Consider the following 219,145-nt stretch of genomic DNA (forward strand, 5'->3'; position numbering starts at 1 on the left):
CGGTGCTTTGGTATTTATTCTTCAAAATACTGCTCAGCGTCACCCTCTAACTCTTCCCCGACCTTCTGGATTTCTTGTGCGTGGCGCCCCCTTGTGGTCGCTTAGTTTAGGCGGTTTGGAGCCGGGTAGAAGGACCTGTACTAAGCCTTGGACATTGGACCTTGCTGCCTGACCTCTCCCTGCTGGCCGAAATGACCAAAGGCGGCGTGCCAGCTGAGGGTGTGCAACTACACCCTGCGGGCTCAGGGGGCGCGGGGGCTGTACCCGTGGGCAGCTGAGGGCATGTGTGGGTGACATCTGTTCCAGTTGAACAAAAGCACCACAAGCCAGTGAGCCCAGAGCTCTTCTCCATTAGCTTTGCCATCGCATCGGACTTGCAGCTTCGCCTTGGGCCACTTCCAGCCATGAAGCTCCTTTTGCTGACTCTGGCTGCACTGCTGCTGTTGTCCCACCTCACTCCAGGTAACCTGGACCTCTTCCGGGGAGGGGCAGGGTGCGGAGAGTGAGGCCTGGTCACAGAATCCCAAGGGCGGGGAGGATGGGCTGCCAGGCCTCAGGAGGTCACCTTTCGGGGCCACGTAGAGGAGGAGCCCTCACCTGCAGCAGGTGCCAGATCTTGGAAACTACCTACAACATCCAGAGCTTCTCGCTCAGCAACCCCACCCCTGCTCTCCCAGGGAGCATGCGCAGGTGGCCTAGCGTGTGAGAAAGAAGGGAAGAGGTGGGCAGGCAAAGCAGAAGAGGAGAGGGCAGCAGCAGGGGCTCTTTCACAAAATAGTCCCCAGAATGATCTAGCTTTTGTAAAGATCACAGCTATCTTAAGGGGGGAGAAAAGCTCGTATTCGCTGTTCCTGTCTCTGTGCCAGACCCTGCGTTGGGAGCTAGGACCACAGAGATAAATGGCATGGCCCTGTGGGGGATGATAAATAGCATTTGCAACCCCAAGTGCCATGAGCTGCAACAGAGGGGAGTCTGGGAGTTGGGGAGCACATGGGTGGGACCAGCCCAGCCTGAGGGCCAGAAGAGTCCTCCTGGAGGGATACCCAGAGTCCTGAGAAGAGCGTGGAAATCAGAAGGGGAAGGAAAAGAGGGGGAAGAAGGAAGAGAGCCCAGCTATGCAGAGGTCCAGAGGCGGGAGAGCATGCTGCCTTCAGGGAACTGGCACAAAATGGAGGCGTGGGTTAGGGGCGTGGCGAGGAGTAAAGCTGAGGGAGCTTTCAAGGCCCGGGCTTTGATGGGCCTTGAATGCCAGGGCAGGGAGCCGTGGGAAGGCTTAAGCAGACAAGGGCCGTGGTCAGACTTACCCATTCCACCAACGCCAGCATGAGCTATCCGGCCCCTCCTGCTCAACCGATGAAAGCTTCTGTCCACCCCAAGGCTTTCATCTAACCTTTCCACAGGCTTGGAATGTGTGAATTTCCTCAAACAAGCTGACCTCAGTTCTCTATGTGCCTGTGGCAACTGCCTGAAACCCCACTCACCTGGGGTAGAGAGGAAAGCCCCAGAACTGGGTTCGAAACTGCCCCACCATTTTCTAACTCTGTGGATCCGCAGCAAGTGGCTCAGATGCTCAGAGTTTCAGTTTCCTCCTTTCTCAAACTGCTACAACAATAGTACGTGTATCGTAACATCAGGTTGAGGGAACAACATCGAACACACTGAAATTTTGGTGTGCAAAAAAAAATGTAGCTTTTTTATTTTCTGTAACTTATCTGAATTTTCCCAGGAACTCCCATCCTGCTTGTGGGACAGTTAGGGGTAGGAGGCGGGGGAGGGAGCAGAGGGTCTGTGCGTGCCTAGCCTCAGCAGTTAAATACTCATCTTTCCTGGTTTAAAACGGTTTCCAAGTTAATTCAGTCTCTTTTGAATAAATATTCGGTCTTTTAGCATTTCTCCTTTCTTGTGTCCCCCTTCTGGTTCCCAGGATAGCATCTGGGTTTCGGAAAAAGTAACTTGATATGTCGTTAGTTAATTAATTGATTGGTTCATTCAGTAAACAGCAGGCCACCAGTGGGGGCGGGGTGGAAGGTCTTTGTCCCTAGCTTGCTGGTGGGTCCATGGTCAGCCCACCCGGCAGAGGTGAGGTGTGGGGTCTAGTGGAGCTCCCAGGCCTGAGGCTGCTGCTGCCCTGGCTACAGGAGGTGGATTTAAGCATCCCAGTTTCGCCTAGGAAGAGCATTTCCCTCCTACTTCCTGTTGGGTCAGGTGGTGGTGACAAAGACTGAATGGAAGTTTCTTTAGCGGGACCGTCAGCCTTTGCTGCCTGTAGCTTATGGTAAGATGATGTTTCTTGAATTCACCAGGCTCCTCACCTAATAATATATAAAGGAGCTCTTTGAAATTTGGAAATCCCTGATGTTTTTTGATAAATTTTGGTTCTTAAAATTATTGTCTTGCTATGAACTAAAACAGTTGATCTCATTTAAGCTGAGCAGAGACTTTGTCATTCTAACTGTTGTTTACCATTCCCCCAAAGCCCAGAATCTCTGCCCGATTCTGCATTTTGGCAACCAAAGTCTCTCATGATTAAAGGGGAATGAAATAGATTTCACTTTAATATTTTCAAAATATTAAGATTAGGTTAGTTGTGGAAATTCGGGACATTTATGTGTAAAGCCCCAGGACCCAGCAGACATTAGGTTTATGGGGCACGTCACCTACCTTCCCATTACGCCTCCTCCCAGCACCCAGAGTTCTTCCTTTGGAACTTTCATCGCATCTCCACTCAGTCAAATATCCGGGTAGCTATTTCTTTAATGGCTGTTTCTCCCCTCGCTGGACTGGAAGCTCCCTGAGGGCAGGTGTCTACCTCTAACTTGTTTATAGTTGTATCTCCAGTGAATAAGCTTCTTGGTCTATACATGTGAGTGTTTCCCTAGGACAGATATCTAGAAAGGAAATTGCTAGGTAAAGACTGTGCACAGTTCTTAAATGTGTGAGTTATTGCTAAGTGGCCCCAAAAGGCCAAGACACAGTGTGTGAGACCCTCTTTCCTCTCACTGTCACAACAGCTCATCTTGACACTCTGGAATTAAAAATTGAGATTTCATTGTTAAATGGTGAGGGTTTTCCTGTATTCTTTGTAAAGTAAAACACAGAATTACAGATCCTGAAAAGCACATACAACAAATGTGCAGCTGAATGAATTGTTATAAAGCGCACATTCTTGTAACCACCATCCAGATCCATAAACAGAACATTTGCAGTCACCCCAGAAGCCCCCCACCTACCCTGCATCACAACTGTCTCCCTCCCCCAAAGTAAGCACTGTGCTGACTTTTATTGCAATCAACTCTTTGCATTTCTTAATAGTTCCTTGCTAAGAATGCATCCCTGAAACCCTATTTTTGTCATGCCCACTTTTAAAATCTGATGTCTCGTAAGATTCTTTTAATTTTTTAATTTACCAGTTACATCTTCATCCCTTTCTTGTCTTTATAATTTACCTGATGGGTCGTTTGGCCCGTAGTTTCCCACAGTATAGATTTTGTTAATTGCATACTCAAGATGAAGTTCAGCATCTTCCTCTGACCTCTGTATTTCCTGCACATTGGTACCTGGATTCAGAGGTTTGATCGGGCTCAAGTTCTACCCTTTTTGGCAAAACTTTTGATGGTGATGTTCTTTTATCAGGAGGAACATAATATCTTGGTTGTCTCTCTTTTGGTGACAATTACAGTCATCGATGCTCCAAGCCTAGATGCGTTAATTCTTTGGGCATTGCAAAATTCTATGATGTGATTTTCAGTGGTTAGCTGGAATACTAATATAATAAAGACACTCCCCATCATCTGCTATTTGGTTACCCAGCAGTACACTTCACATAGGGAGGACAGAATAAATGCTTGATGATTTTTTCTTTGTGCATGAATCTGCAAGATAATGATTTATTTTCCTATCATCCCCTAAATGTGACAAAATAGTTTTAATATCATTATAAACTCACAGATTTAAATATATTTGATAAATTGTCATTCTTTGCTCTCTTTACTGTTAGTGAAACTCAAATTGTCCCATCCTTGGCTGGTGGGAGCCTCTTTAATGTCATTCCTGTGCCTTATTTTACATATTCCTGGTAGTCTTTGATAGTTTTGTGATAAAGCCCGTCTTACAAGCACCACGAGGGGCACACCTGATTTCTGACAAAGTTGGATAGTTAACTTGCCGCAGCAAAAAAAAATACACATCAAAGGAACCAAGGGGCATCTCACCCAGTGAAGGAGCCAATAGGGCTCCTATAGGATTGAGGGGCAGGGCGGAGTTTAGGCAGAATGTAAAGGAAGCAGTCTTTGACAGACCTCAAGGCAAGGCAGGGCCCGGGATGGTGTGTAAAGGGGTTCACATCAGGCTTAGGCTGACAAAGAGGTTCAGTGTCCCATTTTCATGAAAAGGACAAAATTAAGAGACATGCGGAATTTCCTTTCCCAAACCCCTTCTCTGACACTCTGCCGCTGGCTCTGGAAATGAGGCTGCTCTTCTGTATTGAGAAACTCCGTTCCTCAGGGCAGAATGTAATGTTCCAGTCTTGCCGATATGATTTCAAATACTAAGCTTCTGGCAGGCATAATTTGAGAAGAGGTTTTTCAGCACTTTGCCCTTTTGTTAAGTAACAAAAGCAGTTTCACTGGTTCGCAACTGGTCATCTCGTGTGACGAGATATTCTAGGCTCGTCTCGTACAGTTCCTGCACCAGATCTTGAAGCAACCATTTCTTCGAGAAGCTCTGATTTCTTTCCTAGGAAAATAGTATTTCAAAACTATAATCTAGATGCTAGAAATATTCAGTGCTACTAAATTGGTCCTTCTTTGTACATCTTTTTAATAGACAGAACTACGTGGGAAAATCTACACATTGAATATATGTAAGATACCTCATGAATTCATGTCAGTACTTGCTATTCAAAGTGCAGACTATAGGATTTGTACTTCAAATATTCCATATTGCATCTGTATTTTCTTTCTCCCACACCACTATATCAGATATACTCAGATACACTTTTTTTCTTCAGATACACTTTTATTTAAAGAAGATTTTCTTGTGTTACAGTTTGTGTAGTAGTTTTTCTGATATCTTGCTCTGGTTTTCTTTCTCAAGGCCTCTTCTTGTCTCTATGTTGAATCTCCTTTGCCTCTCTTAATATTTGTCACTTTCTATTGAAATTTTTTTTATGTCTTTTTTCTCAGTTTTATCGTTATCATTTACATGAGATAAAATGTATACATTTTAAGTGTACAATACAATTTTCAACAAATGTATACATTCACATGACCACCACCACAATGATGGTAATAGTACATTTCCATGACCCCAGAAAGATCTCTCATGCCCCTTTGCAGTCAGTCACCTCTCCTGTCCCCCAGCCACCAGCAACCACTAGTCTACATTTGTCACTTTAGTTTAGCCTTTTTTAGAATTTCATATAAATGGAATGATACAACATGAATGCTTTTGTGTCTGGCTTTTTCAACTGTAAACATAATGCTTGCGATTCATCCATGTTGTTCGTGTCCCAGTAGCTTGTTCCTTTGTATTGCTGGGTAGTATTCCATTGTGTGACTATACCACAATTGTTTATCAGTTCACTAGTTTTTAGATATTTGGGCAGTTTCCGGTTTTTAGCTATTATAAGTAGAGCTACTATGAATGGCGCAGTACAAGTCTTCGTTTCTCTAGTGTAAATACCTGAGGACGGGGTTGCTGGCTTGTACGATATGTCTGTGATAAACTTTATAAAAAACTGCAAACTGTTTTCTAAAGTGGTTTCCAGTTGTTCCACATCTTTGTCAACACATGGTATTATCTGTCTTTTCATTTCAGCCATTCCAGTGGGTGTGTAGTTTTAATTGTTGCTTTATTAATGGCTAAAATACTGAATGACCAGTTAAATTGAGCATATTTTGATGTGGTTATTTTCCTTGCATATGTCTTCTTTGGTGAAGTATCCACTTTTAATTGGGTTTTCTGTTGACTAGTGTGTTCCGCATGTTCTAGGTAAGCGTTCTTTATAAGATGTACACTTTATACAGAAGCCAAAATATAATGATGTACACCTGAAATTTACACAATGTTATAAACCAATGTGACCTCAATAAAAGAAAGAAAAGATGTACGCTTTATAACTATTTTCTTCAAGTCTATAAATTGCCTTTTGATTTACCTAGCGGTATCTTTTGATGGGTAAGAACTTTTAGTTTTGAAGAAGTCCAATGTATTCATTTTTCTCTTCTGTGGCCCATGCTTTTTGTATCCTACATAAAAAAAATTGTACTTGACACAAGGTCAGAAACTTTTTCTCCTACAGTTTCTTCTAGGAGTTTTATTGTTTTAGCTCTTACATTTAGGTCCATGATTCATTTTGAGGTAACCTTTGTGTATAGTGTGAGATAAGGGTTGAGATTCACTTATTTGCACATGGATATGCTAGCATCATTTGAGGAAAAGAATTTCCTGTTCCCCCTATGAATTACCTTGGCACCCTTGTCGAAAATCATTTGACCATAGAGGTTGGGACCAGTTTATGGACTCTCTCTGCCATTCCACTGATCTATATGTCTATCCTTATGCCAGTACCACATTGTCTTGGTTACTGTAGCTTTATAATAAGCCTTGAAATCAGGTAGTGTAAGTCCTCCAATTTCGTTCTTTTAAAAATTAGCTGTTTTAGGTCCTTTGCATTTTCATATAAATTTTAGAGTCAGCTTGTCAATTTCTACAAAATAGCCTGGTGGAAATTTTCTTGGGACTGCATTAATCAGCTTAAGGAGAATTGAGATCTTACCAATAGTAAGACTTTGAATCCATGAACATGGTATCTCTTTCCATTTATTTATATCTTCTCTTTTTCTCTGAAATGGTTTGTAGTTTGTATTTAAAATGTTTTGTATATTGTAGTGGACTGAATAATGACTCCCCAAAGATGTCCAAGTGCTAATCCTCAGAACCTTTGAATATGTTATGTTATGTGGTAAAAGGGATTTGGAGATGTTAGTTAAGGATCTTAAGATGGGGAGATTACCTGGGTGGACCCAATGTAATCGAAAGAGACCTAAAGGAGGGAAGCAGGAGATCAGATTGAGGAGTAGGAGAAGTGGTAGTGGATGTAAGAGATGAAAGTGATGTGAAGAAGAGGTCACAAGCCAAGGAATGCAGGCAGTCTGTAGAAGGTGAAAAGGGGAAGGAAATAGCTTCTCCCCTCAGAGCCTCCAGGTGGAACCAACCCTGCTGGCTCCTTTAGCCCAGTGAAACAGGATAAATTTGTGTTGTTTTAAGGCACTAAGTTGGTGGTAATTTTGTTACAGCAGTGATAGAATAAGAAACAAAAACACATATATTTTTGTTAAATTTATCACTGTTACATATTTTTATGCTGTTGTAAATGATATTTTTAAAATCTCAACTGTTTGTTGCTAGTATATTGACATACAATTAATTTTAAAGATTTTTTTATTTTTTTCCTTTTCTCCCCAAAGCCCCCGGGTTCATAGTTGTATATTCTTAGTTGTGGGTCCTTTTCATTGTGGCATGTGGGACACCACCTCAATGTGGCTCGATGAATGGTGCCATGTCCGCGCCCAGGATTCGAACTGATGAAACACTGGGCCGCCTGCAGCCATGGGGCCAGCCCCGACATACAATTAATTTTATACATCAATTTTGTATCCTGCAACCTTGCTAAACTCACTTGTTAGGTTTAATAGCTTTTTTTGTAGATTCCTTAGGATTTTATACATAGATGACCACGTTGTCTTTAAACAATACAGTTCTACTTCTGCCTTTTAAACCTGTATGTCACTCGTCAGTAAGTATGGTGGTATCTGCAGACTTTTCTTGGATGCCCTTAATCAGGTTGAGGAAGTGTCCTTCTATTCAGTGTCAGCTGAGAGGTTTTTTTTTTATCATTAACAAATGACAAATTCTGTTAAATGTTTTTTTCTGAATCTATTGAAATGAACATATGATTGGGGGGTCAGCTTTTAGTCTGTTGATGTGGTGAATTATATTGATTGATTTTTCAAATGTTGAACTGACCTTGCATTCCTGGAATGACTCACTCTTGTTGTGAAGTATTATCCTTTTTATACATTTCTGGACTCAGTTTACTGGGATTTTGTTAAGGATTTTTATATCTAGTTTATGAGGGATATTAGTCTTTAGTTTTATTTTCCTGGAATGTCTACAGTTTCTGTAACAAGGCAATGTGAGAAGACTTTAAACAGAATTGGCATTATTTCTTAATGTTAGGTAGAATTCGCCAGTGAAGCCATCTGAACCTAGAGTTTTCTGTGTGGGAAGGTACTTATCTACAAATTCAATTTCTTTCATAAATAAAGGGTTTTTTTATTTATCTACCTCTTTTTGTGTGTGTGTCTTTCTTCTTTTCTGTTTTTTTTTTTTTTGGTGGGGGGGGTGGGGGAGAAGATTCACCCTGAGCTAAAATCTGTGCCAATCATGCCTCTATTTTGTATGTGGGATGCCTCCACAGCATGGCTGATGAGTGGAGTAGGTCCACGCCTGGGACCCACACCTGCAAACCTGGGCCACGGAAACAGAGTGTGCAGAACTTGAACCACTCAACCACAGGGCCAAACTCATGATTTGTCTATTTCTTCTTGAGTGAGCTTCAGTAGTTTGTGTTTTTCAGGTAATTTGTCTATTTCATGTAAGTTGTCAAATTTATGGTCATAAAATTGTTCATATTATGGCTTATTATCATTGTAATATTTATAGACTCTATAGTGAGATCCTTTCTTCCATTCATAATAATAATTAATGACTTTTTTTTTTTCCTGAGCAGCCCTGGCTAGAAGTTTACCAATTTTTTTTATATTTTCAAGGAAGCAGGTTTTGATTTTATTTTGTCTATTATTTCGCTATTTCCTATTTCACTTACTTTTGCTCCAATCTCTATGATTTTCTTCCTTTCACTTATTTTAGGTTTTTTGCCCTTTTTTCTAGCTTATTAAGACATCAGCATAGATCATTGATTTAAGACCATTCTGTCTAAAATAAGCATAACTATAAATTTCCCTCTAATTGCTGCTTTATCTTGGTGCTACAAACATTTCTGTGTATTGTACTTTTAATTTTAGTCATGTCAAACTTTTCTGATTTCTTTTTCACCCATTAGTTATTTAGAAGTATACTGTTCAATTTCCAAATATTTAGGGATTTTCCAGATACATTTTGCTTGTTGATTTTCAGTTTAATTCTACTGTGGACAGAAAATACATCTTTGTAAGACTTCAATCCTCTTATTTTTATTGTGACGTTGCATTACCCAGAATATGATATATCTTGGTGAATATTCTGTGAGCACTTGAAAAAATGTAGATTTTTCTGTTGTTGGGTAGAGTGTTCTATAAATATCTATAAGTCAGGTTAGTTGATAATGTTGTTCAAATCTTCTATATCCTTATTGATTCTTCTATAACTTATTCTATCAATTATTGGCAGAAGAACTTTGAAATCTGAAACTATAATTGTGAATTTGTCTATCTCTCCTTTCAGTTCTATCAGCTTTTTTTAAATTACTGTTTTTTCAATTATTTTATTGAGGTCTTATTGGCTTAGAACATTGTGTAAATTTCCAGGTGTACGTTATTATGTTCCAGCTTCTGTATACACTGCTCCATCAGCCTTTTGTTTCATAGATTTTCAAACTCTGTTATTTGACTCATTCATATTTAAGATGTCTTTTTGATAAATTGAGGCTTTGTCACAATGAAATGACTTTTTGTACTTGGTAATTTACTTAGTTCTGAAATATACTTTTTAAAATATTAACAAAGCTATTCCAGCTTTCTTTTGATTTGTGATTTCATGGTATTTTTTTATCCTTTTACTTTTAACATAACTATGTCTTTATATGTAGAATGAATTTTTTTATAAACAGCATATAGTTACGTGTTGCTTTTTAATCCAGTCTGACAATCTCTGCCTTTAAATTGAGATGTTCAGATTGTTTACACTTAATATACTTATCAGTATGGTTGCATTGAACCTGCTATCTATTTGTTTTCTATCTGCCCATCCTTTCTTGGTTCATTTTAGTTTCTTTTCCTCCCATCTTTCAGATTAGTTGAGTTTTTTGTGATCCCACTTTGCCTCCACTCTTGCCTTATTAGCTGTACCTCTTTGTTTTTATCTTAATGGTTGCTCTAAGATTTACATCTTCACATTTGTATGGTTGTCAAATTGGTGTTTCTGTAGGAGAATGAGGGCTGGGGACCTCCTATTCCACCATCTTGCTGATGTCGCTCCTGAAGTTTTCTTAGTTTTTGAAGATCTCGAAAAGCATATTTCTCCATTTTTGGAGGACTTTTGCTGTGCAAAGAATTCTAGATTGTATTTTTTCCTTTCATTCGTTTAAAGATATCTCTACTGTCTTCTAGTGTGCAGTTTCGGACAAGACATCTTCTATTATTTTTTACCTTCTTTCCTACATACTTAACATGTCTTTTCTTCTAGTTGTTTTTAAGATGTTTTTTCTTTGACATGCTTTTCAAACATTTGATTATGGTATGCCTTTGCGTGGTTTTCTGTATGTTTTATTCTGCTTGGTATTCGCTGAGTTTCTTGATTCCATAGGTTTACAGTTTTCATCTAACTTAAAATTTTTCAACCATTATTTCTTTAAAAGTTTTCTATGTCCCTCCCCCCTCCTCTTCTTTTGGTACTCCAGTTGTATATATGTTATACTGCGTGTTATTGTCCTGTCGCTCACTGATGCTTTTCTTTTTTTTCAATATTTTTTCTCTCTGTTTCATTTTGAGTAGTTTCTGTTGCTGTGTCTTCAAGTTCATTATCTTTACTTCTGCAGTGTCTACTCTGTTGTTATTATCACTAAGCAGGTTTTTCATTTAATAGTTAATGTTTCATCTCAAATATTTCTGTGTGAACATTTTTTGCATCTTTATTTCTCTCCTCATCATTCTCACGTTTTCCTCTACCTTCTTAAGTATATGGAGTGTATTTATAGTAGCTATTCTATCATCCTTGTTTGCTAGTTCTCTCATCTGTGTCATTTCTGGGCCTGTTAATTTATTTTCTTCTGGTTATGAGTCATATTTTCCTGCTTTTTCTACATGCCTTGAAAATTATTTGAATGATATACATTGTGGATTTTACACTTTCAGTTGCTGGATCTTGTTGTGTTCCTTTAAAGAGTATTGGATTTTGTTCTGGCATGCAATAAGTTAGTTGAAAGCAGATTAATCTTTTCAAGACTTACATTTGAGCTTTTTAGTATGGGTACAGGACTTCCTTTAATCTATGGCTAATTCAGCCGCACTACTGATAATAGCCTTCTGAGTACCAAATGCTGCAGATTTTACAAGGTCTTTCCATTCAGGCAGGTAGGAACACAAACTATTCCCCACTCTGGGAATTGTTCTGCCTACTTCTTTTTGGTGGTTCTTTCCCAGGCCTTTGGTGGTTTCCTCTTACACATGCACAGATAAGTACCCCAAGACTAGAGGGAGGGGGGCCAGCCCAGTGCCGCAGTGGTTAAGTGCACACGTTCTGCTTCAGCAGTCCAGGGATCACCAGTTTGGATCCTGGGTGCGGACATGGCACCACTTGGCAAGCCATGCTGTGGTAGGCATCCCACATACAAAGTAGAGGAAGATGGGCACGAATGTTAGCTCAGGGCCAGTCTTCCTCAGCAAAAAGAGGAGGATTGGCAGCAGTTAGCTCAGGGCTAATCTCCCTCAAAACTAAATAAATAATAATAAAAAAAGACTAGAGGAGTAATCTCTGCAGATCTCCATAGTTCGCTTGCTCTGTGTGTGTGTGTGTGTGTGTGTGTGTGTGTGTGTGTAGCTCCCTCTTCTCTCACACTGTGACCCACAAGTCCTAGCTGACTTGGCCTCCTTGAACTTCAGTTTCCATGTCCTCCATTCAGTAAGACCACCAGGCTCTATTTCAATTCCTTTTCCTACACTACAGCCCAGAAACTGCTTGCAGGCAGTAAACTGGTGCAATCATAGGACTCACCTTGTTTGCTTCCCTTCTCTCAAGGATCATGGTCTTATGCTGCATGTTGTCCAATGTTTGAAAACCATTTTTTCATACACGTTTTGTCCAATTATCTTGTTGTTTAAAGCAGGAGGGTAAATATGGTCCCTGTCACTCCATCTCAGCCTGAAGAAGAAATCCCACTTCTTTTTAATTTTTGCATATTTTTTCTTTTTCTCCTAAAATATTATCTGTTAAGATTATTTGCTTTTGTAGCCCTTCCAGGTTAGACGTTTTTCTAAAAAGATTTTTCTTTTACTCCTCATTATTTCTCTAACCTCATTTCTGAATTTTTAATGCTAGTGGATTTTGTGTTATTTTATTTAGTATACACAACAACTCTATAAAATAGGTGCTATTTTTTTTTCAAAAGAGAAATTTGAAGGGAAGTAACTTTCTCAAGATCTCTCAGTTTACTTGTGGTAGAACCAAGTTTCAAACCCAGGCCTTCGGGGCTTCCATAGTCCATGCTCTTAATCATTATGCATTACTGATCCTCTGAGAGGAAATATCCATGAAAATCTACAATTGGGATTGGGTGACCAGAGAAGATATGAGTCTCTGCCACCCCTACAAAGCCTTCCTTTTCCATTCCCCGACACTTTTTCCCCTTTTTTGACCCTCTGTTAAAACTGTCGGAAGAAAATAGTTTAATGACTCAAATAGAGGTTAAAGGCTTTGTTCAGCTGATGCACACCAAAGTAGCTCTCTCAGCCAAAGCAGGATTGGAGTTTTCATATGTGTTATTTGGTTTGCTTTAGGAAGCAGATTTTGTCTTAATTGTTGCAAAACTTGCGGTTGGAATGGTTGGGGATTGTTTCCATTTGTCATGCTTCTTGCTCAGGATCGTCGGTGCAATCCCATCCTAATAATTGTCAGAACAGTTCTTCCAAGGGCAGTTTTTGAAAGCATCGTGGGTTGTCACTTAGTTAAGATTCATGAGCAGAGTAGGTAGCAAAAAATGGGGTAAAGGAAAAAAAATGATAAGAAAAAAGGGTCAAAGGCAAGGAAAACTAAGGATCCTCTATCATATCTGTGAAATCCTTTTATAGGCTCTTCTCTTGGCCAAAATGAACTCTTTTTATCACCAGTCAAATCTTTGGGAGAGAAACCAAAATCACAGAGGTGCGTAAGTTCTGGGAACCACATCAAGAAGGCCCTTGGTGGGTTGGGGATGCAGTTTGTTCTTGGGAATTTTGGTCTTTAATTGTAGCTTAGGTCATCTGTTTGGGCAGGACGATATTGCTGGTCTTGATTAGGCATGGTAGGGCACCCTTACTGAGTGGTATTCCTATCAGGAGAAAAAGAAAAAGGAGCACTAACCTTTGGAGAAAAGTGTGCACCCGGGACCACAATCCTGTTGGTAATATCCAAGAGAAGCCACCAGAAGCAAACCCCTAGGTTCCAGAGGTCAGACTATATTTTTCACTCAATAGATGTTTTGGTTGCCTATACAGATGCATTGATACACCAAAAAAATTTTAAAAATCAGAGAGGTCTTGGGAAATGTACCTGTGGCAGTCATCACTGACAATTACGCATGTGGCCCCCTCACGTGGCGGGATGATGTCTAATGCCAGTTGATGATGAACAGCAGCTTTCTGGAATTCCTCGAATTGTCAAATGATTATGACAATATTTTTAGTAACATTGTTAGTAAAATGAGTGCCTCTGTCCCTAGAAAGGTAAATAGCATTTCCCAAGTAGGAAAGACAAACTATAATCATTTTTCAGCCACAAGAAGAGCTGTTCCATCTTGTAGGAACAGCTGTAGGAAAAGTGTCTGGTCATTCCCAGAAAAGGCAGACGATAGTAAGTACATATGCAAATCCTTGAGATTTAGGGAGTTGTATAAAAGGTTCCTGAGATGGTGATTCCTTTTCATGTCTCATCTTTACTGTTTTCCTAGGGTTATGAAACTGTCAGATGGAACATAAACTGGAGCTGTCCCGATTATCCAATTAAAACGTCCCCACCAACGTTGTCTAAATAGTTTTTAAGTTTTCTTTACTGTGATAGGTCAAATTTTTCACCGAGCTCCGTTTCAGACAGTCCAGAAACACCAAGCAGCCTTCTTAGTGTCTCCGTAATCCATCTGATTGAAATAAACGTCCACATTTCTCTCAATATACTTTTTCAGAATCTGGTACTTATGATTGCAGTTTGCTCAAGGTTCCAGAAAAGTTTTTTCTTTCAATTTTTTTAAGTAAACTAATGGCTCTCATACAGATATAAAACTGAACACATGCCGGAGTCCCACCCCGGCTGAGTCCAGGTTCCTGAGGGATGGACGGTGTCGGCGCAATGAGGGGAAAATAAATAGGACATGAGACTTGGGTTGGTGTTAGCAAGTCCAACTTTACTGTGCACAAGTGTCGTTTTTATGTTTTTTCAGGATTGGTACAGAAATAGCTCTACAAATATTCTCAGAGAGATAAGGAAGTAAAAAAGGAGCACAAGAATATTTGTTAGCATTCTATTCTATAGAGCATAAGGTTAATGGTAGTCTTCTCCTCAATTAACTAGTGTTTGTTGTCTCTAAACTAAAAGAGATAGGTACCTAGACATCTGTCGTAATTCATGGTAAAGTTAAATCAAAGAGAGAAGGTCCAGGCCTCCGGACAGGACAGCGTTCCATCTGGTTACATCCTGGGGGAGCCATCCCTGCCTCCCTCAATCATTTAAGCCATTAGTGTAGATAGTTAATGGGAACAAAAGACGACTCCAGGGTATCTTATCCCCAGGGCTATTTGCATTCTCAGAGGGCAGTTAAACATCTTTACATTCCCGCGCCCTTTAGGGGGTGAAAGCATTCCTTTGTCTTTTAGATTGTAGAGCTAACAGTCCCTTAAGCACACTGCCCAGAGAAAATATCATTTTGTTAGTAAAGTAAAGGGCTGAAAAGCTAAGCTAAACTATATATCTTCAAGAATAAAAAACAGAAATAAGTATAGACATAACCTTGATAGAAAGCATGCATATAATTCAGAAAATATCAGGGGTGTCGGCCGGCCATTCTTCACCAAGGGGCATCCCTGCACCCCTCGGCCCTTCTACTCACAATTGTTTATTATTTATTGCTTTTAGGAGAAAACCTCTATAACATTTTAACAGAAAGCAGAAGGTCAAGAATAATATATAGATACTTCTTGATCATCCAATTAACCAGCAAACTTAGAAGGACGATGCATATATATATTTAGACAAAGAACTGGAGGGAGAAGGAAACATTAACCAGACAGAGGCCATAAACCTAATTCGACATCTTATCTGGGCAGGATTCCTTTCTGCTTGTCTCAAAAGGGACTGTGTGCTCCTCCATTAATTAACTGAAAAATATCTTGAAAGTTACCTGCAGGTGGTCACATTCTCTTACTATATCTAATTTTCCCAGGAGGTAGTGCCTCCCAAGCAGCCACCCAAAGGAGTGAAAACTAGAGGTTAAGAAAGGAAAATGAATGAAGGGCAATTAGAAGCAGCACAGGTATCAGAACTGTATGAGGGGCCAGCCGGTTATTCTTCACCAAGGGGCGACCCTGCACCCCTCGGTGTTAATCGGCTGGACCCTGTCAAACAGCCGATCAAATGATGTAGCCATGGCTCCCGGCAAACACGTGTTAAAGATTTTATTTAACTTATAATGAGAGCATGAAGAAGATTTTATAACTGGTTCAAAGGACAAATGTATATATGGAGCAAAAGAATGTTGAAATAAATTTACCAATAGACAGAAAATGGCTCTCTTTTTCCATGGGCCAGGGGAAGAGAGGAGTCAATTGAACCTCTAAGGAACAGAATATACTTGCATATAGAGAGAAATAATTATTTTTGCATTACTATCATTTATCAAGAGCTCATAGAGTTGTAAAGTAACTCCCACAGAATCAGAATCAGATAACTCTGAAGCTGGTGATCTGTCTAGTCCAGAGAGTATTGACACTGTCAGCTACTATTGACATTTTGCCACTCTGGATATTTTGGGCTGGATAATTCTTTGCTGTGCCTGTCCTGTGCATTGTAGGATATTTAGCAGAATCTTTGGCCTCTACGCACTAATTGCCAGTAGCACCGCTCATCAGTTTTGACAACAAAAAATGTCTCCAGACATTTCCTTGCCAAACATCCCTTAAGGGAGAAAATCGTCCCAGTTGAGGGCCACTGCTCCAGGCAATGCGTAATTTTCCAATGAAGCACAAATTTTCCCTGATTCCCCATATTGGTCAAAAAATAATCTCAAAGAAAGGTTATTCCTAATCACAAAATAAGCCTTGCCTAAACCTACAGCGGAAAGAAGGAAATAATAAAGATTTAATTACAAATTAGTGAAACAGAGAATAGTCATGGCACCAAACTGAAGAAAATAGTTTAACTGACACAAATAGAGGTTACAGGCTTTATTCAGCTGATGGACATCAGGAAGTGGCTGGAGACCCAAGTCAGAGCAGGCTTGAAGTTTTTATAGAACAAAGAGAAGAAAGGGGTCCTGATTTGGCTCAAATAGTAGATTTCCTCTCTAACTCCTTCAAAACTTGTGGTTGGAATAGTAGGAAACTGTTCCAGATTTTTGTGCCTCTTGGTTGAAGCCATTGGTGCCATCTCATGCCGGAAACTGTCAGAACAGTTCTTTTGAGAGCTGTTTTTGAAAGCCTTGTAATGTGTCAGTTAGTCAAGTTTGGGGGTAGAAAAGGTGACGATATGGACTGATCGTTGCCAAGGGCTGAGGGAAGGGAGAATGGGGAGTTATGGTTTAATGGGTACAGAGTGTCAGTTTTACAAGGTGAAAAGAGTTATGAGGATGGATGGTTGCAAAACAATGTGAATGCATTTAATACCACTGAACTGTACATTTAAAAATGGTTAAGATGGTAAATGTATGTTATGTGTATTTTTCCGTAATAAAAAAAAAACATAAGTACAACCACCATCTTGATGATAGGCCTTGGCAAAAATAAAACAAAACAAAAATAAAATTATGAAGAGAGTGATGGAACGTTAGCCCCTATATATATACATATATATATATATGTATGGATGAACCTTGGAAACATTATGCTAAGTGAAGAGGCCAGACACAAAAGCTCACATATTATGTGATTCCATTGGCATAAAATATCCAGAGTAGGCAAATCTGTAGAGAGGAGGAGAAATTGGTGGTTGCCCAGGGATGAGGGGAGAGGAAAATGAGAATGCTTAAGGGGTGCAGGGTTTCTTTTGGGGTGATTAAAAATTTCTGGAACTAGATAGTGAAGATGGCTGCACAACATTATGACTATACTTAATGCCCCTGAAATTTTTAAAATGCTTACACTGGTAAATTTTGTGTTATTTGTATTTTACCACAATTTTTAGAAAGGGAGGGGAAGAGAAAAAGAGAAGAGAAGCCAGGATCAAAGTCAAGGGAAATTGAGGACCCTCTATCACATCCATTTTAATCCTTTTACAGACCTTTCAAGTCTAGAACCTACTTCTTCTTAGAACTGACACTGTCTCCATGCTTCTTTCTTTTTTGTGTCAGGTGGCACCCGAAAATGCTGGAATCTTCATGGCAAATGCCGCCACAAATGCTCCAGGAAGGAAAGGATCTATGTTTACTGCACAAATAGTAAAATGTGCTGTGTGAAGCCCAAGTACCAGCCAAAAGATGACCCACGGTTCTTCGGGTTCCTTGGACCCTAAAGCCATGAAAATGCAGATGAAGCTACCCTGGGTCTCACCTAGGTGGATGCCTGAGCTCTATCAATAAACACCTTTGGCTGATCCCTGTGTTTGCCTGTTAGTCTCCCCCAGCAATTCTCAGGAGGTCCATGAAGTCAAAATTATTTTCATAATAACAATAAGACATTATTTCTCTTTTTCAATCTCACTTTCTCACAAGTATGCGGTAGAATTTTCTGGAATCTACACGATATATGGTGATATTGTTTTGACAGCCAATGAAAGGTATACTTACGTATCTTTATGTTTCTAGAATTTTTTAAGATGGAGGCTTAAGGTATAAGTGTGTTCATTTTCAGAGATTAACTCAGGTTGTTCTCAGTAACTCTACTGTGCTCTTACTAACTGTCTTTAGTTGTAGTATTAATCTCTGTAACCTCATTATCATCTAATAAATCATTACTTTGAAATTCCAGATTTTCCTCATACCTATATGGAAACACAACAAGAACTAAGGGCACGTTGTTGTCTTGGTCTGCAGAGGTATGTTAACAACCAGTACCAACTGGCTAACAGAGGAAAGAATATGCTCTCCCTGAATGAAAATAATACCTGTTCTAGTCTCTACAGTTCTTTTAAATACTATTTCTGGCACATAATTAAAAAAAAATTAGGGGCTGGCCCCGTGGCCGAGTGGTTAAGTTTGAGCACTCCACTTCAGTGGCCCAGGGTTTCACCGGTTCGGATCCTGGATGCAGACATGGCACCGCTCATCAGGCCATGTTGAGGCAGCATCCCACATGCCACAACTAGAAGGACCCACAACTAAAACTACACAACTATGTACTGGGGGGCTCTGGGGAGAAAAAGGACAAATAAAATCTTTAAAAAAAATTTTTTTAATTAAAAGACATGCACAGAAAAAGGAAAATTTGACTCATAATCAAGTATAAAAACAGTCAATAGAAGCAGACCTAAAGATGGCACAGTTGTTGGAATTAATAGACAACTTTAAAATAACTATTATAAATGTTAAAGAAATTAGAAGAAAAGATTGAAAGGATGAATAATTTAAACTAATACACAGAAAAATAGTGTATCAGTTTTCTATTGCTGCACTATAAACCACTCCAAAACTTAGTGGATTAAAATAAGAACTAGAGTTCTGTGTGCTAACTGAGTGGTTCTTCTGATATTCTCACCTGGGGTCACTCATATGACTACAGCTCTTTCCGCATAGCCTCTCCATTTCGAGGAAGTTAACCTTGGCTTCTTAAATGATGGTAGGTCTAAGAGGCTAAGCCCCAATATGCAGCATTTATCAAACTTGTTATTGTGTTTTCTCAAGCCCCATTGGCCAAAGCAAGTCACATGACCCAGGGTCAATATGGAAAAGGACTACACAAGGGCATGAATACTGAAGGCGTGATTCACTGGGGATCATCAATGTATCAGTCTACCACAAGTGGAACCTCTAAGAATAAATTGGCCATTCAAAATTGAAAAATACAAAATCTAAAATTAAAAACTTATTGGATGGGCTTAACAATAGACTGAGCATAGTAGAAGAAAGGATTAGCAAATTCAAAGATAGATCAGTAGGAAATACAATCAAAGCACAGAGAGAACGAAAAAGAATGCAGAACAAACATAACAGAGCATGAGAGACATATGGGACAATATCAAATGGTCTAAAACATATGTAATTGGAATCTCAGAAGGAGAAGAGAGAGGGAATGGAAAAAACAAAATATCTTTAAAAGATAATGGCTGATACCAGGGGGAAGGGGAAGGGGGGTGGGGGGTGGGCACAAAGGGTGAAGGGGCGCACCTATAAGATGACTGACAAATAATCATGTACAACTGTAATTTCGCAATGTTGTAAACTATCATAAGCTCAATTAAAAAATATTTAAAATTTTTTTTAAATAAAAAATAAATTAAAAAAAAGATAATGGCTGAAAATTTTCCAAAGTTGTTGAAAGACATAAATCCACAGACTCAAGAAGCTTAGTGAACGCCAAGCAGGATAGACACAAAGAAAATCAAATCTAAGCATAGCATAGTCAAACTGCTAACAACCAAAAGAAAAAGCACTTCCCAATATCTGCGAATATTTCAAACAAAACATGTTCAAGAATTTTATGGAGAAAATTAGAAACCCTTATTGAAAGACAACGTAGAAAGCCTAAATTAATAGAGAGACATATCATGTTCATAAATTAGAACACTCAATATCTTAAAGATGTCAATTCTACACTGTTTCCTAGATTAAGTGAAATTCCAATCAAAATCTAACAGAATTTTTTCCAGAACTTGTTCAAAATTGTGCACACATAAACAAATATTTTGTTAGGAAAGTAGACATAGATGACAAAACTATCAATAAAGTACAAATTTAAGATAATGGTTAACTTTAAGTGGAAGGGGTAAAGCTGATATTCTATTTTTTTATCTGGATGGTAGGTATAGACATGTTTGTTGTCTTACTGTTTTTTATACTGTTATATGTTTTTAAAATATTCCTTTCCTTTCTCAATATATAATAAAAATCAAGCTTTTTAAAAAAGAGGTAAAAGCTATGAACATTAAGTGCTTTAAGAATTGTAAGCCCAGAGGGGCTGGCCTGGTGCCACAGCAGTTAAGTGCACACATTCTGCTTCAGCGGCCTGGGATTTGCTGGTTCGGATTCTGGGTGCAGACATGGCACCACTTGGCAAGCCATGCTGTGGTAGGCATCCCACATATAAATTAGAGGAAGATGGGCACAGATGTGAGCTCAGGGCCGGTCTTCCTCAGCAAAAAGGGAAGGATTAGCAGCTGATGTTAGCTCAGGGCTAATCTTCCTCAAAAAAATAAATAAATAAATAGAATCAATATTTGACTAAAGACAGAGTACAGTCAGGAGAACAAAAAAAACATAATAGGTATCTCCAAAAAGGGATTCAATATAGGAGATTGGTCACACATTGGTTGGAACTCTTAAAAAAGCTGAAAGTGAAGGTGAGTTAATCCAGATATTAGTAAGTACAGAAAGTAGCTACAACTCCTGAGCCTGAGAGAACCTTCCATTTGCCCATCTAGTTCCTCCAGTTCCATTCTCTACCCTTCTTCACCCTGCTGTCTGACCCTGGAAGGACTGCATCAATAGCATCTCTTGCCTCTGGCCTCCAGTTGGGTTTAAGAAATGGAGTAATCTCAGCAGGATTTTCAGAGGAGGGAGGGAGTAACGTCAGGGTGTTTACGCCCCCAGCTCTCTCTCTGCAGCGTCGCCATCTGAATAAGTTGAGAACAATTCCCCAGGGACACAGTATTGCTTTTGGTCTTTTACTATAGTACGCAGGGAGAGTGTCAGTGGCCTCCACTTGTCCCTTCCCACCAAAATAGCCCTCACTGTGTTGGTCAGGGAGCCAATGTGAAGATTCTGCCAGCTACCCAATATGTCTACTCTAATTACGTATTCAGGAAGGGGGGAATCACCAACAGCTTAAGGGGGATTCAACTGTTCAACTGTGAGATATTCTTGGTCCAAAATGTGTGTATCATCTGACCTCCATACATCCTCCAACTTTGACACATGACATTTCTAGTCCCTAGTCATTACTGTCAACTCAGAAATAGGATTGCCTTTACCAAATACATAGTCATCCTGGCAAATGGCCACAGGCACCTTGGCCTGAAGGAATATTTTCAGTATATATTTGTGGCATTAGTACAGAGTCCTCCCTCAAAGGGACCTGGCCTCCACTTCAGTCAGGGCCCCCGGGGCTGTAAATTTAAGTGAGAAGCCATGATCCTCCACTGAGGCAACACAATAAAGAGTTTTTCCCATAAGGGCAGGAATTTATCCATTTTGTCCACTGCTGAATCCTCGGTAGGAATTATTGAATACATCATACATATTCAATAAATATCAGCTGAATTAATGGAAAACGGAAAAAATAGAGTGCTGACGCTAGTGATGTGAAGGGGGAAATCGTAAGCTTATTATTTTTTTTTTTGGAAATCATAAGTTTAATACAATTGGGATAACAATGGAAACCATTAGGTGTGCTAAAATCAGAGAATCTTTAGCCACAATCAGATGCTCACTGGACTGTGGGTCCAAATTAGGAAGAACTGGAGCAAAATTGATGAACATGTACACGATGCTGGAACTATACCACGAAAAATTGCATCTAAAATGTTGTGAAACTAAGGATTTTTTTACCATGTCTTAGAGTTATTGAATCATAATCCCCATAAAACACATTCATTTATTTATATCACAAACATTTCTTGACTACCTACTATTTGCCAGGCACCATGTTAGTCTCTAGTTATTCAATGATAAATAAAACAAACATGGGCTCTGCCATCATGGAGTCTACAACTTGTGGAGGAAAAAGGCATTAAACAAGAAATAAATTCATAACTACGTATGGTGACAAGGGCTATGAAGAGCATAGTGATTGAGAATAAGGACCGTCATGAGGGAGGCGGACCTCCGTGAGCCACCAGGGTAACCCTCTCTGAGGAGGTGGCACTTATCCTGGGATCTGGAAGATGAGAAATCGTGTTTGCAAAGAGTTGGGAGGGGGTTTGCAGAAGAATATTGCAGGTAGAACAGCATATGCATAGGCCTGTAGGGGCAGGTGGCTTGTCCCAGAAACTAAAAGAATGGTCATGTGGCTAAAGCTTCCTGTGCAAGAGAAGAGAGATAGTAGATGAGATCTGAGAGGCAGGCGGTGTAGCCGACCACGCAACGCTTTCATGTGTGGATTGAAAACCCAAGTTCAGGAACAATTTGCGTGTTAAAGGAGAGGACTGTCTGCCTCTCCTCCAATTGCTTCTATTTACTCGAAGCTTCTGCTTCCTCAAATTATGCTTTACCCTACTTTTACTAAGGCATCTTTTCAGCTTCAAGTCCAATGGTAAACTGCTTTATTCTATGTCTTTCCCAATTCAAATTCTTGTAACAGAGAATCTGACTGATCCAGTTCATCATTTTGTACCAACCCACCTCGTAGGTCGCTGGTCCTCCTATGGGGTTGGCTTCACTTGGGGAGGTGCTCACCAATCAACTGTGTCTGGGGCATGAGGGAGAAGGGCCTCCTTGTCTGCATATGGCTATCGCTTCAGCCAAGGCTGTGAGCAGGGCTAGAAGAGTATAAATGGATGGCACATGCACAGAGTCCCATGTATTCACATTTCCATGTATCTTTGCAATAAATTTCTAGGGAGGAGTATGTCTGCCCTTCTCCCCGTGAAACACTGAGGCCCTCTGCTTAGAAGGAAATGAACATCAATGCAATGTGGGCTTTTTGGTGGAATTCTGAGGTAGTGGACGGCCTCTATCTCCATCCCCTCATGAGGTCCCACTAATCTGTTGGTGAGAGCTTGACATTCACCAGGTCCTATGAGACCCAATGCTCCTTTTTATAATAAATATTTGCAATGCCCCTTTTCTGTTCTAAAATAAAATTCAGTAGCCGGCCCTGTGACCAAGTGGTTAAGTTTGCACACTCCGCTTCAGCAACCCAGGATTCACTGGTTCAGAGCCTGGGTGCAGACATGCACTGCTCATCAAGCCATGCAATGGTGGCATCCCACATAGAAGAACTAGAATGACCTACAACTAGGATATACAACTACATACTGGGGCTTTGCGGAGGGAGAAAAAAAAGAGGAAGATTGGCAACAGATGTTAGCTCAGGACCAATCTTCCTCACCAAAAAAAAAAAAACTTTAAAATTCATAAATATTGTAACTCACATAATTTCAAGAAAAATTAAATTAAGCCCTAAGTATAATACAAAGAAGGAGAAAAGAAACCATTTTATAACAATATGTATTTTGATGTGTAAGTCCCCTTAAAGACACGATGAAATAGTCAGATCTTGTACCTATACATAGCATGAGCATAATAGCTTCAAACGCAGGCTCAAATGGGTGTACTACACGTGCAATTCAAATCCGACCCAAAGTGTTCACTACCTGTGTCCTGACTTTCCAAAATGGTGAACAGCTTGGGTAAAGCTCTAACCAAAACAAGATATAATCATCCCTTGATCTACACAGTACTTTCATTCCAGGAAAATTCAATATCCAAGAAACGCTTGCAAAACAGCCTTAGGTTCCGGGCTTAGAGAGTTACAAATGGGTTTCATCTACGTAAATGTCTGGCAGGACATTGGAATTTTGTTTGGGAAACAAGTCAATACTTCATTTTCCAGGACAGTCACACACATTGCATTCCATCAGGCATCCCCCTTCCCCAACTCACTAAATTCCAGTAGGGACCTCATTAATTTTGACAATCAAAAATGCCCCCAGCTGGCCCAGTGGCACAGCGGTTAACATCGCACGTTCCACTTCGGCGGCCCAGGGTTCACCAGGTCAGATCCTGGATGTGGACATGGCACCACTTGTCAAGCCATGCTGTGGCAGGCATCCAACATATAAAGTGGAGGAAGATGGGCACAGATGTTAGCTCAGGGCTAGTCTTCCTCAAAAAAAAAATGCCCCCAGGGCCCCACCCAGTGGCGTAGTGGTTAAGTCCGGCGTGCTCCCCTTTGGTGGCCAAGGTTTGCAGATTCGGATCCCTGGCAGGGACATATACCACTGTCAGCCATGCTCTGGTGGCAACCCACATATAAAATAGAGGAAGATTGGCACAGATGTTAGCTCAGGGCCAATCTTCCTCAAGCAAAAAGAGGAAGATTGGCAACAGATGTTAGCTTGGGCTCAATCTTCCTCGCCAAAAAAAGAAAAGAAAATTCCCCAGTAATTTCCAAAAATAACCCCTAGAGGGCAGTATCACCCCTTTGAGAATCTTGATCTTGCCCTTAGAGTCCTCTCTCCTTGGATGGTCTATTCTTTGTGAGACAAAAGGACCTGCATCATAAGCACAGATAACTTACCCAAATTCAACTGCATGTGCTCAGAAAAAAAAAGAGACATATGGAGAAATGAGCTTTTTCAGGGTTTTTTCTCAACTATTTTCTGTCTTTTAAAATCAGTTTAGTGTTGCCTTTCTGAAACTTCATATAAATGGAATCATTTAGCATGTGTGCCTTTGTTTCTGGCTTCTTTTGCTTAACATGTTTTTGAGATTAATTCTTGTTGTGTATACCAGTAAATTGTTACTGTTGTTCATTGAGTAATATTGTTCCGTATGGATGTAACTCAATTTATCCGTCCATTTGGACGTTTGGGTTGTTTTCAGTTATGGGATAATATAAATAAAGCTGCTGTGAACATTGATAGAGAAGTCTTTGTACGTACACATTTCCATCTAATTTTATAAGTAACTCTGCAAATGTTTTTCCAAAGTGCTTGTCCACGTTACATTCGCATCAGCAATGTATCAGCGTTCCAGCTGCTCCACGTCCTCAGCAACACTCACCGGGGGCAGCCTTTCTTATTTTAATCATTCTGCTGGATGTGTAACGGTATCTCATTGTGGTTTTAATTTGCATCTCCCTGGTGATTAATGATACTGAGCATCTTTTCACAGGCTTATGGGCCATTTGTATACCTTCCTTTGTAAACTGTCTGCTTAAATATTCACCCACTCTATTAGTAGATTGTCTTTTTCTTATTGAATTGTGGGAGTTCTTTACACATTCTGGAAATGAGGCCTTTCTCAGGTATATGTATTGCAAATATGAGCAATAGCAGTCCAAGTAAGCCGGAGGAACCCCCCTTGATCCAGTGCCTGGGTGAGTGGGTGAGGGGATTGTCTCGATTCCCCGGCCGGGAAAGCACCTGGCAATGAAGGCATCACACTGTGTTGTGTGATTCCACTGTGGAGAGAGAATTGTTTTTCGTAAAAACGGCCCCTAAACATAACCAATTACTTTCTTTGGTGTAATCAGCAAACATGATGTGTTCCATTGACGGTGGGAAGCTTGCTGTGTATGGCAGGCTCCAGAAAGGCACCTTCCTAAGGCATTTTTGAGAGTGATTTAGGGGGCCAGCCCGGTGGCAGTAGTGGTTAAGTTCGCGCGCTTCGCGGCATCAGTGGCCCACAGTTCATGGGCGTGGACCTACACACTGCTGGTCAAGCCATCTGTGGCAGCATGCCACACCCAAAATAGAGGAAGATTGGCACAGGTATTAGCTCAGGGATAGTCTTCCTCAAGCAAAAAGAGGGAGATTGGCAACAGATGTTAGCTCATGGCCAATATTCCTCACAAAAAAAAGAGTAATTTGGGCCATATGCGATTGTTGCCTGGCTCTCAGATTTCAGTGTAGCCCTGGCACAAGAAGCAATTCCACTCAACACTCTGCCATTGAAAACCCAGGGTGGGAGGGTGTGGGGAGTCACCAAATCATACCCTGAACTCCTACAAGATCCCTCATGTAACCTTGTTCTCTTCTTTCCTTGTAAGCCCAAGGGGATCCACCAGATCAGCAGAATGAGAAATGCCCCTAATCCATACTCTAATAGAAGAATGCCTGATGCATGTGAAAACGCATATATATATATGAATATAATATATATTATATATACACCCACACTGGTTTGCAATCTCTTTAAAATATATATATAACTTTTTTAATATATATAACTTTTTTTATCTCCATCCTGACAAAATATGTACCAAAAGCTAACAGGGCTTTTGAAAGAATATTGAATATTTTGAAGCTCATCCATGTTTTATTTTTCCACAATGTGTTCTAATCGTATAACTCAAGTAATAAAAATTGGAAATTTTTAAAGAAATTTCAGGAAGCATTTTAGTGCTAAAAATCTTGTTTTGGAAGACTAGGAAATGTTCATGATCTTCAATAAGTAAAAAAAAAAGGACGCAAAAAAATATGTATGGTGTGATCCATTTCATTTGTAAGTCACGTTTTGCGTCCTGTTTTATTTGTGGGTATTTGTGTGGAGTGAAAACACTGAGGATTTTGCTTTCTTGTTTGTGCTTCTGTTTTCGAAGTTTTCACAGGTGATCATATTATTACTTCTACAAGTAGGAAAAAAAAATGTTATTTTAAAAGTACAAATAAGGGTGAGTCTGGAAGACAAAATGAGGTGCCAGAGGACAGGGGTGGAGTCCCAGCTTACTGGGCATGTGACCTGCGCAGCTCACTTAACTAAGCGCTTCTAGTTGCCTTACAGAAAAGGAGGGGATGATAACGTCATACGACTGGGAGAATGAAGCGAGCAGTCGGCACCTACTAAAGGCTGATTCTATTATCCTCATAAGCTCAGCCATTCAGTGACTCTTTGGCGAGGGTCTGTGCTCTGAATAGGATTTCTGAGCACCCATGCAGAGCAAAAACCCCTCCTCTGGCTTCCCCCACCCACCCGGCTCACCTTGCATACCTCCGGTGCCAGGGAGCTCCCTTCCTCACAAAGCTCCCCCTTCACACTAGCCTGTCCTACCCACGTGTGGCTATTGTTCTACTCTGGAAATAGCCTTGACTTGAGGTCCAAAGATTTAAGTCCAGTCTTGGCTCTGGGCCTTGGCAGCTGCACGGCCTTGGACAAGCCCCTTTCCTTTCCAGGCTCGGGAGCCTCATCTTGAGAACCTCCCTCCCTAGAATTGCCTTGTCTCCTGGGATTGTTAGGTGCATCCTTATGCCCCGGGAGGTTGGATATAGGCTTCGATGAGGGTCTGTTAGGACACTGGGCGGGAGACAGCCCTGCACCTGTGAGGTTTAAGCTTCAGAAAACCATCTCGTCTGTTTTGTCTTGGTTCAGCCCTCAGAAGGCCAGTGGCTGCCTCTGCCATGATGCACTGAGGGCCACACCGCCTCGCGTCTGTAGTGTTCCCGCCAAAAAAAGGCCTAAGCTGAATCCAGTCACGAGGAAACATCAGACAAACTCAAACTGAAGGACACTCCACCAAACAACTGGCCTGCACTCTCCAAAAACGTCAGTGTCATGAAGGACTGAGCAGTTCTGGATTAGAAGGGATCAAAGAAACATAACAAATGACTGTAATGCCTGATCCACGGATTTTCTTTTGCTAATCTGAAGATTAGACAATAGAATTTGTCAATGTTAAGTCCTGATTTTTATTGCTGCACTGTGGTGGTATAAGAAAATGCTTTTGTTTTTAGGAAAAATCCACTGAAGTATTTAGGTATAAAGGATCATCGTCTGAGATGTATATATAACTATAAATATATTACTAAATTTATATATAGTTATATATATGCACACACACAGACAGAGGAAATGATAAGGTTAAAGTAGTAAAATATTAATATTTGGAAAACCTGGGTGAAGGATCGATGGGAATTCTTTGTATCGGTCTTGCAGATGTTCTGTAAGACTGAAATTATGTGGAGAAGTCCAGTTGCGTGCTTCCTGCTCAGGAGAAGTGCTGGCAATTACAGCAGCTTTCATTGACTAAGCACTTATACAGTGCCGGGTCATCTCATTTGATCCCACAGCTACCCTCTTAAGAGCTGTCATTATGCCCTTTCTGCAGAGAAGGATCCTGACATCAGACAGCGGAGGTGACTTGCTCTCATCACGTGGCCGGTGGCCTGCACGTGGCAGAGCTGGGATATGAACTTGAGTCTGTCTGACTCCTCGCTCCTGAAATCACCACCATCTTCTGCAACAAGGTCACAAATTCCCTCCCACTACCCCTTAGACTATGCAAGGAAAACAGAGCTTCTTTACTCTTTGTAAATCAACTGAGGGGGGAGGGGTCGGAGTGCCGAACTAAATTTAGTTCAATCCAGTTCAAAACTTGGTCTAATTCAACAATTTAAATATTCTCTTGAGATTTCTTGAGTTCAGAGAGACTTGGTCTCTTTTGTATAATTGCTCAAGCTTTCAGATTCCTCCTCTCCTCTCCCTGCTCCTCCCAAATACGATGGCTGAGATAAGGGTGGGGAGACTCAATGGTCCAGTGCTTGCTGGCATCTGCTGGGAGCTGAGTGGCTTGGGCCTGTCACTGAGAACATCCACTGGCTTCCAGCTAAGGCTGGTTGCTGATGAACTGGTGTGGCCTCCTGCAGACTCACTGAAGCCCAGTGTCATGTCAGCTCTCTGTGGTTCTGTGGCCATCTCGAGGGTTTTTATCTTGTCCTCTTTCTAGACTCCAGACACCGAGCCCACCTTGCCCCCACCAAATTAGGTTCTAAAACAGGCCCACTGGCCATTAGTTCAATGTTTAGACCACCCAAAAACTAAGGGAGGCACAGAAGGAGGACTGAGACTCAGGTGGTATGCTGTGTTATGAAAATAATTCAGTGTTTCCCCCCAGTTAGTAAAGAGCTGCTGCCCAAGTCCCCTGGGTATCCCCTCCTCCACTCCAGCTGCCTCTGGCATATCCCAGGTCCCTCCCACACCAGAAACCAAAGGATTCCCACCTAGCACAGCAGGTAGCCTCCAAGACTGCTCCAGCCCCAGGCTCAGCATCCTTTCTGATGCTGAGTATTTTGAACTTCACCACTTCTTTCTTAGACTGGTCACGCAGAGTCCTTTCTCTTACTCCAAGGCTACCCTGACATTCTCTGAAAATTCTCAAAGGACAGTGGACAAGAGCCCCTCTGCCCTGGGCATTCCCCTCAACTTATCCAAAACACCTGCCCCTTTCGGGGCTTACCCCCAGGGAGAGGGTGGACCAACACTAAGGGTCTTCTCCAGCTCCCTTTATCCCGAGCTCAAGTCTACTATAGAGGCGAGAACAGCCAAATACTTTTTTCCCAGCCTCCCTTACATCAATAGCCACGTGACACTGTTCTGGTCCTTTGAGAAGTAAGCAGAAGTCTGCTGAGGGGGGTTCCAGGGAAAGCTTTTGCTTTCCAGGTAAAAGTGAGAAACTAGCCCATGCCAACCCTCCCCGCTGCTCCAAGAACATTGAAAGAGGGGGAACCTCTCCCTCCACCCCTCCCTCTAATAATGACATAAAGCCTAAAGTTTTGGTAGCTATATGCGACCCAAGAGGATCCCAGAGATGCTTGCCTGATGTGGTTGCTGCCTACCTCCCTGAGCTAACTGCTGCCAATCCTCCTCTTTTTGCTGAGGAAGCCTGGCCATGAGCTAACATCCATGCCCATCTTCCTCCACTTTATGTGTGGGACGCCTACCACAGCATGGTGTGCCAAGCGGTGCCATGTCCACCCGCAGGATCCGAACCCGTGAACCCTGGGCTGCTGAAGCAGAATGTGCGTACTTAACCGCTGTGCTACCGGGCCAGCCCCCAGATATCTTTTTATGTGAGAGAAATAAGCCTCTGCAAGTTGAGTTTCCTATTTTTTCAGCCAAGCACAATCCCAATACAGGGTAATTAGAATGCATGTCTGTCAAGCTACCTCGCGGACTCTGCTTGTGTTTTCCCCCTGCCTTGCTGTCCCCACAGTTCCTTGGGCCTGAAAGAAGCAGACTTTTCCTCTATCACCCCTCCCTACTTACACGAAAACTTCACTTTCATAAAATCCTTATGGTCCTTTCCACCTGGGCAGACTCTTGAAATGCTAAAATAGGAGACAAAGGAATGTAGAAAAATCCTGGCCCCGGGGGTGGCTGGGCAGTGAGCGAGCAGCAAGAGGAGACAGTCGGCAGCATGTGTTTTATTAGAGAGCAAGGGTGCCAGCCCCAGAACCGGCTACACAGATTCAGGCTTGGGGGCCGCCGGAGCCTTGAGTCCGTAGGGGAGACAGCACAGGGAGCCATCTGGGCACAGATGCATGTAGGTCTCTTGCCTCGTGCAGTAAGTCCGGCAGGCCCCTTGGCCCTTCCAGCACCGTTTGAATTCACTTCTCCCTATGCAGAGGAAGATCAGAGGTCACAGAGCAGCCCAGGGGTTGTGGGTTAGACCACTGTTCACAGTTTTGACCACAGATCAAGGGTTAGGCCACAAGTCACAGGTTAGACCATTGGTCACAGGTTAGCTCTCTGGGCTTTTGTTGGACCACAGGATACAGAGCAGCCCAGGGGTTCCAGTTGAGACCACTGGTCACAGATTTAACCACAGATCAAGGGTTAGGCCACAAGCCCCAGTTTAGACCACAGACCACAAGTTAGGCCACAGGGCCCAGGTTAGATCACAAGTCACCAGTGAGCTCTCTGGTCATCTGTTAGATGACAGGTCATAGAGCAGCCCAGAGGTCATAAGTTAGGCCATGGGACATGAGCTCTGACCACAGGGCAAAAGTTAGACTAGAGATAACAGGCTAGACCACTACTCATAGATGAGACAACCAATAACAATTTAGACCACAGATCTCAGTCCAGGTTAGCCCACAGGGGCAAGTTAGACCACTGGTTACAAGTTAGAGACTAATTTCTTGTCCAGGTTAACTCACATCCCAGATATACTCTAAGCACTTTTCATAACAACACTATCCGATTATAGTTGGTCTTATTACAATCCCTGTATACAGCCAAGGAAACTGAGGCACAGAAAGGCTAACAACTTTGCTCATGGTCACATAGCCATTAAGGAGCAGAGCCAGGATTCAAACCTAGGCAATCCAGCTCCAGGGTCCCCACTCGTAACCATTATACAAACTGCCTCACACACAGAGGGACCTGTTAATGTTAGGGTTTAGTGGAGGAATTTCCAACCATGGGCATGGAAAAGGCAAGGCTTTGGGGGAATAGGTCCTGCACCCCCTCCAAGCGTCTTTGATCATAGCATGCAGTGGGGCATCTCCTTTATTTATTCATTCAACAAACATGGGGCATTAGGGGTACCACAATGAACAAGATGGCATGGTCCATGCCCTCAAGGAGCTCCCGGCAGGGAAGGCAGTTAAAACCCAAGCAAATAAATACAATAAGTAGAGTGGTAAACACGCTGAAGGAAACGATCAGGGTGCTGTGATGGCCGTCAGGGCAGATGTGGCCAAGTGAGGGGCGAGGAGGATCGCTTAGACAGGCCTGTCTGTTACATTGATGTTTCTAGACAGGTGACCTGGCAACTCAGAAGAACGGGGGCTGACTGGGAGGTACAGGGGAAAGGCTCCTCTGCCTCTCCCTGGATTAAGATACCCCACAGAATCCTCACGATACCCCAGGCCAACCCATGGGTGTTATTCAGCCCTGCCAACCGGCCCATCCTTCCATCCTGCCAAGGCTGGGAATCTTAGAATGATACAGAGCTGGCCTCAAAATCTCTACGAGGCAAAGAATCCACACTCTGAAGACGGTGTGTAGTATAACGGTTAACGGTGTGGTGCGAACCCAGCTCAGACCGCCTGGGTCCGAATCCCAGCTCTGCTGTTTCCCAGCTGAATGACCTTGGCCTCCGATTCTTCATCTGGACCAGTCTCTTTCAGAGGGCTGTGTAGAGCATTTAATCACTAGAGCACATTGCCTGAACACGTAGTAAATACTCAATAAATGGAAAGGGAGATTATCAGAATGACAACTTAGAGAGTTGGAACAACCAGTGCTCATTCAGGTCAACCCTCTCATTTTACAAAGAAAGAAGGAAAAGGACTTATCCAGCTTCTCCTAACCAGTAAGTGGTGGATCTACCTAAACCCAAGGCCCTGACGCCCAGGTGAGGGCAGTTCCTATAATAACTCCTCTTAACACGTCATCACATTTCAACCTTCCAACAACCCCGAGATACAGAAATTGTTACGTTTTCTCCTACACCATCCGCTGTCCTCTCCTCATACCTTTGACTTCCTCTCCCTCCACTCGTCTCCCCATGCCCCCCACTCCAGCCACACTGGCCTCCTCATTGCTCCTCAAACACACCTGTCACCCTCCCGCCTCCTTTGTCCTTGCCGCTCCCTCTGCCTGCAACAATCTTCTTTGTATTCTGTCATCACATCTCTGCTCAAACCTTCCTTACAGAAAGTTAGAAGACATCTGAGACTACAGTCATGCGTTGCTTAACAACAGGGATATGTTCTGAGAAATGAATTGCTAGGTAATTTCGTTATTGTGCAAACATCATAGAGTGTACTTACACAAACAAAGACGGTATAGCCTAACATCCTAGGCTATATGACACACCTAAACTATATGGTACTGATCTTATGGGCCCATAGTCGTACATGAATCCATCATTAACCAAAACGTCCTTATGTGGCACATGACCATACTTCACAATAGTTCACTGGGGACAAGGGGCAGGTGAAAAAGAAAAAAGGATTGGTTCAAGTTGATAATTGTTGAGGTTGGGGGATGGATACATAAGGGTTTTTGTACTATTTTTTTATTCATGTTTGAAATTTTCTAAAATAAAAAGATTCCTTTTAAAAACTCACATCATTACATTATTCTCTGGTTTTGCATGAGTTTATATTTTTCCATAATAAAAAGTCTTTTTTTGTTTAGATTGGCACCTGAGCTAACTTCTTTGCCAATCTTCTTTTTTTTTTCCCCCTTCTTCTTCTCCCCAAAGCCCCCCAGTACATAGTTGTAAATTCTAGTTGTAGGTCCCTCTGGTTGTGCTGTGTGAGACGCCGCCTCAGCATAGCAGGATGAGCGGTGCCATGTCTGCACGCAGGATCCGAACAGTGAAACCCTGGGCCACCGAAGCAGAGCACACGAACTTAACAACTCAGCCACGGGCTGGCCCCTAAAAAGTTTTTTAAAAACTTGCTTTGTGCCTTATATTATTTTCTCTGCTTTCACGTAAATTTCAAACTTTCCAAAATAAAAACTTAAAAAAAAAAAGCTTATCAGAGGCCTTCCTTGACCATCCCCATCAGCTCGCCCATCATCCCCACAAGCATACGTCACACGAACCCCTAGTTCTGCTTTTATTCTTCTTAACACTTATCACCATCTGACACATTATATGTTTATTTGGTTATTTTTTGTCACCACTGACTAACACATCAGCTCTGCAAAGGCAAGAACCTTGTTTTCTGTCTCTCCTGGGTCTCCAGCAGTTGTAATAGTGCCTGGCACACAGGAAATATTTTTCCAGTGAATATTTGTGGAGTGAATCTCATCTTAAAGATTAGGAAACTGAGGGGCGGGCTGCTTTAGCAAGTCAGTCTAAGCTGCCCAGCAAGTCAGCGGTGGGGCCAGAACGTCAGCACTGGCCCAGGCCCCCTCTGTCCCCAGGCCCTGAGAGCCAGTCCTCCTTTCTACACACACACACTCACACACACAGGCGATGTTACCTGGCGGCACATGACCCAGGACCAGGAGAGCCACAATGAGCAGAAGCAGCTGTGTCATGGCCACAGGGCTCCTGGGGAGGCCACAGGGGAGAACACAAGAGGAGACGAGCCAAGCGACCTGAGCCTGCTGCCTGCGGCCCAGCCTTTATTGGGCTACAGATCCAGGCAGGAGTGTAGGCAGCAGGAGACCTAGGTGGGAGTCTGAGGCCTTGTGGGCCCAAGGCTACAGCTGGATCTCAGCCAACGACATGGGGAACTGGTCAGCCATACCCTCTGGAGGTTACTGAGCTCTGAAGCCGGGGACAGGATTTCCTGAAGCAATGCCTGGGTCAGAAACTGGACATCTTCCCCACCTGAGAGGGTAGGGAAAGCCTTGGCTTCAGAGAGACCTGGTTCAATGCCAGCATCTCCCCCTGATCGCTGTGATACCTTGAGCAAGTCACTCAGCCTCTCTGAGCCCCAGGCTGTCATCTAGGAAATGATGACAAGCCCCCCTTGCAAAGCTAAATACATGGAGGTTTCCCTTCCTGATGCCCAGGAGATGGGACCAGAAACCTGTTCAAACAGGCACATATTTAGGCCTATTCAGAAAATGAGAAGAGTAATAGTACCTACCTCATAGAGCGTAATGGCTGCCTAGCACATTTAAAGATTAAACGAAATAATACAGTGGTTCTCAAAGTGTAGGACACAGAGCAGCAAGCAGCTACAAACCCTGGGGCTTGTTAGAAATGCAAATTATCAAGCTCTACCCAAACCTACAAAATCAAAGCTCTAGGCGTGGGTCCCAGCCAGCTGCGGTTTAACAAATCCTCCAAGAGATGCTATTGCACCGCTAAAGTCTGAGGACCACTGAGAGAATTTGTGTACAGAGCTTAGAACAGCGTCTGCTACACAGTCATCTGAGCCGCATCTTGAAAGATGAGTAGAGGAAAGGGTGTTCCAGACAGAAGGAATAGAATGTGCCTGAAGGAGTGGGGCGTAACCAGAGCAAAGGATTTGTTGGGAGGAGAGATTGAAAATGACCCTGCAGAGGAAAGGAGCCAGAGCGCCATGGGCCTTGAAGGTCAAGTTCAGGCTTTTGTATTGCAGACAACTGTAAGTTTTGTAGCAAGGGTGTAACCTGTTCAGATTTCAGTTTTAAACAGAGAAACTGAATCCCGGAGAAGGGAGGTGATTTGACTAAGGCCATACAGCCACTGAGCTGCAGAGCTGGGACTTCTAAACTACGATGCCTCCCTCCCGGACAACGTACAACAGCGAACCACTCGCAGCCCATCTTGTAGGTGGGAAGGGGAAGCTTGGAGGGCCAAATCTCAGGAGGAAGCCAGGCATGAGGGGGTTCAGTGTCTGCCCAGAGCCCTGCGGGGGCTGAGCTAGTCCACCAGGCTGCTGTGGGAGTGCTCTGGGCCGGACACCTGGACCCCCTCACCCATGACAAGGAGCCCCACCCACAGGTACAGCCCGGTCTCTGCGGGCCCCATAAACATACTGGCCCCAGTCCCTCATGACTGAAAAGGAAGCACCCTCCTCAAAGAGACTGGATCCTGGCCCCACGGAAGGCCAAAACCACCAGTTCCCTACAGCCAACTTCTCTCCTATACCGAGATCATAGTGTCTCTTTCCTCCTCCTCTAGGCCTGGGAAGCTATTTAAAAAAAAGTCATGGGCCAAGATAGAAAGGGACAATGGGCTGAGAAGCAGAGACCTGAGTCTCAGGCCCAGGTAAGTTTTCTCTTCCTCTTAGTGTTGTGTCAGGATTAAACGAGCTGGTGAAAAGTGCACATACCATACCAGGCACAGCACAAGTGCTCAGTAAATATTCATCAGAGGGCATAGCCATTCTTCCAGGCACTGGCCAGCCCTAGCTGCGTAAGGGGTACTTAACCCAGAATTTGGTGAATGAATGAATGAATGATGCTAAAATAAGATATTCAGAACTCTTCAGTGCAGATTTCCTGGGCTCCCTCCTCCCCTCAAGCCACCTCCCAAAATTAATTTTCCATCCAGAGCAGAGTTTCTAAAGTGGGATCCATGAACTCCGCATCAGGGTCTCTTGGACACTTGTTTAAAACGCAGATTGCCGAACTCTTCTCCCAGGACTGCCGAATCTGCCTCTCCTGGAGGGTGGGAGCTGGAACCTGAATATTTAACAAGCTTTCCAAGCGGTTCTTGTGAGGGAGAAAGTCGGTGCGCCTCATGGCTGAAGTGGACAGATGCGGAGGCAGAGGGGAACCAGACCCAGGAATCGAGAATCCCCATCCTTCCTCTCTCTGGCCCTCCACCCCAACACCGCCACCGCCACTCCCACCCCAGGCGAAGCCCTTGAGGCAGCGGGTCAGCTGAGCTCTGCGAAAAGTCATTCAGTGGCCAAGGCCTTGGGGCGGGGACCCCTGGGCTGCCCTAATGGGGCGGGGCTGGACGGGGCGGGGTCGCGGCTCCTCCCCCGCCGGAGCGACGGGGCGGGACCGCCCGAGGGGCTGCGCGCCGCGGCGGTGGTACAGCCTGGAGCGGCCGGCGGCTGCGGCGGCCGGGGACCCTGGACCCCTCCCCACGGCGAGGTAAAGGCCGGCGCAGCCCGCCGCCAACTTAGTCAAGTTGGAGCGGAGTTCGCCAGGCGCCTGCGTGGGGGGGTTCTGCGGCGTAGGCAGGGGCGAGGGAGGCCTCGAACCCGCCTCCCGGGGGTGAGGGTCCTCCGACCTGGGGCCCCGAGGGTTGGGGAGTCTCGGACAGGGAACCCTCCCGGGACCGGGGGATTCGCACCCAGGACCCCGGGCTGGGTGAGCTCGGACTCAGACTCGGGGAATGACATATCCGCTCCCGGGCCCTCTGGGTCTTCTCCTCCCAGCCCCCACCCCCGCCAGGACCCTGTCCTGTCTCCAAACCTGGGGCCCGGCTGTCTCGAAGCCCCGCTCCCCAACAGCAGCTGGAGGCCGTCGCGCCAACCTCTCCTGAATTTTTCACGTAAAGGGCGGGCCAGACACGCCGTTCCCATGGCACCAGAGCGCTCCGGTTTCAGCCAGAGGGAACCCCCAGATCCCCCTCGCCCTTCGGAGTACCAGCCCACCCCCTCCTGCCTTTTCCTCAGCCCTCGTGAGATGGGGCAGTGGAAGTGAGCAAGTTGAGGGGCCCTCAACTCTCCTCTGTACCCCCCAACCCTGAATCATGGTGAAGAGTCCTGTGGGGAAGGGGAGGAGGGGGCAATTCAGGCGCCTTTCAGAGCATGGACGGCAATGTTCTGAATGGGAAGGGCAGGTCTGTGTACACAAGTGTGTGCGTGCTTGTGTGGACGTCCCGCCTCACTGCTGCCTCTCTGCCTGACTGTGTCATGGGGAGTGGGTCATCCTCAAGGCATAGGAAATGGCCTCTGGGTGTGCATGCATGTGTGCGTTCACAGCTCGCACACTCACTCCTCCCAGCCTGGCCCAGGTATACCCTCGGCCTGAAGCCAGAAAGCCCGCACCCCAAGGAGCCCAGACTCCTCCTCCTCCCATGTGAACTCAAGAGGGGGCTCTGGAGGAGGCCATCTCAGCAGCTGTCAGGACTCTACAGAAGAAGGGGGGCTCAAAGCACCCGGCTCACCGCCCATTCTCCCTTCTTGCTCACAGAAGGAAGGAAGGAGCCAAGTCCCCCTCCCAAGGATGACACTAAACACTCAGCAAGAAGCAAAGACCCCCCTGCATCGTCGAGCCAGCACTCCTCTGCCCCTGTCCCCCCGGGGCCACCAGCCTGGCCTCCTGTGCGCAGCGCCCTCCACGCAATCCCAGCATCCCCGGCTGGGCCAGTCAGCCTCCCTCAACCCTCCCACCCGGAAACCTTCACCTGCCCCCAACGGTTGGTCCTCTGAATCCAGCGACTCTGAAGGCTCCTGGGAGGCCCTCTACCGCGTGGTACTGCTTGGAGATCCTGGCGTAGGGAAGACCAGCCTGGCCAGCCTCTTTGCAGGGAAGCAAGAGCGGGACCTCCATGAACAGCTGGGAGGTAGGGACCCTGTGGGCTGAGCTGGGATGTGGCCAGAGGCATAAAAAGCACTGTCATCAGGGTCACAAGGCTGCCAAGAACAGTTGTACAACGCATGCACTGCTCGATGCTAAGAGGTGCTGTGGAGTGAACAGTGCCCTCCTAGAGTTGTGCAGCCTGCACAATGGTCGACGGGAGGGAAATTCTTTGAATAGCGAATGAGAATTCTGCCAATTTCTCATGGATGAGAGGTGTATGATTCATTTCCATGTGGTAAGGAAAGCAGTTCTGAGAGTAGAGAAATGGTGGACTTCCACCCAGCTCAGAAACTGCCAGCCCCAGCTCCCCCTGACTCTCAGGTCCTCCCAGTCCCATCCACGGCCACCAGGATCTGCAGCAAAAGTAAGATCCTGCCCAGAATAGACTCCCAGACTCCAAGAACTGGGCTCTGGGTTCCTTTACTCCCAAAAGAGGCAGTGAGCTGAGAGGGCCAGGGGCTCCAGCAATGATGGGGAACAGGGACAGGAGAGAGGAAGTGAAGATGGATTCCTGCAGGACTGGCTGAAAGGGCAAAAGATGAATGGGGAAGGGGGTTGGTTAAAAGCAGAGAGAAGGTGGGGACACTCTGGTCAGGCCCCAGCCTTGAGCCCTCTGAGAGTGAGAACCCATATGAGAGGCATCCATGTGTACCCCTGTATGTGTGACGGATGGGGAGACTGAGGCTCAGAGAGGGTAATGTGACCTGCCTGAAGCATACACTAAGCCAGGCACAGAGCAGGACTGGGAGAATCCCCAGCCCAGCTTCAACCCCATCAGCCCACATCCATTCAATCCACCACACCAACAATAGCTTTTTCAGCACCTACTATGTGCCAGGTACTGTACTGGTAGCTGGGGAGACATGGGCTCCTCGTGGAGCTTCTGTCTTGACCTATCAGGAGAGACAAGCATCAGACAAGTGTGGTAAGCACTTCAAGGAGAAGTGGAGGGGGCACTGTGACCAGAAGCGGGCGTTGGAGGTACCCACACCCTCCCCAGACCTCTCTGAGCTCCGGCTCTTTCCTCGGTTGCAGAAGATGTGTACGAGAGGACCCTCACAGTGGATGGAGAGGACACCACGCTGGTGGTCATGGACACCTGGGAGGCTGAGAAACTGGTATGACACAGCAAACAAGACTTGGGGGAGGGATGCTGAGCCTATTACCAGACTCCAAGGACACCACAGAGCAAGGACAGGGCAGGGGCCATCCTCAGCACTCCCCAAAACCCACAGCTCCTAAGCAGCCTTTCCAACCAAAAGCAGAGGGAGCTCATGACCCGGCCCTTTTCTGGGTCCACTGACCCCCTCCCTGCAGACATCCCAGGATGTGCTTCTCCCCCTCCAGCCTCCTCCTTATTAGCACCCTCGTCCCACTCCACCCACCCACCCACATGGTGCAGAGGAAGGAACACTGGTTTTAGCACCAAAATGCCTGAGGTGAAGCCCTCTTTCTTTTCTGACCAGTTGTGTAGCTTTGTGCAACTGACGTACTCCCTCTGACTTCCCCGCTCTGGGCTTCAGTTTTCTCAATTTATCAATGGGTTGATCGTTCCTGCCTCCCTTACCAGCTGGTTTTAAAAAGTTCTTATGCAATTTCACAGAAGTGAGCGCAGTCTGGAGCATGAAAAAATGCTGAGCATGGGTGAAGAATTGTAAAGAATGATAATTTTTGTTAATTATAACTTGATAGTAAAAAAGGAAGCTAAAGTGTGTCCTTGCCCAATCCCTTCCAGAGTAGGAAGAGAGCAGCAGGCAGGGACATGTCCCTAGTATGCTTTTCTTATCTTGTTTGAGTTTTCTTTTTTCTTGCTGTTCAGGTAATACATGGTTATTGTAGAACGTTGAAGAAATAGAGCTAAACAAAAAGAAGGATCTTAAAATCACCCAGGATCCCACCCGGCTAAAGAGTAGGCTCCTCCCATGAAATACAGGGAGGCCCTGCCCATCGGGTGGGGCTGAGGAGGCCAGTGTTGGGTGATTGACAGGAATGGCTGACAGCTCCAGTAATAGGCCCAAAAGCGAGGGATGAAGGAGCTCTGTGGTCAGTTCCTTTTAACAAGCATAGAAGGAAACCCAGGTCCAAGTGAGCATAATAATAATGATGACGATTCTCATAAAGGCAGCTGACATTTATGGAGCACCTTCTTGCTTAGTGTCAGCCCCTGTGCTAAGCACTGGACGTATATTATAACATTCAGTCAAGACAAAAACTATCCGGTGAGTGTTCTTCTGATTGCCATTCTGCTAATGCAGAAATCGAAGCTCAGAGAGGTTAAGTAATGTGTCCAAAGCTCTCAGATAGCAAATGAGATTCGAACCCAGCTCTGTAAGACCCCAGAGCCTGTCCTCTTATGCACTAGGACTGCCCCTCTCCATCCCCCCAGGAGCATGACCTTCTGAACCTCCAGCTGAGATTTCACTCCATCTCTCATCCATTCATTACGAAGCACCAGCTGGGTGTATCTCATGGGCCAGGACACTGAAGACCCAGCAGTGAATAAGGCAGACGTGACCCCTGGCCTCATGGAGCTCACACGCTGATGAGGAAGGGTTTACTTTTTGGACGCCATTGAGAATCCTGGGGGGGCAGAGTCCAGTGAATTAAGAAGAGGGATCAGACTAGGAGTCCCATTTGGGAGACGGTGTGGGGAAGAGTACTGGACTAGAAGGCAGGAATTGAAATTCTCTGCCCAGCTGGCTGTGTGGCCTTGAGAGTTTTCACTTCTCCTCTGGCCCTTGGTTCTCCTACAAGTAAAATGGAGAGACTGGTTCAGTTTCCCCAGTCGGTGACTGTGTAAGCAGGTCCCAAAGAGGGGCCACACAGTAGCAGTCTTAATGGAATAAGCATCCATCCTTTCCATCCTTGAGCAACATGGTATTCTTTGATGGCACAGAGGGAGAATCAGGCAGAATTGGGTGGACCTTTAGCTCGTCCAGTAGTGCCCTAGCTTGGCTGACCATCAGAGTCGCTGGAGAGAGTATCAAAATCAAAATCTCAGGCCTCACCCAAGACCTAATGAATAAGAACCTACAAAAATGGGGTCCTGGAATCTATATTGTTAATCATACTCCCAAGGGGTTCTTACCCACCAACCCATGCACCAACCAGCTTTCATAGCAGCTGGTTTCATAGCACCAGCTCGCACATAGCAAATCCTCCATAAATATTTGTGCAATGAATGAATGAATGGTCAAGACCCTCCCTCTCATTCTAGAGATGGGGAAACTGAGGCCCAGAGGGAGGAAGGAACCTATCCATAGTCAAGGTTGAGAACCCACATCTGTCTGATTCAGCCCACAGTTATTTGGCCTAGGGAAGTCTCAATATGGCTGTTGAGAACTTACTCCCTTTGACAATGAGGTTGACCATGGATCTGATGCTTTTCTATTCATCTATCTTATTTGGTTATCAGAAAACTTTTCTGGCTTCTTCTCCCCCTCACAAACAATGCTTCCACCACATTCTCTTCTCTCCTGCTCAGCCTGCTTATCCTCTCAAACCCCACTCACCAGTCCACTGTGAGGCCCACCCACATTCTGCCAGATTGAGTTCTTCTGGCCTAACCTCCCCCTGCCTACGGACCCCCCCATGGCTCTTCCAGCCCCTTGTATCTGCCGCTCTTAATGGTACTTAACACTGCAGTATAACTCTCCATTTCCATACCCTCCCTTCCGGACCATGAGCTTTTGGAGGACAGGAACTGTGTTTTGTTAAACACTTATAAATTTGTTCCCCAGGTGGTCCAGACTCAGAGTCTGACAAAAGATCATCATCCAAAACAGAATCTCAAACTTCCTCCAGTTCTTCCCTTTCCTTGTCAAACAACCCGAAAGGACTCCACTTCTTAAAATGCCCCTGGCCTCTCCCACCCGCTTCCCCTACACTCCAGTTGTTACCTCACCCCTCTCTTGAAGTCAGCTTCCTGTCCTCACTTCTCTCCCTTCCTTTTTTCTATTAATTCTAAACTGCAAAAGACCAACAGAACTGTCTAGCAAGACCGAACCCTCCTTAGAAACCAGACAAAAGAGCTGAGCAGGCAAAGCCAGAGCCCTCCTTAGCAGGAAGAGGAACCAAATAAATCTTTTGTGTCTGGTGCCCAGCCTACAGAAGGACCAATGAATGACAGAATGTAGTAAGGGAGTGTCATTAGCCCAATTTTTCAAGCAGAGTAACTGGGGCTCAGAGAGGATCAGTAGTTTCCCAAGCTGACACACGGAATTGTGGCAGAATTTGTCACCCAAACCCATCCTGAGTATAAACCTCAGCCCCATTCCATGCTTTAGACCATCCTAGCCCCCACCTTTCTCAGCCAGGGCCTAGGTACCCTCTGAGCATGGGCCTGGGGTCCCTCCCCTACAGGATGAAAGCTGGAGCCAGGAGTCATGCCTGCAGGTGGGCAGTGCCTATGTCATTGTGTACTCCATCGCAGACAGAGGCAGCTTCGAGAGTGCCTCTGAGCTCCGCATTCAGCTGCGGCGCACACATCAGGCGGACCACGTGCCCATCATCCTGGTGGGCAACAAGGCGGACCTGGCACGCTGCCGGGAAGTCTCCGTGGAAGGTGAGCCCTCCACTCCCCCTTCCTCCTCCCCTTTGTCTCAGTCCCACTGTCACTGCAACTGCTCCAGTGTTCTTCATCTCAGTGGCCATCCCCACCTCACTCTCATCCTGCATCTATTTGCCTATGCCTGAAAACTAGGAACCATTCCAAACCAGTCCCCAAATCCTGTCAGGTCCACCTCCCTTAACCCCGCATTCCCTTCCCTACGTGCCCACAGCCTCTGCCCCTTCCTGGCATCTCCACTCTAGCCTGGGCCAACCCCTGCACTTTTCTATCCCCACTCAATTGGTTCTCCTTGCTGGCTGCCAGAGTTTTCCAGAACCAGATCTGACCCTGCCATTTCTTTGCTGAAAAATTCCCCTATGGCTCTCCTATGCCCTTAGTCAGAGACACTTTATCCACTAGGCATGATAGGCCCAGGGCCTACAAGCTGTTCAAGGGCTTACATCTGAGACCTGGAAAACACAATTATTAGGCAACAAAATACAGTGGGAAAGTTATCAATTCAAATTTCACAAAGCTTTAATTGTCTACAAACAAAATTGTGTCAGCCAGCAACTGCAAACCAAAACGGTTAAAGTTATATATAAATTGTTTTTAATGTGAGATGGGGAATATTTTAATATGTTTGATATATCAGGTGGGACGCATAAAGATGGTCCTACTCACAGGGCAAAATCTAAAATATATGGAAACTGAGACCCAGAGTGGGGTTGCCAGTTCCACAGGATCACCAGCCACCGAGAACTAGAATCCAGGCCCCTGCCTCGCAGCCCAGGGGCATCCTGGAGGTGGAAGACCATATGCTATGCAAAATTCTGCAACATTATCCCCAGGAGACTTTGTTAAAACGTAGGGTCCCAGACCTCATCCCAACCTACCGAATCACAATCTCTGTGGGTGGGCTCAGGAATCTGCATTTTAACAAGCTCCCCCAGATAATTCCGATGAACAGATGAGACCCCTTACCTGGCATTCAAGGCCCTTCTCTACCCTCTCCCAGCCTCCCTGTCTTTCTAGCCTCCTTCTGCTACCAGAATCAGTCACAAGCCTACGAACTAACTCCTCCAAGCCAGGTCTGATGTATGTCTGAGTTCCCTGGCACCCGACAAAAGGCACGGGGAAAGGAAAAATTGCTTTGATCGAGGCTGAGCACGGTTCTTCCTACCTTTATCTCCTCCTCCACCCTATCTCGCCTGACCCCGCCCCCTTAGAGGGCCGCGCCTGCGCTGTGGTGTTCGACTGCAAGTTCATCGAGACGTCGGCCACGCTGCAGCACAACGTGGCCGAGCTCTTCGAGGGCGTGGTGCGCCAACTGCGCCTGCGCCGCCGGGACAGCTCGGCCCTGGAGCCCGCGGCGCCCCGACGACGGGCAAGCCTCGGCCAGCGCGCTCGCCGCTTCCTGGCCCGCCTGACGGCCCGCAGCGCCCGGCGCCGGGCACTCAAGGCCCGCTCCAAGTCCTGCCACAACCTGGCCGTGCTCTGAGGCCGCCCGCCCTCCCAGGTATGGCGGGGCACTGGGGTGCACTCTGGGCTCCACTGACGCCACCAACGCCACCGAGGAGCAGAGGCGCGGTGGCCTGGAGGCTGCATCGTGGTACTTGTTTGCCCGCTGCCCCGACGGTCGGAGCATCTCCCAGACCCGCAACTTGGGGGACCCCTCCGCCCTGGGGGAAGACATGGACTGTGGGGCCGAAGCCCAAGCTGGGCACAGAGTAGGGTTTTTTACGTAGTGCGCATCTTTTTGTAAAAGTCTTCCCTGTCCCTGGGCTCCGGCCACCTCTTAGAAACCCTCCACAATAAACCAGACCAGAAGGATGTCCTGTCTGATGCCCAGACCTCTTCTTTTGGGCTCTTCCAGGCTTCTCTGCCTCCCGCTCTCCCATCTACACTGGCTGCAGACTGGGTTAGCCAGGTGACCTGTGTGTCAGGGTCAGTCAATAAAAGCATTGGACCAATTGTGTGTGCGGGCTCTTCTCCCAACCACTGGGCAGGGCCCCTGCCCCCCCCATCTTTGAGGGAGACCCAGTGGAGCACAAACAACCACAGTTCAGTGTGATGACCTCTTTTCTCATTAACCCATTTTTTAGATTATAGATTCACAAAATATTATCTGGAAGGACTCTCAGCACTCATCCTGGCAATATAATAGCAGGTGTGTGTTGGGAGCTGACTGTCCTAACCAGTCGCAACTATTAATTAATCTTCACGACCCCTGTTTACTAATTGAGAAACTGAGGCACAGGAGGGGAAGCCTCACGCTGAAGATCATACAGCTGCTAGAAGTGAAGTTGCCAGGATTCCAACCCAGGCTCCCGAGACTAGTCTGTGCCCAGCTTATCCACAGTCCTTTTGGAGAATGTGACGAAAAGCTATAGAGTCCTGGGGAAATGGACTTTCAAACACAATTTTGCATACAATTTAAAGGGGGGGATGGGGGCGAGTGTGGACTCCATGAAACTCAATCCATTAATCCCCAGGATGGACTCCAATTTAGTCCAACATTCATTTTTTTGAATGTGGAACCTGAAGCCCAGAGAGGGGAAGTGAGCACCCCACAGTTGCCCAGCTGGTGAGGATGAGGACTAGACCCCAGGGCCCAGCCACCTCCTGCGTCGGTGCGGGAAGTATGAGGTAGTGAGGCATCCAGCCTGGCTGGGGTTGGGTCCGGGCCTTGGGGGTCAGGTCAGGAGTTTCCAGCTTAAGGGGAAGGGGTGTCACTACCCCGAGAGAAGAACAAGATGCAGACGGTTTGGACCATTGTGTCCCTGATGTCTGACACCCCTGCCCCCAACCAGCTGCCTGCCCCAATTTCTCAGCCCCCAACGTGGGCCATGTCCCGGCCACTAGGAATGCCCGTGCCAAGGAAGACCAAAGCACGGGCAGGCAAACCATATCCTCCAGCTGCGACACCCCCCCCCCCAGTCTTGCCAGCAGGGGACTGGTGGCACTTGTTTCCCCCTCCCAGCTCCAGCCTGGGGAAGGGAAGAGGAGGGGGTCTTCCCCCACCCCAAGCTGTCTCCAGCCTGCGGTTGTGGGGGAGGGGCTATGGTTGTGGAAAGTTGGCAGAGGCAGCCGGCAGCAGCCGGGAGAGTGGAAAAAATGATATCAAACCCGGAAAAATGCAGGCCGGATGGAGGGCCTGAGTCGGCCCTGGGAGGTGAGAGGGAGGGAGAGAAGGGGGCCCCACAGGCTGAGAAAGGAAGAGGGGCCAGGGAGAGAGTGCAGGAGCCGGTTTTGAGAAAACTGAAGACAGTTGCCACCATTCCCTTCTTTCTTCCTCCACAAGCATTTATTGAGGGCCTACTAAGTGCAGGGCACAGTACCAGGCTCTGGGGAGATGGTGGGGAACAGAAGGAGAAGGGCGCTGCTCCCTGGAGCTCACAGTCTGGTGGGGAGAGCAGACTCGAAAACAAGTAAGTGAATAAAATAATTACAAACTGACAATGAGCTAAAAATCAGAGTGGTCATGGTTCACAGATGAGGAAGTTGAGGGACAGAGAGAAAGAGGGCTTACCACGCCTTCTCAGAGTATGGAAGAAATTGTTGACACCAGGATGGGGGTCGGAGGGAGAAAGAAAGAAATAGTACAGACCAAGCTGGCAGGAAGAGTATGCAACCAGCATGGCAAGACAGGACTGTGGTGGAGGGCATAGGCCCTAAACCAGGGGGTCTGTGTTCAAACCCTGCTCCCCTCCATCTCCCTGTGCCTTAGTTTCTCCATCTATAAAATAGGATTCATGATGGTTCCCTCCCTCAGCGTTGATGTGAAGATTAAATGACTTAAATGTGCAAAGTACTTAAAACAAGTCCTACGTCTAGGAAGATTCAGTAAAGTTAGTTCCCACTAGCATATCTTAAGACTTTGGGGAAACGGGGGTTTGTTAAGGGTAAGGTACTCCGAGACTGTGAACACTTGCTTGGGAGTCTTGGCCCTGCCATGACACTGGAGGACTTTAGACAATCTCGTCCCTTCTGGGCCTCAGTTTCCCCATCTGTAACATGAGGGAATTGAACGTGAACTTGTATCATATATTCGTGTCTTCACATGTTTACTGTCTGCCTCCCCCACAGGAATGAAAGCTCACGAGGGCAGTGCCCTCGCTGCTGCTCTCTCCCCAGCACCTACACCAGTGCCTGGCTCATAAGAGGTGATCAGGAGATATTTGTTGAAGGGTTTAATTCAAGGATCTATAAAATGGCCCTTCCAATCCTGACCTGTCTAATTCTAGGAGTTTGTGAATAAGACATGGCTGGGAAAGCATGTGAGAAAACCACAATTCTCCTCCCAGGGACATGGCTTATTATAGTTTAGAAAGTTGTTTCTTGTCCATAAAAACAAACCAAAAAAAAAAAGCTAACTTCGTTTTAGCTCTTCCTGTGTGCTAGGCCCTGTGCTGCGTACTGGATACACATATTCTCATTTCCTCATCAGCACAACCATCTGCTTAATAGTTACCACTTGACAGATGAGCACGTTGAGGCTAAGAGAACCCAAGCAATTTGTCTAAGGCCACACAGCAAGAAAGGGTACTCAGGATTCACACCAAAATCAGCTGTCGAGAGGCAGCTGAGAACTGCTGTCTTCATAGTACAATTGGGGTAACTGAGGCCCAGAGGCAGGAAATGAATTGCCCAAGGTCATGTAATAATAACAGCAAACAGTTACATCACTCTTACTATGTGTCAGGTGCTATGCTAAGCACTTTTCCTATATTAAATCCTCAAAAGTGGTCATATTATCACCATGCCCCTTTTCAGATGGAGAAACCATAGCACAGAGAGGTTCAGTACTCTGCCAAGCTTGCACAGTTAGCAAATAGCAGAGCAAAGATTCGAACCAGGGAAATCTAGTCCCATGGTGTTAAAGGCTCGTCTCTATTGCACCATCTGTCAATACAGCAAGTCCCGAGCAGGCTGGTATAAAAAGGGAGGCGTCTTTGCCCGGCACCCTGCGGCCTAGGCTGGGGGCAGGGCAGAGAACAAAAGCACATTGAGAGTCTCCTTAGCCGCCAGCTGGGACTTTCCACCTTGAAGGGAGGGTACTGTTATGGAAAAAATGATAAAGCTCTGGAAAGATGAATGTCTCCCCAGGGGCCCCAAGTCTCCTCAGAGCCCCCGCCACCTCCCGCTGTTGGGGAGGGCCACAAACTGTGACGGTCTGATTCAGATGAGATGAAGGCCACCTGGATCCCAGCACACCCCAACCAGGCTGCTGGAATGATGAGGATCGCTTGATGGAAAGTTCCAATTTCTCAGCCAGGGTCACAGACCTTCCACCCAGCGACCCCCCAAGGAATCAGGTTCAGGCTGGAACTCCCTGTCCTTGGACGGTAGGACACACACGTCTCGCAGGGACAGCTCAGTCCTTCATTCGGCAGACTTTGACAAGGGTCTGTGCTCCGAAGAAAGGTGAGGGGGTAAAGAGGGTCACAGCCGGCTGCTCTGTAAAGATTCAGGATCTCTCAGCTCCGCCGTGACCACGTGACCTTAGGCAAATCAAAATATACAGAGTGAAGTGGTTAGGGCAGAATTCTCTGTGTGACAGTCTCTGTCTCAATATTTGAATATTCTCATTCAACAGCTTGAAAAAATATACAAATTCAGTTTCAATTTCAGCAGTGTTCCCTTCTGTTCAGTTCAGGGTTCAGTTAAAAATAAGACTAACGAGGGGCTGGGAGCCCGGGGGGTCAGCAGGGTGTGCAGTTTCCCGAGTTCCATCTGGTTCAAGTCCAAGTCTAGGATGGGTCCCCGTTCCAGTTACGGTGCTGCGTAGCAAACCACCACAAAGCTTAGTGGCATAAAAACAGTCATTTTATTATGCTCATAGATTTTGTGAGTCAGGAATTTGGGCAAGGCAAAGTGGATACAGCTTCTCTCTGGGGCCTCAGCTGGCAAACTCAAAGACCGGAGTGACTGGAGTCATCTCACCTGTCTGTCTGGTGTCCTCACTCCCATGTCTGGAGGTTGATAGTGGGCGTACCCCAAGATCTCACCTGCACGTGGCCCCTCCAGGTGGCCAGGTGTATGTGTTTCCTGTTGCTGCTGTAATGAATTGCCACAAAGTTAGTGCCTTAAAACAGCCCAAACTTGTGATCTTACAGTCTGTAGAATAGAAAGAAGTCCATCATGAGTCTCACTCGGCAAAAGTCAAGGTGTCAGCAGGGCTGCAGCCCTTTCTGGAGGCCCTAAAGGAGAATCTGTTTCCTTGCCTTTCCTAGCTTCTGGAAGCCAACCACTTTCCTTGGCTCATGATCCCTTCGTCCACCTTCAGAGCCAACAGCATCAGGCAAGGCCATCTCACACTGCCATTTCTCTGCTTCTCCCTCCTGTGCCTTCCTCTTCCCCCCTTGTGATTACACTGAGACCACCCGGATAAAACCTCCCTGTTTTAAAGTCATTGGGTTAGGACACTTAATTCCATCTTTGACCTTAATTCCCCTTTGCCATGTAACATAACACATTCACAGGTTTCAGGGATGAAAACATGGACATTTGGGGGAGCTTTTATTTTGTCTACCATAGCAGGAGAGAGTGGAGGATGTAGGAAGGCAGTGGCTGGGTCTTCACTCTCCGTGCACACACACATTCAGTCTTGTTCTAATAGTAAATAGAAAAGGCCCTAAATTAAAGGGGTTCCCTCCTAGTGGGATGTCAAGGGCACTGGGACACTGTCCCCAGAGTCTGACCTTGCCTCCCTTTCTCAAGTCCGTGCTCCTCTCCAGGAGCACCAGCTTCTTCCAACCTCCACTGGTCTAATCTCCATCCACTTTTCAGAAAACCCTACTCCCTACCCACAGATGTAGGTCTTGCTCCAGTATCCCCCTCCACCAGCAGACAGCTTCAGAAGTCTTGAGGTATTGGGGCTGGATTAAGACCCCAAGGGGCCCCAGCAGGGCAATCACCGTGCTCTTAGCTCTTCTAATCTTACAGAACAGTCCAGAGTGAGTGTGACCCCTCCAAATCCACTCCTCTTCCAGGTCTGCCCACCTCTGTGAATGAGAACCGATGCCTTTCCACGTGGCCAGTTGTCTAGGAAGCAATTGTTGAATCTTACACACACATGCACTAAAACCTAAACCAGGAGTCACTAACTCGAATGCTCACAGAGTCAGACAGGTAATATAAATCAGTGAGGTCGACTGGGTAAAGGTCATTAGGGAGCATCAAGGTCTGTGGCAAACTGGAAGCACCTGCCTGCCTAAAAGGAGCAGCAGAATTAAGCTGCCTATCACTGCTGTTAGGGTGGGAACTCAGTGTTGCCAGATACTTTGGTTTTTCTAAGAAAGCCAGCAAGCCAGATACTTAGGCAAAGTATCCCAATTCTTAAATAATTATTGCTAATTCCAATTTTTAGGATCCCTGGACAGGAGAAGCAAAACATGTCCCCCAGCCGAATTCTGACCTGAGGCTGATGGTTTGTAACCTCTAGTCTAAACCCGAACACTGATAGAGAAATGTCTTCTCAGCCGGCCCCCAGGCTGCAGGTCACCTCCCAGACCATGAATTGAGTACTTAATTGTAAAGAACAGCTTGTTCCTTTTGTTCAGTTCCTTCCTATCTCCTTTCCAAGAGTGCCTCTTCAGGCCTATTGGGATACCGAAGGTGCCCAATGCCAAGGGGTATATTTTTTAAATTGGACTTTGAATTACAAAAATAACACATTTTAATTATAAGAATAAGTCAAAACAACAGAAAATATATTGTAAACAATAAAGATGCTTTTGTCTGTTAAGCTGCCCTCAGCTTTTACCCTTTTATAAGGATAAAAATCCTTATAAGGGTATTTTCTAACAAGATGTCCAGAAGTAGGCAATTTTAAGGTTGATTCATCAGCCTTAAAATGCTACGACAGGGGGGCCAGCCCTGTGGCCGAGCGGTTAAGTTCACACACTCCGCTTCGGCAGCCCAGGGTTTACGCAGGTTCAGATCCTGGGCGTGGACATGGCAACGCTCATCAAGCCATGCTGAGGTGGCATCCCACATGCCACAACTAGAAGGACCCACAACTAAAAATATACAACTATGTGCCAGAGGCCTTTGGGGAAAAAAAGGAAAAATAAAATGCTAGGACACTAGATACGCATCTCCATAATTTTCTAGGCATTTCGCTCATGGTTGCAATGTGGCTGTGCCGACTCTGAGCATCACAGCCTCACGCCAGTATCCCAAGCAAGAATGGAAAGGGAAAAGTCAGAAAGGGGACTTCTTTTTATGAAGGAGGAAATTATTCTCTCAGCAGTTTCCCTTCGTATCTCACTGGCCAAACTGAGTCTCATGGCCACATCTAGCCACAAGGGAGGCTGAGAAAGCAACTGTCCAGCAAAAAGGAATGCGATTGCCAAACCTGGCTTGGGCCAGTCAAGATTCATCCTTTTGCTGCCATAACAAGATGGCTTCTGTGAGCAAAGGAGAAATGGGTGAGGATTATTGGATAGGCAACTTTAGTATTTGCCACAGAGCTCCTTCCGTTCTCCTCCAGTCCAGCTCCTCTCCCCGGAGGTACCCACCACTTAGCAGTTTGGGATGTATCCTTCTGAATTTTTCAGCCCACTTACGTATACATTGTAGCAGACGTTTGGACATTCTTCTTTTCTTCTGTGCTGTCAGAGCCACATGTTGCTCTCTTGTTCTCTTTTTTATGGGATCAAGAATAAATCCTGATTGCTCTACGCCAGAGATTGGTTTAAAGATAGACCTACGACCCAGCTATGGCCAATGGTGTGAGGAAAGTTTGTCTGAAGGGTTCTAGAAAAAGTTTCTTTGCTTTTAAAAAAAAGAGCTGAAAAACAAAGAGCTGCAGCAGGAAAAGACAGTCCCTTTTCTTGTAGTGGTCACTGAAGGGTATGATTGTGATGCCCGGAACTGAGCCACCATCTTGCAATTATGACAAGATGTAGTCAAGGTTGGCAAAGTGGAAAGATGGGAAGTACCCAAGTCCTTGATGATGAAGTCAAGTCACTGAATTAACCAACCCCGAGGCTGCCCCACCTCTGGACTTATTGTTCTGTAAAATGATATGTTTTTAATGCGGAAGCAAATTATCTTGGAAATTTCTGTACCAAAGTCAAAATCATCCATCTAGTATACATATATAGGTTTGTTTGCTATGTTTTGCATAAATGGGGTCATAGTTACATGCATTGGGACTGAGTTCACTTGCAAGGAATGAAACCCAAAATAGCAGTGATGGAAACAAGATGGAAGTATACTTCTCTCTCATGTAAAAGAAATCCAGAAAGAAGCAGGCAGTCCGAGGCTGGCATGGCATTCCACAGTGCAGGGACCCTGGCTCCTCCTACCTGTGCTTCCACCATCTTCAGTACAATATGTTGCTCAAGCTGCAGCTGTCACGTCCACATTCCAGCCAGCAGGAAGTGGAAAGGAGCCCCCTGCCCCCCAAAAATGCACAGCCTCTCAGAAGATGCGCGCATTACCTCTGATTCCATCTCATTGGCTGGAGCTTGGTCACACCACCACATTAACTGCCAAGGAGTCTAGGAAATGTACATGGGCCAGCTGAAAATTAGAGACTCCATGTTTAGGAAGGGTAGAGTGGACATGGAGGGGCAACAAGCAATCTCTGCCATGATATGTACATAGTTAGTATAATTTGCTTTTTTCACTCAATTTATCCTGGCTTTCTATCCATCCCAGGACATAGAAATTTACCTTGCTATTTTGATATTTATTTTGTTCTTCTTTTTCTGGCTTCTTAAGATAAAAACCTAGATCATTTATTTGAGAACTTTCATCTTTTCTAATATAATCATTTAAAGCTATATTAGAAAAAAAGCTATAAATTTCCCAATAAGTACTTATTCCCCAATTAGCTCTGCTCTGGATGCAGCCCACAAATTTCAGTATGTTGTGTTTCCATTAACATTCACCTCAAAATATTTTCTAATTTCCCCTGTGATTTCTTCTTCCCATAGGTTATTCAGAAATGTTGTTTAATTTCCAAATATTTAGGGAGTTTCTACATATCTTTCTTGTTATTGACTTCTAATTTAATTCGACTGCAAATTTGAGACTTGTCTTATACTTCAAGACATGGTCTATCATGATCCATGTTGCTGCTGCACTTGAAAATAATACTCATCCTGACGTTGTTGGGTGTAGTGTTCTAAAAATATCAGTTAGGGGGACAGCCCCGTGGCCGAGTGGTTAAGTTCGCATGCTCTGCTTCAGCGGCCCAGGGTTCCACTGCTTCAGATTCTGGGCGCAGACATGGCACCACTCATCAGGCCATGCTGAGGTGGCATCCCACATGCCACCACCGGAGGCACTCACAACTAGAATATATACAACTATGTTCTGGGGGGCTTTGGGGAGAAAAATAAAAAAAAAACAGAAGAAGATTGGCAACAGTTGTTAGCTCAGGTGCCAATCTTTAAAAATATCAGTTAGGTGAAGGTGATTGATAACACTGTTCCAGTGTTCCTTATCCTTAGGAATTTTATGCCCACTTGTCTTAGCAGTTGCTGAGAAAGGAGCTTGAAATCGCCAATTATAATTGTGATGTGTCTACTTCTCCTTTTAGTCTGTCCATTTTTTCTTTACCTTCTTCTTTTTCATGGCTGCAAAATATTCCACAATATGGATGTACATATTTTGCCCATTGAAGGATATTTAGGTTCATATAAATGTTTTGCCCCTAAAAACAGTGGCAGTGAATATTCTCACACATATAGGAGAAATTAGAAAATTCAAATTTACTAGATCAAAGAGCATGTACACTTTACATTTTGACAGACGCTTCCAAATTGCCCTCCGAAAGGACTGTTTCTGTTTATATTCCGACCGACTGTGCCCAATTCCCCACACCAGGACCCACATTAGTTATTACTACTCTTTTCTCATTTGACGTTCTCTTGGGGACAAGATAAGGGCAGGTCTGGAAAGAAGATGTCTCTCTGCTTACGTTGCACTTCCCTAATTGCAGAAAAGGTAAGCAATATTTCCCTCAATGATTGTGCCCCTTATGTGCTGAAAACCCCGGTGAAGCTTTGAAATTACAGCTTTTAAGGGCTCCCCTAAATTCTTAGCCTAGGCTATTCCCCTCTCCATTATCTGCCTGGAGTAGAGGGGGGTTCTTTCTCCAGTTACCAGAACCTTGGTTAGAAGGAAATCTGAGAGCAGCCAGACCTGAGTTCTAATCCCTCTGGCTCAGCCATCTGACATCTGTGTGACCTTGGGCAAGTTACTTAGTCTCTCTGAACCTTTGGACCCTCAGCTTTACAAAGGGGATGACAAGCACTTAGCACAGGTGTTATATGGATTAGAAATCAGGTATGTAAAGCACCTACACAGCATCTGGCACCTAACAGGCACTAATAAAAAACAACTAATAAAAAATGGGGGGGCCGGCCCGGTGGCACAGTGGTTAAGTGCCCACGTTCCGCTTTGGTGGACCGGGGTTCACCAGTTTGGATCCCCGGTGCGGACATGGCACTGCTTGGCAAGCCATGCTCTGGTAGGCGTCCCATGTATAAAATAGAGGAAGATGGGCATGGATGTTAGCTTAGGGCCAGTCTTCCTCAGCAAAAAGAGGAGGATTGGCAGTAGTTGGCTCAGGGCTAATCTTCCTAAAAAAAAAAAAATAGTGGGCCGCCCCGTGGCCAAGTGGTTAAGTTCACACACAGCCCAGGGTTTTGCCATTTTGGATCCAGCGCGTAGATATGGCACCACTCATCAGGCCATGCTGAGGCAGCGTCCCACATAGCACAACCAGAGGCACTCACAACTAGAATATACAACTTTGTACTGGGGGGCTTTGGGGAGAAGAAGGAAAAAAAGAAGATTGGCAACAGTTGCTCAGGTGCCTCTTTAAAATAAAAAAAGGTATTCATTGGGGGCTTGCCATGTGCAGAGCACTGAGTTCAGCCCTCTTCTCACGTTATTTCATTAATCCTCACGACAACAGGAGACGACATCCTCTTACAGATGAGGAAAACTGAGGCTCTGAGATGTTAAGTATCTTGTCCAAAGTCACACAGTGAGCAACCAGCAGAACTAAGGATTCAGTCAAAAATGTCTGACTCCCAAACTTGCTTCCCAGGGTAGCTAGCTCATTTCACAGATTAAGAAACTGAGGCACAGGGAGATAAAAATTACATATAAAATTAAATGGTGAGTGAGCAGCAACCAGTTCACCAAATGTTTCCCCTCCTCCTGGGTCCGGGTGACCAGCTGGAGAAGAGACTGAAGAGAGTGGAGGCAGGGACAGCTACCCAGCAGAGGAGTCAAGAGCATGGAAAATGTCTCTTTCAGCCAATTTTCCTGAGGAACCCTGGCTGAGGCTCAGGGCTGGGAATGGAAAGTGTGCAGGGAGGAGGCGGCAGCCGCGTCCATCCGGAGAAGCTGTTTGCAAAGTCCTGCTGGGAGAGGCGAGGAGGGTGGGGATGCTGGGCTTGGGGGCTGGGGGAGAGGAGCAGACCCGAGGCCGAGGGTTTGGCATCTGCCCAGAGCCTGGTCTCCTGGGAGAGGAGGAGCACATGTCCCTCAAGCTCCCTGTTTCCTCCTTGGGCTCCCCAGCTCTGCCATCTCCTGCTGTGCCCAGCCCATTTATCTGGGCATCAGCCATCCCGGAATTGAGACACTGGCAAATCTGACTCTCTGGGGACTGAGCACAGTTGACTCAGGGAGGTGCGGTGGCCAGGAAAAAGGATTGATCCTACTCTTGTAGATCTTGACCAGGGGTGGGCTTAAGAGCCATCGGCTTTATCAGTGGCCTGAGCTCTGTGACATCAGTGTGGCCCCTCTGCTCAGAAAATCTCCACTACTCACAGTGCTATAACTCCACCATTATAGGTACACCTGAGGCTGGCCTTCAGCCAGTATGCAAAGGTATGGCCATACCAGTTGTCAAACTATTTAGATACATTCCTACTAGTTGTTAATAACCCCTGTCCTGAGTGCCTCCAAGTGCCCTCAAGCATAATGGCCACACCAGACCTTCCTCTGGGACCACCCACATCTCCCCACTTACAGCCACTGACGGGGTAACACCTACCGTGGCAGGGCCACTCAGGCCTCTGTGGCTGGTCAGAGAATGTAAGTCCTATCAGTTGTTAATACTTTTCAAATCATTCGTAGAAACAACCCTTGGTAAACCTTTGTCTCTGGGTTAAAGGAAAAGTGATAGGAATCTAGAGGTGAAAGTGCCTTGTGCAGCCTCTTCATTTTCCAGATGAGGAAACTGAGGTCCCGAGAGAAGCAGAGACTTGCCCAGAGTCACATGGCCTGTCGGTGTAAGAGAAGGCATTAAAACACAGGTCCCTGACTCCCAACACCTCCCTTGGGTGCCAATTTATCTGGCCCCACAAACACTGAACTTTAGCGAGTATGGAAGGAGGTGATGGGGAGGAACCTGTCTCAAGGCAGAACTGATAGCTAATCACTTGACTCTTGTACCCTGTGATCGTAGTCATGGCAACAATCTCCTTGGTCACTATCTCCATTGAGATAGCTGTCATGACAACTACCACTCAGGGCCCCAACTTCCTGACACCAAGAGCCTTAAGGTAAACTCAGAAGCAAGTCTGTTCCATAGCACTGACCCAGATCAGAGCTCCGAGTAGGAAAGAGACTTGCCCAACATCACACAGCAAGCTGGCGGTGAAACCAAGCTGCCTGAGTCCCCGGGCCAAGGCTCTGACAGCTGTCCCACCCTTTCCGGGGCTGACACCCCCACCCCGCCCCCATTTTTCTGCCTGCTCTGGTGCTTCCCACATTCCTCCAGCCCTCAGTCAGGATCTCCTTCCCACGGCATCTCACCCTTGGCTGCCTGTCAGCCAGCTCATCCTCCTGGGAACAGGCTGACATGTGTTCAGTGTAGGACTGATTGCAGGAGTGTTCATCGTTAGTCGGGGCTCCCTGAAGGCGAAAAAGCCTTCAACCCCCTTGGCCCCCCAAAGGAAGTGATCTCCAATGGCGGAATTTGGGGCACTATTAGCCCAGGACTGAGGAGCTCTTTTTGCCTGGTCAGGCCCTGTTCTCTGTGTAATGCCAGAGTTGCTGCCCCATTGTGGAAAGGGCTCTGGGCAGGGAAGCTGGTGGCCTAGATTCTAGCCCAGCTCGGAGTCTGATCCCCTGTTCTGCTTTTATCAAGCCCCCTCTCCTCTCTGGGACTCGGTATCCCCACCAGAGAGATGGGGATGAGAATACCATTCTACAGTCACCTCCTTCAGCACCACCACCAGGGTAAGGCTGTTGGAGACCAGATGCAATCTAGGGTTTTCGTATTACTAAACAAGAGATGGCATGGCTTAAGGCACTGGCCTACCTTCCCGGTTTCTCCTTTTAGAGTAATGGAATCTCAGGATTGGAAGGATAGTCCCAGCACAGGGAAGAGCTTGAGCAAAAGCAGGAAGGCTGGAAGGACCTAGGAACCTATAAGTTGCTAGCATACAGCGTATACTGCCGAGGATGCTGAGAGAGTAGGCTAGAAGGAGAGGCCGGAGGTGATGGAAAAGGATCCGTCACCAGTTCCAGGGGTGAGGACATTGCCCTCTGGGCCTCGGGGACTCCCTGAAGGCTCTAGGACAGTCTCCTGCCTGGCTCTGACCCCTGTAATTCCAATACTGTGGGACACAGCTGTGTGGGATGAGGGACAGCCTGGAGGCAAGAGAAACATGGTGCGCGTCAGAGAAGTATTCATTCATCCACTCATTCAATGACTATTTATTAGATACAACCCAAGCTGTGTGACTTTGGGCAACTTATTTAGTCTCTCTGCACCTCAGATTCCTCACGTGTGAGATGAGGACATTGGAGACGCCTGCCCGATAGGCTGATGTGAGGATCAAATGGGTTAGGTAATGCATGTAAATATTAAGCACAGCGCATGGGAAGTAAGTACTCCGGGAATGTGCACCATCATTATCGTGATGATTATTGAGCACCTACTGTGTGCCTGGCACTCTCTAGACAGGTGGACAGCGTGAAACACTAGTCAACGCTATACACTGTTCTGCCCTCAAGGGGCTCACAGTCTAATGAGGAGACAAACCAAAAAAGAAAATTTCATAAAAGCTGAAATAAGAAAAAACAATGACAAGTTGGTGCATCAGATGTAAATCTTAATTCCCAAAGTCAGATGTGCAAGAAATATTCATTTCTTTATTTTCTCAGAAAACAAATTAAATTCTACTCCTATTCCCGCATCCTTCTGGACTGAAGGGAAATTCCGTCTCCGTCCTGATTGAAGGCTACTCCCCACGGGGGAACAAGGAGGGAAGCCAGGGGGCTCTCCCTGGCGCTGGACCCCAGGAGACCTGGTTGCAGTGCCCGAGCCCTCGACGGCCCCTGAAGTCCAGGAGCCCCTGCTTCCAAGCCGAGCGCGGGGCCTGGGAGTCTTGCTGGAGGCTGGGATCACCGGGCCTGGGGCCAGCTCCCCAGGCTCACTGTCTGTCCATCCGCACAGAGTCTGGCCCTCTTGAGGCACTGCCGAGAAGGGGCAGGAGGATCCCCTGATCCTGGACTCAATCGACCTCCCTTCCCTTCCCAGCCTCTAAGAGTTCCTTTTCGTCTCTCTCTGTCCTTGCCCTCAGAAGCAACGAGCACACTCTCTGCACCAAGGGTTTGCAAACTCAGAGTCTCCAGGGGCCAAGCAGGTAAGGAAAAAAAGGTGTCAGACTTGGTGACTGGAGATCACGTGCCCCACCTGGAGGGGGCAGCAGAGCTCAGCTCACCAAACTGCTATTAGGCAAGTCACCTAATCACTCTGTGCATGTTTCCTAAACCACCACAAAGAATAATACTTGTCCGTACAACTCAACGTGAGAATGTGCTTTGAACTGCCTGACGTTCACAGCGCCCGTCACATGAAAATGCATGGCTGAGATTGCCAGCTCCTCTAAATATGCAAGAGAAGTCAAATATCCAAAGTGGTGTTTTGAAATTGCTCTATTTTTTAACTTTGGCAACTGAGTGACAACAGTTGTTAAATCTTGGTGAAGGTCATACAAAATGCATCTGTGAGCAGGCCTGAGTCTAGGGAACCACAGCATCTGCTCTGTGATGCCTAAACCTGTAGAAAATGGAAGCCAGAAAGGAAGAAGTCTTGGAGGCAGCTTCTGCTTTGAACCCTGTGACCAAACCCTCCCTAGGCAAGAGATACGGAAGGGAGAGGAGAAAATATTAAAAATACAAATTAGTATATCAGGTTATCCTGGGTGCATAACACATTGCCCATTGAAGTGCTATGTGCTATGAGGATTTTTTTTAAGTAGCTGAAATAAATGATAGGAAAGGCAGTCAGGGAGAGTGGCATTTAAGCTGAGACTCATGAGAAGGAGCTAGCTTAACAAAAAAATCAGGGAGAAAGAAGACCAGGTAGGGAGGGACAGCCTATGCAAAGGGCCTGAGGCAGAAAAGAGCTTGATGCAAAAGAGGAGAGCAGTGATGGATGAGCTGGATATCTTGGCAGGGGCTTATTTTGCTGGTAGGAGAGCCGTTGAAGGGTTTCGAGCAAAGAGATATGAAGTGGAGGGGTCTCCCGGAGATGAATTAGGAAGCTGTTGAAATAGCCCAGGATGGATGACATGGCCTGAATTGGCCAGCAGCCTTGAACCTGGGCAGCCCCAGATTTTTGTGTCTGGATTGGCCTCAAAGTCAAAGACTGCATTTAAGCCTCAGAGTAGATCTGCTGCTTTTGCATAAACCAGGCAGTGGCCTTCCTGTTGCCAGTATCCCTGGGACCATCTTGGACCTCCCCGCACCACCCAGGCCCAATCTGTTAACTAGCCTAGGCTGCCCTCTGCTGGCCAGAGAAGGCACTAGAGCAAGGCGAGCAGCTGCCTCCCGAAGAAACAGAATTTCAGATTGAAAGAGAAAGGTGGAAAGGATGCCTCACCCTCATTAATCCTCCCCGTCTCAGTCAATGGCATCTCTCTTATCCAGTAGCTCAATTCAGAAGCCCAGGACTCAGTCCCTTCTCCTTCCTCACACCCCATCAGGGATTCCTGTCGATTCTATCTTCTGAATAAAATCCTAAATCAGAAATTTCCTAAATATGTCTTAATCACATCCGCTTCTCTCCATCTCCACCATCCCCACCCTAGCCAATGCCACCACCATCTCTTCTTTGGTCTGTGTATTCACTTTTACTCTTGTCCTGACCGATCCATTTCCCCCTCAGCAGCCAGAGTGCTCATGGTACCCTCTGATTCTAAAATCCTTTCTCCTCCGTTTATAGCTCCTCAGACAATTCAGTGTTGAACCAAACAGGGCAATCCCTGATAGACACACAGCTCCACCCACCCAGGGCACTCTGCACGCGTGGAAAACTGAGTGAAGCTGCAGAACAGAGATGCTCACGTCAGAGTCTCACAAACAAGGGCTTGACCGCCCCACCCCTGGGACTCTTCCCTCTCCACGTGGTGTCCCAGCCTCACCCTATCTCACTCGCTCCTCTCCTTCCTCCATCCTCCCCTTCATTTCTGTCTGTCTCATTCTCTCCCTCCTGTTCATTTCCACTGCAAAGCAGATTTGCCGTTTCTGTTTCTTTGGCTCCTGCCAGCCAGGGTTCTTAGGGTGTCACATGCCCCTCAAGGGGATTGTCAAGGTATCTTCCTGTACTATGCGTATCTACAACTCCCTCCCTGGGAACAATAACAGGGCCAGGACAATAACATTTTCACCCTGAGTCCAGTCCTCCCTTGGTATCTGCAGGGGATTGGTTCCAGCCCCCACCCCACGCGGGTACCAAAATCTGCGGATGTTCAAGTCCCTTATGTAAAATGGCATAGTATTCACATTACCTACACATATCCTCCTGTATACTTTGAATCATCTCTAGATTACCTAGAAGACCTAATACAATGTAAATAGTTCTTATACTGAATTGTTTAGGCAATGACAAGAAAAAAGCCTGAACATGTTCAGTACAGGTGCAACCAAAGTAGGTCTTTCCGTCCGTGGTTGGTGGAATCTGCAGCTGCAGAACTTGTGGATACGGAGGGGAGGACCAACCGACTGTACCTACATTGTGATGCTAACATTATATGACTCTAACATTCCATCATTCCAACGTCCTATGGCTTGGCCCATGATAACAGAAATCCTCACTGACCCCAGACTGAGACCATGTAATGGAAGCCTCACCCACCCCAGAGGCCTTTTGACAGTAGAGCTAGATGCCCTGACCATGCTGAGCCAAGGAGGTTCAGGAACCCACGTTCCTGAGGCAAATGCTAATGTGTTAACTCAGCTCTTGGGGGCTGCCATTTGTAGCACACAGGTTTGCTGTGAAAGAGAGTAAAGATAGTGTGCAGAGAAAAGCAGAGAGGAGATGCAGAGAGAGGATCCTAGCAACACAGATGCCCTGGTTTCCGGTGGTAACCGAGGCCCAGTGCTGTCCCTGCGTGTCCTGTCCAGGCGTTGGCTGTTCACCTCTTCCTTGAGGTTCGAGAGCCTATACTTTCCCACCTTCGCCTAAAATGCTTCCAGCTGGGCTTCCAGGCCTTGCAAACCAAGGAACCCTGACCCACTCTCAGAAGGGCACTTGCTATTCCCTTTGCAAATCCAGCCTCTGCGCCCAACCCAGCAAAGAACAAAGGGAACTCTGAAATGACAACACTTCCTTAAAGTCTTCAAAGACCTTTTCTTTTCTTTTTGGAATCTCAGGAGCAGAGGGATGAATTCATCATACCCATTCCTTCATGGTAGACCATCACACTGTAATCCACAAAGCCCCTGTTTTATTTTACTTATGTACATATTTTTTTGTTCTAACCCCCAGTTCCCACTCTCATTCCCATCCCTCTACAGGGAACAATTCTAATGTGCTTGATATGTATTCTTTAATATGTAAATACCCTTGCAATGTTTGCTATGTGATACGTACTTCTAATTTACATAAATCATATCACACAATTTTCTTAATGCTCAGCTCTACGTTTTAAAGGTCTGCACGTGTTGATGAGGGTTAGGGCGGTTGCAAGGGATGCAATTGGTGCCACACCCAGATCCCCTTTACCAGACAGTGTGGCTCGACCCCCAGCTGTTGTGAGTATTGGCTGAAAGCTACTCACAGCTGCCGCCTTCTCTGGAGAATTGCTCCTGGTCAAACAGGAGCCAGCCAGCCAGGGAAACTACCCCTCACCCGCTGACTCCTAGACTATGGTCAATGAATGACAGATACAGGGGGACAAGAGGCCTTAGCCTCAAGGCAGGAACAACTCTGTGGTGCAGTTTGTGCCCCAGAGGTCCCATTGTGGTCACAGTGAAGCAAGTCTCTGGCTGAGGGCCCATCCTCATTTAGCCTTTTTCTTTAAAAGGAAGATTAGCCCTGAGCTAACATCTGCTGCCAGTCCTTCTCTTTTTGCTGAGGAAGACTGGCCCTGAGCTAACATCTGTGCCCATCTTCTTCTACTTTATATGTGGGATGCCTGCCACAGCATGGCTTGACAACCAGTGCATAGGTCCACATCTGGGATCCGAACCGGCAGACCCTGAGCCACCGAGGCGGAACATGTGGACTTAAACGCTGCACCACCGGGCCAGCCCCCTCACTTAGCCTTTTATCTCCTGCCTTCCTTCATTCTCTTCCTCCTAAGGACACTCTTTCCCAACATCACTTGAACAAGAATCCTATTTCAGGCTCTGCTTCTAGAAAACTTGACCTGTGATAGTGACCATACGTTATCATCCAAACTGGCACACTTTTGAGAGTGCAAGAGGTTCTATTAATAATTAGGCCAGGACCAGGGATATATACCCATGACTGTCCTGCCCAAACCAGAATGCAGCTTTCCCGTAGCTGAGCATGCCCTTGGATTGTTTCTTCTTGTTGCTGCCTGGTATCCCATAGTATACATACAGCACATTGTTTCAATCTGTTCCCCAATGACATGCACCTAGGTTTGCTCTAACTTCCAGCTACCAAAAAAAAAAAAGACACTGCAGGAAAATCGTTGGAACTGTCTCCTAATAGACCTGTGCAGGAATTTCTCTCAGATTATGGAGCTGAAAACACAATCCACAGGAGCGGTTTTGGCCTCCAAAAATATTTTCCCAAATCAGGAGTCCAACCCTAATGCAAGGTGGGATGAGGGCACAGAAAGTGTTTCTTTTATCTTAGTAAAACCCCTGTGGCCCTTACTGCCGGCTCTGCCATGCTATAAATACAGGAGTTCCCTGAGCAGGTGACATTTGACTCCAGCACTGAGGGATGAGTAGGGTTAACCAGGATGTGGAGTAAGCCAAAGAAGGTTGGGAGGAAGGAACAATAATTTCACTTATTCATATACAAATATTTATTGAGCACTTATATTTGAAGGCTCTGTGAGCTCAGCAGATAATAAGAACAGTAAACATTCATACAGAGTTTTACTACTTTCTTGCCCATCTCTCACAAGGATCAGGAACGCAGGATCACCTGGCCCTCTAGGGGAAGCGTCTCCCTCCTACGAATAAGCAGGCTCTCCCACACCAGCAGTTCTCGAACTCAAGGTGCATGTGGATCACCTAGAGACCCACGAGTTCTGGGGCGGAGCCTGGGATTCTGCATTTCTTCCCGGTTCCCAGGTGATGCTCATGGTGCTAGTCTGGAGACCACACCTTGACTGGCAAGGTCCTACAGAACCACAATACCGTTATCACACCCAAACAATCCGTGTTCAAATTTCCCCACTTGTCTGAACGTTTTCTTTATAGCCTTTTAAAAAATGTGATCCAGGAGCCAACTGAGGATGACACATTACATTTGGATTTCACCTCTCTTCGGTCTCCTTTCATCTACAACCATCCCCGTGGATTTTTTTTTCTTCGATGGCACCAACATTTTGGAAGAATCCAGGCTAGTTGTCTTGTAGAATATGCCACAATCTGTATTTTTCTGACTTTTCCTGACATTTCCTCATGAGCAGACGCGGGTTAAACATGTATAGCAAGAAGACTACACAGGTGATGTGTCCCCCACGTTGCATGACAGATTGTCATTTTGTCCCATCCCACTTGGCAATGGTAAGTTTGATCATTTGGTTAAGGGAGTGTCCAGGTCACTCCACTGTAAAGGAACATTTTTCCTTTTATAATTAATAAGTAATCTGTGGGGTAACACTTTAAGACTGTGTGAATATCTTGTCCCTCAACAATCTTTCTCCCAATAGTTTTAGCATCCATTGATGATCCTTGCTTGTTATTTTCAGAACTATTTAAGCATGTAGCGGTATGTGCAAGTGTGTGTGTGTGTGAGCATATATGAGAAAAAAATTGGAAAATCTGAAATCCATTCACAGTGACAGTAATAGATAAAGAGGGGGATTAGGGTTGCATCTTTCTTTGGAACAAATATTGGTCATTTAACTACCCCTGGCTCTAAACAGGCTCCATTCTTGACCTCAGCTCAGATCTCCTCTGGGAAAGTAACCCCATACAGGAGGCTTCAGCAGGTAAAGCCTCAGGGCACCTACTCTCAGACTGTCTCCCTGTCTCAGAGGATATCAAGACAGGTAGGCTCCAAGCCAGAAATCCAACCCTCCAGAAGCCTGACAGGAGCTTTCTGAACTTGGGTCAACCCCTCAGTTCCATGGGTCATATTCACAATCTCCCACTCTGCGGTGTAAAGGGAGATGGCCAGACCTGCCCCAGGACAAACTAAATTAAGTGCTCAGCCTAGTGGGAAGCGGGAAGTGTCTCCAATTTCCAATCACATGCTCTCAAATACGGAGGCTCAGAGCCACGAGGCCCAGTTGCTGGGCAAATCCTGTAGCCTGAATTATTGATGGATGAGTTCATCAGGCACTCTGCCTTCACCCATCCACTCAGGGCCTGTCCAGCTTACTGAAAAACAGAGCCTGAAACTGTACACCATCTGCCCAGGACTAAGTTACTCTGGTCCAAACTCTTTAGCCTTCTGTGTAGCTGGAACGTTGGAAAGATCAGAGGCTTTGAAGTCCTACAGACCTAAGTTCAAGTCTATCCTCTTCCACCGCCAACTATGTGACCTGAGCTGGCTAGTTTACCTCTGTGAGGCTCAGTTTCTTCATCTGTAAAATGGGACTAATTATCCCTTACTAGTGTTATTTGGATCAAAGAAAACACACAAAGTTACTAGGACCATGCCTGGCATGTGCTAGGCAAACAACTCTGTTATTCAAACTTTTATAGTCCGACTCCTTGCCTTTGTCTCTCCTCAACATGAACCCCATGCTCCAACCCCACCTCACCACCTGCCAAGCTTGGACCAGGACATGTGATATTACACCATCTGCATCGTTTATCAGCTTATTGCCTCTCAGCTCTAAGTCCACTCTTTTTGCTGTGCTAATGGAGCTGGGCCTTGTAAATATTTCTCCTTCGCAACTGACATATGTTAAGCCTTTTCAGTAGAATCTGCAAGAGGGACTGGAGGAGAATGGCTCTTCCCTTCCTGGCCCAGGTGGCTCATTTGCTGAGTTCCTGGAGAGCATGCTTTTTTCTCCACTACTTGGCCCAAAGTTTCTCGAGTGCTGGGTGCCTGCAGGGTGCAATTTCCTCCAGTTTATCTACCACATACTTTCTCTAGCTCTTAACTAGGGCAGCAGTAGCATAGCCAGGAGCCCCAGATAACGTGGGCCTTCACTCAAATCCAGGTCACTGCTACCCACATCCTCACCCCTGGACACATACGCTGGGAGCCCCACAGGACTGGATGTCTACAGAGTCAGCCACCTGACCTTCATCCTCTGAAACTGGTCGGAACCACGCTGGCCCAAGTCATATGCAGATGTGCACTAGGTTCCTAGCGAGGGAGGTCTCTCTAAATTATTTAGTTCCATTAACGTGGTATGTAACACATTACACACTAACATCTTATAGAGTTTATATTTTATTTGTTCATTTTATTTGTCTTCCAAACACCCCACCTCCAACCATAATAAAATGTAAGCTTCGTGAGGGCAGGGACAGACTTTTGAAGGTATTGTTCGCCTCATTGTCCCCAGAGCCCAGCACAGTGCCTGGCATATAATGGGACACTCAATAAATATTTAATGAGTGAAGGAACAGTTGAATATTGGATGAATGCATGCATGAATTAACAAATTCTTAGTTATTAGGATGAGGATATATGGGGAGTGGGACAGCCTGGGATTGAGGAGATCAATTGGGACTGGGGAATGGGGTCCTCAGGTCTCCCTCGGGGCGGTCCAGTGTTTCTTTCCCGACCGGTAGCAAGTTGCTTAGCAACCGACCGCCCAGCCCTCCGCTACCGCTAGAGGGCGCGCGGGCGGGGAGACGTGAACGCGCACGCGTGCGCGACGCGGCCGGCGAAGGAGGCACGTCACTTCCTGTTTCTTTAGGGGAACGTGGCTTTCGCTGCAGCGCCTGTCTTCCCTTCCCTGTGACTGCTGCAGTGGCCGGAGCGGGAGTCGGACCCCGAGCGCAGCCTCGCCATGGACTCGGCCCTCAGCGACCCGCATAACGGCAGCGCCGAGGCCGGCGGCCCGGCCAACGGCAAGACGCGGCCGCCTTCCACGCCCGAGGGCATCGCGCTGGCCTACGGCAGCCTGCTGCTCATGGCGCTGCTGCCCATCTTCTTCGGCGCCCTGCGCTCCGTGCGCTGCGCCCGCGGCAAGGTAGGGTCAGCGGCAAAACCGGGCGCTTTCCACCTCCCACCCGGGACCCGGCTGACACGGACCCTCCCCCGCCCGCCCTAGACGGGACAAACACCTCCTCTCCCCGGACACTGATCCTTCCCATCCTGATCACTACCACTTCCCCACCCTGGGCCCACATCCCTGGCCTTAGGTACCCCGGGATCTGGGCACCGACCCGCATACCGGGTACGGACACCTCCCTCAAATAAGGACTGGTTTCTACCCCCACTCAGACCCTGACACATCCCTCTCTGTGTGCATCATGCTGGGAACTCTCAACCGCCGCTCACACTGCTGTTCCGGAACCAATTGTTCTGAGCCTACTGGACCCAGCCACACTAGCCCCACTTTCTGCTCTCCCTGCTCATCCCATCTGGAACAGTCCCCCCAGTCCTGGGCTCTGGGTCACCCCTGATCAGACCTGATGGGGCATTGGGCCTGACAACTCCTGAATGGTACAGTCTCATGTCATTCCTCAGAGAGGAACCCTGCCTCACCCTACCCCAGGGCAAATTCTAGCATGTGGGCCCATCCCTAGACTCTGACGATTGTCCAACTGGAATCTGTGACCCACCGTGTGCTCTCTTAAACCCCCAGATGAGGCCCTTGCCCCACCTGAAAAAAATTAACTCAGAAATAGAGCCCCAGCTCAGGCCTCAGTTTTTTGCATAACTTTTTGGAACCAGTTCCAGTCAGCCAGCCCCTCAGAACCTGGCACCTTGGTGCCTCTCTTTTTAACCAGGCATAGGCCCCGTATTTTGCTGGTTTCCTCTCTGACTACCACCCAGCCTTGGCCCTGTCCTAGCCTAAGCCCAGACTCTTCCTAACCCTTAACTCTGTTCCCACCCCAGACCTTGACCCTACCTCAAAGTAGCTTTTCTCCTTATGCCCCTGAGACAGTCCCTCCACCAAATTGAGCTTACCCGCTGAGTAACTGAGCTGCTGTTGGCCTCTCTTTCAAGACTGGGCCAGACCTCATCCCTGGCCCTCCTCAGCATCTCTCCCATTGGATGCCCAAGAGGACCCCAGCACCTTCCACCTCCTGACTTCCTCCCTCCATGCTTCTTCCTTTTATTAAGCCTCTCTAGCCCATTGTACCCATGGCTTCTCACTTCCTGGCACCCTTTTTCCTCCTCCACAACCTTCTGATCTGCAGCTCCCTGCTGCTCCTCCCCCACCCAAACCTGAAGTCGAACCTAAGCGGAAGCTGTCTTACCCAAAGAGGACAGGCCCACAGAGCAGCTGCCACTTTTGAAACTATTCAAACCCAGGTGCCCAAAACATTACCCAACTTGATCTGTGGCTGAGGCCTGCCGCCTTCCTTCCCCAAGATCAAACTCGCTGCTGGCTCCCTCTGTGGTCAGACACAAACGGGAGTAGGCAGGCAGGGCATCGGTGACCCCATTTGCCTTTCTATTCTGCCCCTTCTAAGCAGAGTTCAAGTGGTCTTCAGCCTCCCTACCCTGCTTTCGGGCAGACACTTGGTGCAGGGAGAAGTTCTGAAATAGACCAGGGCAAAGGAGGTGAAGGGCAGCGTGGCATGTGCTAGGCAGCTTGATCAGAGGGACCCCAAAACTGAATAATTCTCCTGGCACCTTCTGTACACGGATCACTAATGTCTTCAGAGAACACATTCCAGACAGCATAATTTCCTGAACCTCAGCCATTGTCCAGAGTCAGGGGATGCAGCAAAGATGAGTGCGTCAGAGTCCTGTCGCCAAGGAGTTTAGGTATCTGGACGAAGGAGGGATAACTGGATGTGTGATTCTAACACAAGTGGTGCTGCAGGTTTAGAAAGATTGAGCTCTCCTGGGCGGGGCAGGGCAGCTTGGTGCTTGCGGTGGGCTTGAGCCTTGACAGAGGTAGCATTTCAGCCAGAAGGCCTTCTAGATAGAGGAAGGCAGGCAAGCAGAGGTATGAGGCAGTTCAGGAGATGGCAGAAGGCCTGGTGTGGCTGGAGCAGAGGGTGTGGGGAGAAGAGAGCTTTAGATCTGCTGCAGCCTCTCAGCCCCTCCCCCCGGCGTCTCCTGCAGGCCAGGGGGGCTGCAAGACTGTACGTGAAATTGCGAATGGCCTGACCCTTAGTGGCCTCCCACTGTCAACAACCAGGATGTCCTAAAGGTTACAAAGCCTTCACCCTCTTTGATTCTCATGGCAACTGAGTGTGGCCAGCAGAGCCAGTTTTATTATCCCCACTGTACGGGGAACGAAACTAAGGGTCAAAGAAATCCCTCTGCCAATGAGGGGCAGAACCAGGTGTCCTAGTCCTGGGCTCTTGGCTTGGTAGAGGTGCCCCTAAAGACACTCACAAGTGGCATTTTGGCCTAGGGAAAGGACAGGCCAGACAACTCTCTTTTTCTACCCTGAGTTATGTTTCCCTGGTCACTGGGCAAGGAGAGAGAGAAGTTAGTGTGGGGGCCCAGGAGTTTTGATTCCCTACCAGTGTTAGACCCCAAAGGCAGCTGAGAGAGGGCGTGTGAGAACAGAATTCTCTCTCTGGGGCCGAGTAGTCCATAATAAGCAGGGCGAATTGTGAAATTGTGGGGAGGAGAAGGCGGAGCATCCAGGAGTGTGTGGGGAGGAGCAGTCTTGCGCAGTGCTCCTCCTCGTCTGAGACCTGTGTTCCCAGAAGGGAACAGATCCCAGCCCGAGCAATAGCTGCCCTGCAGGCTGCTTCAGAGGGCCTTGGCCTGTAACTCAGAGGAGCACCTCAGCCAACTGGACTGGGCTCCTGTTCTCTGCCAGCACTGGGCTGGGTACCAGGGATGCTGGAACAAAAAAGCCCAAGCCCTGCCCTCACAGAGCTCAGTCACCAAGGAGAAACAGATGTGTGACCAGCCAACTAAACTGAATTCTGATCCACCTCCTAGAGGAGGCAGCCACTGTCTGTGCGTGGGTCGGGGGGAATGCTACAGGCAGGGCAGGAAGAGAGGGAGGCATGGGACCACTAGGTGTGTTCAGGGAGGCAGTGAGTAGTGTGACGTGAGCCCTGCATGGGGGCTTGGGTGCAGTGACAAGAGGATGCTCGGGAGCCTGCAGCCTTTCTGAGGTATGGCATCCTGAAGGCAGCACAGCACTTCGTCTTCATAGTTACAAATGACTACACACTTGCACTTGTAAAAGATTCAAGCAAGGCAGAAACATGAAGGAAAAGCCTTGTCGGTACCACTTCCTGGAAGTAACCCAGTTAGCTGTTTGGTGTGTAATCTTCCAGAATTTTTCTGTGTGTATACAAACATTATGTGTGTGCCTGTGTGTATATACATGTGTAAGTTTACTTTTAAAAGAATGAGATTTTTGCAGCACATATTGCTCTGCAACTTGACTTTTTGGTGTTGTTTAAGACTATGTCTTGGTCCTTTTCCTATGTCAGTACATGTAGACCTGCCTCTTTGGTTTGTGGAGGGGAGGGGTGATGATGCATGCCTATGGTCTAGAATCCCAAAAGTACAGAGGGATGCACACGGAAACTCTCCCTGCCACCCCACAGCTGCCCAGTTTCTCTCCCCAGAGGCAGCCCCTGTTATATGTTTCTTGGAGAGATTCGGTGCCGTTATAAATAAGCATATGCTTTCCCCCATTTTTGCTATATAACTGTTATAATTCATTATATATATGTGTATGTGTGTATTAGTGTGTGTGTGTATATATACACACTCTCTTTTGCACCTCGCTTTTTTCACCAAATAGATTAGTACATAGGAGTGGTCGTGGTCTTCTTTAACAGCTGTATGGTGTCCCATCTGTACCCCACAGTGTTTAGAGCGGTGGTTCTCAGAGTGTAATCCCTGGATGAGCAGCGGTAGCAGCATCCCCTGGGAACTTATTAGAAATGCACATTCTGGCTGGCCCAGTGGCCGAGTGGTTGGGTTCGCGCACTCCACTTCGGCGGCCCAGGGTTTCTCCAGTTCGGATCCTGGGTGCGGACATGGCACCACTCGTCAGGCCACGCTGAGGCAGCGTCCCACATGGCACAACCAGTGGCACTCACAACTAGAATGTATAACTATGTACTGGGGGCTTTGGGGAGAAGAAGGGAAAAAAAAGAAGATTGGCAACGGTTGTTAGCTCAGGTGCCAATCTTTTAAAAAAAATGAAAAGAAAAGAAATATACATTCTGGATCAGAAACTCGAAGTGGGCCCAGCAGTCTGTTTTCACAAGGCCTCATGGCCACTCTGATACACACTCAAATGTGAGAACCCCTGACTTCGAGTCCTCCACTGGTCTTTTAGACTGGCATCAGTCTCAGGCTATTACACCTGCTGAAATTAATCTCCTTATACATTTGTTATTTCACACTTGTCTGTGTATTTGTCAGATAAATTCCTCAAAACTGATTTGCCATGTCAAAGGCTGTGTGCATGTTTGATTTAGGTAGATTTGACCAAATTATCCACCGCAGAGGCAGTATCAGCTTGCGCTCACAGCAGTGACCTCGGCTCCTGTGTAACGGCTGCCGAGCAGTGCATTCCCCAGAGGGTTTTGAGCAGGTGTATGATGCAGGCGGGTCTAGGCTTCAAAACCAGCTCCTGGCGGGGTAGGCAGTAGGTGGGAGGCAGAGTGGGAAGGATGCTGGTGAGGTGGGTGGTTGTGAGACTGCAGTGGGGCCAAAGGATTGAAGTGGGGATTAGTTCAGGAAATGCTCAGGAGCTAGAATCGTGGGGAGGCGACTTAGTAAAAGTGGTGGTAAGGAGAGGAGAGCCTGGGGTCCCCAGCTGGAGTGACAGAGTAACGGAATGGTCCACAAATTCCAGATCCTTTCGAGGGCATGGCCTGGAAGCAGTGCTCCCAGAGCTCGAGCCGAGCCAATGGCTGGCAGCCGGGCATCTGTCTGCCCTCGCTGCTTTTGCTTCCGCCCTGATAACCGAATATGCAGAATGTCGCTGGAAGTTAAATTTATTTCTGCTATTTGTGTCAGCTTTTCCCCCCACTCTCTAATTATGTTTTGTGTTCCAGGAGCTATTGCATTTGCATACGAGCATCTCGTTAAATCATCCAGATTGACTCAATAGACAAGCCTAACAATTTTTAGTATTTTTGTAACTATGAAGATTAACTGTTTTATTGCCTTCAGGATTCTGTTCCTCAGAAAGGTCGCAGGCTCACTGAGCATCTTGTCACAACTTTCCGACAGAAATTTCCAGATAGGAAAGGTAGAAGTCGTCTAGGGAGTAGTGGCCAAGAGTTTGGGCTCTGAAACCAGACTGCCTGAGTTGAAATCCTGGCTCTGCCATTCACCGGCTGTGTGACCATAAGCAAGTTACTTCAGCTCTCTGAGCCTGAGTTTCCTCATCTGTCAAATGGAGTTATTAAAAGTACTTGCTTCATGGGGGTTTTGTGAGGATGAAATCACGTAAAGCACATAGAACAGTGCTTGGCACCTAGAAAGCTCTCAGTAAATGTTATCCTTACCACTGTTATTGTCAGATTTCCGGTCTCCCATTCTGACTCAGCATTGCAGCATGAGATATTTATAACAGTCACCCACAGAGGAGGCCAGATTCCTCTGTGTGGTGGAGCATCTGTCCAACCTTGCTTTGCCATCATATAGTATTAAGCCTCTTCCCGCCCAGGATACTGGACTCAATTGAAAGGAATATGTGGAAATGAGCCATAACGTGGGTTTGTAGGTGACGCCAGAGCCCCACGTATACTTTCACTCCTGTGTGCTCTGCACCTGCAGGTCCCTCTGCCTGGTAAGCGCTTCCCTTCCCTGTACTCACAGCAAACCCTTCAGCTCAGTCCGTGTTTATCTGGCTCCTGCCACATACCACACCCTGTGCTTGACCTGCAGCGCCTTGCTCGAGTGGCATCTGCTCTGACCACCTCTGACCCTCCCCTTCTTCCCTCCAGAAGTGCTGTCCTGTCTCCTTCCTCATGATTCCCTCGTACATAATAATAACACAAATAGTTTATTACAACTTCAGTGAAGTGTTCATGGCACAACACTGAGTGCTTCCCATGGAAAAACCACAGAATCCTGACAACTCATTTGACAGCAAGGAAATCGAGGCTGTGAGACAGAAAATAACTTTCCCGAGGTGCCAGCGTAGGGCAGAAGCAGAGCCAGGAGCCAGGCTGGGCTTTCCGATGGCAGAGCCCTCTCGCAACGGTCGGGTGCTCATACTGTGTGTTGCCCCAGTGTACGTGTGTCTACTGTGTCACGTGTCACACTGGCTTGTAATATTCTGTTTACATGTCGAGGTCTTGGCCTACCTGCCTGAACTCTTCGAGGTCAGGAGATTTAATTTATAATTTACATATATATGTTATATATACTGTATTACGCATGTTATTATATAATATATATATTGTAGCATATGTTATTTGTAATTTATTTTTGTGCCCACGCTACTGCCACATGAGAATTATCTTGAATTTGTGCAGTAGGGCACAAGGAACTTGCCCAAGCTCCATAACGCGCTGCCGCCCGAGGCAGAAACCAGGGGCTGGGAGAGAAGAGGGAAGGAAGAGAACCCTGCCTCCCAGTGTCCGTGTTGCTGGCCCGCCCCGCCCCCACCTCCAGAGCTGCCTCTGGCACTCGAGGGACACAGTGCCTGCGCCACCTCCGCCCTGGTGTGTTGGGGCTTGGTTACTGGCCTCTCCCTGATACGCACAGCTCCTGGTGCGGTCACGGTACTTCACCAGCCTCCTTCGAATCCCATGTCTCATTTGATTTAAGCCTCTTGGCCCTTGGAGATGTAAGTAAAGCTAGAGATTATCATCCTGTTTGACAGATGAGTAAACCGAGGCTCAAAAAGCAAATGATCTGCCTCCGTCACCCAGCAAGCCCTTAACAGAGCATTGAGTACCTTGGATTCACTTTATATGCATCCCTTTGCGTACGTGTGAATTATGTCTGTAGGAAACGTTCTCGGGTGGAATTGCTGGTCAAAGGGTCTGTGCATTTGTGCTTTGACATGTATTGCCGGAGAGCTCTCTGCAGGAAGACGGATTTACCTCCTGCCAGCACTGTGGGTCAGTGCCTGTTTCCCCACGGCCATGCCAGCTCAGAGGGTTATCAAACACATGGATTTTTGCCATTCTAGTAGATGAAAAGTGGAATCTCAGTGTACTTTAATTTGAGCTTCTCCCATTAAGAGTGAGGCTGAACAGGTCTTCCCATGGTTAAGAGCCACTGGTAGTTCCTGGTCTGTGATTCTTCATATCCTTGGGCATGTGCAATTTATGATTTGGTGCATCCTGCCAAGTTGCCCTCCCCAAAAGGCTGGACCAGTCTGTACTCAAACAGACGGTGTATACGCATCCCAATCCTCACGTCTCCATCTCCTGGTGATCATTTTATGGGCTCACTGCCCTGTGCCCCCATCTCCGTCTCCTTCTGCAGTCTTCCACCCTGGGGCACAAGGCCTCCCTGAGCCAAAATCTGCCCTCCTGGCAGCTTCCCCCTTAGCTTGTTTTGTCCTATTGGTTTTTAAGAGGCAGCTGCGAGCCAGAATGTTAGAGAGACTCTGCAGCTGAACGTGATCCCTTGTCCCGGGGATGCTCGTGCCTTATTCACAGGATGGACGTGGTGATGCTGGAATCTCAGGCACTGTGATGAGACTGTGGGTCTTGTGGAGAGCACTTCCCTTTGGCATGAGCAGAAATCCAACCCGGCATTGCTAGAACTTTTGGTAGCTGTGATATAAATTGAATTAGACATACAAAATGCAGTGGGAATTGCAGTTGGGGAAATCTGGAAACACTCCATGGCAGTGACATTTGCCGCATCCTCGAGGACTGAGGATTTTGCCTAGCAGAGAGAGGGCGTGGAGAGCATCATGATCCAGAGAGCTTTGGGCTCTGTTTTTTTAAATATAAATTTAAACCAGAATTGAGCCAGCCCTCATGGCCTAGCAGTTAAAGTTCAGCACACTCGGTGTCAGCAGCCCGGGTTCTGTTTCCAGGCATGGAACCACACCACTAGTCTGTCAGTAGCCATGCTGTGGCAGCAGCTCACGTAGAAGAACCAGAAGGACTTACAACTAGAATATACAGTTATGTATTGGGGCTGTGGGGCGTGAAAAAGAGAGAGGAAGATTGGCAACAGATGTTAGCCCAGGGCGAAACTTTCCCAGGAAAAAAGCAAAGTAAAGAAACAAGCAAAATTAATAAAAACTTAAGCCAGAGTTACACTACTATTGATGGATTTTCATTTGAAAGTCTTTTGGCATGAATTCTATGAAACTAATATAATTCCTGTGTTGCATTGTAACTCCACTTCCAGTTTTTTCCACTTTATAATATTGAAATTATTTTGATTACGTTCAGTTGTTTTTCATGTAAATATTTATCCTCTGTGATTAACCAGATCACATTCTGCCAGCTATCGCATCTGCCATTGTAAATGTCATTGTAGCTTTTGCTCTTACCAGATTCAGTTTTCCCACTCACATTTCTTAAATTTAAGCTTTGTCAAGATTCGCTTCTCTTTGCAGTTGGTGTCTGCCCATGTGTAGTGTCAGCCATTGTCAGTTTTGTTTGTTCTTGGTTTGTTTCCACTCAGTATTCATTACCTTCTAGAGCAAAGATTAATCCTATTTACATCTTAGCTGATCCATAAGAAAATTGGAAGTAATTCTCGTGAAGTCCAGGACCACTCTGTGGTCACCAGTTTCCAGGGTTTTTCTTCCAGTTGTCACATGCGGTAACTGCCTCTGCTACAGCTATCCTCCCCAGATATGCCATGTGCGCTGTGTCCTCCCTGGACTGTCCCGGTCCAGAGGGAGCAGCCCTGAGTCAGGCAAAGTCGGGAACCCCTGAGGCAGCTAAGCGAACAAGGATGCAGAAGGGGAAGGAGATGAATGAGCTCTTGGTGCATCAAACTCTCGCTGCATCCAGTCCCCGGAGGCAGGACCGTGCCCCCTGCTCAGTAGGCACCTTTCTTCTCTCTCCAGAACGCGTCCGACATGCCTGAGACCATCACCAGCCGGGACGCCGCGCGCTTTCCCATCGTCGCCAGCTGCGCACTCTTGGGGCTCTACCTCTTTTTCAAAGTAAGTCCTTTCCACCTGTTGTGTCACTTCACTTAAATAACTTTGTTTTCTTTTGTTTTATTTTTCCCATCACAGGAGACATGCATGTTCATTTATAGAAGTTAAAGAGCAGGAAAAAAATAATCCTAATTCATCCCTAGACCCACTACCCAGAGACCACCACTGCTGGTGTTTGGGATTCCTCCCCACCACTCTTTATCTCTTGTCTCCATGTAGCTTTTTGTTTTGTTTTCGTGGCACCAGTTTGGTTTCATTGTACCATTTACGTGGGGATGGGGTATAGCTTGTGTCTCAGACATACCTCTGCCATACTAATTGCTTTTTTTTTTTTTTAATTTATTGAGGTTTATTTTCCCAATAAAAGTTACACAGACTCAGTGTTGAAAACCTGGAAAACACAGAAAAGTAAAAAGGGAAAAACAGCAGTCATCCAAAACCCCACTACCAGAGACAGTCACAGATTCCCTTTTGAGGTGTGTCCTTCCACTGTTTCTTCCCGTGCATGGTTTCTCCGTAGCTGTGACCACGTGGTGTATTCAGTTTTGTAGCTGCTTTTTCACTTCACATTAATACATCATAAGCATTTTTTCATGTTACTGTAAACTCTCCTTAAACTTTTTTTTTAAATATAATGTGTGATTTTCTGATGATAAAAGTAATATATGCAAAAAACTTGAAAGGGAAAGAAAAACTTAAAGGGAAAAACACAGATAATCACTGTTAGCATTTTGGCATATCTCCTTTTAATAAGCATATTTTTAACATAATCATATTGTAACTATAGTGTTGCTTTTTTTTTTTTTTGGTGAGGAAGATTAGCGCTGAGCCAACATCTGTTACCAATCTTCCTTTATTTTATAAGTGGGATGCCACCACAGCATAGCTTAATGAGCAGTGAGCAGGTTGCACCCAGGATCCGAACCCGCGAACCCTGGGCCGCCAAAGCAGAGCGCACGAACTTAACCACTACACCACCAGCCCGACCCCTATAGTGTTGCATCTTTTTATTTATTTTCTTTAACAGTACATCACAAGCACTTTTTTCCTGGTCACTGAAAATTCCTCAAGGATGACTTTTAATTTACATTTTAAAAATATAAGTACAGGGCCAGCCCTGTGGCACAGCGGTTAAGTGCACACATTCTACTTCAGCAGACCGGGGTTCGCTGGTTCAGATCCGGGGTGCGGACATGGCACCGCTTGTCACACCGTGCTGTGGTAGGCGTCCCACATGTAAAGTAGAGGAAGATGGGCACGGATGTTAGCTCAGGGCCAGTCTTCCTCAGCAAAAAGAGGAGGATTGGCAGCAGTTAGCTCAGGGCTAATCTTCCTCTTCAAAAAAAAAAAATATATATATAAGCACATAGTTAAAACAAGTTTTCAACCTAGGGAAGGTGCAAATGAGCCATAATCCTCTCCAGTATAGTTTCTATGAGTCTTTCTATTAGACATAGATCTTTGTTTATGTTAAAATTTAAAAACAAATATATGTATCACACAAATAGTTCTTACCATGGAGATATTTTTGTATCAACAGTCAAATCCAGCTTTTCTTTTTTGACAGGTGCTCATGGTTCTGCTTTAGAGATGTGCCCCTGAGGGGTACATAGTGGTGGGGTATTACAGCACTGCCGCCATGACCATCTTTGGGCACGTATCTTGGCGTGTGCACATGTTTTCAGGTATATCTGCCGTAGGATTACCAGGTCAGATAGCATCTCCACTTGTAATTTGGACAGATGGTGCCAAATCTCTCCAAAAAGATTGTGTCGATTTACATTCCCTCTAACAGAGTGTCCAGACCCCTGTTCTCTCACCTGCATTGGGTAGCCTCAAAATTCTTTATTTTTACCAGTCTGCGAATGAGTCAAAAACATAATTTTTAATGCCTGTTTCCTGTGCCATCACTTCCCCATTGTTGAATCAGAACCACTCTTTTTAATGGTTTCAGGATATCCCCACAAGCAGATACCCATGGTTGACTTACAGCATCTCCCTCACTTTGAACAGAAAAAATCATCCTGATTTTTACTGTTATAAATAAGAGTGCATCAAATAACATTAAGAATTCACTTTATTTTTTCTTTTTTCCCTGGACCCCTGGTGAAGAGTGGAATGTATTAGACACTTTGGTTCATAGCACACCATCATCAGTCCATGCCTCCCCTTGTTACTTTCTCCCCCGTCACCCCTAATACCCACCTCCATTGCCCACCTCCATTTCCCTCTCTGCCAGAAGCACCTGCTCTAATGCGTTTATGTCCTTAGATGCGTCTCCTTATAAAATATACAGTGTTAGTGTATCTGTGTGTATTGAGTGAGTCTAGTTTCCGTAAATAGAACTGTGCAGTACGTGGCCCTGTGTTTGGTCTTCCTCTCCTCTGTACTGCTGAGATTTCTCTGTGGCTCTTAACATCTAGCCCATCGCCTCTGACTTGGCTTTTGACAGATGTTTCTCAAGTCTCCTCTGTGCTAAAAGTGCTAGGAATACACACCCAGGCCCTTGGCTCAAGACCTTCTTATATTTTAGTATTTAGCATTCTCTCCTTAGCCAAGATTCCCCAGAAAGGAATTTCTGGCAACAGAGGGTGTGAACATTTTTATTTAAGGCACTGGATGCCTGTTGCTCGGCCTGTCCTCCTCTCCAGGCAGGTAAGCCCCAGCCTGCCTTGTGCCAGAGGACACAGCACACCACTTCACCATGTCTCTAGATTGTCCACATTGAGAGTTCTGAAAGGTGCTGCCTGGGCCACACGGCCACCAGGTTCCTCCGAACTCCAGACCCACAGCTGATTGGTCGGTTTGCTTAACTGTGGCTCTCACTCAGCTCCTTTCCTCCTCTCCTCCTGGGCAGGGCACTGCAGTTTGTAGCGTTGCTCAAAATCACAAAATTTACTTTATCCCACCTCATTAAAAACTGATTGCTTTGAGGCAGCTTCTACAAATTAAATCCAACAGCATAAGAAAAATAAAGGAAGAAATAAGAATGAAGGAGAAAATTAAAATAGGCTAAAATAATGAAGCTTTGGGTAAGGACCAGACCCAGACCCCATGTTCTAAACTCTGAAGACTTGTACACTTGCCAGAAGTGGCTCTGACTTTCTAGCAGTTAAAGCACAAAGAAAGAGAGACTTGCTGCACAATTCCTAGTCCGCTTAGTCAAGCCACCAGAAGCTCAAAGATGCAGCCAGGGAGAAATTTTTCCCAAAGGCCCACATTAAAAGAACACTGTGAGAGGGGTACCACATCTTCAGAAGTAAAGCGCAGTCCACAAGCCTGTGTTCCCAGGTATTTTTCTTATGCATTCACATTATAGGCCACTGACTTGCTCATCTGCTCAATCATTCTACAAACATTTATTGAGTGTCTGCTATGCACCAGGTCCTGTGCTGTGTGCTGGGGACACCGGAGTGAGAAAAACAGCCGATCCATCCCTACCCTCAAGGAGCATCTTGTTAAGTGGTAGAGACAGACACCCATCAAATAATCACATAGATAAATATGAACTTAGAGTCCTAGGAAGTGCTGTGAAGGCAAGGTCTGTAGCACCAGGAAAGCACAGAAGAAGCAGCCTAGACTGACCCCCTGCGCCTGCCCAAGCCCCTGAGATCAGCATTTCCTTCCATCTCGCTGCTCAGCCAGAGACCCCAGGAACCCTCCTGGGACGCCTGCCACAGCACGGCCTGATAAGCAGTGCAGAGGTCGGCGCCTGCTCCTTTCAGCCCTCGTAGCCAGCCCCTCAGCACGTCCTGCATCTCCACTTCCAGAACAGAGCCAGAGCCTGACCACTGCTCGTCACTTGGCACCATCCTCCCTCCTCTGGATTATGCAGTGCCCTCCTCACAGGGCTGTCTGCTTCCACTTTTGCCCTGTGGCGTCTGTCTTCCACACAGCAGCAGAAGGATCCTCTCAGGCCATCAGATTGCCTCACAGCCTGGCCCTCAGCTTTCCAGTACCCAGCTGTCTCACCCAGATGAACCTATTGCCTGTTTCTTGGCACCACAGAGTCTGTCTCTGTCTTACACTCCCCGCCTCATCTACTGACTCTCCCTGTTCTCCCTCAGCTCCAGCCTCGTATCCCTCTTCCCGGCACACATCAGCATGCACCTGCCTCAGGACCTTTACACTCACCCTTCCCCCTGCCTCAGATGGTCTTCCCCCAATGTCCTCACAGCTGCTCCCTTCCTGCGTGAAGAGTTCTGCTCCTGAGTGAGTGAGTGTCCTCCTGCCCATCAGGAGCCTCTCCCCCTCTCTCTGTCTCCTTGCCCTCCTTTGCTTTTCTCCCCAGCACCACCTGACAATGCATTGCATATTTGGTTTTTTTGAGATCCTTTCTCCCTCACTGGCACATGATCTCCATGAGGGCGGGCACTCTTCTGCCTTGTTCCCAGCTGTATCCCCAGAGTTTGGCACAATGCACTGCACATAGTAGGCAGGCAGTAAACCTGGGCAGTGTTCGTGAGGGGGTGGCGTGTCAAGGAAAGCTGCTCTGCGCTGAGAGCTGAAGGACGAGGAAGGTGGCCCAGGTGGAGAGGGGAGAGATGCCGGGCAGCAGAGAGCATGCGCACGTCTGCCTGTGGGCAGGGGTGGGGCACAGACGAGGCCCCACGGAAAGGCCACTGTGGCCACAGCCTGTGAACGAGAGCAAGCATGGCGTGAGCTGTGGCTAAGGAGGTCTGCAGGGGTCACCATGGGGGCCTGAGCGGCCAGCCTGAGGATGTGGCCTTGAGCTTGTGAGATGGAGGGAAGCCGCGTGATCAGACAGGCGTGCAGACAGGTTCCTGAGCAGCCCTGCTTGACAGTGGCCTGTGTCCCTGTGCCCCACATGACAGCACGTTGTTCCCTCCCAGTTGGAGACCCTCTCAGTAACAAATTCAGAAGATGATGCAGTGAACATGGAGCAATGTGGCATAGCCTTCCCAAAGTCCAGAATTGACAACCTGTGACAGTTGGCTTTGGAGCACTGTGAAAGAACATTCCTCAGTTTCACCCAACGATGATAAGACCAAGAAGCAGCTGTGAGGAGCTGCTGTCCTAACCTTCAGCCGTCACCGTGGGAGGAGTTGTCCAGAGGAGCGTGATGTGGAGAATGGAGCAGGGCGCAGATGACTTGTGACCAGCGTACTCAGGGCCTTGGTGGCCGCTGTAGGGGCCTCCCTAGATTTCTGAGCAAGAAGGAAGCTTGTCAGAGTGCGTTCTGAGGTTCAGATGGCTCTCTTGGGCTCTGAACTTCAGACTCCGCTCCCTTATGATTCCCGTGCAGGACTCTGGGCACAAACATAATATCGCCCATCTCCAGGTGTTGGAGCCACCAAGCCAAACCTACAGACTCCTTTAGGAGCTGCGTCTGAGGTTCCTTCCCTTTTTTCCACAGCCACAGAAACTGGAAGGTCCCTAGTACTGTCTGAGATTCTTCCTGACACCATTCCCCAGCTCAAGGGGGATGAGACCAACCCTCAGAAGAGAAGTGGGGACTCCAGTTTCCTTGGAGCCACCAGCAAGCCTGACTTCCTGTTTCTCTTTGTATTTCTGCCTCAGATATTCTCCCAGGAGTACATCAACCTCTTGCTGTCCATGTATTTCTTCGTGCTGGGAATCCTGGCCCTGTCCCACACCATCAGGTCAGAAGGCATCTCTGCAACGTTTGAAGCAGCTCTCTCGGGAGCCAGGACAGGGTCTTGGATGAGAACATGACCTTTGGCGTCATTCAGAGCCAGGTTTGAATCCTGGCTGTAAAACCCAAGGGAATCTTTCCCCGGTGTCACGCTGTGGGTGACCTAGAACGAAAACCATACCCTCTCTGGGCCACAGTTTCCTTACAAGAAGTGATAGGAGTATCCGACTGGAAAGTTATCTGCGAACAGCAGTGTCATTATTACCCATCTCAGTACTGAGATAAGTCATGCCAGTGTGCCCTGCTAGGTGCCGTAGCCTGCCGCGCCGAGCACTAGGCAAGGCTTCTCACACGCGGGCTTGCTTCATGAGAGACGGGCGGTAGAGTGAGAGGTGAGGGTGCAGGCTCTGGAATTTGACTACCTGACTTTGAATCCACACTCGGCCACTTAATAGCCCTGTGACTTTGGGCCAGTTACTTAATCTCTCTGGTCTCAATTTCATCACCTGAATGTGGAGGAAAATGACAGTACCTTCCTTGTGGGTCCTAGGGAAAGCTTTCAGCACGGTGCATGGCACTGAGTGTGTTCAGTGACTGTTAACTGTTGCTGTTTTCGTTGTTGCTGTTATTGCATTAACCTGCCAGATAACCTTATAAGGTTAACTTTTGCTTTTAATCTAGTTTTACATTCGGAAACTGAAGCTCAGAGAGGTTAAGAAATTTGCTAGGATCACACTGCCGATAAGCAGCAAAGCCAAGATTCAGACCCAGGTCTATGTGGCCCCAGAGCCCATCCTCTTCCCACCGCCCCCCCTGCTCAGATTGCCACATGTTCTGTCAGTTTAGTGGGGACAAAGAGTCTAGGCTTGTGATGCTCAGGCGGGGCTGCTGTTGGTGCTTTGGACAGACCAGTTCTCTATGCATTGTAAACGTTTGAGATCCTTAGCCCTGCTTACCAAATGGGACTTGTGCCCCCAGCCCATCCCTTACCTTACAGTGACAGAAGCATCCCAGCCTACTTCCATCTGGCCCGTTGAGGCGGGTCAGCCTCAGGCTGAGAACCCCTGACGGACCATGAGGCAGCCAGCAGACCAGGGAAAGTTCCCGGAAGGAAGGAATACAACTTGAACAGAGCTTTGAAGAGGAGGAAACCTGGAAGAGGCACGAAGGAGGGAGAGGCCAGGCCAGGAGCTGGGAGGTCTGTGCATGCTGAGGGCACAGTCGAGATCCTCCCAGAGCAGTCAGAGAGAAAGCTAGAGAGAAAGAGCAGGGTCTGCTCACAGATAGACCGGAAAGCCACCTGCTCTCGTCATGCTGGCGGGACATGGTAGTCAAGAGTGTGGGCTCGAGAGGCAGGCAGCCCTGGACCCAAGGCCTGGCTCTGCTGCTCTGTACTTTATGTAGTTACTCAAGCTCTCTGAGCATCAGTGTCCAGCAATAAAGAGGAGATACTGTGAGCGCCTCCTTGCGGGGGTGTGGACAGGATCAAATGAGCCACGTCTGTAACCCGTCTAGAGCACAGTGTCGTGAGTTGAGTGGCTGGCCCGAGGTCACACAGCTGGGACTTGAACTCTGGTCTTTCGACTGAGTTCAGTGTTGTCTTCAACTACGGCCACCCTTCACTCACAAAATCTTGTTCTGGTCACCTTGGGAGAATTCTAATCCAGCCCCCCATCCTAAAAAATGAAGACCCAGAGAACTTGAGTGACGTGAACTTGGCAGACCCCGTCGCCCTTCATCGAAGGACAGACCTCTCCTTTCCTGATGGAACCAGGGTGGGGTGAGTTGGGCAGTCACTTCCAGACACTGGCCTCTCCTTTTCCATGGTGATTAGGAACCCCCCAACTCTAGCCCATCCCACCCCAGCATGTATGAGGGGCTTGAGACCCCCTACTCCTCCCCACAGCCCAGCCCCCACCTCAGAGCAGGAGAACCCCATATATTTTGAACATGTCAGGCCACTGTTAGGCCATGTACCGAGGAATTGATAATTTCAACAACCCTGCAAGAGAAGCGAGATCTCCATCCAGCTGCCCAAGCAGGGTGTTTTGAACCTGCATCATTTTGACACCAAAGACTTTTTTTTCCTTTTAGAACAGTAACTGAGGAACATTGTCCCAAATTTCTCGTGGATTAGCCGAGAAACAGTTGTCTGTCTTTTAACAATTCATTATTTTTACTGACAGAAATTATCAACAGAAAACAGAACCAACGACAACCAAAACTGCACATGGTAAAATTCATTAATGACTAAAAATTACCAGAAGAATCACTTTCTTGATAAAGTTTAGAGCATGAAATTTGACCTGGGGAGATTAGACCTTATAAAAATAATGGATGCCCATGGGCAGAAGGGGTCCTCACCCTATGAGGTCAGAGCTGTCTTCTGAAAAATTTGATGTGGACCGAAAACTATGAGATAAAAGAAATCTTTATTGTAAAATTTACGTGGAAAAGAACTGAATTGGATGAAAATAATCTTAGCAAAGGGGGAGCGTAATTTAATCATGCCATTTAGAAAGTTTGTCCAAGAGTTAAATTTAGTTTTTGTCTTCAATCAAAAGTAGTTAAGAGTTTTCTTAACTGCTTTCTCAGAGAAAGACTACAGTGTTGGTGGAATTTTGATGAGCCGTTTGTATCTACAAACTCAGATCTTCCTCGGGATCCAAAGAGGATCCTGAAGGTTTCAGATGGAAATTGAGGCTCAGGGGTTGTGTGACCACCAGGGTTCACAGCTGGTAGGGGCAGAGTGAGGTTTTGAGCCCAGGTCTGACTCCACGGCCAGTTTTGGCAGAAGTGAAGGGGAAGAGAGAGCTTAAAGAGGGTGGGCTGGCTGCCCTGTCCCTGGGGGCGAGGACTGCGGAGGAGAGGAGAGGCCTGCCGAAGGGCTGCAGGAGCGGGCCCAGGCGGGCGGAGGTTCTCCTGGGATTCCTTGCACGCCAACCACCCTCCCCGGCCCGCCTCGGGCTTCTCTGGGAAGAAACCACAGCTTGGGGCGTTGGGGAAGGGCAGAGACCACAGCCTGCCTCACCTTGTACAGTCGCCAAGACCCAAGCCCGTGCCAGAATCCTTCCTGCCAAGGGAGCCTTGGCGTAATTCTATCACCTCTGAGCTCACAACCCCCCAGCTGACCTTTAGAGGACAAAAGACCCGTAAGGCCAAAATCTGCCACTCCGGGAGGAGGAGGCCATGTCACCAGTTTCACTGACCCTTGCTTCCACCCCCCGGGAGAAGGGCTCCAGGATGTGGTTTCCCAGCAGGAAGCAGTGACCTTTAGTTTTGACGTGAGCCATCCAGGGCTGGAAAGAGTCCCTGCCTGCTACGAAAGGCTGCATTCAGAGGCGCTCCGAGGTGTTTGCCAGCTGCCGCCGGGCACGGGCCTGTCGTGGGTGGGGTGAAGGTGTGAGATGGAGCCCTGCCCTTGAGTTCGGGCTCACCCCAGCCAGGCTGCTTGACTCTCGCCGTGTGTCATCCAGCAGCCGCTCTTTTCTCAGGATAACACACATCAGTCTAGAGACTTCCTACTTGAAGTTGAAGCTGCAGTTAAGCTTACAGGGTGCCAAGCATTCATTTAATCCTCTTAATAGCCTTATGAGAAAGATGTTACAGTGTTCCAAATGAGGAAATAGTTGCCAAGTAACTTTCCCAAGGTCACACAGCTAATAAGTGGCAGAGCCTAGATTTGAACCCAAGAAGTCTGGCTCCAGAGTCCATGCTCTTAACCACTGCACTGTGGTGGCTGAGAAGCTAATAGAATCAAGCTCCTAAGGACGAAGCCAGGATGGTGTGATGGCCTTAGCTCCACAGGCCTTCTCCCCACCTCTGCACATGCACTCTGGCTTCAGACTCCCCCAAAAGGGACTCAGTAAGCTGAGGTGCAAGTAGCTCCCCGCCTCATCCACCCTGGCTTCTGCCTCTCACCTCCTCAGAGCCGTGCTCTGGAAGGCCGCTCCCAGTTCCATCCTGTGGCTGCCACGTCACTCTCACAAAGCCCTCTCATCATTCATGCCACAGCCCTGTAGCCTGAGGGCTTGGCACTTGACAGATGGGGAAGCTGAGGCCCAGAGATGGTTCTTGAATCCACACCTTCTTCCCCTAAGCCCCAAGGTCTTAGAGAGCTCCCTTTTCCCTGCCTTTACCCTGTGCCCCGGTACCTCTGGGCCTGCCTCCATTTACCTACCGCTGGGAGCATCATCCTGACTCTGCCAACCTCGTTAGTCATTGTCAGTCTGAGCTGGTGTGTCCAAATGCTTTTGAGCTTGGGTGCTGGACATCCATTGGTGACGATAGAAGCCCACAGTTCTTATGTCTGTGTTGTGGGTCCAGTGCTAGGCTAAGCTGCTCCCCTACCTTCACAGCAACCCTCTGAGACAGGTGATGTTGTCATCCCCACATACAGCTGAGGAGACTGAGCCACTGGAGTGGCCCACCCAGGGCCACACGGCTGGTATGTCGCAGAGCAGGTTTCAGGGCTGGGCCACCCAGGCTTGTAGCCACTCCACAATACTGCCGCCCCCAGGACTAGGTTGGGCCAAGAGGCCCTGATTTGATAATCTTGCTCTGAAGATGATCCAGGAAAGAAAGTCTGTTCCTTGCCTGGCCAGGAAGTAGAGTATGCTGGGTGATCAGAGAGATGCTTCCAGAGATGAGGCCATCCTGAGCAACAGGGCCTTGTGGAAGGAGTGAACGGGAGGAGAGGGTGCTCCTGCCCTGGCGGCTCTGATTCATCTAGCTGATCGAGTCCAGCGAGGTTGTAAAATTCTCAGCCGTGACGTGGAGTGGGGTGACCCTCAGGTCGTCTGACTTAATAAGTCGGGAGAGAGTCCAGGAGTATGCGTGCTTGACAAGGACTCAGACAGACGGGGCATGAGCCAGACTTTGGAGTCCATTGCTCTCCTGAAAACTGTTTTGTGAAAGTCTGCTCTGCTTTGTGTTTCTTGGATGATAACCGAGAGGTGGTACGGAAGCACTAGGAGTCCAGTGACCAGGGTTCAAGTCTCAGCTCAGATACTGGCTCCCTGTGTGAGCCTGGGCAGTCACTTACCTCCGAGGGTCTCTGTTTCCACATCTGTAAAATGGGTCCAAGAACACCTACCTGTCAGGGCAGCTGTGAGGATGTGGGGAGAAAACAGCTGTAAATAGTGCCTCGCGTCCAATGTGAGGTGGTGCCGGGGCTGTGGTTGCCTGTAGGGGTTCGGTTTGCCTCGTGTCCAGCGTGGGGTGGTGCAGGGGCCATGGTTGCCCATAGGGGCTCGGTTTGCCTCATGTCCAGCGTGGGGTGGTGCTGGGGCCGTGGTTGCCCGTCGGGGCTCAGTTTGCCTCCTGTCCAGCGTGGGATGGTGCTTGGGCTGGGGTTGCCCATGGGGGCTCGATTTGCTTCGTGTCCAGCGTGGGGTGGTGCTGGGGCCGTGGTTGCCCGTGGGGGCTAAGTTTGCCTCCTGTCCAGCATGGGATGGTGCTTGGGCCGTGGTTGCCCGTGGGGGCTCAGTTTGCCTTGTGTCCAGCGTGGGGTGGTCCTGGGGCTGTGGTTGCCCATGGGGGCTCAGTTCACCACCCTGCTTTGTGTTTCCTTCTAGCCCCTTCATGAATAAGTTTTTTCCAGTCAACTTCCCAAATCGACAGTACCAGCTGCTCTTCACACAGGGCTCTGGGGAGAACAAAGAAGGTCAGTGCTGCCCGCCTTCCCCTGCCTTGGGTGTGCCTTGGGTGTCTTCCCCCACCGCTCCCCTTTGTCCCTCTGATATTGGGGCTCTCCGGTAAAGCACATGATGGAAGAGTGCACTCTGGAATCACAGTGCCTGGGTTCACACCCCAGCTCTGCCGCCACCCAGACATGGGACTCTGGGTGAACGTCTTTACCTCTCTGAGCCTTGGGTGTTTTCATTTCTGTTTTGCTTTTTCATCTGTAAAATGGACACTAGAATCTCATCCCTCCCTTTGGGCACATTGTTAGGACTGCAAGTCAGTGATGAGTGGAAAGCATCTGGACGCTGCCTCGCTCATAGTGAGCTCTCAGTGAAAGCTGGCCGTCGTAGCTGTTTTCATCGTGTGTATTTTTAATATGATTACTTCCCCACCTAAGATTTGAAACGGGTTCCATGGCTTTTGTAAAAAGTGAAAACCAGAGGGCCTCGGGGAAAGCCCAGGCTGTGGGGGTTAGTTAGGGTATGGGTCAAATGCTGTATCAGGATTATCAATGGCTTGACCAAATGGAAGGGATTTCTCTCTTGTGTAAAAGTCTGAGCTTGGGAATGTCACGCTCATTGTGAAGGTGCCTAGCACATTCTGCCTGTCCCTAGAGAGTGGCAATTTTATACACATCTCTTTTTACATCTCTAGTGCGTCTGTGCCCAATAAATGATTGTTGACAGTTAAAAAAAAAAAGATTAAACTTGCACCCCAGAGTCTTCGGGGTCCCACGCACCGTCTGCCTCATGCTCTGTACACTCTGGGGGACCCTTGGGTGCTCCATCTCTCCACAGTCCCGGCAGAGGGAGTAGGAGCCCTGTGTCACAGGCCCGTTTAGCTGCAGAGGAAGCTGGGAAATGTGGCCATGAGCTAGTTGGCCTCGTGTCCATTTAAAAATCATCAGAGTGCTGTTGCCACTAAGGAGAGAACAGAAATCGGGGCCAGGGGCTGGCCCGGTAGCGCAGCAGTTAAGGTCGCACGTTCCGCTTCTCAGTGGCACGGGGTTCACCAGTTCGGATCCTGGGTGCAGACATGGCACCGCTTGGCATGCCATGCTGTGGTAGGCGTCCCGCATATAAAGTAGAGGAAGATGGGCACGGATGTGAGCTCAGGGCCAGGCTTCCTCAGCAAAAAAAAGGAGGACTGACAGTAGTTAGCTCAGGGCTAATCTTCCTCAAAAAAAAAAAAAAGAAATCGGGGCTAACCAGCAATCTGCTACACTCTGGAATCTAAAACAAATAGCTGTGCTCTGTGACCCTGGGCCAGCTCCACCACCTCTCTGGGCTTCCTGATTAGGAGATTTGGAAGTGATGGAGAATGGGTCTAGCATCAGAGCCCCCAACAAGAGCAGCCTCAGGGACTCCCTCCTGCTTTTTCTCCAGGCCTCCGTCTCTTACCTTCTTCCTCCTCTGCCAGCTTTGTAGGGCTGCCAGCAACCTTCTTGATTCCTTTGGGGGCAGAACAGAAAGATTCCTGAATGAACTGGTGCCTTGCTAAAGACGTGGGCTCGGTGGCGACTGGCACTGATTGAGCAGCAGCTGTGTGCCAGGCACTGTGCTGAGTGCTTTGTAAGGGCCCTCTCACTTGCTCTGCACAGCAGGCCTGTCAGGGCTGTGCTGGGATTCCGCTTTTACAGATGAGAAAACAAGCTCAGAGAGGGAGCTACCTCCCCCAAGGTCACCCAGCTACAAATTTAGAGCCTGTGCTTCCGGCGCCATGGACCCCTCCCACTGAGCCCGCGCCAGGCCTGTGTTCTCTCTGGGCCTCCGGTCCCTGCGATAGGACCTTGGAGGGGCTGGGGATGGATCCAGTGAGCACCCTCGGCCTGTGGGCCTGCGACAGTGCCCACAGCCATGCCGTCCTCCGTCCAGGGGCTGACAGGTGGGAGGGGCAGCCCCGCCCTGGGGAGTGGACTTACCCGGCCTCTCTGCCTAGAGATCATCAATTATGAGTTTGACACCAAGGACCTGGTGTGCCTGGGCCTGAGCAGCATCGTTGGCGTCTGGTACCTGCTGAGGAAGGTGAGTAGCCAGGGCCTGGGCCAGGGTGGGGGCAGGCACTGGAGGGGACTGGCCAGGGGCAGGGAGGCACAGCTGGCTGATCGCACTCCCGCCTTTCCCAGCACTGGATTGCCAACAACCTCTTCGGCCTGGCCTTCTCCCTTAATGGGGTGGAGCTCCTGCACCTGAACAACGTCAGCACTGGCTGCATCCTGCTGGGCGGGCTCTTTATCTATGACGTCTTCTGGGTGAGTTGGGCAGGGACACAAAGGATGTCTGGCTGCTGGCCAGCCTCGCCTTCCTACTCCTGTCTCTCCAGCCCAAGCGGCAGTCAGCTGGCGGGGTGACTGCTGGGGCCTGGAAGCAAGGACCCCAGAGCAGGTCATGTCCCAGCCCAGGTGCCCACATCCATGAAACTTCCTTGGAGCCCACCCTGTGCCCGGTGCCTTCCAGCCACCCTCAAGTCTTCCTCACGGTGGCCCTAGCAGGGGTCTTACTTACCCCGTGTCTCCCCAGCCAGCAAACTGAGACAAAGAGTAGTTCGGGCAGGGATGGTTAATGCTAATGCATGGGCCCAGCCGGGGCACTGATCTGTGAGGACCGACGCTGCTTTTGACAGTATGTCTGGCTGCACACCAGCCCTGGGCTAAAGGACCTGCCACCTCATTCAGACAGGCATCACTGAGGGATCAAGGTCAGCCTGACTCAGGCACCCTTTTCCAGACCTCAGGTAGCCTCTTCTCCCCCTAAGTGAGTGATGCTGAAGGACTTTATCTGTTGGGAGGGGCTGGGCCCTGAACAAACATAGGGTGCCAGCCTCGGCCTTTTCCCACTCCTTTGAATTGCCCCTCTGTTGCCCAGAACCAGGAGCCCCCCCACGAAGTGTCCATATGAGCAGTATCTGTGGCCACCTGATCTCTACTTTACACCTGCCCTGGAGCCCCGCCCAGCTCCCTGCCCCACGCCCTGCAGATCTCAGGTGGCAGCACGACAAAGAGGCCAGGGACAGCCATTCTTTCCCACCGGCCCTCGCCTCCCTCCAGACTCCTCTCTTCTCCTTCTAGGTATTTGGCACCAACGTGATGGTGACAGTGGCCAAGTCCTTTGAGGCACCAATAAAACGTAAGTGAGGGAGCCCCTCTGCCCCCACCCCAGGGGCCCTTCCCCTCCTGGTTCCTGTTTTCATCACTGCTCCACACGCACCTCTTCTCACTGATTGATCTGGCTGTGTTCACACGCAGCCGGCTTCTGCCCAGGCCTCCGGCGGCTTGGTCACAGGGCAGTGTGCTGTGGGCTGAGCCAGGAGGGAAGCAAACACAGAGCAGGGGTGTCTAAGCTGGCTTCTGGCAGGGCATGCAGGGCTCTCTAGGAGAGGAGCCAAGACCTGGAGCCCCCGCACGGGATCCTTTCAGCACCTAGTTACCAGGTGCTGTCTGTCCCACACCTCTCTCACTACCCTGGTTCCTATCTTTAGTGTATCCATGGTTTATAAAGATTAGACAATCCAGGGGCCGGCCCAGTGGCGCAGCAGTTAAGTTCACACGTTCCGCTTCTCAGCGGCCCTGGGTTCACTGGTTTGGATCCTGGGTGCGGACAAGGCACCACTTGGCACGCCATGCTGTGGTAGGCGTTCCAGGTATAAAGTAGAGGAAGATGGGCACAATGTTAGCTCAGGTCCAGGCTTCCTCAGCAAAAAAGAGGACTGGGAGTAGTTAGCTCAGGGCTAATCTTCCTCAAAAAAAAGATAATCCAGCTACAAGCATCCTTGAACACAGAGAACTTTGTTTCTCATACCTCAGCAAGCCCAGTGGTAGGGTGTCTCAGGTTGGGTTAATGACCCTCAATGGAGTCACCAAGTGCCAAGGTTACTTCAGTCCTCGCCCCACAGATCTCAGCATGTCCGCCCATGCCTTAAGCTCATCCCTTTGTGGTCCGAGGATGACTGCCACAGTTCGTAGCATTGACTCCTCGCACAGCCACGTCCAGAGGTGGAAAGGGGGAACTCTGTCTTGCTTGCATCAGAGGGATATTTTTCCCCAGATGCCCCCTGCAGCCTCCCTCATATTTCATTGGCCAGAATTGGGTCACAGGCCCAAATCCAAACCAGTCCTCAACAAGGGGGGCCTGAAAAGCATGACTAACTTAGAGTTTAAGCCTTAGACCAATCAAGAATCACCGCCTGTGATCACAAGACCAAAGAGGAGGACAGAGTCAGTCATGGTGGCAAGGCAGGGGGCAGGGGGAGGTCTTGTTGGGAAGGCGAGCACCCTGGGAAGTGGTGGCTCACGGCAGTGGACATCAGGGTGAGGTTGGCCTCGCAGAGTCGGGAATAGCTGTCTTTCTCACAGTCTGATTCTCCACTGCAGCAGGCCAGTCTTCCCCGTGAGCTGGAGAGAGGCTCATGGCCACACACTACTCCTAAATGCTATGGTCCCACCTCAGTGACCCAGGGCAAAACAAGCCTCTCCCAGCTTTAAAGCTGTGTGGCCTGGCCTGGCCCAAGAGCCAGGCACTCGCACTGGGGAGATGGAGGATCATGATGGACAGGCCTGAGTTGCTGCCCTCTCCAGTGCCTGGGGGCAGCGTTTGACTTTGCCAATTCCCCTCAGTTCCAAGGGTGTAAGGTGAGGGCAGTTCTCCAGAGCAAGAGAACAGGTGCTGGGCAAGCCAGAACAGCAGCTCTCCCCCACGTGCTGAGATGGATGAACTCAGCCAAGGTGTCAGGAGAGCTCTCCTGGGCCATGAAGGATGAACGCGTGTTTACCAAGCCCAGGGGTGGTAAGGATGTTTGAAAGAGCGAGTACAGCTTTAGTAAAGGGCTGGAGGCAGGAGAATGCATGGAGGCCCTGGGAGCACAGACTCGGGGAGGGAGTGCGGCTGAGTCTAGGGGAGCAGCAGGGAAGAGGCCAGATTTGGGGACGCCAAGGATTCATGCCGAGGAGCCTGGAAACTGCCCGCTGGGCAGTGGATGAGCCATTGGAAGGCTCTGAACAGGGAATTGACAGTCATATTTGGTTTCTGGTGCCTGGAGTCTGGCTTTCTAGCTTGGGGAGAAGGCTCGTTGCCTTCTGCTAAGCATGGTGCTCAGAGGCAGCCTAGCAGAGTGGTTAAGTGCACATATGCTGAAGTCTGACTGCCTGGATTTGAATACCAGATAGGACACTTGCTGGCTGTGGGTCCTCAGGGAAGAGACTTCACCTGAGCCCTGGTTTCCACATCTGCTGCTCGGAATTGAATGGCACGGGGATTGGGAGGCTCGAATGAGGAGATCTGTAAATCCTGTGACTGTGCATTCAAGGCAGGAAGGGGTGCGCAGGGAAGGGCATCTGTGCGCTATAGGGAAGCACAGGCTTGCCTAGCATCCCCGGTGTATCTCTCTTTACATATCACTGGCCAGAGCTGGGTCACATGACCACCCCTAGTGGCAAGAGAAGTGAGGAATTCAGGAACGGGGATTGTCCCGCTTGTCTTAGCCTTACACCACGCGTGATCCGTCACGGGGGAGGCTGCCCCACACGGAGTCAAGACTGGGTTAGTAAAGAAGGCGTGGGGTAGCAGTTAACAAGGTGTGCACATCTCTGATCCTCTCCGCAATCCTGGGGTCGGTTCTGTTGTTCTACCCCTTTCACAGGAGAGAAAACCAGGGCACAGAGCAGTTAAGTAACCTGTGCAAAGCCACACTGCAGAGCCTGGGTTCAGACCCACGCAGTCTGACCCTCAGGCCCACACCTGACTGCTCTTCTGCTCGCAAGGCCCTACGGGTGAAATCCAGTTACAGCTGCCTCTCGCTGTAACCGCACGCTGAGGGGGACATTTCGCCCAGTCTTTGTTTATCCAGACAAGCTGCAGCAGGATTTCTGAGAGGGCTTGAAGCAAGGAATTTGTAGGTGTGTGGCTTTTTCTCCCTCAGCACATCCAGAAAGAGCCTATTGCCCAGGCTCCGCCTGCCTCAGGGCAAGGGCCACCATCCGTCCTGACCCGGGTTGTAGTAGGATGGAAAGCCTGGTAGAGGCCAGCACTGCGTGGGCCCTTTTATCTCTTTTTTTTTTAAAGATTAGCACCTGAGATAACTGTTGCCAATCTTCCTTTTTTTCTTTTTCCTTTTTTTTTTGCCTTCTTCTCACCAAAGCCCCCCCCCAGTACATAGTTGTATATTCTTAGTTGTGGGTCCTTCTAGTTGTGGCATGTGGGACACCACCTCAGCATGGCTTGATGAGCGGTGCCATGTCCACACCCAGGATCCGAACCAGCAACACCCTGGGCCGCCAAAGCGGAGCGGGTGAACTTAACCACTCGGCCACGGGGCTGGCCCCCTTTTATCTCTTTTGTATCCTGGGCTCTAGGGTTGATCCCATCTATCCAAAGGGTTCCATGGCTTTCAAAGGTCAGTGAAACTGTATGGGATGTGAGTTATGGCTCAGTAAAGGTATTCAACCTTTGTCCTAGATGCTCCCAGATTCTCCCCGCTCTAACCAGCTGTCATTCCAGATGCAGACATTGCCCTTCAGTCTGTCGCCTCCCCCCGCCTCCCCGCCCCATCTCCCCACACAGTTTCACACAGCAGCAGTGGGGGCCCCGGAGTCAAAGTCAGAGGGGCTTTCACCAACTCCTTGTTTCCCTGCCTCCCCCCGCAGTGGTGTTTCCCCAGGACCTGCTGGAGAAGGGCCTCGAAGCAGACAACTTCGCCATGCTAGGACTCGGAGATGTCGTCATTCCAGGTGACCAGGCTGGGTGGGAGCCACAGTGTAAGGAGCGGAGGGTCTTTTCCCTGGAGCAGGGAGGAGTACCGTGAAACAGACAGCCTTACCTATCAGGAAAGAGAGGGGGAAAGGGTTAGGCCAGGTGATTCCACACCCCCAGCCCTGGGTCAGCCCAGGGTCTGGTGGAGGAGTCCACCTCAACACACCTTATAGAGGGATAGCAGTGAGCAAGCCTGTCCTCACGGAGCTACTGGTCTGCGTGTACAGATGTCACTCAAGAATTACAAAAGTAAATGTGTATGACAGACTGAAACACACCCTGAAAAAGCACATTCCGTGACAGTCTTAAAGGAAGCTGACCCCTCTCACACACCTACACTTGTCTACACCCCTTCCCAATGTGTATAAGAATTACAGATGTGCTAGAACTGCCTGATCCCCATGGTCTCCCCTCCCCCGTGCAGGGAGAACATGCAGGGTGTGTGTGGACCCGGGGGCACCGTGGGTGTGGGCTCCTGCGTCCACACCCCTAGAGGGATCTGTGGCACACACCTGCTCGCCTGCACAAGCTGGCCTTTGAGCCCATTATCTACATGTGGGTGCTAGTCAGTACCTGTAGCTATGGGCACAGGTGCCCTGTCTGCGGGCCTGAGTGTGGGTGTCTGTGGCCTGGCCTTGCCATGGGGCACCAGCAGTCTACTACTACCAGTCAGGAGACTAAGGGCAAAGCTGAGCTGCCAGTCTGAGGACCACCGGGTGGCTGCGGCTTAGATGCTGTGTGTCTGCAGACCTGGACCTGGGACCAGGGCAGTGGACATCCAAAGGGCATGCTTGTTCCCCAGCCAAGAGTCAGAGGGTTAGGAGCACCCCAGTGCTGGCTTAGAGAAGAACATTTGGAACAGATTAAAAGCAGCTTGTTTTCCAGCATAGGAAGCAGTTGTGATAAGCCAGGAAGGTGCGGGCACTTCCGTTGTGGCCCTTTCGTGTGGGGTGAAGCAGAGGCTCTCTCTGCCCCAGGACGGGGCCTTAGTAAATTCACGCAGGAGTAAGCACGGGGCCAGGACTCAGACCAGGTGTGTCTGACTGCAGAAGAGGTCTCCCTGTCAGAACTGCTCTCACAGCAGTGACGACAAGAAGATGAGAATCGCAGCAGCCCGTGTTTCTCCCGCACCTGCTGTGTGCCAGGCACTACACTAGGTCTTCTTATACTTGTCTGTGCTGCTCCTAGCAGCGCAGTGACATAGAGGCTATTTCCATTTCACAGATGAGGAAACTGAGGGTCAAAGAGACTTGCCTGAGGCCTCGGGGACCTGGGGGCGTGATCTTGAGCCCAGATGGCTCCATGACTTGCAGTGCTGTGATGCAAGGAGACCTTCCCCCGGGGGAGGTGGCTCCATCAGATGGAGGAAGTAGAGTCCAGGGAAGCATTTGGCTCACTCTGCAGGGCATGGTCTGTCACAGGCCCGCACACTGATTTCCCCGCGTCCTTGATGGCCCTAGTTCTCGGCTTGGGGCTCCACAGGGCGTCTCTCATATCTGTATATAGCTATATGTGTCCACGTCTTTCAGCAGTCACAGTGAGTGTACAGTGATCACAGCCTCACAGAGCCTCGGTGACGCTGTTCAGAGGAGAATGGGTTTGGGGCATTGTTTTGAGGACCAGATGGAGTATTAGGAGTGAAAGCTCTTCGCGGAGCCCTGACCCCTGGATTAGTTGAGCAGTTGTAGAATTCAGCCGCCAGGGGGCACTGAGGCCCCAGCTTTGTTTCCACAAAGGCAGCATTTGTCTGCTCTCTCTGTCCAACTCGCTACTCACACCGTCTCCACTAAGATTAATCCTGTGTGCCACTTGGTGCTTCCGGTCAGCACAGAATGTGAGAGCCTACTGTCAACTAAGGGAGGTTCAGCCCTTACCCTTTCTGAGCCCAGACACAGACGGATTTGATGTATGCAACACACAGAGACTAGAGGCTGTGTCTCTGGGATTTTTAGGCTTCTGGGGCATCTGTGGGGGGTTTTGAAGTGTAAATAGGAGTGCAGTGGGTGGACTAAGTTAACTATTCTCCTGAGCTCCTTCAGGGCCTCCTACTCTTTCCCTCCAACCAGGCAGCTGCCCTGGGGGTCTTTTCCAAAATCTGTTTAGGTGGCTCTCCTGCTTAGAGCTCTTCCAGTGGGTCCCCTTACTCTCAGGGTGAAGACTCAACTCCTTCTTGTGCCCTGGGGGGCCCTGCACAGCTGGACCATCCCCTGCATCTCCTGCTCTGGGCTGTAACCTTACTGGCTCCTTGACACCTGTCACACCCACTGAGCCCTCTTTGCTCAGGACCTTTGCACATGCTGTTCCTTCTCCCTGGCGAGTGTCCACTTCCTCGAAGAAGCCTTCCTTCCTCCCCCGCCCCAGCCTGCGTCTCATCCCCTGCTGCACCTTCCCCATGACACAGGAAGCACCCTCCACCGTTACAGTGTTACAGTGATTTTTGTTAACGTTCGATCAGCATGTCTGCCCCCTGCGCCACTGGCCCGAGCTATCTGAGAACACAGGTTCTGCTTCCCCTGCATGCCTCCAGTGCCTCGTACTTAGCAGGCATCTGATGAACATTTGGGTGGATGGACCCAGTGTACACAGTATGGTGCTATGAGGTGCCCAGTCAACATGGTCCCAGGCCAAAACAAAATCCTGGGACCTTCTCGTTGTTCTAGGTGGCCTGAAGGTAGAGAATCGGGAATTCTGCTGGCAGTCGGCAGTGGTGACTACACCTTTGGCCCCGCTGATTGCTCCATGACTGGGAACACCAGGTTGGGGACCTAGTTGCATGTTAGTTCACCACCCTGCTCCTCCCTGGCCCAGGCAGGGGACTCCATCTGCAAGCCCTCCTGAGGCACTGGTGTCCCTGCCATCATCTAACGCCGACTTTCTCTCCGCAGGGATCTTCATTGCCCTGCTGCTGCGGTTTGACATCAGGTAAGCTGCAGAGGAGCCTAACCGTTCTGCAGGCCCCACAAGGGAGGGGCCTCCCGGGCGAGGGGTCCTCTGGGCTGCTTCAGCGGCTTTCAGGAGCCCAGACCCTCCACTCCCACAGCAGCCGTAGCCATTCTGATTTTATCTGCATTCAGGGGTTCTAAATGTTCAAAGAGCCTGTGGCAAAAAGAAAAAATTAAAAATCACAGGCCAAGAGAGTTAAACCCAGAAGGTCCTGGTGGTACCCGTAGTGCTTTCTCATCATGTGACCCTGGCAAGTGACCTGACCTTTCTGAGCTAAGGCTTCTCATCCTTCTGTTAGTGATAAACAAGAGCTCCGACCCCAGGATCACTGAGAAAGTCTGCAGAGAGCTGAGCACAGGCTGACCTCAGCAGCTCTGGGAGCAACCCAGCCTCAGGCACAGTTGTCATCATTATCATTGCTTATCAGCCCCGGGGCAGGTCACCCTGTCCCAGCTGCTCCAGCTGTTCCCACCCTCTCCCTACTCAGACTTCCGGTCCATTGTAGAAAGTGAGCACTAGGGAGGGGGAAGGGGGCTAACCTGGGTCACCACTGAGAAAAGGTGGTCCTGAGCTGGGGCACCTGGGCAGGTGGGCCTGCCGCTAGCAGGTGGTGCTCAGTCATCCCAGAGGAGGGCTTGCTGTGTGTGCGCTTCATTTTGAGGTGGTTTTGAACTTTTCTTAATCTCCTTGTACCTAGTAATTGCAAAAACAGTACTAGTGTTGACAGTGGTACTGAGAAACTCAGTGCCAGCGTCACTGGAATCCAGTTTGCATGTGAGACTTTTCCGCACTCACATACATGCGGGTTATTCGGGTAGTGCCACACTGGACCTCATGAGCACGCGGGCTTACAGACGCCTGTGGAAGGGACCTGGCCAGGTTGTAAGCAGACGCACATCTGTGCCAGCTGCTCTACTCCTGGCTGTCCAGAGGTCAGAGGGAGAGAAACCCACGAGAGTCCCCGGGCCATTTGCTGGAAACACAGATTGAGCTGCCAGCGCCCTGAGGGGCAGAATCTCATTCCTGGCCTGGACTTTTAGGATAAGCAAGCCCTTCAGAGCTGGTTCCAGAATCTGAGCAACATTCCCGAAGGGAGTCAGTTGCACCCCAGGCTTCACCACAAGATAGCTCTCAGTGTACTCAGCTCCAGGCTCAGAAGCAGCCAGGGCCAGGAGAGAAGAGGGTCAGAAGTACTTGTTCATTCCACAGATGTTGCTAGGCACTGTCCCAGGTGCTTGGGACACAGAGGTCATGATCTGGCGTTGTAAAGGGAAGTCCTGTAATGGCAATGCCGGCTCGCCAGTGGTTCAGCTGTTCTGCAGCTGCTCTGGGCTGAGTCTCCTCCAGGAAGCCACTGGCATTGTCTGCGTGTAGTCAGCTTCTCATCAGCGTTTACCACAGGTTGCTGGACTGTTAGGTTGTCCGCACCTAAAAGTAGTAACGCGGTGTTACGGTTTGTGTGTGAGTGTTTCTCAAAGCACGAGCCACCTTAGCAGTTCACCTGAGCCGTTCTTCAGAGTGCAGATTCCCAGACCTTGCAGACCCGTTAGACCAGGCTCCCTGGGAAATGGACCTGGAATTCTGGTGGTTCTTTACCAAGCTTTCCAGGTGACTTTATCCTGGCTGAAGTCTTCCGGCTCCTGTTCTAGGTTACAGCGTTTGCTATTCACCAGCCACCGGGGAGATGGCTCGTGGTTTTCCCATTTTGCAGATGAGTAAACAGGCTGAGAGACAGAAAGTGGCTTGTCCAAAGACACCTAGCTAGTGCGGTAGCAGAGTCCAGGCGCACCTCCAGACTCCTAGCCCAGAGCTGAGAGCTCCCCTCTACGCAGCCTCCAGGCTCTTCCCAGCTCCCACCCTCCGAAGGGCGGCTGCTGCTTCGGTACCTACATCTAATCCTCCTCCTCTTTCTCCCCACACCTTCCCTGAAGCTTGAAGAAGAACACCCACACCTACTTCTACACCAGCTTTGCAGCCTACATCTTCGGCCTGGGTCTTACCATCTTCATCATGCACATCTTCAAGCACGCCCAGGTGAGCAGGACTGTGCTCGGTGTAGCAGGAGTGCCTTCACTGCAAGTAACGGGGACTTACCGGGCTCATGTGTCACATACACAAACAATCCAGGGGTGGGTGCTGCCCAGTGGTGACAAAGCAGCACGTCTGTGATTCTCTTGGCCTTTCATCAGAGGTTGTGGCAAGGTGACTGCCTCTGCTTCAGGCAGCACATGCCCGTTAGTGGCAAGAAGGAGGATAAAGGTCACCAGCTGTGCCTGTTGCCTTCATCAGCAAGGCAGTGCCTTTCCTAGGACCCTCTCGGCAGATTTTTGCCCACATTTTATGGGTCAGATCAGTGTCACATGGCTGCAGCTGTGATGTGGCTAGGAAAAAGAGGATGTGGCTTCTCAGCCTCGGTAGTGGTGGCAGACAGAAGTACAGAATTGGAGTGGGTGTTGGGTGTTTCAGCCCAGTACCTGCCCCACCAGGTAAGTGACAGGGCCCTCCCCCCTTCTCCCACTCCCCAAGCAGGCCAGGCTCTGCCTCCTCTTCCCACCAAGATGGGTCCTGAGCTGCCACAAAATGAACCAGAGAGGGGTGGGGGCTAGGAGATGTCAGTGTGGCCTAGAGAAGGGAAGACTGGGAGGGGAGAGCAAGCAGACAGGGTTACTCTCTACTGGAGATAGGAGCACTTCCCATGTGCCAGGCTCTGCTCAGGACTTCCTGAGGGTCTTTGTGAGCACATGAGGGAACTGGATTTGAGGTGCCATATGGCAGGTGTGATGGAGCCAGAATTCAAACCTGCATCACGTGAAAACCAAGCCCAGGCTCTCAACCGCCAGCCATGGGAAAGGCGGTGTGGTGTGGAGGCTCAGGGAAACCTGGTGGGGATCCAGACTCCACCATCTGCTAGCCACGGGCCTCTGGGCAGGTTGCTGAAGTTACACTCTGTATTCCTCATTGATTCATAAAAACAGGAAATGAGGATAAATAATAGTAGCCACCGTGGGGTTGTTTGAGGATGAAATGAGTTAATATAAGTAAAGCACTCAGAACCATGTCTGGCCCAGGTAGTATTAGCTGTCATTATTGCTGTCCCCGCTCCATCTTCCTCTCTTCGTCCTCCCCGGGACACCAGCCGCAGAGGAGCCACCTTTGAATTAATCACAAGAGCTGTTTGTTGAGCAGTTACTCTGTTAGAGGCACTGTGCTGAACCCTTTTGTTCATTAACTCGTTTAGTCCTTACAGTATCTCCATATCTACAATATCTGTGGAATCAATGCCGGTATTACAGAAGGTCCAAGGTCGCCTAGCCCATAGAGAGAGAAACCAAGAAGCCACGGGGAGCCACCTCTCATTCACTTCTGCTCCAGACGGCCTCGGGAGCTGTGCAAGCTCAGAGTGGCATGCACTTGGCAAGGAGGTCACAGGAGTGATTGGACCTGATTGAGGGGATCAGCTTAGAGGCCTCTTGGAGGTCTCCCCCCTCAGTCTCCTGTTAGATTCCAAGCCCAGAACCGTTCCCTCGGCCGCCACCAGATGGCAGGCTTGCCTTCTGCCTGGGCTGGACTCTGGGCATCCCGTTGGCAGCTCTGACACAGGCCTGGGTAGAGGCAGGAGAGGTGGTCCTCTCTGTGCAGAAACTCTAACCAGAGAGAAAAAGAGGCTCCCCTTTGTCACACAGCAAGTCAGGCTGGGCCCCAGCGGGAGCCCTGGACTCCTGGCCCCAGGCCTGTGCTACTCTCCAGCAGTAGCCCAGCTGTTCTCCCCAGTCATCCAGGTGGGCATCTCCCTGAAAAGCTTTCTTGGGAAGGGATCCGAGACACCAAGGGAACCTGTTCAATGAGGTCCCGCTCCCTCTGCAAGACACACGCAGTCCCAGTGCCAGCAATTCCCTAGGTAGGGGTCACCTCTGCCTGTGTGGTCTTCAAGCATTTGGCCTCTACCAAAAACCCACTCCAAGCAGGGGCTAGCAGCCTCCTAGAAAGGCCCTTATTGATGATCCTCATTGTACTCATTGTACAGAGAGAGGGGAAAGACCAGAGAGGAAAGCAGTTTATCTGTGGTCACACAGCAAAGCCAAGGCAGGATGGAGAGCCAAGAGTCCTGACCCCCAGCTCACTGCCCCAAGTAGTACATCCCAGCCTCTCCTTAGCACTGACTTTCTTTGGAGAGGTTCCCTGGTGCCTTGAGAGGACAGAAAATCAGAGGCTTGTATCCCTCTGATAATAGTGAACTCATGGGAGCCGGCCCACTGGCACAGCAGTTAAGTGCACGCATTCCTCTTCAGCGGCCCAGGGTTCGGCAGTTTGGATCCCAGGTGTGGACATGGCACCACGTGGCAAGCCATGCTGTGGCTGACATCCCACATAGAAAGTAGAGGAAGATGGGCACGGATGTTAGCTCAGGGCCGGTCTTCCTCAGCAAAAAGAGGAGGATTAGCAGCAGATGTTAGCTCATGGCTAATCTTCCTCAAAAAAAAAAAAGTGAACTCACTGCCTCCCAAAGGACCCCTTCCCATAGGCCCCTGGAACCCCTCAGTGGCCACTGGCCCTCCAGTGAGGCAGGCCATGGGGGGCCAAACTTCTACCCACCCTCCCCGCAGGAAGCCCTCCTTTTTGCCCAGCCTGGCCTTGGTGAAGAAAATGCACTGGACTTAGAGAAAGGAACCTGGGTCCACATCCCGACCAACAGTGTGAGTTAGGGCAGATGCTTTTCCCTCTTCTGATCCTCAATCTCTTCATCTAGAAAATGAGAATGAGGAAGTCTGCTTTTCAAAGATTAAATTTTAATGTTCATATTTGTTTAATTTTATATTTCATTAATTTTTGCTTTTGCTTTCATTTTCTTTCTACTTATTGGCTGTTTCTTCTTTTTCTAGCTTCTTGATTTGAAAACTTAGATTATTTATGTCAAGTCTTCTAATAAATGCTCTTAGGATTATAAATTTTCCTCTGAATACTGCTTTGGCTACCTCTTACAAATTTAGGTGTGGACCTTTATCGTTGTGATTTCTGTCACTCTTGGCGCAAAGCCAGCTCATGGCAAAGGCCTGATGCAGTGGAAGAAGCTCAGCTGCCCATGTTCGAATCCCAGCTCAGCCTCTTACACACCCTGTCTGACCTTGAGCAAGGCATTTGCCCGTGTCTGAACCTCAGTGGCATCATCTGTAAAACTCAAAGCCCAGTACTTATGGTGTTAGTAGATTCAAGAATAGTATATATGGAGTGAGGGGGTTCACAGCCCACCATGGTCCATGCCCACAAATGGTCGGAAGGTCAGGCTCAGGGGGGCTGCGGAGCCCTGTTGTCTAGCCAGGCACTGGCTTTGCCTTGGAGTGACGTCTCCTCACCCTCACCCTAGTCATCTCCAGGTCACCCTGTCGACTTTGTGAGCACCATGAAGGAGCCATTCGCGTAGTGTTTACCAGGCCCTCTTAGTGGCAGGAATATAGCAGTGAACAGGACAGCTGTGGAGCCTGCCCTCATGGAGCTCACAGCCCAGCAGGAGAGAGACTCGTCTGTAATGGCACGGGGATGTTTCGTTCCAAATTGCCAGAGAATGCTGTGAAGGATTGCAGGGCCCCAAGTGTGTGCAACAGGAGGACCTGACTCCATGCAAATGAAGGTTTCCCCACGGAAGTAACAGCTGAGCTGAAGTCTGAAGGAGGAGGAAACTAGGCAAAAGGGGGAAGAGCATCCCAGAAACTCTGCAGGCAGGGGTCCTATGGCTGGTGGGGACAAGGACTACCAAAATGAGGCCAGTGTGGCCAGAGTAGCACAGGTCAGGTGAGGTTGGAGAAGAAAGCAAGGGTCACATCTCATGGGGACTTCAGGCCACTGGGAGCATAGGCGGCCATGGAGGGGTGAACAGTAGAGTGACGTTCAACTTTCAGTTGCTGCAAGGAAAAGAATGGCTTTAGAGTCTAGTATGCACAAGTTTCAGTCCACAGTGTACTAGACGTCAGAGGCCTGAGCTGTCCCCTCTCCTCCCGAAGCGTCGGCCTTCCTCCTGTACACAAGGTAGACGGTCATGAGGGATGCAGAGATGGACTGAAACATTCCCTGGGAGGCCTGAGCTCAGGGCACACAGCAGGTGCTCCATGAACAGGGCCTGTTAGTATAATTGTCCTGTCCTTCAAACCTAGCTTCACCAGGAGTCTCACCGTGGGCTCGGCCCAGCCCACCTGGACATGAATCCCGGCAGAGCCAGTGACCAGCTGCATGACCTCAGCACAGGCCACAGCAAGTGCTCCATACCTAGCAGTTAATGTCCTCGTCATCACTGTCATTATAACAGCATCTCCTGAAATTTGTTAAAAATGCAAACTTCCAGCCCCAGAACTAGGGAAGCATGGTTTCTGGGAATAGGACCAACCCAGGAGGTTGCAGGTTTGACCCTGATGTCCCAGCTGATTCGTACTCTGCCAGCCAGACTCCTGGGGACTCCTAAAGCCCAGCATACTCGAGTTTCTTTGGGTTTCGTGCATTCCCCACCGTGGAGGAGCAGCCCTGGTGTGGGAGTCAGGAGCCCCAGGTTCAGGCCCAGCCACTGACGCTCTGTGAACCTAGGCAGTCACAGTAACTCAGCCACACCCAAGAGAGGGTTGGAGTGATGAGCGTGGCCCTGAGCAGGTGTCCTGCCCAGCATTACCTCACCAGCCTATGTCCTCTCTCAGCCTGCCCTCCTGTACCTGGTCCCTGCCTGCATCGGCTTTCCCATCCTGGTGGCACTGGCCAAAGGAGAAGTGACAGAGATGTTCAGGTAAGAGGGGGCAGGGGGCAGATGCCTGCATAGCACAGGTGCATCTGCAGGCAGCTGGTAGAGCCGGCCGGGGCTGTTTGTACATGTCTCCAGAGGAACAGCCCCACCCCTCACCCTTTCCGCCAACATGTCGGTGCCTGGCCTGTGAGCACCAGGGGGAACACTTTCTGTCCCCTTTCTGTGGGCCAGGAACAGGAGAGGGCAAGGTCTTGGGGCTCTCTAGGCAGCCCCCACACCCAGATTCCAGCTGGGTCTTAAAAAGGGACTGGCTGGTGTAGATTTCCACCTGAGCCACCCTCCTGTCAGGAGCCTGGGGTTCCCAGCCTGACTCTGCCACCATGTGACTTCAGGCATGTCCTTCCTCTCCCCTGGCCTCAGTTTTCACATGTAAACATTAGGGGGACCCTTGTAATCCACAGCTAACTGGTCTTTCTCTGTCTGGGTCACACACATACCCCTTCCCCATAGCCGTGTGCACACCCACCACACCCTGCGCACTGCCCCATCCACACCCTAAGGCCTGCGTGACTCCAACAGGTGTTGCTCCCCAGCCCCGCTGACCCTGCCTCCCAGGACCCAGAAATAACTGCCAGCTGCAATTGAAGCTGCCCTCTCAGGGGCCTTCCACCCAGCTCCACCTGCCTGGCCTCCAAGTTGCTCCTCAAGCGCCTGCCAGGGCTTTCTGTGCACCTGGCTGCCTGCAGGGGAGCCTGTGACTCACCCCTCCCCTGGATCTGCCTCTGCCCTCCCTGCCCTGCCTAGAAGCCCCAGGCTCCCAGCCTGCCTGCCCGCATCTCCTGGCCTGGCAAAGCCCAACTGAGGCAAGGCTGAGGGGGCGAACTTGGGGCAGACCTGGGGGAGCTTTAGGGGCAGGGATGGGACCTGATGCCTGCCCTCAGCACCGCCCCTCACCCTCCTCTGACTCTCATCCACTCTCACCCCCAGCCCCCTACCCCTTGGGGTGACCTCCCCAGGTCCAGGCCTGTTAGGTCCTCATGGGTCAGCTCTGAACACCTCCAGCCAGGGCAGAGGGTGGCCCCCACCCACTTGCTGCATGGTTTCCCTAAACGTTCTGCCATATGGGCACTGTGCCCTCCTTTCTGCCCCACCCCTCAGCAGGGTCTGAGGTGGGGGCGAAAAAGCAGGTGATCTCTCTTCTCTTTCTGTCCATCTTTCTCCTTAATCCTCAACCTTGCCCTTTCTTTACTTTTCCCTTTGTTGGCACTCCCCTTTTTTATTCATTTCAAAGTTCCACAGCTACGAGAGGGAGAACCCCTTCACACCCCAGCCACCCTACAGACGCCAGCTCGGTCACACACATTCAAAGACATCTTTGCACCTCAGAGCAAATGCGTGTGTGCGGGATCTTGCACAGATGGTGGCATTCTCAGAGCATTCTGCGTCTTGATTTTTCACACAACAGTGTGTCTTAGAGGTGTTTCTGCAGCAGCACATATACATCTAGAACGTCCTCGTTCTTTCTCACAGCTGCATAGTGTCCCCTATGTAGGTTCATCTTTTCTTTTTTATTCTCCAAGTAATACCGGCTCCTTTCCACAGAGTCGGAAAGTGCAGAGATAGAGAAAAATAGGTCACAGTTCTGCTCCCTGCTCCTTGGAAGGGAAGTCTCTGTCCTCCCTCGGTCTTTTCCTCTCCATCTCTTTTTTCTGTCTCTCTGTCTGTCTCTCACACAGCTACGAGTCCTCGGCGGAAATCCTGCCTCATACCCCGAGGCTCACCCACTTCCCCACAGTCTCGGGCTCCCCAGCCAGCCTGGCCGACTCCATGCAGCAGAAGCTAGCCGGCCCTCGCCGCCGGCGCCCGCAGAATCCCAGCGCCATGTAATGCCCAGCGGGTGCCCACCTGCCCGCTTCCCCCACTGCCCCGGGGCCCAAGGTAGGGCAGACTCCCCAGCCCCAGTGTACGGGCCAGGGCGCATTGCCAGGGGCTGGCGGCACGAGGCAGCTCCTCCACAACCTCCAGGCAGTCCGTGCGCCCAGCCCAGGGACAGGCAGCAGGGCAACCCCTCACCTCCATGTCCTCGCCAGTAACGCGGGGGCTCACGCGAGAGAGTGGCTGTCGACAGCCCTTGTCAAAACAGTGGTAGTACTGTTACCGCTCGCTGTATATATATAAGCTTGGGCAAATCACTTTCCTCGTTTGGAGCCTCACTTTGTTCATCTGTAAGTGGGCACCTTCCTGCCTCACAGGTTGACCTGGTGAGGAAATGTGGGTATTGTCCTTGGCGTGATCTCAGCTGCTCAGGAGTAGAGCCTGTAGTAAGCTAAGCCAGGGTATATGCCCTCAAGGTGGCACCTTGCCACTTGCCAGTAGAGCAACCCCCTGCCTGCCCACGCCCCTGGGGCCAAGCTGTTTGACTCCTGCCATGTGCCCTGGGAGGCCGCCCCTCTCCCATAGCCTCATCCTGGCTGCCCTTTTTTCCCCCATTCTCTCCAGCAGAAGGTCCAAGAAGCTTAAAATTGCTCCGCACAAGCCCAAGCCCAGCCTCGTCCATTTGCCGCTGTCCTTGCCGCCCCTGGCCCCATGGGCACAGAGAAAGCAGAGCAGCCTGTCTGAGGAGGGCACACAGTGGGCCAGGGCCAAGTGCTGGGAGATGCTGGGCTGTGGGTGCGGGGCTGATGTTCCTCGTGAGCCCAGGGGTTTCTTGGGATGGTGGGGAGGCGGGGCACAAAGATTCTCCTCTCACCCTCCTCTAAATGTGGTGTTTTTATTGTTTTGTTTCTTGGTCAGTTATGAGGAGTCAAGCCCTAAGGATCCAGCGGCAGTGACAGAATCCAAAGAGGGAACAGAGGCCTCAGCATCAAAGGGGCTGGAGAAGAAGGAGAAATGATGCGGCTGCTGCCTGACCCTCTGAGGGCCAGACCAGACAGGCAGGGATGGACCAGCACAGGCCTGCACAGGCAGAGGCCCCAGGAGGCCCAGCAGCTCCAGCAGAGGGGCGCATGTGGCAGGATCCCTCCAGCAGGGCCTCTGGGGCCTGCCTCCCTCTCCCCCTTCTCTGGCCTCCCTCTGCCCTCCCCATCCCCTGCAGGCAAAGGAAGCCCCCAACTTCGCCCACCCCCAGGTGCCAGGTGGGAAATGTGGGTCTGATTTTTAGATTTTTGTATTGTGGACTGACTTTGCCTCACATTAAAACTCATCCCCTTGCTCAGGCAGGCCACTGCGCTCCTGGAAGGGTTCTGCACCCAGCATCTTGCATTGGGTTTACGATCTCCCCCCCAGAAACTTTACTGTAAGCCCATTCCTGGGGACTTCCTGGTGGACCATCACAACTCGGCTCGAGGGAGGCCCTGACCTCTGGGCCCCTCCATCCTCCTGGATGCCCACCCAGTGGCCAGGGTGCCAGCTCAGTACCCCAAGGCACCCCCTGGCCAGCAGAGGGGGCCCATGAGCCCTCCTCTCCCCCCAGCCATCCAGTTTTCCTCACTACCTTTCTCCCAACACTTGGAGGCAGTGAGGGTGTTGGACCGGTGCTGGTTGTTGAAAGGTGGGGTGGGTGGGTGTCAAGTGGCTGACCTGACTCAGCAAGGGGACCAGTATCTGAAAGCCACAGAAATGGGCAGGGCCTCATGGGTCCCAGGCTGACTGGAGCCAGCTTCCCTGGTCCCGATGTCCATATGGCTCCAGCTGGAGAATGCTGGACTCTAGGTCGCTCTTGAGATCAAGGCCCCATGGCTCCCATTCTGCCCATTCTCGAGGTTCTTCCAAAATGACTACCGCAAGGCCAGAAGGATCCTTCTTCTAGGAGCCACCCCTCTCCCCACAGCAAGGCCAGTCACAGCACAAGGGTCCGGGCTCCCAGAGACGCTGGAATGGGAAGGGATTAGGCCCAGTGCTTCTGAGGGGCCATCTAGGCCTGAGAGCTTGAGGTCCCAGAGCCAGAGTTTCTGCAAGGTTTGCGGAAGACAGCGGCCCTGGCCTGCAGGAGAGCCCCCTGTGGACCAGGCGAGCAGTAGGTACAGCACTCATCCACCTGCCTGGTACAGGGTCACTGGATGGAGAAACAGGCGGGAGGGGGTGGCCACTGGCCTGAGATGGGCCTTCAGCTCCCAGCCCAGGGCTCTCCCTTGCCCAAGCCGCAGGTTCAACAGCTGGAAATAACAGTCGCTTCCAGACAATTTGGAGGTAGCTGAAGGATAAGTATGAGCAGAGAATCAGAAGTACTGTTGCAATGCTCGCACCCGGTACTGAGTGTTACATGTACCGAGCACCTCAATACAGGATTTCGCTGAATTCTCAGTCTTGGGCTGTAGCTGCCAGTATTCGCTCCGTTGTGCAAATGAGAGAATCGAGGCAGTTTGCGCGTAGACATGGAGTCCATCTCAAGCAATCTGAGTGGAATTCAAGAGTTCCTAAGGACTATGCAACTTCTTTCCAAACCCCTGGGCCTGAGTCACGGTGGCTGGTGTGCTGGGCACCTTTGAGCCAGCCACCCAACTTCTCTGGGCCTACGAGTCTACAGAAAGGAAAGAAGCATAGGGAATCTCAGGCTTCTCTCGGCCAGGGGAGGTCCCTTTCAGGGGCTTCTCGGATCCCTGCCGACTCCAGCCGCCTCCAGAGGGGAGGCCGTGTGGTCCTGGAACAAGGCCTCTCTGAGGGCAGCAGATGGGGCAGGCAGCCCAAGCACACAGCGCGGTTGGCTCTGCGGCCCAGAGCCCACAAAGGCCTCATTGAGTCACCGCCGGCCCCCGGCTGAGGCTGAGGTGGCAGTGGCGCCGGGCGCCTGCCACCTAATGACCGTCCTGGCCTGGCCAGATGTTCCACAGACCTCGGCAGCGGCCATCCAGGGCCCGCCCGGCCAGCCGGCACCGCAGAGGCCACTCTAATTCCAATTAACCAGCTTCAGCTGAGCAAACAGCGGGCAGCACGGCCCAGCCCGGGCGGTAGGCCCGGCCCGCAGAGCCTCCGAGTCTAGACTCCAGATGTGAACCGCCACCGCCAGAGTCCCATGGAAAAATGGCAGCAGGCCGGGCACGGATTGGGCCTGCACGCCGTGGAGAGGCGGGGGTGGGTGGCTGGCCAGGGCCCTGGGTGGGCCTACTGCCAGCCTCACCCCAGGGTGGGGGTGCGTTCTTGGGAAGCTGCTGCAGCGCTCCCGAGTTCTGCCCCTCATTTGTCAGGTGTCCCTCTTTGTGGCCTCAGTCTCCCTTGACTACAGCGGAGGGGAGGGGGCTCCAGGGGGAAGGCCAGCCCTGCTGGGAGTCCCTCTCAGGGTGAATAGACACTCCGTCTCATTTGTATCTAACGTGTCTAGCATCCTGCTATGTATGTTAGAAATATTTATGTAATCGTTACAACAACCCTGTGAGGTAGGTACCATCATTTTTACAGATCAAGGAAACTGAAGCAGAGAGACATTAAGTGCCCCGGCGGGAGGGGGCTGTTGAAACAGGGTGCCTGGCTTCCAGGACCTTGATGTTCATCAGAGGTGCTGTTTGACATACATCAGGACACTAGATTGTGGTTCCCTTTCTTGGGGGCGGTGTTGGAGAAGTTCAGCGTCTGAGGGAGAACTGGCTGCACAAGGCGACTGGGGCAGGCCTGCCCACTCTGTCCTGTTTCCTTAGCTGTGAAATGGGTAAGACTCCCTTCCAAGCGGGGCTCCAACTTTGGGGGGTAAAGCCTTGAGATGCCCTTTCAGACCTCAGCCCCAGGTATGAGGTGGGCTTAGCACAGCGAGGAGCACAAGCCAAGCGCCCGCCCCGGAGCTGAAGCTGTGATCGGGGAGACAGACTTGAAATGGCTGAATAAACGGATACGGTAAAGTCAACGATAATGTCAAGACCTAAGGCAGGAGAGGTGTATATGGCTCCCGCAGCCCTGTCTGGGTGAGACCCAAGGAGGTCAGAGTCCTGCTGTCCTGCCACAAGTTGGGAAACAGAGTTCACCCCAAAAAGGGCAAGACTAGCCCGGGGGTCTCCTCAGGAGTGGATACCAGAGATGGGGCTGCTGCGCCCTGCCCGCCCCGCTCTCCCGCGGCTAGGCTTCCCGCCGCGATTGCAGGCCGGGTCGCGGGAGGCGGAGGCTGCGGAGGGGGCGGGAGGAGGCTGCATCCTGCCCGGGTGCGTCAGGAAGGGCCGAGCGGGAAGGAAGGCCCCACCCCCACCCCCGGCGCGGCCACACCTGGGCTCTCCGGGCAGGCAGGGGGGCCCAGGCCGGCGCCTGGCTCCAGCGAGTCTGGGCCGCCTCCTCGCGCCGCCCCGTGGGGCCGCCAGATGGGCCTGCCGCCCGCCCAGCGACGCAGGCAGGAAACGGCCGCCGGGGCTGCCAGGAACGCGGCCGCGCGAGGCGGGGCGGGGCGGAGCCACGTGGACACGCCCCCGGGGAAGGGCCGGGCGACCGGGGACCTGGAATCCCGGGTCTGCCGCCTGCTAGCTCGGTTTCCTTCGGCAAATCACCTCTCTGTGCCCCAGTTTTCACAGCATAAAACGGAGCTGCTTATCCCAGCTCGTTTCTTGGCTTTTTTTTTTTTTAAAGATTTTATTTTTTTCCTTTTTCTCCCCAAAGCCCCCCGGTACATAGTTGTATATTCTTAGTTGTGGGTCCTTCTAGTTGTGGCATGTGGGACGCTGCCTCAGCGTGGTTTGATGAGCTGTGCCATGTCCGCGCCCAGGATTCGAACCAACGAAACACTGGGCCGCCTGCAGCGGAGCGCAGGAACTTAACCACTCGGCCACGGGGCCAGCCCCTCCCAGATCTTTTCTTATCACTGTGATCGCAGGGTAGTTTCTTTGCCTCTTTTCCTTCGTTTTCTTACCTGGAAAGTGAGGCAACAGCGATGGGCAGTCTCCACTGGGATATAAACTCTGGGAGGGCGGGGCCTTTATTCCCACGTACCCCGTGGTAGCCCCAGCTCCTGCCCCAGCGCTGGAAAGATGACGGCTCTCAGTATTTGTGGAAAGATGACGGCTCTCAGTATTTGTTGAATGACCGGTTGAGTGTCCCATGTCTGGGCCAATCTTGGGGCCTGGGACATAGCAGGCGCTTGGTAAATGGACACGCTCACGTTATCTTGGGTCTACTGCTTACCAACGGTGTGGCTTCTCGTCTCTGAGCCTCAGTTTCCTCATCGACCTCATGGGTGGCTGTAAGGATTGAATGAAACAATCCATGGAGAACATATGGCAGGTCCTCAGATGATATTTATGGAAGCATCTACAAGATGTGTAAAAAGATATTTGAATAAACGTGTGGGCAAGGAATATACAAAGGAGCGGGGTGGCTTGAAGGAAATTTTTCCTGTATGTGTAATCTTTTGTATATCTTGTGTTTTTAAATTTTTGAGCCAAGTGAACGTATTTTTCAAAAACAGATAGAGTTGAAAATAAAAATAAACCCAAAAAGAAAGATTAACTATTATCTCCATCTGGCAAAGGAGGCATCTAAAACTCAGAGACAGTCCTTTCTAGGTCACAAAGAACTAGAAAATGGCAAAGATGAGATTTGAATGCAAATTTGTTGGACTTCAAATTAAATACAAAGAAGAGAAGAGGAAGCTCCCTGCCCTCATTGACCCTTCGTCACCACTTCCGGGAGGGGGTCCCAGTCTGAGCAGAGAGAAAAGGCCAGCAGAGTGAAGAAAAGAAAGGAGAGAGGAGGAAAGGGGAGCAGATCCCACCAGCCCAGGCCAGGGAGCGGAGGCTTTATCCTGAAGGCAGTGGGGAGCCAAGGAAGGATTCTCAGCAGGGGGGTGACATAGTTCTTCCTCAGCTTTACAAATGGAGAAGGCCAGGAAGTCATGGAGGGGACTCCAAGCCAGTGATGATGATGATGATGCTCTGAGTGATAAACAGGCAAGGACCCACTGGGTGCATGCACGGGAGAGACCGAGGACTCAAAGTGGGACAGAGGATAGACCCAGGGTCATCCAGATGTCCCTCTGCAGCATGGCAGGACCACAAACCCAGGAGTCTCGGCTCTACTTAGCAATTTCCTCTTTCTTAGAGGTTATTCAGTCTGCACCACTCCCACCCTTCAAATGTCCTAAGACCCCCTCCAGGTCCCTGGGTCCGGTCAGGTACCAGGAAGAAGCCTAAATTCCCAGCATCCCTGAGCTGAAGGGACCAGAGGGCTGAGAGTGCCAGGGATAGAGGACTGAGGTTGAAACAGAATGTCCCATGCTCCAGTGTTCTCAGAGCCAAGATCCTGTGATCCTGTTTGCACACACTTGTGTATGTGCCTGATGCCCCCACACGAGTGCAATGCGCCTCATGCAATGTACACACTTTGGGTGTGCACAAGGCACACATATGTGCCTGGGCAGACCTATATGTGTGTGAATCTGCACATGAGCCAGCCTAGGGGACTCATGCACACCCACCCCTCCTGGTGGAGGAGTCCAGTCTCTACCGGGCAGTGTAAACAGCCTTCTCGGAAGAGTGGCAGCAGCCACCATCACTGAGCATTTACTGTGCGCCGCCCCGCTCCAAGCGTTTCCATGCATTACATCCTTACCGCTCACGTCCCCCTCCACGTGGTGAGTCTCCATCAACAGATGAGGAAGTAAAGGCACAGAGAAGGACCTGCCCACACGGCAATAAGGAGCCTTCCCGAGCTCTGGGCTCCCAGGAGGCCACCACCCCCTTGTCATTTTTCCTGTCATTAAATACTCATTTATAAAACCTTTTATTATCCAGAAGCTGCATACACATACCTTGTAGAAAATTACAGTATACGTAAAAAAATGAAAAACTAAAACAGCATAACCCTGCCATCCAGAGGTCACTGCCATTAACACCTTAACTTAGATTTCAGACTTTTTTTCTGTTTATTATGTATTTTTTAACACAAATCATATCTGCAGTGCATACTATTTTGACATCTCTTTTCTTTCCACAGTTAACAACCTCCCCCTCCCCATTTTGGTCAGTTGTCATCACCTCATCAGGTACCCAGACAGCATCCAACCTCTTTGTCATTTTAAGACAGACCCAGTGAGACAAACAGCCCATCTGCATGTGAAGGCAGACCCCCCCGCATGGTGCCGGATGAGGCTCGCTGGGGTCTGCAAGGGGCCGTCCTCCCCTCTGCGCCCTGCCCTCCTCAAAGCTGTGGAGTGGCCCGGCCCTGTGCCTGCCTGGGACCAGCCCAGGGGGGAGGGAGCACCCCAGATAAGGCTGAGCCCCTTGGCGCTGCATTTAAGGCCTCCACGTGCCTCTCCCCCGCAGGCAGGTGCCCACCCCTTCTCAGGCTACCCCAGGGTCCAGCGGGGGCCCTGGAGTAGGGGAGGGGAGGTGGAGGCAGAGAAGACACACGTGTCACAGATGGTGGGGGAGTGGAGAAAACCCAGGGGGCCAAGGCTGGAGAGCCAGCTGCCGAGGTGTGGGGCTGGGGGAGGGGCCGAGTCGCCTTCTGCTGGCCCCAGGTCCTCTCCGCTTGACAGGTTCTCTCAGCAGCTACCGCTTGTGTGTGAAAGACAGCGTGTATTCTCGTGAGTGTCGGGATGGTCCAAGCGTGTGGGTGAGCGTGGGGATGCTGGAATCCTCTGTGGGATGGTGCTGTAGGTGGGTTTCTACCTGGTTGTGTTTGCTTCTGCATCTGGAACAAACTTGGTGTGTGTAAGTGTGTGTGGTTGTGAGAAGTTTGTGAGCAAGCGCCTGCACTGGTGGGGGTGAGAGAGAGAAGGTGAGAGGGAGGGAGGTTGCGTGCGTGCACTGCGGAAGTGTTCCGGTTGGTAAGATGGTGCTCGCAAAGGCTCTGCTTGTACGAGCTGGGGAACTCGTGCTGTTCGACCTTCTTTCTGCCCACGTGCGCGTGAGCCTGTGTGTTCCAGTGTCGTTCTATGGTCCACGCTCCCCTCTGCCTGGGTCACTCCGAAGCCCCAGTTTTCCCATCTGTAAAATGGGGGTACACAGTCACTGGTTATTGTTGCTGTTATTCCAATTACTATTATTATGTCTCTACCACCTGCCTCCTTTCAAAACACTGTCCAGTCCTTTCTGCTCCAGCCAAGTTGATGACACCTTTGTATCTTAAGCCTAAAACCTGCTTCTCCCAATGTGCCTGGCAACTATTTGCTAATCACCCAGGATTTACCTAACACGTATTTTACATGAATGAAAGAGCCATTCAGGGAGCAGCGCTGGAAAATGCCCGCACAGAGACGCTGATTTGTGCCCGTGCTGTGAAAGGCTCTGACGTTAACTGTTCAGGCCCGAATGTGCAGTGCAATCGGTGGGAAAGTTGCAACTGAGAAGGAAAAAAAGGGTTTTTCTTCCTTTAAAAAAATCTTTTTGTTTTCAATCTGTGTCTCTTTTAAGCCCCACCGGATGGAGATGTCCTAAAATAAGAAATTAAACAAGAGGGGAAATCCCATTATCTGTTTTTGTTAATGGGTCCCTCAGGAATCCACGGGGACCCCCTTCCCAGCTGCTGTGTGGTCCAGGCCTGAGAACACCAAGCCCCTGGCCCCACGGTCCACGCCCACCCACCACCCAGCCTGGGCAGCAGTTTCCCAGGATTCACATGGTAATGAAGGCATCCATCTTCTCCCAGACACACACTGGGCCCTCCGACCCTCCCAGGCCTCGCATAATGGCCCCCAGGGCTGGGGCCCCACCACCTGTTGGATTTTCCCAGGGAAGCGAGGGGGAGGGTGGAGAAGAGCTCCTCGTTCCCAGCCCCCAGCCACATTTGCCCCTGGTCCTGGGAGTCAGACAGTGAGAACGCCCATGTCCTCAACCCCTGTCCATCCTCGTCAGTCTGCGCCCTCAGCTTCCTCACCTGCAGAACTGGAGTCACGGTGTGGCTGGGAGGATACCTTTGGGAATGGTGCTAGGTGACAGGCTCAGGAACTGTGGACTGCGGACAAACGGAGAGTGCGACCAATGATAAACTCTCAGTAACCACCACTGTTCTACTCCAGACCAAGCAGAGCGGAGCACGTGTTGCATCATTGTCACGGTGCACCCCCACCGCAACCTTACCGGGTGGACCCTAAAACCCAGGGAAGATGGACTGTGTGCCCAAAGCCCCGTAGTCCCCAAAGCAGTGGAGCCATGATTTGAGTCCAGTTTGGCCCCCTCCCAGAGCCTGAAATCTTAACCACTCCGTTAGATCATTGCCGTCATTATTATCATCTCAATTATTGAATTAGATAATGATCCTGGAAAAGGCCAGACAAAAGTCCCTAGGGAAGCCAGGAAGGGAAGGAGACATGAATGTTACTGATCTCTCCCTAGGACTTGGCCAGAGCCTGACACACAGTAGGTACTTAATAACTGAGGAATGAAATACACATCTTTATTCTCAGGTCACAGAGGCTGTTTCCTCAACGCTTACAGTCGATCGAGCATCCGCTCTGTGCCAGGCCGGGCCCTGCCTGGTTTCACATTTCACCCACATTGCTTGTTCTATAACTCAGCAGGGCTGGACTTGTTATTCCTCCTTGGTCTATACCCTCCAGAAATCAAAATGCTCATGAATAAATAATTCCCCAAATAAATACTTAATTCCACCTTGTGATAAGTAACAGAGACGGAGGGAGGGGTGTGTGGGGGGGGGGCATTCACAGCAGGCGTCTGGGACCAGGGGTATTTACCAGTTACGGCAAGTAACAGAAAAATCAAAATCATTGCCTCTTTAGAAGGAATCTGGAAATATCACTGGATCCCCCCCACACACACTGCTGTTGCTGCTCCCCAGGCAGAAGATGCCTCTCCTGCCCCTGGTGCAAATCCAGCCCTCCTCTTAAACATTCAGAAGTTTTCTCTCTGCATTTATGAGTTTAGGGATAAGATTGAGGATTTTTTTTTTTTTTTTTGAGGAAGATTAGCCCTGAGCTAACTGCTGCCAATCCTCCTCTTTTTGCTGAGGAAGACTGGCCCTGAGCTAACATCCATGCCCATCTTCCTCTACTTTATATGTGGGACACCTACCACAGCATGGCTTGCCAAGTGGTGCCATGTCTGCACCCGGGATCCGAACCAGCGAACCCTGAGCCGCCGAAGTGGAACGTGGGAACTTAACCGCTGTGCCACCCAGCTGGCCCTGAGGATGATTTTACTTTTGTTTAGAGCTGATCTATATTTCCAAATTCTCTATAATGAATATGTTATCATTTTAAGCAGCTTTAATACAAGAAACACATTTTGATGAAAAAGCAAATCACACAGAAGTACATGCAACAAAAAGGGCAAAGCAAAAAAAAAAATTATACACCAATGTTACCTCAATAAAAAAATAATTAATTCAAAAAAAGGGGAAGTCCACCTTCAATCTGATTTTCCACCCCAACCCCAGAGGTAACCCCCACTACAGCTTGCGGGTGTCCCTGAGTATTTAGAAATTATATTCTAGAGAAACCTTGAAAACGTTATGCTACGTGAAAGGAGCCAGTCACAAAAGATCACATATTGTATTCTTCTATTTATAGGAAATTCCCAGAATAGGCAAATCTATAGAGACAGAAAAGTAGTAGATTAGTGGCTGCTGAGGAGGTTGGGGGAGGCGGGGGGAGATGGGGCGTGACTGCCAACAGGTATGGGATTTCTTTTTGTGTGATGAAAATTTTTAAAATGAATTGTGGTGATAATTGCACAAATCTTTGAATATACTAAAAACCGTTGAGTTGTACACTTTAAGTCAGTGAATTGTATGATATGTGAATTACATCTCAATGTAATAAGATATATATCTCAATATAATAATCATCCCAAAGCTGTTAAATAGAAAAAAAAAGTAAATTCTAGAAATGCTCTTGTCTCTGGGCCCCCAGCCCAGTGACAAGGCCTTCACTACCTCCAAATCCCACCCCCGACCTCCCCTCACCCCCACCCCACCCCCCCCGCCTTGCAGGTGGCTTTGACTGTGAGCAATCCTCAGGCCCAATCATGGGGCCAGGTGAATTTCTCCCACTCGTTAGTCACAGACGTCTCCAAACCACGCAATCTCAGAGTTGGAGAGAAACCAGGGACATAGCACTCTCCCTTAATCTCTTCTTGGTCCAGACCTCTCCCCTTTACACTTTCATTTCTTTTTTCTATTTTTTTTTTTTTGAGGAAGATTAGCCCTGAGCTAACATCTGCCGCCAATCCTCCTCTTTTTGCTGAGGAAGACTGGCCCTGAGCTAACATCCATGCCCATCTGCCTCTACTTTTTATGTGGGACACCTACCCACAGCATGGCTTGACAAGTGCTGTCATGTTCACACCCGGGATCCAAACCTGAGAGCCCCAGGCCGTCAAAGCAGAACATGGGAACTTAACTGCTGCGCCACCGGGCCAGCCCCCCATTTCATTTTTGATTAAGTAGTACATGCTCATGGCACAAAATTTAAAAAGTACCAGCCTCCCTCTTTTCCCCCTCAGAGGCAGCCACGGTGGCCAGTTTCCTAGTGAGATATAAGCAACACGTATACAATCTGCTTTCTTGTCTGTTTCTTCTTTTGTAAACACAAGGGGTGCAGTCAATGCTTACTGCTCTGCAACGTTTTGGTTTGGTCTTTTCTGGTTAACAATGCACCCTGGAGACCTTAGCGGCTCAGGGTGACAGGGAGCTTCCTCGTTCTGTTCTCTTTAACAGCCGCGTGTGCCCCATTCTATGGAGAGACCACCCTTTATTCAACGAACCCCCAGTGAGGGACATACGGGTCTTCCCAGCTTGCTGTTCCTCCTGTACCTGCAGCATTTCACACATTTGAGTGTATCCTTAGTATAAATGCCTGAGAGCGGGGGCGCTGTCTCATGATCTCCCAGGGCCACGTGGCATTTCGTAGTTGACTTAGCCATTCTCCTTTCCACGGGCATTTATGAACAAGGCTGCTAAGAACACTTCCTATCCTTCCACGCTCCTTTGGCAATGTGTTAGACGCTGTGGATCCTTTCCCTCCAAAAAAACACATCAAATTCACCCAACTTTGAAACCCACCCCAGGAGCCTCAAGGTTAGAAACTCTGAACTGAACCAACTGCTGTAATTATACAAATGGAGTAACACGAGCCCTCGAGGGGCAGGGCAGAGCCTCACACACAGTGGGGATAACCACCTTGCAGGGGTTGGATCAGAGTTGTCAAGATTCAGCACGAGTCAGGTCACAATCCTCCTCTGCTCAAAACCCTCCCCTGGTTCCTGTCTCACGCAGAGTAAAAGCCAAAGTCCTCACTGTGGCCTACGTGGGCCTACATGATCCAGCTATGCCCCGTGCCCCAATATCTCCCTGACCTCCCTTCCTAGCACCCTCCTCCTTGCTCACTCAGCTAAAGTCGTATTGACCTCTTGAACTCACCAGGCACACTTCTGCCTCAGGACCTTTGCACTGGTTGTGACTTCTGCCTGGAATATTTTTCCCCTAATAGCTGGAGGAAGTGAGAGAAAAAGTTCTTTACTGAAATATCACCTTCTCAGAGAGGCCTTTGCTGACCACCACCACCCGCATTTAAGATTGAACCCACCCCAACCCCAGCCCTCCCTATCCCTCCTTTCCTGACTTCTTTTTCCACATAATATTTATCACCAGACGAGATAACATATATTGCACTTACGCTGTTCACTGTGTGCTCCCTTCCCCAAATATAAACCACCACCGCCTACCCCCGCCAGGACGGGGACTTCTGTTACTTCTGCTCCCTATGACACCCCAGTGCTGGAGTGCAGCGGTTGCTCCACAAATATTTGCCAACTGAATGAAGGAATGGCGTTTGCAAAGAGCTTAGCACACAGGAAGCCAAAGGAGCTGTGGTCTGTGGGAACCACAGTCTCCAGGATCCTGGACTCCAACCCAGCCCTGCCACATACTTGCTGCGACCTTCGCCGAGTCACCTAGCACTCAGGCCCTCCGTGTTCCTCGCCCCTCCATTGGAGGTGTTACTCAGAGCACCTTGCGCGAGGGTGGCTGTGAGAACAAAATCAGAGAACGGTTGAATAAACGTCAGCCAGCACGCTGCTGCCAGGACGGTGGTGGTGCTGGTGATGCAGCCGGGGCGGGGGGCTGCGCTGACACCTTCGCGTGCAGGACACCGCACTGATACACACGGGGAGGGGCGTTCACACCAGGTTCCTGAGATGTCTTTCTGGTACTTCACAGCAAGACGGTGGGACGGTTGGGGTCGGAGGGTACAGGGGCTCGCTAGTAGTTAAACGCTTCGACCAGAGAAGCCCTCAGTCCCTGTCCCCGGCGGCCCCTGCCCAGTTGCCCCCGGCGATGGCCACACCAGCCGCACCTTGCTCCAGGCCCGCCCCCAGCAGCCGCAGGGGAGGGCGGCGGGAAGGCGAGCCGAGTTTTCCCAGGCTCCCCCCTCCCGCGAACATCTGGCCGCAAACATCTGCCCTTAGCCTTTGTCGCCCGGCCCCAGGCCGGCCTCGCACCCATCTGCCGCCGCCCGCGGCCCCCGCCCATCTGCGCCGCTCCCCCGGGGCGGTTCCCGGCGCCCTCGCCCCCGCACGCCGGGCTCGGTTCCCACGGGCCGAGCGCGGGAAGCCGGGGCGGCCCATCTGCCCGGCGCAGCGGGCCCAGCCCCGGGTGGCCCCGCGGCCCCGGGGCCCCACGCCCAGGAATGTCTTTCGGGCGGGTGCGCGTCCCCAAAGCCCGGGGTGCGGGGCCCCGCCAGCTCGGCCCCAAGTCACGGCCAGTGGCTGCGGGAGCAGAGGGCCACCGCGCCGCCCCCGCCTCCTCCCGCAGGGCCCTTGGCCAGCCTACCCGCCGCCCCCGCCCCCGTCTCTAGCCCCCAGCCTGGACCTGCGCTGACCCTTCTGCCTGGAAATGCCCCTTTCCCTCTTGCTCGCCTGACTTTGTTTTATGAAATGTAAGAACGACCGAGGAATATTCCCAACGCCAGAGCTAATACCCGGGCAGTTGGCTGTATCGCTCCCCTCCCGTCTTCTTTAAAGAACAACGTCACAGACAGTGCTAGCTTCTTGTCACCTGTGCCCCTGCCACCCTTCCACCCCCACCTAGCATCCTGAGTCGGGCCTGTTTCTTATACTTTTACTCACGGAAATCTATTAGTATTGTTTGTGTGTGTGTTTAAATTTTTTTAATTTTTTTTATTTTAAAAAATCCTTCTGCATTTTCCCTAAGCAACATATTTTTTGCATGTATGCAGAAGAATGCACGTAGGTCTCGCTGTGTCCCACGGACTGCCGTGTCCTGCTCCGCCGTCATGGTCTTTCCCTGCTCTCCTGTTGTTGGACAAGCCCGTAGTTTTCAGCGCCTTGCTGCTATCGGGACGGCTGGCACGTCCTTGCGCGCGTCTTTGGCATCCAGGGTGCGGGACTTTCAGGGTATGTCCGTGGGAGGGAATTGCTGGGTCAGAGGGTGTTCCGATGTTCGTTTTTACTCAGTACGGCCACACTGGGCTCCCAAGTGCTCACACCAGTTTACACACTCACCAGCTGTGGATGAGTTGTTTCCCACATCCGCATCACATTTTATATTATTGAACTTTGAAGTTCTTGCAGTCTGATGTGGCAACTGTGTCCTGTGAAATCCCAGATATGCAAACACCGGGGCTCAGGAGCACCTGCCTCACCCTTGCTCACCTTTTATTCATGTCAGCTGGCTATCACCTCCTCCTATGAGAAGGCCCCCCTGACTTCCCTTAGCTGACTGGAGTCTCTCTCAGGCCACGCCTCCAACAGCCCCTTGTGCTCCCCCATCACAGCACTGGGAGCTGGAGGGGGACTGCCTCTCCCACCAGACCACGAGCTCCCCAAGCAGGGACCATGTCTGCAGGCCAGCAAGCATGTTGCGAGGAGTACGAAGGTGGCTTCATCTACTTAGAATAAGGGGCTTCTCTTTCTAATGCCTACAGAGTGCCCCCTTGGGATGGCAGCCGCCCATCTATGGATGGCATCTGGGTCCCCAGCGTGGGGACACAGCAGCCAGGAACCAACCACCTGGCCAGGGTTGTTTGTTCCATTTGGTTACTCCCAACTGAACACAGCTTGCCAAAAGCACGAACCTGTGCCTCGTCCTTTCACTGCGGGGCTCGGCGCAGTCGGTGTGCAGTGATCGTTCCAGGAATGACCAGCCCGCGTTTCCTGATTCTAAAGTCCCGTAAGTCTGTGGAGCAGCATCCACCTGATTACTTAACAGGGGTTACGGCTCGGACAGGTGGAATGGTCACAGCCACAATAATAACTAGTGTCTGCTGAAGGCTGACTCTGCCAGGCACTGATCTAAGCGCTCTGTGCCTGACCTCAGTCCTCAAAGAGATGGGAACTCATACCATCCCCACTTTGACAGGTGGGGAAACTGAGACACGAGAAAGTGAAGTGGAGTGGGCCGGGATGGGAGGCCAGGGCTCTTGGGCTCTCTGAGGGCCCTCACTCTGCTGTCTTCCAGCAAAGTGTCCCTTCCTTCCATGTTTCTGAGACGTCAACTTCCTTTTAGTCAGAACAGCTCTGCTTTTGCGTCAGCAAAAAAATAACGCTTTTTAAAAGACTTAAGAGATTGTCATGAGTCACCGTTTCTGAGGCATATAGCCACGCCCGTGACCTGAGGCAAGGGTGCAGCTGGAGGTGCCACCCCTGGTGACAGGGTCCTTAGGGTTGGGGTGAGCAGAGAGGGTGGGGACTGCTCCGGGCTCTGCAGGGTGGGCAGGGAGCCGGGCAGGCCCTGAGAGACGCGCCCTTAGCTGGTTCCTGGTTCCGGGCCCCAGGGCAGGACGGGGAGCCAGGTGTACGGAGGCAGGTGAGTCAAGGGAGGGCTGGGCTGGGCACCCGGCAGGCGAGGGGCTTCTGCTTCTGCTCAGGGGGCCTCTTGCGCCTCTGTCCATCCCCCAGTGCACATATGGGGAGACCACCACAGCCTCCAACGGACGCCTCTTGCCCAGCCTCCCTCGTTCCACCTTAAGGGTCCTGTTGAGGGGAGTCTTGAAACAGGGGCTCTACAGTGGGTATGGCTGGTTGGCCTCGGGGCTCCTGCCCGGTGGCATCAGCTTCTGTGGCTGGCGGAGTCAGACCAGCCCACACACCTCTGCCCTGACCGGGGCCCAGACCCAAGTTCTGTTCCTTGGTATGAGTTCCCAGGGTCTGGGTGGGTGTGGTTGAGTGGTTGTGTGTCTTTGGGGCTTGTGCAGGATTCTGAATTGTGTGTGTGTGTGTTGGGGGTTGTGTCTACATCTAAAAAGGCTTTGCGGGTAGTAGGTGGCAGAATGGGGTCTTTGAACTGGTGAAGATGGATGTTGGTTGGGTATGTGCAATGTGGGGAGGGGGTGCATGGGGGAAGCCGGCTTGATTTGCATTTGGTCATTTTCTGGAAGGATGTGGGCAGTGTGTCGCCATCGTGGTGTGAGCAATACTGATATGGGTGTAAGCATATGTTGTGTTTGGTGAATGTGTGTGTGTCGTGGTGTAGGGTGCATCTATCTGTGTGTTGTGTTTGTTGAGGGTGTGTGGTGTGTTGCTTTTGCGTGGTTGTTGGGTGTTTGGCTGTGCTGCCTCCCTGATCTCTGTTTTTTTGTTGGTGTGTTGGTTGTGCAGATTTCCGTTTTGGTTGTGTGCCTTGAGGTCGGTGTGTTGACTGCATGGGATGGTGTCCTGCTGTGTTGTGCGTTTCAGCAGGCTGCTCTGGCGGCTGCGTGTTGAGGTGTTGCTGTCCGTCGGATGTGTCAGTTGTGTCAGTTTACATGCATCTGCTGTGTTGGTTGTGTAGGTGTGTGCATTCGTGTCACTGTGGGTGTGCACAGCAGTGTGTTTGTGTAGCCCTGCAGATTTGGCCCACGCTGAGTGACCTAAGATGGCAGCCCCCGGGGCCCTGACTCTGCCCTTCCCTTTGGCCCCTGAGACGCCAGGGCAGCAGTGGTCCTTTGTCAGGTTGCAGGAAGGCCCCACCCCTGCATCTGCAGGGACCCAGGGAGGGGCGCAGACTGGCAGGCTCCTGCGGCCCTGTCCATTGTTCTGGGGCGTCTTTGGAAACAGGATGGGAGCCAAAAGGTGGACCGAAGCCTGGACCCCTCCACTCCCCGAAATGACCCAGGAGCCCAGCACAGAACCCTTAGGAGGGAGGGCCAGTGACACTCCCCATTTTGCGGATGGGGAAACTGAGGACCAGAACGGGAAAGGGAGTTAGCAGAGTTCCCATGGCCTGTTAAGGACAGAGAGCTTGAAGCCTCCACACCCCTCATGAGGGAATCCACAGCCTCCGGCTGGCCTGGGGGGATGGAAAAATGAGACCCCTGGAAGGACACAAAACATGTCTGTTCTGCTTCCCATTTCTGAGTGCTTTGCATGTGCTAAGTACTGAAGTGGTGTAACTCTGTGGATTATGTTCAAATTTGCCTCCATTTTGCACATGAGGAAACTGAGGACGCTAAGGTAACAATTTATTAATTCAACAGTTACTCTGAACATTTCTCTATTCTAAGTACTACGCTGTGTGACGTTGAGCAAGCTGCTTACCCTCTCTGGGCCAGCCTGTGCTCAGCTCTAGGGACACAGCAGTGACCAAAGGAGCCAGGGTTCCTGTCCTCAAGGCCTGGGGCCCGGGGGTGGGGGTTGTGGTGGTGGTGGTGGGGTGGAGGGCGGCCTGTCTTGGGGGTGGATATGGAGGATGGACAATACAAGAAAACAAAGACCATTTCAGATGGTAATAAATTCTATGAATAATTAAGAGCAGAGGAATGTGAAAGAAAGTGAATAGCCAAAGGAGGTTCTAAGGAGGCCTGCCAGGAGGTGACATTTGACCTGAGACTTGAAGAACGAGAAGTCTTGTAAAGATGTGGATGAGAGTTCTGGGCAGAGGGAAGAGCAAGGGCAAGGGCCCTGACATAGGCCCACGCTGGTTTAGTAAAGGAGGCCATGTGGCTGGCGAGAGACAGGGAGGGGCAGGAGATGTGGTCGGTGGTGGTGGCAGGGCCACAGGCTGGGGAGGAGTTTGGCTTTTGTTCTCAGTATGACGGGCAGAGAGGCAGTGTTGGCTGAGCTCAGGGTTCTGGGGGCAGAGTGTGGAGGGGGCGCCTGTGGTCTCCTGTTACAAGGAGGGGCGGGGACAGCCAGAGCCAAAGGTCTCTCCCCCGCAGCTCCAGCAGTCCCAGCCCAGAGGCGCCGGCCTGGCGGCTGGAAGACCGCGCTGTGGGCACATCTGGGGAGCAGCTGCCGGGCCAGGGCCAGAGCAGGTCACGTGGCCCAGGGCAGGCCTGCCCCGGAGCCTACAAGGCCAGCGCTCCGGGAGGGGCAGTGGGGAACATGCTGGACGTGAGCACGCGTCAACAGGGATGCACGCTGCAATGCAGACACGCATGCACATAAGTCCCTCCGCCCTGCGCAGCCATGGCCTCAGAGCCAGATGGCCCAGGCTCAATGCCACATCCCAGCTGTGTGATCTGAAGCAAGTCACTCAACTTCTCTGGACCTCAGTGGCCTCAGCTGTAAAGGGGACATAATCTTACTACCTGTATCACGTGTTGCTTTTTTTTTCTCATTCAACAAATATTCATGGAACGCCTCCTGTGCGCAGGCCTGCGCTCTCGGCCCCAGGTGACAGCAGGGAAGAGCACAGCTTGATCCCTGCCCTCCTGAGGTCACCACGCCTGACACAGAGTAAGCACTTAGAAAACGTGAGCCATTTGCCTTGAGCCCTGGACACTAGAGGCGGGATCTCAAAGGCCGAAAGGCAGATGTGTGACAGAGATGCTAGTGAAAAGGCCTTCCCATCCATCACCAGAGGCTGCGGTCACCTCAGGGCATCTCTTATTTCATGCTCACAACCACTCCATGAGGAGGAATAGGCATTAGCTCCAGTGGAAACTGAGGCACAGCTTGTCAATGGGAGATCCAGGATTTGAAGGCGCGATGGGCTGGCCCCTTTTCCTCTCTGGGCCCCAGTATTTCCATCCGTGAAATGGCGCATTATAATAATCCAGCTGCCACGAGCCCCAGGGAGCAGCTGTGAAAATCAAGCAGTGCAGGTGTGGGGACAGGGCTTCCTACGACACTTCTGGCAGGAACCCTGGGTTGCGACCACGGGGCTGCACTGAATGAGCCCACCCAACTCCCCAGCCACCAAAGAGGCGTCTGCTCTCCTGAGCCGACCTGGTCACAGACTGGAGGCACCTGCTCACTCAGGTCACACTCCCAAGGAGAGGGCCAGAGAAGCGCCCGGTGACAACGAGAGAGACAGGCAGTCTGTGTTGAAACTCCTTGACAGGCCTTAAAACCATAAGAGAGAAAACCAGCATCTGGGAGTCCGGGACATTTTCTGGAATGAAAGGAAGCCAACTTCCCCCACAGGCCTGGGGTGTGTGTGGAGGGGCTGCCATTATTTCAATCGGGAAGCCTGAAGGTGGCACAGTGAAGGGAATGTTCCAGGGGGTCTGTAAGCCCATCTCACTGAAAACCCCCGGAACCAAAATTGCCACCAAATGGGTCCCGGGTGCCTGGCCTGGAAGACGCAATTATCATCTGCTGTTTAGTGAGCACCTACTATATACCAAGAGCATGGTAGGTGCTTTGTGAGGTTAATCTCAATGACTCCTTGACGTCACCTTGGGAGGGAGGAACTTCTGTCATTTGCCAATGAGGAAGCAGAGGCTCAGAGAGGTGAAGAGTGTTGCTTCAGTCACACAAGCATAACAAAGATTTGAATCCTGAACTGTTGGACCCAGAGCCCCAGACCGTTCAGTTATTCCACAGCCAACTGTTTCTGCTCAAGTTGTCAAAGCTTTACATTTGTTCAGACACTGGTATCCCCCATGCGTCTTCATTCAGGCTGTTTCTCCTTGTGCCTTTACCACACAGAATGCCCAGAGGATAAGTCGCCTCCTCTAGGAAGCCTCCCTGATTTCCTCCAATGTAGAACTCATCCTTTCTTTGTGTTGCTGAGGCACCTAGCAGGAAATTTTCATAATATAGTCTTGATGTGAGAATAATTCCTTCCAGTGGCCCTGTGCCTAACACAGGACCTGGCGGGACCTGGACACTCGTGAATACTAAGGGCACTTAACTATTGGGGTCCTAACAGTCCCCCAACTTACTTTCCTATTTGTCCATAAAGTGTCTTTGACATTCTACCTCCTCCTGACCAGCAGTCAGACCAGAGGCAGGTATACGAAACATTAAGAGTTGGCTTTTTATTACACAAGGTAGTACATGAATACATTTCTATTTTAAAATATATCCAAGAAATACCCATGTGTAATGGATCATAGACCCAAATGTAAAACCTAAAACTATAAAACTTCTAGAAAATATAGGAGAAAATCTTTATGATTTTGAGTTAGGCAGGAATTTCTTAGATATGACACGAAAAACACAATCCTTAAAAAATGGATAAATTGGACTTCATCAAAATTTAAAACTTCTGCTCTTCAAAAGATACTGTTAAGGGGATGCAAAGACTAGACACAGACTAGAGAAAATACTTGTAAATCATAAATCTAGCGATTTCTATTCGAAACATATAAAGAACTCTCAAAACTCACTGATAAGAAAACAAACAACCAAATTAAAAGAAATGGGCAACTGACGGGCTAGCGGTTAAAGTTCAGCGCTCTGCTTCAGCGGCCTGGGTTTGGTTCCTGGGTGTGGAACACACCACTCATCTGTGAGAAACCACGCTATGGCAGCAGCTCACACAGAAGAACTAGAAGGACCTACAGCTAGATTATACAACTAAGTACTGGGGCTTTGGGGAGGAAAAAGAAGAGATGGGCAAAAGATTAAAGTGGAGCAAGAGGGATCCGTGTGGATCCGATGGAACTGTTCTGTGTCTTCATGATGGTGCTGGCGACGTGAACCTACACGTGTGATAAAATTGTGTAGAACTAAACACACACACACGCACACACACAATGAGTGCATGTAAATCTAGTGAAATCTGAATTTCACCAAAAATCAGGTGAAATCTGATTGTGATACTGTCCTGTAGTGACGCAAGATGCCACCATCCGGGAAACTGGGGGAAGGATGTGAGGGATCTCTCTGTATTATCTCTTACGACTGCATGTGAATCTACAATTATCTAAAATAATCTTGTTAAACGAGCAAAAGAAGTGAATGACACTTCACCAAAGAAGATATATGGATGGTACATAAACATGTGAAAAGATGCTCAACATCTTTGCTCGTTAGGAGAACACAAATTAAACCCACAGTGAGACACCACAACTCATCTATTCGAACGGCTGAAAAAGACTGAGCGGAACAACCGTGAGAGAGCAGGTGGAGGAACCGGGCTCTCAACACTGCTGCTGGAATGTAAAGGGGACACTCACTTTGGAAAACAGTTTAGCCATTGCTTATAAAGTTAAATAAATACCTTCTATGTGACCCAGTCACTTCACTACCATTTGCCTAAGAGAAATGAAAGCAGAAATTCATATAAACACTTGTATACAAGTGTTCATAGCAGCTTTATTTATACTAACCAAAAACTATAAACAGCCCAAATGTCCACCAACAAACTGTGAATGGGTAAACAAATTGTGGTGATGCATACGCTACTACTCAGCAATAGAAAGGAACCAATACGGAGGAATCTCGAAATAATTACGCTGAGTTAAAGAAACTAGGCTGAAAAGCTATGAAAAAGAGTATATAATGTATAATATAACATTATATACACTGTATCTACTGTATACCGTTTATATAAAGTTCTAGAAAATGAAAACTAATCGAAAGAGAAAACAGGTGAGTGTTGCCTGGGCACTAGGCAGAAGAGGGGGACGGGAGAGATTACAAAAAACAGAAGGAGTGGGGGCCGGCCCCGTGGCCGAGTGGTTAAGTTCACGCGCTCTGCTTTGGTGGCCCAGGGTTTGGCCGGTTCTGATCCTGGGTGCAGACATGGACATCAGGCCATGGGCGTTAGGCCACGAGGAGGCGGCGTCCCCCATGCCACAACTAGAAGGAACCACAACTGAAAATACACAACTAGGTACCTGGGGGCTTTGGGGAGAAAAAGGGAAAATAAAATCTTAAAAGAAAAAAAAACAGGAGTGATGAAGTATATGTTAATTTTCTTGATTGTGGTGATGGTTCATGGGTATATATGTATGTCAAAAGATATCAAATCAGGGGGCGGCCTGGTGACGCAGCCGTTCAGTTCACACGTTCCGATTCTTGGCAGCCCAGGGTTCGCCGGTTCCGTTCCCAGCTGTGGACATGGCACCGCTTGGCAGAAGCTATGCTGTGGTAGGCGTCCCACGTATAAAGTAGAGGAAGATGGGCACTGATGTTAGCTCAGGGCCAGTCTTCCTCAGCAAAAAGAGGAGGATTGGCAGTAGTTAGCTCACGGCTAATCTTCCTAAAAAAAAAAAGTTATCAAATTATACACTGTAAATATATGCTATTTGTGTATGTCAATTACACTTCAATAACACTGTTTAAGGAAAAAAAACAAGACTCAGATACTTATGTGAAGATGAAAGTGAAATTCTTATTTCACATTGCTCTCCTTCCCCTCACTCTGCTTCACAGTGGTGGCATTAATAATTTGGTTAGTACTTCTTTTTTTTTCTTTTTGCTTTCTGATATTTTTTATTGAGGTGCAATTTAAATACAACGAAATGCACCAAAGTGTATAATTCAATGTATTTTAACTAATTCATACACTGTGTAACCCACACCTCTTCAAGATATGGAACGTTTCCATCGCTCCAGAAAGTTCCTCATGCCCCTTGCCTGGAAACTCCCACCTTCCACTCCCAGAGACAACCACCATCCTGGTTTCTTCCATCATACATTACTTGTGCCTGTTCTAGAACTTCATGCGAGAGGAATCACACAGTATTGTGTTTGAAATTTTTTCCGCAGCATAATTTCCTCTCATTTTAAATTCCAGATACACGTGTCCTTGTGAGCAATATGTTGGCTTTTTCACATCCAAGAGTTCCTCCCTTGACCTCCGGACTACCACCGGCATTCTCCGCGGACAGTAGGACCCAGATCTCTCAGAAGCGTGTTTCCCACCTGCTGCATAGCCAGTCCGCAGCATTGAAGTTCCATTCATAGTCCATACAGTGTCTCTGTTGATAGACGTTAGGTCATTTCAACTTCCCCTCTTGCAAATAGCACCTTAGTGAACATCCTTGAGCTGATATCTTTGTGCCCAGTGTGTAGGTTTCTCTGGAATTGATTCAGCAAGTAGAATTGCTGGGTCAATTCATAATACTTGGTAATAAATTAGTATTCTAATTTCCTCTGGTGGGTCATTGTCCTTCTAATTCTTTAGCAATTCTTTTGCACAGCAAAACGGTCCCTCTAACCATTAGAGGATTGCTAAACAAGCCTTAGGGAGATCGGAGAGTTTGGGGGTGTGGCAAGGGGCTGAGGAGACGAGTTAATTAATTAATGATATCTCTCTCCTTTGAAGCTGGTCTCGCTGATCAGTTTTCCTCGTGTTCTGACGGGGAGGCAGGGGGCTGGTTTACTGGCCCATCTCCCAAACTTTTGTGGGAACTGCTAACACCCAGGGAATTGATTGCTCGGGGGAGGACGGGCCGTAATATCACTCTCTCCTATGTGAGCACAAAATTTTAGCCCTGCTAACGCTGCGTGGCCGTGGGTGGCTATTCTAAGCCTCAGTTTCCCCAGCCTCTGGCCGATCTAGGGCTCTCGAGGCAGACTGGCTGCGCTGGCAGGAAGGGACAGCGGTATAATAAAGCGCCCGTGTGATAACAGTGCAAGCCCTCCCTCTTGGGAGGCTTTTTGAGCCTCAGTTTCCTCCTCTGTATAAAGAAACCAAACAGCCCCTGTCTTTAGAGCTTTACAGAAGACGATGAAGGCAAAGCTCTTCACACAGTGCCTGGCACGAAGTAAGAACGCAATAAATCATCACGTTTGTTATTATTATCGAAATACCACGCAGATATTAGGGCTCAGAGAGGGCTCGAGACTCAAATAAATTCACCCAGCAGCAAAGTTGGAATTGGATCTCTTTCCCTAGGAGGGAGGGGGGAGGTAGGGGTGGGGAGGGTGGAAGCGGGCGAAGAAACCTCCCACGCGGTCCAGGCTGGGAGCCTGGTAAGGAGATTCCCAGGTGTGGGGCGGGGAGGTAAGGTGACCCCTGCCCAGCGACCGCGCACGCGAGGAGCGCATTCCCAGGCCTGCGGCCGGAGGTCCGCAGGTGACTGGCAGGGCGGGGGGTAGCCGCGGAGCGCTGCAGCCGGGTTTGCCGTCTCCATGGCGACCGCCCGCGCGGCGCCAGCCTGACAGCCCGTCCGAGTTTTATGAATGGGTGACGTCACAGGCCTGGCGTCTAACGGTCTGAGCAGCTTGTTCAGACGCTGACACAGACCAGCCCGGGAAGGCGGGGGGGAGACTCGAGCTCCGCAGCTGCCGCGCCGTGGGAGGGAGACCCTGATCCAAGGTCTTTAGGAAAAAAAAAAAAAAAACCAGCCAAAAAAAGAAAAATTTTAAAATTACTAGCTGATGCAGATATGGGGAATTTTTGCAAGGGGCTGCAAATACAGGGTAGAATCATGGGATAGAGCCCCCCTTTGGGCGCCTTCTATCTAGTTCAGTTCCCAAGGCCCAGCCCCCAATCACAGAGGAAGACTTTCCCGAATTGCTTCTACTCCGAGGGGCCTGGGTAAGCCCCCCGCCTGGTCCCAGGAAGATTAACTAACAATATTATCTGGGAATTGAGAAAGGGAGACCAGCCCAGGGGAGCAGAGTGTAGAGGGCTCATCAAATTCCGGCCCAAGTATTCGGGAGACCAGGGTCTCAGAGGTAATCTTCCAATAGGGTCCAGAAGCCCAGGCTCTAGTACTGGGCTCTCTGGGCAACCCAGAGCCAGCCGCTTCTCCATCCGGGCCTCAGTTTCTTCTCATCTGTGAAATGGGGCTGGAGAGGCGGAAAAATGAAGCTGGGAAAACTGATTCTTGAAGTCTTTTTGTTATTGGCAATACTAGTCCAGCCTCCCTGCCTCGTCCCGAGGGGCCCAAGGCAGCGCTCACTTCCACTAGCAACCCAGTCCCGTGTCCTCGCACTTTTTCGGTTCTTGAGACTAAGGTCGCCTTTCCACGCCAGCCAGGGTGCACTAATAGAGCGGGAGGCGGGACCCAAAGACGTTCAAGGCCACGCCTCCAGCCTCCCATTGGCTTCTTTTGAACGCCTGGGCCCGCCCCTCGGGGGGGGGGGGTGGTCCGCGGAGTCCTTATAAAAGTCGGGCTGGCGGGCTCGGGCCTCGCGTTCTACAACCGCGTTTTTGCAGTTCTAGCCTCTCCCTGCACGCCCCGCCACCGCCGCCTCTGTCCGCCTTGCCTTCTCTGCTCTTACCCGACGCCAGAATCATGAAGGTCGCCAGTGGCAGCGCCGCGGCCGCCGCGGGCCCCAGCTGCCCGCTGAAGGCCGGCAAGACGGCGGGCGGCGCGGGCGAGGTGATGCGCTGCCTGTCGGAGCAGAGCGTGGCCATCTCGCGCTGCGCCGGCGGCCCCGGGGCGCGCCTGCCCGCCCTGCTCGACGAGCAGCAGGTGAACGTGCTGCTCTACGACATGAACGGCTGCTACTCGCGCCTCAAGGAGCTGGTGCCCACCCTGCCCCAGAACCGCAAGGTGAGCAGGGTGGAGATCCTCCAGCACGTCATCGACTACATCTGGGACCTGGAGTTGGAGCTGAACTCGGAATCCCAAGTCGGGACCCCGGGGGGCCGGGGGCTCCCCGCCCGGGCCCCGCTCAGCACCCTCAACGGCGAGATCAGCGCCCTGGCGGCCGAGGTGAGGTCCCACCTGGAGCACGAGATCATTTTTCTTCTACAGATGGGGAAACTGAGGCCCGAAGGGGGAGGGGAGTCTTGGCCCTATGTCTGCCCCATTCTTTCGGGCACCTGGCTAGGCAAGAATGCCCAAGAAGAGAGGGAAAAGCGCTCCCTTGTCGTGTCTGCTGGGGAAGGGTGGCTTCCAGCCTTGTCACCTGCAATCCGCCGGTCTCACCTCTTCTTTCTCTCGTTTCACAGGCAGCATGTGTTCCAGCGGACGATCGCATCTTGTGTCGCTGAAGCGCCGCCCTCAAGGACCGGCAGACCCCGGCCCTCCAGGGGACGAGAGGAATAAGTGCTCTCTGGTCCTCAAGCGCCTCGCTGGAGCTCGGGAGGAACAAGACTGAGATCCGGAGGCCATGGGGCGCTTGCGGGATCCAGCCCAGGGCTGGGGAACTGAGGGGGGCAGGCCGGCCCTCCCTGCGCACCTACCGGCCACCAGAGACTTGGGGGGGGGAGATTTTTTCCCCGTGTGTTTCTATTTTTTGAAAAGCAGACATTTTAAAAAATGGTCACGTTTGGTGCTTCTCAGATTTCTGAGGAAATTAATTGCTTTGTATTGTATATTACAATGATCACCGACTGAGAATATTGTTTTACAATAGTTCTGTGGGGTGTTTTTGTTGTTGTTATTAAACAAATACTTTAGATGGTAAAGTTGCAATGACTTTTTGGATGGAGGGGAGGGGCCTGGGCTGGGGGGTGACCCTTGACCCTCTTTGCAGCTGGTGCTGGGGGGGAGGGGGCTGGAGAGCCACATCTGGACTGTCGCTTTTACCGACCTGAAATGAGTGTTTCCGGTGTCTTTAAAGTCTATTCTTTCCCCCTATTCCTGGCCATTTCCGTGCTCCCCAGTGTCATAAAATTCAATCCTCTAGATCTCTAGGGTTTCTCAAAGTGGTCATTGGGCCATCTGGGTCACCTGGGGAGGTTGTTAAAATGCAGATCAACCTGCAAGGCCTCCTCTGGGTTGGGGAGGGTTCAACAAGCCATTAAAGTTGGCGAACCGGTGTCTGGACCACCTGCATCTTTGCCAAGGTGGGGGAAGCGAGACCCAGAGGAAAGGGGCTTGCCCAGAGCCTCAGCCAGTCTGAAGCAGGACTTCTGTCACCCCATTCCCCAGTAGGAGGTGCCTCCCGAGATGGGCTGCTTAACTCTGGATCCCAGCAGGATGCCTTGGGGCTCCCAGCTTGTCCAAGTGGGTGAGCAAGTTGGCAGGGCCAGCCTGGGCACAGCTGCCGTGCCACCTGCTCTGCGTCCGGACTCGGCCCCCTCACGCTGGCCTGGCTATGCCAGCAGCTCGCAGGAACCTCCTGTCTCTCCCCCAGGGCTCTTGCGTGGGCTCTGAGGAGGAGTGGGCCAGTCAGTCCCCAGCTTCTGAGCAGGAAAAAGGTGTCACTGGCAAGAGCCTATCTGCCTGGACATGTGTGTGAGTTTGTACTCATGGCGGAGTGCGTGAGTGTCTGGGCCTGTGCATGTGACATGAGTGAACTGGCAGTTACCCCGTGGGGCTGGGTCGTCTGTTGGTGTCCAGGTCTGGGGGTGTGCATGAGGATATGCATGGGGGTGTATGCAGAAGAGCAAATGTGAGCACATGTGTTCTGCAGAAAAGTGTGCAACCTCCAGCTGTTTGGGCTTGTATGTTCTGTCTAAATGCACTGTGGGCATCTCTGCATGGGTTTGGCTTGATGGATGGGTTTGTGTTTCTAGGGGCTGCAGAACCACACTGTGGGTTTCTGAGTGTGTAATTGTTCTGTAGATTGGCTGGCTTTCCGGGGTCTCTGCTGGTCTGGGAGGGAGGCGGGGGCAGCTGTGTTCAGGCAAACCCTTCCTCCAAAGTCCCCCCCACCCCACCCCGGGGATACCACCCCTGGAGTCTCCCCACCAGGTCAGCTCCCATGTCCCGAGTCACCGGGAGGGCAAAGAATGTGTCCCAGAGAGGGTGAGGACTGTTAATACATTTTGTCAATAAATAAAATAGAATAAATAGTACCTAGCACCATGAGCGTACTGACTGTATGCTCAACCCTCTACAGAAAGGATTTCGTGGATCGCTGTGGGGCCAAAGGCAGGATTCGGATCCCAGGTTTACAACAGAAGAAACTGAGGCACAGGGGGGATGAACAACTGCAAAATGATCATCTATTGAGTACTGCATTAAGCCGGGTTCCGCCCCCTCCCCCAGCACACTGTTCGATGGAAGAACACAACACGGGGAGGTAAACGACGCGCTTGGCTCCCCCCGACTGCACTCCCCACCCCGCGGCTGTTTTATAGCACTAACTTCACAGAACTGTCGTAGAGAAGAAATGAAATAGAGCGCTTAGCACGTAGTCAGTGTTTGATCATGATAAATTATCATTATTAATTGCCCATGTGTCCTTGGAGTGTCCTCAGAGGCACACGTGTGCACCCGCGTGTGGGCCCCCGCCTGAGAGCCCACCCACAGGGACGTGGGCGTGTCCCCGCGTGTACTCCCCCACGGCAGGGCCCTTTTCCAGGGGAGGAAGGGGCTGCGGCGGGGCCCGGGCCACCTCCCCCGCCGCTCAGGCACACTGTGGCTTCCACGTTTCCCTCTTTTCCCCTTTGGCCCGGGCCCAGCCCATCTGGAAGCCGGCTCGGCGGCGGCCTGGGAGCGTTTCCATCAGCTGGGCCCGAGGAATGCGGAGCTATTTAACCTGAGCATCCCCAGGTGTACGGAGGCGCCTGGCTGTCTGGGGCCCGCCGCCTTTGGCACGGCCGCGCTAGACAAACAGCGCGCCGCCCCCGCCCTGCCCCTCCGCCCGCAGCTGCAGCCGGGCCTGGGAACGCGCGGGCGCCGGCGGCTTGCACAAGAGGCCCGGGCCTCGCGGAGGGCGGGGGGAGGGACAGAGGCCGCCCGGGGGGTGTGAGAGCGAGAGACGCTGTGTGTGTGCGTGTGTGTGTGTGTGTGTGTGCGCGCGCGCGCGCGCAACACGCAAAACCCTGCTCCTTCCAGCCGCTGCCTGGGAAATCATTACCTCCGTCGCCCCTCCCGGACAGGGCGGACGGGGCGCGGCGAGGAGCCGGGACAAGGCCGCAGGGAGACACCGGGACGAAGTTCCTCCGGCACTGGACCCTGCCTCCCCACGGCTGTGGGCCCGAAACCAGAAGTATTGTTTGTTTTATTTAACAAACGCTTACAGAGTGATTATGGTGTGCTAGGTACTATACTAAGTTCTTTTGAAAAAGTAATTCATTTAATCTTTCTGACAGCCGTATGGGGGCAGTGCTCTCATAGGCTCATTTTAATAACAACAACAACAGTAATAATACGTTAACATTTTAGTAGGGCGGCTGGTAGAAGACAGCCTCTGAATCTTCACTTCACTTGTCTGGGCCTCCATTTTTTCATCTGGAAGATGGGCTCCAGAACCTCGCCCTCAAGGCCCAACTGAACTCATGCACATAAAGAGCTTAGCACTGTGACTGGCTCCGAGTGCACACTTAGTATATGTTGGTGTCAAACGTTTTGAGCCCTTTAGAAGGGATTGTCTCGCCAGCGCTATCAGGGGTGTGGGCCCACTGCTATTCCTACTTTTCAGATGAGGAAAAAGGAGGCATCAGAGAGGCGGGATGACCCACCCAAGGCTACACTGGATGCTGACTTGGAGGATTTTCCAGAAATCAGGCTGGTCCAAAGCAGGCTTATGAGGTGCTTCGTTTTCCCACAGGACATCCAGTTTAGACTTTCCATCTTATTTCCAACTGAATCATAGCTGGTCATTATATATTTTTGTTTTAAACACGCAAACTGGAAAAATGCAAGGCATAAGACATATCACAATTTTTGCAACCCACGTTTTGGCATTTCTTAATTTAAAAACTCTAACTACAGCCTTCAAAGATGGAAATGGTCCCGGCTCTCTGACCTCGAAGAGGTCCTGGTGACACCTGGTTCTGAGAGGACAGCTCACACAGTGGGCACAGGTCTTGAACCAGCTCGTGACCAAGCAAGCTGTGGAAATGTCTGTTTCTGTCCTGGAGGCTAAGGGATCACTAGGCCCTGACCCCTGGATGCCCACTTCGCCCTCCACGGGGGTCAAGAGTGCCTCACACGCCAACGCCAACCTTACATCTGCCAATCTGAGTCATCCCAGACCTAAGTCGGTCTAATAGGGAGGTGCCCCTGGAGCCCCCCACATTTTGTCTCCTGAGACTCAGGCGCAGGGGTAGAACCCTTCTTCACACCAGCTACTCTTATTTAGCTCCAGGAATTGCTGGCCAGAGAGGGCTCCCCGATGCCCAAGGTCACATGCAGCAAGGCTTTCCAGTGACAAGCGGGCCTGAGATCGCAGGCTGGCTGCCAGAGGGAAAGGAGATGAGTCACGGCCAGGCCAGGGTCCGGGCGCCGCCTTCCGGGAAAGGGAAGGGAAGGGAAGAGAGGAAATCAGAAGGCCTGGAGGCACACACGGGGGCGGGGGCGCCCTTATCTTCTTGGGACCTGCCCTGGCTGGTGCTTCCTGCCCCAACTCTTGCAAAAGCTTTTCCCCAGCACTGCCCCCACGAGGGGCACCCTGGGGCCAGTACAAGGTTGCATCAAGGCCTTGTGCAAGGGCTGGGGTGGGGGGTGGGGGGGCCGTGGCTGCAGGCCAAGAGGAGGCAAAGGAAGGCAGACTTGGGTTCTAGGCCCAGCGCCACTTCTGACCGGGCACTTGCTTCATCTCCCTGGCCCTCGGCATCCTCAGCTTTCAAATAGGTGTTAGAGTCACTGTTCCGAGGTTTCAGTGACATCATCCCCATCCCAACCACTCCTCAAGCCCCAGGCCAGGCCATTGTCATCTCTACTTGGAAAACCGTACCAACTCCAGCTGGTTCATTCAACAAATAGTTATATTTGCTAGGATGTGCTAGGAAGGAGGCTTCAGGAGCTAACAATTTAGGTAAAAATCCTTGCCTTCTTGGAACTGACATTCTAGTGGAAGAAGACAGACAGTAAATAAATATGCATGTGTACAATCAGAGGTGGATTTATCCTGAAATTACTGGAGCTTAAACTTCAAGTCTTCTCATCTAGAAAGAGCCCTAGCAATGTGTTCACGTTTTTTCTGTGTTTTTGTAAATTTTGCAAAATGCTGTGCCTAGATTACAGAAATCTAGGCCCCTCGAAACCTAGGTTCTCCCCTCCATATGCAGAGCGGGCGCAGCAGGATGCAAACTTGAAGGCACGGCTGCAGGAGGTGGAGCAGAACCGTGTCCTCGGGTGCCCTTCATTTCTTCAGCTTGGGACCCCGAGATCGCTGAGCGGCAGCGAAGGGCTGAGTAGAGCAGCGCGCTCCAGCGCAGCTGAACTCGCTCATGCATCAGCAAACGTGGGCGCCGTGCCCGCTCCGGCCTTCCTCGGACCGCTGGCACCCCTTCCCGGGAAAAGCCGGAGATGCGCCTGCGCAGGCGAGAACCGAGGCCGGTTTCGGCGGGCGGCGAAGGCTGGTGCCTTGGCGGCCTCTAGCGGACAATGTGGGAGCTGCAGTCAGAGCTGTGCACTTATTGGGAGAGTATTTTTGTGTGTCTGGTGAGTGTGTGTCTGTATACATGTACACAGCTGGCGACGCATCCATCCTTGCTGTGTGACAGCCCCCTCTGAGAACTCATTACCTCATCCAGGAGAGAAGATCTTAGGCAGGTTTTTGAAAACTAAAAACAAAATTGTGGGGCCGGCCCGTGGCCGAGTGGTTAAGTTCACGCGCTCCGCTTTGGGGGCCCAGGGTTTCGCCAGTTCGGATTTTGGGCGCGGACATGGAGCCACTCATCAAGCCATGCTGAGGTGGCATCCCACATGCCACAACTAGAAGGACCCACAACTAAAAATACACAACTATGTACCAGGGGGCTTTGGGAGAAAAAGGAAAAATAAAATCTTAAAAAAAAAATTGTGAAATGTGTTGTATATACAAAAGAGTAGATAATATGAATGTATACAGTTTTCTAAAAAATCATTTTTTTAAAGATTGGCACCTGAGCTAACATCTGTTGCCAATCTTCTTTTTTTCTTCTTCTTCTTCTCCCCAAAGCCCCCCAATACATAGCTGTATATTCTAGTTGTAGGTCCTTCTAGTTGTGGCATGTGGGACGCCGCCTCAGCATGGCTTGATGAGCGGTGCTAGGCACGCCCAGGATCCAAACTAGAGAAACCCTGGGCGGCTGAAGTGGAGCACACAAACTTAACCACTCAGCCCCAGGCCGGCCAAGTGTATATAGTTTAAAGACAATAACAAAACAAACACGTAAGTACCAGCCACCCTGCTTAAGAAAGGAGTATTAATTCTTTTGAAGTCTTTGTATGACCCACCCTCCCTGCAGGACGTTGCCACTATTCAGAACTTTGTGCTAATCAATCATTTATTCTTTTGTTTTTCCCATATATGTACCAGTATGCATCCTTAAATAATCTATTGCTTAATTTTACTTGGTTTTGCCTTTTACATAAATAGTATCATACTGTGTGCAATTTTCTGTCAATTTGCTTTCTCATGCAATATGAATTACATGAGAGTCACCCATACTGATGTGTGTGGCCTTAGTTCACTCATTTTCATGTTGTGATTTATTTACCCAGGCTCCTGTTGATGGCCCTTTGGCTTGTTTCATGGTTTTGCTACTCTCAATGGCGCTACTCTGAAAGTCCTTGGACCTGTCTCCCAGTGAGCATGCGTGAGAAGGAGTGAGATGGCTCCATCACAAGGCATGCACAGGTTAAATGCTACTGGGTGGACTAGAGTTTATTTTGATTAAACAGAAGAGTCAGAACTGGGAGGTCCCTTACATACCACTTAACCCAACACACTCATTGCAGAAATAAGAAAAGGAAAACCCAGAGAGGTTAAGTGACTTGCCCAGAGTCCCCCAGTCTTGTCCTCCTGGGCTAAGGTCAGAGCCCCAGAAGTAATTTTAGGTGTAGGGAATGAGAACATACTTCCCATCTTGAGGATGAGCAAGACTATTTTCCCTTTAAAATTGTCTTCTGGGCTGGTTTAGAATTCTGGACAAAGTAGAAACACAGGATACTCCTTAAAAACCGTCTCATAGGGGCCGGCCCCATGGCTGAGTGGTTAAGTTCACGTGCTCTGCTTCGGTGGCCCAGGGTTTCGTCAGTTCGAGTCCTGGGCACGGACACAGCACTGCTCATCAAGCCATGCTGAGCTGGCGTCCCACATGCCACAACTAGAAGGACCCATAACTAAAAATACACAACTATGTACCAGGGGGCTTTGGGGAGAAAAAGAAAAAATAAAATCTTAAAAAAAAAAAGAACCATCCCATAGGGGCCGGCCTGGTGGTCTAGTGGTTAAGTTCAGTGCACTTGGCTTCAGCAGCCTGGGGTTGGATCCAGGCACCAACCTACACTTCTCGTCAGCGGCCATGTTGTGGCAGCAACCCACATACAAAACAGAGGAAAATTGGCACAGATGTTAGCTCAGGGCGAATCTGCTTCAGCAAAAAAAAAAGTCTCACAGACAAACACACACCCACATTCACTCCATCTCCAAGGTCAGCCAGTTTTAGCCCTTTGTATGTATCCTGAATCCACACATTTCTGCCCATCCCCACGGCCATCGCCCTGGTTTCCATAATCTCTCACCTGGACATTGCAGGAGGCTCCTTATTGGTCTCCCTGCTTTTACCACTGCCCCCACGTTCTCCACACGGGAGCCAGAGGGATCCTTCTAAAATGTAGGCACATCACATCACTTGCTTGCTTGCCTGTTTCCTGTGGCTTGCAGTTGCTCTTAGAAGAAAACCCTAATTCTTTACTGTGGCTCACGAGGCACAGTAAAGTCTGGTTCCTGCCTGAGTCCTCACCCTTCTCCCGCACTTTCCCTCCATCCCTGCGCTCCAGGCACTCAGTCTCCTTCCGGTTACTCTTCCTGACTGGAGAGCCTTTGCATATGCTGTGACTGCTGCCTGAAATTCTCGCCCCACAAATCTTCTTGTCATTCAAGTCTCAGCCCAAACATCACCTCCTCAGAGAGGTCTTCCCTGACCACACCATCTCCCTTCATTCTCTGCCATTCACCCTGGTTTTTGTTTCCTTCTTAGCATCATTCACATCTGTAATTGTCCTTGGGGAAAGTTGCTTAACTTCTCTGTGCACTTTGAATGGTTTATGATGCTCCTGGCGGTGTTTTTTACTTTTGAATTTTTCATATGAATTTTTTTTTTTTTGAGGAAAACTAGCCCTGAGCTAACATCTGCTGCCAATCCTCCTCTTTTTGCTGAGGAAGATTGGCCCTGAGCTAACATCCCTGCCCATCTTCCTCTGCTTTATATGTGGGACGCCCGCCACGGCATAGCTTGATGAGCAGTGCGTAAGTCTGCACCAGGGATCCGAACGGGCGAACCAGGCCGCTGAAGCGGAGTGCACAGACTTAACTGCTGTACCACCTGGCTGGTCCCTGGCAGTGTTTTTTAAATGGCCACAAATTCCTTGACATTCCTCCCATGGAAAGGCGGGTCTATGTCCCCTCCCCATGAAACTGGATGGGCTTTGGTGACTGCTTTGACCAATAGATTATGGCATAAGTGATGCTACGTGACTTCCCAGGCTACATCGTGAAGGCCATTCAGCTGTTGCCTGGTTTTCCTGGGCGCTCCCTCTGGAGGAGGTGGGCGCCGTGTCAGCCTGCCGTGAGACCATCATGCGGCAAGGCCGTGGGTGGGCCTGCCGATGACACTTGTGCCTGAGCTCAGCCTTCCAGTCACTCATGTCTGGGCAAAGTTATCTTAGATCCTCCAGACCAGGCTCTCGGTCAGCTGAGTCCCACTAAGGGACCCCAGTTGATGCCACGGGGAGCAGAGGAATCGCCAACCCAGTGCTCCCTGAGTTCCTGCCCCATAGGATCTGTGAGATGTCATGAAATGGCTGTCGCTTTAAGCCACTAAGTTTTGGGGTAGTTGGTTATAGAACATAACCAGAACAATCGCGTTTGTTTCCTTGTTTATCGTGTCTCCTTTCTCTAGAATGGGCGCTCCCTAAGCTGCTCTGTTCTCTGCTGTATGCCCACTGCCTAGCACAGAGCCTGACACACAGTTGGTGCTCAGTAAATACTTGCTGAATAAATGAGACAGTGGGTGAAGAGATGTATGCACACCACACTCTAGGGTCCAGCTCCCTTCGCCCTGCTGGGTGGGGTTTCTGGGACAATCCTACAGACACTTTGGCATTGGGAAGAGGGGCACCCAGCCTCCTGCCATCCCCTAGCAGCCCGGTTGCTAGCCCTGGAAGAGGGGACTGAGAGTGTCTTTGGTCACCAAGGCCCACTGTGGCATCAGGGTCTCTCCAGTAAGTGCTCACCTGCCATGGCCTCTCTTCTGGGTCCCAGCCTCCAGATTTTGCATAAGTTCCTCCCAATGATGTCTTCCAAGGCTGCTTTATCTGTAGTCATCTCATCCAGAAAGCTGGTAGACCTTGGGAAGTTTTCCAAGCTCTCTTCCCAACCTCCGGCAACGACACCCCCTCTGCAGCTTCTTGATCATTTTCCAGATCAATTGCAAGGATTCCTCTAAGATCGTTCCCACCCAGTGCCTTCAGAGCGCCTCCTTGCCCCATATTGCCACCTCCCAACCTGCACACAGAGCCGTCTCTCCCACAGTTCAGTCCTCTAACAATGACGGCCCATCCCGAGATGCCTACTGTGTGTCAGGCCCTGTGCTGGGTGTTTTGCAGCCAGTACCTCATTTCAACACCTCCACAACCCAGGGAGGTCAGATCCATAATTACCCCACTTCTGCATGAGAAAGCTGAGGCTCCAAGAGGAAAAGCTAGTTCCAGGTCATGGCTGGCAAGTACTCGTGTGGGATCCAGTTTATCATAGTCATCGTCATCATGACTGTAACTTATTACGTGCTGACTGTAAACATAATGATCCACCCCAGGATGCTGAATTCAATGGGTTAAACCTGAAGCAGAAACAGGATGTTTGCATAGTTTCAAAGTATCTCCCTTAATACACTTAATAATTACAAAGGGTGAAATAGTAGTTTTACAGTAGAGAAATCCAGCAGAGACTACTTTAGACAAGTGATCAAAGTTAACATCACCTGTTACACATGTCAATATCACGTACCCCTGGTAGGATGCACTGAGACAGGCCATGACATCACTGCTGTCATATTTTTCCCAATAATGCATAACCTTGATTGGATCATGAGAAAGCCTCAGACAAACCCACATTAACAGACATTCCACGGAATAGCGGCTGGTACTCTTCAAAGTGTCAAGGTCACGAAAAGGAAGGAAAGACTGAGGAGCGGCCACAGACTGAAGGAGACTGAGAAGACACAACAACTAAATGTGATGTGGGATCCTAGATTGGATTCTAGAACCGAAAAAGAACATTAGCAGGCCAACGGATGAAATCCCAATAACTCTTGTCCTTTACTTAGTAGTAACGTACCAAGTTAATTTCTTAGTCTTGATCAGGATTCTGTCGTTTTGTAAGATGTCGACAAAAGGGAAAGCTGAGCAAAGGGCATACAGGAACCCTCTGTACTATTTTTGCAACGTCTGTAAGTCTAAAATTATCTCAAAAGGAAAAAAGACACTAAAATAAAAGAGAGAGAGATAATTCAGGCTAAGCTGGAGTAAGCCTCCTACCCATCTCTCCCACTGATTACAACCAAAAACTCTGGACAAATACAAAAGGCAACTACTTAAGGAAGAGCTCTGTAGAATAAGTAATAGAGAGCAGATTGGGGTTGAAAAGTCAAAATGTGAATAATAACCAGTATGGCAGTGGTGAGTTTGCTGGTAAATTTTCTTTCCTTTTTTTTTTAAAAGATTTTATTTTTCCTTTTTCTCCCCAAGAGCCCTGGTACATAGTTGCATATTCTTAGTTGTGGGTCTTTCTAGTTGTGGCGTGTGGGACGCTGCCTCAGTGTGGCTTAACAAGCGGTGCCATGTCCGCGCCCAGGATTCCATCAGCGAAACCCTGGGCTGCCCAAGCAGAGCGTGTGATTTTAGCCACTGCGCCACGGGGCCACCCTGCTGGTTAATTTTCTTCTTCTATCTTCTTGCTTCAGGCCAGGGTGCTCTGAATCAGGACACTGCACAGTTGACACGGGCAGCAAAAACTCCAATGGAAAAGCCTAATATTCTGGCCAGAGAACCAGGAAAATGGGCCCCCCGTGAGCCAGAGAGTGCAAGGAGAATCCTCGTTAGCAGTTTTATTTAACCTTTGCTCTCGCTGGCCCTGAGCCACGGCAGCCCCAGTCTGCTCTGCAGTTCTAGTCCTGTTGAGAGAGAAACCCACCCTCTGGAGAAAAGAACTTGGAGATGGAGCCCCTATCGTGTGAACACAGTGGGACGAATCCTCACTTTTTCTCTTTTCTCTTGCTGCTTTGCCCCGAGGACAGGCCCAGTAGCGAGGGGCCGGTGGTTAGAACTCTGAGAGAATTTCATATTTCTGACCAGGGACCAGGAAAAGGGGTGCCTGGGAGCCAGAGAATGTAGAGGAAATCCTGGAGCGGGAAAGGGGAATAAAGGGAACCCTCTAATTCTGCACATGAACCAATGCGAGTCCGGGGCTCAACCCCACGCTGTGCGTGTGTGGAACACACCCTAAAAAGGAGAGCAAAGACTTTGAGTCCTGAACGACCAGAAAAACACTGCCCAAGCCCTGACTAACCCCACACCAGGCAGACCGCAACAGCAAAGCACAGCTTTGAGCATAAAACAGATATTAGCACCATTGCCCACAGAAGGTGGCATAGAACATGTGGTCTGAACCTAACCAGATTTGCCTGCTAAAAAAAAGTTCTGCAGAGGCTTTTAACAGTACCCAGAGTCTCACGAGATACTATTTAAAATGTCCAGGATCCAATGCAAAGTTACTCATCAAGGAACATCCGACCAATCCTCAGACAGAAAGATGATCACTGGATGCCAAGCATGAAAAGACCCAGATGTTGGAACTGTCAGACGAAGACCTCAAAGCAGGTGTTATAACCCTCCTCCATGAGGGGAAGATGAACACTTCAGAAATGAATGGAAAAACAGACGTTCTCAGCAGAGAAACAGAAATGATTAAAAAAAGAACCAAAAAGTGAGGAGCTGTCGGTCAAAAGGTACAACGTCTCAGTATACAAGACAAATAAGTTCTGGAGATCTACTATACGACATAGGGCCTGTAGTTAACAATATGCATCGTGTACTTAAAAAGTTGCTGAGAGAGTAGATCTTATGTTAAGCGCTCTAACCACAAAAGGGAAATCAATATTAAAAAAAGGGGAGGCGGGAGGAAACTTCTGGAGGTGATGGATAAATTTATGGCCTTGATTGTCGTGAGAGTGTCACAACTGTATACTTATCTCCAACCTCATCAAGTTGTATACATTAAATGTCTACAGCCTTTTGTATGTCAGTTACACCTTAATAAAATGATTAAAGAAGAAGAAGAATCACGGGGTTATACTAAGGGAGAAAAAAGAGTGAAATGACCAGATGAAAATTTTAGAACTGAAGAAATACGATATCTCAGATCTTAAAAATTCACTGGGTAGTCTCATTAGCAGAGGGGAGGCGACGAAGGACTCAGTGAACCTGAAGCTAGATCAATAGAGGTGATCCAATCTAAAGAACAGAGAAAAAATATTTAAAAAACTGAACAGACTTAGGGACATGTGGGACAATATCACAAATCAAATATTCATGTCACGGGAGTCCTATATTGGTGCAGGAAAACATTTTTAAATGATGACTGAAATTTTCCCAGATTTGGTGAAAAATGTAAATTTACAGATTCAAGAAGCTCAGCGAACTCCAAACAGGATAAACTCAAAGACAGCTATGCCCAGACACCTCAAAATCAAACTGCCAAAAACCAGCAAAAAGGAAAAAAAATCTTGAAAGCAGCCAGAGGAAAACTGACACTTACATATAGGGGAACAATCATTCAAATGACTACAGATTTCTCATCGAACCATGGAGGTGAGAAGACAGCAGAAGAGCATCTTTAAAGTGCTGGAAGAAAAAGAGCTGTCGAGCCAGAATTCAACATCGAGCAAAAACATCCTTCAGGAATGAAAGCAAAATAAAGACATTCTCAGCAACGGAAACTAGGAGAATTTAGCATCCGTAGTCCTGTTCTAAAAGAATGCTAAAGAAAGTTCTTCAGGCTGAAAGGATATGATCCCAGAGAGAAACTTGGAACTTCAGGAAATAAGAAGAGCAACAAAAAGGTAAATATATGAGTACATATAATAGATTATTTTCCCCTGTCAAGTTCTTTAAAATATATGCCTCGAAAGCAAAAATCATAACATTTTCTGGGGTATTTAGATGCAATACATATGACGGCTATAACATAAAGGAAGTAGGGAAAGGCACCTGAGGGTTGAAAAGGTTCTATGTTTTACTTGAAGTGGTAAATTATTAACACTAAATAGACCATCAAAAGTTAAGTATGTATATTGTAATCCCTAGGGAAACCATAGACCCTAGAGAAAATTAATACAAGCATAGATAGCCAAAAGGCCAATAAATAAATTAAAACAGAATACTAAGGGTACTCAAATAATCTAAAAGAAGGCAGGAGAGGAGGAACAGAGAGGGGGAAAGAGGAGACAATCAAAAAAATAATAAAATAGTAGATCTAAATTCGCTCTTATCAAAAAAGAAAAAAACGGGGGGGCCAGCCCCATGGCCGAATGGTTAAGTTCGCACGCTGTGCTTCAGTGGCCCAGGGTTTTGCCCGTTCGGATCCTGGGTGCGGACATGGCACCGCTCGTCAGGCCACACTGAGGCGGTGTCCCACATGCCACAATTAAAAAAAGAAAGTTGGAGTGGCTACATTAATAACAGACAAAGTAGAATTCAGACCAAGAAAAATCACCAGGGATAAAGAGAAACATTATATAATGATTAAAGGTAATTCACCAGAAAACATGACAATCCTAAGCGTGGATGTGTTTATCAACAAAGCTTCTAAATATATAAAGCAAAAACTGATGGATCTGAAAGGAGAAATGACATCACAATTATACTTGTGGATGTCAACATTCTTCTTTCAGTAACTGATAAAACAGAAATTCAGCAAGGATATGAAACACCCGAATAATCCTATCAACCAACTTGACATAACTGACATTTATAGAGACCTCTACATAGCAGTAGCACAGAACACATTCTTTTCAAGTGCACATGGAACATTCACCAAGACAGACCATATTTTGGGCCTTTTACATTGAACAAACGTTTAAAAATTTAAATGATACAAAGTATGTTCTCTGATCATAGAGAATTAAAATAGAAATCAAGAACTGAAAGATATCTGGAAACCCCCCAAATATTTGGAAACTGAACAACAAAATTTTTTTTTCTTTTGGTGCAGGGGAAGATTAGCTCTGAGCTAACATCTGCTGCCAATCCTCCTCTTTTTGCTGAGGAAGATTGGCCCTGAGCTAACATCCATGCCCATCTTCCTCTAGTTTATATGTGGGATGCCCACCACAGCATGGCTTGACAAGTGGTGCGTAGGTTCACACGGGGATCCGAACCGGTGAACCCCAGGCTGCTGAAGCGGAACGTGCGAACTTAACAGCTGTCCTACCAGGCTGGCCCCAGAATAATGCATTTCTAAACAACCCATGGGTCAGAGAAGAAGTCTCATGAGAAATTAGAAAATATTTTGAACGGAATTAAAATGAAAATACAACATATCAAAACTTGTGAGATACAGCTAAAACAGAGCTAAGAGCAAATTTTATGACATTAAATGCTTATACGAGGAAAGAAGAAAGGTCTCAACTCAATAATACAAGCTTCCACCTTGAGAAACTAGAAAAAGGAAAAGCAAATTAAGCCCAAACCAAGTAGAAAGAAATAAAGAGCAAAAATCAATGACATTGGACACAGTAAAACAATGAAACCAAAAGCTGATTCTTTGAAAAGATCACTATGACTGGTCTCCTTATAAAAAGGGGAAATTTGGACACAGAGACACTCAGAGAGAGATGACACTGTCAAGAGACACGGGGAGAGGACAGCTGTCTGTGAGCCAAGGAGAGTGGCCTGGAATAGATTCTTCCCTCACAGCCCTTAGACGGAACCGACCCTGCAGACACCTTGATTTTGGACGTCTAGCTTCTAGAACTGGGAGAGAATAAATTTCTGCTGCTTAAGTCGCCCAGCCTGCAGCACTTTATAACTGCAGCCCTAGCAAAGTAACACAACTCATAAATGAATTTAGCAGGTCACAGGATGTAAGGTCAATATACAAAAATCAATTGCACTTCTCTATGAGAGCAATGAACAACTAAGAGCTGTCAAGCCAGCTCTTTTGATACCGTAGGTTGAATGGCTTGTAAACAACAGGAATTTATTTCTCACGGTTCTAGAAGCCAGAAGGCCAAGATCAAGGTGCTGGCAGATGCCATATCTGGTGAGAGTTGGCTTCCTGGTTCATAGACAGCCGTCTTCTCGTTGTAACCTCACATGGCACAAGGGGCGAGGGAACTCCCTGGGGTCTCTTTAGAAGGGTCCTAATCCCATTCCTGAGGGCTCCACCCTCAGGACCTAATCACCTCCCAAAGGCCCACCTCCTAATGCCATCACCTTGGGAATTAGGTTCCACATATGACTTTCAAGGGGACACAAACATCCAGTCCATTGCACAGCCAGATCCCACTTCATCCCAGTCTGGAGGTGGAGGCACCTGAGTGAACAGGCCTGGCGTGTACAGCATGCAGGCCACCAAGGCTGTGGGTTTCCACGTGCGTAATTTTGGAAAATGAAAAGTGCTGGGAAGATAATACATCTAGACTGATTAGGGAGGGCGCTTTCCACAGGGGCCGGGGAAAGTCTCTCTGAGGAGATGACATTCGAGCTGAAATTTGAAGGACAAGGGTGCGGTTTTAGGTGTCAATACCTAACACCCCCTTTCTTGCCCAAGTTCTGAAGCAACTGAGTCAAATGCGGAGTCAGGTCTATTGAAATCAACATCCGACTGCTGTTCCAGTTACTACTGCTGGATAACAAACCATCTGAAAACTTAGTGTGCAACACAGCTGTGTGATGGAGACGGATCCCGTGCGTCAGGAACTCAGGAAGGGCGCAGCAGGGATGACACGTCTCTGCTCCACCATGTCTGGGGCCTCAGCTGAGAAGACTCGATGGCTGAGGGGCCTTGATGGCCAGGGGCTGGGGTCATCTGGAGATGTACATGTCTAGAAGTTGAGGCTGGCTGTAGGCTGGCACCGCAGCTGGGCTGCCAGCCAGAACACTACATATAACCTCTCTCTATGTTCTCTCCACATAGACTAGTTAGGCTTCCTCACAACATGGTGGCTGGGTTCTAAGAGAGAGAGTGTCCCAAGAGAGTAGTACATTTCATTTTTATGATCCAGCTTTGGAATTCACATAGCGTCACTATCACTGTGTTCAATGTTTAAGGCTGTCACAGAGATACACCCAGGTACAAGAAATGGGGACATAGATCCCACAACTGGATGGCAGGAGTGTCAAGGTCACATTGTAAAAAGAGCATGTGGGATTGGAGATGTTCTTGAGGCCACAGTTACTGATAAAGTGGTTTTTAGGACATAGCCTAGGTCTAGGGGTCAGAAGAGGTATGTGGCTTCAGTAAAGCTTTCTCACATGGAAACAACGAAGTGGGAATAAATGAGACTTGCTCTTGAGAGAAGAGCATTTCAGCAGAGGGAAGATCGGTCGCAAAGGCCCTGCCATGGGCAAGAGTGGAGTGTGCTCCAAGAACTGGAGGCTAGCATGTAGCAGAGGAGGCAGTAGCAGAGGAGGAGAGGTTGATGGGGGAGCTGCATTTGGAGAGTCTGGCAGGCAGGACCTTGAATGCCAGGCTAAGGAGTTTATTGGGAGGCAAGTGGGTGCTGATAAAGGCTCAAGGATTCCATCAGGCTGTTCCCACAAAGACCCGGGCCACCTCAGGGCACCATATCCCCATATCCAGGAGCCAGTTGTGTCCCAGAGAAAACAAGGGACTGGACCTTGAGACTTGGCCAGTGTCCTTCACATCCTACCCTGTGCACGCCCCTGTTTGGCCTGTGGTGCAGAAGGCCCCTGGGAGACCTGAAGCAGAAGCTGCAGACCATTCCAGGTTAGTGTGGAGCCCCAGAGTGGGATCTGAAGGGACCAGGGCTTACCCCAGGGGTGACGACCTCCTGCACCCCCAGGATCCCACCACCCTCAGCCCTTTGCCAAATCGGACTATTCCCTGGGGGTGATGCTGCTGGTCAGAGCAGAGCATTGGGCTGGACCTCAAGGTGATGCCCACTCCACTCATAGCCTCATCCATGGCTTGGCTGATATGTCGCTGTTGTGGGTGCCTCCCGGAGAATCCCCGCTCAGACCATCGCATTCACCCTCACAGCTCCCAAGCACAGCTTGAGTGCGACTGGCATTACAGAGATGCGGAAACCGAGGCCATGGGAGAACCGGGGAGGAGGGACTGAAACCAGCAGAGGATGGAGCGGGGACTAGAACCTCAGACGGGGGCCTCCCAGCGGCCCAGCTTCACCCCTCCCGCCCCATATTCGCTAGGGGGTCGTCTGCACGTCGTTTGTATACATCTGTCCAGGCGAGGGGTGGTGATGAGGACCCAGGCTCCTGGCCCTGGGACTCGACTGCTGCTGAAACCCCCACCGCCGCGCCCTTCCTGGTGACTTCCGATACCCATCGGGACGCTCGGCGCCCTTGCGGCGGTCAGAACTCGCGGGACGCTCGGTCCTCCCCCCCCTGGGGAACGCCGATGACTAGGGGGCTCCGGCCTGCACCCTCCCGGACCGCCTGGTAGGGGCGGGACCAGAGCGGGCCGGAGAGGGCGGGGCCCGGGTGGCTGGTGGGGCGGGGCCTGCGGGACAGTCGGGCGAGGCTGGGGCGGGCGCGAGCCTGAGAGGAGTGACGGACAGGGCAGGACCGCGGGGCGGGGCTTGGTTGACTGACAGGGTGGGGCGCGGCTGGGGCGTGCGGTGGCGAGCTGGACTACAGCGAAGGCAGGGCTAGAGAGGGGCGGCGGTCCCCGTGCGGGGGCGGGACCAGAGATGACCGCAAGAGCAAGGTGGGGCCAGGGCGAGGGAGGGTCTAGCGTGGCTTATGAAGGCACTGCCTGAGTGACGGACAGGACCAGGGCGGGCCCGGGGCTGAGCGACCGGGGAGGAGCCTTTCAGGTAGGGGCGAGGCCGGCGCCGGGCTAAGCTAGGACAGGGACACGAGCTGGGCGGGACCAGGGATAACTGACAGGACAAGGTAGGGCTGGAGATGGCCGGACGCTGGACTACCAGCTGGAGCCCAGCGGGAAGCGGGCACAATGACTGTTCAAGGGGCCAGGGAGGAATGACTGGCAGCTCGAGGAAGGGAAGGAGGGAGGAGAAGCGGGGACGTAGGTGACGTAGTACGAGTGACAAGGCAGGTGGCGGACCTGGAATAAGGCCCGCTTGTGGGTGGTGAGGGCGGGGCTCAGGGGCCATGAGTGACAGCTAGAGGGGTCAGCCTCAAACATCGTCCCTCCTGCTCTGCAAGGAATTCCCTTTCCGGCTGAACACCGCGAGCTTCCCACATTTTTCGTGCCCTAGGTGAGGGACGGCTCGCCGTTGCTGCCTGGGCTGCCACCAGCCGGCTCCATCTCTCCGCCCGAGTGCGTCTGCCCTAGGCGAGGGCGTTGCAGAGGAGATCAGACCCGCGAAGGAGGTTTCCATCTTCCGGGTTTCCATCTCGTCACTGGTCCCATCTCAGTGAAAGCCAGCCAAGGGCGTCCACCTACCCCTGATCTCGCCACGGGATCGGTCCCAGGGCCAGGAAATTCGCCTTTAGCGGCGGTCCCCGTGGCAGCCCTGGTTCGGCGTTGGTTTTGACCCGGCCCTCCTGTCCACTGTTGCAGAAACGCTTTCAGGAGTGGCCCCTGGGGCTGCGGGTCTTCTTGCGATTCCTCCGAGACTCGCGGAGACTCCTCCGAGTCTGCGCTTCCGCCCGGGCGCCCTCATGCTGGCGCCGCCCGTCACCCTGCAGGCCTCAGGGTCCCGGAATCACGGCACCCGCACCGAGCCTGCGCCGTAGCCCTCGTTACTGCTGCGGAGCGGAAGGCCTCGCTCCCCATTCCTGGCCACGCCCCCTCTGTTCACCGGCCCCGCCTTACGCCCAACTGGCCCCACCCCCTTGGTGCCTCCGTTTCCCTGCTGTTCCCTGACCCCACCCTTACAGTGCAGTCCCCGCCCCTAAGGTTAAGCCCCGCCCACGTCTACCTTTTCCCCGCCGCTCTATCCCAGGCCCCATCCACCCTCCATCTCCGGCCCCGCCCTGCAGTCATTGGTCCCGCCCCTCCTTACCACACCTCCTCCCCCTGTTCAAGGGGCTCCTGAGGGGCTGAGAGTCTAGGTGTGCGACGCTTGGTCCAACACCTCTGCTTGCTTTCGCTCTCGGGTCCTGCGTGAAGCCGAGAGCCTGAATGGGGATCGTCCCGGCAGGGTAGCTCAGGTATGTGGCTCAGGTTTGCGTATCTCGGCAGAATCTCGGGGGCTTCTTGGATCTGATCAGGTGAATGCGGGCTGCCCCTTTCTGTAGCGGCTCCCACTGGCGGGTCGGAACCTCGGGACCTGCGGAAAGGGACAGATCCCTCTCACCTCCTAGCTCTGCTCTTTCCGCAATCTCAGCCTGCAGTCACACGTAGGGCCCTCACATCGCGGTGAGTGGCCTGTAATGCCCCGTCCAGAGGTCCCTCCCGTCTTGTGCCCACCAAGGTTTCCGGGGGAAGACTCCTACTCCTCGGCCCCGGGACCCCTGAGTGACCTACCTCATGGGAGAGTCTATCTCTTCCCAGGTTCCAGACCTCCAGACGCTGCTCTGCATCGCCCCACAGGCAGTGGTGCTGCCCTGTACTAACCTTGAGCAGCCCAGGGCCTTCTTCCATCCCATAGCGCTCAGCTCTGGGGGCGGGCTTCCCCAACAGATGTTCCTTATCACAGCATCGCCCCACATCTGGGGCCTGGAGTTCCCACAGAGGCGGGGGTGGGAGAGGGCAGGGCAGAACAGAGGGCTGTGTTCTCCAAATGCCTTCCCTTGGGAGGCCCTGTGAGGCTTGGGGAAACTGAGGCCCAGAAATGGCGCTGCTTGGCGACCAGCATGGCAGCAGTAGAGGCTACACATCAGCCACTCCCTCTGGGCAGCCAGCACCTGCCTGCCCCCAGAAAGATCTGACAAGACTCAAAGCATGTTCTCCCCAGGTTGCCTGAAGGAGGATCTTCCCTTGTCCTCTGGCTATGGGGCTACTCTTTAGAACACCCTAGTCCGCATCCTTGAGGTAAAGTGGTCCTCTTGCGGTCTCTAAATTCCCTTGGTCATGGGGAAGGGGGAGGAGCAGCTCCCAAGAGTAATCATAGCTAGTCCTGGGAGTTGGGGGTCTCCTGGAGATCCAGGAGCCTCCCACGCTGCCTTCTCGCAGCTTTATATCTGTGGCCGCTAAAGTCCTGAATGGAGGTGACGTGCGTCCTGCCCACTCTAGAGTCTCTCTAGCACCTTCCACTGAGTCCTTGCCCTTCTAGGCTCGTCTGCCCCCCAGGGACTAAGCCCCTCCAGACACTGGCTGGAGTGGGTCCCTATCGCCTCACTGGGCTACAGGAACCCTGATGGATGGGTGGGCACTGGGCACACCTCATGGAGGCAGGGCCAGGAGACCTAGAAAGCTCTGGTTCCAGGGCACAGAAGGGACCCACAGCCTTTACCCATCAGTCCACCCCCCATCAGTATTCCAACACTTCCAGGCCACATTACTGAAGTCATGCTCTGCTCCATTTAACCACATCACTCCCCTTACCATTGGGGGCGCCCCATCTTTAAAATAAAATCCAAGATCCACACCATGGCCTATGAGGCTCTGCTTGGTGGTCCAGCCTCTCTCCAACTCTCCCTTTTGCCCATTACACTCTGGCCAAGATGGCTTCTCTCTGTTCTTTGAACACACCCGTGTTTTTTTTCCTCTGGGCCTTTGCACAGGTCTTTCTCTCTGCTTGGAACTGGATTGTAAGCCCTATAAGAGTGGGGACTGTGTTTGGTTTTATTTGACTCTGTATCCCCAAGCATTTAACCTAGTAAATAATAGACACTCAATAAATGCCAGCTGTAATAGGTCTTAATAAATAATTCTTGAATCAACGTGCCTGATGCTTTTCTACTGATTTGTTCAATCTTTACCACAGCCCTGTGAGGTAGGAGCTATCATTAGCTCCCTCTTATAGAAAAAAAAACCCCAGGAACTCAGCTAAGATTTGAACCCCAGAAGGAGGGTTTTTTTCACCTCTCATTGAGTATAGGGCCGTGAGAGTGAGGCGGTACACCACAGGCCAGCTCCTAGATTCTAGATGCTTGTAGGCTTCCTCGAGCAGGAGGTATCGGGTCTGGGCTGGAAAGCTGGCAAGACTTGGGTCTGCAAAGGCCCTAAGAGAGCATTCCAGGTAGAAGGAACAGCAATGAGCAAGGTAGGGAGGCAGGAAGATGTAGATCTTGGGACCTCCCAACTCAGGGCTGGGCCAACCCAGGACACACAGCCAGCTGGGTCCCAGGGCGCTGTGGGCTGGGGGTCTCCAGAGGCAGGACCCCCACTGGCGGGTGTTGTGGCCGGGCGTCACTCTGCAGTCCCTCTCTCCAGGCTGTGGGCTGGGGCGCCCCCAGGGACGCTGGCTGGGCGCTCCCACGCCCCGTCGAGGCAGGACGTTCCCACGAGGGGGCGGCCCTGGAAAAGGCTGTGGGGCGGGCCTGGCGGGCGCCAGCGCTCTGGTCCCTCGGCAGCAGCGCATTCTCCGTTACTGGCCTGGCAGACCCGGGTCGCGCTGCCGCTGCCGCGAGCCGCGAGGTGAGTGAGTGGGTGGGCGAGCCCCAGCTGGGGAGGGTGGGGATGCGGCTTGGACTCCGGCTTTCACCACCCGGTCGGTGCTCTTGTGGTCCCCCCATAGAAGAGGGTCGGGAGTCTTCTGGCAGCTGAGAGTTGAGACTCCTGGGGAATTATCCTCTGTCTGCATATGGGGCACCATCTCTTTCCCCGAATGTAGATTACCCCTTCCCTCTCCCCGTATGTGGCGCGCCCCCACCTACTTATCACTGATGGGGAGCCCTTCCTTCCCAGATGTGGGGGCCCCCTCCCACTTACCACGTATGGTATACCCCCTCCCTCTCTCTACTTATGGGGTGTCCCTCTCTCTCCCCAGATATGAGGAGCCCTTTCTCTTTCCAGAACTGGGATACCCCCTTCCTGTCCCCACATGTGTGCTCCTCTTCCTCCCTCTCACCCAGTTTGGTCCTTGTCCTCTTCTAAAGCCACCTCCATGGGATGCGAGACCCTGGGACTTCCCTGGGGGAGAGGGGGGTTGGGCTTGGGCTCCGTCTGTCCCCCTCCCCCACCAGTTCTAGCAGAGCAGGCTCTCCGTGCACGTAGGCAGCCAATTAGGGGGGAAGGGGTGGGGGCCAGACCATCTGTGCAGAGATCTTGGCAGATGGCCCTGTAGGGAAGAGAGGTAGCCCCAGGACCAGCTCCCTCCCTACCTGGCCTCCCACCCACTTTCGTCTAGGGGCAAACAACTGAAGGAGGTTTCCCAACCTGGCCAGGCTGAGCTGGGGCTGGAACCAGAACCCAGGCTTCCAGCCCCAAACTGTTCAGATCCTGCCTTAAGAGTCAGGCCTCCTCCCACTTCTCAGATGGGAATTGAGGTTCCAGGAGAGGGTTCCAACTGTCTCCGATCCCCATCTACCCCCAAAGGGATATCAGGCAAAATTAGAAGGGTCATGGGCATGCAGGTGACCTTGAAATCCTGCCCTCTTCCCACAACTCCTGAGAAAGGGTTTCTCTGTCTGGGCCCTGAGGAGTAGGGCAGAGGGCACTGTGGGGGCAGGACTCATCCACCCCACCCCCAGATGTTCTTCAGAGCTGCCTGGAGCTTGGTGCTGAGGAGAGGAGGACTCGGATCGCGAGGGATCCACAGCCCAGGAGACACCGGTGAGACCTGGACATCTGCCTCCCTTGCCTAGCTCTGAGGCTAGGGGCAGGAGTCCTCTGCCGGCTGCCCCTGTCCTTTCATGGTGCCCTGGGCCTAGCCCAGAGCCATTGCCCGCAATCCTGCTCCTTGGTCCTGGGCCACGTTCCTCCAAGAAATGGAGCTCACAGGGTGAGCAGACAGCAGCTCCGTCCATTCCAAGCTTGCTCAGGGCCCAAACCCCAAACCTCAGGCCCCTGAGGGCTTTGTGTCCTGAGGTGGAGGGTGCTGACAGAAACTTGGACCTCCTTTCCAGACCCTGGTGTCAGTGCTAGTTAGAAGAAAGAGGCCTAAAGCAGGAGAGACTTCAGCCAGATAGCAGAAGGGCCGTCCTGACCCTCGGGGGAATAATAACAGATAACGTTTATTGAGCCCTGACTGTGCACCCCAAGCTACAATAAACATTTTATACAGATTAACACATTTAGACTTCACAACAACCATGTGAGGTGGATGTTGTGCTGTTATCTCCATTTCTCAGATGAACAAACTGAGGCCCGAAGACCTAGATATTAAAAGAGCCAGGACTCCTCGCTCAAAGCAGTTCCAATGCTATCCTGGTAAGGTGGTACCAATGCCCTCCTTGTGGGCATCTCTGGTGACAATAAACAGAAGAAGCTTTGTTGAGACCCTCCTAGTGCCCAGCCTTGTTCTGGACACCCACACGGAGCCCTCCAGGGCTTGGCCATCAGGGAAAGCTTCCAGGAATGGGAGCCAGTAGTGAAACCAACCTCGATTGATCAGTGTCATCTACAGAGCAGCTACGGTGTGCTAAGCCTTTGGAGTGTATTATTTTGGAGCTCCCACAACAGTGTGAGGTAGGTTCTCCTATCAGCCCCGCTTCCCAGGTGAGGACCTTGAAGCACAGGGAGGTAAAGGGGCTGTTGAACTGGGGCTCAAACCCAGCTGACTCCAAAGCCGTACCGTTGACCACTCACCAAAGGCAGATGGACAGCGCTTTGTAGCGTGCAGAGCAGTTTCACATCGGACTCTCAGGCTCCTCTCACTGAGCCTGCGCCCGCCCATTGCCTCTGCCTGACATGCCCTCGTCAGCTCAGATCTCCCTGGAGAGCAGGGGAGTTGAAGCCAGAGGGGCTGAACTGCAGCCCTGGCCCGGCTCCTTATTACTCTGTGGATTTCAGCAAGTCACCTACCTGCTCAGTTTCTTCATCTGTGAAGTGGAGATGCCAGTGTTGCCTGGCTCAGAGTGATGCGGAGTACATAAGTCAACTCATCTAAAGGCCTTAGAATGGCTCCTGGCACACAGGAAGTGCTCAATAAATGCAGCCCTCTTTATTAATATTATGGGTAGTGCTGGGATGTCCCAGGGGCAGCCTGAACTCAGCTCTTCCCTTGTGCCCACAGCCCATAGCAAGGGGAAGATGCCCCCCTACACCAACTACCACGCCCAGCGCTCCTACCCCATGCCAGACGAGCCCTTCTGCACAGAGCTCAATGCGGAGCAGCGGGCCCTGAAGGAGAAGGAGAAGGGCAGCTGGACCGAGCTGAGCCACGCCGAGAAGGTGGCCTGTAGGTCTAGGGTGGGGCTGGCGGGGGAGAGTGGGCTGGGGGTGACTTTGAAAAGAAGCGTCTGTCAGGGAGCAGTGGGCAGGAAGACCCCCCCAAGACAGCCAGAACCCCCCCAAATACTGAATGCACATCTGAGGGGGGAAGCACATTCCTTGTTCATGCATCTTTTATTCACTCAACTCTTTGTGCACAGCCTCATGCTGGGCGATCCTGGGGACATAAAAGTGAATCACCTGGATGGTTCTTGCCCTCAGGGTGCTCCCAGTCCAGTGGGGGAACCAACACAAGCCCAGATAACTGTAATATAGGATATGTGGCGAGGGTGAAGTGTGTTCAAGGGGCTGTGAGGACCCAAAGGAGAGAGAGATGAAATCCTGGTGGGCCTTCCAGAGGAGGGCATGTTCTAGTTGACCTTGAATGGTGAGGCTGAGGGTGCTGCCAGGTGGTGGGAACAGCATGGGTAAGGGTATGGGAGCGGAAGAGCATGGAGGGTCCTAGGCATCAGTAAGTGCTGTAGGGGAAGGAACAGAGAGAGGCGGTGAGGTGGCCAGGAAAGAAGGGGGCCTGACCCTGGGGAGCAGGAGGGATGTGTGACTCCAATTCCTGCCCACCAGAAGTGCCCCAGGCTGACTCCGATATTTGGAGCCTTGTCACTAGCTCCTGGCCATGCTTTGCATAGAGTAGATGCTCCGTAAGAATTTGCTGACTGCACAGCATCTGCTGCAGGGAGGGGGAGGCTGAACTCCCTGAGGCCAAGAGTTGGCCCAGGGTCCTTGGAATGGATGCACCTGCCACCCCTACTTCCCCGCCCCCACCTGCCTCCAGTGTACCGGCTCCAGTTCCACGAGACCTTTGCGGAGATGAATCGCCGCTCCAATGAGTGGAAGACAGTGATGGGCTGTGTCTTCTTCTTCTGTGGATTCACAGCTCTGCTGATTTGGTGGCAGCGGGTCTATGGTGAGTGGCAATGCCTCACCCGGCTGCAGCCCTGGGCCATGCCTTTGTGGCCACAGCCACCAGCCAAGCTCTTATAAGGGAACTATGTTGGCACTCCTCTGAAGATTTTTGAAAAGTCCCCCAGGGAGGTGTAGGGAGACGGGCAGAGCACAGCTGCTAGGTTGGAATGTAGGGCCTTTACCTCTCTGGGCCTCCATTCCCTCATCTGTAAAATGGGAATGATAGTGCCTACATCTTAGGGTTCTTGTGAGGATTTCATGAGGGAGCTGCAGGCCAGTGCCTGGCACATAGTCATGAATGGTGGTGTTACTGATTGCTGTTATTAACCGTGAGCTTTTCAGTATATTGTTTCAGCTGGTCTAACAAAGAGTCCCCAACATACAAGAGCTTAAACAAGATGGAAGTTTTATTCCTCTCTCACAAAAAACGCCAGGGAAAGTAGGGGGACTCCACAATGTCCGGCTCCTTCTGTCTTGTTGCTCTGCTGTCTTTAACATGCAGCTTCCTTCTTGACATACAAAATGGCTGCTCCAGCTCCAGCCATAAAGCCTACATTCCAGTCAAGAAGAGGAAAAGGGAGGACGCATTCGTCGCTAAGGTCCAAAAATTTCATGCACCTGCTTCTGCTCACATCCTATTGGCTAAAAATGATCACATGACTATAGCTACAAGGGAAGCTGGGCAATGTAGTCTTTAGCTAGGTGGTCACATACCCAGCTGACCATTTATTACCACAGAAGAGTGATTCTCAAAGTGTGGTCCCTGGACCAACAGCTTCACTTGGCTCCTAGTTAGAAACGCAAATTCTCAGCCCTCCTCTGAGTCTACTGTCAGTCACTCGAAACGTGGGGCCCAGCAGTGTGTGTTTTAACAGACCTCCAGGTGATTCTGATGCCCACTCAGGTCTGAGAAGCACTGCTCTGGAAGAAGGGAGAGGAGACCAGGAAGAGCTGGCAGTCTCTGCCTTAAGTGACTTCACCTGATCTTGTTTCTTCTTCTGCAAAACTGTGATGGGAATTCCTACCTTGCGTGAGGATGAAACGAGAGCCTTTGGGAAAACTCTAGGCTAGCCTAATGTGTGGTACTAACAGGTGCCCATAAAGACATTTTCTCTCTTGCCCACCCGCTGGGATAGAAAGTACCAGGGAAGGAGGTCAGGCTGAGTGAGCCTCAGGGGCAGAGGGACCAGGAAGTAGGATGTGAGTGGTGTTGCAGGCTCCGGCCCCCAGGCCTTCCCTGATCCACAGTCAAGGCTCCTAAAATGCCTCCGTGAGTGCTTCAGCCTCTGGGTTGAGTGTTCTCTGCCCAGATTTGTAAAGCGAACACCCCTACCCCACCTCCTACTCCCAACCCCTCAGCAAGCGAAAGAAACGCTCTCATCCTGGCCCCTCCCCGATAAGTGGGAGCGCACTCAGTAATTATGGTAGCGCTCATGGATTAGGGGCTTGACATCTGTCCCACACTGTGCCAGCTGCTTTGTAAGTACTAACTCATTCAAGCCCACAACCCTGGTGGATGGGACCTGTTTTTGACAGGTAAGGAAACTGAGGCTCAGAGATATGAAGTGACTTGTTCAAGGTCACAAACCGATGGAGTGGTGGAGCTGGGATGTGGATTAGACAGACTTTAAACCAGTGCTCCTACTGCCAGTGGGCCCCAGAGTAGGTGAGGAAACGGAGGCTCAGAATGGGGAAGGGCCTTGGCCCAGTTCCCACAGGGGATCTAAGGCAGAGCTGGGATCAGAACCCTGAGGGCCCTGGAGTGACACTTCAGAAAGGAGTATGGTAGGCAGGGCCGGACAGGGTGGAGGGAGCTCCTGAGCGCAGGACACCCGAGCCCTGTGACTGGAGAGCCTGCTCCGCGGGAGGCGGCAGGCCTGGCAGGGTGCTGAGCCACCTGTCCCTGCCACATGCCTTCCTGGCAGTGTTCCCTAAGAAGCCCATCACCCTGACGGCTGAGTGGAAGGCCCAGCAGCTCCAGCGCATCCTGGATATGAAGGGCAACCCCGTGCAAGGCCTGGCCTCCCAGTGGGACTATGAGAAGAAGCAGTGGAAGAAGTGACAGGCCTCCCAGGCTCCTCCTGCAGCCTCACCCCAGCCCGGAGCTGTGGAGGCCCCTCCCCTCTCCTGAACCCCAATAAAGCTGACCTGTTGTCTCCTGCCTTTCATCTCCGCCTCAGTCTTTACCTCCCGTAAAGCCTACAGGACACCTAAAATTAGGCGGTACAGCAGGTGAGGGGCAAGAATAAGCCACTTTCCGGGGGCTCAGAGCCCAGCTTGTCAGGGAGGGCTTCCTGGAGGAGGAGTGGCTGGGGATGAGTCTTAAAGGATAGGGGGGATTAGGAAAGGCAGGAAGGAGAAGGGAAGGCATTTCAGGCAGAGGGAATGGCTTGAAGAAAGGCAAGGACACTCCTTTATTCAGTCAATTAACAAATATTCATTGAGCACCTACTGTGTGCCAGGTACTAATCCAGGCCCTGGGGATGCAGTGGTGAACAGGACAGACCAAGTCTCTGGCCTCATGGAGGAGACACCTCCCTCGCTGCGGGAGACAGAAAAATGAATCAGTAAGTGTATTATCCAGCATGTTGCATGGTAATAAGTACTATGACGAAAGAAAACAAAGCAGGATAAAGGAACAGAATTCAAGGGGGTTTTGGGGGTGGTTGGGGAAGGCCTCTTGGAGGAGGTGGCATTTGAGAAGAGGTCTGAATGAAACGAGGGAACAAGCCTTGTATCAAAGAACAGCAAGTGCAAAGACCCTGAGGTGGGATTCTGGTTTGCATGTGCAGGAACATCAAGCAGGCCACAGTGACTCCATTCGACTGGAGTGACTGGAGTAGAGTGGCTTGGAGAGAAGAAGGAAAGTGGCTGTGGTGTAGAGGGTTGGTCTTGGGGTGGAAAGCAGATTATACAGGCCTCATGGGATTTTATTCTGAGCATGATGAGAAGTTGCGTCAGTTTGGGTCTCCAAGAAGCTAATGCCAAGAAGGAATTAAAGATGTGAACTGATTTGTGGGGAGTAAAGCCTGTGAAGGCTAAAGAAGAGCAGGGGCAGGAGCAGGTGGTGAGAACCTTCTGGCGGTGACGCAGGCCTGGCCCCTGTGGGAGGAGAGAAGGGAGGAAGCAGGACTGGATAGGAAGAGCCCTGGGCTTCAGCACGCTTTATGGTCTGCATCCAGCCAGGAGACAGAAACCATAGGGTGACGTAAACGGGCTGTTTAACGTAAAGAATTATTAACCTTGGGGCTGACCCTGTGGCCGAGTGGTTAAGTTCGTGCGCTCCGCTGCAGGCAGCCCAGTGTTTCGTTGGTTCGAATCCTGGGCGCGGACATGGCACTGCTCATCAAACCACGCTGAGGCAGCATCCCACATGCCACAACTAGAAGGACCCACAATGAAGAATATACAACTACGTACCGGGGGGCTTTGGGGAGAAAAAGGAAAAAAATAAAATCTTTAAAAAAAAAAAGAATTATTAACCTTACCCAGGAGAGTAACTACACAGATGGAGAGAGAACTTTAAAGGGTATCCTAGGGAGCATGCCCAGTGAAGGATAACCTTGGACGGGGGTGCCTTCCCCAAGCTGGGGTTCAGACCTCATTGAGAAGGTGTGGCTGAAACCCACTGGATGGTGGGCAGTTTGCTGCACTGCTTGGGCCGGAGCTGTGGGTCACTGGGCAAGAAGGAAGCAACTCTCAGAGGCTTAAGGGAGCTGAGGCTGGCGGGTGGGATGGGGCACCCCTGCAGGTGTGAGGCCTAGAGGGTGTGGTCCCCGCAGTAGGAGGGTTGCAAGATGATGGTCCCCAGGCTGAGGGGCTGCAAGGGCACTGATAGGCTGTGAACACCGGGCTCCTGGCTGCAGCGCAAGTCCACCAGGTGTCCTCACACGCTGCTGACCAACCGCACAGCAGGAGCAAGAACACATACATGTCCCAGAACCAGAAAGAGAAGCCAGCTTTCCTCCTGAACTGTCCCCTCCAACACCCTCTACTGGCAAAGCTTAGCGTCTCACTGGAAGGGAGGCTGGGCTCAGAGTCCAGTTCATTATCGTAGGGCAGGCACTGAAGGGCGAATTTGGAGCTGAGAGGCAGCAAATTGAGAGCTGGCACCGCGTCTTTAAGGAAGTCTTGGCCAGGCCAATGGGCAGCCCCAGAGCAAAAGATGCCCTTCAGAGGAATCCTGTACTGGGCAAAACTGACCCATCCCCCAAACCCTGCTGTGCTCAGCTCTTGGCTGGGAGCAGCCCAGGAGGACGGTGGCCTCAGCGTGGACACGGCAGCTGATCTGAAAGTGCAGCAGCTGGAGGTGGTCACACAACTCCCCTCGTCATAGCATAGCCTCCTCAAGGTTCTCCTGAAGACAAGTCCGGGCAGCACACCTCCACTGACACCCCGGATGCCAGTGGAAGGATTCAGCAGAGCAGCTGGGACACGATATTCAGTCAATCAACCAATATTTATTGTGCCTCCACTGTGTACTTGGCTCTGGGAACAGAGGGACTGAGACCTCATTCCAGTCCTCATGAATCTGAAAGGCAGGAATGGGGAGCAGACATTAATCAGAAGGTCAAGCCCAATGAATTCTAGGACAAATGAGTGCCAGGAAGGGGAGCTACATGGTACTTGGGCTGACCTACAGGGGGAACTGACCTAATCTACAGAAGTTAGGGAGGGCTTCCCTGAGGAAGTGTCCTCAGACTTGAGATATGAAGGATGACCAGGTGTAAACTAGTGAAAGGGGTAGTAGAACAGCACTATAGGCAGAGAAAAGCATGTGCAAAGGCCATGTGGTAGTGAGGACCATGGCATGAGAGAGGAAATAAAGGGATGTCAGAGGAGAAGGAAGAGATAGACAAGGAAGGCGGGGAGGTAGGAGCCTCTCAGGACCTTGGAGACTTTGCTGCTTCTACTGAAGAGACAAGTCTGGAAGAAAGCAGGGAAAGATGGAGATGCGGAGTACGAGGGGCCAGAGTCTGAGGAGCCTTGAACATCCATTTAATTTTTATCTGACCAACCACACGGCAGGAACAAGAACACACACACACACACACACACACACACATTCCAGAACCAGAAAAAGCAGCCGCCTTTCCTCCTGAAACAGCCTCTCCAGCCCCCTCTACTGGCAGCTGCCTGCAGCTGCCTTGACCCCAGGCTCTCTCTAACCTGAGGGATCCATGCATCAGTCGCTGCCTTAGCGTGAGAGACGCGGGGGATCCAGACATGGAGCAAACAGGGGCCTGCCCCCAGGTCTCCCAGCCTGTTGGGCAGGACTGGCATGGGCACAGTCGCACAAATTCCAGTTATAACATAAATAAGTACTCGGGATGTAACGTACAACATGATGACTGTAGCTAACGCTGCTGTCGGACATATGGAAAAGTTGTGAAGAGAGTAAATCTTCAGCTCTCATGACAAGGAGAAATTTTTTTCCCTTTTTCTTTTCGTTTTTTTAATCTACATGAGAGGATGGCTGTCAGCTGAACCTATTGTGGTAATCATTTCACAATATATGCAGATCAAACATAATGCTGTTCACCTTAAACTTATTCAGTGATGTATGTCAATTATTTCTCAATAAAACTGGAAAATAATGAAATATCCCATAACATGCTTGGACTCCATTGTTTTGACCCAGACTCTGATGTTTTGCTGGCAGCAGGAGCCATTGGGACATAACTGAAGATGTCAAAATACATGGACAGTCAAATTTGTTTGGATTAATAAATTGCTAAGGAATCGTGTTGCAGATAACAAAGAAAATTGTCAGAACTGGCCCAGGAAAAATTACATGTTGTACTAGTCAATTTTTCCCCTACAATAATGCTGTGTAAGAAACAACCCCAGAACTTGGCGGCTTACAACATTGGGCCTTTGTTTCTATCCTTCATGGGCCTGTGGGTTGGCCGAGGCTCTACTGGGATCCACTGGCTTTGGTTCCGGGCTGCAGGTTGGTATTTCGGTTGCTAGGGCTTCCAGAACAAAAGCCCACAGCCTGGAGCTTAAAACACAGAAACGCACTTTCTCACGGTTCTGGAGGTACAAGTCCAAGATCGGGGTGGCGGAGGATTGGTTTCTTTGGATGCCTCTCCCCTTGGCTTGTGGACAGCTGCCTTCTTGCTGTGTCTTCATATGGTCTTTCCTCTGTGTGTGTGTGTGTGTCCCTGGCGTCTCTCTGTGTGTCCAGATTTCCTCTTCTAATAAGGATACCGGTCAGATTGGGTTAGGGCTTTCCCCAACGACCTCGTGTTAACTTCATCACCTCTTTAAAGGCCCTGACTCCAAATACTGTCACATTCTGAGGTGTTGGGGTTAGGACTTATACGCGTTTGCAGGGGACACAGTTCAGCTCATAATAGTTGAGTTCAGGATTATTCCATCAGTCTCCTTGTTCTGGGACCAGGGGCACCTGGGGCACAGTCTTTGCATGGCAGATGAGTCAGAGACTCCTGGGGGGCAGACAGACAATGAGGACACATGGGGACACTCCTAACTAGGGCACACAGAACCAGCACCACATTCTATTGGCCAAAGCGGGTCCCATGGTGTTTCAGTTACTCTTTTTTTTCAGATTTTATTTTTTTCCTTTTTCTCCCCAAAGCCCCCTGGTACATTGTGTATTCCTAGTTGTGGGTCCTTCTAGTTGTGGCATGTGGGACGCCGCCTCAGCGTGTCTTGATGAGCCGTGCCATGTCCGCGCCCGGGATTCAAACCAGCGAAACCTCGGGCCGCTGAAGTGGAGCGCGCGAACTTAACCACTCAGCCACAGGGTTGGCCCCATGTTTCAGTTACTCTTGCTGCATTACAAACCACCCCAAAACTTAGAGGCATCACACAACCATTTTATTATGCTCACCGATTCTGCTGGTCAGGAATTCAGGCAGGGCACAGTGGGAACTGCTTGCCTCTGCTCTAGAACATCTGGGGCCTCGGCTGGAAACACTCAAAGGCCGTGGCCAGAACCTTCTGGAGGTGTTTTCACTCACACATCTGGTGGTTGATGCTGGCTATCTGCTGGGACCTCAGCAGGAGCTGTCACCTGGAACACCTCTCTGTGGCATCCGCAGGTGCTCTCTCTGTGCAGGCTAGTTTGGGCTCCCTCAAAGCACGGTGGGTGGATCCCAAGAGCAAGTGTTCCAAGAGAGCAAGTGGGAAGTGTATTGCATTTTTATCATCTAGCCTCAGAAGACACATAGCATCACTTCTGTCAAACCCCATTGGTCAAGGCACTCACACTTTCACCCAGGTTCAAGGTGGAAAGGACATAAACTTCGCTACACGATGGGAGGACATCAAGAGCACAGTGGAAGACGTGAGAAGCACATGAGATGGGAAATATTGTCGTGGCCATCTTTGGAAAATATAGTCTGCCATCCACAGTCAAGCCCAGCATCAATGGGTAGAGGCAAGGGAAAGTAGAATTGTGAGCAAATAATACAACCTACCACAGATGTGTAGAAATACCAACACAGAATCAAGGTGACAGAAACTCAAACCACATTGAATCAGATGTTGACTAAGATCCCAACAGAAAATAAAATTATGACATTTAGAGAATCAAATTTGACCTGAAAAAATTGGACCAATTAGAAATAATGGACACAGTAGACAACACACAATGGCAGGAAACCAGTGAAATCAGATGTGGACTAAAAATGACTGAGAGAAGAATTAAATCTTCATGGTGGCATTTACTCTATGAAACCAAGTGATTGTCATGGAAAACTCATTTTGGAAAATTAAATTCAAAATAGGAGACATTAGAAAGAATTTAACTTTGGTCATAAAATAACGGATCAAGGAATTAAATTGCCTTCATGCAGCTTGCTCAAGAAAACTCTTTCTTGATGTATTAAGATTAGTGTAATTCTGATAAAAATATTTGGATTCAAAACTCAAAATAGTCAAAATAGTCCTGGGGTAAATATATCTACGGGGTCAAAACATTTGGGCCAATATATCCAGTAATATTAAAATTTTCTGTAAAAAAAGAGAAAGATACTCAAAAGACAAATAAGAAACTAAGAAGTATTTATGTGTATGAGTGATAAAGGGCTGATTTCCTTAACACGTTTTTAAAAAAGAAGTCTGACAAATCAGTAAGAAAAAACAAGAATGCAATAGAAAGTGTTACAAAAGTCATGACCAGGAAGATTATAAAAAAAGAAAACAAGTGGCCTAAAAAGTTCTTATGGAAAATTTTAAACATACAGAGAAGAATAGTCTAACAACCTCCATGTGCCTCCCTGGGGTCCACAAATATCTGCTCATGGTCCCCTGACTTCCCCATCCCCAGCCCTGAATGATTTTAAATACATCCCAGGTGTCACATTATTTCATCCGTAAATATTTCAGTATGTGTCTCTAAACAATAAGGACTATTTTAATATACACAACCAAAATAGTATTAATGTACATAAAAAGTCTTAATATTTTCTTAACATTTAGTCAGTACGCAAATTTCCCTGATTGCCTTATAAAAACATTTTCTTGATTTGAATTTTCTTAGAATGAGAATCCATCTTAACTCTAAAGATTGCAGTCGGTTCCTCTGAATCTTTGGTTTTGGTATCAAGGTAATCGCTTCCCTCCTCTTCTATTTTCTGGAAGCGATTGTGCATAAACAGTGTTAATTCTTCTTTTAAACATTTAGTAGAATTCTCCAATGGAATCATCTGAGCCTAGAGATTTTTGGAAGGGGGAAGTTTTTAAACTACAAAATCAATTTCCTTAACTGTTACAGGGCCGTTCAAATGATCTATTTCATATCGGGTGAATTATGGTAGTTTGTACTTTTCGAGTAATAAGTTGCATTTACTGCTATAAATGTCCCTCTGAGCACGACTTTTACTGCTTCCCATAAGTTTTTGGTCCTTTGTCTCTAAGTATTTTCTAATTTCCTCTGTGATTTCTTCTTTGATTCATTGGTTATTTAACAGTTTGTTGTTTAATTTCTACAAATTTGTGCATTTCCCAGTTTTCCTCCTGTTATTGATTTCTAGCATACATTACATGATTTCAGTGTTTTAAATTTGTTGAGACTTGTCCTCTGGTTTAACGTACTGTCTATCCTGGAGCACATTTCATGTGCACTACAGAATGTGTATTTTGCTGTTCTACAGATGTTTGTTAGGTCTAATTGGTTTACACTGTTGCAAGTCCTCCATTTCTTCTCATTTCCTTTGGTGTATATTTTTAGGATATTTTCTTGATGGTCACCACAGGGATTACAATTAACATCTTAAATTTATAACAATTTAGTTTGAATTCATACCAAATTAACTCCTATAATAGACAAAAACTGCTCCTACACAGCTCCATGCTGCCCCCTTTATATTATTTTTGTCACAAGTTATATCTTTATATATTGTATGTCCATTAACATAGATTTCTAATTTTTTTGCATTTGTGTTTTATTTTTATTTACTTATTTTTTGGTATGGAAGATTGGCCCCGAGGTAACATCTGTTGCCAATCTTCCTCTTTTTGCTTGAGGAAGATTGTCACTGAGCTAACATCTGTGGCTGCCTTCCTCTATTTTGTATGTGAGATGCCACCACAGCATGGCTTGATGAGTGGTGGGTAGGTCCACACCCAGGATCTGAACCTGTGAACCCTGGACTGCCAAAGCAGAGCATGCAAACTTAACCACTACACCACCAGGCTGGCACCCTGCATTTGTGTTTAAAATCATGTAGAAATAAAGAGAGTTACAAACCAAAAATACAATACATTCCTTTTATATTTACCTATGTAGTTCCCTTTATCAGAGTTCTTTATTTCTTTGGATGTCTTGAGATTTCACTGATTTCTGCTCTGATCTTGATTATTTCCTTCTGTTGTTTTGAGTTTACTTTTGTGAGTTCTGCTTTTTCTAGTTTCTTGAGGTAGAAGCTTAGACCATTGAGTTGAGACTTTTTCTCATTTCTAATGTATGCATTTATTGCATAAATTTCCCTCTTGGCACTGCTTTAACCACATCCCACAAATTTTAATATGTTGTATTTTCATTTCACTCAGTTCAATGTATTTTTTATTTCCCTTGAGACATCCTCTTTGACCCATGAATTATTTAGAAATGTGTTGTTTAGTTTCTAAGTGTTGGAGATTTTCATGTTATCTTTCTGTTATTGATTTCTAGTTTTGAGTTCATTGTGGTAAGAGAACGTACTTTGTATGATTTCAATTCTTTTAAATTTGTTGAGGTTTGTTTTATTGCCCAGAATATGGCCGATCTTGGTTTATGTGCTGTGGGCACTTGGAAAGAATGTGTGTTCTGCTGCTGTTGTTAATGTCAATTGGATCCTGTTGGTGGCTGGTGGTGTTGAGTTCTCCTATGTCATTGGGGACTTTTCTGTCTAGTTGTTCTGTCAGTTGTTGAGAGAAGGGTATTGATTGCGGATTTGTCTGTTTCTCCTTTTAGTTCTATCAAGTTTTGCTGTTTTCCTTTGATTAGTGTTTGCAAGATATATCTTTTTTATCCTTTTTCTTTCAACCTGCCTATATATTTGAAGTGAGTCTCCTACAAACAATATATAGTTGATTTCTCAAATTTGCTCTGCCAATATCTGTCTTTTAATTGGTATATTCAGACATTTACATTTAATATAATTATTGGTATGCTAAGATATATCTGTCAAGTTTTGTTTTTTTTTTATTTTCGGTGCGTTCTTTCTGTTATTCATTTCCCTGTTTTCTTTTTTCTGCCTTCCTGTGGGTTATTTGAACATTTTTTTTCCAATTCCATTTGAATTTATCTATAGTTTTTGAGTGAGTCTCTTTGCATACATTTTTTAGTGATTGCACTAGGTATTACATTATTTATACATAATTTAACACAGTCTACTGGTGTCATCATTTTACCAGGTTGAGTGAAGTGTAGGACTTTACCTTCTTTTATGTCCCTTTACCCACTTGCATTATCGCCAGGTGGGGGAGGAATTCTGGGGTCCCAGTGTGGTCTTCCTTGACATTTCAGGGAAAGGGGGCGGCAGGAGAGGGCTCATTCCTGGCCAGCACAGATGACAGTTTTGGTTCCCTTGACCTTATCTCACAATGCCCCACATTGGTGGGGGTGTTGGGGAACCTTGACTCGTGAAGGTGGAAGTCTGGGCTCCCCACTCAGCCTTGGCTGATGCCATAGTCTTTTCAGTGGTATTTGGCTGGAGTAGAGCTATTATTGTCTAAGAATTTTCTGTTTTGCTAGGTTGTTCCTTTCCTAATCCTTTGACTAGAGTGTGCAGGCTTTGCTGGGGCTGTTTTTTGTTTTCTCTGACCGTGGGCTTTTTTGGGTAGCCAGCTCTTGCCTCTTCAGCTGTGAGTCTAGGATCTCTGAGGCAGAAAGAATGCCCAGAGAACTCGCTGCCATGTCGTTCCTCAGGTTCTGAGGTGCATGGTGGGTGTGCTTCCTCTCCACCTTTCAGAGCTTTCTTAGGTTTGCTTTGTATACATCGTCCAGGGTTGTTAGTTCTACTTAGCAGTAGAGAAAGGGAAAAGTACATCTGCTCCATCTTCCCGGAAGTGGAAGTGCAGAAGTGCGGTTACGTGTCCTGAGAAGTTGCCTCCAGCCTGCATTTTACTGATTACATTCCCATGGATCATTTATTATGTCCCTCTGTCCCCTGTATTTTCCATCAATGGTGGTTACATTTAGAGGCTTTCGTCAAATTCAGATTTGACTTTTGGGGCAAGAATATTTCATGGACGTGCTGTGTTCCTTTGCCAGGAAGCACACGAGGCCTGTCTTTTTGCGCTATCTCCAGCCTTCGTTGGTCATTGTGTAGATCCATTAACTTATTAGGGGTACAGATGGCTTTCAAACTATTAAAAGATGCCGACCTCAATTAGAGTTTGGAAAATGAAAATTTAAAGTATGGGATACTATTTTTTCATCGACCAGATTGACAAAGATCAAAGAGTGTTAGCACGGATGTTGGCAAGGGTGCAGGAGACAGGCAGTGTCACAGGAGGCCGGTTCTGGCTGTCTCCATCAAAATGACACAGGAACATATCCTTTGGTCCAGCAATTCTACTTATACTAATATCCTGTGGATACACTCGCACGTGTGCAAAATGATGGATATATGAGGTTGTTTATTGCAGTATCACTTGGATTAGCAAAATTTGACAACTATCAAATTGTTCCTCCCTCAAGCAGTTTACCACCTGGTGTGCCACAAAGTTTCACAGGTTGTGGCAGACGTGTTGGTGCCCCACAATGTGCCCTCAGACCACCCTCAGAGGTCATGTGCAGCTTTGGTGGACAGTTCTCATTCAAGGGAACAGGCACCTGTGTCTCTGACATAGGTTTATGCTTGACCCAAGCACAAGGCAGGCCGGAAGTGCCCAATGCCGAGGAGAAATAACCCAGGAGCAGCCTTCAGCTGATGAGGCATGGGACTTGGTGGATAAGTACCTCGGTGTTCTTGCCCCTAGAATGTTTCAGGGTCTTTCAAAGGATCCCTTGGGAAGGAGCCCCATTGCCTGAAGTGGCAACTTACCCGTCATTGGGTGCTGTATTGTCTTCCTGTCCTTCCCGGCCTCACCGCCCTGGGATCACCACTTAAACTGCTTACACCCGAATCCTTATTTTAAGCCTTGCTCTTGGGGGATATCCATATCAAGGTTAGAGCTTGGGACAGTTGGAGTCCCCAGACCAGTCCCCTCAGTGGTCCTTAGAGCTGTGGTGGTGAGGGGTGTGGGGTCTGATAGCATAGCCTGGTAAAATTTATATAGTATTTATGCTGCCAGATGCATTCTTAGGCACTGTTTATAAGCATAAAATCTGCATAACCACCCCATTAGGAATTATCATCCCTATTTTACAGGTGAAGAAACTCAGGCACAGAGAAGTTAAGTCACTTGTCCAAGAGCACCCAGCTCCCCTAGTCAACCTGGTTTCAGAATTCTGCTCTAACCACTACACAGCCTGTCTCTCCTCTGGCGCCTGCTGCTCCCCCAAGATGAACTGAGCGCAGCCAAGGTTGGGCTCTTCCTTGTTAGACATCTGCAGCAGCGGTCAGCCACAGAGCACGTGGCCACCCATCTGGGAGGGCCACCACCCTCCCCAAGGACCCTCCACCACGTCCGTGGAGCCACTGGAGGAACTTGTTTCCCAGGTGCCCAGGGAGCTTGCCATAAAACCCAGGTGAGATTCATGTGCCTAAGATGGACGGCCAACCAGCTGTGGAGACATGCTCCACCACGTAAATGCTTTGCAAACAGGGGCCTTATCACTATTTTCGTTTTTTGTTATTATTTTTATAACACAATAGGACACAGCACATTGTTTTGTTTTGCTTGGCAGGTGGGGGCCATTTTTTACATCGGTGCAATTTGAGTCAAGCCTTTCTGATGTGGCGTCTGGTGGTTTCCCACTCAGCAACAAATTCACAAACGACCTTGTTGGCTAGGCCGCTACATTATGTTTATGTTCTTTTTTATTTTTGGAAGACCTTTTTCTTCCTTTATGTCCATATTCTCTGTACCTTAGTGTTTCAAGAATGACTCCCTCAAATTTTAAGATTGACATTAAAACTTTGTAGTAAGACCATTTAGATTTCCTAAGAATTCATAAGGCTCTTTATCATGGAATTATTCAAGCTAATTATTCACGTGTGAACCTACCGAAATGGGATGGTTTAAATAATTCAGGAGGGAATTAATGCTTCATATGCCCAGAATTCTAACATCGGTGCATGGATATTCATTAAAAATCAAAGACAGGGCCGCCCCGTGGCTGAATGGTTAAGTTCGAGCAATCCGCTTCGGCGGCCCCAGGTTTCGCTGGTTCGAATCCTGGGCTCGGACATGGCGCCGCTCATGAGGCCATACTGGGGAGGCGTCCCACATGCCACAACTAGAAGGACCCACAACTAAAAATGCACAACTATGTACCGGGGAGCTTTGGGGAGAAAAAGGAAAAAAAAATAAAATAAATAAAAATCTTAAAAAAAATCAAAGATGACAAATTTATAGAGATCATATATGTTCATTTCTATTATTTTCTATATATTAAAAAAAGTTCTTGTTATTTTTGTCTCATGACAAAGGCTGTGATGGTGGAGATAGAAAAATGGAGAGCTGGACATTATGTAATGAACTTGATCATGATGTAAGTGGCTGATTTTTCTGCATGACTTAATTTTTTAAAATTGCACAAGCAATGCACACAATCATTGTCTTAAACTCTTATAGAATTAGAAGAGTATGAAAAAGTGAAAGCTAACTTTCAATCCTTAGCTTGCTAAAATTTTTTTTTTTTTTTTTGAGGAAGATTAGCCCTGAGCTAACTGCTGCCAATCCTCCTCTTTTCGATGAGGAAGATTGGCCCTGAGCTAACATCTGTGCCCATCTTCCTCTACTTTATACGTGGGATGCCTACCACAGCATGGCTTTTGCCAAGCAGTGCCATGTCCGCACCCGGGATCTGAACCTGCGAACCCTGGGCCGCTGAGAAGGGAACGTGCGAACTTAACCGCTGCGCCACTGGGCCAGCCCCTAAAATATTTTTCTTTAAATCATGAATAGATGTTGAATTTCACAAAACACTATTTTGATATCTACTGAAATGCTATAAGGATTTTGTTAATGTTTCAATATAATGAATTATGTTGAAAGATTTCATATATTGACTCAATCTTATTTTCCTGGAATAAACCCTACTAGGTCATGACGTATTATTCTCTTCATATGTTGTTAGATTCTATTTGTTAATATTATAATCAGAACTTCAGCTTGCATGTTCCAAAGTAAACTGGCCTAGAATTCCCTTTCCTTCCCTTCCTTCCTTCCTCTCCTCCCTCTCTCTCTCTTCCTTTGTGCTATACAGTGTTGCCCAGTTTTAATAAGTTATAATTTTCTCAAAAAAAAAAAAAAGAATTTGAAAGCTTTCCATCATCTCCTATGTTCTGGAACTCATCATTAGTTTAAAATGCCCCAAATGACAAAGATCATTGGGATTTGAAATCCATTTGATTACATTATATTTGTCAACGAGGGGAAGAGCTAGCGGAGCATTAAATACAGTTTCAACTGTAAGCTTTGGAATGGTTTACAATTTTCTTTTATCCCCTACTTGAGGTTACAAAGTTTCTTGCGGACGCTGACTACCAGGAGTTTGAAGAGAGCCTCATTAATAAGCCTTGATCAGGAACTGTGTAAACAGCTTCAATCATAAAACCTCACAGAAAAACGTTGTGTTCACAGGAACGAGATCAAGTCTCTCAAGAAATAAATTTTTAAATAATGTATTTGGATGTTTTAATCAACGTTAATACCTCATATCTTCTCTGTGAAATGTGTTGTATTTCATTTCTCTTATCATAAAAATACATATATAGAAATGGAATTAATTTTTCCCCAGGACCCACATAGACAGTCCCAAACTCCTTCTGGCTCTCCCGCAGAGTGCAATTCCAATATGTTACGTGTGTGCCATGGCATGCTTCAGGCTGAGAATCACTGAGTTAGAGGTCTGGTTAAAAAATTTGTGGAACGCTACAGCTGGAAAAAAAGAATGAAGCTGCCACGAGTTGTTAACCGTTCAAATTGCATGATGAGTACACGGGAATTCATGTATGAATGTGGAAACTTCTAGAGGATACGTTACTTAGGTGGCAAAAGCAAGGGACAGTGTGTTACTATTTGCATACAAAAAAGAGGGAGGATCAAAATGTATTTATATCTATGTATTTGGCCGTGTGTGAAAAGACGTTTCTAGAAGGATATCAAGAATCTGGGGAGGGGACTTGAGTGGCTAGGGTAAGGGCCAGGGGCCAGGGATGCACCTTGGGCATAGGAGTGGGTGCGGGGCTGGAGGCTTTGGTCTTGAACTAGGGAGAATGGTGACTGTGAGCCCCGGGAGAGCTGTGGCAAGCTCTGAATTCGGTACCCGAGGATTAGAAGTGTAGACGTCCTCTGGTGAGCAGGGCAGAGGATAGAGGACACCGGGGAAAGCTGGCCAGGCGGGAGACAGAGGTCGTGGGCACTGCGCCAGGGCATCTTGGGGTGGGAGCGGCCGTCAGGTCGCATCCCTCGGCCACCAGGGGGCAGTGGAGCTCGCCCCTGAAAGCGGGCGGGACAGAGCACCCAACGCAGGCCCCGCCTCCAGGCCCGCCCCCCAGCTGGACTTCTTGTCCCTGGAGTCCTTGCTGGCTTTCCCAGACCCCTCTCGACCTCTGGCCGCAGTCACGTGGAACTCCGTGAGGAGCATCTCCTCCCTCTTCCGAGGGAGCCTGCCTAAAGGCTCCCTTTTGACATCCAGTCCTCCCCGAAGCTCTGTTGGGTTACCTTGTTCAATCTTGACCACAATCGTGTGAGATGGTACTGCCATCACACCCATTTCATGGAAGAGAAAGTTGAAACTTAGAGAGGTTGGGTAACTTGCCCAAAGACCAGGAATGGTGACCCAAGACACACACCTGGCCTGTCCACCCTCAGAAATGGATCGTTAACCAAACCGTGCCTTCTTCCCTCTGCTCTCTTTCCAGAGCCTTCTTGACAGAGCAGCCAGAGGGCACTTTAGGAGCTCTAAGGGGCCATGTCACTCCCTGACTTACAACCCTCGTCTGGCTCTCACTGCCCTCAGGATCAAGTTTGGTCCCCTCACCCCACCTCTCAGGCATCATCTCGATGCAGGAGGTCCCTCCCGATTCCAGACACACCAGTTTTCCTTTGGCCTGAAGAAAGCTCTCGTTCATCCTGTGCATTTGTGTATATAACTCTTACACACTTATGGCAACTTATTCACTCTTCAGGCCCTGGCTCTGAGGTCACTTCCTCCAGGCAGCCCTCGCTGACTCCTGACTCCCAGTCAAGCTCAGGTGCCACATTAAGTGCTGTTGGAAAACTCATGATGAGCCTCTTGGGTTGCTTCAGACATGTGCTTCATTTTGTAATTATAATGGCGTGCCTCACTATTCCAAAAACTCGAATCATCCTTAATTCCTCTTTCTCTCTAGAGTTCTCTAATCCATCAGCCAGTCTTGTGGAATCTACCTTTAAAACGTTGTCTGAAGGCTGACCCCTTCTTACCTCCTTGCCCATCAGGTTATTCAGGTCTTGCCGTGCTTCTTATGGTCATCCTCTTACCACCTTTGCCCTGGCCCAGCCAGGGTCATCCTTCTATTTGTCTGCCTGACTCCCCGACCAGAATGGAAGCTCCATGAAGAACAATGGTTATTCACCGCAGAACTCCCAGTGCCTGGAGCTGTCTGTGCAGAGCAGAGCTCAGTAAATACTTGCCAAGTGGCTACTGGGCTGTTTCTTCCACTAGAAAGTCAGCTCGAGGGCAGGGACTGTGTCTGTCCTGTTCACACACAGCCCCAGTGCTCAGCACACAGCAGGTGCTCAATAAAAACCCCCTCAATGTATAGGTGGAGAAATTCAGGCCCCGAGTGAGGAAGGGGCTTACCCAAGGTCCTCCCCGGAGGGCAGCAGAGGCAGCATAGTCCCCGGCCGTCCTGCGGCCTCTCTGGCAGCCGCCACGCCATTCCCATCCTGGAGCACACAAGAGCCCAGGCCCTGCGTTCACTGAATCAACACAGTTTATTACTGAACTGCACTTTCACCTTCACACAGACTATTTCAAAGAGCTGGAACAAGTGTGGGGTGGGGATTGGGGGAGGGACAGGTGTCCCTCAGGAGCCAGGACCCCCGGCTGGCTTCCCCGGACCAGGGCAGGGGAGGGAGCATCAGGCTGTTCAATCTCCGGGCACCAGCTCTCCACGTGCACACGCACAGCAAGCCAGCAGCTCCTCACACATAAATACAGACACGCTTAACAAAAATAGTATATCATCTTCACAAGGAATAAAAACTAGTCTCGAATATGTACAGCAGAGAGCCCGGGGTGGCCAGTGCTAGGCTGGGACCCCAGGGATGAGACAGGCCATGGGTGGAGCAGAGGAGACAGGGAGGCCTGAAGAGCTCCTGGCCAGGCTACTCTGACCTTGGCAGCCCGGCTGCCCAGGCTAAACAGGGGTAGGGCACGAATCTGTGTGGCCAGGCAGGACTGGCCTCTCTAGCCAGCCCCACCTCCACCCCGTGCACCAGGCTCTCCTTCCTGCCCTTCCTGCCTGAGGTAGGGAAGACCCTAGGGCTCCCACAGTTGCTCCCTGTAGCTCCCCTTCACCTCTGGCCAAGGTCCCTGAACCCCTGGACCCCATAGGCAGCAGCCCAAGGTAAAGGTGCCACAGGCTTGATCTCCTTGCCGGAAGTGAGGCAGCTGAGGCCCTAACAGCTCTGGGGCACCTGTCTTGGGCCCCGTTGGTCCCTCAGTCGTGGTCATGGGAGCCAGGGGAGAAGGAGGGGGAGGGAACTGGGGTGGTGCTAAACTGCAAGGGCCACCCTAGCTTTGGCATGGGGTGCTTCCTGCAGCTACAGCCCACTCCCTGCCGGGTAGGGCTGGCCTCTAGCCAGAGGCCTCTGGAGGACACTGGGACTGGGGGCAGGGACTTTGGCCAGGCCAGAGGTGGGGAAGGGGTCCTGGTCCTTGTTTCTTTATCCCAAGCAGCCTGAATCCCTAATTAGTCAGAAGTTGCCCCTAAGTGGCTCTTGGAGGGTGGAGATGAAAGGAAGGGAAGCCCAGGTCCTGGGGCTAGATAGGAAATGATCAATTCTGAGGCCACAAACATCAAAACAAAGGCAATCTAGTCTTTCTGGGGAAAAGCGTCAGAAAACTGTCCAGCTCCCTGGCAGGAAAGCATTCTCAGGAGGCTAAGGGGTAAGGGGGTCCACCAATCAGGCAGGGCCCTCCAGCCCCCAGCCACAAACCCCCCACACCTGCCAGCTTCCACGGGGCAGATTTTGTGGGAAACTGTGGGATCTGAGGTCAGGAGAACTGAGGTGTGAGGGAAGGTGGCTCTCACAGAAGCATGGTAGATTCTAGAAAACTAATTGCAGGGGACCAGGTCTAGGCCCAACCCTGTGATGGGTAGGTGGCCATGGGCTGCATGTAGTGGTTCTCCTGGTGGCAATGGTGGCTAGATGGAGGGATATGGTGGCGTCAGGATGGGGGTGGGAGGGTGAGTGGGTGGTCAGTGTCTGGTCACTTCCGACTGAAGAGTGAGCCCAGCAGAACCACACCAGCCACAGTCATGCCCGTCAGGAACCAGCGGTTGAAGCGCTCCTGGCCCTTCCGGCTTTCGGCTGCCGCGTTGTTCCCGTAGAGTTCCACAAAGGTGTCCTGCAGGGAGAGAGAAGAGAAGGGAAGGTGCTGTTTGAGTCCTCAAAGAGTAATGGGGGTAGGTGGAAGGGAGCCATCTGTGTGCAATGGCCTTGTGATTTGAAAAACCATAGCCCTCCATGCCACTTTGGGCCAGATAAAGGGTTGAGGGCCGCCCTCCTTCCTGAGCCCCAGCTGGGGATGACCAACCCATTTTCTTACAGAGAGAACAGGTGCAAAGTGGAGAAAGAGCTTTGTCCAAGGTCAGACAGTAGGAAGTGGTACCAGAGAACCTGAGGTGGGAAAGAGATGGGCAGGGTCCGGGAACTGAAAGGAGGCCAGGTGGCTGGAGCAGAGTAGGGGAAAGAAGAGGACAGGGGAGATGAGGGTGCAGGGATGAGTAAGAGCTGAACCACGTGTGCTCTGGAAGCACGGGGGAGCTTGGAGTGAGTCTGAAGTAGTGAGGAACCACCAGGCCTCAGCCTTACCGCTGCTACAATGGGGAGGGAAGGAGAGGAAACGGACAGGGCTAAATCCCCAGAGTGATTCAGGGGAAGAGCAGGTCTGGGGACTCTGGAGGGAGCCTCTGAGGCCCTGGCCCTGTCCCCCACCCCAGGGGGGCATGACTCTGAGCCCTGGAGGAGGTGAGCAACAGCCCTCTGCCCTGAAGCTAGTCAGGAGGGAAGCACATGATCGGGAAGGAGGGGCTGTGGGTTGAATTACCCAGCCCAGGGCGGAGCCAGCGTTGGGGCGGGGAGAGGGGAGTGTGGAGTACCCTTTAATGAGTGAGCTTCGCACCCCATCTGTCCTTTAATCCTCCCAACAATGCTGCAATACGGGCTGTCTTTCCCCACTTACAGACCAGGCAGCTGAGTTTCTCAGGGCCCAGGGACTTATCAGGTCACCCAGCTTTGTCAGTAGTGGAACCAGAGTCCAAAGCTGGTGTTTAGCACCTAGAAGTAAGTGCGCTGTGTGTGTCTAGGGAGGGAGTGGGTCACTGTCTGGTTCCAGAGCCCATGTTCTTGCCTCTCCACCAAGGGCTCACGCCTGGGCCCACATTTCCACCTGGTCCCAACTGGCTGAGCAGTGGCTGCTCCCTCAGACAGCATCTGCCAACTCCAGTTGGCCCCAGGTGCCTCCTGGCCAGTTTGCTCACTGTGATACCTGCCTAGCCCCACTTCTAGTCTTGACGACCCCCCTCAGTCCATGCTCCACACAGAGAAGATTTTTAAAAATGTAGACCAGATCATGGCATGCCTGTGCTTAAAGTCGTCCAACAGCTTTCCCTCACACTTAGAAAGCCAGTGTCATTTCTGTTCACATCCCTGGTACCTAGCAGAGCGCCACGTGCACTGAGCTGCTAACTGGACTCAAAGAATCCTCCACATTTATTAAGCCATTAGGGAGGTAGCAGTGATGCATAAGTCAGAGGCCCTCCCAGACAGCTTACCATGTCCTGGGGAAAAGGCACTGGGGAGAGCAGGCAGCCCCTCCGTTCAGACCAGGTCACTCCACGCTCTCACTCTTCCCAAGGCTTCCCATCACGCCTGGAATAAAGTCCTTACCATGGCCAGCAAGGTCTAGTGGGAGCTGGCCCCTCCCCACTGCCCGCTCTGCTCCGAGTGCACTGGCCTCCTTGCTGTTCCTTGCACATCTGCTGAGCTCGGAGCTGCCTGGGGCACTTGACCCCATGTCATCATCACCCGCCTCCCTCATTTCAGTCTTGACTCCACTCTAACATCATCTCCTCAGAGAGGCCTTCCCTGGCCACCTTGTCTAAAATGGTAGCCACTGCCACCTCTCTCTACCTCTCCCCTCACCCTGCTTTATTTTTCTTCTCAGCACTTTTCATAACCAAAGTCGACACTTTGCTTTTGTTTTGATTTGTTTCCTGTACTAGATGTGGCTGATGAGGTAGAGACCCTGCCTTGTTTCTATACACTCAGTGCCTGGAACAGCGTCTGGCACATAGCTGGTGCTCAAAGTACACACAAGTAGAACGAGGGTACTGCATGCCTACTAAGTGCCAGGCATTGCTATCCTATTTCACCTCATCAGAATCCCCAGAGGTAGAGATTTGAGCCCCATTTCACAGACGAGACACTGAGGTTTAGGACAGGAAAGACCTCGCCTGGGCTCACCCAGCTAACAGGTGGCAGAGCCAGACCAGGGCCCAGGACTGCCAGCTCCAAAGGGAGTGCTGCTACAGCAGGACACTGCCCTGTGTGAGGGGCCAGGGAGGACCTATCCTGTCACTAGTGCTGAATGGATCCCAAGGAACAGGGATGTAGGGGTGGGGCTGAGCTGGAGCCTGAGGTCTGGGGAGAGAAGGGCAGTGGCGGCAGCAGCCTCTGAACTCTGGCCTCCCTGCGGCCCAGGCATGGCTGGCGTGGATATGTTTCCCTGTCTCTCTGCCTTCATCCTGGCTAGCTTCCATTGCGGTCAGCGGACAAGAAAACTGTTACAGGATTTTCTCCTCCCAAGCGAAGCAGGCCCAGGTGGAGCCACAAAAAAGTTTGATCTGTGATGGGGGACACTCCTGGGGTGTGGGGAACTTGGGAGAAGTGAGGCCATGGCCAGGTGGCCCTAGTTATCCCAAGGGGCCAAATGTCCCACAAGAAACCAGGGACACTGGGGTTGCAGCCAAAATGGGAGAGGCCTGGCTCCCTTGATGGGAACTTTCCTGAAGCAGAGGGTTGGCAGCCACAGGAAATTTTCGGCTCTGGGGCTGGGTTGGAGTAAACAGGCCCTGTCCTTGCAAGGGCACAAAGCACTCACTGTCCAGGAACAGTCACTCCAGGGTGGAGGGAACATTCTCATCTTGGTGCCATAGAGAACAAGGCTCTGACCCGCCCAGCCCCCCGCGCACGCATTCCTGGCCAGGATGGCCTTCATCTCCATTTCAGGAGCTCCTCTTGGGGAGGGGGGAGTAGGATTTCCAAGGGCCTGGATTCTGGGGATTGCTTTTGCAGAGGGAGCACGAACAAAATGGGGCGTGTTGTTCCAGGGCGGGTGCCGGGGAGGCAGTGGTGTGGGTATATTTATATTTAGCCCATGGTTCACACGACACACTTGGAAACAAACACAGCCATTTTCTCAGTGGGCGGCTGCTCTGGATAAATAAATAGGATTGCAGAGCAGCCCCAGTCTGGAAAAGTAGCGATAAGACCCCACTACTCCTCAGTGGCTCCCACTGGCTTTAGCCAGAGCTGGCATGCTGGGCAAGGGGTGAGATGCAAGAGTGGGCTGCAGGGAGGTCTCTGATGTCACACAGGCTTTCAGGAGACCCAGGCCTGAGAGCCTGTCAGCATCCTCAGGTTGGGTTAGAGCAAAGTGGGAGAAGTTTCCTTTGTAGCTGTGACCACCACCATGGAGATACAGGTGGAGGTTTTGAGGGCCACTGGGGACAGGCAGTGGCTACTCGGCTCCAGGGGAGAAGCATGGACTTCCAGCCAGGCAGACCCGGCAAATCAGCAAGGCCAACCCCCGTGCCCAGTCTACAGTTTCACACAGCTGGCTCATGGTGGAGCTTGAACTAGGAATCAGGGGCCCTCCAGACTTGGCATCGGGCCCTCCAGAGGGTGCCCAGGAGAAGCCAAGGCTGGGACCACTGTCAAGGTCCTGCCTCCAACAGTCCTGGTCACACCTGTGGAATGGCCCCACCCCACATACTCCGGAGTGCTTCGTGCCCCTAGCCTTTGCCAACACCGTGTCCTCCCCTAACTGGGCACCCTCCCCACATCTCCCTTCCTCAGTCAGCCACCCCCTACTCAGCTTACAAGACTCTACTTTGGAGTCCTGTCTTCCAAGAGGCCTTCCCTACTTGTCCCTCCTTTAACTCTGGGACGACTGTCTCCTTTGTGCTCCCAGCGTTTTTGGACTTCCATTCACACCATAAATACTTATTGGGCAATGAGCATGCCCCAAGCCCCGCCCTGGAGACAGAGCAGTGAACAGACAGACAAGGTCCCTGTTTTCATGGAGCTTATGTTCTAGTCCAGCATTCTCAATGAGCTGAAACCACCTCCAACGGGGTGATGCAAAAATTCTTAGATATGACAATGATTTGTGGCTCTCCACGGGGCCACAGTACATAAAGAGATACACAGTACAGCTGTGGTATTCAAACGTCATGGGAAGGCAATTAAGACAAGAATGTCTAAAAAGACTCCTTAGGGGAGTGGTGATAAGAAAAAAAAAAGGTTGAGAAACACTGTTCTAGTGGGAAGCAGAGAGAATAATAAGAAACAAGACAATTTCAGAGATGATGAGGTTTTGAATACAGTAAGTCATGGGGAGATGACAGGGAATACCTGGGGACTGACTTAAGTGGAGTGGTCAGTGACAGTCTCTCTGGAGAAGTGAGGTTTGAGCTGAGACCTGAATGACACGGTGGTGATGAGCGGGGAGGATAAAAAATCTCGGGTAAAAAAAGAGCATGTTCCAGCAGAAGCAACAAATGCAAAGGTCCTGGGGCAGGAAGGAGAGGCAAGGTGTCCCTAGGTTGAGGCCCTCTGTCTGTGTGTCGGTCTCTTCCACCAGTCTGGGGGCTCAGTGTAAACAGGGACCAAGTCTGACCCAGGTCTGAAGCCAGGGGCCCATCCAGACGGGCACAGACCGACTTCAGCTAGGTCTCTGCCCAGAGGCAGCCAACTCAACAGTGCAGGTCACCCTGCAGCCACTTGCAACCCTACAGCAGTCAGGAAAAGGCTGGCACAACAATGCCCCTGGGGCAGCAGCCCAAGAGCCAGCAGACCACCCACCCTCCAAGGGGCTGAAGTGCGGTCCCCACTTGAATCTGATCAGTCCTCCGATTCTCATCCTTCTCCTCTCTCATCTCCCACATTTCCATGCTTCTTCCCAGAGGTGTGACTTGGAGCAGGTTACTTCACCTCCCTGCCATAGCGTCCTTACTTCTTAAGTAACAATAAAATAATCATAACTGTTATTATGGCAGCTGACCTTTATTCCACATTTGAATGTTTTCCCTGTGCCAGGCACTGAGCTAAAGCGCGTTATCCTGACTGGGCCGTATTTCCTGATCACATGCACAACCACATTCACTTGAATGATTATTCTTCGTGCTGTCTCTCCCACTAGACTGTGTGTGGTTTTGTCATTGGTATGTCCAGAACCTGCTGCTGTACCTGGAACACAGCAGGTGCCCTTCTAAATGAATCTATTTTAGATGAACAAAGGAATGACTACTTTCATTAATCCTCATGACATTTATCAGTAGCCTTGTTCTACAGATGGGGAAATGTCAGCTTTAGGGCGCACCCACAATCTCTAACTAGGAAGTGGTGGCCCTGGGACTTGTCTGAGTTCCGGCTGCGTGTTCATTCTGATGTCCAGTCCTGCCATGTCAGTCTCTGCATCTTTACTCACAGAGAATTACCCTCCTCTGTGGCAGCAGCAGCTGACGTTTCCCGAGCACTCACTCCGCAGGGCACTCTTTATGGATCAGTTTATTTAACCGTCTCCACACTCTGTCGGTCAGTGGGTACTACTGTTAACTCATCATACAGCTGATGGATCTGAGGCCCACAGACGATCTGTGACTTGCCCAAGGTCACACAATGAGCTGGTGACCTGGCGGGGTTGCCTGCACCAACAATCTGGCTCCACTGCCTTTGCTCCTAACCTCTGCTCACTTTCAAAAGGACAATACTTCTTGAGGCCCCATCGTGGGCTAGGTGCATGCACTACTGTTACTGAAGGAGGTCCTCATTCCAAGCCCAGGTAAATTGAGGCTCAGAGATACCAAGAGTCCTACCCAAAGTGGGTAAGTGGGGAAGCCAGTTTCAAGCCCCAGCATATACAGCAGCAAATCTCATATTCTGGGCCAGGGCTACAGCCCTGAGTCCCTCTAGGAGGGGGAAGGTGGCCTGAGGCCACCAGCTGAATGAATGAGCTCTGGCCCCCAGCCAGCTGAGGGGAACTGGGTGCCACAGGAAAAGGATGTGACGAAGATGAGGAGGGAAAGTGAAACCCTTCCGTCCTGGCTTCAGTGGGGAACAAGTGCCTGTGCCAGACAGGCTCTTCCTTCCTCTAGAGTGACTCTGGAGGGCCCAGGCCCACCGCTTCCTTCCTGCTTGGTTATTTCGAGAAAGAGGTAGGTGGAGAAGAGGAAGGGGTTCCTAGCAGCCCAGGGAAAGTGCCAGGGACATTAGGACTGTACTTTGCCCTGGCCTTCTCACAGCCCTTGCATTGGCAGGCTGTGAGTCACTTGCAGAGTCACTTTCTGCTCTTGGCCTCAGTTTCCCCGAGGGAGAGGCTGATAAATGCCTGCTGAGTAGACAAATGAGGCCTTGAGAGATGGCAGGAAGATCCCTGGGAGATGGCAGGAAGAGGGGGTGGGGAGACGGAGAGGCCTTATCGTTCTCTTGGCAGGGAGTTGCAGGCGGAGACTGGGAAGAAGTGAGGTTTGTGGTTGGAATCCACTTCCCTCGGCTTTCCCGGGGGAGCTGTTGGCCTCAGCAACGTGAGAGGAACACAGCCTCTCTACACCAGGGGAACATGGGCCTGGATGTGGGCAACTCAGAGAGGCAGCTCAGTGAGGCAAGGGCAAGGAGAAGGCTGGCCAGCCTGTGCGGGGGCCAACACTTCAGTCTAGCCAGCCCAGCTGTGGGCACCATAGCAAGCCTCTCTCCTTCTGAGCCTCAGTTTCTCCTGCTTTGACCTCACCAGGCAGTGGTGGTGAGACAGGGGATGAATGCACTTGGTAAAGCTAGGTGACCTTGGTGTTACTGGCTGAAGAGGGTGTTATGGGAGGCCCAAGCCATCTGGGCTTTAGGAATATTTGGAGGCATCCTCACAGCAAACTTCATGTTAATCTTTCTCTAACTCTGCCCGTCAGCTGCCAGCCTCTCCTCCCCCGCCTCCTCCCCCACCATTAGTTCTAAGAAGCTAAGCCTGACAGATGTGCTCATTTCTCAGAAAAGGAAGTGGTTGTGCTGGGAGGAGATAATACCTCCGCTGGGGACTCGAGAAAGCTATCGGGCCCAGCAGTGTGAGCGTGGGCTCTCCACCTCCTCGGCTCAGAACCAGGGAACTAGTCTTGGAGGCAGAGAGAGAAAATTCAGAAATGCATTTAGTGGGGGCACAGATGCTCATTTAGGGGCTCACGACCTCGTTCCCTGGGAGTGATGGCTGATATTTACTGAGCACTTACAATGTACCAGGTATGAGGCTAAGAGCTTCGACGTGTATATGAATCCACTTAATCCTCACAATAACCCAATAAAGTAAGTGCTATTATTACTCTCCATGTTGCAGATGAGGAAACAGGCACAGAGAGGTCAAGCGACCTTCCCAAGGTCATACAGTTCTTAAATGGCACAGCTGGGATTTGAATCCAGGCAGTCTGGCTCCAGAGCTCAAGCACTTAATGGCTCCTGGGCAGCTGCTCCAGGCTCATATGCATTCATTCCCTGGAATCCCGAGGCCTCCCCTCATCTCAACCATCTCTCATCTCAACCCTGCTGACTCCCTATTCTCTCACAAGTAGATGGCCACAGCCTTTCATTCTTCTCCCAGTGTTCAGCGTGAGAAGGACCCTTGAAACAGACTCAGAGACTCAAAATTGACCTTACAACATACCCACCCAACCTTCATGTGATGCTCAAGCTCACCCCTAACATCCTCATTTCCCAGATGGGGCTGAGAAGGGAGGAGTGCCCAGGTCATATAGTGGGTCTGGTTCACTCCACATGGTCCGTACCTGTGGAGTTCACAGGCATCTCTAGGGCATTCATTGCTTACACATTTGTGATAAGGGGCTCCCTCCCTCCCAGATGGAGCCTTTCATTTTTGGATAGTTCTATTGGAAAACTTTCGCCTCTTTCCCTCTACCTCCCTCCACTGGCTGACCTTAGCTCTGGTCCTCTCTCCTCTGCTGCTCTCCTCCATCTCTGTGCCAAGGGCTACCCGAGAAGGGAACATGAGCTGGCAGAGGAATTTTTGCTGGCCTCGCTCTGGGCCCTGGACCAGGCCCTGCTCCTCTCCGAGCGTCAGTTTCCTCATTTGTAAAATGGCAGTGCTTTCTGGAAGAGGCCAAGGCTAGTGACAAATCAACTTCTACTTCTCCACCAAGCTGGGCTGCCAGAACAAAGAGTAGGCAGGTACCCAATAAGTCTTGCAATGAGACTGAGATGTTTAGCTTTGGACCTCATCTACAAAATGGGGATTAAAAACGTACTTACTTCGCAAGAACACTGTGAGGATTCAATAGCAACACATGTAAAACTCTTAGAACTGTGCATGATGCGCAGCAGTTACTATTATTGCTCTGATCATTAGACCAAGTCCTAGAGCCTTCTCCTTGGTCTGCAAGACCCTGCAGGCCTTCCTCAGCTTTGTCTAGGGCCAGGCTGCTTCATTCCTCACATGCCATGCTCTGTTCAGCCTCAGGACCTTTGCCCATGCTGGTCCCTCTGCTGAACTCTCTCTTACTTATCTCTTACGTCTACAGGCCACTTCTTCAAGGAGGCCTCCTGCTCTCTGCCTCCAAGTCTCCTTCAGCTCTCTTGTCAGTTTGTTGAGCTGTTCATTTTTGACCATGAGCTCTATCCCCTAGGCCTAGCCCAGTGCTGGGCCCAGAGAAGGTTCTGGTGAGTATGCTGACTGATGGACAGTGAGAAGGGAAGGGAAGAAAGGTCAATTCTCTCTCTCTTCATCCCCCTCCTCACTGCCTGGCAAGACCTGGAGGAGGCCCCAAGGCACCAGGAGATTGGCCAGGGTGCTCAGGACTCTCCAGACACTAAGTTCTCCCAGGCTCAGGAGGGAGGACAGAAAGCTTATGGGAAGGTTTTGGAAAAGGCATCGTCTGCACTGTGTTGAGGCAAGAGGCAGGAGGGATGGGGGTAGCAACCTACAAGGAAGAGGGGCTTGGTCTCTGGGGCTAAACCTCTCCCTAAAACTCTGTTTCCTTCTGGGGTCTATGCCTCCAGGTACTCCATGGTCCAAAGCAGCCACTCCTTCCTCCTTTCTGCCCAAAGATGCCCCCATTCCCTTGTTTGGTGCTGATCAATGCTGCATGCTGTGAAGAAAAGAACACTGGCTGACAGTCAGCAGATGTGGGTTTTGAGTCCCAGCTCTATCATTGGCTTCCTTGGGGTGAATTCAATCCCCTGTCTGGGATGCTGGGAAAGTCTGGGACTTTCTCCACCCGTAAAATGAAGCGGAAGGGCTCCCACCAGTGCCACAGCATGAGGACGATGAAACTAACTCACATATGGACAAAGGCGTGACAACCTGGGTTCTCTCTCTCAGGGGTATCCAAAAGATCCAGTAATTAGCGTGGAAGGTGAGAGGGGACATTCCGGAGTAGAAGGACTTGGTGTCACAAAAGGGTCTGATCCTCCTCCACCCCAAATACTGCTGAGCCTTGCCCTCAAACCTACAGGTTCCAGGAGAAAAGGGCAATGGGTATATCTGTGACCCAGGGCAAGCTCCTCAGAGGGGCCAGACCTTGCTGGGCTCTGCCCCTGTGGCCTCAACCTCCTCACCCCAGCACTGCCTCCAACTAGTCCAGACAAGTCCCGGGTATTTTCAGCCACCTTTATCTGATCGGAAATGTTTGGAATTCCACAGAAGCCAACAGCTCTGGAGGATCTGGGGACGGAGCAAATCCTTGCAACACCCTTCCCTCCCCCTGTACATATGAATGCTCTCACACACACCCTCGTAACCAAAACCTCAGCTGAAGGCTCCCACGGGGTTGCATTTCCTACATTCCGGTTCCTTCTAGTCTTCTGGTTCATCTCTACCCCAGTCCACCAGCCTCCTCAAGGTGCAGAATAGCAAGATGCCTGAGATGGTGCCAGGAGAGCGGGAGTACTCTGTCTGTAGCTGATGATGCCCAGGGAGGGGCCACTTGGAGGTCTGCTGTTCACACTCAACACCCAGAACGCCAATAAACTGCAGAAGACCACCACCACCATCACCACAAGGAGGCCCAGAAGCAACTCACTGTCCCATGTGATATGGCATGTGGACCACCCAGAAACCATGTGTCATGACCTGTGGTTCACAGAGATATTTAGTTCAACCCCTCTCCCTGAACAGATGGGAAACTGAGACCCAGCGGAGTTGAAGGGATTCCCCTGCAAGCAAGGCCTCTTGACCCTGGAGTCCAATAGTGTGGGTTCTGACCCCACCTCTATGGCTGCCTACTTGTGGGACCTGGGGCAAGACCCTTTACTTCTCCAAGCCTGGAGTCCTGTCTATAAAGCGGGAACACTGTACTTCCATCTCAGGCTTGGCAGCAAGGATTAAATGATCCATGGAAAGTGCTCAAGAAATGTTAGCTGATATTTTTTTATAGCTAAAAATGAGTGGCCCCATTTGTGCTTCTCACGGTATATCTCATTATTTGTAGCTACAAACAAAAAAATAACAGCTAATGTATACTGAGCCCCTGCTTGCAGTCTCAAAATCTTGCAAGTAGGTGTTGTCTTTACTTTACCAAGGAGGAAACTAAGACTCAGAGAAGCAATGAGGCTTTGCATGAGCTCACCAGTTACTGAGCGAGGGCGTCTGACTCCACAGCACGTGCACCTGCCAGTGCAATAGGACAGATGCAGAGGGATGTTACCAAACCCTTCCTTCCCCTCTCACCACCCACCCACCCACTGTTTACTCAGGATCTGCTACTCTTGGCCCCTGGAAATCAGAAATCACTGAAGACAGGGAAGAGCCATGCCTCCAGGTTCCCGGGGTACCCTGGGGGTGGGAAAAGAAGAGGTGTGCTGACGGCTGCTCTGTGCTTCCTCCCTACCCCCAACCCAGCCCTCACAAGGCCTTGAAGAAAAAGTCCCTCCTTCCATCTGGTCATTATCTTGGAAACAAAAGTGATGACAAGTAGCTTCGGTGGAGCTGTTAGCTGAGTGTTCTAAGGCAGACTGTGACCCCTGGTGGGCTGACCTGTGGGGTTGCAGGAAGGACCAGTCAAGAGCCCTGCTTAGCTCTGGACATTCATTCATGCCTTAAAACTTTATCAAGTGCCCACTAAATGCCAGGCACTATGTTAATCGTTGGGGATAAAGCCGTGACTAAATCGGATGAAAACTCCTACCTGCATGAATTTACAATTTAATGGGAAGAGATAGGCAATAAATATATGTGTCAGATGGTGGTAAGTGCTAAAAAGAAACATAAGTGAGAGAAAAGGCCTAGGAAGAAACATGAAAGAGGGCAAAATTAGAACCCGTGGTCAGGGAAAATTTCTTGAGGAGGTGACATTTGACCAGAGGCCTGAATGAAGTGAGGAAACAGGCATTACGAAGTTCTGAGGAAAGGCAGAGGGAACAGTAAGTGCAAAGGCCCTAAGGCAGGAACATACTTGGGGTGCTCCAGGAACAGGAAGGACACCAGGGTGGCTGAAGCCATGTGAATGAGTGAAGAATAGTAGCGATGGGGTCTGGCAATAGCCAAGGGCCAGATGTGCAGGGCCTTGAAGGCCATTTAAGGACTTGGGCTTGTCCTTTGAGTGACATGGAACACTGCAGGGTTCTGAGCAGGAGAGGGACATGATTTGACTTTGGTTTTAACAAGGTCCCTCTGGTTGCTGGATGGAGACTTCCAGGTGCAAAGGTGGAAGCAAGAGAGTCCAGTGAAGAGCTGATGCAGTCATCCAGGAGAAACATGACGGTGGCTTAGCCAGGAGGGCGCCAGGGAAGCTGGTGAGAAGCAGTCAGATTCAGAATTTATTTTTAAAAGTAGAGCTGAAAGGATTTGCTAGTGGATTGGATGTGAACTTTAGGAGTTGCTTGCCTCTCTGGCCTCCCGTTTCTCAGCTACAAAAGCCAGGGCAGGAGGCCTTTGAGGATTTTTTTCCAGCTTGATAACTATGGGAACCCTACAGGATGAAGAAAGAGATAAAACCATTTATGCTCCCGTGGAAGCAAAGTCATTTGCTCTCCAGCCCCTGAATGGTGAATGGCAGTAAGAGGAGGAAGTCCGGGACCTATTGGCAGAAGGTACTCAGCGAGAGCGAGTGAATGAATGAGGCAACGCCAGGAGGCCAGGCTGTGTGCAAGGACTTCTCAAGTCCTTCCAAATGAACAAGAGGGGAGCCTGGTCCAAGGGATTCCTCTCCTGTCATTCCTTGTGGCTCTGTTACTTTCTAGGCGGAGTCTCAGGTTCCCCTTCTTCATGAATGGGAGACTGCGAGGTCTGAAGTCACTGACGTGGAATTTTAGAGCCGGAAGGAAGTAGTCACACCTGGTCCGCTCCACCCACAATCTCAGCTATCACTGTTTGGGCCTTATCCATGTATCATCATTACTATTAAAATCTGTCTATCAATTGACTCACTTAAATGTATTGAAAATTCTTAATTTCCTCCCCCAAACCTGTTCTTTCTGCATCCTTCCCCTTTGCAGTAAATGGTAGTAGCTTCATCCTTCCAGGTGCCGAAGCCTGAACATCTTGGAACCAGCTTTAAATCCTCTGTAGCCCTGATCTGTCAGCAAACTCCTTTGAATCTATATTTAAAATTTATCCAGAATCCCAGTGCTTCTCACTACCTCCACTGCCATCATTTCTCCAAGCCAACACCATCTTCTGCCTGTATCCTAACAACCTTCTCACTGGTCTTCCAGCTTCTTACCCCCGACTATGGTCCCTCACCACACAGCAGCCAGAGGGTCCTTCTGGAAGCAGTCAGATCCTGTCTGGTCAAAACACTCCACTGCCTTCCCGCCTCACCCCGAGGAAGAGGCAGTGTCTCACCATGGCCCACACAAACCTTCACGTTCCACCACTTGCTCACTCTGCTCTAGCCACACTCATCTCCTCTGCTCTTCCTCAATCACGCCAAGCACACCTTTCTTACCTTGGGCCCTCTGTACTTGCTCCCTCTGTCTGGAATGTTCTTACCACAGATTGTTTCATGGTTTGCTCCCTCAGGTCATGCATATCTCTGCTCACATGCCTTAGACAAGCCTTCCCCAATCACTCTTTATTAAAAAACAAATACCAAAAGCTGTGCAGCCACCCTCCACTCCCACCATCACTCTCTGTCTTTCTGGAATGTAAACTCCATGAAGTCAGATATCCCCAGTAGCTAGACCCTCAGTAAGTATTTGCTAAATGAATCAATGAAACCAAAAGGCAACTTATTATATTACTACTATAAGTAGAAAGCCAGTATCATTTGCCACAGATGAAAATCAACATAAAATAAAAACACTATTAAAATTTTAAAACAGTTCATTTGCATATCACTTATAAGTTATCTTGAAGATCAATGGTACATGTACCAATCTTGGTCCTACACCTTTACAAAAGAGACACATGAGGCCCAGAGCAGGAGAAAGCTCAGGACAGAATCAGCCAGCCAACTGGAGGCCAGTCCAGAGCGGCCACATACGGGCCCCCTCAGTGCCTTGGAACCACAGCCCGGGCCCGCAGAGTGCAGACAAAGAGACTGAATCTTGGGAAGGGTGCAGCTAGGGTGGAGCAACTGAGCCTTTCTGAGAGGCCAGGAAAGCTCTCCCCTGGGCCAGGTAAAGAACTGGCAGCTCTGCTGAAGAGAACAAAGGCCAAAGAGGAGTGTGCCAGGCTAGAGGAGCCTCGTGGGGCTGCATCGTGGCAGACGGGCACGCACAAACCTGTAGGTGAGGTCCATGGAGACCAGACAGCTGAGAGGAGAAATGAAAACAGGCTAGGTCCCAACGGGTGGCAGCTTCAATCCTGTAAACACTAGATAGGCATAGGGGTTCAGGTGCAGGCCTGGGGCCCAGCTGAGCCCAGGGGGAGCATGAGACCTTCCCAGTCTTGTCCATCAGTGATGATGACTCTAAGCTGAGCTGAGCAGACACTGCCAACCCTGCTACTGGTCACAGCAGACATTAAGGGGGGAAAGAAACAGAGCCACCCTCCTAGTCCCCATATTCCAGATGGTCTTTTCTAGCACCCCCCCTAAGTCCTAGCCAGCTCTGCCCACAAGGGGCCTTGAGGACTCAATCCCTGTTTGGAGGGGAACATCCTTTTCCCATCCCCATGGGGCTCAGCAACATGGCTGCAGGTGCAGTGGGCAAAGCGGAGCTGTTCTAACTGCCAGGCCAGCAATGCCTGACCTACGTCTCCATGGTTGGTTGCATGCAAAGAAAAATACCAGGGATTTCCGTTGGTGTTCACCAGATGCAGCTGCCAAGGGAAGGCTGGGCCTTTTGAAGGCCTGTTGTGAGTAGAGAGGGACAAGTGGTGAATTGGCTGGGATAGGCAAGGGGGCTGGCCTGAAATTATTTCCTGGCTTTGAGGATCCCCCTAGATTTCAGAGACTCTATCAAATTTTTATCTTTGTTCTATCAAGGTCTTCCACTGAAGTTTTTTTTTTTCCTTTTCTAGTACATTATCCTTACTAAGAATTGAGAGAGAGAAAACAAGACTCTAATTTGCAAAAAAAACTCCCCAAACTCAACAGTTGTTCTAACTGTAAACTGCTGGCATTTGGAGTGAGGCTTTATTTTTATTTTTTATTTAAAAAAATTTTTTAATAGTAAATCTAAGATTTTTTTTTTCTCCCAAAGCCTGCCGGCATATAGTTGTGTATTTTTTGTAGTAGGGGTCCTTCGAGTTGTGGCATGTGGGATGCCACCTCAGCATGGCCTGATGAGCAGTGCCATGTCCGCGCCCAGGATCCGAACTGGTGAAACCCTGGGCTGCAGAAGCGGAGTGCACGAACTTAACCACTAGGCCAAGGGGCCGGCCCCCTGGAGTGAGGCTTTAGACTTGCAGAGAAAAGAGGCAATTCGGAAGTTTTGCATGGTAGTGTGAGAAGGACCTGGGACCTTAGGGTCAAGACACATGGGTTTGCTCCTGCTCTGCAGTGGCTCTATCTGGCTACGGACATGTCACTCAGGCAGCCTGGGCCTCACTTTTCTCATCTGTTAAGTGTGGAGGATAGACTCAATGATCTCTAAGGCCCCCTCTCCAGCTCCAAAGTGCTATGATCCTATCCCTAGGCCTTCCTCCCGCAGCCCCTCAGGGGAGCAGCATTGTGTAAGGAAAAAGCAAGCTCTCTTAGGAGACAAGAGACTCGAGTTCTAATCCCAGCGCTGCCATTTATTAACTCACTGTGTGATCTTGGGCAAGTCACTTCACTTCTGGGGGCACCCCACTTTCTTCATATGTAAACCAAAGACTTGAAAGTGCATTGAAAAAAAGTACTATAGGAACCTTGGTGTTATGACACCTCACTTATGTCGTTCACTCCTTAGCATACGCCTGCCTTCCAGGGCCTGCTCTTTAACTGAAATTGCCCCAGCTTGCAAACCTTAAGATCCTAGAGACACAAAACGGAGGAGGTGGGGTTCAAACCCAGGTCTGTCTGAGTGGAGGGCCTGTGTTCTCCCACTAGAGAAATGGGGAGGCAGCATGGATGGTGGAAAGGACTTGAGATTTAAAGTTAGAAGACCTCCGTTCCCTCCATGGTAAGAGGATAACCCCCTCTACCTTCTAGCATAATCACAGGCTTAATGAGATAATGTATGGACACAAAAAAGCACAGACAAACCTTAATGATCCTGTGCTCTTACTTTGTGATCAAAGCCTGGGTTTCCCCACATTCTAAAGGCTTTCCCACATCTTAAGAATATCACAGCTCCACTTCTCAGCCTTTCGTCCTACATTTTGGCATCTCCTTTCTTGTCCATACCTGGCCCATCCTTCCAGACTCCCTTTACTGGAGCTTCCAAGTCACTACGCACAGAGTCCACAGTGCTCTCCCAGAGAGGCCATGGAGTGATTCAGAGTCCTAATTCTGAGACCTACTTGCTGTGCAACCCTGGGCTGATCACCCACTGGGTCTGAGTGGATCCACGTCTGAGTCTCAGGATCCACGCCTATAAAACAGGCATAAGACCTACCCCATAGTGCTCAATAAATGCTTGCTACTATTGTAATTATCTTATGCTTCCTCTCTCCTCTGAACTCCTCTAACCCTTGTAGTCTTCCATTTACTTTGGTACCTACAGTCTCATGATCTAAGCTGTTGAGAGCTAGGCCTGTACTTTATACTTTTCTTCTCCCCACTGGAGCAGTGAGCACATGACAGGTGTACAAAGAGCACTTGTTACACGATTGGGAGATGGGTCCTTTCTGAGGTAGTATCAGTGGGGGCCATCGCCAGTGATTGCCCACCAATCCCCAGGCATCACGTGGCAGTCCACTCTTTGGCTACCCTGTGTTAAGCAGTGGGTGGCGGGTAGGGGCAGTATGAGATAAATGGAAGCTATAAGCCCTCTCCTCTAAAACAGGCAATGTAAGGTGGAGAAGCCAGACTCACCCTCTGGAGAGAGCACTGAACAATACAGAAAAGAAGAAGAAGCAGAGAGAGCCAAGGGAAACCCACGGACACATGAGTGAGTCAGAGACTGAGTGAGGGCTTCTGAGTCTATCAGATTGGATTTAATTCCGTCCTTATTCGCATTTGACTTGGGACTATTATGTAAGTTGTTTTACTCTCAGTTTTCTCGTCTGGACAATGGGGACAATAATGTTTCCCAAGCAGGACTAATGTGAGGGTTAAAAATACAACACAGTGCACCTTACAGCATCCTGCATATGTTGATGCAATGGCATCAATTAATGGCAGCAACTACATTGTCACTAGTATATTACTCACAGACGGGTTATGACTATGGGCCCCTCTGATGACCAACAGATGCAAATCAAGGACCAGTGACTTACGGCTCTCTATAGCAACCGGAGCTCTGGATGGAGAAAGTTCTCTTGATAGAATCCTAATTAGAGTTGGAAATTCTTCCTAGGGAAGGATGGGAGGCAGCTCAGTACAGACCACAGGCCTCAGATCAGACATATCTGGGTTCCCCCTGGAGACTCCATAGCTTCCTGGCTGTGTATTCTTTTGGCCAGTTAGTCTCTCCGAGCTTGATTCCTCATCTGTCTTAGACTCTAAGACTATATGTTATTCCTCCTGAGAGGCAGTCAAGGGTGTTCTTTAAAAGCACAGGCACTAGAAGATTCAAACTGGGTTTAAATCTCAGCTCTGCCACTTACTAGCTTGGGTCAGTGACCATGGCACGCTATTTAACCTTTCTGAGCTTTAGTTTTCTCATCTAAAAACCTTCCTTGTTGGGTGGCTATGAGTATTACCAGATAACAAGTCTGTGCCTGGCACACAGTAACAATTTCACTTGATACATGCAAGTGTTGTCTTTGTATCCAGGGTCTGGCACTGGAAGGCGCTCAATAAATGCGCTGAATCAAACCCCGCCCGGGTAGAAGGGGCGTGCAGAGAAAGACGCTCCTGTAAACTGGCACCATGCTACAGCCCAGGCAGGCAGCATCTATCAAAATCACAAGTGCACACACCCTTTGACCCTGCAATTCCACTTCTAGGGATTTATCCCCCACGGATACCCTGCATTCACACTTAGGCCAAATGACAAATATATGGGGCTGTTCACTGAGTATCACTTTTTTTTTTTTTTAAAGATTTTATTTTTTTCCTTTTTCTCCCCAAAGGCCCCCAGTACATAGTTGTATATTCTTCGTTGTGGGTCCTTCTAGTTGTAGCATGTGGGATGCTGCCTCAGTGTGGTTTGATGAGCAGTGCCATGTCCATGCCCAGGATTCGAACCAACGAAACACTGGGCCGCCTGCAGCGGAGCGCACAGACTTAACCACTCGGCCACGGGGCCAGCTCCTACCCCCCTGTATTATTTTGAAGCAAATTCCAGATATCCAAAAAATAAGGAATCTTAAAAAGGAAAATAAAACACAACCACAACACCGTTGTCATATCTAAAATTTGAAAAATCCAAAGAAAATCTTGGAAGGGTTTTAAATGTGATCAAAACTCTTTCCCAAAGAGTTGTTCAATATGAAGCATTAATGCAGTGTATATAATAAGCTCTAGGTACAACTCAAGTTATAAATAATTCAGATTTGTAGACATTTAAACCCTACTGACAGAAAGGTATTCCACCAACTAAAATAATAAGATGACATGAGAGTCAATTCCAGTTCTATTAAGGACTTAAATGTGAAAGGCAAACTTTAAAACTTTTAGAAGAAAATACAGACAAATGTCTTTGGGACCAGAGGTTAAGAAAGGATTTCTTCAACAAAACATGAAAGGTGTAAATCATAAAAGACAAGACTCAACTAGATTAAAATTAAGAAATTCTAGTCAACGAAAGACATCACATATAAAAGTGAAAGACAAAATACAAACCGAGAGCCTATATTCGTAACACATGTAGACAAAAGCGTAGGATTCTGATTATATAAAGAATTCCTACAAACCCATAAGAAAAAGCCAAAACAAAAGAAAACAGAGCAAAGACTTGAACAGCTATTTTACAAAAAAGGAAACACAAATGGTCAATGGACGTGAGGAAAGGTTCTCAACCCACTTGTAATCTGAGAAATGCAAATTAAAACCACAAGATAGCATCTCATATCCACCAGCTCTATAAAAATTTTAAAGTCTGACCATGTCAAGTATTAACAAAGAAGTAAAGCAACAGAAACTCATATGCTGCTGGTGGCAGCATAAATTCTTACTGACACAGAGGAAAACAATCGGGCATTATCTTCCAACACGCAATGCCACTCCTGGATACAAACTCTACAGCAATGATTCTCAAAGTGTGGTCCCAGGGCCTGCAGCAGCAGCATCACCTGCGAGTTTGTTAGAAATGCAAATTCTCAGGGCCCCAACCCAGACCTACAGAACCAAACACTGGTGGGGGTGGAGCCCAGCAATCTGTGGTTTAAGGAGCCCTCCAGCGATTCTAGCAGCTAAATCTCAGAACCACTGCCCTGGAGAAACTCTTGAACATGTGCATGCGCAGGAGACACACAGAGAATGTTCAAAACCACATTGTTTGAAATAGCAAAAACAAAGGAGCAACCCAAATAACCACTGAAAGTAGAATGGATACATAACTTGAGACATAATCATACACAGCAATATGAAAATGAACGAACTACAGCTGTACACATAACATCGATGGATCTCACAACGTTAATGGAAAAAGCAAACAGCAGATGAATACACACAGTATGATATTTAAAGGAAGTTTAAAATCATGCAGAAGAATACTCTATACATGCACTAACGCTATTTCTCTAAAAAGGCAAGGGAATGACAAACACAAATCTCAGGAGAATGGGTAGGGGGTGGCTGTGATTGGAGAGGGGCACACAGGGGGCTCTAAGGTTTTAATAAATGTTTGATTTCTTAAACTGGGTGATCATTTTCCTATTCTTGAAATTTAACATACTCATTAGATATTCTCTTTTGTATTTAAGATAAATTTCTTAAAAAAAAAAAAAAAGTTCGCTGGAACAGTGCAATCCTCAGAGCCAGAACTGCAACCACTAACTCTGGTTACACGTGTGGTGTCCAAAGGGTTAAGCCTGTTTCTTGGCCTGTGGTGGGAGAGCAGGCAGCAGCTGGGGCACAGTGGGAGTCCCTGGCTCCAGCTGGCTCCAGCCTGGATCTGCCTGGATCAAGCACCACACCCAGGAACTGGCACCTGTGGGGGGATGGGGGGCTCTGGACAGGTGGCACCTGAAGCCCTTGGCGACATGATACATGTGAGGAACTGGGCCCTGTCAGATGGATGGTGGCCTCGCCCTGTAGGAGCCCCTCCAGCTGGTAGAGCAGTGTACTGGGGGCAGCTTGGAGCTAGTGAGAAGGGGAAGATGGTCTGGGACTCACGGGTGGGGGTAGGGAGGAACTGCGTGGGTTGGGCTCAGATACCAAGGAGGCTGCTGGGATTAACACCTGCTGAGAATGAGATTAGGTTTCTTGGGAAGGGCTCATCTAACTAATGCCCCCCCAAAACCTGTCTCCCTGTGGCTTTTCTCTGCTAGACAGATGGTGTCTGAGCTGCCTCTTGGAGGGTGGGCTCCTTGAGGAGTGGTGGAGGTGGGGTGGGACCTGCTGCCTGCTTGGTCATGGGATTCCCTGCCTTCCACAATAATGATGGAGCTAACTCTTACTGAGCCCTTACTATGTGCCAGGCACTGTCCTAAGCCCTTCACACAAATTACCCCTAAATAATTTTCACAGCACCCAACTGCCCATGGCCTAGAAAGTAGGTTTACATTTGAGGGAACTGAGGCCTGGTAAAGTTAAACACTTGCCCAAAGTCAAACAGCAAGCAAAACGGGACTTGAATGCAAGCAGTCCAACTCCACAGCCCTTGCAGAAACCACTCCTGGCCACCACTTATTCCTCTTCTCATTAAATGGGAGCCAGCGCCTTCCAGTTGCTTGGTCCAAAAACCTGGACTCCTCTCTCTCTCTCACACATCCCTTATCCAATCATCAGCAAATCCAGTTGGCCTGACCTTCAAATTATATTGAAGCTCTGACCACTGCTCACCACTTCCACCGTGTCTCCACCCTTGTACAAACCACCACCATCACCCGCCCAGCTTCTTACTGGTCTCTTGCTCCCGCCCTTGCTCCTAGAGTGAAAACAGGGACTTTGGTTTGTTCACACTGTATACCCAACCTATAGCTCAGTGCCTAACACATGGCAGCCACTCAATAAGTATTTGTTAATGAACAAATGGATGAATGACCAACATTTCTCAGGAAATGACTCAGATTCAGAGGGGAGGAAGGCCTGCCTGAGTGCCCTTAGCTTTCTCAGCCTTGATGACCTTTGGCAGGCAAGGCAGTGGTCAATGTCCTTCCCTATTATGAAATGTCCTGAGTGCACAGTGTCACCACTGTGTCATCCACTTGTGCCTGCACACATGCACATACACAGGGGCGGGGGGGCTGAAGAGGGCTGCTTCTGAGAAGAAATGAACCCAGGACACTTATTTCCAGAGGACTGTCCTCCGTTTGTTCCTGCACTGTCTATGCTTTCGCTTATTCTCATGAACGAAGAATCACTGGAGGATTTTGAACTGAAGAATGACAGGATCTGACTTCTATTTTAGAAGGATCAGTGGGTACTATGTGGACAGCAGACTAGAGGCGGGCAAAGGCAGAAGCAGGGAGACAACTGGGAGAGTCGTCCAGGTGAGGGGGGAATGAGCAATAGCTGTGCCTTCTCACACCCTACTTCCAGCCTTTAACCAGGCTGGTTCCCCTGCCAAATAAGAAACAAAACAGCCCACGCTGGGGACTCTACTCAGCGGTTTCCATCATCCACTTAGCACCTCATTACCTCCCTCAACAGCCCCGTGAGGTGGGTTCTAGTAGTACCCACATTTTACAGAGAAGAAAACTGAGGCTCCGAGAGGTAAAGTCACCTTCACAGATGACACAACAGGCTGTCAGCATCCAATGTCTGTCCTCTTCCCACTTGAATAGCCTACTTCCAGCCAGCATCCATCCACAGCCTATCCAGGCTCTGAAGTCCAGTTCCAAGCCCAACTTTTCCAGGAAGCCTGCCCTGACCTTACCCAATGGGCTGTGTCTCTTTTGAGAACCTAGATACAGGGCTACCATTCACTGCACACTCCCTGGGTGCTAGGTGCACTGCTGAATGCTTTACATGTGTTATATAATATTCCAATGAGCCACAGAGCCACATACCCTGGTGACATCCATTTTACACGTGAAAACAGTGCTGCTGAGAGAGGCAAAGTCAGAGCAAGTAAGCTATCTGTTGTCCTACTCATCTCGCACTGAGCCACCTTTTCATTACTTTCTTTTGGTTTTCTTTCTTCTTTTAATGTATTTCACTTGTTCTCTTTTCCTTCCTGGTCATTGGTCAAGGGGGGATATCCAATAGATCATAGTGTAGTGGCTGCTCTGCTCTGAAACCTAAGCTGTCTTTTTGTCTCTTGAGCAGGCTCTAAATGCCTTCAGGTCAAAGGCCACAAATAACATTTTGTTTGTCCATCCTAAAGTGCTGGGCCTGAGCCTTGGACTTGGGCAAAGGAGGTCAGAAGGGTCAGGAGTTCTTGCCAAGGTCCCAGGGCTAACTGAAGGTGGAAGAGAGGGAGAGGAGTCCTCCTGTGAATCCTTCTGTCCCGCAACGGTACTCTGTTTCCTTAGCTTGAGAAGCCTTGAGGATAGCTTTCTCCAAGAAAATGCACCTTCTAGCTCTTTCAAAGCGAGGAGCACTATTTCAGCCAAGACCCGGCAGACAGGTGGAATACCCATACCCCAGCCTCATTCTGAAAAGACTGCAGAGTGGGAAGGAAGGGGCAATGACTTTCAGTTCCCGTTAATGTGTCTAGAAGCAGCAGCTGATTCAGCTAGATGATGTCACCTTCCCAAACCTCCTGACCAGCAGCTGAGACGGTAAAAGCAGGAAACTGGGGGATACTCAATTGGCTAAGTCTGAACATGCCTCTGGCAAAGGCCAACAGTAACCCCAGGCTCTGGGGGCATCCTCCTGCAGATGAGCAAAAAGAGTCCTCTCAGTTGGGAGGACAGTAGGCGTCTAAGACCCTCATTCTAAGATGCTTCCCCAACTCTCCTTTTGCTAAGCAGCTTTCTGCACATCCTGAACTAACAATGCTTCATTTATTCCGAGGGTGGAGGAGTGGAAAGAAGCCTGGCTCTGTCGCCAGACCAATCTGAGTCTGAATCCAGGTTCCACCATGTACAAGCTGCAGAGCCTGGACATGGAACTTCATCTCTCCAAACGTCAGCTTCCTCACTGGAAAGAAACTGGGGCCAACAGACCACCTGCCACACAGGCTGGGTGGGAGAATTAAATGAGAAAATGCACGCAGCGTGCCTGACGTGAGACGGGTGCTCAACAAATGGTAGTCACCATCATTCCCTTTGGATCTCTGGGAGAGAGGTGTGAAAGATCATCTTCATCTATAACACAAAGGGAAACAAAGGCCCAGACTGGGCCCACCAGTGTCAGAGCTGAGTATCTACATGGGCCCAAAGCTTGGATGACCCAAGTTCCATCCCACCTTGCTTTTCTGTCTGCAAAATCTTTGCTTCAAATCTTCCCAGGCTGGCTCTTTCTCCTTAATCCACTCTCAGGTCAAGTGTCACCTCCTCAGAGAGGTGTTCCTTGACCTCCCTGTATAAAGTTGCTTCCCTAGATACTCCATTACTCAATTTCATTTTCTTTACAGCATTTAACTCTCTATCTGAAATCATCTTATTTGTTTGTTTCTCAGGCTAGCTGTCTCTCCCACTAATATAAGAATTCTATGAGAGCACTGTCCTTGACTGTCTTGTTCATCATAGCACCCTCAGCACTTAGCACAGGGCCTGGCATGTACTTGGTGCTCAACAAACATGTGCTGACATCTCAACAAACATCACCAAATGAATGAATGCACCTGGGATGGCCAATGGCTAAACTGACAAAGGCCCCACACTTACTCCTCTGCTCACTGTCAGTTCAAGATCCTGGCTCCCGGGGCCAGCCTGGTGGCACAGAGGTTAAGTATGCATGTTCTGCTTCTTGGTAGCCCAGGGTTCGCCAGTTTGGATACTGGGTGCGGACATGGCACTGCTTGGCAAAAGCCATGCTGTGGTAGGGGACCCATGTATAAAGTAGAGGAAGATGGGCATGGATGTTAGCTCAGGGCCAGTCCTCCTCAGCAAAAAGAGGAGGCAGCAAAAAAAAAAAGGCAGTAGTTAGCTTAGGGCTAATCTTCCTCAAAAAACAAACAAAAAAGATCGTAGCTCCCATTTCAGATGCTGTTACTTCTACCTAGGAATCAGTGGACCGACAGGCAGCCAGAATGGGCATCCGTGCCTGGCAATGATTCATCTTTTGGGATACCAGGGCTGCAGAGGGAGGGCCTCAGAATCTTTCCCTGCCACTCAAGGCTCCCACAACTCTGGCTCCAGCTGACCTTTCTAGCTTTGTCACCTAACAAGAGAGACCCTTCCACACATACTCCAAACTGGACTGCCGCTGCTTATGGGTCTCTTCTTGAGCATCTATCCCAGCTTGCACATCTTAGCTCACATGGACTCCCTGCTGGGAGCACCTGCCCCTGTTTTCCCTGTCTCTATGGTCAGCCCCAGCACAAATCTCACCTCTTTGGTGAAATGCTCCTCTAATTCAGCATTTAGCATTTGTTGTTGGCTTTCACAAGATGTCTTTTCATGTGCGCTATGTCTTTTCTCTCTAATGCAATCGGAAGTGTCTTGAGAGCAGAACTGGGTCTTCAATGGTGATATCTCAATTAATAAACCTTCTGGGAAAAAGGCTCTCTTTGAAACAAAGTTGGCTGGGTCCAGAGAGGGCTGGGGAGAGTGCCAGGTTCCTCCCTGCTCGATTGGTCCCTTGGTAAAGTAGGAGGCAGAGATCACGCCGCCTCAGTCAAGGGGCCCAGCTGATGAGGCAGGGAGGGAGCCGGCAAACCCTGGACTGTCACATGCAGTCTGGGACAATCCCCAGGTCATGTGTGTGATTGGATTTTTAAAAAATCACCATTTTCAAGCATCCAGGCACAATTTAGTTATCAATCATAAAGAATACAGAAAAACTGTGCTCAGTTCAAAGGGACTTGTGTGGTCTCCACTTCTGTGAGCTAACCTTAGTTCCGGCTCTTGTCTTCTTACCCAGACTTCCCTTTCACCTGTCTCTCCTATTTTATCATTTTGGTTATATGAATTTTGCTAAGTTGCTTCCAAATCTTTGTAAAACAGAGTGAGATTTCAATAAAAAATAAGAGTTGGTCCAGTTTTCTTTTGAATGTTACATAGTGTACAGAAAATGATGTTCCAAACAAGTCACTATAACAATTAAAGATAAGTGACAAAAATAATGCATGTGAATCACTGAGTTCAGTGCTTGGCAGGTAGTGAGCATTCAAAAGGTAAGTTGAAAGAACACTCTCAACTTTTATTAGCCTCTCTTCCTGGGCCTCAGTTTACTCACAGGTAAAATGAAAACAGCATATTTAGGTTTGTTCATTTGTTCAATCATTCATTCCAAAATCATTCAGTGAATGTTTACTACCTGTAAGAAATAGTTCTGGGCACTAGAGACATAATGATGAACAAACCAAAGTCCTTATAATCATGGGGCTTACATTCTAGTAGAAGAGACAGACAAAAACCAAGTAAGCAAACAAAAAGAAAATTTCAGTTAGAGGTTGGTGCTATGACAAAAACACAGAAAGGTAACAGACTAAAGAGTGACTGAGAAGCAGCTCAGCTACTTTAGAGCAAAGGTCAGAGAAAACCTCTGCGAGGAGGGGACCTGTGAGCTGAGTCAACTGCAAGAATCAGCAAGGCAAACACCAGGGCAGAGCGTCCCTCCCTGGCAGAGGGAACAGCAACTATAAGGCCCTCAGGCAGGGACAAGTGTGCCAGGAAGCAGGAACAGCAGGGCCCCGTAGCTTGAGTGCAGAGAAGGAGGGGCGGAGCGATGGAACATGGAGAGGTGGCCAGTACCACATCATGCAGGGTTTTATTCCGAGTGAGTGGAGGACCTGTAAGCAAGAATGTGATAAGATCTGAACTTGGTTTTTAAAAGACCATTCTGCCTGCTGTGTTGGGGCAGACGTGACTTTCTAAGCTCCCTTCCCAGTTCCAAACTTCTGACTTTTTCCCTATCATTTTAGGCTCCCGTGAACTGGTTGCCTGAGCAAGAAAGATGCATCTTCCTCACTAGAGTGGGAGCAAAGAGAAGGAGCGGTTTCTGCTCTGGGCAGGAGTAGGGTATCTGTGTCACCTTGTTCTGCAGGATATAGGGGGAGTGGCCCAATCAGGGAGGGGTGGGAATCCCAGTTTGGAAAACATCCCCAAGCCACCTGTATTGTTTCTGCCTCCTGTGTGGAAGTTTCTGTCAATGACACAGTGCTCTGGAATGCTCACCCCCACAGACACACACCCAATCTTCCGTTTACAGAGGCACAGTTGTACTTTGCATTCCTCCCAGGATTTAGCTCAAATCTAGCCCACAGGAAAAGGTCGATAGAGAGCTACTGATTGATTAATGAAGAGAGGGAATGCTGTCAGCCATTAAGCAAATATTAATGAGTATTATGAGTCCTCTGTTGGTCTCTGGGGATGAAAGGTGATTAAGATGGGTTTCTTGCTTTCACTGAGCTCAGAATTCAACAGAAAGACCAAAAACCACAGAGAGCTATGATGCTGAATACAAGAGTAACAGCAGCAACATTTGCTAGGTCCTCCTCATCCAGAGGCGGAACATGTGGGCTTTGGAGCCAGACCACCTGAGTACAAATCATGACTTCACCACTTAATAGCTGTGCATCTTTGGACAAATTCCTCAACTTCCCTATGCCTTCCTTTCTCCTCCGTAACACGAGAATAAGAAGAGGACCTACCTCAGTGGTGCTGTTTGGAAAATTCAATGAACTAATATACACGAAACACTTAAGTGTAAGTGCTCAATAAATGTTAGCTATTATTAAAAATACTGTAACATCTGTGCTAAGCTCGACATCCTTACAAAAACCCCAGGAGGCAGGTATCATCTCCATTTTTCAGAGAGGGAAACTGAGGCTCAGAAAGGGGAAGGAGTGTGCCCAAGATCGAACAGCTGGTACGCGATGGAGTGCAGATTCTAACTCAGCTCTGTCCAACTCCAGAGGCCCTCCTTCCAGTAAGGAAATGATCCCTTTCTCTTAAAAAGCCCCCAGCACAGTGCGCAGCACACCACAGGGGCCCCATAAAGGGCGCTCTGGTTATTATTCATTGGCCCTGGGGCTCTTGCAGGGATAGGTGCTGTGGAGCCCAGAGGAAGGGCCTCTTCCACCCTGAAGAGGTCTGAGAGAGTTTCAAAGGTACTGACCTGGGTGCCACCTGTAGGCTTGCTCTGGAGTTCCATGGGTTCCTCTCACTGAGGCTTGGAGTACTAATTTGGAACCCCAACTTCTACCACTAAATCAGACCCAGAAACTGCCCCCAGGTGTCCAGACACCTGCATGGACAGGCGGGCAGTTTCCTCTGGGGTGACTTCTTGTCTGGCCCTAGATATCTCTCAGTTTCATCACTCAGCCACCAGCCTGTGGCCTCATGCCTGCACCTGCTTCTTGACCCAGTCCCAGGAGACCTTGAGCCTTAGACTTGGGCTCCCTCCGTGAACCCTGCCCCAAAGGGCCATTTCTGAGTGACTCCCTAGGGACTTTCTTGATATGATAACCCCTAGGGTTCCATATGAATGTGGGTGCTGTGAGCAAAGGGAAATTTTCCTCACTGAGTAGCAGATGGAGAGTGGGTAGCACTCTTGTTCTGAGTCAGAGGTGAGCGTAGGGTGAGGCCTGCTGAGCCTCAGTTTTATGTTTAAGCAGCACTGATCCAGGCCGGGTTAGAGCTCCCACTCAGCATCCAGCCCAGGCAGGTGAGGACATCCTGGGGTTAGGAGCTAATACTCATTTCTACTTCTCATCTGCGTCACACTCAGAGATCTGGCCTTGCCTGGTAATTTGACTGCAGAACACAAGCAATAGCTGAGTCAATGAATGACCAAACTTCACAGTGAGAGGAAAAGGAAAGACGCAGCACTTGGTGAGCTTTTACTCGGCACCAGGCCCTGCGCAGGGCACTCTACACACACCATTCACTGTTACAAACGCTGGTTAACTCGGTCACTGAACACTCAGCCACCGAGTGCTAGACCTAAGAGATAACAGTGAATGAGACGTACTTTCCACTGTCAAGAAGCTCAGGGCACCTTGCTTAGTCTTTCTCCCAAAAATCCTGTGAAATGAGGATTATTTCCATTTTATAGATATCCAGGCTTAGAGATGTAAAGTAAAGTAATTTGTCCAAATTCATGAAGCCAGATATGTGAGAGAGCTAGGATATTGTTTCCAATCAAAAAATGCTGGTTGGGGGGCTGGCCCCGTGGCCGAGTGGTTAAGTTCGCGCGCTCCGCTGCAGGCGGCCCAGTGTTTCGTCGGTTCGAATCCTGGGCGCGGACATGGCACTGCTCGTCAGACCACGCTGAGGCAGCGTCCCACATGCCACAACTAGAGGAACCCACAACGAAGAATACACAACTATGTACCGGGGGACTTTGGGGAGAAAAAGGAAAAAATAAAAATCTTTAAAAAAAAAAAAAAATGCTGGTTGGCTGAATGAATTAATGAATGGAATGAATGACACAGCTGTGGCTGTGACCTCAGTCAAAGAGCAGCAACATGACCAAACATTTATAGTCTTCAAAGTGCTTTTTCATCTATCGGCTCCTCGGGCCTCGCAGCTAGCCTATGAGGGAGGCAAAGCAGGCCTTATCTTCCTTCAACAGATGAGGCAACAGGCAGAGTTTGGGCAAGAGGCGTATGGCCATGTGCAAACAAGGAGTGGGGCCATCCTAGAAAAACTCCGGAGTCCTACAACACCTTGTTTACACATGTCAAGCACCTACTGTGTGCTAGGCAGGCTCCTAAGCACTTTAAGTATTCGACTTATTAAGTCTCCTCCTCAGTGAACAACAGCGATTGAGCACCTTCTCTGTTCCAGGTTCTGTGGCAGGACCTAGGGATACAGCAGTGAATACAGCAGAGGAGGAAGCCCCTGCCTTCTTGGAGGCACCTGGCAAAACCTAAAGAAAATGTGCCCCATTGCCAGAAGTCTAGTCAGCAACATCGGTCAAACCCGTACACAGCATGACTTGGGGCCCTTGTGGAGGCGGCGAGGGACAAGGTTATGAGCCACAGTCCCCAGCTTCAGGAATCTCAAAATCTCCAAGCTCTTGGTTCAAAGAGTATCTACATACTCTGTCAGCCTAAAAGTTTGCTCTTGGAGAATATTTCCAACAGTGATCAAATAGCAGTAATAGCAGCTGTCATACTCAGTAACTACTATATGCCAGGCTCCATGCTGAGTGCTCCACGTATCTTACCAGCTATTTTCATGCTCTCAAGAAAAGCACTATACATTATTATCGCCGTTTTATAGGTGAGGAAACTAAAGCTGGGGGAGATTAAGAAATCTGCCCAAAGATAACAATAGAGCAAGTAGGATTCAGCATTGGTTTGTCAAACTTTGTACCTGACTCTTACAGTGATGGAATTTCTCCCAGGGAGGCACTGGAGAGGCAGACACCAGGAACATCAGGAGCAGTTGCTGCCTGGGAGGGCTGGGACCTCCAGAGCCCCCAAGAGATTCTTTCTCATCCCCTTCCAGCAGGTCTGAACATCACACAGAGATGGGAGGTGAGGGAATGGTTAGATATGCTCAAGCTATCCCTAGGGCAACAGGAGTCTCTCCCTCTCTGCTGAAACTCCAGGGAAGAAGTTTGTGACCTCCACTTGCCACCCACCAACCCCCCAGAGAGAAACAGAAAGGGGCGAGGGCAGGGGCAGAGGAGTCTTTTCTCCTTGGGATGGGGGGGCACACCAGGGAAAAAGGGAAGGAGCCTGATTGGTTCTTTCCTTTCTTGGCCAAGAAGCCTCTACACGTGATATGGTGCGTGTCCTTCATGAGGAACCCCCTCGGGGGAATGCCAGGGCACCTTTTGGACCCAAGAAGCCTCAGAGAGGAGAGACTGGCACAGCCCTGAACTGCAAACTAAGCTAACAATTTCTAGGCATTGTAACTAGGTCATCAGGTTCCTGAAGACGCCAGCTGTGGCTGCGGGATGGGGGATGGGGAGGGAAATTTTGCAGCCTACCAAGATCCCTACTTCCCTTCAGGCCCCGCCCTCCTCGAAATCTGCACCTGCTCCCAAACTGACCCCTCCCCCCAGCTGGGCCCAGCTGTCAACGGCTCCCAATGCTCCGCCCCTGCCTTCCATGGGCTGGAACCATGGGGGCCTTTTGGGCAGGAGGCACCTTATTGCCACTTGAGCCCTTCAGAAAGGGAGCTGTGGAGCAGGGAAGGAGTGGCCTCTCCTGGAGGGTATTTCTTGTTCCATGAGGGCAGCAAGAAAGCTGGGCCCCTTTGGGCCTGCCCAGGGTACCTTCCTGGCATTGTTGCCACAGGTGGCAGGAGACAGGTGATGTTTACCCTGCTGAGACCAGAGCTGCCAAAAGGCTTCAATCAAGCCTTTGAATCTGCACCTGGCCCAGAGCCCCAAAATAACAACCAGGGCAGCCTACCTGATCTGCAGGTCGCAGGTGCCTCTGGCTTTTATCTCCCTGCAGCTTTGCCTGCTGAGCCCCGGCTGGAGAGGGATTCTCTTTCCCGGGGATTACCAGAGACCTGGTGGCATCCCTCTGGTGCTGGGCCTCTCCCCATTGGGCCCACCCTACAGTCAACCATTCTCATCCCTCTGCCCAAAGGCCTCCACCATCAGTCACTGCTCCCTTTCCCTGAGCAGCTTGACTGACAACCTAGACCCTCTTCAGCCAATCTGGCTCCTCACTGTCTCCCGAATGCTTCATACACTTCCACTCTCCAGATCTGGCTGGGCGTTTCTTACCCACTGAGTCTGCCCTTGCCACATTCTTTCCACCTACTGAAAGCCTTCATGATCCACATCTTCCTAACAGGTAATAATGATGCCTAACACTGACTGAGCGTTCTGTATGTCAGGCACTGTGCTACGTGGGCTACAGTCACTCACTTGCTCATTCAACAAATATTTGCTGAGTGTCTCCTACGTGCCAACTCTGCTAGATGCTAGAGATGACGGAAAAAATGAGACAAAGCCCCTATACTCTGGGAACTTAGGTTTTACTGGAGATGGACAGTAAACATGCAAACACGGGTGGCCTTTGGAGAGGTGGTATTTGAGTGGAGACCTAAATGATAAGACAGCCTTGATCAGTTCTAGGGGAAGAATGATCCAGGCAGAAGAAACACAGCAAGCCTATGAGAAAGAGATTACTACTATTATCTTCATTTTACAGATGAGGAAACTGAGGACTCAGTGTGAACTGCATAAAGCCACAGTGCTGAGAGGGCTATTATTCAAGCCTCTAGGGACCTTTCCTCTTTCTGACACTTTCCACTACCAGGACAGAAGAGGGTCTGGGTTGGTGATACAGTTGGCAAGGGAGAAGATACATATTGATATACGGGCTGGGATGGAGGCCTCTGGGCCCAGTCATCAATTGACTAGCTGATGGTGGAAGTGGGCTGGTTTGGCAGAGGTCCAGGGCACCTGTGGGATGCAGGCAGTGGGTCTGTCCTCTTCTGCTTCTGGAGTCTACACCACAGATTTGGCACAGTTTGCCTGGAGCCATTCGTCAAGAGTTTTGGGTCTATTCCTACTGCTTCAAATGAGTTTGCTTCCTTAGGACAGAGACATTTTTGTAGCCTAACCTGCACCTAATGATAACAACCCTTCATGTTCACTGAGCAGACCCTTGTGGAGCCATTGCCTAACCCCAGGCTCTGTGCCAGGTACTCGGTAAAATAAGCCAGTCCAGGCCTGCAAAGAAGCAATGACACAGTGGCTTCAGGGTAGGCTTTGGCACCAGACACATGTGAGTGCAAGACCCAGCTCTGCCTCTTACAAGGTGTGTTACTGTGGACACATTATAGAGCCTCTGGAAGCTCTGGATTCTCCATCTTCACACCAGAGCAGTTGTGAGGACCAAACAAGATGACTCCGTCAAGGGCATAAACATAGTACCTGGCACAGGGCAGCACTGAACACATTGTATCTGTTATCATTACTCAAAAACACTTCTGCATCTCACTTTCTCATTTAGGCCTCGCTTTACTATGGGAGGTTGGTATTATTCTCTCAGATTAATGGGTGAGAATTTGAAGGTGATCTGCCTAGTGTTATGCCACCAGCAAGAAAACAAGCTAAGCTTCAAATCTGAGTCCAGAGTTTTATGTATGGGCTTGTTGAGGGTGATCAATACATGCTAACAATAATGAATGGTGCCTGGTGTGGCTGGGAGGTGAGCGGACTGATGGGTGATGCACACAGCCTGATTCAGATGACAGAAGGACATCAGCAAGGCCCAAGGTGTGGGGCATGGAAACAGACCACTGAGGGATGGGAGCCAGTATCCCCAGCACCTGGCCCATATAAAGCATTCATCAGTATTTGCTGATTTAACAAAGGAAACAAAACTCTGAGGACAGCTCTGAGCAATGAGTCCAGCCTCAGGGCAGGCCGGCAACAACGATAACACTGCATTAAAGGCCAGAACACAGATTTTTTAAGTCTGACTCTGTCATTTACTATGAGAAAAACCCCCTTGCCTTAGTTTCCTCCCTAACTTGGGACTGAACATACCCACTTCACTTACCTCACTGTGAAATGATGTATACAAAGCAGTCCGGTACATTATAAAGTGTTACCACGCACATAAAAGCAATTATCGTCACGCTACAGACTACTAAGGTAGTAAAGTGCTGTGAAGTCCAACACCTCAAGTTGGAACCCCAGGTCGTCCTGGCAAGGTCCTCCTGTACATGTCACTTTTCTCTGAGCCTGTTTTCCCAACCATAAAACACCACCTACCTTGTAGGGTTTTTAAGAAGAATTAGAGATAAAGAACGCGGGCTTTGGAGTGAGACAGACTGGGTTTCAAATCCTGACTTGGCCTCATGCGAACTGAGCCCTCCCAAATCTCAGTGTCCTATAATGACAAGGTTGTTGGGATAGTAACACAGAGAGGATGTTGGTAAAACACCTGTCGCATAGTGAGCACTGGATAAATGGCAACAATTATCCAGATACTAGTATAGTGGGGGGAGGGGCACAGTATAGTATTTAAAAGTGGGAGCTTGGAAGCTACCCCCTGGCTTGCCACCCAGGCTTTGCCACTTACTAACTGTGCTACCTTGCATAAGGTGCTTAACCTCTCTGCACCTCAGTTTCTTCATTTGTAAAATGGGGATAATAGCAGTACCAACTTCAGAAGTGTTGCTGTGCGAATGGAATAAATTAATACACGTAAAGCACTTTGAACAATGCCTGGCACAGAGTAAGCACTTGATAAATGTTAGGTGCTATTAATAGTAATGTTAACAATAATATTAATCACCAAGTGGAATAAAAGGGAGGGACTGTTTAATTCTGGGACATGGGCATCCCGTGGAATAATTCCAGGGAAGTCCCTGGGCAGCTGTTTGTAGACAAGTTCTCAGCTTCTGAGAGACACTCTTCTACGGAAAGCACACGAGGCTGGGGGCTCCTGAGCAAAAATTCCAGTCCTACTGACCAGGAGGCCAGCCTCTGGGGAGGCAAGTCAGGCTCCTTGGAAGGGACACTGTGTTCCCGGGCCGGCCCTGCCTGACTCGGGGGAACAAAGGCACGTGTGTGTGGCCACAGAGGAGGGAGGGGAATGTTTCCCTTTCAAGAGCGGAACAAAGGATCTGAGGCATAGTTGAGTGCGTTCCAATCCCCTCCCAAGCTAGCTCCCATTCCTCAGATGATTGTCCAACAAGGTTTCAACCTTCTGGCCGTCTCCTGAAAGGTGACTGGGGGGAGGGGGCGGCAGGCTCCACTTCACTCTACCCTTTGTCATCAATCTCCAAGAGACAGGAATTATATGTGCCAAACCTCTAAGATCTCTCAGGAGTCTCTGTCCTGTGCAGGGGTGGGGTGGGGGCCCCTGCGGGAACTCAGGGTTAATGGATGACACAAGGCACTGCAAGTGACAGGCTGAATGTTCCTCTAGGGGGCGTGTAAGACTGAAACTGCTACTGAGTGATGGAACCACAGAGAAAACTCAGGAGTTGTGACCAAACCCCCAGTGAGAGGTGGGGGAAACGTCTGACAGAACTAAGTGGAAATACATTTTCTAAATCTTAAAGGGATGATCACAGGCTAGAGGGAGAAGCTAGGTGAAGGGTGGAGGGAGAGGGAGTAAAGAAAGTGACTCACAAGAGGAAAGGGAGGGGAACATGTCCAAAAAAAGTTTGTAGCGGGGAGCCTTTAGGGACATTACTTTCCAGCTTCTACACTCTCACCAGCAGGAATCCGGCTGCAGGGCTGGGACAGGAAGCAGTCCATGGAAGTCATTGCAATGGCATTTCCTGAAGAGCGAGAGAAAAACCTCTAGTTCCGAGGGGAGCTCTGGAGTCTGCCCAAAAAGCACTGTAGCTTGGAGCTAGCTGTAAGGCTCCGCCTTGGCCTGAGAGTCTCATCAGGGATGAAACGAAGTAGCAGAAGGTCCCCAAAGCAGTTTCTTTCTGCAAAAATCAATATGTAATAGACGGGAAGCCAGATGACACGACTGAAGGAGCCCTAGGACGCGGCTGCTGTTGGCTGCTGATACTAACAGTCACTATTCTGAGAGCCTTAAGACCCGAATTAACTCACTGCACCTTCAGAACAAGGTGCTCGAATTATAGCCATTTACAAGTTAAAAGACTTGCCCAAAGTCACACAGTAGGTAGGGAACTGGTAAAATCCAGATTTGAAAGTTGAAACCCTGCATCTTCCTCCTGATGTAACCTTGGGCAAGTCACTTCACCCTTCTGGGCCTGACTTCCCTCCTGCTCACCTCCCTGGGTGGCTGTGAGCATCAAAAAGGCAAGGTGGATATGAAAGCCCTTTGTAAGTTGTAAAGTGCCACATAAATGTGGAATATTATTATGAGGTTAGTGATAAACTACCCTACATTGACAGTGAGATTTGCTAATTTTTGCGGTTCAAATGCCGCAGCTGTTGATAGGAAAAAGCCCTCCTAAAACATAATTAATGTGAACTATGCCGTAATGGTGGGATCTGCCACAAGGATTAAGGCCAGTGAGAAGCAGATCCCTAGACTGTCTATTCAACTCTCCATCTCACAGACGGGGAAACTGGGGCCTGGGAGTGAAATGACTCGGCCGAGGGGAGACAGTGACTGGAGCAGGCTGAGAGTAGAACTGGGGTCCCGACTCTCAGAGCAGTCCTTGTATCAACATGTCACAGGAACACTATGGAGCTGTTGCCATGACAGGAACACTGCTAGGGCCTGCCAGCCCTTAGGGGATGCTGGAGGGTCACTATATGAAGTCCAAAAAAGGGAGAATGGCTGCTGAAAATTCTGTGAATGGAAGTCCGATGTGAGTTCTGTGGCGAAGAAGGCAAGAATTACGATGCCAACACGCACCAGGCTCTGCACATCTCAGGCACACCTCATTAGGTCTTTGTCATGACCTTGTTGAAGCAGGTGTTATTTGCCCCAAGGTTCAGAGGTCAAGGAGCTTGCTCAAGGTCACACAGCTAGACATAGGGAGCTGGGACCTGAACCCAGACATGGCGCAGTTATTCAGACAGAAATATTGCTAGAGTGGAGGAGGACCATCCCTGAAGAACATCCAGCTTATTTAGCCTTGATTCTATGACCTCCAAGTGGTTAAAAAACGTGGCTTCCAAGGTGGCTGGACACATCAATACACCATGTGCAAGCCTGGTCTTATTCTCTACACCCTTTTCACCACTTCCACTTCCACCTCCACCTCCTGATCTAAGCCACTCTTCTTTCTACCTGGCAGTTGCGCTAGCCCCTTCACTGGGCTCCCGGGATGCCACCCTTGCAGAATTCATATCACTTCATCCCTGCTCCAGACTTGCTCCTGGCCTTTCTCTCATTCGACCAAAGCCAGGTTCTCATCACGGCCTATAATGCCTTATGTGATCTGGCCTCTGGCTACCTCTCCCAGCTCAATTCCCACCATCTGCCCTCTTAACTCCTACCACTCCCCCTCATGCTGTTTCTTCTCCAGCCACCCTGGCCTTCTTGCTCATGCCTGAACATGCCAAGCCTACTCCTTCCTGAGTCTATTCCCTCTGCTTATAACACTCTTTCTACAGGTACCTGTATCATCTACCACCTCACCTTCAGGTCTTGGCTCAAATATCACCTTTTGGAGATGCCTTCCCTGACCACTGTTTGAAAATTGCAGCCCCACTTCCCTAGCTAGGCATGCCCTATGCCTCAAGCTGCATTATTTTCTTCATAGCACTATCACCTGTTATATGTTATATATATATAATTACATGTTTATCATCTGTTTCATCCCACTAGAATGTGACCTCCACAAGGAGAGAAACTTAGTTTTATTTAAAGCTGTACCTCTAGTACTTAAGACAGCCTGGCACATAGTAGGAGCTCAATAAACATTGTGTGAACCAATGAATAAATGATTAGGTAAAGGTCAGTTCTCATTACTATCATTCTGGTTTGATAAGTGTCTGTTTCTCCAGAAATTTAGTGGGTGTCTCTTTCATTAGGTACCTGCTATGCTCAGTGCTGAGGAAACAAGTACAGACAAGATGTGGACTCCACCCTCAGGAGGCTCCTAAACCTGGGAGAGATATGGCAGTGTTAGAAATGTCTTCCTTAAACTAATTTAAACTCTACCACTGTTATTTTCCTCTGGTGGATCCCAAGTCTGCTGGGCACTGTACCAATCAATAAAACAGGCTTAGCCCCTCTTCCTTCAGATGTTTGGACCCAGTGAGCATACTCTCCTGGGTCTTCTCTTCCCCCGGCTAAACAAAAAGACCCAGTGGGACTGTCTGACTCAGGTCTGCCAGCTGGGAACAGGGAAGACAGACCGTCGGCTGGAGGGACAGAAGAAAAGCGGATCCAAGAGCAGAGTACTCCTTCAAAGAAAAGAGAGGGAGTCCTTAGGGAGGACTCCGTGGAATTAGGTTGGAGGTTGGGGGTGGGGGCAGGGCCCTGCTAATTAAGGTAGCAGGAGATTATGTTTCTGCGGAAGAGCAGCTCACTGGAAATCACCCACGAATCTATCCATGCTAAACCCAGACAAAAACCACAGTTGCTGAAAGAAAGCCCCATGATAGAAGGCTGAGGGCACTGGAAAAACCAGGGAGGCTGGGCACGGAGGAGGATGCTCAAGCTCACTGGTTTCAGGACAGAGACCTGCTGGGGAAGCAACAGCTAACAACTGCTGCTTCCTGTCGCCCAGACAAATCTGGTGACCACCTACACAAAAGTCAAGAAAACCCTCTGGGTTCCGCTGGGGCCCCTTGAAAAAATACCTGGGTAATTTTCTACCAGAAGCTGAGGGCTCTTTGGGGCTACTGGGGAAATCAGTCTTAGGAAGTCTGGAAACCCCTGTGATGGTGACAGAGTTTTAAGAGCAACCTCAAATGTACATCTAGAAGAAATGGGTGTTTTGAGGGGGGAGCCCCTGAGACACTTCTACCCCACTTTAGGACCTGAATGAGATTACTAAAAATTTCCACGTTTGGGGTTTCTAATGGGGTTTCCCCATGAAAACCGCAGAATTGCCAACAGCTGTTGAGATCTGCAAAGATTGCTGAGGTGCTTCAGCTAAGCATACATCCAAGTCAAAGAAGCCAGAACAGGCAAGAAGAAACCTACAGAAACTAGAAGACCACAGAGCCACGCAGCCTGGAAAACGCCAAATTATGTGTTCTCCCCCACACTCTGTCCACTGCTCTCAACGATGATGTTTCCATCAAGCTGAGGGGTTTCCCAAGAACAGCGATCCCAAAATGGTCTGGCCCACCTGGGTCCTTGCCCTGTAACGGTCTACATTCCCATTGGAAAGCCCCAGAAACACTCTGTCCCTTCGAGGAAGGTCACATCATATACGATTCTAGGTAAATATCTCAGGGGCTGGCTTTGTTTCTTAAGAAACTCTCGGGGTAAAGTTCAATTTTCTGAGGCAAGTAGCCTATTCATTAAAAGGGGCGCTTCCACCCTGCAATTAAGGCCCCGGAAGCACCTTTGTTCTAGATCCTTTACTAGAGTCAAGCTATGACAGGTGGCTATCATTATTCCATTTTATACGTGAGAATGAAGGATGGACAGGAGAGACAAACAGGTTCAGCATCTTGCCAGGTGACTCCAGGCAGGGGGTGGTGTGACTATGAGTCTGGCATTCCAGTCTTTGGAGCATCACTCACAATTAAGTAGACATACCTAGGGGCAGGCCACCACACACCCAAATGATTCTTACCTATTGGTAAGATAGGGAGGGTTTTAACAATGAAAAAATTAACAAGAAACCCACCCTGACTGGGCAAAACCCTGATACCTACTTGAGTTTCACCAGTGCCAGAATCTGAGGCTACACACATGCCTTTGGGAACCTGCTACTGCCAACAAAGGCACTGTTCTCCCTGCAGCTACCTGAACAACACCGGGATGACAGACCAGAGTGAGCACCTTCACAGGTGTTTTTTGCCTGGCCCAACAGCATCTCTGCTTTTCTGTGCCAGTATGTCTGGGTCACTTTATTACTCCTAGGACAACCTGATGTGGATGGAAAGAGTTCAGGCTTTGGAGTGAGGCCAACCTAAGTGTAAATTCTCACTCAGTCACTTAACTGGCTGAGGGGCACCTGGGGCCACTTAGCTACCAGGAGCTTCACATGTAAACTGGGACAAAACCCATCTACCTTGGAAGGTTATTGTGTGGAATATATGAAACAGCATATCATTTCCGTGAGGGAAGGTACCATGTCTGGCTTATGGCCAGCACCAAGCACAGTGCCTGCCTCATAGTAGATGCTCAGTAAATTTTGGTTGCATAAGTAAAAAACCTAACTCAATGACTCATACATAAGATGTACTCCAAACAGGCTCATTTCCTTTCCCTTTCCTGTAGGGGTGCTAAATTTAGAGCATACTCCACAGTGGAATAGCCCATAACTCCTACACCCACAGAACCCTAGCCACAGCCTCCAGGAAGATTATGAGATGCCACTGCAGTAGCCAGTCTGTGCAGCTCAAACAGGAATGTACCTGAGAGGGAAGTGGGCGGGTACCTTCTACCCAAAGGATACCAAGTCAAATGTTCTTTACCTCCTGGCCTCAGGGAGAATGGGTGCCCAGAAATGGTTCTGACTTAACTGGCTCTTCTGCACACATTCCCTATGTCACCAAGAGGAAGTAACATATGGTATGTTGTTCAACGGGCTCTGACAATTCTTGAGCAAAGAGAGAGAAGATGGAATTTCAATCCAGCAGTGATCTAATGAACTTGCCCAGCGCTGCTGTCTAAAACCTCTTTCCACGTGCAACACTGGGTGACGGGCAATCCTCTGGTCCAGGTAGCCCTCTGCAGAGGCTGGCTGGCAGACCAGGCACCTCTCCCAGATTGCCTTTTGTTAATAGCTGGCAACAACCCACTTGGTATTAGGACCACTGGCCAAAGACAATAGTCAGGCAAAGCTGGCAAATGGCCAAAGTCTCTACTTGGAGATGCCTCAGAGGGTGTGTCTGAAGGCCTGGAATCCTGTCCCTCCTGTAATCAGCTGAACAAATATTTGCCCCCAAAGAGAATCAAAGCAGGAGGGAATAAGAGAGGTCATTGCACAAACCAACAGGAACTATTTAATCATTTATCCCCCCAGGGAGTTCATTTACAGAATGGCTTTCAAATCTTGTCAGCCTTAGCTCAAGAGAGCTTTGGGCCTTCAGCTCCCCCAACCCCACCCTAGTCATCTGACCTCTACTGACTTGACCCCTTTGCCTCTTACAAGAAGTGGCAGTGGGAAAAGTTGATAAAGTTGCAAAGAAATGGGAAATAAGACAGGGGGTGGGGTCCAGGGCCTACTCGGAGGTCTCTTGCTCAGTGGTAAACTGAAGTGCCTGCCACGCCCTAGGCCCAGCCTATGGATAATTGCATTCTTGACATTCCTGAGTCCATGGTGAATGGCCCCCTTCCACCTCAGCTCCTTCAATAGATGACTTATTTTCCACACGCTGCTCAATATCCTGGGTATTCTGAGGGGACAGCATACCTCTCATAAGCCCTGCACCTCCCACCCCCAGGCAGGAGGCAGGGAGATAAGCAAGGAAATAGGACTGAGTCCACTGCAGAAGAGCAAAAATTGCCTACAATGATCATGGCAAAGAATCTCTCACCACTGTCTCATCCTGACTTGGTGACGGGCAAGACAACTCTCCCTCCCAGGGAAAGGGGTGGGGCCTGACTCTTGGGCCCAGAAAGTGTGTCTGGGACCAATAACAACTACTACAGCAAAACTTGCTGGTGTCAGTCACTGTGCTCATGTTAGCAACAAGACTGACAAGACTCTGCAAGGCAAGGAGGGCTTGCCACATTTTTTTAGTGGAAGAAACTGAGGCTTAAGGTAAACTGGCCTGTCCAAGGTCACACAGCTAGTTACATGACTCACACCCGTGTGTCAGTTTGGTTCCTAAGTCTGTGACTGAATCTCAATGTCCCACAGAGGCCCACAGACCAGGTTCTTGCTTTGCCAGCAAACGGTGCTTGGTGAAGAGGCCCCAGGGCCCTGGCCGGAAAGCAACAGGCGGAACAGCTGGAGCTCCCCAACCGACCCCAGGCAGTGAGGTGCAAAGTCCCCGAGCTTAATGCGTGACACAGCAAGAGCTCCGCAAACAGGCCAACCATGCAGAAAGTTGCACACTTTACAGCAAATGAACATAGGGGCGCAGCACAAACACAACTGGCCCACTGGCACAGCTAACACTGCCCTAAAATCAGGCCATCCTCGGCCATCCAAGCCAGGGGGATCTCCTGCTTGGCCATGCCCTGTTCTGAGAGGAGAGTACCCTGTGTGCAAACCCTGAAATAAAGGGAACTTGACTTGGGGGAGGGAAGCCCAGGACAGGACTGACATCCCTGGGGAGTAAGACTGGAGGGGCTTGTGGGTCACTGATGCTCACTGCCTTCTCCAGGCATTATACTCATCCCCCTTTGCATGATAGGCCTGTATATCAAGGGGAGGGGAACACCGGACTAACTTCCCACTCTCAAAGGTTTTGAGCCAAACGAACACAGAGGCTGTTTTCCTCTGCTGAGAAACTGGAACGCAAGTATGAAAGAGTGGGGTCATGAGGGTGACCAGAATGAAAGATGCCTGGTCCTTCAAGATCTAGGTCATCCGTATTTCACAACAGTTAACCTCTTGCTGTGCAATGAGGCCACTCACATCTCCTTAAGAAACAACATCTCCAATAATCACCCAGCACAACAGAAAGAGCTACAGGGTAGAGACTGTTGGGGAACCTCTCTGACCAGAGGCCAAGCAAAAGGAATACACAAGGGGCGTGGTCCTTACCCAGCCGCCGTTCTCTTGGATCCAAGGCTCTAGGTGGTCATTCAGGTAAGTGGCCATCCAGGTTGCGATCCGACTCACCAATACCTGCATCTCCTTGTCTACGCTTTCCACGCACAGTGCCCCACCGAAGGAGAAAAAGGCCACAATGCGACCCCAGTTCACCCCATCCCGGAAGAGTTCATTCACTACCTGCTCAAAGCTCTGATATGCTGTCCCTGGGGTGATGTGGAGCTGGGATGTCAGGTCGCTGAATGCCCGCCGGTACCTCAGTTCAAACTCATCGCCTGCCTCCCTCAGCGCTTGCTTCACTGCTGCCATGGGGATCACTTCCCGGGCATCCAAGCTGCTGCTGTGGCCAGTGGCTCCATTCCCCGTGGGGCTGTCCGCCAGGTGCCAGGATGGGTTGCCATTGATGGCACTGGGGGTCTCCATCTCTGATTCAGTCCCTTCTGGGGCCTCAGTTCTGTTCTCTTCCACGTCACTAAACTGACTCCAGTTGTATCCTTTCTGGGAAAGCTTGTAGGAGAGAAAGTCAACCACCAGCTCCCGGTTGCTCTGAGACATTTTTATAATAGGGATGGGCTCCACCAGTCCATTGTCCAAAACACCTGCTCACTCACAGAGTCTGGTCTCTGCTCAGTGGTTCTCTTCGGAGATCCAAAGCCAAGATAAGGTTCTGAAGGGAGAGAAAGAGCTTCAGGGAAAAAAAAAATTAATGTGCATGCCATTTACCCTACAACATCCCATTCCCCCTCCAGGTACCAGAACTGGTTTCTTTGTGGCTCTCATCAAGGTCTGGGTCTAGCTTCCAGGAGACTTCAATGAAGTCAAATTGAAAGCACCAGCGGGCTCTGAATCATCACACCGGCCTTTTTAACCCCAGCCGCCTCTTTTTCTCCGAAATGCCTTCCTCGGAAAGTCACTCCCCGGGCAGTCGGTCCCCCACCCCCGCCTCCGCACAACCTACATTCAAATCCCTCTCAGGCGACGGCAGGCAGGTGCAGCCCCCGGAAGATCTTTTGTATCACAGGTCAGGAAGAGAAGGTGGCAGCCGGGATGCCGGTAACTCAGCCGGCCTCGCGGTGGCTGGCAAAAAAAGCAGCGGCTGGAAGGATCATGCGACCCAACAGGCAGGGAGCCCAGAAGGCGACACAGGAATTACGACGCTCAGGAACCGGCCGCCTCGCCTGCTTCCTCCTCCATCGCCCAGATCGAGGGCGGCCGCTCGCAGCCGCGGCCTCCTGCCACCCGAGGGAGCCCAGCCCCCTCGCTCTTGCACGCCCCTTGGCTCTCCGCCTCCTACTGGGAGGCAGGAGAACTCTCCTAGAGGTGGCTGGTCTGGGGTTTAGGGTTTTTTCTTTCTTTCTTTCCTATTTAAGTACCAGCCCAGAGTGAGGCTTCCGAAACCCTGAAGGGACTTCTCAATGGGGCTCAAGGTCTCGATGAGGGACGGAGGGAGGGGGAAGCTGCCTCGGATCTGCGGTCTGACTTCGGAAAGGCCATCGCCGGGCCTTTCTGGGAGGCTGAAGGCCGGGGACCCCCCAGAAACGCCGCCGGTTTTCTCTGAATTCCCCAAAGGCCCTGGACGTGGCGGTGGCAGTGGGGGATTGCCGGGTCCTCCATTCCCCGCACGGACACAATGGCCGCCGGCACCCTGCACAAAGACCGGCTGAGGATGAGGCGCCGGGCCTCTCCTCCGGTCAGGGAGAGGGGTCGAGGCCTGCTCTGGGCCCCCCACGGCTGAGACCACGTTTTCCTGGGAGCGGGCCCAAAGCAGCTTCCTGGCGCCCCCGGGAGGGCTCGGGGGCCGGGGGCTGCACCTCTCCGGAGCCCGGAGTGGGTGGGCTGCGGCCTCGCGGCTTCGCGCGCGCGCTAGGCCGGGTACCCGCCGGGCCACCGCCCCGTTGCTAGGCAACCGCTCTCCCTCAGGGGCGCCCCCTAGACCTTTCTGGGAGGAGGGGTCTCGCCCCCGGCGGCCCGCCCAGGCGGAGCCAATCAGCGAGCCCAGACGGCACAGAAGCGGAACGGCAGGGCTCCCATTGGGCGCACCGCCTGCCACGCACAGGGGAGGCGGCGCTCTCACCTGCGAGCCCCGCCAGCCGTGGGGGGCCACATCCCCCCTTCATCGGCCAAGTCGTTTCCAGACGCGAGGGCTCTTCACGGCCGAGTTCCGCGCCGCGGACCCAGGCCGGCCTACCTGGCTGACGACTCGCGCTGTCTCTTCCGCACGAGCCGGCCTCAGTTTCCCCTGAACAGACCGGGGGAACTTGCAAGCTCAGTCACTTCCGGTGCCGCGGCAGCGCGCGCGAGCCCGAGACGCAAAGGGAGTGCGCGCCTTGAGGACCAGCGGCAAGACCTGGGAGAGAGCGCCCCCTTGCGGTAGAGCTGGGGGATTCCGGAGACGCAAAAAAAATCCACGTTTACATTCACATACCCATTCATTCATTCATTTAATCAGTCAATTTCATCCACCGGTCAGTTTATATGTCGAAAAAGCATCGCATTGTGGCTAACCACCTTGTGTCTGGGATTCCAACTCTGCTAGTTGGGCAGGTTCCTCAACTGCTGTGTGCCTCAGTTTCCTTAATTCTAAAATGGGTAAAAACCAGCCTCCCTCACTGGGTTATTTGAGGATTAAAAGAGTTATTTGTAAAGTCCATAGAAGAGTGCACAGTCCGTAGTATATGCTGCATAAATTTATTCAGCAAATGTGTATTGTTTGGGTTGCTGAAGGTAGAGTTAGGAACAAGACAAGACATGGTCCCTGCTTTCATGGAGACAAACCCTTGAGATGGAGAGAGACAGTAAACAACTAAGACGATACAGGAACAAGGCAATTTCACATAGTGACTAGTGCTATAAAGAAAGTAGATCAGGGTATTGTCATGAAGAGGGTGAAGGGAGAGGCGCTGTTTTAGACTGAGTGGTCAGGGAGGTGAGCCCACCCTCCCTGCCCAGTGAGAGAGAGGCATTTTCTCAACAGTTGTTTATGCAGGGTAGCCAAGGATGGTCTCTTTGAAGAGATGACGTAGAACCCAAGATTTGAAGTATCAGAAAATGCCAACTTGACCCAGCCCTGGTGGCCTAGTGGTTAAATTTCCATACACCCCGGTTTGGTTCCCCTGGGGCCGAAACACACCACCCATCTGTCAGTAGCCATGCTCCGGTGGGGGCTCACATAGAAGAACTAGAAGGACTTACAACTACAATATGCAACTATATACTGGGGCTTTGGGGAGGAAAAAAAAACAAGAAAAAAGAGAGAGAGAAGAAGATTGGCAACAGCTCAGGGTGAACCTTTCCTAGCCAAAGGGGAAAAAAAAAAGCTGTACATTTTTTTAAAATTTCTAAAGAAAAGAAAATGCCAACTCATGGAAGGAGCCTAGAGAACATCAGCGTAGGCAGAGGGAACAGCTTGTGCCAAATGT

The 219,145-nt window shown here is 49.7% G+C and overlaps 7 protein-coding genes and 6 long non-coding RNA genes across 29 annotated transcripts; 9 read left to right on the forward strand and 4 right to left on the reverse strand.

The window, feature by feature from the left end:
• The first annotated feature begins 291 nt into the window (after positions 1–291).
• DEFB123 (defensin beta 123) lies at positions 292–17,772 on the forward strand. The gene is made up of 2 exons (XM_005604546.4): positions 292–462; positions 17,531–17,772. Exons 1-2 carry the CDS (start codon positions 405–407, stop codon positions 17,689–17,691), a joined length of 219 nt encoding a protein of 72 aa, XP_005604603.1. The 5' UTR covers positions 292–404; the 3' UTR covers positions 17,692–17,772.
• A 12,403-nt stretch (positions 17,773–30,175) lies between these two features.
• On the reverse strand, positions 30,176–37,680 carry DEFB124 (defensin beta 124). 3 transcript variants are annotated; one of them, XR_011430960.1, is made up of 2 exons: positions 37,539–37,680; positions 30,176–30,384 (listed from the first exon to the last, which is right to left on the reverse strand). XR_011430960.1 is itself a non-coding variant. In XM_023626289.2 (2 exons), the coding sequence occupies exons 1-2, from the start codon at positions 33,773–33,775 to the stop codon at positions 30,231–30,233; spliced, it is 216 nt and encodes a 71-aa protein (XP_023482057.1). In that variant the 5' UTR covers positions 33,776–34,303; the 3' UTR covers positions 30,176–30,230. The 3 variants fall into 3 exon arrangements, 1 of the variants encoding a protein (XP_023482057.1); XR_011430959.1 differs by having other exon boundaries at positions 30,176–30,388; positions 37,539–37,674; XM_023626289.2 differs by lacking the exon at positions 37,539–37,680 and adding an exon at positions 33,718–34,303 and having other exon boundaries at positions 30,176–30,388.
• REM1 (RRAD and GEM like GTPase 1) lies at positions 36,141–44,236 on the forward strand. 2 transcript variants are annotated; one of them, XM_001499538.6, is made up of 5 exons: positions 36,141–36,277; positions 37,325–37,697; positions 38,750–38,832; positions 42,077–42,278; positions 43,493–44,236. In XM_001499538.6, the coding sequence occupies exons 2-5, from the start codon at positions 37,358–37,360 to the stop codon at positions 43,762–43,764; spliced, it is 897 nt and encodes a 298-aa protein (XP_001499588.3). In that variant the 5' UTR covers positions 36,141–36,277; positions 37,325–37,357; the 3' UTR covers positions 43,765–44,236. The 2 variants fall into 2 exon arrangements, with proteins under 2 accessions (XP_001499588.3, XP_005604604.2); XM_005604547.4 differs by having other exon boundaries at positions 38,753–38,832.
• Positions 44,237–65,503: 21,267 nt separating this feature from the next.
• Positions 65,504–105,821, forward strand: HM13 (histocompatibility minor 13). Of its 4 annotated transcripts, none has more exons than XM_001499604.5 (13): positions 65,504–65,842; positions 74,765–74,863; positions 80,402–80,484; positions 86,054–86,142; positions 88,101–88,186; positions 88,288–88,413; positions 89,230–89,287; positions 92,800–92,883; positions 95,791–95,827; positions 97,780–97,882; positions 102,526–102,611; positions 104,306–104,452; positions 105,363–105,821. In XM_001499604.5, exons 1-13 carry the CDS (start codon positions 65,660–65,662, stop codon positions 105,460–105,462), a joined length of 1,281 nt encoding a protein of 426 aa, XP_001499654.1. In that variant the 5' UTR covers positions 65,504–65,659; the 3' UTR covers positions 105,463–105,821. The 4 variants fall into 4 exon arrangements, 3 of the variants coding, with proteins under 3 accessions (XP_001499654.1, XP_005604605.1, XP_070103677.1); XR_289256.4 differs by having other exon boundaries at positions 65,506–65,842; positions 104,306–104,507; XM_005604548.4 differs by lacking the exon at positions 104,306–104,452 and having other exon boundaries at positions 65,506–65,842.
• A 5,420-nt stretch (positions 105,822–111,241) lies between these two features.
• Positions 111,242–117,773, reverse strand: LOC102148686 (uncharacterized). Its single transcript, XR_289257.4, has 4 exons — positions 117,365–117,773; positions 116,856–116,925; positions 113,355–113,432; positions 111,242–112,465 (listed from the first exon to the last, which is right to left on the reverse strand). It is a non-coding gene; the product is annotated as an uncharacterized lncRNA (long non-coding RNA).
• Positions 117,774–119,489: 1,716 nt separating this feature from the next.
• Positions 119,490–127,709, forward strand: LOC138920224 (uncharacterized). Of its 2 annotated transcripts, none has more exons than XR_011431052.1 (2): positions 119,490–119,624; positions 127,347–127,709. It is a non-coding gene; the product is annotated as an uncharacterized lncRNA (long non-coding RNA). The 2 variants fall into 2 exon arrangements; XR_011431051.1 differs by lacking the exon at positions 119,490–119,624 and adding an exon at positions 120,123–120,260.
• On the reverse strand, positions 125,883–150,172 carry LOC138920225 (uncharacterized). 2 transcript variants are annotated; one of them, XR_011431053.1, is made up of 3 exons: positions 150,035–150,172; positions 149,576–149,837; positions 125,883–126,809 (listed from the first exon to the last, which is right to left on the reverse strand). It is a non-coding gene; the product is annotated as an uncharacterized lncRNA (long non-coding RNA). The 2 variants fall into 2 exon arrangements; XR_011431054.1 differs by having other exon boundaries at positions 125,902–126,809; positions 149,571–149,837; positions 150,035–150,163.
• Positions 128,750–130,919, forward strand: ID1 (inhibitor of DNA binding 1). The gene is made up of 2 exons (XM_005604549.4): positions 128,750–130,221; positions 130,461–130,919. The coding sequence occupies exons 1-2, from the start codon at positions 129,799–129,801 to the stop codon at positions 130,500–130,502; spliced, it is 465 nt and encodes a 154-aa protein (XP_005604606.2). The 5' UTR covers positions 128,750–129,798; the 3' UTR covers positions 130,503–130,919.
• Positions 148,309–151,392, forward strand: LOC138920226 (uncharacterized). The gene is made up of 2 exons (XR_011431055.1): positions 148,309–148,415; positions 148,821–151,392. It is a non-coding gene; the product is annotated as an uncharacterized lncRNA (long non-coding RNA).
• A 611-nt stretch (positions 151,393–152,003) lies between these two features.
• COX4I2 (cytochrome c oxidase subunit 4I2) lies at positions 152,004–157,911 on the forward strand. 3 transcript variants are annotated; one of them, XM_005604417.4, is made up of 5 exons: positions 152,004–152,089; positions 153,100–153,226; positions 154,629–154,793; positions 155,619–155,750; positions 157,675–157,910. In XM_005604417.4, the coding sequence occupies exons 2-5, from the start codon at positions 153,145–153,147 to the stop codon at positions 157,809–157,811; spliced, it is 516 nt and encodes a 171-aa protein (XP_005604474.1). In that variant the 5' UTR covers positions 152,004–152,089; positions 153,100–153,144; the 3' UTR covers positions 157,812–157,910.
• A 297-nt stretch (positions 157,912–158,208) lies between these two features.
• LOC138920126 (uncharacterized) lies at positions 158,209–170,440 on the forward strand. The gene is made up of 2 exons (XR_011430826.1): positions 158,209–158,316; positions 168,580–170,440. It is a non-coding gene; the product is annotated as an uncharacterized lncRNA (long non-coding RNA).
• Positions 170,441–173,280: 2,840 nt separating this feature from the next.
• On the reverse strand, positions 173,281–218,055 carry BCL2L1 (BCL2 like 1). 7 transcript variants are annotated; one of them, XM_070247250.1, is made up of 3 exons: positions 217,801–218,055; positions 215,718–216,393; positions 173,281–174,938 (listed from the first exon to the last, which is right to left on the reverse strand). In XM_070247250.1, exons 2-3 carry the CDS (start codon positions 216,279–216,281, stop codon positions 174,801–174,803), a joined length of 702 nt encoding a protein of 233 aa, XP_070103351.1. In that variant the 5' UTR covers positions 216,282–216,393; positions 217,801–218,055; the 3' UTR covers positions 173,281–174,800. The 7 variants fall into 7 exon arrangements, with proteins under 7 accessions (XP_070103351.1, XP_070103354.1, XP_070103352.1 ...); XM_070247253.1 differs by having other exon boundaries at positions 217,915–218,046; XM_070247251.1 differs by having other exon boundaries at positions 215,718–216,411; positions 217,801–218,030.
• On the forward strand, positions 180,904–187,240 carry LOC111769976 (uncharacterized). Its single transcript, XR_002802850.2, has 4 exons — positions 180,904–181,032; positions 183,869–186,601; positions 186,784–186,898; positions 187,049–187,240. It is a non-coding gene; the product is annotated as an uncharacterized lncRNA (long non-coding RNA).
• Positions 218,056–219,145: the final 1,090 nt, after the last annotated feature.

This window comes from Equus caballus, chromosome 22 (genome assembly GCF_041296265.1).
Source record: "Equus caballus isolate H_3958 breed thoroughbred chromosome 22, TB-T2T, whole genome shotgun sequence".
Taxonomy (NCBI): domain Eukaryota; kingdom Metazoa; phylum Chordata; class Mammalia; order Perissodactyla; family Equidae; genus Equus; species Equus caballus.

What these genes read in the sequence shown, in the direction of transcription:
- REM1 (XM_001499538.6), top strand. Translation starts at nt 37,358, where the DNA reads ATGACACTAAACACTCAGCAAGAAGCAAAGACCCCCCTGCATCGTCGA. An exon ending in CCTCCATGAACAGCTGGGAG is followed by an intron (nt 37,698 to 38,749) that starts GTAGGGACCCTG and finishes CCTCGGTTGCAG; the next exon opens with AAGATGTGTACGAGAGGACC. An exon ending in CCTGGGAGGCTGAGAAACTG is followed by an intron (nt 38,833 to 42,076) that starts GTATGACACAGC and finishes CCTCCCCTACAG; the next exon opens with GATGAAAGCTGGAGCCAGGA.
- ID1 (XM_005604549.4), top strand. Translation starts at nt 129,799, where the DNA reads ATGAAGGTCGCCAGTGGCAGCGCCGCGGCCGCCGCGGGCCCCAGCTGC. An exon ending in TCAGCGCCCTGGCGGCCGAG is followed by an intron (nt 130,222 to 130,460) that starts GTGAGGTCCCAC and finishes CTCGTTTCACAG; the next exon opens with GCAGCATGTGTTCCAGCGGA.
- DEFB123 (XM_005604546.4), top strand. Translation starts at nt 405, where the DNA reads ATGAAGCTCCTTTTGCTGACTCTGGCTGCACTGCTGCTGTTGTCCCAC. An exon ending in GTTGTCCCACCTCACTCCAG is followed by an intron (nt 463 to 17,530) that starts GTAACCTGGACC and finishes TTTTTGTGTCAG; the next exon opens with GTGGCACCCGAAAATGCTGG.
- BCL2L1 (XM_070247250.1), bottom strand. Translation starts at nt 216,281, where the DNA reads ATGTCTCAGAGCAACCGGGAGCTGGTGGTTGACTTTCTCTCCTACAAG. An exon ending in TCCAAGAGAACGGCGGCTGG is followed by an intron (nt 174,939 to 215,717) that starts GTAAGGACCACG and finishes CTCTCCCTGCAG; the next exon opens with GACACCTTTGTGGAACTCTA.
- COX4I2 (XM_005604417.4), top strand. Translation starts at nt 153,145, where the DNA reads ATGTTCTTCAGAGCTGCCTGGAGCTTGGTGCTGAGGAGAGGAGGACTC. An exon ending in CCACGCCGAGAAGGTGGCCT is followed by an intron (nt 154,794 to 155,618) that starts GTAGGTCTAGGG and finishes ACCTGCCTCCAG; the next exon opens with TGTACCGGCTCCAGTTCCAC. An exon ending in TTGGTGGCAGCGGGTCTATG is followed by an intron (nt 155,751 to 157,674) that starts GTGAGTGGCAAT and finishes CCTTCCTGGCAG; the next exon opens with TGTTCCCTAAGAAGCCCATC.
- HM13 (XM_001499604.5), top strand. Translation starts at nt 65,660, where the DNA reads ATGGACTCGGCCCTCAGCGACCCGCATAACGGCAGCGCCGAGGCCGGC. An exon ending in TCTGGTACCTGCTGAGGAAG is followed by an intron (nt 88,187 to 88,287) that starts GTGAGTAGCCAG and finishes CGCCTTTCCCAG; the next exon opens with CACTGGATTGCCAACAACCT. An exon ending in CTTTGAGGCACCAATAAAAC is followed by an intron (nt 89,288 to 92,799) that starts GTAAGTGAGGGA and finishes CTCCCCCCGCAG; the next exon opens with TGGTGTTTCCCCAGGACCTG.
- DEFB124 (XM_023626289.2), bottom strand. Translation starts at nt 33,775, where the DNA reads ATGACACAGCTGCTTCTGCTCATTGTGGCTCTCCTGGTCCTGGGTCAT. An exon ending in CCTGGGTCATGTGCCGCCAG is followed by an intron (nt 30,389 to 33,717) that starts GTAACATCGCCT and finishes TCCTCTGCATAG; the next exon opens with GGAGAAGTGAATTCAAACGG.